Source organism: Rhinichthys klamathensis, unplaced genomic scaffold (assembly GCF_029890125.1).
Source record: "Rhinichthys klamathensis goyatoka isolate OS25496 unplaced genomic scaffold, OSU_Roscu_1.1 h1tg000240l_1, whole genome shotgun sequence".
NCBI lineage: Eukaryota > Metazoa > Chordata > Actinopteri > Cypriniformes > Leuciscidae > Rhinichthys > Rhinichthys klamathensis.
In genome coordinates, this window is record NW_026606762.1 from 1,553,234 (window position 1) to 1,841,591 (window position 288,358).

The 288,358-nt window shown below is 39.7% G+C and overlaps 3 protein-coding genes and 1 long non-coding RNA gene across 5 annotated transcripts; 3 read left to right on the top strand and 1 right to left on the bottom strand.

Annotated features, from left to right (window-relative positions):
* Nucleotides 1-32,847: 32,847 nt before the first annotated feature.
* On the top strand, nucleotides 32,848-153,726 carry galnt18b (UDP-N-acetyl-alpha-D-galactosamine:polypeptide N-acetylgalactosaminyltransferase 18b). Its single transcript, XM_056265736.1, has 11 exons — nucleotides 32,848-33,327; nucleotides 79,638-79,833; nucleotides 87,574-87,740; nucleotides 98,111-98,294; nucleotides 101,046-101,243; nucleotides 101,517-101,631; nucleotides 116,922-117,107; nucleotides 122,657-122,794; nucleotides 124,068-124,163; nucleotides 142,742-142,906; nucleotides 153,059-153,726. Exons 1-11 carry the CDS (start codon nucleotides 33,090-33,092, stop codon nucleotides 153,203-153,205), a joined length of 1,830 nt encoding a protein of 609 aa, XP_056121711.1. The 5' UTR covers nucleotides 32,848-33,089; the 3' UTR covers nucleotides 153,206-153,726.
* An 89,283-nt stretch (nucleotides 153,727-243,009) lies between these two features.
* Nucleotides 243,010-243,300, bottom strand: LOC130100313 (uncharacterized). The gene is made up of 2 exons (XR_008808851.1): nucleotides 243,162-243,300; nucleotides 243,010-243,077 (listed from the first exon to the last, which is right to left on the bottom strand). It is a non-coding gene; the product is annotated as an uncharacterized LOC130100313 (long non-coding RNA).
* A 25,498-nt stretch (nucleotides 243,301-268,798) lies between these two features.
* pth1b (parathyroid hormone 1b) lies at nucleotides 268,799-269,651 on the top strand. Its single transcript, XM_056265803.1, has 3 exons — nucleotides 268,799-268,887; nucleotides 268,974-269,073; nucleotides 269,170-269,651. Exons 2-3 carry the CDS (start codon nucleotides 268,982-268,984, stop codon nucleotides 269,375-269,377), a joined length of 300 nt encoding a protein of 99 aa, XP_056121778.1. The 5' UTR covers nucleotides 268,799-268,887; nucleotides 268,974-268,981; the 3' UTR covers nucleotides 269,378-269,651.
* Nucleotides 269,652-270,040: 389 nt separating this feature from the next.
* On the top strand, nucleotides 270,041-286,196 carry btbd10b (BTB (POZ) domain containing 10b). Of its 2 annotated transcripts, none has more exons than XM_056265748.1 (8): nucleotides 270,041-270,206; nucleotides 277,318-277,514; nucleotides 277,604-277,910; nucleotides 279,176-279,278; nucleotides 283,744-283,864; nucleotides 284,019-284,216; nucleotides 284,589-284,699; nucleotides 285,309-286,196. In XM_056265748.1, exons 2-8 carry the CDS (start codon nucleotides 277,361-277,363, stop codon nucleotides 285,626-285,628), a joined length of 1,314 nt encoding a protein of 437 aa, XP_056121723.1. In that variant the 5' UTR covers nucleotides 270,041-270,206; nucleotides 277,318-277,360; the 3' UTR covers nucleotides 285,629-286,196. The 2 variants fall into 2 exon arrangements, with proteins under 2 accessions (XP_056121723.1, XP_056121724.1); XM_056265749.1 differs by having other exon boundaries at nucleotides 270,042-270,206; nucleotides 277,604-277,880.
* Nucleotides 286,197-288,358: the final 2,162 nt, after the last annotated feature.

Below are 288,358 nucleotides of genomic sequence, written 5' to 3' on the forward strand. Positions count from 1 at the left end.
TAAACTATTGAGGAATGAGAGGAGTGAAGAGCGCTTCTCTCGTGTGCGCGCACACTGACTGCTGAACAACCGAACTTCTGGGTAATTCTCAGTGAGAAAAGTCGTGGTCGAGTGGTAGAAATTAGGTTACAATCATTTAGATGACACGGGTTCAAATCCCGAATAAATACGGTATTTATAAAATACAATTTTCGTTTTACACAAATGAACAAATAGGCTATCATCCAACAGATTGACTGAATTTATATCAATCTGTATAATAATTCCAATCGTAATTTCAAAAGAAGTTCTGTTAAAAAACTAGAAAAAAAAACTTCATGGGATTTTATAGGCTAGTGGCTACAGAAAGAGGTTGTGTAACCGTGCGATTTGCTGGTGGGGGATTTCCCCCCTCCACACAGTAATCAAAGCCTAATTCACCAATAGACCATTTCAAATATTTTTTAAATATGCAACACGCACGTTTAAACAACAAACAATACAATCTGAACCGGCGCTTCTGCTCCTGTATTGAGAGATAACATGCAGCGCGTTTCAGTTACGACCCTGGTCCTAGTGGCCTTGGCTTAATACATTCACATCTTTTCAAAATGTCACAAAGCGTTTTGAGATGGTTTTGAACGAAATATTGAAGTTTATAATTAAGTGTTTTGGCACAGAGAGTGGCGCTACGCCTTATTCTAAAATCGGGTTTTATTCTGGCGTGTTGGATTAGGCCTAGAGGTCGACAAACGCGGCGGCGCTTACACTTGAATTTATTTTTTCTCATAACAGCTAAAAGAACTTAAAAGGCTATCCTACTCCGTAATTTTCGGTCATACAGATAAAATATCATCTTTTAAAACTGTAAAAGGTCTACAATAGGCTAACGATAAAACGTTTTCTCGCTAATGTGACCGAACACACTGGACAAACAAACGTTTGGGCATTGCAGTGAGTAAATTCATGGCCGAGTGGTAGAACTTACGGTTCGATCATTAAGATGACACGGGTTCAAATCTCGAACAAACTTGGACTTTTGTAAATTTTATATTAGCCTATTAATGCATTTTATATCCTATTATTAATGCAGAGAAATTTGTCTAGTTCTAAAACTCTTATATTTATAAAATAAAATTCCATGCATTTCCATTTTACACTGGAACAAATAGTATCCACCAGAATGACTTTACATCTGTATAATAATACCAGTCGTCATTTCAAAAGCAGTTCTGTAAAAAAAAAAAAATATATATATATATATATATATATATATATATATATATATATATATATATAGCCTACTATAGGCCCTATATATATTTTGGATTCCCTACATGGAGTTTTAAAACATGGTTTTAAGCAAGGTTTGCCAGGGGGGACGGGGATTTCCTTCTGGTCTAAACATGCTTCTGCTGAATTATTTTAATCCCCACACCGCCTCCCTCCTCAGTAATCAATGCTATAGGCTACTTCACCAATAGACCATAACAAATATATCAAATAAAGATATGCAACAGGCACGTTTAAACGACAAACAATAAAATCAAAACCAGCGTTTCAGTTACAGTCCGTTCGTGGTTCCAGTGGCCTTATGCACCACGTCTTTTCAAAATGTCACAAAGCGTTTTGAGATTATTTTGAATGAAATATTGAAGTTTATAATTAAGTGTTTTGGCACACCCACACCAAGTGTCGCTATAAATTGTTCTAAAATCGGGTTTCTGACGTGTTGAATTAGTGTTCGACAAACGCGTCGGCGCTTTCACTTGGATTTATTTTTCTCATAACAGCTAAAATAAGTTAATAGGCTACTCCGTATTTTTGCCTACTAAATCGTTTAAAACTGTAAAGTTGTATTCATATTAGGCTAACAACAAAAATGTAGTTGTCGTCTCGTCTCTGTCTCCGGGAATTGCGCGTCACAAAAATGAACCGAAAGCCACTTGCCTCAGCTCAGTCACGATAAGAAATCGCTATAGGCTATCTAAAGCATTTAAATGTCTAAATATTTAATAAATGTTTTCTGATTATGTACTCCATCTGAAACTGAGAGGTACAGAGCATCTACTTAAACATGTTTAGCTATGATGTGAGCCCTTCCCAATGAGGAAAGGACAAGACGGGGAAAATCTCGCTCTAATTAAATGTAGGCTAAATCGCCCTGAATTAAAATGTAAAAACAGATCAAATAATTTCTTTGTCGAAATGTTGCGATATTGTTTCATGTAAGTTCATAATTATTCTATAAATGTTATTTAGTTTAACAGCAGGACCACGAAGCACTGTGGTTCGAGATTTATTTGAATAAAAAAGAAAAAGAAAAACTTATTGAAATTGAACGAATTATTGAAATGATATATTTAGTAATAAAGTTTCATGACAGAAATATCACTACATGTAGCTTACATTATTTAATTCCTTCATTATCAACACTTTATAGAGCGGTTTAAGTGTGAATTGCGACTTCTCTAAGTCAGTCTCAGAGCCTGTGGGGGGTTTGGAGGGACAGTGGTCGCACTTATCGTGCGCGCAGGACAAAAGGTGTTAACGTTACTCTTTCATATGGAGATGTCGGATAGTCTGATGAGCAGGCAAAGGCTAAACTCTTTTAAGGATAAATCTCTCGATGTGTCCAAGGCCCTATATCTTATTAAATTATAAATAGGCCTATTGTAGTTTATTTTTTTTGTATTTAAAGTTTTTTCACACAAAATTTATATTAAGGTGTTCAATCCAGTTGTTTCTTCTGGTTTTGTAGAGTTTTAGAATGTTTGAGCAGTGTGTAGGCTGGCTATGCATGATTGTCAACAATCTGGCATTATCTAAACATGAACTGTCGACGAAACGCGTTCATGCCACAGCAGATACAGAGCTCATAATTCGCGATCAACCTCGTTTTATTGTAAGGTGAATTCAACAAGGCATGCTGTGTCTTTGAAGTAACAAAGGCTAAATAATTTGTTACAGTTTTTTTTTGTTTTTTTTGGAGGGAAGGAGACAAAATTAACTTGCCAAAAAGAGATCCAGTGCGAGAGGCAAAGAAAAACGCATGTTCTTAATGTAGCCTATGTCGTTTAGGACTATTATCGTTTAGTACTGTTTTAATTGTTTAATTTAGCTGCAATTTCTTTGGCAATACAGATTTAAAATGTTGCAAGAATAAGATTCTGTGTTTCTTATTTTGGATCGCAAAGGAAATAAACTCTGAAATCAATGCAACCCTGTTTAAATGAATAAACTGTCCCGACACTTTATTTAAACCTTGAAATGTGCGATGGGGTTTCAAACTTAATTAATTTTAGTGTTTTACATTTTCATTTGTTTTTATATTGAAAGCAATAGGCTATTTAGTTAGTCTGTCATTTTGTGCCAATTACAAAATCAGTCTTTTCTGATTTGTTCAATGTATGGATCTGTTTTGAAAAATTTCTTCCGTTGCTATGGCCGGGTATCAGTGTCATCTCAATTTCATGAATGATTCACAAAACAATAATTTGGCAGATTAAAGACGAGCTTCATTATTTTCATTTTCTGACGCGATCAGCTAATCTTCCCTCATCAGCTTTGTCGTGCAGCGGCTCTACTGGAATGTAGCAAATTCATGTTGTAATGTGCCATTAATAATATTAAACAAAACGGTTGACTTTAAATAAATAAACAGTTAATGAACTCGCTAATAAACAATTACCTATTTAAGCATCAAGAACGGTAACACATAAACGAAGTCGGCCATCTAGGCTATAGTGAGATTCGATCTCGGATCGCTTGAAGCTCCGTGAGGTTTATGTTGTTGCGTTAACCACTGAGCTACCGTCTGAACGGTAATAAACTTCGTCTTATGCTAAACCGTCATTTGGTGTAGCCTAATATGTTTCTGTTTCAATGTTTTATGTTGAAATGTTTTCACTATTTATTCAATTTAATTTCAGTATTGTGATTATGAATTCGTTTCTACAATGTTTCACTTGAATTAATCTGTTACCAGCTTTTAATCGCTCTGAATGAGCCGCGGCGCGGCGGTAGATTACGCAATAGAGAGAATAAACTGACACTTTTCAAAGTCTGTGAGTGTAGCGCCTCTTAGCGGTAAAAGGCAGCAAATACACACCCGAATTTTACCGCCGCGGGAGCGGCGGCGGTAAAAGTATTATTCTGGTTGAGTAACCACTGTATGCCATCCCATCGCAAAGTCCCTTGTCTTTTTTTGGTGCACTTCGAGGAATTTGTTCAGTAAATGTGTTTCCATCGTCGTTTATGCGTATGTTTTCTTATTGGATAAAAAGTGCATCCGACTCAATTGAGTGCATTTTCAGAATTTGTGCATATTTTGGCATTTCCATCCAGCGTTTTTCTTTTTTGTAATATGCCAAAATGCACATACAAATGAGTGGATGGAAACATACTGATGATGACTAAATTCACATTTATGCATTCAGGCAGACGCTTTTAAGCAAAGCAACTTACATTGCATTTCAAGGTACACATTTATCAGTTCTAGCTTTCCCTGGGCATCGAACCCATGGTGTTGCAAGCGTCAACACACTACACACTACTGTTTGAGCTACAGGAAAGCTAGTAATTTTGACACATTTCCACATTCCTCATATCACAGTGGAATCTTTCGTGCTCTTGAGACCGGTTCTCACAAAAAGCCATAACCTGAAGACAGATGGATACTTTTGAACACTTTTACTCTGAATACATTACTGCACACATTTATCCTTGACTGTTTACATCTGTGAGTATCAAAACACATCCATATTGGCATTAGAGAGGCAGCCTTGGGTCTGTATATTCAACGCTATCTCACGACCAATTCGTCCGAATTCGTACGAATGATTAAAAGGTGGCTAATTCGTACTAATTCATACGACCTCATTTGTCTAAACCCACGTGATGGGTAGGTTTAGGGGCGGGGTCAGGGGTAGGTCATTCGTACGAATTCACACGAATTTGGTAACTCGTAAAATATGTACGAATTAGCAAAAATCGTACGAATTTGTACGAGTGAGGTCGTATGAATTAGTACGAATTAGCCACCTCGTAAAATTCGCACGAATTGCCGTGAGATCGGGCTGGTATGTTTGTCACAGGTTCCTTGAACTGTTTGTGTTCCCTGTGCTTTAAAATAAAACAAAAAAACTTTTTATGCGTTTTGGCCATTCATTACATGACACCAGCGTTTGCTGGCCTGAAAACACAAACTTTTGAAAACGGGTTTCAAAGTGCAAGTTTTTGAAAACGATACCATTATCATCTCTGTGTAAACTACAAAAACGATAATGGCAAAGTGACATCGCCAACTACTGGCCTGGCAGCTAATAAAGCGTTTGTAGTCGTTTTCGCGGATCCGTGTGATTGGGATTGTTTTGACAAAGTTGTCGTCTGTACGCAAAAAAAAAAAAAGAGAAAAAACTCAAAGGAAAACCTTTTTAGTAGCCTACATCGTTGTCATATAAACGTAGCCTAAGTTTGACTTTTGGTTTCCTGTAGTCCCGTTGTAGTTTTCCCATTGATTAGTTGCCTGATTGTTTCCAGATGTTCCTTGTTAGTCTCATTACCCTGTGTGTACATAAACCCCTCTGTTTCCAGCATTCATTGTCAGGTCTTGAATGTGTTTCGCTGCACGTGTATGTTATCACAGTTATCTACCGCTGTCTCATTGCCATTCTCAGTTCTGCTCATCGTGTTCCTTGTTTCCCTAGTGTTTTGTGTATTATTATTTTTTGCTTCTGTTCAATAAACTCACTGCTTATAGATCATACTCTCCCTCGTCCTCTGAGTTTGCATCCCATTACAATATTGATTTAGGTGGTTGTCTCAAAATATTCGAATCTTTAAAAGGTGAACTGAGCACAAACCCTCAGTGACTCAGCACAGAAGTGTATTAACTCACCCTGAAGAATAGCCAAGGCTACTGACTAAGCCTCGATCATATCTAGAAGTTCGTGATGGGCTTTCAATCTCAAGGGAATTTTAAATTAGCTGCACAACTTTTTGACTGTCACTTCCTCTTTCAAGCAGTCTTAGTTGATAAGCATTACTGTGTATTCTTTGAAAAACTGTTACATGGGCAAATGCCATTGAATTTCATTCAAGTTTTCATACTTTTCATTTTATGCACAACATACAGCCTTTTTACATCCTCGTCTTCGTAGGGGAAATTGTGGATAAATATTCGTCAGAGTCTGCATCATATGAAAGCAACACTGAATATTGAAGAGTTGTCATAAATTAATACAAATATATAGCATGTCACAATGATGATTTAAAAATAATTGGTAAAACTTTACTTAAATCCTATATATAATGCATTATAAACGTTTTTTTAATGCATTAATTATGCCTTTTTAGGCTCCTTATAATGCATTGCATGGTCTCATGAATAATTGTAACCTCAGTCATAATCCATACATTAGTTATATATTCATTGTTACACCTTTAGAAAGTGCAATAGATTAAAACACATAACAAACAACTTATTTCAGATGTAACAAGGAATCTGCAAATATGATATTGGTGACTCGACATGCTTCAGGGGAAGCGTTTACACAGTGAAATATAATTCAGTAATCAGTCACAATTGCATTTAGTCTTATGAATAAGTGGCAACATCGAAAAAGAAACAAGAATAAATAATTGTTTCCCTTGAGCACATCGTTGTCTGACTCCAGAGCTTCATAACAATACAGGCAACAACTCTCCCTCCAGAATCTCATTAATCCTGTTACATATCAAATTTCCTGTGACATCACAGATCAGTCTGCTCGAATATTCATGTCGAGACATCACAACCGTGAAGTTATTTCATACGGATCTGCCTTCCGACATATGATTCATTGTAAATCCTTGCAATCAACACATCTGTTTGTTTGCGATCTCCAAAGAAGTGTAACAAGAGGATGTTAATGTACGTCTCAGTGATTTTCTCATAAGCTAATGTGTGTGTTTCCACAGAAACAGAGGTTACAGAGCAGACAGGTGCGCTGATTATTAAGGGGGCTCACAGCAAAATCCTTCTTATCCATCATAATATGTAAATGCCTATGTAAATGTCATAAAACGTGCACGCTTTTAGACTGGGGGGATTTAACATGCTTGACTATACTGTTGTAAATATAGCTTTTTTTTTAATTGTATAAACAATTTTATAAGGTTAGACAGATTTGACCGTCACATTTTTGGTGTAGCCTATTTAATATGCATCTTATTTTATTATTATATTTGTATATTTTATTTGTAGTAATTTCTACGTTATTTAAGATTCAAATGAATCCTCGATGGACTGCAGAAAATCAATGCATAAATAATCTGTTTGTTCTCAAAGGTTTGCATCTATGCTATTATAATTACGTTTTATATTATGTTTTATTATGCACGTGCCGAATTCACATATTCATATAATCCCTCAGTGTGATGAAGGTAAACAGATTTGGGTTGCTCTCCGTGATGGAAGCCTTCAGCTTGAGATTCGGCTCGAGCTTCAAATCCCCCCTAGATCACTTAATTAATAAAGTTGATTATCTATAATAAGATGCCAGATGAATTGTCACAGGAGTGAGATGAGTGACCTTTATATTTCCTTGTGATACAATTAGATGAGCATGCTACCTAGTCCCAATTCCTATTATTTTCGGTAACGCTTCCTTTTACAGTCCTGTTACCCGTGTACTTACTACTATTATAGTAATTATAATTACTGGGTACTAACCCTGAACCTACCCCTAAACCTACCCCTAACCCATGTACTTACCTTATATTAGCCAGTACTACTTTCTAGGTAAGTACACTGTAAGTACACGTAAGTACTGTACTGTAAAAGGAAGCGTTACCTTATTTTCTCTAAAATGTTTAAAAATATATATTTTTATATATAATATTTTGTCTAATATTACATATAAAAATATACTACTTGTTTTTAAGAACATCAGTGGATAAAGAAGCTTTTGGCGGCAAGATTGTGTAGATACAACATATAACTCAAATCTAACTTGAGAAACACTGCCTCAGGTTTTCAAAAATATTATATATAATTATAAAAAATATTATTTACTTTGACTGAATCAAGTTTGAACCAAACAAATACATCTTAATGGTCCTTAAATACATAAAGACTAAAATACATTTGCTCAGCTAACAAAAAAGTGTAACCCCGATTTTATTCGCACTGCTCCGAGCGGGATTTGAACCGCTGTTTCCAGCATTGGAGGCTGGTGTGCTAACAAGGATGCTAAAGACCGCACCTCTTGAGGCCAGGGAAATGAGGTTTACTCAAACCTCAGATTTACCAGATGTGGGCCGGATCTGGGCCGACACTATGTTTTTGTCTAGGACAGCCGGCTTTTAATAGCTGACCTCCGTTACACTCACCCCCCTTAACCTCACTTCAATCTGAGTTATGGCACCAATCCAACCCCTTCGTTTCTACTCACCCAGTGGGATTCGAACTGTTGTTTCTGGAATGGGAGGCGGATGCTAACAAGGCTAACAAGCCTCTAGCAAGCTAGCAATCCGCAGACGCTAACAAGGCTAACTAGCAAGCCGCAACCAATCCAACCCCTTCGGTTCTACTCACCCAGTGGGATTCGAACTGTTGTTTCTGGAATGGGAGGCGGACGCTAACAAGGCTAACAAGCCTCTAGCAAGCTAGCAAGCCGCAGACGCTAACAAGGCTAACTAGCAAGCCGCAACCAATCCAACCCCTTCGTTGTTTCTGGAATGGGAGGCGGACGCTACCAAGGCTTACAAGCCTCTAGCAAGCTGCTAACAAGCCTCTAGCAAGCCGCTAACAAGCCTCTAGCTTCAGACGCTAGTGCGCCTCTTGAGGCCATGGAAGTGAGGTTTACCCACACACCTCCTGCTAGCTGGCCTCAATCCATTCTATCATTTTGCAAACATTATTAGAATGTTTCAGAATATAAGTAACATTTAAAAAACATTTAATGAACATCCAACTAAAACGTTTCAGGGAAAAAACGTTCCATGAACGATGTATAAATAATGCTTTTGCGCTAATGTTTTGAGAAAATACCACATAACTTTGAAAGAACATTTTGTTAACGTTACTGGAATTATTATTTTTTTGGTTCATGACTTGGAGAGAACCTTGCCAGAACGTTATCCACAGGGCCGGATTAACCATTAGGGCAACTGGTCACTTGCCCAGGGGCACATGACATCTAAGGGGCCCTGCGCACCGTCAAATATTATGTTAGATCACGTTATAAACGCAGTCCTCACTTTCCTAATTATATGCATATTTTTGCAACCCATTCGATCAAAATATAATGTTAAATCGCGTCAAAAACAGCGTCTGTATTCCTGCGCAGTGAGCGAGAGCGAGCTATCATGTCGACTCGCGTCGCGTGACTTGACGCTCTGAAATTTGAAGTGATGGAGAAGCAGTTGCCTACGGTTGCCTAACATAAAGGTCTCGACTGTTTAGCGTTATATTTTGCCAACGAAGTCAAATTGAAACTGTGATATTGCTTCGTGCCGTTATAAAACAGCAAAAGACTTTAAGTAGCCTAAAGCATTTTAACCTAAGGCATTCTGTTTGTGCTGCGTGATTTAAATAGAAGTGCGCGCTTTGCTCACGCGATCAGCATGGTGATCTGGTGTTTTCTCCAAAATGAAAGCTCAAGGGTTTATTTCTGGCAATTAAAGAAATTAGGACAAAAGTATTGTACTTTTCCTATACTGTGTAATGTAATGCAAAATACTTTTAGGCTACATTTATAGGAGGTATATGATTTTACGTCATAGGAATAATTATATAAATCATTATTATAATAATTGTTTGGCATCCTAAAACACCAGTGATAATGTAATGCAGACTGAGACTCTATATCATAACTAAAAAGATGTTTGAGCCCTCTTTAATGTCCAGGTAAGTCAATGCTTTTTCTTTGTTCAATGTGCACAGTTCATGGGTTAAAGCCGGTTGAAGCTCTTAATTGTGAGCTCTCAAAGTGCACCAGATTGATGCATTTAACCTTAAAATGTAAAAAAATTTCTTGCGGGGGAGCATGCCCCCGAACCCCCCTAGAGGGATAGAGTTCCAGCCAACATAGTTGTATAAAATCCTATGGGAAACACAGATCATTTATGAAGTAATATGTACAAAAAAGTTCCTTTTAAGTCAGTAATACAGTTAATGCCAAATTAAAATGTCCTTGGACAAACTACATTTGGCCTGCCTAAGGGGGGGGCCTACAAGACATTGTGCCCAGGGCCCTCTGAATTCTTAATCGGGCCCTGGTTATCCAGTGTTCTGAGAACATTCACTGTTTTATCGGTCAACACAACCGCACAGTTTGAGCTTTTTACAATGTCTCTGTGTGTCCAATACCAACACTAAACACTCATGAACCTTCTTAGCCCTTACGGCATGCCTCACAAATCTCTTTAAAGGTGTTAGGGAGGATTTGAAATGAATTAGTAACGTCTGCCTCATGCCTGTTCTGTAATCCCACAACATACAGTCAGAATAGACACAGCATCTGTTTCTGCTCTGCTAAGATCCTCCAGACAGGGATTCTCCATTATGCCATTAGCATGAAATGTTTAGCACGAACTCTGATGGCTCTCGTGAGGATTTCCTCTAATGCGCACATGGCTCAATTAAGGATTGATCTTGTCATGTCTATATACTTCCTATCCTATTAGGTGTGACATCTCAGAATATTTTACAACACAATGCAAAAAGAGATGAAAGCAATGTTGTGTGTATGTAACGTGAGGTTCTACCATGTATGTTTTCGTATAGAGAGTGATACATACAATTTCATTTTATTGACTGCAACCAAAACAGAGATGTAGGCTTGTAGAATATTGAATTAATAATAGGTATTATTGTAGGTTACTGGTATTATTGATTTCATTGTATTTATAATAAATTAGTTTGATTAAATATGTTTAACCACCACATTTATTCTTTAATGTATTTACCTGATTCGACCTTACAATGGTAAAAATATGAGTGTTCCTTTAGGGGATTGTGTGAGGGTATCAAATTTTTCAGCAATTTGTGTTTAACAGGATTTGTTAATAGCTATTTCCTCAATTTTAGGCACTTTTATGTGCAAGGGGTTGCTTTTTTTATTAAAAATGAAAGATTTCAGCTCTTTTTTTTTCTTCTTTTTTTTTGTTCATTTTGTCTTGGAAACAGTTTAAAGCCTTTAATTAATATTTTTGCACTTTACTTTTATATTTGCCCCTTTTCAAAAGCTCTCTTTGTATACACGTGCAACCCTTTTCCAAACTTTCAATTTTAAAATGAGAAAGTCAATAATTTTACAAATATTAGTATCATTGTTTTGTATTTCTCAAATTATATATGACACAATATTTTACATTATTTATAAAAATATGCACATTATTACCTGTCCAACTATAGTCCAAACAAGGGGTGAAATAATCATAAACCATTTAAATATTTATTATACACATTTAAAATATATAATTATGGCTACCACACAATTTTCATATGGAAGCTTGTTTCCGCCACAGAATAAAAAAGCTAATTGTGTCTTTTTGTCTCGCAGTTCAGATTTTTTTTAATTGTGAGATTTATGCTTGCAAGTGCACATTTCAAAGTCCAAATTGCGAGATATAAACTTGCAATTCTGATTCAAAAAAAGTTGTCTCACAATTCTGACTTTATAACTCGCAATTGCAAATTTATATCTCACAATTCATGGGCAAAAAGTCAGAATTGTGAGATAAAAAGACACAATTACTTTTTTTATCTGGCGATGTAAACAAGCCTCTGCAATTTCTACCACATTAAACAATTTTGTCCCTTTTTTTGGTGTTTTAAACAATTTTGTCTCTTTTTTTAGGTTAGTGTACTTGTACTTGTTTACAGAGATGATATATGATGTTCTGTTTGTCAAATAAAGACAAATGTAGGTAACAGATTGTTTTGCAAGTTATATCTACATTCCTGCTGCACATGTTGCTCAATACATTGATATTATACTATCCAAGCGTATTTATCCAAACATATAATACCGTACATGTACACTATACATAACTCAGAATACAAATGAGATCACTGTGATGGATGAGATAGGCAATGCATCATTCTGTCTGCTCTCTCTCTTCCATCCTCTCAGTGAATATTTAAGCATCAGGCAATTTCAATGAGGGGGGTGGAAAAGCAAAACGTTTCCTGTAATACAGCCTTCACTGTGGTGTGGCCCATCCCATCACCATGCTTAATTATTCTGATGGGTCCAAAGAAACTTGGAGCACAGCCATACAAATATCAGTGTTACAGACATACTTAGGATATCCCAGCTGAAAGGAAGACAGCGGCCAGATCAAAAATCCATTTGCATTTATTCTCACTGGACAAGAGAGGACATGCACACTGTGTAATGTTTATCAACTCATGAATTCAAAAACGGGGCCCTATTTTCATAGTTCTTTCATTAAATCATAACTTAATTTGTGTGTACAAGTTGTACACATTTTCTAATAACATTTTCATTTGGAGCTTTTTTTTTTTTTTGTAGATTAAAACTATAGGGAATAAAGTTCTCTTACGAGAGTATCTCTCGTACTGCGTAATAGCTTACGCTAGGGGAAAAACTCTTTTCCACAAGATATTGAAGCCAAAAATTATCCTTAATTTTTTATTAATGTAAAACGCTTTGCAGCAGCAAGCAGACATAGGCGAAACAGCTCGCGCGCCTATTGGTTGCTCTGCAGCAAATGCAGCAGCCTATCGAGAGAGACTCTGCGTGACGTAATGACCAATGGGGGCAATTCGCGCCCATATCGTCACGTCCCGCCAGAAGGGGCGTGGTCTCACCCTATAAATATGCTCGTTAGGCTGATACAAGCTGATTTTTACCTCTTCAGCAAAGCACACGCATCGCTGGATCCGGAGTGAGAAGCCGCGCCGTCGAAGCAAGCCTTTCAGCGGGACGAGCTCTGGAGTCGCTGGCCTCGCCGCCTTCAACTGCCGTACCTGCTGCGCTTTCCGGCGTTCTATATCCTTTTATACTCTGTGTGTATTTACTCTGTTGAGAGTGTTTCCTCGCTTACTTGACGCGACTCACACTTCTCTCACAAAAAGAGCTGCGTCTTTTTAAAGATGCCTTCCTGTGGCTCGTGCCGCGCCCCGCTCAGCGATGGAGACCGGCACGTCATCTGTGTTTCCTGCCTGGGTGAGGATCACGCGGCTCTCGCGCTCGCTGACGGCGGATGCCCTCATTGCGAGCTTTTGCCCATGGTGACTCTGAGGACTCGCCTGGCATCATTCTCCGAGCCTTCACCGCAGCCCGCCGTGGTGCCGCGCCGCAAGAAGCGCCGCGCCCAGCGCGCTCCCGAGCTTTCTCCAGCCCGCCAAAGCTCGCCGGTTCGCCCGCCAGCTTCGCCGGCTTCGCTCGAGTCGCTCACTGACGGACAACGGCCGCTGCCTGCCGCCGCGTCCATCCACGAGTTTGACGAACCCACCGAGGCGTGTTCTCTTCTGGCATCCGATAGTGAGGATTGGGCGAGCTCCGTGGATCTCCCCTCCGCTAGCGTTTCCCGCCAGACCACTGGTAAGAGAGCCGGCATTGAGACTGAGCTGATGTGTCTGCTCTCTCAGCCCGTGGAAAGCATCGGCCTCGATTGGGAGGCGCCCGCGCAGCCGCCGCGCAACAGAATGGACGGACGCTTTCTCGGAAATGACGAGGCTCCGACGAAATTGCGGCCCGCGCCCTTCCTCCCGGAACTTCACGAGGAAGTGACTAAATCGTGGAACGCCCCCTTCTCCGCCAGGCTGCGTACCTCTGCCTCTGCTGCTTTCTCCTCGGTGGATGGCGCGAAGGACAGAGGATACCTTTCTGTTCCTCCTGTGGAACCAGCTGTAGCGTCTCATCTCTGCCCGCCCTCCGCTGGACGGCGCGCTCACACGACGCTACCCTCTAAAGCCTGCCGAGTGACGTCAACCATGCACGGTCGCGCTTACACCGCCGCCGGGCAAGCAGTTTCAGCGCTGCACACTATGGCTATCCTGCAGATCTACCAAGCCGACCTTCTCCTTAAATTGGACGAGGAAGGACCCGGAGCGATCTGCGTGGCGGACCTGAGAAGCGCTACAGACCTCGCTCTTCGCGCTACTAAAGCCGCTGCACAAGCCATAGGACGAAACATGGCCTCTCTCACCGTGGCTGAGAGACACTTATGGCTGACGCTGTCCGATATGACGGAAGCCGAGCGCTCTGTGTTCCTCGATGTGCCCATTTCACAAGCGGGCCTTTTCGGATCTGCCGTCAAAGATTTCGCGGACAGATTCATGGAGGTGCAAAAGACTTCGCAGGCCATGAAGCACTTCCTTCCGAAGCGCTCGAGCTCTGCTGCAGGCCGCTCAAAACAGCCGTCTGCTCGCAGTTCTCAGCCGCAGCCTGCACCGCCTGCCGCCGCCGCTTCACAGCGCCGCCACGCCCGAGACCAAAGACCGCGCTCTCGCTCTGCTGGACGCCGCCCCCCTCAGCGCGGGCCCCGGCCGAGGATTGAGATCAAGCCCGAGGCCTCAAAATCTTCCTAGCCATTCTAGGAAAGCGACGGTGTTCAGATCCCGCTGCGGCCGGATTTCCACCAAAACTTCTCGCTCGGTCAGTTCCAAACATCGCGACTGTCCCAGTGTATTTCGCAGTGAGCCAGCCGGTGTCTCAGCCCGTTTGCCTGCGCACAAAAGCCGTTTTTACGGCTACCCAGATAAATCCAATAAAGAGTGCATTTTCTGGTGTTCCGGCCACGGCCGATGGTGTTAAAAGTGTTGTAAGAATGCCCACCCAGTGCCCATTCACACACACAGACACAGCCCGCCACGGTGCAGGGTTAGCACAAATAAAATCGACTCCGGTCGATTGTGCAAACAATGTAGTAAACGCGCCCATGTCACCATGCCCGCTCACACTACATGCTGCGTGTCCCTTGGTTTCTGTAAAAACGAAACCAACACACATTCAGTCAGCCATGAACGACAGTGTTTTCAGTGTAATAAATGTGCCCGCAGCCCCGCGCCCACATTTTCTCACAGACACGCCGATTCCTACGGGATCTCCCCCGCTCGCTTTTTCTGCACAATCTGCCATAAAAAAGCTGAGCGCGGTCAGGCCGCCCGCTGTGATCAGCGCGCCCCCCGCCTCGAACGCTGTAAACACGGTGTTGTGTTCCCAGTATGCCCGGGCTCTCGAGCTGCCATTTTGCCGCGACCAGAGCCCGGATTTCATTCTGCCCCTAGCTATTCACGCAGATGCGTGGTCAAAGCTTCCCGGGGTATCAGAATGGGTGCTGAACACTATAAAGAGAGGCTATTCGCTACAATTCGCTCGACGCCCGCGCCGTTATACGGCGCGTGTCGAAACTACGGTGAAAAACGAAGTGTCTCATCTACTTCGTGCCGAGATAGCGAAACTACTGAGCAAAGGGGCTTTAGAACCTTTATCTCAGGCTCAGAGCGAAGGGGGCCTATACAGCAGGTATTTTCTGGTGCCGAAAAAGGATGGGGGTCTCAGACCCATTTTAGATCTACGACAGCTGAACAGAGTGCTTGTCAAACGCCAGTTCAGAATGCTTACGACCAGGAAAATCCTCGCGCAAGTGCGCCACGGGGACTGGTTTGTGTCGATAGATCTGAAAGACGCCTATTTCCAAATACAAATAGCGTCCCATCACAGGCGATTCTTGAGATTCGCCTTCGAGGGCCAGGCATATCAATACACAGTCCTGCCGTTCGGCCTGTCCCTAGCACCTCGTACATTTACGAAGTGCATGGACGCGGCGCTCGCACCCCTGAGACTTCAGGGCATGCGAGTCCTGAACTACTTGGACGATTGGCTGATTCTAGCTCGATCACGATCGGAGCTCATAGACCACAGGGCCGCATTACTCGAGCACCTCGAGGAGCTGGGCCTCACAGTCAATTGGGCAAAGAGCTCACTGTCTCCCAGTCAGAAAATTTCCGCATGCGCCCACTGCAGATGTGGCTGAAAGCGCGGGTTCCACCCAGGGCATGGACAGCGGGTCTGTTTCGCCTCAGGGTCGACCTTCAGTGTGTTTCAGCTCTGGAACCTTGGAAAATAACTGACTGGTATCAGTCAGGTGTGAGTCTGGGGACCGCTTCGAGTGTGAAGGTTGTGTCTACGGACGCCTCCACCTCGGGGTGGGGAGCGCTGCTCGAGGGCAGACCGCTAGCTGGCCTGTGGTCAGAACGGGAAAAGCTCCTTCACATAAACTGCTTGGAGATGATAGCAGTCGACAAAGCGCTACGGCGTTTTTGTCCCCAGGTAACAGGCCACCACGTCTTGGTCCGGTCGGACAACATGTCAGTGGTGGCATACATAAATCGCCAGGGCGGCGTCAGGTCACGAAACCTTCACAGGCTGACGGAACGCCTCCTGGTCTGGGCTCAGCACAACCTGCTCTCACTGAGAGCAGCGCACGTGCCTGGTCACCTGAATGTGGGACCAGACAGACTGTCCAGGAACAAGGTTCCAGCAGGGGAATGGTCGCTGCACCCGCAGACGGTCCAGCTGCTGTGGAAAACGTTCGGCAGAGCACAGGTGGACCTATTCGTGTCCCACGAAAACGCTCATTGCCCGGAGTTTTTCTCGAAAAGCAAGGACGCGCTGGCTCATGTTTGGCCCCGCTGCCCCCTATATGCTTTTCCTCCTGTCTCGCTCCTGCCTCAGGTGTTGGAACGAATCAGGGAGAACGGATGCCCAGTGCTGCTCGTAGCTCCGCTCTGGACAAACCAGACGTGGTTCCCTGCCCTGATGCAGCTGACCAGCACTGCCCCATGGCCTGTACCATTGAGGAGAGACCTCCTCTCTCAGGCGGAGGGCTCGATTTGGCACCCTCGCCCGGGGTTGTGGTCCCTGCACGCATGGCCCATCAACGGGTACCCGCTAGCCTCCCAGAAGGAGTGTTAAACACGATCGCGCAGGCTAGAGCTCCGTCTACCAGGCGGCTCTACTCCTCGAAATGGTCTGTTTTCTCTGCATGGTGTCAAGCCCAGAGCTTTTCACCTGTGGAATGCGGGGTTTCGGAAGTGCTTTCCTTCCTTCAAGAGCTACTGGATAAGGGCAGGACCCTATCCACGCTCAAAGTATATGTGGCGGCCATAGCAACGTTTGCAAAACCGGTGTCTGGCCAGTCGCTGGGGAAAAACAACTTAGTCGTGCGTTTCCTTAGGGGAGCTCGGAGGCTGAACCCTCCCAGGCCCCCTTCAGTCCCGACGTGGGACCTTTCCACGGTCCTGGAGGCCATGAAAGGCGCCCCGTTCGAGCCAATCCAGCTGGTGGACATGAAACACCTGTCGTTCAAAACAGTGTTTCTCATGGCTCTCGCTTCAGTGAAGCGCATAGGGGACTTACAGGCGCTTTCAGTAAGCGCGTCGTGTATGGAGTTTGGGCCTAATGACTCGAAGGTCATTCTCAAACCAAAGCACGGGTATGTCCCGAAATCCCTCAATACACCGTTCAGGGCCCAGGTAATTTCCCTGTCCGCCCTTCCGGTTCTCAGTGAGGAGGAGGATGCGAGTCTCCTTTGCCCTGTCAGGGCATTGAGAGCTTATGTGTCACGCTCGTCTGTTTTCAGACAGACGGAGCAGCTTTTTGTTTTGTTTGGCGGGCGTTCCAAGGGACTCGCCGCCTCAAAACAGAGCCTATCCAGATGGATAGTGGATGCCATTGCGCTCGCTTACTCTGCGAAGGGCCTACAGTGCCCCTTGGGTGTCAGGGCGCACTCCACGAGAGGCGTGGCCTCTTCGTGGGCATGGTCGAGCGGGGTTTCCCTGCAAGATATCTCTACGGCCGCGGGCTGGGCCTCGCCGTCTACATTTATAAAATACTATAACCTGGAGGTACCCGCCTTACAAGCTAAGCTTTTGGCGGTCTAAAATTCAGTGCTATCTGCCCCGCTGTGCGGCCCAGATGCTGAGTTTACTGCAGCCCCATGAGTGTTGACACACGTATGGCCACCCAGATCAGGCTGAAAGCTTTCACCCTGGCTGCGCGTTTTATTGTCATATGATAGCCCCGCTGGGTGCTTTTTTATAGGGAATGACGCTTCCAGCCTCTCTTCCTACACTCTATGTGAGTTTATGGTGATTATGCACTACATGAGCCCTGGGCTTCGGCCCCCGGGACTTTGGTGTTGGATCCCTGTACGCACGGCGTGTTGCATTGTGTTCCCCTAGCGTAAGCTATTACGCAGTACGAGAGATACTCTCGTAAGAGAACGTACTCGGTTACTAACGTAACCTCGGTTCTCTCTAGAGAGGGAACGAGTACTGCGTATCTTGCCGTGCTTGGTATACGTTCTGGTTCGCTTCAGTGATAAAAACCAGCTTGTATCAGCCTAACGAGCATATTTATAGGGTGAGACCACGCCCCTTCTGGCGGGACGTGACGATATGGGCGCGAATTGCCCCCATTGGTCATTACGTCACGCAGAGTCTCTCTCGATAGGCTGCTGCATTTGCTGCAGAGCAACCAATAGGCGCGCGAGCTGTTTCGCCTATGTCTGCTTGCTGCTGCAAAGCGTTTTACATTAATAAAAAATTAAGGATAATTTTTGGCTTCAATATCTCGCGGAAAAGAGTTTTTCCCCTAGCGTAAGCTATTACGCAGTACTCGTTCCCTCTCTAGAGAGAACCGAGGTTACGTTAGTAACCGAGTACGTTTTCTCCTCTCCTATCCCTCATAAAACTCTACAATTAACTCAGCTGCATGTGAAATTGTGAACCAAGCAAGATTCAAACTTGCGATCATGCTTAAGGCAAGAAATATACCCTCAGATTGTGAGCCAATTTACTAAAATATATTTTGCATCTTTGATAATTGTTGTGTTGTATGATTATGTGGATATAAACGTGTTTGCTGTGACAAAAATCACACCTTTAAATGTGTAAATTTGGTCAATTCAAACAAGTTGTGCCTTCCGCATGTCATTTGCTTTAAAATGTCTTTTCTTTATCATCTATAATACCCATATTGATCCTTGTGACTTTTTTCCCCAATGGAACAAACTATCAAAGCTGCTTGAATTTTGCAAGTGTGTATATACAGTGTATAGAAAACACTTCAAAATAAATAGAAAAAGAATATGCTATACAAATATTATATTATATATACTACAACATTATACAACCGTGATGCAAAGTCCTGCCAATTATGTATTTGTAATATTGATTGAAAATGAGTTTGAAACTGACAGTTATATGCGTAGGCTGGATAAAACCCTTCAGATATTGCTTTTATCAAAGTATATTTTGTGTGATATATGATGTCTTAAATCAGACTAAATCCAGACGGATCCAAGGCATGATTGCAACATCCATCATAATTGCCATACAGTGACCCTTTATGAAAAACTGCAAAGTACAAAGCTAATATAAAAAGACTAAACTAGCATTCAAAACACACAACACCCTCATCCAGAATATCAAATAACAATGATCATGTGGCACACCGGGGTTTCTGACTTCTTTCTACACACACCCATGAGGCTTTAGAAATTAGTGGCCATCTGGCCTAGCATTTCCAGAAAAGAGAGAGACAGAAAAAGACATTGGACACAATTTCATTTTCTGTCTACAAAGGGATTGCTTGTTATATCTTGCTGATAAAGCAGTAAACTAACTAAATAAATAACTAAATAAACTTTTTTAGAAATAATTTGCTAACTTGAGCAATATATTTAAAGCCACCTATGGTGTTAATCAAGCTTTTAATGTTGTTTATATGTCTGTGTTGTTTTTAATATGCTTTAAGACAAACCATGTGCAAATTCATGTCAGCACCATTGCTGAGTATTTTCTCCTTAAAACTGCAGTGAACCAAAGACAGTCTCAAAAACACGGTTTGAAATCGCTGGTGTTTATGACGTCACAAACTACCTCCACTCTAAAAAATGCTGTGTTAAAAACAACCCAAGTTGGGTTAAAAAATGGACAAACTCAGTGATTTGGTTGTTTTAACCCAGCGGTTGGGTTAATGTTTGCCCAACTTGCTGGACAGTTTTTTAAAACCCAACTATTGTTTAAAAATTACTAGCTTAAAATGAACCAAAAATAGGTTAGAAATTAAAAATCAGACACATATAATAGCTAGATGCAACAATAATAATCAAAAGGTGAACATGTATTAATAAGCATTTAAATAAATGTTTATTGTTTAATTATTAATCATCAAACGTATTAATAAATGTTCATTTATTAAACCTATTAATAAATGTTCATTTTCAACATACTTCGGGTTAATTTTAAGCAAACAATACAGTAATTTTTAAACAATAGTTAAATAAAACTACCCAGCAGGTTGGACAAACGTTTAACCCAACCGCTGAGTTAAAACAACCCATTCGCTGGGTTTGTCCATTTTCAACCCAACTTGGGTTGTTTTTAACCCAGCATTTTTTAGAGTGTAACCAATCAGATCAACGAGTGATCGTCAACGTCTCTGAACTGGTGTGAGTGAGTGGAGGCGGGGCTCATTTGCATTTTCATTGAACCGCGTATACAAAATGAGGCAAGGGTGTAGAGTTACATTCAAGCTATTTTAAGGCATGACGAATTATTTTTTTTCAAGGAAAAAACGTTTAAAAGTTTTAAGGGATACAATTATTGACTACAGGAGGACTTTGATGTAAGGCTCTGGATATCATAAAACACTAGGATATTTTTAGTTTTAAAATAAAGTTGTAAAACTATGTGTCTTAAGTGCCCATGGAAAATCATAAGCAGACAGACACCAAAAAATCTTAAAGTTGTTTCTTTCTCTTTTCTAACTTGTGATGTAAAATTTGACATTCACATATTCACTGAAGTGCACCCGAGCAAAAAAACTGATTATTTTTAAATCATTCGGCAGCCACTTGTAGCAATAATCTCTCGGAATGAATAAATTCATTCATGACTGGCATCCCCCACAGATATCTTCATCACAAAAATATAAGCCTCGTCCCGAGGTTGTACGAAATTAACCAGAACGGCTTCAGATTTCATTAAATAAATGCATTCATTTAATAAAATCTGCTAATACCATATTCATACTAACTGTTATACATTTATCATTATATAAAACACACAATCCTTTTAAAATAAGCTGCTGTTTGGCACCACATCCCTCCTGTGCCCCAGTGTCCTCCCCCACAGTGTAAATCAGTGAGCCGGTGCAGTGGGTGAGCCATCTCGCCGCGAGGAATGGACTGACCCGGCTTGCATCGATCAACTAGTCTGAGTCATTCTCCCACACGCTGCTGAGAGAGAAATCGAGATGGATGGACTGATAAGGCCAGTGGACATTTGTCTTCCTGAAAGTGGAGGTCACGTTGAGAGGAGGGCTGGAGAGCGGGGTGGACGGTTTATTTCTCTTCAGACAACCATGGCCATAGATTTTCTCGTCTCTCCAAAGACACTATTTCATATATAACGTTTCATTATTGTAGTGATTTATATCCAGGTAGTTTATGTCTGTGAGTTATAATCAATAACAAGACTTTAGGTAAAAACTTATATCAATGAGGAAGGGAAAAACACATATGCTGGTAAAAACTACTGCAGTTTCAAGGTGAAGTTTCTTTCATTTACACTGAATAGGATAAATATGAACACATGAATAGCCTTCATATGTTGGACAGTGAAGGACATTTGAGTCAAAAGGTTGGTATTCACTGGACTACAACAAATAATGATGCATTTAATGCACTGATATTGAATGTGAAGGAACATTTGTGTTGAATCCATGTCCTTGCCACTGCTAGTATCACACTGTAAAATAAAAGTAACTTGCTGTTTCTATCTTATGTCTAGTTTTTGGTGTAACCTAGTGTTTATGTTGATTCAGAGGGGTTTAAATTAACATTTTTACTTGAATAAAATCATTTCTTTAGGTTAATGTGATTTTTTTTCCCAGTGCATTCTTCACCAGTAGATCTCCAAGAAAACCTTTATATCTAACAACATGTTTGTTTTAGGATACAATAGTTAAAAATCTATCCTCACACTTATGTACACTATATATTTGAAGTATTTTGAAGCTGTAGCTTTATGTCGGGAACAGACCAAAATGTAAGTCACTACTAATTTCATGTTACGTAAAAACGTACACATGGTCAGGTTGCTAATATTCCATGTAGCCACATTTACACTGCAAGTCTTGATGCCCAATTCCCATTTGTTAATCGGAATTGTTAATATCTGCATTATACCAGCATTTGGCGAAACAACCCAAGGTGTACTGACCGCACCATCTTTAAAATTCAGCAAAACATTGTTCTCTTAATGATCACTGCTGTAATCGCTGTGGTCTGTGTCCACCTGAGTTGACGTCATCGCTTTATCAATGTCGTACGACTCGCATTGACAGGGGAACATCCGATCGGTCTGATTACACGGCAGACACAAATACACCTATCCGATTCATATCGCATTTATTTCCACTTATGAATGAGGCCTGAAACCGATCTGAGAATATCAGAATCCATGTGCTTTTTTCCTGCTTACATATTCGTGGGTCATATTCAATCTGTTCCACATGGGAGGACAAAAATCTGAATTTATTGTCATTTATTTATTATAATTAAATTGAAAAGTCAAAAAGAACTTTTGTTTTCCACAAAATAAAGAAACTCATGAGGGTTTGGAACAATATGAGGATAAGTAAGTAATGATATAATTTGTATGTTTAGGTGGACTATCCCTTTAATTCAGTGTTTCTCAACCTCTCCTGCAGGGACCCCCTGACAGGCCATGTTTTTGTTTTAACTCTGAAATGGCACACCTGATTCAAGTAATTAAAGGCTTAATGAGTAATTAGAGTAGGAATAGTTCAATTAATCAATTAGTCAACTACTCATTAAGCCTTTAATGACTTGAATCAGGTGTGCCATTTCAGGGTTAAAACAGAAACATGGCCTGTCAGGGGGTCCCTGCAGGAGAGGTTGAGAAACACTGCTTTAATTCAATGAGGTTGGTAGGATGAGGGATTGTGGGCACCCTGGAGAGAAAGATGGTAAGAGGCCATGCAGTCATGCTATAAATACATATCCTCATAATTCTTAAGCACAGAGGCAGAGAGAAGATTTGTCATAATTAGGCTCATTTAATTCCGCACAGAGAACTTAACCAGCCTGCTGGGGCAACTCTTTCTTTTTACGTCTCTTCTTTTCCCCTCTGTAGCTCCATTTTTTATTTTACTCTGGCATTCATCACATTTCTGGCCTCGCTGCCGTTACCTTTGTGTGAGGGTTATGATGAAGAAGGGCCCATAAACCTCCCAGTGTCTCTCAAATGAGATTAGAATGGCTCGACTCACAGGGGAAACCCTCCGCTGCACATTGTGCTCGAGTTTCAATTTCTGCCTAACAGGAGCTTGTGGGGGCAGGAAGCTATAGCACTGTGAAAACAGACAATATGCTTGGAGTTAAATTAAACAAAGATACAGTAGATAATAGGAATGACAAGTGATCGTATCTGACCTTAAATAAGGATGTGGTGTTTGGTAAAATGGGTTCCTCCAGCCCGATCTCACGGCAATTCGTACGAATTTTACGAGGTGGCTAATTCGTACTAATTCATACGACCTCACTCGTACAAATTCGTACGATTTTTGCTAATTCGTACATATTTTACGAGTTACCAAATTCGTATGAATTCGTACGAATGACCTACCCCTGACCCCGCCCCTAAACCTACCCATCACGTGGGTTTAGACAAATCGTACAAATTCGTACGAGTGAGGTCGTATGAATTAGCACGAATTAGCCACCTTTTAATCACTCGTACGAATTCGTAAGGATTGGTCGTGAGATAGCGTTGGTTCCTCATGCTCATGTTTCAAGTCTTTGCCAATAAGGAATAACCAATAACAAGCATTTAGAATAGCTGCTATTTGGATCTCCTACTGGATAAACTGGATAAAAGGAATGTTCTGGGTTTAATACAAGATAAAACATGAAATGTGAATATGCATTTACAAAGAAAGTCTACTGTACTGCTGTGAAAATGCAAAGATTTCACAGGCGAGATCCAGTCATTTCAATAGGATTCACATGATTTGGAATTACGCTTGATGGTGAAAATTTCCCCACACAAATATGTACATTATACAGTTTGTCAGAATTCATGGTTGGCAAAAAGTGTGTACTTATACACTATTCTAAGCCATTTTGCAGTATAAATTATGTGAGTAGTGTCTTCACACTGAAAATTCCAACAAGAAAAAGTGCACTTTAAATACCTTGATGATGCACTTAATTAACAGTAAAAACTAAGTGTGGAATGTTGGACACTTTATGCACTCAACAGCCACAGCTTTCTTTACGTTGCCAAAAGAGAAGGTATATCAAACTCAGCTGCTGGATGACAAAATACAATTTACACATCATACAATAGATGGTTGAGTACATAATGAATAGTATAAGGGCATAGCATACAGTACATCATTTGGGACGCAATGCATTCGTTGGACATTCTGTCCCATGAAGCCACCGGAGAGGAGTTGTGAATGGCAGTGAAGCGACACAACTGATGATGGTAACATGACAGTAACAACATGGCGGATGCAGTACGTCCGAATTTCCTACTATCCATATTACTACTATATAGAATACTAAGCCATTATTAGCCATCCTTTTTTAATAGTCTCAAAGTAAGATTCAAACATGAGACTACAAGACAGTACGCAATTTCATTCTTGGTTATTGTGTGTCATGCCATATTTGATTTGGGCATGACCATACATGAGTTGGTTGATGGTTTTTTTTTTTTTTTTTTTGAGAATTTCAATTCCACTAGACAATTGTCCATCATTTAAAGTTATTGGGTTGCTAAGAAGAAAACTGGAGTTGCATGGATTATTTATTATCCATTGACTGTTATAGAATGGACAAAACAGCCAAAAGAGTCTTCCAATATCTTTTTTTATGCTGTGCAGAAGAAAGAAAAACATACAAATTTGGAAATATATGAGGGTGAGTAAATGACAAAACTGCACATCATCTACAGTGGCAGCTTGATTACTCTGTGACAGACATGCCTTTAATCCTATTTGGCTATTTGAATATGATTTAAAATAATCTTTTTTAAGGGAATGAATAATACAACAGAAAACAGCCAAGGGCATGACCTTCAGTAACAGTATGCTACACTCACAACCTGTCTGATAAAAGTACTCTATTTGACTATTCTGTCTTTGCAAGGTTGAGTTGATAGTGGTGGTCCTTCATTTAGCAAGAAATGTCTGTCAGGCAGGCTGAGACGCGAGCAGCTACTGTCTGATCATCTGGCTGGAATGAGAGGTAGAGTTTCGTGTCATCGGCACAGCAGTGATAGGAAAAAACATGTTTCTGAATGACAGATCCTAGTGATAACATGTAGATGGAGAAGAGAAGCGGTCCAAGCACTGAGCCCTGAGGCACTCCAGTAGCTAGATGTTGCGACTAAGATACCTCACCCCTCCAAGACTCTCTGAAGGACCTACTGTACCTGAGAGGTAAGACTTGAACAACTGGAGTGCGGTTCCTAAGATGCCCTTTGTCATAAGGGTTGACAGAAACTGGTAGTTAACTGTGTCAAAAGCAGCAGACAGATCCAGCAAGATGAGTACTGAGGATTTGGAAGCTGCTCTTGCCAGTCTTAGAGCTTCAGTAACCGAGTCTGGTTATTTGTCCAGACTGGTTGTTGTTCAGGAGGTTTTTCTGTATAGAGACTTGGTGGAACACGACTCGTTCAAGTGTTTTTTGCAATGAATGGAAGAAGGGATGCCGGTCTGTAGTTTTCTAAAAGTGCTGGATTTAGAGTGGGTTTCTTAAGCAGTGGGTAAATACTGTAGTTTAGCATGACCAAAATGAATGTACTATTTAGCTTGCTTCCTTTTGACACTTGCATTTCTCATACACATGAAAGAGCACAGAACTGACATGTTGAGTTACCAAGCATGTAAGTGGAGGGCACTGGTGGAAGAGCAAAAGATTAAAAATAATGAAGCACTGGTGAGTCTCTGACCCCCTTTAGGGCTTGGTACTTATATTTCAGGAGTATTCTGTACATCACAGCACATTTACTGGCATCAATCTTTTGCGCCACCCACTTCAAGGCTGTAGACAAGGCCTGATGCCTGTTCCCCTGCGGTGGGGAAAACGCCAACACGTATTTATACTGCTGCAGTGTCACAGATCAGCTTCAACACAAAGAAGGGGGAGATCAGTGTCATTCTGAATCAGACTGCAACGTTATTGCCACAGTCAGCGTGATAGCGCTTTTACTGTATGGAAAAATTGTTCTTTCTGGCTTTATAAAAAATATTTTATTTTGCCTAAGTACTTTTCGTAATCATTAGTGGAGAATGCTAAGCATATTGCTATTGCCCAATGTGTTACTTGTCCTGGACAGTTTGTTCTACGGATAAATTGTTGAGTGCAATTTTCAACTGGCAGATGATTAAACAGGTAAATCTGTAGGCTTACATTGAAGGAGGAACCTCAGCCAGATCTGGAGACAAGAATATCACATAGACTTGGGGGTGGACTTTATTGACTTGCTAGGAACATTCAACTGACACCCACCCGAACGCCCTTACAAACACCTACACAATATGTTTAGTCAGGCAACCTAAAATGTGTATGTGGTAATATCTAAACTGTTATTTATATTACTAAATCACCCTGAAAATATTGGGTCACATAAACAAAATTATAAGCGTCACATCAGATATAAATACTTCTTTTATTAGGTGCATATTCTTACATTTAACAGCTTAGCAACCACCTGAACACCCTAGTAACCACACTGAAAAAAGTATTGTTGTGGCACCTTGTGCAAGCACCACTCACTTTTCTTTCGAAAATGTAATTCTCTGCCATTACCATTATATTTAGCTACTATATTATAGTAATGACTATAATAAATAACTAAATAAAGTCCCCCCCCCCCCTCCCCCTGAAAAACCCTCTGTTATATTGTACTTTGAAAAACATTAGACTGAAGTAATAAGGATTTGTTTTCATATATTAGTTTTAGTATTACAAGCCTTAGCATTACAATAAATATTAATTGTTTTTTTGATCATTTTAACTATGTAGTTTATTTTAGTTCCTATATGTCTTAACATTTTGGATACAATGTTACTCTTTTTTTCCAAAATAAAGCATGCTGATAAAAGCTCGCGAAGACGATGAAGAACGGGAAACAGTAGGCTATCTTTAATAACAAAATTTGGGAAAATCTCACAGAATATACTTCACACACATGTAACCATTGACGAAGACGGACAAATACAGAGGGAGAACTGAAGGCTTCAGTACACAGAGCGAACGAGATAATTAATTAGGTGATTGACAAGGCACAGGTGAATAGGATAACTAATTAAAAAGACTGAGGGAAACTAGTTCTGCGTCCCAATTCACCTACTTATACTACGCCCTAAAAGTATGTAGGCCTACTCTTTTTGTGAAGAAAAAGTACATCATTTTGAGTGTATATCAAAAGAGTAGGCAAGCTTTGGGACACACTACTTCGTCATCTTTAACGGACAGCTCTGTCGCGTGCATCCTATCACCGTAAACTGCCGTCAATCATCTCGTCACAGTTAAAATCCTCCATTCAATCTAAAACAATTTCTTACCATTTCGGAGAGAAATGTTGTAGCACGTTCATCTGCCAGTCGTGGGTCTTTCATGCGGAGACTCTCCTCGTGTGTTTGCAATTTGAATGCAATGATGCATTTAAAAGTTAATGGCTAAACGTATCTTTACAAAAGTTCACAATGCTGCTGCAGATGCAATATAATGTAACCAACATTGAATAAATACATTTTCGTCAGGTTAGAAGATACTGATAATTAATCACTCAAACAAACCCCTTTATCTAAACCTCTCTGCACAACCGGCGAACTCACCTCCATGTCTGTAGTCGTTTAACACTTTTCACTCGTGTTTGTAGTTCTAACTGAATCCTCGTCCAACGCGCGATGGGTTGTGGGCAATATCAGCCGTTAGAGTGTGCATGGATCTGCACTTCGGATTCTGACCGGATATAGTAGACCATCCGGGTCTCTTTGGAACACTCATTTCAACATACTACGAATTGGGATGTACTAATTCTATTTAGGAATTCTATTTAATTCTATTTACTATTTAGGACGGATAGTATCCGAATTGGGACACAGCATAGGTCACAGGACAGAACCAAAAGCTAGGAGGTCAAAAGGCCAGCCAAGACAAGGCCCCAGGGTGGAGTTAAAGGCGGGAGGAGCCATGGTGACAATGGGACTTAATGGTAGATGACACCCTGGGGACGACCGACAGAGAAGATGCCACAGATGGAGACCCCGGCGACACCGATGGCACTGGAGACAGAGGTGGAGTCGCGGTAACGAGCGTCCAAGGTAGAGCCGGATGACCAGAGGACAGAGGCGGAGGTAGTGGGGCCGAGAACAAGGCAGAGCCGAAGGGACAGGCAGGACAATGTCCGTACAAAGTGGAGCCGGATGACCAGAGGACAGAGGCGGAGGCAGTGGGGCCGAGAACAAGGCAGAGCCGAAGGGACAGGCAGGACGATGTCCGACCAAGGTGGAGCCAAAGCAACAAGGGAGCCTGTATGGCCGATGGAGCCGAGGAGCCAAGTTGGACCGAAGTGTCGACAGGCCGAGGTGGAGCGATGGGCCCAGAGGCTGGAGGTGGAGCCAAGGGAACCTCTAGGCTAGGTGGAGCTGGTGGCCTGAAGACACTTGGCAGATCCCTGCTGCATGTTGGAGATGCAGAGGGGCTGATGGACACCAGTAAAGGTGGGGCTGAGGAACTGGCTGTATGAAGAGATGGGAGAGGGAGGTTGGGTGGGCATATTGGAGAAACAGGGAGTGCTGGAGAAACAGGGAGCGCTGGAGAAACAGGGAGCACTGGAGATACAGGGGGCGTTGGAGATTTGGGGACATAGGGTTTCACCTCTCCAAACCAGTCCATCAAATCGTCCTCAAAAAGGTCTCGAAGTTCCTCCACATATCCTCCACAGGCCAGGCTCAACTACCAGCAGTGGGAGTGTGGGCAGGGCTAATCTCCAAGCTGACACAGACACATGCTGTGAAACGGGGTCCAGTGCGATGACTCCTTCCAACCTCTTCCTCGGTTCAGGCTCGTCCATTGCGGCAGGCCGGTCTCCATGGTCTGCGGTGGGCACAGGCAACATTTCCGTCGATTCGCTCGCAGGTGGTGGATGGCTGGTCTCTGGGGGTCATGGAGTGGGACTGGGGACGAAGTCACCCTCTGAGGGGCTGATGGTGAAAGGTGAGCTGTCCTCCCCCCCGAGGACCCACACCAGGCAGGCGTACCTTAGTTTCTGCGTTCAAGCTGGCGAAGTAGAATGTGCAGAGCGAACGGTCAGGAAAGGTGGTGCGGCCCGCCAGGTCCATGAACACACGGGTGTGAGCCTCGAGGGAAAGCTTTTCCTGTTCCAAGCAGAGAAGCTGGACAGCCGGTAAGTCCATGGTTTACTCACTTTGAGGGTCTATCTTTCTGTCACTAAACATGTTGATAAAAGTTCGCGAAGATGATGAAGAACGGGAAACAGGATCTTTAATAACAAAACTCAGGAAAATCTCACAGAATATACTTCACACACATGTTACCATTGACAAAGAGGGAGAACGGAAGGCACCGAGCAAACAAGATTATTAACGAGGTGATTGACAAGGCACAGGTCAATGGGATAACTGATTAAACGGGCTGAGGAAGTCACAGAACCAAAAACACAATGAAAACAACAAAACAGGGTATACTCCTTACAGAAACTCATCTCAGATTTCTTTTATCACAATATTACATTTAAGTGAACATCAGGGTGAAATATAAATATCTTCACTACTTAGGTTTGACCATATGCTGCCATTTTGTAGCCATCCAAAGATTAAAACATAAAGAAAGAAGAAGGCGAAAAAAAATAGCATCTTCATGTAAGCTAACTCTCAATCACCAATGGCTAACTTTGGGATAACCTGTTATTTATTAAAAAAAAATTGTCATATATAATAAAGCTATGATTGTATTCACCAAGATACATTTAAGTAGACTATGATTGGATTTTTAAGACATGTCCTGCTGTGAATTTAAAGTGAGTGTCATCAAACATGATCATGACCTTCCTAATTTTTAAAGCTTTCGGCAATTTTAAACCAAAAAGTCAAATAATTTGCATAGCTCTTCCAATATACTTTCAGTATCTATCTACTTTTTTTTTTTAAACGAGGAATCACGTTTTACTGATTGATTTATTGAGAAGAGATCCTGGGGTCCTCTGTGAAACACTCCATCTGTTGTCTGCTGATGATTGTAAAAGCAACTTTCACATACCGCTGTGAAGCTTGGGTAGCACCACAAAAGTGGATTTGCAGTGTATATATGCAACATGAAACTTATGGCTTATGTAAATCAATTCTCCATACATTTCTTGTTTATATTGTCTAGACCAAGTTAGCCTTTTTGTTGTTGTTGCTTAAAGTGATTGTAAATGTTGCATTGTCTATGATTTTTGATGGTATCTCATTCATCTGAAGCTATTCGTGGCACGAGCACCACTATTCATGTCCCAGTAGAATCAAACATTATTTGCTCACATGTGTCTGGGATTTATATAATGAGATAAAATCCATATGGCTTCTTTGTGAGTTTCCCGAGACTGTACCCATGGGGTGGATATAAAATACAGGCTTATGAGGCATCTTTATTCCTTTATTCATCCTGCACATTTTTTGTTGTTGTTGTTGTTGCGTCTGCTGATAGCTTTGGCCACATACACATACACACACATTATTATTATTATTATTATTAAATAATTCCATCAAAACAAGAATGGAAGCATGGAAAATGTAATTCTCAAATCTAAATAAGTTGGCAAATTGCATAAATATGGGCACAATGCTAATGGCTTCTATACAGACAATTACATATATTACAAGTGTGCACTACGAACTTTAGCTTGGCTTCTTGCACAAATAATGATTTCCTTCAACCCAACACTCAAATCCAAAAAGTTGTTTTATTATGTTCCCTCTGTTGTATGATGTTTTTATCTAACACTTGCTTTTTGTTTCAGGATGTTTTAAGATATGTGTCTCAAGTGTTGATATGATATTGCTATATTAATCAGTTACAACAAAGTCTACAAGAAATAAACAGCTTGTTCTTAAACTGTCAAGCATAACGACTGCTGTTGTTACAACCTAAAACATGGACACTTGCAATTTGATCAAAGTTTGTCATCTATTGTGCTAATCAAATTATTATTATGTCATCCCCAGAGGCAGTTTCTATAGTAAAAACTATAAAATGATGCATAATTACATGCAACTAACCTTAAACCAAACCCTAATCCTAACCCTATACATGAAGTTAATTATAATTACTCAGCACTTAAAGGTGCTCTATGTAACTTTTCTACTAAAATGAATCCTTTTTTTATTGCCTGTGTGTGAAGGGGTTGTAATCACACATTAAAATGATCCACTTGTCGAGTTTTGCTATTACCTCTGAAGGCCAGTATTCCTATTTCTATGTGAAGTCTCCGGGTCGGATTTACCGCGAAATCCAACGGATGTGACGTGCATGCGCGCTCCCGAGCCTCTCTCCTTATATACAGTCTATTGTAGACGGTCAGGGAGTTACGTCCGGTTAAAGGTGCACGTTTTTCGGCTTATATCTCAGTCAATCTTTGATCAATATTCCCAAGACTCTAATCGTTCGTTATGCTGGACGGGGCCTTTCGAACGAGCCCACCCCCGAGGTCCAACTCGCCCGGCTCCCCGAGTTATAGCCGTTCGAAATCGGGGGTCCCAGCGAACGGCGATCCGGTAGGGGGCATCCCCGAGGCCCGCCACTCTAGCGTTCGGGCAAGGGTTCCCCTGGGACCTCCTCCCCCGAATTTGAGCTCTCTGGGTCTTTGCGTTCCAGAGATACGAGCGATTTTCTTCTGAGATCGTGACGTCACCGGCGTCCGCAATTTTGCAGCGCGCCCGATGGTTTTCTGCTAATATCTCCGCGAAAACACCACCAAAAACTATGGAACTTATATGGTTCTTTTCAGCTCGACTAGATGGTCCCAACGAGCTCGATGCTCGCCGAATCCGTCAAGTATTCGCCGAGATATTTGCGTAATAGACGGTATTGTCTATGAGTTCGAGCACGAGCGCTCTTGTAAAATTTGGTTGCAATCTGAAACATCACCACTAGAGGCCGCTAAAAGTTACGTAGAGCACCTTTAAATGTATAATTACAATGTAACAAAGACACCTTAAAATAAAGTGTAACACAGCATTTTCATTTTTGAGTGAACTATTCCAGGTACACTTTATTTTAAGGTGCCATTGTTTCAGTGTAATTATATATTTAAGTATTGATTAACTACATGTAGGCTACTTACTATAGGGTAGGGTCTGGGTTAGTTGCATGTAATTATGCATGATTTACTGTTATTGCTATGGTAAGTACATGTAACATTTGTAACAAAGGACACTGTAAAATAAAGTGTTACCACTATTCCTTTAATGTGTAAGGGACGGGTTAAGAGCTTAATTATAGATGTAATTACAGAAATTAATTACAGCTATGATTACACGCCTTTTTACAATGTAAAAAGTAAAAACGTATGTAGCTACACAAAAAGAGATTTGAGTGAAATTATTATTTTAAATGTTACACAGTGTGAACCACATATATATATATATATATATATATTTTGTATGAAACATTTGGGAGTTTCTGTCTTCATAGTCTTCATAAAGCACCTCCTTACTGTTACTGGATCATTGTGCAATTGGTCCCATAGATTACAGCTCATCTCATTGGTCAACGGGCTCAGGATCAAATCACACACACACTCGCGCACCTTCCCTCTCCTCGCTGCAGATGGAGGACGCGGCGAGTCGTGTTGGAACAAGACGATAGTTGCACAGTTCAAGTCGTTGGAGTCTGTGTCAGAATGCAGCACGGGCTGTAGTGTTTGCGTCAGTCGCGAGGACCGAACCAGCGCGCGCTTCTCCATCGGAGCGCATACAGAGTTGAGGACAGGCGCACTTGTCCGCTGTGTCTCGGACTCTATATGGAGGGATGTCGGAATGGCTTGCACCAGGAGAACCAAAACTTTGGTGTCTACATGTGTGATACTAAGTGGCATGACCAACATAGTGTGTCTTTTGTACGTCGGATGGGTGACAAATTACATCGCTAATGTGTACATCAAAGTGCCGATGCCTGTCCCAGCCAAAAAGTTGGAAGGCGACAGGAAAGGAGAAACTCTGCGGATTATAGAGCGACTGGATCGACTGGAGAATGTAGTTAATCAGCATATACAAGGTAAGATCAATGTGTGCTTAATAATTGTGCATACAAATGTGACGTCTAAAAATGTTCACATTGAGAAATACAGCTGACAACCACAAATTCAGCTAAAATATGTGGCAAAAAACGTGAAATGCCACTTTCCACGAATAGAGGGGTTTTTATTAAGCAAATGGTGATTGGAAGGGGTGTTTAGATAAACATTATAATAAAATAAATAAAATGCAAATTTATGCAACATCTCACAGCACCAAATAAATAAATAATAGTTTTTATTTGTTAACAATAGCTAAGGTAATAGTTAAGCTCGATTAATGCAGTCAACACTCCAGTTTGTGTAAAAACTGAGAAAATTAGATTGTTTATTTGTTTTCAACCAAGCTATAGAACTGGTATAAATAATCAAAGACTTCTGAGGTGAGACTGGCCCAAATGCTCATAGATTTAAAATTATTTTCACACTATTAAGCAGTATATCATCTTATATCCCTTTTATGAATTATTTTCCTATGAGAAAATGGAATATAGCTGATGACTAACAATTCAGCAAAAAATAATATTATATTATTATATTAAATTAATATTATTATATTAGGCTGACTAATGTTATATATATATATATATATAGAAAAACCTTTCAATGAAAATTCAACTGAATTTTTGCCCTTACAAAGACTTATCATGGTAACCTGCGAAATGCATTGGATGCATGAAACATACTATACAGTAATGGGATATAATGTGTTGTTCTTGTAACTGTAAATATAGTAAGAGTGTTTTGGTAGACACCGTGGTTACCATAGTAAATATTTGTCTGTACCGTGGACATGACCTGGAGAGAGGGTTGCTCTGAAATAGCAGTCCATTGTGGAGAGTTTCTTCCTCTCGGGTGATAAACAGAAGAATCTATGGAATGTCATCATCATGACCTGAATATCAATTGAACATTTGTCCTGTCCTGTTCAAATCAGGTTGATTGCACCTTGCCTCCTCTTTAATGGCACTTTTATGCAGGTGTGACCTCCACTCGTGATCTGGCAGCTTCACAAAGACCACTGATGATTGCCAACTCCTCTCCTTCTCTCTTCAGAGACTCTTGTTTAATGAACTTGGCACTGGCTGAACACTAATTATGAAAAGTGACTGATTGCCTCTGTCTTTACAGATAGTTTAGATTTTTCAGCACTTCTCAGCACACAAAATTTCTGGGGTTTTTTTCATCATCAATGCGTTTGTTTATTTGATACGCTCTTATAAATAAGCGTTAGTGATTGGCATTTAGGGTTCGATGAAGAACCTTTAAGCTCAACGGAACCTATCCATTGCACTTTATAGTGGAAAAAGGTTCTTCGGAATATTTAAATATTCCTCACACTAAGAAAACAATTTTTTTGAAGAACTTTTCACCTGGCCTCCTTTTGGAACCTTTATTTTTAAGAGTGTAGGATACTTCAATTACATGTTTGAGGTCAAAATTTGGTCGTTTGTGAATATATTGCTTGATCTTTTATCATAATCGTGCAAAAGCAAATGGTGGATTCTTCCTCTTGCAAAACAGCCTAACCCACCTTCCCCGTAAAGCATCTGCCAAATAAACAATAAAGCACTTGTAGTTTCTCACTGTTGCGCAAGCTTTATTCCGGATTCGTTTTCAGCTACTTCGGAAAGTACTAATTTGTTCCAGATCTGAGAGAACACAAGCAATTTGCTGTTCTGTTTCTGGTTTATTAGTCTACAACATCCACAGCATGATTTGTCTGCTTCACTGAATATCTTATGAATAGAAATCTGTTGTTCAAGAAAGTCTGCAATATAATTGTATTAATGGGATCCTTTTGTGCTTTGTTATAAAAAGACACACTTGATTGTTAGAGAGATGATTCTGTCGTACTAACTGTTGATATGGGTTGCTGACAGGCAGTGTAGGGCTCAAACTGAGTCAAGGGTGCAAACAAACCTCGCTGAGCTGAAAGGCTGCTACAGATGATAACTAGAGCAAACATTCCCGAGCCACAGCCGCAGACACGTCGAGCTGTTTGGCGACGGCTGCGGGCTTCAGGAATGGGCTTGGAGAAGAGCATTAGTGAGCATTTTTTGGTTTCAACACTTGATCTTTCGTTGCATGGCATAGATTGTTGACGTTTATCTGAGATACCTTGATCTTTTCAGTTTGGTAGTGATATTTTATAATGGAAGTGAATGGGTAAACATGAAATAAAAGTCGAAAGTGGACTTCTGAAAATGTTTTAGACCTGTATTTAGCCTCGTACACTTGTGATCCCACCCACCAAAATGTATCTTAATACCAGGTGTAAACAGGGTCTAAAACGTTTTGAGCTTGTCCACTTTCGACTACTTCCAGAGGTAGTTAAAAAAAATCTAATTCGACCGGATTGCTTTCGTAGTGTAAACGCTCATGTGGTCGAATGCCACAAAAGACCGTCTTCTCTGTCTCTTCATGTTTTTCTGTCGTCTCCGGTCGCGTACACATGTAAATTGCGTGAGCTTATTTCGTCCATTAGATCGAAAGATCTGAAATAGCCCACACATTTACCCTCCCATAGACCCTCCCCTCGAAAAAATCAGGACAGAAGTGATCAAAAGTGGACAAAAGAGACGGATTAAAACACCAGGTGTAACTACTTGTGATCCGATCAAGCAAATCGCGTCTTAATATCAGGTGTAAACAGTAAAAAGTGTCAAAGTATCATCAAGTTATACTTAAAGGGGTCATATAATGCCATTTTTGTACAAGCTAATATGATTATTTAGGGTCTAAATTAAAAGTTTGTAATATACTTTAATTAAAAATTCTCATTAGTATTGTAAGAAAACACTTATTTTACCTGGTCAAAAACAGCTCTGTTTTCAGCACGCCGTTTCAGTGCATATGACTTTAAATGATAATGAGCTTTGCTCACCCCGCCTCTCTGTTCTAAGCATACACCGTTTGTAACACAATAACACAATAACCATAACGCGTTGTTCATTATAAACGTGGGATTATGAATTATATTGAGAACGTTGTACATAGAAAACATGCCGTAATGTACCCTGAGTGTAAACCGACGCATTCATCGTGAAGCGTGCAGCTGGCGATTTGCAAAGATTAATATAAATATTAATATAAAGATTAATAAAACGTTACACTCACTTTAGTTCTTCTGAAGGTTCAGCAGGAACACGAATAGGTTCCGATCTTTTATTCATGAGCAGCTTCTCAGCAAAACCAGCTTTACACTGATCCTCGTTTATAAAGCAGTCCACTGAGAAATGATTCGGCAAACATGAAAGCATTGACGTTGTTCGTGGGGAATATTCTCTTCGAAAACAAACTCAGCCACTGCGTCTTCAGCGGTTCGGATTTAGGAACATTAAAATGACTGTGTTCGTTATTACACCCAAGAACAGAACACCACAATCGCTTAGACACCATTCTGCTCATAGACAGTGCTCCAGCATATCAACAATGACCGCGCCGGTCCGCGCAGACTATGATTGACAGGACGAGCGAGGGCGGGTCTGTGTTGAATCACTGCTGTCAATCAACAATCGTGGGAGGGGCGTCCGTTTTATTGACGTCACAAAAACGAACGGCTCAATTTGAGGCAGGGGAAAACATATAAGGAGATTAAAACAAAAACACTGGATGGATTTTTATCATTATATGATGGTTGTGTACAGGCACTGCCAACACACATTTCAGTACAATCAACTTGTAAAAGTGCATGTACCATTATATGACCCCTTTAACACAGATCTTATTTCACTCATAAACTGAATAACCCCATTATAAAAGCATAGGGATATCTCGAGTGAACCACTGGCGAATTATTCTTCTGTGTTTTGACATCATCCCTTCAGCACTATATTCCCCATGGACAAAATCAATTCCTGCCCTGCATTTATTTTTTGTTTGAATTGCTGTTTCACTCAGATATACATGGAAATAGGCAAGAAAAGACTATCACAACTTCGCAACTTCTTTTTCATGCCGAAAAGTGTTAAAATACTCAAGGTTTCAATAGTTTCCCCCTATACGTAAAGATGTGTTTACATGATTTTAGTGTGAACAAATCATTTACGCTAATGCTTTTACCAGACAATTGATCAGCTTTTCCTGGGAATCAAACCTTTACAAGACCTTGCCGTTGCTAGCATCATGCTTGAGCTACTTAAACAGTAGTTACTATTTGAGGTATACTTTAACAAAACTACTTAAATCACTTACTGATGGTTTCTATGTAAAGCCATATCCACTTTTACAACTTCTTTGATGTGACAACGAAACGCCTAAACCCCTTAAAAGACTGTACAAATGGTGAGAACAACTTTGCAGCTTAAACAATGCACACATTTTCACAAAAGAATTAAAGGGGTTATGACAAGAGAAATCAAATTTGCCTTGAGCTTTAGACATGTAAGAAGCCTAAAACATCCTGCCAGTTTCAAACAAGCTCCAAAAATGGCTCATTTTGATATTGTGGGATTTGTGACATCACACAAAAACATTTGCGTATGACTGGCTCCAGAGCAAGATATTGACGAATAGTTTTACATCATCGCACCATAGGCCCCGCCCACTGGCGTTCAGTTGCTTAACGAATGACATTTGCCTGTTGCATCACATCACATCACCAATCTGACAGCAGCTGCATCACAAACCATAATTAAATGATTTCATAATGCTTTGTCACTAAAGGACGGTTTTATATGATAATGTTTTCGAAACACTTACTCGCATGCAATAGCGAGTGGGCGTTGATAATGTTTCCTACGCAATGACATTAGCCAAGCATAACTGTGGCCGTTTACCAACAACCCTTAAAGGGTTAGTTCACTTTTAAAAAAACTTTTGCTGATAATTTACTCACCCCCATGTCATCCAAGATGTCCATGTCTTTCTTTCTTCAGTCGAAAAGAAATTAAGGTTTTTGATGAAAACTTTCCAGGATTTTTCTCCATATAATGCACTTTGCTGGGCACCAAACGGTTCAAGGTCCAAAAGATAGTTTCAGTGCAAACTGCAAACTGTTCAAAGGGCTTTAAACGATTCCAGACGATGAATAATGGTCTTATCAAGCGAAACGATCGGTCATTTCAAAAATAAATAACAAAGTTTAAGTTTTATAAGCTCAAATGCTCGCCTTGCTCTGTTCTGTGATGCACGTTCGTGACTCTCCTGTTCGAACTCGTTTATCAAAATGAACAAATCTTTTTTCGAGTCATTTGGTTCATTTAACGAACGAAATGAACGAATTGACTCGGAAAAAGATTCGTTCATTTTGATGAACGAGTTCGAACAGGAGAGTCACACAGAACAGAGCAAGGCGAGCATTTGAGCTTATAAAACTTAAACTTTGTTATTTCTTTTTTAAATGAGCGATCGTTTCGCTTGATAAGACCATTATTCATCGTCTGGTGTCGTTTAAAGCCATTTGAACAGTTTGCAGTTTGCACTGAAACTGTCTTTTGGACCTTGAACCGTTTGGTGCCCAGCAAAGTACATTATATGGAGAAAAATCCTGGAATGTTTTCATCAAAAACCTTAATTTCTTTTCGACTGAAGAAAGAAAGACATGGACATCTTGGATGACATGGGGGTGAGTAAATTATCAGCAAACGTTTTTTTAAAAGTGAACTAATCCTTTAAAGGAGCCGCCCCTTAAAAACTGATCATTTCAGACAGAGAATCAGAATATATTTGTTATTTTGTGAATTTGTATTAACAGGGAACCTCAAGGAACCTTAAAAACAAAAACATGTCATGACCCCTTTAATGTAAGAAACATTTTAAAGCAACACCAAGTAACTTTTCCTCTGCGGTCGCCCTACAGGTTGGAAGCGGAATTGTCCATTACTGCTGTCGTAAATAATTTAGCGTACCGCATCCTACTGTCGCACGTGCACACACGAACATGCTCTCTGTTTATCCAGCACTGGCTTTGGAATCATGATGACAATTCAAAAGCTACCCGGCTGCTAGGTATCCTACATGTAGTTGTAGTCTACTGTCGAGTACGCTCCACCTATCAGCAATTGTAACACTTGCCGTAAAGCAAGTCAAATTCGTAGTTTTCTTATGTTCATTCGGACTACAGAAACGCGACCCGATCTGGCAATCTTACATAGCGTGGATATATCAGATAAAGAACCGCAAAGCGGTGGCATAAGTGCATTTCAGCATGTCACGACTTGATGAACCACTGAAACGATTTACATTATTTTAAGGTAAAAAATCTTACTTAGTGTTGCTTTAACGCTCCACATTTCTGCTTAACAATTGGCACTATTGACTTCCATTGTAAGTGCCTCATTGTGACCTTGATTTTAGCTATTTCTTTAAAAAGAAAATTAGGGACGAGTGGTAATTAACATTATGCCACAAATGCTGTTGATTGACCTTAACTTTACCAGAATATATTGCTTTATCTGCAATTCATCTTCCAAAGGGCAGAATGACTTTAGTCCACTTTTAAGCACCAAATCAGTTCAAATCTTACAATACAGTGCCGACAAAGGTTGCTCTAAACGTCATGGTCCCAGACTTTACATCGCTTCTCTCTCTGTAGCATACAAGTGTTTTCCAGAATGAATGATTTATGTGGAAGAGGTACATGCCAGCTGTGGCTCCGCCACCTGGTACAAACAGCCTGGAGGATGGCCTGCCTGATCTCCCTGTCATCCTCGAGCTGATGAAAATGCAGCATGCTTCTGCACAGCAGCTCTTTAGCGCTGTAGTGGATTTTCTGTTGAAAGCCAAAGAGAAAGAACAACAGAATCACTTAGTCCCTCTTTCAATTGTGTAGTTACATTGTGTAGAGGAGCGAAGTGAAGCGAACATATTCTCAGCTCATAACATTCTGTTTATCTGCTCTCGTACCATTTAGCTTTTATGCAAAGTACTGCGCCACATTTAAACAAATCAAGAAAACAGCATTTCATCGGAGCTGAAGGATGATATTCTGCAGAAGAAGAAGAAGCAGGAATAGAAAGTGCTGCTGTGGAATAGGATTTGACATTTTTCTAGATCCTGCAATTGATTATGACAAACACTCTTTGCAATAGAACAGAAAAGTATTCTGTGACATATAATGTGACATATTGTGAAAACTGGATTTTCAAGAAAAGAAACAATACTTATACAGCATGCATTAATTAATGTTAATTTCAATGTTTACTAATACGTAATTAAATGCATGCACTGTGAACTAACATGAACAAACAATGCACGGCAGTATTTTTATTAACTAACATAAACACAAATGAATAAATATTGTAACAAATGTATTGCTCATTGTTAGTTCGTGTGTTACCGAAACATTCCTTGCATATTTGTACTTGGCTATTGAACTTTAGTCCACTTGTTCAGCCAGATGAGGAATTCTCACCATTGTTTATTCTTTATTCATTGTTTAATTTTTCCGGTTCTGATTTCAAGTGCACTGTATACTGTATGAACACAATGGACATAATTTGTCTAGCTATTCTAGAAGTTAGTTATGGTATTACCACTTTAAAAACACCCACATCAAAGCAGTAAATAGTTAGCAATTGGACAAAAATAGTTATTAATTCAAGTCTTTCTTAGACTATGTCCGCTAGGTTAGTTTGTTTGGTTATCAGAAACACGTTTTTTAAAATAGAACTTTTTAAATTTGTAACTTTTAAAGAACCCGAGGGAACACACTATTATTTTTACATTTTGCTCATTAAAAAAGCCTTGTTACAACAGAAATGTAATGGACATGAGCGCCAAGCAGAAAAGCTGCAGGTCGCTTTGGAACTCATTTGAGAAGTTATGATGTGATGGTAATGATGTGCAGTCAGTATTATTATTGAGGTCAATGTAAAAGTGTGTTGAGAGGCAAACTGATTTTTTCTCTATTGTTTTTTATATTTTAGTGGCATAGGTGAGACATGTTGAGCTGTATGACCTATTTATGAACGTTAACTGACTGTGATGTAGTCAGAAGGAATATATGTTATGGAATATTTGGTTTGAAGGCAGCGTGATCTGTGAAGAGTCAAACGTCTCCAAGGACTGCGTTTGCTTTTTCAAGAAGCTGTGATTTCTCATTTCCTCTCATCCTCCGCTCCCTGTGAGTCTCCTCTAATAAGCAGCGGGTTGGGGTTAATTACCTCAACAGAAAGGCATGGAAACACAGCAGAGATGCTGTACTTGGCACACCTCGGAAGAGACTCGAAATTTTTCAAGTTGCCCTCATCTGGCCTTTTGACTGACAGATGGCTGTGTGCGTGAGGAGCCTCGGCAGGGCTGATTTATGGCCTCGCTGGAGGGTTTATCCTGTGATAATCACAATGAGCTCTGTTAAACAAAGACACGGCAAAGCCCCTGATCCAGAAAGACAGGCTATTAATCAGTACAGCTCACATACGACATGAATTTATAGTGTTTTAACTCACTTAGCACTTGAAAAAAAGGAGTTGGGTAAGTTCTATACTGTAGTCTCTTGATGTGTTTTGGGTTAGGGTTAGGGTTAGGGTTAGGTATAAGTCAATGTTCTGTAACTTAACATGAAGTACCATAGGCTTATTCAGTGTTGCTATTCCTCTGGACACCCCGTCTGCGAAACCCCTGGTCACTGTGCAATGTTGGTTTGGTGGACAGGCAATGGTTTTGGCCATAATGCCGTATCTAACGCTTTTTGAAAATATTTATTCAACCCTTTACGGTTCCCAAATACCCATATGCTAAATCTGGCCTTGTTAAATTCAGACGCATTGACAGCAACATATTCAATTCAAATTTATTTGTATAGCGCTTTTCACAATACATATTGTTTCAAAGCAGCTTTACAGAAAGTGCTTTCAGAAATGTACATAGAAAAAATACAGTTAGTTTATCATGTATTAATTTAGGGCATAACATATCGCCGGCGTTGAGTCTTCTCTGCACAGGCGTCGAGTCGTCTCTTCCAAATGCTAAATCTGGCCTTGTTAAATTCAGACGCATTGACAGCAACATATTCTAAAAATCAATTTCAACTTCAAGTAGCTGTAGCTCTTGAAATTTGATTCGTATTGGTCGATACTGTATATTTAATTGTGCTGCTCATTTCTCCTATTTTTACATGTATATTACATTTAGTGGTAATGTAATGCTCACTGACATTGAAACTGAGCTTTAAAAATATGAATAATTTATCAACATTGTAAAGTAGTAAATCATGATATTTAAATTGGCCCCAAAAAATTGGTAACACTTTATATTAAAGTGTCTTTGTTACACATGTACTTGCTATTATAATAACAACAGTAAATTATGCATAATTACATGCAACTAACCTAAACCAAACCCCTACCCTATATAGTAAGTACATGTTGTTAATTGATACTACTGAGAACTTAATTACACTGTAACTAAGACACTTTAAAGGGGTCATATAATGCCATTTTTGTACAAGCTAATATGATTCTTTAGGGTCTAAATTAAAAGTTTGTAATATACTTTATTTAAAAATTCTCATTAGTATTGTAAGAAAACACTTATTTTACCTGGTCAAAAACAGCTCTGTTTTCAGCACGCCGTTTCAGTGCATATGACTTTAAATGATAATGAGCTTTGCTCACCCCGCCTCTCTGTTCTGTGCGTACACCGTTTGTAACTCAATAACACAATAACCATAACGCGTTGTTCAGTATAAACGTGGGATTATGAATTATATTGAGAACGTCGTAAATAGAAAACATGCCGTAATGTACCCTGAGTGTAAACCTTAGACGCATTCATTGTGAAGCGTGCAAGTGATTTGCAAAGATTAATATAAATATTAATATAAAGATTAATAAAACATTACACTCACTTCAGTTGTTCTGGAGGTTCAGCAGGAACACGAATATCTGGTACCGATCCTTTATTCATGAGCAGCTTCTTAGCAAAATCAGCTTTATACTGACCCTCGTTTATAAAGCAGTCTGGTGAGAAATGATTTGCGCAAACATGAACGCATTGACGTTGCTCGTGGGGAATATTCCCTTCGAAAACAAACTCAGCCACTGCATTTTCAGCGGTTCGGATTTAGGAACATTAAAATGACTGCTGTGTTCGTTATTACACCCAAGAACAGAACACCACAATCGCTTAGACGCCATTCTGCTCATAGACAGTGCTCCAGCATATCAACAATGACCGCGCCGGTCCGCGCAGACTATGATTGACAGCTCTCACGAGCGAGGGCGGGTCTGTGTTGAAACGCTGCTGTCAATCAACAATCATGGGAGGGGCGTCCGAGCGTGTGACGTCACAGGCTCGAACGGCTCGATTTGAGGCAGGGGAAAACATATAAGGAGATTAAAACAAAAACACTGGATGGATTTTTATCATTATATGATGTTTGTGTACAGGCACTGCCAACACACATTTCAGTACAATCAACTTGTAAAAGTGCATGTACCATTATATGACCCCTTTAAAGTGTATTTTGCTTTTTCGAATATTACCTTTCATGCAGTGTGTAATATAGCTAGGTTTGTGAAAAATGTGCATAACATTTGCTCACCTATGGTCTTCATCACTGGCTGTCCGAGAACAACATCTACTTTGACCCTTCCTCAAAAACTGTAGCTGAGGCCTTGGTTTGTGTCGTCGACATGTCGAGAAGTTGCTGTTTTCAGTGCTGTGAATCTACTTTGCATGCATTTCCAATGGATGAGGACTAGCATTGGAATTGAAATGGTAAAACCGATGCCAACGTTACTGTTGGTATCACAGGTGCTGAGGAAGATTCAGATCTGAAATTCAGATATGGTAATGGCTGTTTCCTTTCCGACACGCGCTATAAGTAGTAGACCAATCACAAAAGACTGGGCCACCTGACCAATCAGACGCTTTCTTATCGAGCTGTTTCAGTCACTGTGAGAAAAGTGGTGATGTGCAATGTATATTATGAGAAAATTAAAGTGTTTTTTTTTTTACCAGGGATGCATGTAAACCCCTTGTTGGAGACTCCAAAACAACCTTTAAAATGGTCACAGATCTAGAGGTTCCAAAGATGAAAATGATACAGAGATTTCCATTTTTCTGTTCCATTTTCCATTTCCATTTCGGATTTTTAATCCAGGACAGAGTAACAGTGTGCATAATACACAAACTCAAACAACAACAAACACTGAACTGAGGAAACAAGGAACTTAGGTACACACTGAAAACGAACTAAAAGTCTAACAGGTGTGATGATCAAATGAATTGCCATAGTAACTAAAGAGAGCAGGAAACTAGAACAAAGACAGTAGGATATGATACAAAGCAAACTAAAAGTCCATGACAATGAAAATTAAATCAGAGAAGGCTGCTAACAGAATGAAAAAACAACAACCAAATAGCCAGTACTTTATATCTAATATAATCAGAAGCCACGCTTGGCTGTAATTGGGTGTTAGAGCGACACATTAAGACTTCATGAATAGAATTGCTCGCTTCATTTCCTCTGACTTTGTTCGTTGCCTTGAACTTTGCAGTAAAAAAAAATCCAACATACCATTTTATCTGGCTGAACTGTTACCCTTTTAAAAAAGGTCATTCAGGGGTTTAAGCCTTAAATGTTTTTTTGTATTTTTTTGTATCTGCAGCCATAACTACAACAGTAATGCTGTTTAGTTTTGATTGTATTGTGTAAGACAAATGCTTTTAGCCTGCTTGTCTTCTCGATTCAGTTCTGTAAAGACAATAACACACTATATTCCTGCTCTTCATGCTGAGTGCACGCTCATGCACAATGGAAGGTAATGCTACAGTATCTCAAAAGCTTTCATGCTGCGATGATTTGAATAGGTTAGAATTAAAGCAGCACAATGCGAATGCCTGCTTGTTCTGTGCCATGCATCTGATTTTCATGGAATAAACTATTTGACCTAACTACAAAAACAGGACGGGGTAAACATACCTTGATGTAAACAAAATGAAAATTTGCATTAATTATAGCGTTCTAGAGTAAGTGGATTTGCATGTCTGTTCAACCCAGATTTAACAACGTTGTGTGGACAAAAAAAAAAAAAAAAAAAAAATCCAGTTCATTAAATATTTATCCATGTTCAAAACCTTCATAGATGTTATGCTTGGAAAGCTTAAGGGGGAGTCAAAACATGGTATCACAGTAGTCAACCTTATTTTGCAATGTCGACTGAATCTCTAATAGAGAAAGTAACCTGCTGATATCAGGGTCCGCCACACTGTGGAAAATGCACAAGTGCAAATTTTCTTATTTAGGAATTTGTATCCGAACTCCTAAAGGTGCAGGAGGAACAGTTGGCATGCTGAAGAGCAAATTGAGGTCATGTTTCACTATATAGCACAGTCACCGCCTGCCTGCCTTTGAGAGTGCTGTGAGGAAAGACATCATAACTATAAATATTTTGCTTGTCATGGCACTGAGACGGATGACTAAAGTTGGATTTAGCAGCATCAAGCTGGCATGGTTTGGATCCGCACTTGTCCCTTCAAAGGGAAGGGTCACTGCAAATCAATATAGAGATGTTCTGAGTGATCACCTCAATGAGGAACATTTCTATCCTGAACGCCTATTCATAAGCTACCTGACCGCAAGCTAACCCCGCCTAAGAGTCGAACGACATCTTGTTCCGTTCGAACACTATCACTTGGGAATAAGGTCACTAGTGTTCTTAACCCGCTCCACACTATCGCTTGGGAATAGGAGTAAGATCTCTAGTGTTTCACTAAATTACTTGTTCCACTAACTAACTTGCTGCGCAGCAATAATAACCGACCGACTTCAGACAATGCCTTCGAATATGCTTTAATCACGGCCTGAGGATCTCAGACGCATTTCAGAGAGAATCCCACCAGCAAAAAGAATGCAAAAGTTTTTATAGAATAGGAGCATGGCAAAAATGACATGATATATTACATCATTCATTTCCCTACAATTTGATTGGTTCTTCATATGCAAAACCCTTCTGTTACTAGGTAGAAGCAAATTTAGTTCTCAAATCATCAGAAAAATGGAAAAGGTTAAAGTTCATTTGATTACTCAATATGTCATGAGACTATTCTAGACTGTTATATTTTTGATATTGTCTAGCCAGCATCTCAGAATTTTAAACAGAATTCGACACAAACTTCAGAGCACATTTTGTTCAAGTGGTAGAATGTTAGGCCTAAAGGAGAAGTAAGGTTAGATGTTAGAATTATGATTCATTTAAAATACACTATTTTATTTATTAAAAATCCATCACAATACTCTCCTCCCATAAATTTGTCTGAAAGGGAAACTCCTACGAATGCATGTGCAATAAGGTCAGCCGCAAAAACCCTGTCCTGGGGTGCGTTTCCCAAAGCCAACTATGGTCGCAAGTTCCGTCGTTACCAATAGAGTTCAATGGAAATTGCGATCAAAGTTGGATAACGATGCTTTCGGGAAACGCACTCCAGGCCTTTTCATTGCAAATTTTTCTCTGTGTGTCTTTAGTAAATCCTGACAGTTTTTTTTATAACACCAAAAGAGTGTTTGCGCTGGTGCAAGCTGTTAGAAAATCTGTCCCTATGTGTGTGAAATATTATTACAATTTAAAGGGAATTTTAAATCTGAATTTAAAAAAACGTTCTATCTGAATATATTTTACAATGTAATTTTTTTCCTGTGATCAAAGCTGAATTTTCAGCATCATTACTCTTCAGTGTCACATGATGTATACTGTTATCAATGTTGAAAATAGTTTTTGCTGCTTAATATATGTGTGTAGATTTTTTAAGAAAATAATACTTTTATTCAGCAAGGATGCATTAAATTAATCAAAAGCAATGGTAAGTACATTTATAAGGTTACGGAAGATTTCTATTTCTATTTCTTTTGATGTTTCTATTCATCAAAGAATCCTGAAAGAAATGATCATGATTTCCAGAAAAAAGCTGCAAAAGCCGTTTTCAACATTGACAATAATAAGAACTGTTATTAATAATTGAGCACCAAATTAGCATATTGGAATGATTTCTAACAGATAATGTGACAGAAGCCCGAAGTAATGGTTGAATAATCCTAAATCCTAAAGTCTTTTAATACATTGCCCTTGTTTCTGTCTTAAACACTATTAGTAACTGTGCGTAACCGTGACTTTACTACGGCTTAGGGGTGTTGTTAAGCATGACACAAAGTGCCTAAAACCACCTCAACCTAGAAAAATTATGGGAACCCTTGGCCTTGAGTGGCTTATGTCTTTTGTTATTTTATAAATACATGTATTATTTTCAATTTCATTAAATCCCTTTATATAATTTAGTCTTTGAAACATTTTTAGTCCTGAGATTATCTTCTGGCATTGTCTAAACAAGCAAAAAGGAGATTAGCATGAAACACGTTTCCCTGCCTGTGTCTGAGAAAGAAAAACAGGAGAGGCAGATGATGCCTGTGATTCAGACTCACTTTCTGTCCTCGGCACTCTTGAATTTGTGATTCTAATTAGAAGCAATGGGATGTAATTAGTCATTAATTAAGACAGAGCCAAGCGGAGCGCAGTATCTCTGAGTAAGCACAGCTAAAGGAAGTCAGTCACTCTTTGAACTTAAGAGACATACGTGTGGAGTGAGCTCAGTGTCTGCTGAACAGGCTCATGTGGCGCTATTCACCGCGGTGCAGCTGGAAGGGAAGGAATGCGCTTGTACAGACATGCTTGATTATCAGATTGTGTCATCTTTTTATTTTTAGCTATTGATTTATATGTAATAAGTAACGGATTATCACTGATCTGTATGCCACCCAACTGCATTTTTTTAATACTTTAAGTTTTATCATGTTACTAAAATATTAGAGCTGAACTTATAAATGCAGCTGAGAGTCGTCTTTAAGTAGAAACTATCTATCCATCCATCCATCCATCCAACCATCCATTCATCCATCCATCCATCCATCCAACCATTAATTCATCCAACCATTAATTCATCCATCCATCCATCCATCCATCCATCCAACCATCCAGCCATCCATCCAACCGTCCATCCATCCATCCAACCATTAATTCATCCAACCATTAATTCATCCATCCATCCATCCATCCAGCCATCCATCCATCCATCCATCCATCCATCCATCCATCCATCCGACCATCCGACCATCCGACCATCTATTCATCCGACCATCCATCCATCCATCCGACCATCCATCCATCCATCCATCCATCCATCCAACCATCCATTCATCCATCCATCCGACCATCCATCCATCCATCCATCCATCCATCCATCCAACCATCCATCCATCCATCCATCATCCATCCATCCATCCATCCATCCAACCATCCGTCCGTCCGTCCATCCAACCATCCATCCATCCAACCATCCATCCATCCATCCATCCATCCATCCATCCATCCATCCATCCATCCATCCATCCATCCATCCATCCATCCAGCCATCCATCCATCCATCCATCCATCCATCCATCCATCCATCCATCCATCCATCCATCCATCCATCCATCCATCCATCCGACCATCCGTCCATCCATCCAACCATCCATTCATCCATCCATCCATCCGACCATCCGACCATCCATCCATCCATCCATCCATCCATCCATCCATCCATCTGTCTTTTGTTTTATTTACATATTGATCTGTTTATCATTCCATTTATCTATCTTTCTATGTCTGACTCTGTTTACTGTAATATTTTTAATTATTGTTGCAATTCTTTGTGGATAAAATAGTAGCTATTAGACAGTCCATTGCACATTCAACTGATCACTCCCTTCTGATTTCCACCAATTTTTTTCTATGCAATGCATATATAGTTGTTAAGTTGTAAGTTTGTCTTATCTCGTTTGGACTTTTGTGATTCCTTATATATTGGAATCTCACGGCTTTACAGTAAATAGTTCAACATGCAGCCACCAGATTTTTAACTGGGGTCCGTAAACGTGAACACATTACTCTGATTTGAATGTCTCTCAATTAGTTTCCAATGCTTTATAGAGTTCAATTTGAAGTACTGTTGCTTGTTTTTAAATCCCTAAATGTTCTGGCGCTTTCTTATTTGTCAGATCTTTTAAATTTGAATAAGACGGTCAGATGCTTGTAATCCACAGGCAATAATACTCTGTCCTATCCGAGATCAAGATTGACTTCAAGAAGACTTCTTTTCTGTACAGCACAGTGGTCAATAATTGCTGTGTTCATTTGTGCTTGATAAATAAATGAAATTAATTAAATGGGGATCTGGGGCGCCAAGGTCTTATGTCTTATATATGTACCATACGGTAACTTTGTGTGGAGAACAGAAGGAAATTGAAGTTGTTATTGACAGAAATCCTTGCCTTATTGCTTTCAAGCAGTCTTTCATTAGCAGATTTTGTGCTTTAACATTTAAAACTATTGTGCTTTATCACTCATTTTCCTCAGAAGCATGTCACTTTATGGCTGTTTGGATGCTTATGCCTTGAAATCAAAGTGAAGATTTTGGGTTGTGCGACTCAACAGGAAAGACTATGAAAGCTGTAAATAGGCGTGATGATCACCCACAGGTTTACACTGTTTGATGACAATTGAACTGCCTGTTTTGAAATTACAGTGAAGGCGGTGAACATCCTGGAGCATGAAATATACTCAAGTCATTTCCAAAAACCCACATTACAGGATTTTATGATGTTTTCTGTCCCGTTTGATTTAGTTCATGAAACAATAAGAGGGTACTATGTGCATTTAATTAATGAGAATGATCTATATATGGTAGATGGACTACATTGTAGTGTAGTTCAGAATCTATTGAATGATATTTGTGAATCTGTGAACAGTTTCTCAGTGAAGCATCTGCATCTCTTATTGTCTTAAAATCTTGAAGTTTTCAGCAAAGCGCCAACAAAGACAAATAAACATCTCAGGCATGGGGACGTTTACCTACCGAGAATACAACATAATCGCTTGAGATGTCTTATCAGCTTTTCCACAAAGTGTATTCACCTAACAGAATGATGCCAATCTCTCTGAGCATCTCTGTTTTGAGTCCAAGTGGGAATTGCTTCATTGAACGTTTTCCAACCTCATTACAGCTGTTTGTGATTGGATATCTAGAGGCTCTTGGCCCTTCAGGGATAAATGTGCTTTAGTTATTTTAGCTTGAATGACATTTATGTTTTAAATAAAAACTGATGCTTCATTGCAAAAAAAAATAAAAAAAATTCTTAGATCAAGTAAAAAATGCTGAAAATAACCAAATATTAACTTGATTTTTGCAGTATATAATCACTAGTGTACATTCTTTGGAAAACAAGTCATGTCTCTCAGTGTTGGTTTTTTAAGGTTATCCCTTGATTTAGTCGAACCAACAAGTAGAGAACTTGAGTTGGATGAAAGATTTTTTTGAGTTCAAATACGCCTACACGTTTTGTTCTTCAGTCTCATTCTCTCTCATCCCAGCAAGCACAGAAATGAAGCCGATGAAAAAAATGAGATGAAGCATGTAATACTGAACAACTTAAAACCATAAAAATGAACATTTTGCATCTAACTTTTTGTTTAATTTTTAATAAATCTTCTTAAAACTAATTGTTCCATTAATGGCAGATTCTAAAATACAGTACTTTTAAGATCTGCGAATGCCTCTTTTATCCTCCACTTTAATCTTTTGTTTGTTTTATTTTCCAGATTTTGAAGTGGTTTTAATATGAGAACACTGTTATTCAGCACTGTAGAGCATCTGTCCATCATGTCCATCCTGGATACATTCATAGTTGAGTTGACAGATGTTGTCTTGGCATGGAATGTTATCAAAAAGCAATTATTTAATACATTTATAAGTGCCAAACTGTTAAGTGAGGAGCTGATAAACAGCCTTTTGAAGCCACTACGTTTCACTTTAGTTGCATCAGTTCCACTTGAATTGTGAGCGTGTTTGCATAATCATATTTATAAGTGTGAAATATTGCACGACTGTTACCGAGTCTTTCTGGAGCTGTTTTCTGAGAGCAGCTGAAAGTACAACTCATGCATCTCAGATTTTAATTTCAACAGATTCATGTTGTTTGATCCGTTTTTATTATTATGAATGTGCATGAAAGTGAGTGCACCGTCAGTATAAATTTCCCACCACGGATGCTCTCTAGAAATGAAAGAAAGAAAAATGTAGCTGCCGATCTGTGACTAGCAACCAGTTGTCCTACACCTCAGTACACTCTGGATTTGTCTCCAATGGCAGGTCTCCAGGTGATCCATCAATTCCCCTAAGCCTCCTTGACTGACACAGGTCACATTTACATTGAATGGGGGTTGAGGTTTAAACAAGCTCTTTTCTATAATACACTGAGAAAGCTAAGGGAAGTGAATGGAAAGTGGCACAGTTTGCTGAATATAAGGTTTTCACCATGGCTCCGTTCCAAACTTTAGTGAGCTGCCTACCTAGACAACATTTTGAAGCATTGTTATTGACTATTTCAAACAGTATAAATCATGCTTCTTTATAAGATATCTCGATTTCCTGTTAAAAACCCAACCTAAGTTGCTAAGTTGGTTAACTGGTCTTAGTTTGTTTTAAGATGGTCTCCCAGCCTGGCCAAACTGTTCTTCGGATTTTGTTTTGTTGTTTCACAGTCTGGCCAAGCTTTTGCTTAGCCGGATAGGTGATTTTCCAACCAGAACAACTAATGCCCAAAGCCTAGCCAGAGGTGCGTTTCCCAAAAGCATTGTTAGCCAACTAGGGCAATATTCAGTGTTTCTCGAAACCATAGTTCCAACATAAAAATTGCAAACAGCTTTGCAAACTTGTGTGGTTTGAACTACAGCTGTCGACATGTGGTTAAAAGCATAGATTTTTTGATAGTATGACATATGAACTTAAATAGTCCCTTCTGTTGGGCACAATAACCAAGCTAATATTCCATATCTTTTAATTCCATTTAAATAAATATACATTTCAATTGATATATTTTAGTGTGTCTACAATAGGCACCATTTTTGAAGAGTATGCATGTGTAAGAGGGAACCCACAATGAAATCAAACATCAAATAAAGCAAAACGAGGGGATCAGAAACTGTGAAGTAGTCCTCAGATGCCAGGTTTGTTACAGTAGCATTTCCAAGAAATTACATTGTGAAGAAAGCTGCTGACTCAATGAACCACATACGTACGTGTAAAGTGCACGCTATTTACATACTGCATGTTAACGTGAATGGCTTTATGTTGTTTGTGTAAATTAACTATATAATCTGACATTGTTTGTGAGCTCTCATAGATTAATTATCAGAAGTTATTACTCCACCACTTACGCATGACGTCATTAGACAGTCCTATGTTGTTGAACTAATTTGCCTAACAGTTGTGCCTAGTTAGGCCTAGTAAATTTCTCCAAATATGCATCAAAATATTGTGTTTAAGTAGTGAGTTACATTGTTGTTTTCAGGAAATACACCCCAGGTTGGGAGAATAGCTAACACCAGCTAACAGGGAACATTCTCCGAAATTTGGCTAACGTTCGGGCAAGGTTATGAACAAAGGTTCTTACAGTAACATCAATAGAACGGTCATTCAAACTTATATGATCTGTTTCTGACGTCACAAACTATCTTGTTACCAATCACGTCAACGTGTGATCGTCAACGAGTGGATCTCTGAGCTGGTGTGAGTGAGTGGAGGCGGCGCTCATTTGCATATTCATGGATCCGCTTGTACTAAATGAGGCAGGGGTGTAGAGTTACATTCAAGCTATTTTATTTAAGGCATGAAGATTTTTTTTCAAGGAAAAAACTTTTAAATATGTCATTTTGGTGATCAAAGATGAGTTTTAAGTGATACAATTATTGACTACAGGGGGACTTTAAGAAAATACCAGAATGCCATATTGAAAAAAAAAGGTAGACAGATAAACAGTGATTACAAACATATTTACATTGAAGACTAAAAATATTGATAAAAGAGATCTGTCTCATTTAAACTGCACACATTTAATCCAGTGTACTCTATCTGTGTATTGTGCTTGCATGGCATTTCTAACTTAGCAAAATATGCTAACAGCAAACTATTAGAATCAGCTGTAAGAGTTGATTTTCTTATGAATGTCAAGTGAGTGTGTCGTGGAAAGCATTTCCAACCAGTCTCTAATGAGGGCTGCCTATGTAGACAGCAGATAGCGAGACTGCTCATTTTTTTCAATGGTTTTGTAGCGCAGCACAAATGTTTTTATACAACAACATCTTGTAGGCAAACCGATACACCCACATCACAATCTTAAACTTTGCTTAATGCCTTCTTTTTTCATCCTTCTTTCTCTTTACTTTGCTTCTGCATATAGCCGATAGCTCTACTTTACACTCTGAATCGTGCTTGACACAAAAAGGTCACTGCAGTAGAAGTCAAGCCAGGCAGCAGGTCCATGTGGAATCGACGCCTCCAACAACCCTCTCTGCCCTTAGAATGCAAATCTAATCATAAAAATAGACATCACTTCATGTTTCCGATGCTGTGAGTGGAGTACATTAAGTATTCACCAAAAAAGATGCTTAAATGCTGTTTGTTTTTGCACCGCAGCTCCTCCGCTGAAACACGGAGGCCTCTAAAATAAACAGTTTTAGCATTGGGGGATAATATCAGCGCTTGTGTTTCTGTTCAGAAAATTGGCCTTATTTTTCGTGCTAGCACATTTGAAGAAACAGCTGACATATCTTTACTGGGAGGGTAACACTTTACTTGAAGGGGTGTGCATAAGACTAACATGACACCTTCATAATCATGACATGACACATGTTATGAATATGAAGGAAGTTTTATGCATGTTTGTGACAGCTGTCATTACGTGTCATTCGCTCAATTATGACATTTTTAATAGGGATGGCACGATACCGATACTGGAATCGGGCCGATACTGTCCTAATATACTCGTACTCGTACTCGTACACCGCCGCGAGTGCTTTGTCGAGGTGAACTGAGGCATAGGAAAGTATAATGTCGGCGGTTTGGGCTCATTTCAAGATAAGGGATGATGACAACAGCAAGGCAGACTGTGAGTTATGTTCAGCTAAGGTGTCGAGAGGAGGGAAAGAAAGTACATCGTTTAACAACAGCAATCTAATTAAACATCTGAAGACGCATCATCTGATGGCCGAGCGCGCGCGCGGGCGGTAATGCACTCACTCTGTGTGTGCGGGTTACGAGAGAATAAAACGATTCGCGGGACTCCCGCAAACTAGAAATATCTATGAATAAAACATAAAAACTAAAAGATTTTTATTCATCTCTTGCAGAAAAGCAACAAGAACAACTACAACAAAATAGAAACGATTTACAGGCCAGAGTTTCTATTCATAACATGGTTACAGCGTTGAGCGATATAGCCAATCACAGACATATGTGTTGATTTCTGGAACGCAATGGCCAATCAGAAGCATTTAAGATAGACTCCCCTCACCGCTCAAAACGGACTTTTTTTGTTCAGTGCTGAATTCTGTATGCTGGCAAATCCTCTAATTATAACAAACAAAGTGTGGATATTATGAAAGATTGATTGTGCAGTCAGCTTCATTGATAATAACAGAGATGTGTGAGATCGCGAGGAACTGTCAGCTTTTAGGATTTATTAAGGGAGCGCACTTTGCGCGCATTCAGTCATGCCAGACCATGAACGCAGTAGCCTGCTTGCTTTTATGTTAAATTAACAGTGGTTTGTGTGTTAATACAGTTATTATTTTACTAATTTTATTTATTTTTAGACTTGTTAAAACAAGCAGAGAAGAAAATAAAAACAGTCTTCTAACCTGTGTTCTAAAATAGTCGTCTTCTTTTCTGGGAGCCTATTACTTTTGCGGTAGAAATATCGGTATGGGTACTCGGTATCGGCAAGTACACAAATGTAAATACTCGTACTCCTATCGGTTTGAAAAAAAAATGGTATCGGGCCATCCCTAATTTTTAATGCAAATATGACATTGTTTGATATGTCTTTGTTATGACACCTTGACATAAACCAATACATCATAACCTGTCAGTGTCTTTGTCATTACAACTTGACATTACTAAGACAACACAACCTGTCATAAACATGACATAGCAGATTAATTATCAAACTTAAGAAACCACTTAGCTTTATTGGTTAACATTAAATTAAACTGTCAGGTGGTTGGTTTTGACATTGGCTGTCATGAAGCCATTATAACAGTTTAATGACAAATTCAATGTGTACCACTGTAGTTGAGGTCACGAAAAATATTCATGACACAGTTATAATGGCCTTATGACAGCCAATGTCAAAACCAACCACATGACAGTTTAACTTAATTTAATGTAAAGTTGTCATGACAAAGACACTGACAGGTTATGATGTTATGGTTTATGTCAAGATGTCATAACAAAGACATCTTAAACAATGTCATATTTGCATTCAAAATGTCATTATTGAGCGAAAGACACTTAATGACAGTTGGCATAAACATGCATAAACCCTACTTCATATTCATGACATATGTCATGGTTATGAAGGTGTCATGTCAGTCTTATGTACACCCCTTCAAGTAAAGTGTTACCGTCATGTTTTTCCTAAGACTTCTTGAATATAATTGCAACATTACTGAAGAACTACAACATAATGCACAATCAAATTGGATCTGACATGCTTAATGTGATTTAACCAACTATGACACATTTCTTTATAAACATCCTTGTTAGTCCTGAACTTACTTATTATAGCAATTACAATAACTGGGTTATAACTTGGTACTAACCCTAAACTTACTTATCCCTAAACCTAACCTTAACCTATGTACAGTAGTTACCTTATATTACCAGTATTCTACAGTAAGTACACTGTAAGTACATGTACTGTAAAATAAAGTGTAACGAGTAAATGTATTAAATACATTTTATATTGCTAGTTATATGTCTAGGTGAACACTTACTGGACACCATTTTCAGAAAAATCTTGTTAAAATGTGAGTATTAAATTTGATACATTAGGCTTTTGAGGAGCGTTTATTTATTTAATCATCATTGTATTGCATTGCATTATATGTTTTGCCCCCACACATTAAATACTATAGAGCTTTGATCATAAAACTAAGCATTTACATATCATCTTACTAAGACCTATTAATAGGAGATATAGAGTGACAACTGATATTTACATGCATGTTATTTAAGTAGTCTGCTATACTGGTGTATATTCAGTGAGGACCATTTAGTTTACATGTCCCAGATGAGCTGCTGTCAGTCTCACAGTTGGACCGTCACACAATATTTGAGAGGGACACAGGTTTGCTTCAGGCTGATACAGTGTGCTCTTCATAAGAAGATCTCACTGGATGTGTGTGGAGTTACATTTGCCAGATATTTTATTTAAATAGGATAAATGAGACATAATCGCACAACAGGCTCATTGGAAAAAACGTACCCATGGCAACATTTTTGCAAAATGCAAAAAAACCTACCAATACATCATTACAGATTCACAATTGCCACTCAATGGACATTTCACTTTGAAACTGTCGCAAACCGCGCACGTCGCAATGTAATATCATTTTGCAGAAATGTTGCCACAGGTACGTTTTTCTAATGAGCCTGGGTTGCATAATTTTTATAGATTTTTTTGGTTACACCTTATTTGGTAACACTTTATTTTACAGTGTCCTTGTTACATTATGTTACATGTACTGTACTTACCATAGTAATAACAGTAAATTATGCATAATTACATGCAACTAACCCTCAACCAAATCCTAATCCTACCCTAACCCTATATAGAAAGTACATGTAGTTGCTTAATATCACTCAGTACTTCAATATATAATTACACTGTAACAATGACACCTTAAAATAAAGTTTAACCGCCCGGTTTCACAGACAGGGTTTAGATTAAGCCAGGATTAGGCCTTAGTTAAATTAGGACATTTAAGGAGGATTTGTAAAAGTGCCTTAGGAAAAAAAAAATGACTGGTGTGCATCTTGAGACAAACCAATAGCACTGATATACTGTATATGTTAGTGCAAGTTACTTTCAGTTAACAACTGGGCAAAAATGTACTGTACTTGGTATAGGGTAGATTAGGGTTTAATTCAGGGTTAGTCTGCACTGCTATATTTTTTTCTTCTTTTGGTGTTGGTTACACATGTGTTCACGTCCAGATGATTTTTCGTGCCATCAAAGAGTTAGAAATATCCCACATATTGGCCTTGCCTTGCCTAGAAGAAGGCTTATGAGTACATTTAGGGCTGCAGATTAGGGTTGGGAATAGTGGTTGGGCTATAATTATTCAATATGATTGTTGTCGCAGGAACAGGTAATGATTTTGATACAGGAACATGTCCTACTTGGCTAAATCACATTGTGTGCATATAGCAAGTCTCATAGCAGAGTGAAAACAAGCTGGTAATAATGTTAAGGGAAGGACTTGCTTAAATTAATAGCTCCAGGGTGTGCGGCACATTATTTTTCAAAGTACTAAAATGATTCTCTCTGGATTTCTCTCATAGAAACATAATGTATTGGGTCTGTGAGGCAGTAGCTTGAGAGAACACAGAACTTTGTAGGTGTGCGTCTGTTTTTTTTAAAACTTGGCAGTGCCTGGAAAGCAGTACGGTTTGCAAGGCCGTGATCACAGCTGTGTTACTGTACATGGTTTGGTGAATCCACACTGGTGGAGAAGCAGGGCCGGATCAATCCTGCTTTAACAGTGTAACAGTGTACAGTGTAAAGGTTTCCCGCCACTGTCCTCTAAACAAAGTCCAACAATAAAAATTACATAACAGAAAAAAATTACAGTAAAACATCTTTGTTACAGTTTTCCATTCTTTAAATATAAATAAAATGCATGCTAGTGAAGGGTCTGCACTTATACAGTCCCATTCATTCATTAATACCCAATTGGGAAATTTATAATTTTGAAGAAGAAGAAAAAAAGCAAGAAAACAAAATATCACAAGATCCACTTTATAAAATGAACAGAAAACAAATTCTTCAATGGCTTCTTCTTTTTATGTATTTCATGTCTAAATACTTTCTAACTCATTGTAGAGCACACATGAAAAAAAAAAAAAAAAAAAAAAAAAAAAAAAACTTTCATAAGCAAAAAAGTACTCTTTTAAATGTATTTACTCCAATCCACTTAGCAAATGGCAAACTGACATTCTTCCAATCCTCTCTCACTGTGTCGATTTTAATTTGTCAAATCTAAGGCACTTACGGGTTTTTTTTTTTGGCAGAATCAAGCTTTTTTTTTTTTTACTTCAGATCTAACCTTAGACATTGACTCTTCCATTTCTGTGCCAAGAAGAAAAGAATATTAATAGAATATTTATGTCATCCTAGCATAATCCAATGTTTTCATTAATCTTTTCTACACTCACGCTCTTTAGTGCTGATAGACAACTTGTCTGTTATGCCATCAGCACTATCAGCATTCGTGATGTGCTGGAAGAAAAACTACATGTGTCTGTGAAACTCAAAAACCAATGTAAGAACTTTTTAAGGACGTCGAAAGTGCTTGGCAGATTGATTATTTAGGGGGATTATTTATCGAACACTAAAGGCTGAATTGTGCCACGTTTGCATTCTCCATGATTCTCGGAACAGTCCCTTGAAAACTGCATTTAGCATTTTGGGTTTGTGGCATTATCTGATTTGCTTTTTAAAGGGGCAATAGAGTATGCATGCTCATCCTAATCATGAACATATATTATAATGTTTCTATGAACATTTCCATGTGCATGAAAATTGTTCCTAAGTTCATCTGCTTCTTTTAAAGAACAGCATGCAACTTATTCATTCATGGTTCTTATAAGAAAGGGATTGCAGCCATCTGCTCGATCCAAGTCTTTTGAAGAGATCAAATATGGCATATGAAAGCTCAACCGTACTTTCTTGACGTGCATGAACAAATCTCACTGGTTCTTGCAGAAGCTCAAACATCCTGACTTGAGGAATCACTTCAATGTTTCTCGCACATCATGAAGCACCTTTGAACTTGCATTTACCATATTGGTTGTGCTCTATGTATGTGCTTTAACCAATGCTTGTTTATATGTGAATACAGGCCTAAATTTAATCCGTTCATCATGAAAAGCGATCATTGAAAAATATCTTTATTTGTGTTCTGAAGATCAGCAGAATTCTTATAGGTAATTGATGACAGCGTTTTCATTTTTGGGTGAACAATCCCTTTAAGATTTTCTGTGATTTCTGTCCACTTATATAAACTCATTATGAACTTATTAACCTAATTCATTCTTTGACATCAGTTGAATGGATACCGTTTTCTGACCAACATCCATATTTTCATTAAACCTTTATTCCAATGATAATGACGAGAATGTAGGCCAATAACTTTTTTCAAATATGAGACTGTTACAGTGTTTCCGCACATCAGTTTATATCCCACAATTCTGACAGTTTTTCTTAGAATTGCGAGTTTATATCTCACAATTCGGACTTTATAACTTGCAATTGCGAGTTTATATCTCACACTGTCTGAGAAAAAAGTCAGCATTGCGAGATATAAACTCACAATTCTGAGATTGTCCTCACAATTGCGAATTTGCATCTCACAATTCTGACTTTATTTCCTGCAATTCCTAGCCTGGGAAAACCCAGACAACTTCGGTCAAATTTAGATTTGCTCTGAAAGTTAGTCTGGCAAAGAGCTCATTCAAGCCCATTTCCAATCCGTCGAAATCGCGGCACCAATCAGAAACGTTGGGGCGGGCTTTACACGATGACGACAGCGCTGGGATTTTGAAGCAGATTTTGTAGCCTACATTACAAAGATGGATGCCGCTGTCGAACATCACTCGTTCGAATCAGCTATCGCGTCTGTTTTAAGCGATTTGAGCGTTTCCTTTTTGTTAAAAACTGAGCAAAGAACAACACTCAGAGATGTTTCTCCGCCGCTCTGCATACGTCATCTCCTTCATCGCTCTGATTGGGTTTAGGTCTATCCGCGACGTCCGTTGGTGACGCCCCTCTGGAAATGATTTGTCTATGACGCTTTGCCAGACTATAACTCAGTTACAACTGAGAATGGTCTGGTTTTAACCAGGCTATGCAATTCCGAGTTTATAACAATTGTAAGTTTATACCACACAATTATGATAAAAAAAAGTCACAATTGCAAGATTTAAACTCACAATTCTGACTTTTTTTTCATCATAATTCCGAATTTATATCTCACAATTCTACATTTATGTCTAAACTCGCAATTGCCAGTTATAAAATCCAAATTGCGAGATATAAACAAAGTTGCAATTCATTTTTGTGTGTATATATATATATATATATATATATATATATATATTGTCAACTCTGTGCTGAAAACAAGCATATTTTCAGGCCTCAACAATTTGTATCATCTGACAGTTACACTTTTTTTTTTGCTAAGATGCATGCTGCAGTTTTCTGATGCTAAATCTGTGGGCCGTGTAATGGTGGAGGTTTGGTGTGTGTGGACATCTCCAGACTGCTCAAGCAAGGAAAAGCATATGAGGTTCTGCCACATCGAGCATGCTCAGTGAGGTCTGCATTAAAGGATGGGTAATGCAACTCCTCCTCCCATCGTCACCGGCCAGCGAGTTAATGGCCTCTCAGAGTGCAGATAGCGAACTCATTGAGGAAAGCAGGATTCATCTGGGAAAATGGAAGTGCTCATGGGCCCTCCCAGGGGAGCATCCACAGCCACCAGAGCGTTTCCTGCTAGCTCAATGTGACATTGGGAGGATGGAAAGCTCATTTAAAGGGCTCAGATTGTCCTACTCACTTCAAGATCCATTTGGTAGACTTAGACAGCCTTTCAGGGCTCAAGCCGAGAAATTAGATTTACACGATTGCAAACTTCATACCTGTTTAAGGTTATTTTGGAGGGCCTCCTTGTTCCTGTACTTGGGGAGGAGAAAGCTCTAAGATTACATTTGAGTGGATCTTTCATTCGTGTGGTAAATTAGGTTAATCAGCGCAATTCATCTATATGAAATGGCTTTCGAAGTGACATCAGTGCTGATAAGTGCTCGATTCTAAGGACTAAATGAGGCAAAACCCATCAAAGAAAGAAATAGCTGTTTTGCCGCCACCTTCTACAGAAGCAGGTTCAAAAGTATGTCTTATTTAATGCGTTTGAGGTGATTCATGGCCAAGGGTGCATTGCACATTGAGAGGCTTATTTCATAAATGTGACGCTTGCATCTTGAGCTCCGACTGACCTGCAGAATCTCAACAGCTCTCTCCCTCATAAAGGTTGAAACAATCTCTGCTCGTGAATTATTTATGGGAGGCAGTTGAAGTTGAAATAACTGCTCTGTGATGAGCGCTCCCATTCTCCACATCCATCAAGATTTTCCGTTGTGAAGGACACTGAATGTCCACATACAGTACAACAGGTTTACACTAGGGATGAACAAAAATATATTCAAGTCTGTGGTTTGCAGTCTTCAGGAAGCACTGTTTAATTAGGTTGGCAATTGGACACGTTTCTGGGGGCCGTTTACGTAATGCGTGTTCTTGCGGTCGGAAAACAGCTAGATGAAATTGATTAGAATGTAGGTGTCTTCTGTTCAACTTGACATTTTTATGCAACACTCGTGCCAGGGCGCTTAAAAAACAAGAGAGGCAACAGCCAAATATGCTTTAAAGGGGATGAACTTTTCTGAGAGAGTTTTACCATGCAAACTATCTAACAGTTAAAGCAGAGCACACTGTTTGCATGCCAGTGAAAGCATCAAAACATACAAATTTATAAGAAAAAAACGTATTGTAAATGTAAATTAGTTAATGCATTAACTACCTTTTTAAAACTAACAATGATCAATACTTGTGTTACTGTATTTATTAGTCTTTTAAATGTTAGTTAGCTTATGATAACAAATGGAAAGTTGTAAAGTGCTACCCAAAAATACAAACAAATACTAATCGACTAGTCGGTTTTGAGTGTTACTAGTTATCCAAGCTGGTCTCTCAGTTTGATCAGCTGACAAGTTCTCTTTTAAAACCAGCAAAAGAGTTAACTGGGAGATCAGCTATATTTTAAGCAAACTTTTACACTCTAAAAAATGCTGGGTTAAAAACAACCCAAGTTGGGTTGAAAATGGACAAACCCAGCGAATGGGTTGTTTTAACTCAGCGGTTGGGTTAAACGTTTGTTCAACCTGCTGGGTAGTTTTATTTAACTATCGTTTCAAAATTACTGTATTGTTTGCTTAAAATTAACCCGAAGTATGTTGAAAATGAACATTTATTAATAGGTTTAATAAATGAACATTTATTAATAAGTTTGATGATTAATAATTAAACAATAAACATTTATTTAAATGCTTATTAATAAATGTTCACCTTTTGATTATTATTGTTGCATCTAGTTATGTCTGATTTTTAATTTCTAACCTATTTTTGGTGCATTTTAAGCTAGTAATTTTTAAACAATAGTTGGGTTAAAAAAAACTGTCCAGCAAGTTGGGCAAACATTTAACCCAACCGCTGGGTTAAAACAACCGAATCACTGAGCTTGTCCATTTTTTAACCCAACTTCGGTTGTTTTTAACACAGCATTTTTTAGAGTGTATAGATTTTAGTCTTTTCACACTTTCTTTGCCATGTTTGACAAAAGTGAAAATTTGTGCATCCAATTTACACTGAATTTTCAATGGCATACAAGGTTCATTAGTTGATAAGTTGAAAAAGTTTTAACTTGTACCCAATTAAAATTGAGGTTTAAAAACAAAACAAAAAAACATGCCTATAAATATTACAGTTGAAAAACACCTCTGCAAATTTATTTCATTCTGAATTAGTTTTTTGATCATTTTTATTGGAGCCTGACTGTGTCTGTGACAGTGAAAGGGCCAAAGATGGACGGGCTGTGGTGAAGGCTGAGTTCATGAATATTAATTAGCCCATGTTAATGTTGCTGATCTGCCACATGGATAAGTTAGCTCTCCTATCGCTACGCATTTTAGGATGTTTGTTATTTTCTCTCATATTTAACTCAACATCTTAGTGGATGTACACCTGCCCGAAAGTGCAAACTCAAAAGTAAAGTTTGTTTTTGTTCGTTAGATGTGTGGAGATTTTGCACTGCATGATTCCTGATTTTTGATATTTTTATAATGTAATTTACGTCTTTTAGTTTGTTTTCGTTTTTGAAGAGTGCTCTAGTACGTAGGAGCCAATGATTGAATCTTGAAATAAAGCAAAATAACTGAGAAAAATGTGAATTGGTCCTCAGATGCCATGTCCTTTACTTATAGCAAAAAAGAATTTTACTTTCATTAAAAAGAAGTTATTACTCTACTACAACCTGTAAGACATCATTAACCAACGCGGTTGAATGACAAATTTGCCGTGACTAGCTAGTTGATTTCTTCAACGATGCATCGTACCATATAGTTAATCAGCGAGTTATGCCAGCGTACAGGACACGCTCCTCATACTGGGAAGAGACGTGCAATGTAAAACTTGAAAAATAATGTTTTTCGAACATTCAAGCGTGAAAACCTGTTCTTGTACACCCCAGGATCAAAATCAAGACTTTGTCAAATATGGCTGTTGTGGTTTCTCCAGCTGTTTTCCAATCCAGGAATGACGTTTTATCTCATGAATCTCATAAATATTAAATTATTTAAAAAATATCAGGCAAGGCAAGTGCAGTAAAATATGCTGTTTTATATCATTCCTTTGATCTGCCTCATTTGATCTGTTTTAATGAATGGGTTTAATAGCATTATAATCATGTTTGTCAGGTTTTGTCCATGCAGATGAGATGAGAGATTTTCTCTCTGAAAAGCATCTCTCTGAGCTAATGAGATGAGCCGGTGTCAGTGTGATGTCTCGTCAGCGAAACCAGTGGAAAGAGAAGGAGGTTTCCCTCCAGGGCACTGCTAGGATATTTTGATTGGTTTCTTACGGTCTCGTCTCTCCCTCATAAACTGACCGTATCTTTGGCCCTGCTTACAAAGATAAAGCCCTGGAGGAAAATGCATGCACTGGGAAGAAAGAAAAAAAAATACTGAAAGCGGCAACCTTTTAAGCATCTCCCAGAGAGTTTGCCCCTCACACGAGCTTTAGGCGATCACAGCATTCAAAGGGAACTCGGCTTTAAAAGATCTTTGGAAAACAATTGCCCATGCTGAGGAAAAACTGTAACACTGAGTACTAGAACAAAATCTGATTTGAAGTCGGTGTTTTGCCTTTGGACAGAGGGAAAATAGACCTTGAAGACCACCCACATCCGCCCCGTGCTTTGCTCCTTGTGTTCTGAGCTGGAGAGAATGAACTGGCCCGAATTCAGAAAGCAAGGGAATTGCATTATGAGTTCTTACCTTTGAAGGCACTAATTTTTATTTTTTAATGAGGAAAAATGGAGCGTTACAACTAAATCTCCTTCTGATTTCCTCTTTCTGGAATGCGCACAGACGACACACTCTCCAACCATGCTCAAGCTTTCCATCCCTGTGGGTTTTTCCTGGCTTCTAATGAGAGAAATGTCTTCTGCAAAAGATTAGAAGTCATTATTTACTCACCTTTACATTGCTCAAAACCCAAATGCTGCTATTTTTTTTCCTGTGGAACACAAAAGAGGAATTTTTTTTAAAATCTTCATGCTCTTTTCAGTATAATGGCATTCATAGTTCATAGTGACCAGGGCTTGTCAAGCTCTGGAGAGGACAAATAAACATTATAAATAGTCTACACGACTATATGTGGAGTCATACGATAGCTTCATGTGAGTAACAAGGTAAAATCATGCTGATTTATTACTGAAAATCTGAGATTGCTTCAGATCTCAAATGCCATTCTTCGTTATGCATTTTCTAACTGGCACGTCACATTTAGAAGGAGCCCTTTTCAGTGAAAAATGGTTTAATTTTCTTTCTGTTCCTCACACAAAGCTATCATAGGGTTTCAGAAGACTTGGGATATAATGCACACGCTGCTGTTATGGTTCTTTAAAGGTGACTTTTTTCTCTTTAGGAGCTTGTGGTCATTAATCTGTGTTTGAATGGAACATATGGTAACACTTTACAATAAGGTTTGATTAGTTAACAAATTTAGTTAACATGAATAAAGAATGAAAAATACTTAGTTAATGTTAATTTCAACATTTACTAATACATTATTAAAATCAAATTTTTTGAACATTAGTTAATGCACTGTGAACTAACATTAAAACAATGAACAGTTGGATTTGTATTAACAAACATCAACAAAGATTCATAAATACTGTAACAAATGTATTGCTCATTGTTAGTTTATGTTAGTTTACACATTAAAGGGATAGTTCACTTTGAAATTAATTTTTGATATGTTTTAGCTTACCTCAAGGGCATCCAAGATGTAGGTGTCTTTGTTTCCGCAGTAGTTTCAATTTTGATATTTTTAGGTCAAACCGTTCTTGTCTGTCAGTCATATAATGCAGGTCTACGGTCACCACCTCAAAGAGCATGCACAGAGAAGTCCAAATTAAACATGATTTAATGACTCGTAAATGTAAGTACACATTGATGGCCTAAGACAAGAAACGAGCAGTTTGTGTGAGAAAACGAACAGTATTTATATCGTTTTTCCCTCTTGTAACGCACAGACCGAAGCGCCCGCGCCCTCAGATCACTTGGACGTGGCTGTGGTTACAAGAGGTAAAAACGATATAAATACTGTTCGTTTTCTCACACAAACCGCTCGTTTCTTGTCTTAGGCCATCAATGTGTACTTACATTTACGAGTCATTAAATCATGTTTAATTTGGACTTCTCTGTGCGTGCTCTTTGAGGTGGTGACCATAGACCTGCATTATATGACTGACAGACAAGAACGGTTTGACCTAAAAATATCAAAATTGAAACTACTGTGGAAACAAAGACACCTACATCTTGGATGCCCTTGAGGTAAGCTAAAACATACCAAAAATTAATTTCAAAGTGAACTATCCCTTTAAATAATGTTAACAAATGAGACCTTATTGTAAAGTGTTACTGACAATATCTGTGTAATAGAAGCCCGTTTTTGCCTCAGTGTAAGAAAAAAGACACAAATTTCGACAAAATTCACAATTGTAAGATATAAAATTGTGTTATGAAGTCGCAATTGCGAATTAAAGTCTCTGCTATTGAAGTGTCAGATAAAGTCTTCAACATTGTGAGAATTAGTCACATTGTAATCACAATTGTATTGCGATAAAAAGTGAAATTGCGAGAAGTTAATTTCTCCTTTTGTTTTTTATCAACAACAACACAAAAATCAGCTCGCATGTTTCAACAACATTAGGGGGATTAAATAACAGAATTACATGTTGGATGAACTGTTCCTTTAAAGATTACCCTAGTACACAGTCTCTCGGTGCTTGGCCTCTGAGTAAATGAATGCACACCCTCAGTCCTTACAACATGCTAATTGCCTCTTAACTGTTACATAGCGTGTGCTGTCATGCATATGTGTGCAGGCATGCAGAAACCCCTTGTTTAGAAATAATAAGTAATGATCCTGAGTGGAGTCTTACTGTATTAGTTTACTGGCTGCTCTGTTGAGGATTGTTACTGCTCGTTATTTTGAAACAGTATTTACATGCGGCGACACACAATTTGACTAAATTTGTGTTTTCTCCTAATACCCACTGCACACAATGGCCTTGTTAAAGAAGTTATCAAGTGCAGTCAGTCTTATATTTCACATTTAATGAGAACAAAACATTAATAGGAAATGTTTTTACCTGTTTTTGTCGCCATCACACATTTAGTCAAACTAAGTGTTTCATTACATTGATGAAAAATCATCAAAAGAAGGCATTATGAAATATATGTAAGATATTATCCATCTTATTTTTCAATGCAGAAATAAACTCTTGAATGTGATAGACATTCGATTTATTAGCTGATATGGGTAAATACACGATAACACAAATTTTGTGCAACAAACCAGTGTTTATATACGATAATGAATTCAAATAATATGATAAGAAATACCAAGTTCCAACATCAAGCAGCATAATCGACTGTTGAGGTAATTAAAATGACACTATTATGATAGTTTGATTAAAAAGTATATTTGAGACTATAGACTATATAGATCTGGTTATGTGAGACTAGCTTGTATATTATTCATTGATATACAGTACAGAATAGCTATTTCGGCATTATGCTGAACATTGTATAAGCATTTGTTTCATGTGTCATCATTGAACGGAAGAGAGGCTCTCGCGAGCGCATGTAAACATCACGTCCTTTTCTTTCCTTTCACTGGAAAAGAGTGAGGGAAGGGCATTTGGAAAAGTGGATAGAGTGAGAGAGAGTGTTAGGGGTTGGCTTGCATTCTTCTCATTCTCATTTGTGAACAGGTATGATGAACGTGTTGCGACACTGACGAATGCCTTTGTTTTCGCAGCTCAGTAAAAAATGCTCCCTGCACAGCAGATGTTATTAATACGCCTGTGTGGGAAGTGATCTGGCAGCATGCTTTGTGTGTGCTTATTATTGGTTACATGAAGTTGGTCACATGTTCCTGCAGTACGACTACTACACCAGCCGCTGTGTTCCCTGCACCCCTGACCCCTCTTTCGGCATGTTAAACTGCACCATCCCGTCTCTTAAACTGCATGTCCAGAGCTGTCTGCTTCTGTGTTTCCAGTGTGAAACATTCGCAGGAAGAGGCCATGCACTGGTACAAATGTTCATTCTCTAGCTAGGGTGAATTCAGAGTATTGGGACACTTTTTGCATTTGAGGTGACTTGGATTGAAGACTTGGAAGTCTTCCAACCAACCCGAATTCACCCTATATTATTTTTCCCCCACTGTTAATTTAATTCCACTGATGCATATGAGAGGAGAAAGTAACAAATAATAGGAAAGCACTGATATGAACTTTTTTTTATTTTTTTTTTTATTGCAAATTAACAAAGGAATAATACATACAAGGTAGTGAGACACATATACAATACATAAGAGAGAAAAAGCACAAAAACAAAACAAAAACAACGAAATACAAAACAGCCCAGTACAGTCATCGATAAAGTGGTGTATGTAGGGACATGAGATCCTTTCTGTGATGCAAGTATGGATAGGGACAGTCCGGTAGTATCAGTATAGTTTTAGTGAAGTATTAATTATGCCAACAATCACAACAACAACAGCAATATATTAATATTAGTGGTGATAGTATCAATGATAATATTTATAATGATAATTCATGACAATAATAGGAGCATTAGCTCTAGAAATCTATAATAATAGTAACAATAGTACTAATAACAATACATTTAGGTCAGTCAAAAAAATGTCACCGTACCTGCTCTAAACTCTAGGTCAGGGGGCTGATCCACAGCTGCCAGTGAGCACAACCAACAGACATCCCCACCCCCCTACCCACACAAACACCGACACCTCTCCTCTATTCAATAATCCGATTCCCCCTCACCGCCGCCAGCGACACCCAACCCCCGTAGTTATGTTTTAAGGCTCCATTGAGGTTTCCTCTAAAAAGTGCGCCGGGGCACCATAACAGGCACCTCCAAACCAAGCTCCCTTAGTTTGTTTGTGACCTGACATAACCAAATGTTATGGGTGGTTGGCCCTCTTGCCCCCCTTTTTTTTTTTCTTTTTTTTTTTTTTCTTCCATGGCTTTGAGCAAGGTGTGCACTGGTTAGCTCCCCAGCCAGAGACACCACATCCAACCCAGGTATCAAATCAATATTATTCTTTAACATGAGGGAGGGATCTGGCCAGAGGCAGTGAAAGGGAGGGGCCAGTCAGTCCAATCACTAAGTCTGTAATGATTATGCCAACAGGATATGCCAGTTGTACCCACCACCAGCACCTAGAACAGACGCCCGACCCAGACCATTTATGTTTTGAACAAAATTTTATACATATTTATACGTAATATTTTCTGAATTGTCCTTTATATAGAACGAGGGAGGAAGGGAAGACTAATCATTCTATAATAATAATAATAATAATAATGTCAATATCATCATCCCTACTACCACCATCTTTAATAAAAATAAAAATAAAAATAGCAATAGTATGCAGAAATAAAATAAAAGTACAACTTATCGAACATATACATGTATACATACATACACACACACATACATATACACACGCATGCATACATCTACACATATATACAAAATATACATACACACACATACATACAAATAGATACATGTACATACATATATATATATATATATATATATATATATATATATATATATAAAAAGGACATCTATACTGAATAATTATAGTACTTGTACAGTAATACTCAGAGATTATTCATTATTTGTCTATAAACGTGTAGTTTGGAGAATGCGTTGGTCCGGTTCCAGGTTATTGATTTATATGATGATAAGTTAGGAATGGTTTCCAGGTATCAAGAAATGTAGATATAATATTCTTGTTAGTGTATGCTATTTTTTCTAATGTGATGTATTCTATTAGAAGGTTAGTCCAGTGTTTGATATGTATACAGTTCTTGGACTTCCAGTTTTGCAAAATTACTTTCTTGGCGATAGTTAGAGAGATGAGGAGGGGGTTTTTGTATTTGATTGGGAGATTATCAACTTCCATGCAGTTATTAAGTAAACAGAGTGACGGGGATGGAGGGATTCCACAACCCATGATAACGGAGAGTTTTGTGGTCACTGATATCCAAAATGAATGAACTGATTGACAGGTCCATAGGGCATGAAAATAGTCATCTGTGCTCCCCAGTGTCCCTCAGGCCCATTACAAACATCTTTCTTTCGGTGATGTGAATCCTGTGAATAATCTTGAACTGTATGAGCTGGAGGTTAGTGTTATTACTAGTCATTGAAAATGTGTTGTTACAGATTTCCTTCCAGAAGTCGGTGTTGGGGGAGAAGGCTAAATCTTTTTCCCATTTATTCATGGGTATTATAATTGTAGTATCATTATTTAATATAAGTTTATGTAGTTTGGATATTAGTTTGTTGGTATTAGTGATTTTCATTATATCTTCCATTAACTGAGAGGGATGAAGTGGGTTATTAATTATGTTGATCTTGGTTTTAACTATGGATTTAATTTGTTGATATTGTAGAAACTGTTCTCCCCCAAGACCGTACCTCTGGACTAGTATTTTAAATGATACGAATTGGTTGTTTTCAAATAAGTGATGGAGATGAGTGATTCCTTTTTGTTTCCAAGATGGAAAATTGATCGGTTTATTGCATAATTGAAAATCAGGGTTGAACCAAATGGGGGTGTATCTACATGATGTTAATGGTGAATTATTCATTTTGTTTACTTGCCACCAGGCTGTCAGTGTTGATGCAATTGTAATATTATTAAAATAGAGCATTTTCTTAATTGATTTTGGTAGAAAGGCAAGGTCTGAAATTGAAGTATCTTTGCAATGGTTTTGTTCTAATTCCATTCATGAATTATTATGATTATTTTTATCAATCCATTTATATAAATATTGTAGCTGGTTTGCTAAAAAGTAATATTGAAAATTTGGGTACATTTAGCAGTATTAAAAAACATTAATACTGCTAAATGTACCCTAAACTGTAATCTAATCTAATCTGTAAAATATTTTCAAAATTAATATTCATTATAATGTTGAGAAGCCTAAATTCACTTTTAAAATCAGCCATTTTGTCCCAGAATGTTCATATCAGTGCTTTCCTATTAATTGTGGTGGTGCAAAGTTAATCTAAATGTAAACGGGAAATATAAACGCACAATCAAATATTCAATATTGGCTCTAATACATACAATATCAGTATTGATCATCACTAATAAATTAAATCTGTCAGGCAATAATCAGTATGCATATATATAAATACGTATATATTTATATATATATACTGTATATATATATATATATTTTTTTTCAGAGCGATAAAATTAAATAATAATAATTAATAATAAAATTATTAAATATCTTCTGGTTAAAATCAAGTCATGTCCAAACTTTTGTACTATTTTCAAAACTAATTCACTGAAGTCATTTTGCAAATAATAATAAAAAAAAAAAACAGTTGTCAATATTGTTTCATGTTTACCTGGAGTAAAGCACACAAACATATGGATATTTATGGCCAGCTAAACAAAAATAAAAGTTGAATGAATTACTGTGAAGTAAAAAAAAAAAAAAAAAACACTGTTTAATATAATGCATATGATGTTTTATATTTAGGTGTGGAATAGGATTTTTTTAAACAATGGATTTTACTTTTGTGAGCACATAAATTGTGTGAAGGCAAATCAATCTCGGCACCCATTCATCAGACATGTCTCTTTATGCAGGAGGCCTTTTGTAGAAGTCCATCTTGTTTCAGCCCACCTGACTGTGTTTGATAATGTGTTTAGAGCCACCGGGGCTCAACATCCTGCTAGAACAAGAGAAGCCATCAGGACGGGAATCTGATTGACACCGCAGAGCAGTCACAGGAGTGCGGATATGAGCTGGTCCTTCACTGTGGTGTAATTTCATCCTGCAGCAATTATCCTTGATATACAGTATCTATAAATATTCATTTTGTATTTTTTTTCTTTGTCCTCTTTTGTTTATGTCTCACACTTTCTTCCTCCTTCTGTGAAACGGTTCTTATTGTGTCCATACTCTGATTCAGGAAGTCACATTCGTTTCATTGGCTTCCTCTGGGCCTCGTTCAGTGCTTGTGTCCCGCCTTCTTCAGGAAGGGATGGGCTCTGTTTATCTGAGGGCAAGTATGTGCGTTCTCGGAGGTGGATGGTATGACCAAAATCTTATATAACTGCACTAGTAGATTTTGAGCCTCTTTATATAAAGTGTCTTGAAATACTAAATACTAAACAAAGACAATTAATAGAGAGTGACTAATTTTACATCACAGTGCAAGTATATGTCAAGATATAGTTTTTTTTGTGTATTATTATTATAATTATTTTTACACTTTTGTGTTTGAAGAATATACTGAAATACACAGTTTTATCATGAAACTCTAGATGACACAGGCTGATAGGTCATTAACTCAATCTGCTTGCAATCACTTAATTCTCTATATGTCACAGCTGATTGGTTACTGCTGTATCAGTAGCCAATGAGCTTTCTGCTCAACCTTCAAATACTGGTCAGCATTTAGTGCAAAACACCTTCAGAAACCTTCCACCTTCCCCAGCTCCACCTGTATAGATCTGCTACGTGTAATTCATGTACGCTATATTGTACAGCAGAAGCATGTCTTACTTACTCACAGCAGCGTGTCGTGTGTGTATTGGCAGTAGCAAGTCCCGTACGGAGCTTCAACAGCTCGTGTCCTTTTACCTCACACAGACACGCACTGAAAATTTCAAACACTTTTAGCCTTTTATGTTCAAACCGGAGTCAGACAATGATGGAGAGACTCAAGAAGAAGTGACAACATGTAGAATGCAACTGGACATTTCTGAATGGTTAGTTGATGAATTTATGTAGCTTATGTGTAGTTATCTTCTAGTCATTGATTAGCATATTCTGTCATGATAATCTATTAATCGCGTTCTCGGCGCGGGGTTTATGTAAATTGTATGGTTTGTGAGGTCACTAACCCGGGAGAAATGTCGTGTAGTCCCTACCAGCCGTTTGTTGTAGTCCTTAAAAAGCAACTTCTTTAAAAGAAAATATATCCCTTTGCTTTGAACTTTGTAACTTTACAGATGTTGTTTATCCTCAAACAGCAACATTACACACTAACTAAAGTTAGAAAAGACAAATCATAATCAACCACCCCTACACCCCTATATTTCACAATATTACTGTTTTTACTGTAGTTTTGATCAAGTAAATTCAGCCTTGGTGAGTGTTAGAGACTTGTTTCAAAAACCCAAATAAATCTTAATAATTCCAAACTTTTGACTAGTAGTGTAGGTTGATTTTAGCCTATAGAATAAATGCCAGCAGTGAATGCAGTAATTTAACAACATAACGTTAATGTAATCAATGAAGCGGCGATAAAGCAAATAACAAGCACATAACTTGACCTACAGCCTGTCCTACTCCCCCACCCCCCCCCCCCCCCCCCCCCCAAGAGTTAAATATCCATTTTCTTTTCATTATGAAGTGAAATGGGATGTGAAAGCCATTTAACGTTAATTTTATCATCTAGAATTCATCGCTGTCATGCAGCATATTGGCGGTGGCAGAACTCATGACCTTTTCATGTGTACTTGCTGCGATGCGCCCAGCACACACTGATGTAGGGTCATTCTCAAACTGCTTATGAAATGCTGCAAAGCTGCGTTTAATATCTGTTAAAGGACTTCCATTACTTGAAGCCCTATGTCTCTTTTGTTGAGTTGAAAGGCTCTGATAGCTGGCCTGCATGCTTGCGGACTGAATTCCTCTATCAACAAAGAGCCGTTGGGACAACATGCTGAGCAGACTGAGCCACTGGATGTTGCCTAGGTTACGAAGTCTACAAAAGCCACCCCTGATCGTACCAGCGTGGTTTCTAATTAATAGCCAGACATACTGTCACATCACTGACCCTCAGGGACATATAATGGGGATGTGTATGCTTATGATCGTATCATTATTAACATATTCTCATTTAATGTCCCCATGAAATTAAAAAATGAAGTTTGTTAGAGTCTTACTGTTATCTTGAATCTAGTGTGCTCCAAAAACAATGCCATTTAGAAGATATTAGCATTCAAAACTTAGTCTCTAACTTCCGCCAATATGAATCCATGATTTTGATGACATCACTGCACTTCAGCTTCTAATACGATTTGCTGTCCAACCAAATGCTCTCTACACTGATAAAAAATCATTGTGTGGTGAAGTAAATACCACAGAAAAAAAAACGATGTAATTTTTTACATGAAAAAGTTAGTTCAGGCAAGAATAATAATAATAAAAAAATCTAAGTAAATTCTATATTGGTACTCAATTCAAGTGTGTAGAAATTAAAGCGTAAATATCAATGTTATTAAATTAAGTAAAATTACTCAACTTTTCTGATACGGGTGTTCCCATCATGCACTGGGCCTTGCATAATTAATGAGGTTGATTGTTCACTGTTTTCCAGCTGTATTTACACTGTTTTATCATTGCTTTTGTTGTTAGGATTAGTAACTTGCCATTTTGTGATATTTGGAGTTCATTTTTTACTCAAAAGGGCACATTCATACACAAAAACGATCCATCAAATGTTACCGTCATTGTGTATTGTGTACCAGGTATTCAGGACTCTGTGTTCAGATGCTGCTACTTCTTCTGATGTGTAGATGTGGAGCCTCACACAATATCTATTGTGTTATTTAGTTAGTAAGGTATATTATTTTAAGTGTGGTTTAATTCAATGTTATATTGTTTGAGTGAAATGTATTGCAAAGGAAACTTCAACTAAATAGATATTACTCAACCTTTTACTGGGCAAGTTAAAATGACTTAACTTTACTTAACTTAGTTAAGTAGAGTTTACTTAATTCAATATGTGAAATTTACTTGCTTTAAACTTGCTTTTTTACTTATTGTTTATTTCAGTGTAGATTCTGAAGCCCTGCCCCCTACATTATAAAGAGACGCTGAAGCTGTGGCTGAAATCGGTCACTTGTTCACACATTTACTATTTTCTATGGTGAATGGCACATAGTGCACTATCTGGGGGATAGGGAACAATTCAGAGAGTGTAAATATGCATTCCATTGGGGCGAATGAAGTCTGGTTTCATGTAAGTGTCACGTGAACCACCACAGCTCCAGTCCAGAGACACGATAGCACAGAGCGGATCATATACACGAGTCAGACTAAAAAATGTTTCGGACCCATTTGAATTCTGCACAGAATGCTGTATTTTAAAGCGATATGGAGGAGATTAGGAGGAGAAACGGTAAGAGATTAGGAGGAAACTGCGGCTTTACTGAGCTCAATGGCTCTGGCCGAGCTGTGACATAAATGAAACGCTATTGGCTATTTTAAAATAGAGGAGGAGCTGTTCGATATGGGCCGCCCTGTCTTCCTGTTTCAGTGGAAATTATGTAAACACATTGAATAATGCTGCGTGTTTCAAGGCACTTCAGTGGGCCTTTAAAGGGATAGTTCACTCAAAAATAAACAATATTTCATTATTACCCATCAACCCATAAGACTTTTGTTATGTTTTTAATGAAATCTGAGGGATTTCTGTCCCTCCATTGAAAGTTCACCTCCAAATATGATGCTTTAAAACATTCATAAAGAGATTGTAAAAATAAATAACAAATGAACAGTTTAATCCAAGTCTTCTGGAGAGACACGATGAGGGTGAGTAATTGAAGCTTTCATTTTTTCATTTTGGCAGGTTCTTGTTAATTGTAACTTTCGAAAAAGGCTCTGGGCAACATGATTTGATGTGGCAATATCATACATTTGTACATTTATAGTTTATTTGACTATTTTAGCACCATTCCAAATGATCATGATTTATTCAAATTTATGATTGGTCACGAACACTGTGACATTGAAGGCATGGATTTTGTGCTTTTAAGAGCCTTCAGAAAAAATCAGGCATTGGCTAAACATGCTATAATGTCATGAAATATTATCTAAATAAATGTTACTTTAATATGGCTTGTATCTTTCAGTAAAGCTGCCTAGCAAAAATGCTTTTTTGTTTCACGCTCGGTGTGCAAAGACTGCTTTTAAAATAACCATTTCTCCATTTAGTCCATCTTGTACACCAAACACTGCCAAAATAAATTTGCAATCCAGGTGAAAAGCATTTTTACAAGGCACTGTGTTTACGCTGCTTCTGGTTTCATGGCACGTAGCATATTTCTCAGAACAAGGCCAGTCATCTATTATTTTGGTTGTCAAAGCAATTACTCTGCTGAGAGAATAATGCATAAATAGCCAAATCATACATTTGCCAAATGACAGTTGCACATTTTATTAGCCAGCACATTATAGCAGCAGATGTTACCATCCAGTTTGAGAGCTCAGATAAATTAGCCATGTGTCACCTAAATGCGAGCCATTTATTGATGTATATTGTACTCCTTTATTATTCCTTAATTGATTTCCCAATCTGGGCTGCGTTTCCCAAAAGCATTGTGAGCCAGGTTGATCGTAGACACCATTGGTGGCGATTGTTCTACAATCAACTTAGGCATACGATGCTTTTTGGAAACACAGCCCTCATCTGTTGACAAGTACACAATGTCTTACAAAGCAATTATCTCTTGTGAAAAAGAAGTGTGCCTATTTGAATGAACACTTAGCTTCAAATCCTAAAAGTTTATTAAAAAAATAATATAATAATAATGAAATAAAAGGCTACTTAAGTGTACTTGGAGGAGACTTTTATGACTCTTTCTTACACTTAAAAAGTGTACTTTGATGAACATTTCAAATAATTGTTCCAATAATCTTGTCATCCTTTAAAGAAGTATACACTTATTTTATGACTAATATACTAAAGCACATGTGAAGTTCTTGATTATAATTCTATCTGTAGTGTGTTATTTGATATATTACTACTATTTTTTAATGCACTTAATTTAAAGTTCAATTTCAAAGGTGTAATTACAAATATATTTAAATACATGACATACAAGTTTAAATATAAATTAAAGTATATTTTTTTGTCATTACATTCAGAAGTACACTCTAATCATATTCCAATGGCAATATAATTATTCAATATAAAGATGTACATAAATCCTACTTTAAGGTAGCCTGGTTAAAACCAGACCATTCTCAGTTGTAACTGAGTTATGGTCTGGCAAAGCGTCATAGACAAATCATTTCCAGAGGGGCGTCACCAACGGACGTCGCGGATAGACCTAAAACCAGTCAGAGCGATGAAGGAGATGACGTATGCAGAGCGGCGGAGAAACATCTCCGAGTGTTGTTCTTTGCTCGGTTTTTAACAAAAAGGAAACGTTTAAACCGCTTAAAACAGACGTGATTGGAACGAGTGATGTTCGACGGCGGCATCCATCTTTGTAATGTTGGCTACAAAATCTGCTTCAAAATCCCAGCGCTGTCGTCATCGTGTAAAGCCCGCCCCAACGTTTCTGATTGGTGCCTCGATTTCGACGGATTGGAAATGGGCTTGAATGAGCTCTTTGCCAGACTAACTTTCAGAGCAAATCTAAATTTGCTGGAAGTTGTCTGGGTTTTCCCAGGCTAACTTTAAGGTGCAGTAAGTGATTTCTGAGAAATGCTGTTGAAAGTGGATCGAACCTAGCAACATCAGCAGTAGCCAATCAGCAGTAGGGGGCGTGTCCATCCATGGAGAGAGAGAATGAGCAAGAGGGAGATTTGAAGACTTTAGAAAGAGAGATGGCTGACATAAAGACACATCCACTCTTGCATTGAGTGTCCGTACATTTTAGGGGTGGAGCAATGAAGGGAGGGGTGTGTTTGTTTGTGCTGATTTCAAATATCAACAGTGTTTCTGAGAAATCGCTTACTGCACCTTAAATGGATCAAAAATCTGTTAAAATAAGTTCAAAAGCATAAGTTCAAATAATCACATTTAATATAGATTTAAACTATTAAACTATTTTCATTTAATTGGAAATAACATGCAGTTAAGTGTCTGATAACATTAAAATAACACACAATAGTGCAAACTGAATGTAAAGTATTATTTCTGTAATACGTACTCGGTAACACTTTAATGTGTTAAAGGGACCATTAAAATAAAGTGAAAGCAAGTACTCTTAAAAGTATGATAAAGTCATCTTCTTTTTCACAAGGGAGAATAGTATTGTGGAACTGGTATCTAAGTGCTAGTATACAACCTTCAGGGCTCTTAAACATTTGGCCCCCAGCCAGGATAGAATAGCTACAAATCATTTTTAATTTTCTGCATTTGTTATGTTTGAAAAAGGCCTGTCCATGTTTCAACAACTATAACTCCAACAATAGCTGCATATAGTTATATTCATGGTTGTAAAACCACGTTTATTGGTTGAGAACACCCCTTGCCTTGCATCCCCAGGTCATTTGAGATTGATTTTGAGATCCCTTTTATAATGTCTTAAGAAGAGAGTTATATCAAAAGGCCTTAATATGGAAAATTGGTAAGAGTGAAATACAAGAAAGAATTAATTTTCAATCAGCAAGCAGAAATACAGAATATTGATTTTCCATCTCGGCAGTCAGATGTTGCGTGTATGTGCACAGGGTCCAATAAATCCCATTCCTGCACTAGTGCTTAAAACACGCTGCAGTGTGTGGCGTGTTAGCAGCACGGCTCCAGTGTTTATTCAGAGCTGCCGTTTGGGTGGGTGTTTGTTCGCCCTCTTGGTAGCCAGTATCCAACAGAGCCGTATTTGATTCCGTCAGTGATCCAGACTGACCCCTTCAGTATCAGTTTTCTGACTGGGGACTCTGTAGTCATGATTTCACACAGGTCCAGGTTGCAATGCTGTTGCTCCCAACAATGCCACTTCCCCATTCCGTCTATCCTTTGCGGTCAGTTCCCACAGCCTGAAATATTGCAGAAGGGCTGTTTTTAAGGAGGAGTGTGAACATTATTTGAGATAGGGACTTGAGTTGTAATAAGAGGCCTGTGTGAGTATAAAGGCCATTCACACCAAGGACGATAACTATAACAATAAAGATATAGTTCTAAAAATCATTCTAAATGTAAAAGAATAGCAGATTCCAAACCACAAGTATAATGGCCCTGGCACAGAGAAACAACATTGTTGGAATTACTTTCAGAATGATTATTTGTTTCCATTGGATGAATGATAAAAACATTGACAGCCAATCAGAATCCATCCTGCTTCAAGAGCTCGAGCATTTAAAGGGGCAGGCGACACAAAACTGCAGCACGTTTATCATAAAAAGAACGTTATCGTGCATTAAGGGAAACGCTAATAATATTAGTTTTAGTTATAGTTCTTGTTGTGAATGGTGCACGACAAATAAAGTTAGTGTCCCCTAAAAGAACTAATCGATTCTGAGTGGCCTGAAATGATTCATCAGCAATTACAGTCTCACTTCATGTTACATACCTACGTAACAATGTAACACATTTGCATAATGCCAGCCTATGGTCTACATTGGCTTCCCACGAACACTGTAGCTGTAGCCGAGACTGGAATAGTTTGGTTTGTGTTGTTGACGTGTTGTATGGGAAACGCACCCCAATTTAGAGACAATAACAATGACCTTTCCCTATATATACAGAGTTGCAAACAAGTTTTATTTAATTATTGTTATATTATTTGTACAGTTTTTTTTTTAAACTATACTTTTATGAGTTTAATAGCTCAATATAACTAAGCACTTCTTTTTCCACAGAGGGTTTAACTGAAAATAGAACACCAGTGAAGGCATTTAAACACTTGTCGGGTTGTTGAGCACAATCGGTGTAAGACTGTGCATGTAAATGGACTCAGTGTTATTTTCCTTTTATAGACTCTGACATGTTTGACTATCAGGGGAATGCCAACAATCTCTCTGTCTGACCCTCACAGAGTCCCCGCTGAAAGGAGATGACAATCAAGAAGATCGATCTTTTGCCGACTCGTCCTTGTTCAACCACTGGGGCCAGGATCTGGGACCAGAGAGCCGTCGAGTGGCCCTCAAGATGTTTCAGTATTACGGCTACAACGGTTATCTCAGCGACCGCCTCTCCATGGACAGGCCCATCCCAGACTACAGGCCTAATGGGTGAGTGTATTGCAGTCAATCATATTTATTTTTATAGCACTTTATACAATAGATTGCTTTAAACCAAACTGCTTTACAGTGTTAAACTGAAGAAAACAGGGTCAGTGTTTCTTTCAATTAGAATTACACTTCAATTTCTACTATAAAGCAGCGCTCCAGTGTTTATGTTTTCACTCGTGGACATCTGACCTCGAAGGATTGAACAGAAGAAATGAACCAGAGAAGATTTCCAACCTAAAGAAGGCGGAGCCTCAGAGCCACACCCACCTATTGCATCATCGGCATGGACCAATCGTAGTTCGAAGGTGTTTTCTAACCAGAGCAAACTTTTCCAGAAAGTTCGCTTTGGAAAGCTGCTGTGAACTCCAGAAAACAAGTGTAGTTTTTTTTTTTTTATGTACAGTTCACATACAGAGACAGTACTGATGTCTGTAGGGGATATTTGTTTTCTAAAAGGTCGATTAAATTATCAAAATATGAGGAAAAATATTTTTTTAATATTCCATATATGAAGGAAAAACAAAGCACTAAACTTGGTTAAGTTTTTTTTTAAACGCATAGAAAAACCAAAAGCTCACAGGAAAATACAAAACATAAATTGACTACAGCATAATCGGTTATTAATATTTCATTGGTTCTCTCTTGTTTTTGCCTGTGTGCATAATTTCTTTGTATGACAGCCTGGTGAACAATTATGCCCGCACAATTTGGCTGGTTTCATTGCATTATCACAAATAAAACAACTGACCCCAAGCACAACTTGTCACGATCACGCCAGGCTCTCCCTCCCACACTCTATATGGTGAATTAATCACACACACCTGACACTAGTGTTGCACGGTGCACCGATACTTCAAAAGTATCGCAATTCTCGGAAATTAAAAACATCACGATTCCTAAATTTATTAGTATCGATGCTTCTAAGAATGACCGAGTTCCAGATTTGTAAGAGACGTATTTAATGTTGGTGTGTGCAACGCACGCTTCCAGTGCCTCCCTATGGACGCCTGTGTTCCTCCTCACGCACGCAGCAAAGAAGCTGCAGCTGTCATGTGACAAACACTACAGCGAGATGGCAATCCGGAGAGTCGGGACTTTTCCCAGTGGGCCGGTAGTGTTTCGAGGCCGCGAGGGCCGGTCTGATAGTTATACATTGCAAGTTCTTAGCAACACTATCCGGCGGCCTGGTGTGCGGCCGCTGCCCGCTGGTCAAACTGTGCAGAATAGAGAGCAGAGAGTCTCCGCAACGGCGATAGATTGAAGCGCGCGTCCGAGTGAAGACTGCGCGAGCCGCAAAAGACACTGTATCCATGACACTGATAGCAGCGAAAAAGAGCGCTCCGCTTGATTTAAAAAACAACAGATTTTAGCGCTAGATATCTTATTTAATAGAAAACTAAATGAATGCTCTGCTAGTTAACTGCTTTCCCCCCAACTTTCATAGTTAACGTTAATAATTTGCAAGCTGCTAAAATAAAGCATACAAAACATCCGCTAAAATGATCTATAGGCTATATGATTATAATCAGAGCATGTGCATGGTTGTCAGTGATTTATTTATATTAGGTTATTACAGTATTTAAAGAGCACAGACCTACGCAAAGGAGGTGTAGCTATTTGTGAAACGCCTTGTAAGAAATACTTTTCCTTTTCATGAAAAGTGTCGAAAAAGTATTCGAAATCGCAATTCTTGACTTGGTATCGGTATCGAAACAATACTTTTGGTATCGTGACAACACTACCTGACACACATCTGCCCTCATCACCAGCACTATATAGCACACACACAACCTCAGACTTTCTCTGGCCTCGTCTTATTCAACAGACTCATTTACCTTGCTAATTACATGCTAGAACGTCATGTGATACAGTTGTAATCGCGATCCTGTCATTCCTCGTCTCCTCCCTTGTGTGTGTGATCAGTAAACGTCTCAGGTTACGACTGTAACCTTTGTTCCCTGAGAACAGGGAACGAGACAATACGTCATTCGACGCTATGGGGAACGCCTCAGGCGTGACAGGTGTCTGAATTCACTATCAAATCACGTCAATCATATTGACCAGCGACAGCCCGTGAATCATTAGCGTGAATGATTAACGTGCGACCTGGAAGTATATAAGGGCGCCTTGCAAACATGACAAATCACCTTATCGTCTGAAGGGACTGTACGGCAGGCAAGCCCCGAGGCATGGCAGGGAGACGTATTGTCTCGTTCCCTGTTCTCAGGGAACAAAGGTTACAGTCTTAACCTGAGACGTTCCCTTTCGAAGGGAACTCAAAAATACGTCATTCGACGCTATGGGGAACGAAATACCCACTCCGCCATGCTGAGGGAGTGCATGCCCAAAGGCAGTGACAACTGTCAGAACCAGCAATTTCAAATGAAACGCTAGAACCACTCACCGTCAGGTCACACTGGGCTGTCAGTGACAGCATTCCCTACGGTCATAGCCCAAGCTATAAGCCTAGCAGGAAAACCTCCATAAACGTGGTTAAATAATAGGCCTACCTGGGCCTGCTCAAAGGCCTAGGACCGCAACTTTAATTAGAAGGGGTCCCTTCTAGGGAATGTGGCTAGGGAACCCGAAGGAACCCCAGCCAGTCACTATTCAGGGGAACGTACTCACCCCGAAGTGCCACCAGGACGGCCTGACCTGGCGTCAGAGCATAGACACTTAGTCTGGCCACTTCCTGTCTGTTCGAAAACAGAGCCTCTGGACACTTGCCTTAGGTAAGGCATCCAACCCGAGGGACTGCGAAGCTGGCAGTGAACCACTCGGCCCGGATCTCAGAGACGGGATATCCCGGAGAGTATGACTCAGCATAGTACTTTCCAACCCTTGCTAGCGAGGGGAGTTCCTCTACTCGATCCACGGATCAACCCAGTGTCTGTGTTTCAAAACACTGAGGAGGCCTGTGAAGGCATAAAGGACTGATCTAACTGGGAGGCCTCACGAGAGGCCTACGACCGTCTGACCAGACTCAGGAGTCCGCGTGCTCACCGTGACCCTCAATGCGGGGAGCATATTGGTCCCCCTGGTAGGCAAAACCAGGCTGTAGGCAGGAAAGAGGTTCCGGGAGGGAACCAGTAGCAGAGAATGAACACTTAAGTCGAGCCAGGGCACAAGCTCGCCTTCAGCAGCTGCCTGATAAGGCCAGCTGAAATGATAGCAAGAAGCCACTAGCTTCCTGAACCCAGCACCGCTAGGGAACCACTTACAAGGAGGCCTGGAGAGGCCTACTACCTGATAGCAACAATATGTGGTCACCTACAGGGAGGCCTAGAGAGGCCTACTACCCGATAACGATAGTACGTGGGGAACTCACCCTCAGGGAGGCCTGGTGAGGCCTACTACCTGATAATCACAGCATGTGGGAACTCGTCTTCAGGGAGGCCTGGCGAGGCCTACTACCTGATAACCATCTTAAATGGGAATTCACCTTCAGGGAGGCCTGAGTGGCCTACTACCTGATAGCAACTGGTAGCTGAGTCCGGGTGATAGTTCCAAGGCAGCCTGCTAAGGCCAGCCAGCTGGGAACTCGCCTTTCAGGGAGGCCTGGTTGGGCCTACTAGCTGATAACAAGTCAATTCTGCTACAAATGAACACTGTTGGGAACCACACTACACCAACGTAACTATTGGGCCCACCCACAGGCGGCCTAGTAAGGCTAGCTACCTGTAGCGGCTATAAAGTATGTCCCACAATGTTGGGACTCACCTCCGAGGAGGCCTGTTTAAGGCCTACTACCCACCGGTGAGCCAACTGCCCGAACCACCAAGGCCAACCATTCCTCTCGAGAAGTGGCCTACAGCGCCCTATTGGGAGCTGCCCATACAAGGAGGCCTGCTGAGGCCTACTACCTGATGGCGCAGCCTTCGTTGGCAGAAAAGCTGTTTACACAGCGCCTACAGCATCCTGGTGCCTAATCACATTGCCCACGGCAGTGTACTCAGAAAGAGAGCTTAGCACCCTTAAAACAAGGGGAGTACAACATACGCCACTCTGCCTCAACGGAGGCCCCAGTTAGTCAGGGGCCTACCATCTATGCATGGGCGTCAGCTCAGGGCAATGCTCTGGCTACAGGGGAGCGTACTTCGACCAAAGAAGAAGTGAAGGCTTACTTCACACTCGACCCGAGCCATAGTGGTGCGAGGTAGGATAAACAGAACTGGGAGTGAAGTACTCAGACCTACCCTGAATCACAGGGGAATACTCACACCTCACCCTGAGGTTACGAGGGGGCGGGCCTGCCAGCGGCTCTAGGGGTGACAGAAATGTATCTGTGCCCAACCTAGGGGAGTGGGGCTTGAATGAAAGCCAACCACCTACAACCCGGCGCTCGAGCAGTAGCTCAGCGAGGTAAGTGAAGCCCATACTGGCGGCCTAAATCCGTAGGCCAGTTCTGCACGGCAGGGTCGGGCAGGAGACTCAGTCTTCTTCGTGAAGCGAAAGACGGCCTAACCCTGCTCAAAAGGACTTATATACCACGGAGGCCTAACTGAGGCCTACCATGTCCCTATAAACCATCCTCTGCACCACGCTGCATTACTCTAGTCACCCCAGAATGCAGAGAAGGGGGCGGGCCTTGGCCTAACGACTCCCATGGGAGGAGGCTGATATACAGGGATGTCCAAAAACCTACATTCACAAAGTGAAGGGTCAGAGGAAGAAATGCTAATTTAGCAGAACACCTCTAATATCCCTGGCACAGCCTAGGCCAGCTACAGAGGCGGCCCTGGTGAGGGCCAACCTGTAAGCATAGATCTATCTGAGGGCTCAGAGGAGCCACAGCATACTAAAGAATATAGTCTGTATTATTCCATACAAAGGGCTGCAGAACGCTCACCCTAATGAAAACTCAACAGAGCTCAAGGGGCGAAATACTCAGAAAAGTCAAAACGGTCCCATGGGCCGGACATAAGATCTATCTGAAGCTCTAGCGTCAGTCAACACTCTAAGTAAAACATACTATCAGAGAGAGACCAACTACTCTACCCTGAGGTGGCTAACAGCCCAAAGGCTAACATAGTTATCGTTCAGGCCACCTAACGGGGAACTTCAGGGCCCTAATAATCCAATAAAGTTATCTTACCTTTATTACCTTGACATGACCCCATAACTCTTTATACAGGGAACGAGGTCTGTAAAGAGAAATATGTTATTTTTTATCACAAAAAATATACTCCTTGAAAAGACCAGCAGCTCACCTGCGGCGTGCAAAGTGAAGACTCGCCAGAAGTTCTATACGAACCTGGGAACCGCCACTTTACATGGCTGAAAGGGGCGTTTCCACCAACCAGGCCCGGGTGATTTGTCATGTTTGCAAGGCGCCCTTATATACTTCCAGGTCGCACGTTAATCATTCACGCTAATGATTCACGGGCTGTCGCCGGTCAATATGATTGACGTGATTTGATAGTGATTTCAGACACCTGTCACGCCTGAGGCGTTCCCCATAGCGTCGAATGACGTATTGTTGAGTTACATTTCACAGGTATATTCTCCATCTGTAAATGTTAGAGTCAAACAAATATGTCCATTTCACTGTCAGGAGAGGACGAGCTTCTGCAAGTGAATCTCCGCTAAAATTCAAGCTTCTGTGAACTAGCGCCGCCGCGCGCATGCGCGTCAAACAGACGGAGCACAATAGAATAGTAGCGCAATAATTCTGACTAAAATAAACATATTGCTAAAATATTTGTTGTTGGAGACAATAAATGTTTACTTTATGTGGAATTTTAAACCTACAAGTATATTTTTATGAAAGTGACCATTATAATCAAATGCAGGCTAATATAATTAGTTTGTGCTTTTGTTTTTGTTTTTATTTTCATTTTTAGTTTAGCCTTTAGTCAATTAAAAACAAAATCTTTTTGCTACATTACATTCACTATATTTGTTTCCATATCCTTCAATATCAACATTGTTTGTAGGATATCATTGGGCAGAATGTGAAATAACATTTTTTTTAAATAAATACATATTTTCTTTATCCAATTAGAAAAACGTAGAAAGTACCGAGATATATATCACATATCGCCATTTAACCAAAAAATACCGAGATATGATTTTTTGGCCATATCGCCCAGCCCTACTATCAAGACTACCAGTTCTGCACTTCTCTACAGTATATTGATCATCTTACCTGTGAATTTGACTGCGTTCCTGCTGCTTCACTAATAAACTAACCTGTTTGAACTGATCCGTGTCGAAACAATCGGTATAAAATGTACTGTTTCTGTATGTGAACTGTAACTGTATTTTCCAGTCTGTTATGGGTTGAAAGCATGGCAACATACAGTTTACACCAACCGACTCTATTTTGACAGGCTTTGAAAGAGGTGTGTGTGGAAAAACATAATTACTCCATAGCCTGTAATTACTGGATGTGTCTTGCTGGCAGCAACATAAAGAACTCCTTCACATCTGATCACATCTGTTCTTTTCTCTCCGTGGTGCCAAATTGCTATTGAGTACCTGGGTCTGAAAACGTTGAAAACCCACTTGTTATAAACTCCAGTCTGCCAAGAACATCAAAACATCACCTATCATTGTAAAAGACCTCCATATTTACCAAAAAGGTCTTGTTTTTCTAATTGCCTTTTGGCTTTTTCATTTGTATTTCTCTGCGTTTTCCCACGTTAAGGAAACAGAATAGGGCCTGAAACTCTTAAACATAGTCATTTTTAAACAAGTGGTCGGCAAAGGAATAAAAACCTCAGGAGGTCAAACTAAATATTATATGGGCTGTTTTATTTATTTAAAATTTTGCATGAGGTTTGCAGTTCTGCAACTCTGCAACTCTGTCACTAAAATTTGGGACGTCTAAATACAGTTTCAAATGCCGATTTGTGAGATTTTGTTATTTTCTAGCAATAATTTTTAAATGAACAACAATTAAATAGTATACACAACACATATCAAATTTAAAGGGATAGTTCACCCAAAAATGAAAATTAGCCCATGATTTACTCACCCTGAAGCCATCCTAGGTGTGTACAGACAAATACAATCTGAGTTATATTGATTTTTTTTTTATATATTTAATTTCCAAGCTTTATAATGGGAGTGAATGGCTGGTGAAAATTTTAAGCCCAAAAAAGGGCATCCATCCATTTTAAAAGTAAACCAAATGACTCCAGGGGGTTAATAAAGGCTTTCTGAAGTGAAGCCATGAGTTTGTCTAAGGAAGTTTGGATTAGCCAGAACATTTTTTTAATATAACTCCAATTGTATTTGTCTGAATGTTATACATACCTAGGATGGCTTAAGGGGTGAGTAAATCTTTGAGTTATTTTTTGGGGTAAACTATCCCTTTAAGAAGTATACATATTAAAAATGGGTAAGTTGGGACCAAAATACTGGATTGTACTTATTGATAAACATATATTTCCCATAAAATAAATGAATATTATTAATATGATTCAAATTACTGATCATGTTATCCCCAGTTAAAATAACTTGGGTAATAGGGTTGAATGGATAGGCATGATCAAATTAATTAAATTATTTAATTGAATTTTAATTGGATACATTTCAGAAAGTCAAGACCTCCAAGGAGAGACTGGCCACAAATACATTTGATGAATTTCAAACTAGCTTGGTTCATTTTAGTAATGCTTTATTTAACATATCTTCCATGGGGTTTGTGTTTTAAAAACTAACATGACACCAATTGTTCCCTGTTCTTGGAAATGCCTTCACATATTAACATTTTTGTTTCATCTGTTCCCGCAGGTGCAAAAACATGTCTTACCCGTCCAACCTCCCGCAGGTTAGTATAGTCTTCATCTTTGTGAATGAGGCGCTCTCAGTCATCCTACGCTCCATCCATTCGGCCATGAACCGAACCCCCCACCATCTGCTCAAAGAGATCATACTGGTAGATGACAACAGCAATAACGGTAGGTTTACACACAGCATGTTTGTTGGTTGTATTGTGTTTGCCATTAATGAGCAGCATTGGTGTAACTACTTCCTGTGAGACTGGAACAAATTTAAGCTGCGGCAACAACATTAATTTCCTTTTAGTTTTCTCTTGTGTTGGACTAGCTAGTTCTCAGTGTGGGGCTTATAGTCTTACTTATTAGCGCTGTATGGCTTCTCAACATTCTGTCTTTAATCGAACCCTTCCGTCTGCTTAATTAGCTGCTCTGCTCATTGGATTAAAGTGATTGGTGAAAGAAATACTAATCAGCTGAAAACTGAGAAATATTTACCCCAGAAAGATTAAACCTAAGAAACGTGATGAATTGCTTTTTTTCCCCCGACACCATGTGCCTCATGCTCTGGACTAATGATGCATTTAGTGGATTGTCTGCTAGCCTTTAATAGAAAGCACAGGTTGCTCCGTATTGCATTATTTCCACCAATCTTTTTTTTTTTTCCTTTATCAATTGTCCAATTATTTTATGTTAATATTGTGTGAAATAAGAATTAATTTCAGCAATGTTATGAAAGTAATTTCCCAATTTATCAGTAAGTTGAATTATATTAAATGTAATATAATATATCTAAATTATATCAGCTGTCTTCTACTTTTACAGTGGTTAAAAACTCGGTCAACCACCACTCACTTAAAGGGTTACTCCACTTTTTTTGGAAATAGGCTCATTTTACAACTCCCCCAGAGTTAAACTGTTGAGTTTTACCGTTTTTGAATCCATTCAGCCGATCTCCGGTTCTGGCGGTACCACTTTTAGCATAGCTTAGCATACATCATTGGAGTGGACAAGACCATTAGCATTTCTCAAAAAAAAAAGACCAAAGTGTTTCGATATTTTTCCTATTTAAAACTTGACTCTTCTGTAGTTACATCGTGCACTAAGACCGACGGAAAATGTAAAGTTGCGATTTTCTAGGCTGATATGGCTAGGAACTATACTCTCATTCCTGCGTAATAATCAAGAAACTTTACTGCCGTACCATGAGTGCAGCAGGCGCAGGCACTTAGTCCCGGTCACGTTGGAAGTTACCGAGCTGGGGACTATTTTCAGGTGCTGCGTCATATCATTACGCCTGCTGCTCGCATGGTACGGCAGTAAAGTTTCTTGATTACTACGCAGGAATGAGAGTATAGTCAATATAGACTATATATTGTGGAAGTATATACTTATATATATACTATACTATATACTGTATACGCAGAAACAAGCGATATCATGTTGTCATATACATGTAAAAGAACGCGATCATCAACATTAAACAGCCTAATGTTACAATGAAATGTGGATTCAGGACGAGCCACAGGACTGTGCAAGCATTAGGGGTGTTGATGGACTCGATCTACTCCATCTTTGTTTTGATTATCATTCTGAATATGATCCAGATGTAGTCTTTGACAAAAGACTTTTCATGTGCTTTAGTATTAGTCAATAATACTTTAAAGCATGACAAAAGATTATTTAAACACAATGCACTTTAATATAAAACTTTTAATTTGAAAACTACAGTGCATTTTTAAAAGTTTACCTTGCGTTTAGAAAACATGAATGAACGCATTTTTATTTTATTTCATTAATATTATATTATCTGCCAGAATGCATTATCCATAAAAATCATCTTCTTCCCCCAAAAAAAAAACATAAACAAAAAACATGCTGTCTTTGCCATTTTGCTAGTGTCATTCCATCCTGTGTGTCAGCTGAAACTGGTTTACTTTTGTCATCACGGCTAGAATAGGTATCTTATCGCCTCTAGCTGTCGTCACCCCCATGGCTCTGTAGAGGCTGCCTGGTTCTTTCACTTGAGTATCTCTCGACATCGCTTCCTAATGTGAGAGCCACTTCTGGGTTCAGCTTACACTATATTATAGTGCTGCAGACACAATGACTGACATGAAGAGAAAGAGAGTAAAGCGACCCAGGTGACTCCTCACTAATTGTACCATTTTGAGCATCAGTGGCCCTCTCTTTCAGCTGGAATAATCATGTGAATTCTGGCAGTTTTATCTTTACACTCAACATGAGACTTTATGTCAACACTGAGACCAACAGAGAATCTGTCAACCTTCAGTGAAGGCCAAAAATGTTTTAATCTCGTTCTTCTTAAAACCTGAGAATGAGCTGACAGAATTTTTTTGCCTCTTCAGCTGACGACTGATGAATAACACCTTATCATCAGAGAGAGAGAGAGAGAGAGAGAGAGAGAGAGAGAGAGAGAGAGAGAGAGAGAGAGAGATGACTTACACTGCATACAAAAATATTTTTTTCTTGAAAAGCAAAATTACATAATTTATTTAGATGTATTTTTAGAGAATACATCAATTAAGTACATTTATCATTGTAGAAAGTTGTGAATTCAAATATTAAGCGAAATTAAGACAAAAATGAAAGATAAATTAACTTTAGAAGCAGAACTGCATACAAAAATGAGACTTGTTTTCAGAGAGTATATATACTCAATTAAGTTTATTTTTCTTTATAGATGTTTTTCAGTTAGTGTAGCATGCCTGAGAGTCACAGATTTCATGACAGCATGTGTCAAAGTGTCATTAGCTGTGTTTCCATTACCCTATAAATTACACAAATTGAAATTGCGAATTGAAAATGCACCCAATGGAAACATGTCCCGAAAAATCCCACACAAGTTTTTACGCTCGCAAGAGGTGGTTTTTCAGGCAATTTGAAAAAGGAATATTTTGCAAAACTGCAATGGAAACAGTTTTTTCGCATTGACAAGTCACCTGGCTTACGTAAATGTCACATGATCATTCTTTATTAAAGATGTTTAGACAGAAGACGAGACAGAGTTCTTAATTAAACTCATAAAAGACAAACTAATTACAGGAATACTGGATTCTAAACAACAAAGAAATGCCACAATTTATCAAGACCTCGAAGCAGATATGAGAGAGAAACACCCAGAAACACCTCATACGTGGCCGCTGTCAAGTATAAGGGGCTTTCCTTGCCATTAATGCTTGGATACCACGCGTACGTCTCCTTCGGTTAAAAATAATAGCTAGTGTGGTGGCAACAATATGCATAAACCTACCAACATCTGTCGCCATGATTTTTGGAATGACTTTTCGCGAGAGGACAAAATTATGTTTTAGTCGCATAACATTGGTTAATGGAAACGCAGTCATTTCACAATCGTTTTTTATCGACATTTAGAAAATATGCAAAAGTTTTGCGCAAATCTGTAATAATGGGACCATCTGAACATGCAGCCAAAAGAATTGCCTCAGTACTTTTTTGTAAGGCTGTCCTGGCAGGGCATTGAGCTGTTAGAAGGAGTGATGGATTGATTTCATGAATGTTGTATTATATTGGTTGAGAGCTTCACATTCAGTTCAATACAGCTTAGCCATCCCAGAGTCTATATTGACATACGCGAAGATTAAATTATTCTCTTTCTAAGTCTAGGGAAAATGAGGACATCTTCCAAGAGGCAACCCATAAACCAATGGGTCTCTATAAGATTGACAGAGAAGACAGGTTGTCCTTCAAGAGATGTATTAAATGGAGGTGTTTATATATAACCCCTCAATGGATGAATGGATGGATGGATGAATGAATGGATAGATAGATAGATAGATAGATAGATAGATAGATAGATAGATAGATAGATAGATAGATAGATAGATAGATAGATAGATAGATAGATAGATAGATAGATAGATAGATAGATAGATAGATAGATGGATGGATGGATGGATGGATGGATGGATGGATGGATGGATGGATGGATGGATCTATACTATACTGCTTTGGCCAATACAATTCAAATTCCAACTTAGAAATGAAAAGAGAGTCAATTCTTAGGTTTCACCAAACCCTACAAAAACACTTGGTTATCTCAGCAGAGGGAAAGACAGAAGATCGGTCTAAGTCATTTAACACCAAGAACTTAATAAAAATGTTTCCTCTAAAGCTTTGATACCCAATAAGATTGCTTACAGACCTTTAGCTTGTCAGTCTTCCTTCATATTAAAATGGCTAGTAGTTGTAGATTTAGACAAGCTTAGTGTTTTCTATCGACTGAAACAAGAAAGGCACTTGAGATAATTGAGATAATGGTGATGAAAGATTGATGCTTTCAGTCATGATGAACAGTTAATGGATAATGGACAGATAATGGGCCTGTTATGCTTTTGTTTTATTTTGATAGTAGTCCTCACCATTTTTCCCCCCAATCAATTGTTATTTGTTCCTTTTTTCAATCAGGATTTTTTGACAGAGATGAAAGTTCTGTTCTAATAAGCGTTGAAGAAAGTTTTTGGTGCGGTTGAAGATAAAGGGAGAATTTTTTCTGTCAAATAAAATCAGAAGACAGATTTCGTTTAGTGTCTCCCGGTTCAATCATAAAACTCATATTTGCAGGCGGGGGTAAAGCATTAGAGCAATTTGTCGAGCCACAAGCTGTTCATATCCAATGTTCTCTGGCTTTTGAAAGAGACATTCTGTTCACGTTCACTCATGTAATCTCAGTGATCGATGAGGGACAGTGATCGCTCAAGGATAAACTCTGTAGACATGAGTTTGGCTGAACACAACATCCCACTCAAGGGCAAGGTGAATTGAATTGTGGCAAAAAGAAGTGATCTTTAGCTTCTGTCATACCTGTGGCCAGTGCTATGAACATTAAGGGCAAGAAAAATTGAGAAAAAACAACTGTCAGATAACAATCACTGCGATTGGTATTACAGTATTACATGTTCGGTCAATCTTCACCTCCTGGAATCATTCTGTGTGAAGAACATACTTCGCTACACCATCATTTCTTCCAATCAGGAATTTCATTCTTCGCATATGTGCCCCTAAACATATCCTGAAATATTCTGGTTGCCAGAAATTCAAAAAATGTTTGATGTTGTTTCAGGTATTACGGGAAAGCATGCTGGTGTCTGTATATTTTTTACAACTGATAACTAATATAAAGTTAATATACTAATCTACTTGAACTAACAATAAACAGATGTTTTTTCCCACCGTAAATTGTAAGGTAATTCATAGTTTGACAATAAAATGATACAGTAAAACTACATTTGTACAATAAAATTACATATAATGCTATGTTAAACCATTTGCGGTTCTTCCCTGTGTATGGTACGGTTACATATGTAACCCGGTTCCCTGAGAGGGAACGAGACGCAGCATCATAGCGAATGGGAATGCTTACTCTGAGCCGGTGTCTGAAGCACGTGAACACGCCAATTCTTGATTAGCTGGCGTGTGGTCCCTACGTAGCGAGACAACATGAGTATAAATGATGCCTGAAAATAGTGCTGCACGATTAATTATATCGCAATCGTAATCGCGATGTCAAGCCTATGCGATTATATGATGCAAAATACTGCGATTTTATATGAAATAAACAAATTAGGGCTGTTAACGCAGCATCTGTTATTTTTTTGTCATCCTTTGGCTAGTGTTACATGATCCCGCTCTTATTCATGCGAAAGCGAGACAAGTCAAAAGAGAGCGCGCTGCCTGTGAATGTCCTTACTGAAAGACGTGCGCCAGTCTCATGCGCATGCACAGACCGCGCGCCAGAATACAGTTCTCTTTCCGCTTGAATTGAACGAACAATAACACAGACAATTATGCCAAAATATCATTTGTTTTCATATCAAAATATCATTTGTCTTCATAACATAAGAGCAGTCGTATGATGGTCGTCGTAAAGAGTTGTGAGAGAATAAGGCGCGTGTGAGATCCACGTCTCTGTCAGCAACTCTTAAAGGGCCAGCGTCCAATAATGCTTTCTGTCAGTAAAGTTAATCAAAGAACAAAGGGAACAGAGAAAAACAGTCACTGCTCTTGACCAAAGAACTTAGGTAGTTTAAATAGGATTTTAGTCCATATAATTGATCATTTATGCAGCGCAGACTGTTTGATAACTTTATTCAATTTCTGTATATGTCCTACCTGTTAGACAGGAAGAGCACAGGTAAATATTACAAATATTATGGGTTTATATGAAGATTGTTTGAAGTTAACTTAAAAATTAAAATTAAATTAATTTGTATCCAGACATCAATGGCTTATTGATCATTATAGGTGTTATCAATCATTTAGTTGTTGTTGCTAGTTTGAGTTGAGAAATACACATTTCAGAATTATCACTAATCTGTGTGTGCATTTTGCTTTAGAACCAAGCAAGTTGACTCATGAAACCATTTGTTTATTATATCGCAATATTGACTTCAATAATCGCAATATGACCTACCTGAAAAGCATGGCATCAGATTCTGTTGTGTGAAGGACCCAACGCCTCGTTCCTTCTTAGGGAACCGGATTACAAATGTAAAATAAACATTGACGCTGCGCCATGGCGTTAAAGCTATGGAAACGACAATACCAACGTCGCCACGCTGAGGGGGGTGCTTACCCATCACGGCTGTGCTGTGCTTGTTGGAATAGATTAAAACAAATCAACAACCCTGAAGAACCTGGGATCTGGTTCATATCAAGGCCGTGCTCACACTGAAAGCGTTCCAATAGCATCAACGCCATGACGCAGCGTCGAAGTTCCTATCCGAAAGGGGACTTGCAGTTAACCAATAACAGCTTTTACTGTAGCATTTAGAGTTTTTGTCTGTAAAAATTACAACTATTTTTAAAAAAAGGGCTTTAGGACAGATTTGAAAGTGGAAGGGACATGTAATGTTTGTTATAGTTGTACCTGATTTGAAACTCAGATAGCAGAATTGATGTCATGAACTTGTTAGTTAAGGGACTGTGCCAAGGGAAAAAAAAACTAAATCCTGCCATGTGCAGAAACTAATTTTCTACTCAAAGAGTTGATGAGCCATTTCCCTATATTACGCCGTTAAAAGGTTTTTAAAAACCTTTGTGTACCACTGGGCCTTGTCTGGGTGAGTTTTTGTTTTTGAAGTCTTTGTGATCATTTATTTGTTTTAACAGCAACAGTTGATTGAGTTGGTGTTATTAATTTTCTCCCTGTCCTGTGGCTATACCATCTGCAAAATCATCAAACATGTTTATCATGCAAACTTAATAGAAAGTCAATTTAGCCTCAGCAAACAGGGAATAAGAAGATTAGGCCGTCGACTGAATAAACTACACAAATCCTTACCAAAAAGTAACATGGTACTAGTGATGCTTTGAGGTGTATTACCATGATTTTTTGACTAAATGATTCAGATTACCTTTTGATACTTGTTTTTTTTCCAAGAAACATGAAAAAAAAAACATGGCAATACCATTGTAGCAGTTCCTAAAAAAGAAAAAGGTAACAAAGAAATGTAACGTCATTGGAAGTTCCTCATGTAGATTGAGATTTCAAGAATGTTCTAGAGCAGCGGTATTCAAAAGGCTCAAAGTCCACTCCAATGGGAAATATTTTATTTAACAGAATTCACTTTCCAAAAACTATATCTCCGCCCACTGAATATGCAAATGAGCTGCTGCTATGTCAAAGAGACGCTGTTTTGTCCTTCTGTTTGACCTTCCTAAGGCTGACAAACTTAGAGTGGTTAATGTATTTTAAACAATGTTCCTGAACATGTTTATCTATGTTTTATAGTTGCTATGATGTAAACAAAGGGCAAAGCTGTTTGCCTCCGCTCGCCTACTAGCCAACATTAGAGTTGATATAGTGTTTACTGTAGCATTTGTAAGCTCTCGCTTTTGTAACGGTTCACCGCCTCTTAGGAATAACCATGGATTTGTTATCGATTACTGTTTGTATTACCATTGTCTTCTGACAAATATCCTGATTAAATAGTGTATAACGTATCTAAAATGTTTCTAAAAAGAAAATAACAGAAAAAAAAAAAACGTACCACTCTGAAACGTCCTGTGAAATCCGTCCGTGCAAAGTCCATGCATGAATTTCGTTCTGGACAATCCTCTTGTTTGTTAACATTCTTAAGTCGGAATCAGGCTTGAATTGGTTTGTAATTGACGCCATCCTTAATAGTTACATCTGAGCAGATGAAAATTGGGCCAATTACAATACATTGGGCCAGCTAGCCAATCACAGCACATTTAGTATTCCGGAAGGAGGGGCTTCATTGAAAGAGGAACTAGATGGCGCGTTTGGGACAGACTGAGGAGAGAGGTGCTATAATAACGTAAAACATGTGAAAAATAATGTGTTTTTTGAACAATCAAGCTTGAAAGCATATTCTAGTACACCCCAAAAACAAAATCAAGACTTTATAAAAGGGTATAATAGGATCCTTTTTATAAAACTGTTTTAGCCTCATGCATAATTTTTTTTTATCAATACTTGAATGTGGGTAAGTTTCATAAAAAAAGCAACATTTTGAGCAAAAAGCTGAGAAAATCGCGATTCTGTCAAAGACTACGTCCAGTACATATTCAGAACGATGACCAAAACAAAGGAGTAACACCAACAAAAACAGAAAACGAGAATTCAGCAAATACAATTATTAAACTAAACCAGGTTTGTGACAAGTTGTGACGTGTGACACCTTTTTACCACACATTTAACATTATTAATAAGCATGTTTAGTGGAAAATTATTTAGAGATGGCAAGGGAAGACAAACAACTTTGAAATAACTAACTTTTTTTTTGCTCATGATGATTATGTATGTTTGTTTTTAGTAGTTTATTACTTTGAGCAAAATATAAAAATGGTCCATACTTTCCTTAAGAGGTAAACCCTGCACCCCCTGTATGTTTTCTCAGTCCCAATGCATTCTCTGTGCCATACACTTAAGTGTCTAAATGTAATAAAAATAGCATGTATAATATTAATAATAATAATAATGACAATAGCCTAATAAAACATCTGATCTTACCTTTTTATATTCATATCCAGTTGGGAGAAATATTTCCTTTTTTTGGTAAATATTGGTAAAGAAATCTTAGCCAGGACTGCCTTGGCTCTCGGAGCCCATGATTCTCATCCTTGGAAATGTATAACTGTTTCAAACAAGTATTGTCCGGACATCCCCTGGGAAGGGAATAGAGACGGGATATCTTGGAACTTTAATTGAATATCCCTTTTCTGGAGGAATACATTTGAAAATAGATTCATTGCAGTCTGTACACCAGAAATATGACTTACAGTAATGAATACATTGCATGGAATGTGAAAGAGTCTGCCTTTATCCTTTTCACATCAACATCCCGTCTCTTCAAGATCTCATCTTCTCTTCCACCAGTTTCTTCTCTGAGAGGGAGAAAAAGGTGAAATTAAAAATAAATCATAGAAACTCAATTTAACGGTGAAGCGTAAGACATGAGAGGACCCAAATGAAAACTTAATGACACTGCGTCTTGGTTTGCATTATATATTCATGTGAGGCACCTTCATTTTGACTTTTTGCCAGATTGTTAAAGTTTTATCAGTATTTTAGATGTTAGTGGCGTTGACATTGTGGTTACAATTTCTTAATGGTGATATACAATCAAGACCACAAGTAAAAATGCTTCACATTTGCACTTCTAGTTACATACTACAGGTCAAAAGTGTGACATAATTAAGATTTTTTTTACAACAATATTAAAATAAGTATCTTATGCTCACCAATGCTGCATTTTTTAATCACAAATACAGTAAAACAACAATACTGTGAAATATTACAATTTAAAATAACCGTTTTCTATGTAAATATTCAATGTCGAAGCTGAATTTTCAGCATCATTACTCCAATCATCAGTGTCACATGATCCTTCAGAAATCATTCTAATATATTGAATTGGTGCTCAAGAAACATCAAGAAAGTCTTTCAAATCAATGTTGCAAACAGTTTTGCAGCTTAATATTAATATGATAACCTTGATACACTTCCATTCGAAGTTTGGGGATGGATTAAAAAAACGAAATGAATACCTTATAAACTTTTATTCTGCAATGATGCATTAGATTGATCAGAAGTGACAGTACAGTAATTTATGTTACAAAAGATTTCATTGAACTTTCTATTCCTCAAAGAATCCTGAAAAAATAATTGCACAAAAATATAAAGCAGCAAAAACATTGAGAACCATTATTAATGATTGAGCACCAGTTATGTAATAAGAATATTAATTGGTCGCCAGATCAGTTATTTTATTTATATCTTTGTACATACAGTACATTGTTTAGGTGCTGAATGGAGCGAGGTCAGGTGATGAACTCTGTATGTTGTATTGTTTGGTGTTGTAGAGCAGTGTTTTACTCAAGTTGAACAAGATTGGCAGACACAAGAGTCCATATTGACACACACACACACACACGAACAGAAACAACATCCTCTTTGCTGTGACCAGGGATAATGAGGACAGTCCTTTAGGAGCCATTGTAATGTTATAGCTCTTCCTCTCTCTCTCTCACTCTCTTCCTCTCAGACGAGTTAAAGGAGAAATTACAGGACTTTGTGAAGGAGACCAACGCCAAGCAGCCGGGTTTCATTAAAGTGGTGCGGCACAGTAAGCAGGAGGGCCTGATCCGCTCGCGTGTGAGTGGCTGGAGAGCTGCCTCTGCCCCTGTGGTGGCCCTGTTTGACGCCCACGTAGAGTTCAACACTGGCTGGTGGGTGATATAAGAACACTGGCTATTCCTAGTGCTTCACGGACAGACTGTAATTACTGCATCTTTTAATCGAATTGTATAAAGCATCTGCGTTCTTGTTCAAGCACTGACAGGCATTTTTCCTGAAAAGGTTTGAAAAGAATTTCAGCCTATCTAAATTTTTCTCTTATTTTCATGTTGCTCCAAACCCGTATGAGTTTCTTTCCTCCGTGAAACAAAAAAGGAATTTTGAATGTTCAGCAAAGGCAGACTGCCCATTTAGACATTATATACATATGAAGACTTAATGTGCAGCATAGGCTGTTTTACCATAGTGAATGATTTGTAAACTAATACATTTTCACATTTGCACACATAATCAGCTAGCCTGGGAAAACCCAGACAACTTCCGGCAAATTTAGACTTTCTCTGAAAGTTAGTCTGGCAAAGAGCTCATTCAAGCTCATTTCCAATCCGTCGAAATCGCGGCACCAATCAGAAACGTTGGGGCGGGCTTTACACGATGACGACAGCGCTGGGATTTTGAAGCAGATTTTGTAGCCTACATTACAAAGATGGATGCCGCCGTCGAACATCACTCGTTTGAATCAGCTATCGCGTCTGTTTTACGCGATTTGAACGTTTCCCTTTTTGTTAAAAACCGAGCAAAGAACAACACTCAGAGATGTTTCTCCGCCGCTCTGCATACGTCATCTCCTTCATCGCTCTGATTGGGTTTAGGTCTATCCGCGACGTCCGTTGGTGACGCCCCTGTGGAAATGATTTGTCTATGACGCTTTGCCAGACCATAACTCAGTTACAACTGAGAATGGTCTGGTTTTAACCAGGCTAATAATCAGCTCCATACTATGGCTTTTCTGACATAAACTTGCTCGGTAGCTCACCTGGTACAGCATTGCGCTTGTGATGCGAGCGCTTGGGTACGAGTCCCATGAGTGCACGAGTCCACGAGTCACGCTAAAAGAGCTCAAAGACTTGTAGAAGCAAGTTAAAATGGCATGGTTGCTTCAGCAAATGCATTTTATCTCACTTTTTCTATCTCACCACCTATCGGTTAGGTTTAGTCTAAGTGGTACATTAAAGCAATATAGCATTAACAACTCACTGGATATTTCACTTTGAAAGTGTCACAAAACTCTCACTCACTCACAATCATTTAGCAGAAACGTCACCACATTCAAAGTGGTAGTATGCGCACATCCAGAAATCTCCAGGCAGGTGCGCAATCAGATCAAGCAGTTCACTAGAGGGTAAACGAAAATTCGGCACAGTTTCCAAAGAATCAATTTATTGAACTGTACAACGTTTCGTCTTTGTCAAGCATAAAAACAAGTACACAGCAAGGCATGATTTATATCAACATAATCCGTCACACCTGATCTGAATGTTGGTTGCTATTTTGTATTTTATTTTATTTTCATATATGGGTGGCTATTTTGTATGTTTGGGTTAATGAGTTGTCCAATCAGATCAGGTGTGACGGATTACGTTGATATAAAGTATACCTTGCTGTGTACTTGTTTTTATGCCTGATGAAGACCTTCAGGTCGAAACATTGTATAGTTCAATAAATTGATTCTTTGGAAGCAGCAGTGGCGGTGTGCCGACTTTTGTTTACTCTCTAGAGAAATGCCACAGGCACATTTTTCTAATGACTTTGGGTTTTAAATGACTCGAACTTAAGTCCTCTCTAGCTGTAACGTGATGAGGATGCAGAAATGACAGGGAGAGAAGGATCCAAATGCAGTAAAGAATATTTATTAAATGAAATAAACAAAACACAATAAACAGGGAAAACCCTGAACCAGGAACAGAACTGAAACACATGGCACGAAACACCAGACCCTGAACATGAGAAATACAAGAGCTATATGCTGCGTTCACGCCATGCCGTAATTACTGTAATTTCGAGATGACATCATCTGACGTTCTACTCAGAACTGTTCACGTCCTTATTAGGAATTATGTAATTCTATAGCGACACTATCAACGCCTAAATTAATCTCCAGCAGTCAGGTGGTACAAGTGGGATCTCTCAGGAAATTCCAAGCTTACAAGTTACATGCTCTACGAGGACGTGATAGCTTTTTACAGGTTGAAATCTCGTAATTAGGGGAATTGCAACATGGCGTGAACGCACCTATACACAAGGGAGTAACAAGCTAGCAAGACACACCTGGGAAAACTACAACGAACAACAAACATGGCACTCGGGACACGAAGTAACTAAAAAGTCCTAAACAAGACATAGGGAACATATAACAAATTTCATTCATGCTTCATTTTCAAACTTGGCGACACATCGAGTTCATTTTTGGATGAACGATACCACCTATCCTGGTTCTTTTAGAACACAGATCATATAGATGCCCTTCATCTTTAAAAGAATTTCTGGATCTTACAGTTGGCACACCATGGTTTGGCTCATAACAATCTGACCCAGATATGTCAGTGCAATTTGAATAATGCCCAGAATTTGTCAGCCTTTAATCACCTTTGATGTGATTTTAAAGCTGTACTGTACCGCTCAATTTGCATCTAGTCTAGAAGAGTCTAAAATAGTCCCAAAATAGTACAGAGAAGGAACTGACTGAATAGGCTCTGTCTGTTTGTCTCTATTTAATCATGTTGAGAACACACAGCCTGTTCAGGCTCACAAGTCACACTCAAAATTCTCTCTCTTTTTCTTTTCTTTTTTTGGAACAAAGCATGTTCACTGCGTGGTAAATGTTTTTATTGTTATGTCTACAGGGCAGAGCCTATTCTCCAAAGGATCAAAGAAGACAGAACCAGAATTATATCCCCGTCTTTTGACAATATCAAATATGACACATTTGAGATTGAGGAGTACCCACTCTCTGCTCAGGGCTATGACTGGGAACTGTGGTGCCGATATCTGAACCCACCAAAATCCTGGTGGAACCTGAACAACAGCACTGCTCCAATCAGGTATTTGTTAAATATATTTTGGAATGCACATCCATCCAGCCATCCATCCATTTATTTCTGGATGTATGCCTGTATGTATGTATGCATGTAGGTATGTATGTATTTATTCATTTATTTAGAAATGCAGATGTATTTATTTATGTATTTATTTGGAAATGCACATTTATTTATTTATTTATTTGGAAATGCATATTTATTTATTCAATTCATTTTCTGATTTGGCTGATATAAATATATATTCAATGAATGTAATTATGTAATATAAATCTTTAGGAGTCCTGCCCTGATTGGCTGCTTTGTAGTGGACAGGCAGTACTTCGCTGAGATCGGTCTGCTGGATGAAGGCATGGAGATTTACGGAGGAGAGAATGTGGAGCTGGGTGTGAGGGTGAGAAACTATATCAATCTGTACAGGCTATGGGGTAATGAAGATAATGGATGCACTCTTGAAGGATTAATGACTCTAATGGCCCTCCTTTCTTGGCAGGAAAGTTCAAGTTGGCACCATTTACGGCATCCCTTGTCAAAACGCATTTTTTGATCGGGTTGTAATTGTTATGCATAAAATGCTTAAAATAGTTTCAGATGAAGAATAGCAAGACAAGACACTGTGTGAATTTAGGGCTGCTACTAACAATATTTTTTTCTATTGATTAATCTATTGATTTTGTTATTTAATGATTTTTTTTTATTAGTCTATTCATATAAATATTACATTCCCCTTATTGCTCCCTGATTTTGGTTAACTAACAATACTTCTGGCATTATTTTTTTTAATGTTTTATTTATAAATTCTCTAGTTACATTTTTATTTAATCATTTAGCAGACGCGTTTATCCAAAGCGACTTACAAATGAGGAGAACAATACAAGCAATCAAACCAACGAAAAGGCAACAATATAATCAGTGTTTTATGTATTATGAATGAGTCGATGTATGAATGAGTGAGTCAATGGGTGAATGTGAGGCAAAATGTAAAGCGCTTTGTTGCCCATTGGGTCTGTGAAAGCGCTATATAAAAATGCAGTCCAATATATAAGTACTGTGACAAGTCTCAGGTAGTCTAGCACAGTACACATAAATTTTTTTTTTTAAATAAAAAAATTAATAGAATAGAAATATAATAGTAAGTATTAGTATTAATGGTTAAATTGTTGACAAAAATAATGCGTCTTTAGCCGTTTCTTGAAAATGAAAAGACTCAGCAGCTTGGGTTGGTTTAGGCAGGACATCAGCAGGGAAAAATCCAGGTAAAGGTCCGAGAAATAGATTTTTTGCCCCTTTGGGATCGCATCACAAGACAATGTTCACTTGCAAAATGCAAGCTTCTGGAGGGCACATAAGTCTGCAGTAGTGAGTTTAAGTTATAGTTGTGCAGAGCCAGTGGTTGTTCTGTATAGGCAAACATCAGTGCCTTGAATTTGTTGCGAGCGGCATTTGGCAACCAGTGCAAGCTTGTTAAAGACCACTCTTGCTTCAGCATTCTGGATCAGTTGCAGAGGTTTGACAGTATACATGCTGAAAGGCCTGCCAAAAGAGCATTACAATAGTCCAGTCTGGATAGAACAAGCGCTTGGACAAGGAGTTGTGTAGCATGCTCTGCTAGGAAGGGCCTGATCTTCCCTAATGTTGTATAAGGCAAATCTGCAGGACGGGGCAGTTCTAGCAATGTGGTCTGTGAAGTTTAACTGATCATCAATCACAACTCCAAGGTTCCTGGCTGTCCTGGATGGAGATACGGTTGATGAACCTTGCTAAATGGGTTAGGAAGTAGTGTGTTGGCTGAGACCACAAGCAGTTCTGTCTTTGCAAGGTTGAGTTGATAGTGGTGGTCCTTCATTTAGCAAGAAATGTCTGTCAGGCAGGCTGAGATGCGAGCAACTACTGTCTGATCATCTGGCTGGAATGAGAGGTAGAGTTTCGTGTCATCGGCACAGCAGTGATAGGAAAAAACATGTTTCTGAATGACATAATCCTAGTGATAACATGTAGATGGAGAAGAGAAGCGGTCCAAGCACTGAGCCCTGAGGCACTCCAGTAGCTAGATGTTGCGACTAAGATACCTCACCCCTCCAAGACTCTCTGAAGGACCTACTGTACCTGAGAGGTAAGACTTGAACAACTTGAGTGCGGTTCCTAAGATGCGCTTTGTCATAAGGGTTGACAGAAACTGGTAGTTAACTGTGTCAAAAGCAGCAGACAGATCCAGCAAGATGAATACTGAGGATTTGGAAGCTGCTCTTGCCAGTCTTAGAGCTTCAATAATGCCGAGTTCACACTGCATGATTTTCAAAGTAGTCAGGTCACTGTTCTTTTCACACTGCATGACTATCTGGGGTAACATTCAGTTGCTGGTGTGTGCACACTGCACGATGGATCAGCGACAGGAGGTTTCACACTGCATGACTTTACAAAAGAAAGAATCGCGACAACTTCTGTCTGGTTCGCAAACTACGTTTCCAAACCAAACTCGATAGTGTTTTCCAAACCAAAATGATAGCCTGCAAGAAGATTGCCATCCAAATTGTCTGTGGGCTGATTTGCAGCGAAGAGGAGAAAAAGAAAAACAGATTATGCAGGAGGAAATGGTTGGGAGACGAGGGGAGCAATGACTGTGTGTTCTGCAAAGAGAGTTGGGGGTAAATTAATAATTTTGCAATGTGCTGCTGTTGCTGCTGGTCAGGCAAATGTTTGTGGTTTGTTTCTGTTTGATATAATTGTTAATATATCTATTAAAATACTGATATTCTGGTCTAACTCCTTCCCGAACATCCCGCTGTCCTGTTTCTTGCTCTCTTATTGGCTGTAGGTCGTCGCCATTGTAGGTTTCAGTCAGAACAACACATTCACAAAGCAGGATTTTGAATGCCGACAGGTCCAGATATTTATCATGCCAAATATCTCACGGGCATCGGCGACTCATCTGCGATTCTCTCAGATCGCGTCTTTGATCATTCACACTGTGTGATTGTCACTCGCGAGAACGAGCACCGATTTCCCTATGATTTCGGGCATTTGTCGGCGATCTCCCAAAACCTGTCAGCGAGTGAAAATCGGGGCTAAAATCGTGCAGTGTGAACTCGGGATAACCGAGAGCAGGGCAGTCTCGGTTGAGTGGCCACTTTTGAAACCAGACTGGTTGTTGTCCAGGAGGTTGTTCTGTGTGAGAAAGGTAGAGACTTGGTTGAACATGACTCGCGGAAGTGTCAGTTAGACTGGTATACCATTGCAAGGCTAACATAAAGAGTGACACATCAACGCATTCCATTCCTTTATAACATTACATGTTTATCAATATTTTTTTTCTATACCAGTGAAGATTTATCTTTGTAAAAATGTTCAGACCTTTTCTCTGTTCTTTTTCTTTCTTTTTTTTTTACCTTAATAACAAATTCAATTTTGAGAAATCACAAAACCGGGTCTCAGAAAATCACAAAAGCAGCCCCACAGCATGCAAACTACCACTTTCACTGAAGGTATGGTGTTTTTTGAGGTGCTAGATTTGAGCAGTGTTAGATTTGCACTGCACATTTGCTTCACATATTTTTTTTTTTTTGTGCCACAATCCCATACAGGCCAGTGTTATACAGATTTCCTGATATGGTCCACTGCTGCACCTTTACTCTGTTTTCAGATACTGAACTCTCAAAGCAAACATTGTCCTTTATGTGGTCTCCTGCTGTTCATGCAAGGAGTTTCGTAGGGCAACCTTTTCTAGGCAATGTCTGGGTGGTTTGATTCAGCTTCCATTTCTTTATAATTGAACTACATTTCCTGCTGGGACATTACAAACACTTCGCTAGTGTTTTCCTTACTTATGAATTTGTTTTTACTTAATGTCTAACTTCACAGAATAACTCTTTAGTATTCATTTCAAAGATGCCCTTCAAACTTACAACCTGAATAATGACTCATTATAAACTGTAAGCCCCAATGTCCTTTGGGCTTTCAGTTAGAAAATGTGCGGTTTTTAATTGATTCACTAGAGAGTGTTTGAGAATTTAGTTTTAATCTGCAGGACATGTGGGGCTGAATACATATCTCAGTTCATTTTCATAAAGAATATTGTGTGGCATAAAAAAGTATCTCTTTAAATTGAAGCTGCTGTGCTAGGAATAAAAATATCAATATCAATGTTGGATTTGTAATTTAGTCAAATTGATTAAGAGTCTGTAAATCTCTCAAGGTTGCATTTATTTGATCAAATATACAGTAAAAACTGTAATATTGTTAAATATTCTTACAATTTAAAAAAACAAACATTTTTTTATTTAAATATATTTTAAAATGTAATGTATTCCTGTGATGCAAAGCTGAATTTTTAGCATCATTAATTCAGTCTTCAGTGTCACATACAGTCATCCTCCAGAAATCATTCTAAAATGTTGATTTGGTGCTCTATTATTATCAATTATTATAAGTGCTCAATGTATTATAATGGATCTTATTGTTTTTATGCAAACCGTGATACTTTTATTCGATGAATATAAAGTTCAAGAGAACAGCATTTATTAAAAATTAAATTTTTGTAACATTGTAAATGTCTTTACTGTCACCTTTGATAAATTTAATTGCTGAATTAAAAATAAATGAATAAAACATACCCCAAACTTCTAAATGGTACCGTATTGAAATTTTCTGCAAAAATATGAAGCAGCACAACTGTTTTCAACATTGATAATAATAAGAAATGTTTCTTGAGCAGAAAATCTGCATGAAGGATCATTATGTAATGATGCTGAAAATTCAACTTTGAAGCACTTGTATAAATGACATTGTAAAACATGTTCAAACAGAAAACAGCTCTACTAAAATGTAATAATATTTCACAATATTACTTTATTTAACTGTATTTTTGATCAAATAAATTGGTAAACATGTTTGCCTTGGTAAACATATAAGACTTCTTTCAAAAGCATTAAAGAATATTAATTACTCCAAACTTTTGACCAGTAGTGTATGACTGTCGCACCCCAGACCCTGTTTGCTTTCCTTTACTTTTATACTGCAGATATTTGCCGGTTTATTCGCATATGTCGGTTTCTCCATCCCAGCACAGGCTTAATAAATGTGCCATACCTGAGAAGAGAGCCATTATAATCCCTGAAGGAAGACAATAATAACCTTCAAGCATACTGTGTCCCCAAAAAGTATTTGGACACTTATGCCACACTTAAAAATGTATTACTGACATTGGGCATTGCTGATGACAGAATAAAAATACACATACATACGTACTTTATATAATTGATCAAATTCAGAGACTAGAGGGCAAACTTGCTGTCCCTACCTGTCCTCTATCCGTGAGTCAGCACAGCCTTAAAATGGCTTGACTTTCGAAGCTATGACCACTCTCTCCAAGCAAAGTGAAATATAATCATCAATCACGCTGAAGGAGAGAGGAGAATAGGGTGGCATTTCCCTCCCTGGTAATTTTCCCTCAGTGAATGGCATGCTTTTAAGATTTTTATGCTTGATAATGGGCCACTGATTGCTCTTCTCTGAAAGCATGCACATACACTATTTCACTGTCCCTCGCTGGTTTTCTGGATAAATGGAAAGTGAATCATCTGATTGCACCAGAAGGCACGCAGAGACACAGTGTGCTAGATTTGTTCATGTCTGTTTATTCCAGATTATGGTAAAAACTATGAAAAGATGGCCTGCTGAGGTGTTTCAGTCAGATTAGAGGTGCTACTACCCCTTACCTCTAGCCTGGGAAAACCCAGACAACTTCCGGCAAATTTAGATTTGCTCTGAAAGTAAGTCTGGCAAAGAGCTCATTCAAGCTCATTTCCAATCCGCCGTAATCGCGGCACCAATCAGAAACGTTGGGGCGGGCTTTACACGATGACGACAGCGCTGGGATTTTGAAGCAGATTTTGTAGCCTACATTACAAAGATGGATGCCGCCGTCGAACATCACTCGTTCGAATCAGCTATCGCGTCTGTTTTAAGCGATTTGAACGTTTCCTTCTTGTTAAAAACCGAGTACAGAACAACACTCAGAGATGTTTCTCCGCCGCTCTGCATACGTCATCTCCTTCATCGCTCTGACTGGTTTTAGGTCTATCCGCGACGTCCGTTGGTGACGCCCCTCTGGAAATGATTTGTCTATGACGCTTTGCCAGACCATAACTCAGTTACAACTGAGAATGGTCTGGTTTTAACCAGGCTACCTTACCTCACTTTACCCATAATTCCCAGTAGGTTTCATCTGTCTGCAGTGTATTACAGCAGCACTACGCCGGCAATGAGATGGTGAGTTATGTGTCTGCAGATTAAAGTCTCAAAATAGAAGACAATTTTCAAATCTACGCATATCTAAGATTACCGTTTCAAATAAACATATGTTTGCCGTTCTATATAAAGGTAGATGTACTATGTCCTCAATCAGCGTTTAATTCTAAATTGGTGAAAAGCAAATGAATCACATGTCTGGAACCTTCTGAGGTGATAAACGGAGATTAGAGCGCTGTGTGCTAAAGCTCATCAAGCATTTACGCAATATGCAGATGCAGTCTTCTCATACACTGAATCACTCGAAAAAAATAAAGGACATTATGTGGAACATGTAAGCGAATTATGGTGTACCAGAGATAAAATAAATAGGCCATGCAGAGATTTGATGGTTCGGTATAAAACATTCAAAATGACTATTGTGGCCCACAAGCATTAACTGGGTGGTCTAGAAATGTCATATTTCAGGTCAAAATCCCAAGAAAACTTCCGGGAGAGGTGGGATATCTGATATCATGACCTGAACACATTTAATGGTTTTGTGGTATTTGATCTTCCATGTTGGACTGCATTTATATAGCGCTTTCACAGACCCAATGGCCACCAAAGCACTTTACATTTTGCCTCTCATTCACCCATTCACTCACACTCATGTTATACAACAGTTAGTTCCGGTCCCCCAGTTTGATTGGTCGAGGGGCTGATATTTAGAGTAACATGACTGTTTTTTCATTGATTGTGTCCCTCCACTTGCCCTTGTTCACAACGTTTCAGACCAGAGTAGCAGTGTAAAATAGAAGTAACGTTCACATTTATTCTTCATTTAGTTCTACTCTAGTCTACCTATTCTATCTGCTATTCTGCTCATAAGTTACTGTTTAACTCTATCGATTCATTTTGCACTTTGCTACGCAAACTCATAGCATGTGTAGCCAAACTAATAGAGGGCGCTGCTGAGGGTATCCGTAGAGGGTGTAATTTGCCACCTCCTATGAGTGGAATGGTTGCAGTGCTTGAAATGTTTGGCATGGCCGTTGGAAGAACAAGCTCTGGTAGGTCTATTTTAATAGGTGTTATGATTATGAGTAGTGTTTTTAATGCTTATGATGTTTTGTGATCATTTTGACTACAAACTAAATACCTTGCAACTAAGGTATTTATTTTATTTTGTTTATGTAATGCTGGAATTGCTAGCATATTTTAACGTTGTCAATTTTAATACATATATGGGCCGTGGTTTCTAGTTAAAAAACACCCCTATTGCCCCATCACACATGTTTAATACATACTCTCCTTTAGGAGGGCATTGAGATAAAGGATGAAGGAAAATGAGAGCGTGTTGCAGGTATTTTTGCAGTAGGCCATGGTCTGAAGGACATCGAGCAGCATTGTGTGAGGGCTCTTTCTGTTCTTCTGCATCCGAAGGGAGATGAGGCTTTGCTGATGGAGCACCTCAGAAGTTGAAACAGATGGCCTTTCTAGTCTGGAATAAAACATAGCTACCATTAGCTACAATAAAGAGTCATGTCAGCACACTCTGCTGTCGTTATCAAAGGTCTAAGGCTGCTGGAGCGTAATTAATTCATGTTTTACATGCATTCCCATTTCCTGTTGGTTTTACACAGTGAACAATGGCTCAGATTTTCAGCTGTGGATTGTTGACTTGCTATGCAGTTCACTATGAAACACTGAACATAGCGAGGTGACATAAACTATGAGGAGGTATTTATAGACATGTCATCCACGTGAGTCTTTTTCATTAGAGGTTTGCAGGGTTGCAAATTAGATACAAAAATACTTTGTGCAAAGCATGCGCATCACAGTATGTTGGCGTTATCTGTAGCGTTGATGCCAGATTTCTCAGCACTGTCTAAGACCTAACAAACAAGAGGAAATGGATAGATTACACATACTATTTCTTTAGTAAGCATGTACACTCTTTGAGAAAATACAGTCCCAATTTAAATTGTCTTTATACTACTATGTACTAACATTTCAATTAATGACTTGATACAATGCACTTATTGTGTACATACAGTACTTGTACTTGTACTTACAGTATACAGTAGGCCTACTGCATGTAATTACTGCTCTAATTAATTTCTCTAATTGCATCTATAATTACACTGTTGACCCTTACACCTTAAACAACCTAACAAGACACCAAATATATAGCAAGACCATGTCCTAAACAATACCAGGTTGTGTTTATCAGCTTGTAACAATAGCAGAACCATTTTTGGTGCTAAATAGAACCTTTTTACAAGGTTCCATAAAGAACCATGCTTTGGAAGTGCTATATATATATATAACCTTCTGGTCTCTTTGAGGGTTTTACATAAAAAACTGAAAGCAAATGATGCCAATTAGCCACTTTTACTTTTTATTGACATGGCAAACTGTAGCTGTTACAATTCCCCTGTTTTGCATTCAAGGACTTTTATTTTGAAGTGTTTTTTTTTCTTCTGTTCCTATTGTTCCCGATGTTAAGGAACCTGACTTTGTCGGTCTCCCTCATGTCGACCAGACACAGCCAGAGATGGCGTTCCTAGACCACCATAGTGGACATCGCACGACCCACCGACCATGCAGTCACCCTCGTCACACGAAGCGCGAGGTCCGTCGCGGCATGAAGTTCCTGAAGAACTTGGGGATCATGACCACCCTTGTGTAGGTCCTTCAGTGCCTTGGCCTGATGGATCTGCTACAACGCCATGGCGTGTATGGCAGAGGCGGCTTCCCCACAGGCCTTGTAAGCCTTCCCGGTTAAGTCCAACGAGTGCAGTTAGGGCACAGTTGCAAAGCAACAGCCCGCTCCACTGGAGGGATGCACATGTCCCCCTTAGCTGGCCTGCCATCAAGGGTGGTGAAGGAGGAGGAGCCACTGGGACGGTTTCTGGCAGTGACAGGTGCTGTCCATGACCCAGTGAGCTACCTCTGGGAAGAAAGGAAAAAGGGTGGGTTGCTAAGAACCAGCACGGGCCACCCCGAGAAACCAATCATCCAGCATCAAGGGCTCAGGACACGGTGTAGGGGTTCCACGCGAGCCCGATCCTGTTGGCGGCCAGGGAAAGCATGGCCATCATCTCCGGGTCTGACTCGGGCAACGCTGCCCCCTTCGGGAGGCTGCGGAGCGTGGGAGGGATGAGGGTTACTAGGGGGTTGGTTCCCCGAAGGAAGCACGCTCACCGTGATGCTCAGGTCACCCGCACTTCTGCCTGAAGTAACCCTCTGAGGAGGGTTAGATCGCGGCAGAGGTGCAGGGACTCTGCCCCTTTGCAGGAACGAGAGTCTCGACCGTTGCCCCGAGATGGTCATCTTCACACAATGGGTGCATGACTCATCCATGAACGCTGCCTCAGTCTGTTCAATGCCCAGACACGCGATGCAGCGTTCGTGACCATCCCGTGATCCCAGGTTATGACCGCATCCAGAAAAACACAGGTAGAGTGACATCTTTAAAAAGACGCGCTCCACCCGTGTAAGCTCTTTCAGGGGACTGCTCTCCTTGGTGCTTGGTCACGCAGGGGAACGGTCGCAGCGAACTGTGCAGCCTGTCTCCATAAGAACAGCTTTTCAGTGCTCTTGGCACACCGTACCAGCTGTGAAAACAGCCTTTTTGTTTTGCTCAGTGAAAAAAACAAAACAAAACGATAGAAAGAGATAGAGAGAGAGAAAGAACATCGACCACGCTGCTGCGCTGTATCTCCCGCACCAGACACGAGAGGTCCTCCTGAAGAGCTCGCTCCTCTTGATTTCTCACACTCAGTAGAGTTAACAGCATCGAAACGCTCTGCTCCGAAACAAATAGCTGAAGTGCAATCCCACCTACTGCTCATTATATACCCGTGCTGCGTGGCTGAGCAGCTGATGCAAATGATTGCACGCCAATGTGCATTGGCTCGTTTAGTTTCACTCGAAGTAGATTGGCCTCTCTAGCGAGATTCCTATTCGTCGGTCACCGATGTGGCGTCGGAGTGACCGACTGAAGAGGAACCCTAAACTCAAACCCAAAGAACCATTTTGGCATAAAACGGTTGTTCAGGAAGGTATGGTTCTAAATAGAACTGTTATTATATAATTATATATTTTAATACTGAGTAATATGAATTAACTACATGTACTAACTATAAGATTAGGATAAGGTTTGGTTTAGGGTTACTTGCATGTAATTATGCAAAATTGATAGAAATTACTATAGAAACTACATGTAATATGTGTAACAAGGACACTGTAAAATAAAGTTACAAAACTGTATGTATGCGCATATTCAAACAACCTAGTACATTTGCCAAAATGTGCAGTATAAAACCAGATCACACTGCATAGAATACTGTTTCACACAGTGCACTCACATTGACTTTCTATTTCCAGAAGGTTGAATGAAACACACGTAATATATATCAGCCATGATGATTATTTAACACATTTTTCTCATGCCTATTTTTTAAAGGATGTCCAATAATTAATAATGCAGTTCTCTAACCTGGATTTTGATTGGTCACCACAATCTGCTGTTAAATATTCCTGTGTAATAATCCTCTCACATTATAAAACGAATTAGTATTAATGTCCATTTAATTGGAAAGTTGCTGTATGATAAGCAATTTTTTTTAAATAGTTGCCAATATTCAGTGTATACACTAATATATTATTTCAGACATGGTCATTGTTTGATTAGCTTTCTGCCACTTTTACTATCCCAAACATTTCTCTGTGATGGCGAGTGAGTGCACTCCATGGAAATGGAGCACTCTTGAACAAATGTTTGCACCAGGAAATGAATGACATTTGGGTTCATATGAACCAGTGTACTCTCCAATCAGTGTCATCACAGTAGAACAAATTCAAGCATTTGGATGATCATTTGGGAGTAAGTGTTAGCACACTGGAGTAAAAAATAACCCACAAAAAACAGCGAGACAAAATTTAGCACTGACAAGCGGCAGAGCTGCTCTAGTTTCGGGGAACCGTGAGTGTCCGTAGGAGGATTGGCAGGCAGAAAAGAGGGATAAAAGCAGGCGGTCGCACATTCACACATATACACGCACAGACATTTTTAAACCACCCACTACTCAGTTCAGTGCGCATGTTACTCACTTGTCAAACATAGAGTCTGACAAGGATAAATTATACAGGAGTAAATATCAGGGCAGCGCGACTGCTAATGCACGCTATGGTCAACAACGACAATAAACCATGACAACAGCAATTCTACCCACGCCGAGAATCGTTTCTTTCAATTTAACAACTGCTGTTTTATTATATACTAGTAAGTGCTTTTAATTGCACCATTCTGATCTGGGAAACCATCCAAGCCAGTTGTCCTTGGACCTTTTGCTTTCAGACATCACCAAGGGAGTAGATGTTTTATGCTGTTTCTTTTTCCATGTCTGCATGTCATTGGTATGCCATTGTCATAGAAACGGCTGGTTTCATTGAAGGGCCACCTATAATTGACTCCCCATATTCAAAGCAAGGCCTAATTGTGTTCCTGCTTATGACTGTAGCCTGGTGTGACTTTAAATTTGAACTGACCCATTCAAGCACCTCATAGAGACACTTACCAAAGCTCTATACACACAGGTCCTCTCACAAACGAGTGACTGGCATGTGTGCATGACCAAATCTCCTGTTCTCTTGTGTTCACACTGACAGCGATTAAAATGCTGTAGGTCACTGTTTCTGTGCTGCCGGCTGCTAGAAGGCATTCACACTCGATCACGGTATCCAACTGTATACAGCAACTCCTTCTAACTGATCATTCGCGCACTAGTTTGGAATAATTCAGATGTTTTAATGTTTTTGAAAGAAGTCTCTTATTCTCACCCAGGCTGCATTTATTTGATCAAAAATACAGTTTAACAGCAATATTCTAAAATATTATTATAATATATATATATTTTTGAATATATTTTAAAATATAGTTTATTCTATAAATGCTGCATTTTCAGCAGCCATTACATATCTTTCTGAAATCATTGTAATATGTTGATTTTGGTGCTCAGTATTATTAGAGCCCAATGATTAATGTTTCTTATCAGTGTTGAAAAAAGTTTTTGCTGCTTAATATTTTTGTGAAAAACCTTATTTCTCTGATGAATTTCAAGATTCTTTGATGAATAGAAAGTTCAAAAGAACAGCATTTATTTGAAATAGACATATTTTTTTATATTAGAAATGTTGTTATATCCTTATCGTCGTGTGCTTCATTGCAGCCACTCAACCCTAACAGGTGTCCTTGTTTAAATATTTTTTTTTTTTTAAAAATGAGTAACCCCATACTTTGAGCAGCAAATCAGCATATTAGAATGGTTTCTGAAGGATCATGTGACACTGAAGACTGGAGTAATGATGCTGAAAATTCAGCTTTAATCACAGGAATAAATTATATTTAAAAAATACGTTAAAATACAGAAACAGTTATTTTAAATTGTACAAATATTTCACAATATTACTGTTTTTTTCTTTCGTTTTACTGTATTTTTGATTAAATAAATGCAGCTTTGGTGAGCATTAGAGACGTCTTTCAAAAACATTTTAAAGGCACACTGTGGAACTTTTCAACCTTTATAATATATTACCAAAACCCATTGAGATGGTACATCGACTTACAATAGGTTGAATGACACGTCTGCCGAAGCCTGAAGGTGTCTGTATCGCTTTTACCAGCACTATGTAACTTCGGGTTTCGGGTAGGAACCCGAGCACAAAAAGAACTACAAAATTCGACCGCTTTACGGCATACGTCACTTCCCCCACCACCCCAACTTCCTCAAATTCTAACGTGAGAGCTCAACTCGCGTTTGATTGCCGGCGTCTGTATGTTGTCGTCATGACTGAATCAACAGCTACTCGGAAGAAAGCAAAGATTTTGTCAGAGGAGACCAAAAAAAGAAAAAGGGAGAGTTTAAAATAAACATCGGCATAAAAGTGTATATATAATGTAATATTTACTGCGAATTCGTGTAACAAAACTGATATAAGTCACAACATACTGCCGTATACAAATGTAAATGTTTTTTTTCCCTTTCAGCTCATATATGTTTGTATTTGTGTAAAAGGAAAAACAAACTGAAGACTACAAATAACGGAAATATGTAGTGAGTTATATCAGTTTTGTTACACGATTTCCCGACTACTCGATTTCATCTCCAACCCATTGCAAAGAGATCCTGAAGACGTCAATTGTTTGCTTCAGGTGTGTTTGATTAGGGTTGGAGATGAACTATGAGCAGGATTGGGCAACCCTTGTCAATGCGACTTACCTGATCACTGATCAGACATTGTTTTCTGCGTATGCTACTTTTATTCAATTTGTTTTCTTTATAGGATTTACATTATTAATCTTATATTTATATTATTATTTTGGTCAGTAGTGAATCGATTAACTTTCTCCAACATACAAATCAAATGCCGTCTGCACACACATAAAGACACTGGAGGTTGACCGGTTGACTGTTTGTTGACTTTTGCGACAATGCTGCGGCGCTTGTGGCCTCTAGGGGCACTAGACGTGAAAATTACAGGTCGAGCGCACCCTAGTGGCCAAAAATTCCACAGTGTGCCTTTAAAGATCTTAATAATTCCAAACTTTTGACCGGTAACTTTTTTGAAACTCCAACAGTCACTCATGTTTCTGGGAACTGCCAACTCTCTCTGAAAATGAGTGACTTCATGTGGCTTTGTCACTTCAATTCGCTGTCAGTGTGAACGCCCCTTTTAGAGCGAGCAATAGTGATAGTGAGTCCTGTTTGAGGTATAATGACAGCTTCATTTTCCTCCCCACAGTGAGAGCAGAGTGGACCTGCTGGAGTGAAGCGTATATCGAGCATCCCTGATAGCTTCTTCTGCTCAGCCTTAACATAAACTCCACACAATCTTTAAATCTTTCCTTTGGCTTCAAAGTGAAGTGCTGACCTCTCAGATTGTCATACTTTCCCACAGACCGTGGTTGTTGAAAAATGGCTGACCATAGCAATGGCTTCAAATAGCTGTACTAATCTTGAAAAAAGTGATAGAAATGCTGTCTTATTTTAGTTGCTGAAAGAGCTTTTTGCCCTATGCAGCTTTATCATTAAACAAAATAAAAATACAAAACTGCATGGCTTGTCACCAGTGTATTGTTGTGTTTTGGACATTGGGCTCTGGTTGGGATACTGCCATATTGTTGTCCTCGCCTTGCTTCATTGGTCAACCAAATATGTTTGCTGGTGAATAGCTCGGGTCGTAATTCACACTGGTCTTTTCATCAAGACATACACAATAAGTTATATTTCTATACCTGGCTGCCAAGGTGCCATTTATCATATGTGTGTTACCAACGAGAATACTGTTCCAAAAGATTGAAGCAGCATTGATAATTGAATTCAAACTATACGGCATTGTCATTTGATTCATATTAACATACTTTAAGTGTCTGAAAAGTTTACATTCGGTTTGCATTTAAGTACATTCTTTCTGTAATAAGTGCACTTTTTTAAAACTATGCCAAAGTCTACAAATTCAGTACTAGTGCTGGGCAACGATTAATCACGATTAATTGCATCCAAAATAAAAGTTTGTGTTTACATAATATATGTGTACTGTGTATAATTATTTTCTATATATAAATACACACACACATGCATGTATATATTTAAGAAAAATGTGTTATTTATATATAAAATATTTATATGTATATATAATATAAATTATGTATAAATATATACAGTACATACATGCAAATATTTCTTAAATGTATACATGTAGATGTGTGTATTTATATATAAAAAATTATTATACACAGTACACGCACGTATTATGTAAACACAAACTTTTATTTTGGATGCGATTAATTGTTGCTCAGCACTATTCAGTATTTAGAAATATTGAAAAATTAATTCAAATTGACCATGTAAGAAGTATGTGTTAGTGTGCTCTGATTGTTGCCTGACAGGCTGATGGTTAGCTTAGCAACATGCTAACTCTAAACTCTGTTGTAGATGTGCTTCACATGTGGAAATCTATATGAATTATGTTGCTGTCTATGTAGAGTTTTTTCCAAATCAGTCACTTATCAGGTTCCATCTGTGTTAGGAAACAGCCATAGAAGACAGTTGCCTCGCTCAGTTTTGGAACCGAGTGTGTGTGCCCATGCAAGGACACATGCATTATCTTTTCCCCTTGAGACGAATCAGTATTTTAAATGTATCCTATTTACTGCACATGTCATAAATGAAATCCCCTTTCAGGGTCTCATGGGGGTCTGGGTGTCGTTAGATGCCCAAATGAGCTTTATTCTTAAAGACACAACTGTTATGCAAGATACAAACCATTTGCACTTTTTAGCTCCTCAGTCTGAGCCAGAGAGTAGATGTTTCTTGCCAAGAATTGCTTGTTCTGTTTCTCAGCGTGAAAATGTACTTTTATTTAGACTCTTTGTGTCTGTGTATGTAGGTGTGGCAGTGTGGAGGAAGTGTTGAGGTGTTGCCCTGTGCCCGTATCGCTCACATCGAGCGCGCCCACAAACCCTACACGGAGGATCTTACTGCCCACGTGCGCAGAAATGCTCTGAGGGTGGCTGAAGTGTGGATGGATGAGTTTAAAAGCCACGTCTACATGGCCTGGAACATTCCACAAGAGGTGAGTCTATGTCAGCTACATACCGCTAGAAATTCATCTTATAAATAAGGAATGCTAAAACACAACTCATCCAAACGACACAGTAACACTAGAAAAGTAGCAATAAAGTTCCAAAACTATATGCAAGTCTCATAGGAGTATTGTTTATATTATAATTAATTTGTGTCAGTAAAGTTGAATAAAATGTTTATGGTGGAGTCATGTTTTCAGATGTTTCTAAAAGTTTCAAGGGGCGATCAGAATACACTTTTCGTTCCATTGACTTCCATTCTTATGCGCGAGACAGGACATGCTAAATTATGCGAATTTCACTGCGTTTCAAAGTTCAAGTTTGGTGAACTCGGCCCTGCGAATTTGCATCATTTGAAGACATTTGACTAATAGGACCTCTTAGCTAAATTAAAAGAATGTAAACTTTAAAGAGGGCCTATTATGCGTTTTTTACATTTTCAACTTTCTTTAGAGTGAAATGTTGATGTTTGAGCATGAAAAAGGTCTGTATAGTTACAAAGCACAAAGTCCACACCAAAGGGAATTATTATCGAGGATATGCCTCGATTGTAGTCTTAAGTTCCATGTCAAAATATTCCTCATTTGAATAATTCCCACCCAAATAATAATAAAAAGTTGAGTTGAGTTGTGTTAGTAGTGTGTTGAAACCAGTGGTTATGGAAGGGGCGTGGCATTTCTGAAACACGCTCGAAGCTGTTGACCAATCACAACACACTGATCCAGCCGACCAATCAGAGCCCATTGTGCTTTTCGGAAGGAGTGGCTTCATAGTGACCAGAGCGTTACTGACAGACTGTGAAGAGAGGTGCTGCAACAATTTTTGAACATTCAAGCATAAAAAATTACTCTAGTAGACCCCAGAAATAAAATCAAGACTTTGTAAAAGGGAATAAGTCCTCTTAATAAATCTGCAGGATTGCAGCATAGCAGTAAAGTGCATGTTTTTACATTTTAGATGTATTGTTATTTTGAATTGTGATTTTAAAAGTGTGACGTAATTTTACGACCGTTACAGTGTTCATAGAAGTTTCACGTGCTCAAAATCTAATGTGAGCGTGGCTTTAGAGGGAATAATAGGGTTGTTTTGTTGACAATTGCAATATTCCACCATCAAGGAACAGTGAATGTGAATGTTCTGGAAATTGATTGTCTCAGAGAAAGCATAGACGTGTGCAAATGGGTGTATGTGGGACGGTGGAGATTTTATATGGCTTGAATCTGATGTGGGTAGATACTGGCAGCCAGTGTAGCGAGACAAAGGAGGTGGGTAGGGAGCCCTTTTGTGTTCACTGAAGTCCAGGTGTGCTGCCTTCTGGATCATTGTAAAGTAACTGCATGCCTGAAGGCCAGACAACAGGCGGTTGCAGGAGTCCAATCTTGAGATGACATGAGTTTATTTCCTAAGATATTCGTATCAATTAAAGATTCATGATATTTGTTAAAAAAAATTGCATGTTTTATTAATTGAAATTATTCATTGAGAATTATATCTTATACAGGATGTGCCCTAAATCCACTTTCTATTTTGATAGGTGTTGCTGATAATACTATAAAGAGTGCATTGAATAGGTGGTTGTTTAATCTACTCACTTATTGTCAGCACTGGTTGAGAAAAATAATGAAAAAATCAGTTTCTATACACAGCAGTCTTTATTAATAACAAAATCAAAATAACAAAATACTCAAGCACTGGAACTCAGAACTTCTAAAAATGCGAACAGAACAACCAGCAAACATGACGAAGAAATGACGAAGAACAACTGAAAATGAGGGCTATTTATACACAATTATCTCGTTTAGTCCCTAGTGTTTCACTAACAAGACACAGGTGAAACACATGAGGGCAAATCAAAAACCATGGCAACTAATGAACAACGAAACCGGAAACATTAACTACTTTTACACATCAATGATATACTAAAAACAGGAACCTTTTTCCTTTTGTGTTTTTCACGTTCAGACAAAACCGTTCACACGGATCCGCAAAAACGACTAAAAACGCTGCCAGGCCTTTAGTTGGTGATGTCACTTTGATGAAACAATATGCGCCTCTTGACTGAACGCATAATACTCATGCGCATGACGTCGCTGTTTTCAGAAATTCGCGTTTTGTAGTTTGCGCAGAGACCATATCGGTATCGTTGTCAAAAGTTTATGTTTTCAGGCCAGGTTTTTCATTGAAAATGGTGTCGTGTAAACGGTGCCTAACACAGGAAACTGAACTGGAAACAGTTCAAAACCAAACAAGAACACAACTCAAACTCTGGAGTCTGGCTGCATCCGAAATCGCATACTTCCCTACTATATAGGTGAAAAACAGTATGTCCGAATTCACAGTACTCATAAAAGAGTAGGCAAAAAGTACCCGGATGACCTACTACTTCCGGCGAGATTCTGAAGTGTGCATACGGTGGACACTTTACTATCCCATGAGGCCATGGGAGAGGATTTATGAATGGCAGTGAAGTGACGTAACTGACACTGATGGCTCACTTGATAATGACAACATGGTGGATCTGGTACGCTCGGATTACATCCATATACACACATCCATAATACATTGAATGTACTTTTTTAGCGATCGTGAAGTAATTACTTCAAAATAAGTACCAATTCAAGAGTATGCAATTTCGGACGCAGACAAAAACTTAAAGCAGCAGTAAGTAGGAATTCCGTTTTTGTCAAACAGCGACCCCTAGAGTCGCTGTGGAGCACTTGTACTGTCGTGAATAGCACTCACGCAGAGATGGCTCGCACTCACGGCCGGATCCCCTCCCCCTGTACACCGGTACAGTACCTACCTACCTGTACCTACAGTGTTCTACGTAACACTGTAGAACCTACCTGTTCAGTAGGATGAACGCTGTAACGAGTGGAAATAAGGTGTGGCCCCTTTAAGAGCTGCGCGCGCCCTGTTTAACTGTCGGCAGTCTGTATACAGCGCCGGGATGCTCATTTTATCAGAATTTTATCAGATCTGTTTTTTGCCGTAAAGCAATTCGTTACCTCGCGAGACCTGATATCACACGATACTTCCTAACACTGAGGCCGGCAACCCGCCGGCCCAAAGTTGCAAGGGTGGTTTTGCGGCTCACAGGCACCAGGGGGGTGCGAGACGACCACCATTCAACACGAAATCAGTAATATAAACATTACAATGACTCCAAAGCTGTTCGGTTAAGGTAAAAAAGTTACTTAGTTCACCTTTAAACGTAACACTGAGCTTGACCAGAACATTTTTCTGAAAGTCTGAAATACCCTTTTATAAAGAATACTATCATTCAAATGTGCCAGAGAACGGGAGTGGCCCATAAACACTGTTTCCGTTGTTGGAAATACAAATGACGCCCCTAGTCAATACTGTACAGTCATACATAACTTGAATAAATGCAAAGCAGATCTGATTATAAAGCAAGCCTGTAGAAAAGTGATTAGAATGCATAGAGAAATACAGTTGTTATTGTCTATTAAACAACCATTACCTCATTTATAGTTCTCCAGCCCTCAGCTCTGCCTCCAACCATATGTTACAGTGCTCAATTTATTTAGGGAGCTTTGGCCCTGCTTGTGCATTTATCAGCGAGACAGCAATTAAGATCTGGTGAAAGCGGAAGGAGTCGTGAGATTGCCTCAGATTCCCAGACACAAGCTGAATGTTGAGAGGAGGGAACGGGAGAAAGGGAAGTGACTGTTGATGCAGGAACAAAGATATGACTCTAGTGTGCTGAGCAACATGAACTGAGATGTCCCTTTCTATTTCAGTTCCAGTGATATATGGAGTTCAGTGCTGCATTTTCATAAATCACTGCAATAATAAATGGCAAATCGGTCTGATTCTATATCTCCAGTCCCATAATATACTTCTTTAAACAGCAAAGGACTTGTGCAATATTATTAATATAGTCATGAATAAAGGTCATTGTTAGTGCAGTTCAAATATTAAGGATGCACACTGTCATGCGTTATGCACCTGTTATGCGGTGGCTTTTGAAGCCTGAAACGCTGAAAAATAATGCCTACACTCTTAAGAAAAAAAGGTTTTTAATAGAACCCTGGGGCTCTTGACTCAATTTTTAAGAAGGCTTTATGCCAAGGATGCTCTATATAAGGAGAAATGTCTGAAATTAGTGCACAATACTTTCATGTTTAACCGGTTCAAGTGATAAAGTATCTATATTAGCTGTTTAATTCATACACATTTATCTAAATATAAAATGGATTAAAACAAAATCAATTTATTAAAACTAAATCCATAAAATGATCACAGGGAGGGAATCCCTAAAAGGTTCTATATATAAAGCCCTTGACAGAACCTTTTAAGATTCTAACCTTTTCTTCTAGAGTCTGTTATGTTGTAATTTAATGGAGCATTTATAAATGACTTTCAGCCTCTTTCAGCCAAAACTGATCCTCCAGAGTAATGTAAAAAATAAAATTCTTTCATCATTTGCATACCCTTGTGTCATTCCAAACCTGCATGCATTTCTGTCTTCAGCAGAACATAAAAGAAGATATTTTGAAGAATGTTGATAACCAAACACTTTCAGTTTCTATTGACTTATTTTATTTTCTCGCACCTTTTTATTATCATTATCACTGTGTATGTAAGCTCATCACCTTCACTGTGTGTGTGTGTGTGTGTGTGTTAGTTACACACGGTGTTACTTTCTCTTCGTCATTGTGGATTACCTGAGTTTGTTTTCATTAAAGAACCGTTTTGTTTATAGAAACCTTTTTGAACTCTCCTTCGTCTTCATCTTCTTCAACTGATGACAAACGCATTTAGTTCAAAGAAACTTAAATAATGGGCTTATTTAGTTTTCTCTGAACTGAATGCTAATGTTTTGCTATTGTTAGGTTTGGCAATTTGTGTGAATCAGGGTTATTATAGTTAACTATAGACATAAAAAAATGAAATTACTGAAACTTTTACACAAAATTAAAATGTAAACTATAAAAAATAATTCAAACTATTAATAGAAACTTTAATTATATCTCAACAATAAAATAAGACACTAATACATTTCAGCCTTACAGAAACATATTGATCCATAATTCTGCATCAAAATAGTTGGGAAATACAAACAGAACTCAAATGTGCAGTAATTCAGTGATAAAACAATTATTTCCACACTTTGTAGACTAAATATTACAGTTCATGTTTAAAGAAGTTTTTGGCACTGTTATGGTCTGCGCATTAGTCTTCACTGTTGTTCAAATATGAATGGTGATATTTCAGTTGTTGAGCTTTGACGTTGATTCACTTTTACCTTACAAAGGGAACAAACGTTTTTTCTTTAGTTTAGGTTTGATTTATAAATTAAAACCAAGAAAAAGGGTCTTTCGCAATCATTTTCTCCACATTTTTGTGCTGCAATCAGTTCCAATCAGCTCTGAGGGTTCCAATCAGTTTTTAGAAATGCATGCATATATGATGGGGATGATAAAAAAAAATGTACGGCATCGTAAGATTCGCGAGCGAATGAAACCGAACCGAGTTCAACTAACTCTATATTTTTGTGTTGGTGTGTCATCAGGACTCAGGGATAGACATCGGTGACATCACGGAAAGGAAAGCACTGAGGAAAAAACTGCAGTGCAAGACCTTCCGCTGGTACCTAGTGAACATTTACCCTGAGATGAGAATGTACACAGACACCATCGCGTATGGAGTGGTGAGTATTTGTATTAAGCCCAACGAAGCGAAAAGCAATCGTGAATGCTCAGGCACATGAAAAGAGCAAATAAAGAGTTCAAATACAGTGTGTATTCTCTCCGATTTATTCGTTTCCCAGCAGTGCAGTGTTATCTGGAATCAAATCGTGTTGTAATAAAACCCTGCAAGTGAAAATATTAGTCCAGTCAGAGGAGTGGCAGTTTGCGAGACAGTTTCTCTCCACACAGCTAAAGCTTTAAGCGTGGCTCCTGTGAGTGCTGAATAAGCCCCAGCTCATTGTGAATGCCCAGATATTTTACCATTGAGGCTGGATTTGAGAGCGGCGCTTGCCACGTGTGACACCCACTCGCCGATCCGTCCAAGGCGTCTGAAGAGGATTTTCCAATTTGCTTGACAAAATGAAGCATGGCGCGCCCAAACTGTTTATATAAGCCATTCATGTCAAGTCCAAACAATTCATTCACTTTTTATTTCCTATACTAGACAAAATAATAATGCACTTGACTCAGTACTGATGCAGAACCAGGCTGTCTGGTTGAGGTGTTCTTTTCTGTGCTTGATTTCATCATATGTGTTTTCATAGGCACAATTTAAAAGGAAGAAACTGTGGAAAATAGGTCAGCCTTATTGAAATGAATTCTGGGAGTAAAGGGCTCCGAAATAGCTCTCGCCCTCATTACTTTACTCTGAATGACTGCATTTGATGAGCCTGTCAATCATGTTGGCTGGATATTCAGCACACAGTGATAAAAGGCACAGCAGTATTCAGCTGAATCCAACGGAAAATGCCAAAACAGAGATACGATCCACTGAAGTCCTCCGCTAGGAATTCTGTTGTCACTGATACAGCCATGTGTTTAAACATTATTTTCATTAGACGTAGCAGTTACAATAAACTTTGAAGCCCATGGAGAAAAATAGTTTCTGAGGCTCCGCATGAAATTATTGTACTAATAAGTTCTTTACACTCCGGAGGGAAAAACACGTATTTGTGGAAGGCGTGACAGTACACCTCTTCTACTTCGCCAAGGAGTTCGGCCGGAATATAATTTAGATGATTCATGAGTGTGCTTACACTTATGAAAATGAATTTTATAATTACAACCTGTAATTAGGAAGAGAATTACGATGCAAGTGAGAAACAGCCTCGAGTGTTACCTACTGTATGAGTAAAAGACATAGAGAGAGAGGGACGACAACAACAAATGACATGCACTTGATGTGTACTTAATTCTCCTGACGCTTAACCATCAGTATCATTTTTCTCTTAGCTGAGAAACTCTCTGAAGACTGACTTGTGTCTCGACCAAGGGCCAGACACTGACAACATTCCCATCCTTTACCTCTGTCACGGGATGTCACCTCAGGTGAGTGGCCTTTCTCGCTCTGTTCACATGCATCACTGGAGTGGCTATGACATTGGTTTTCTTCTCTGTGTATTTTATTAGGGCTGCCAATTGAATGCATTTAGGGCCAGATTCACCAGTGCAAACCCTCTTTTGCCGTTAAAACTGTCAGGATTTGCTAAAGACATCCTGTTAAAATTAGCAATGAATTAGCGTGGACAGTTGTTTTTGCGGCTGACCTTATTGCATGTGCTTTTGTAGGAATTTCCCTTTCAGACGCAACATTTATGGGAGGAGAGTATTTAAATAAATCACACAACATGATTTACTATGGTTTGCGCTAGTGAATTAACTGGTGTTTGTACCATTGTTTAACGACGAAAAAAGCACGTCTTTACCCACTTTTATCTAGCCTGGTTAAAACCAGACCATTCTCAGTTGTAACTGAGTTATGGTCTGGCAAAGCGTCATAGACAAATCATTTCCAGAGGGGCGTCACCAACGGACGTCGCGGATAGACCTAAACCCAATCAGAGCGATGAAGGAGATGACGTATGCAGAGCGGCGGAGAAACATCTCCGAGTGTTGTTCTTTGCTCGGTTTTAACTAAAAGGAAACGTTCAAATCGCTTAAAACAGACGCGATAGCTGATTCGAACGAGTGATGTTCGACGGCGGCATCCATCTTTGTAATGTAGGCTACAAAATCTGCTTCAAAATCCCAGCGCTGTTGTCATCGTGTAAAGCCCGCCCCAACGTTTCTGATTGGTGCCTCGATTACGACGGATTGGAAATGGGCTTGAATGAGCTCTTTGCCAGACTAACTTTCAGAGCAAATCTAAATTTGCCGGAAGTTGTCTGGGTTTTCCCAGGCTAACTTTTATCTTGACATTGCTGCGTCTGTGTTCGGGACAAATAATATAAGTACAAATGTGTGGAGAAGGAAAATTGAAAATAAACATTAAAACACTGACACTAATGATGAATGAATGTATGTTTAAAATGTTTTAGTTTTGATTTCTAAAACGATTTAAAAGCAGATTTTTTTTTCCGAGTTCCTTGAAGAAAGAACAGCAAATGCAAAGAAAAACCCCTCCAAAATCATTTTTTTAGGCAATAGTGCACAAAATATATCACAGATTTGTTACACATTTGTGAAATAGCTCTTTGTAATTATGTTCTCACTTGTCCATCCGCTGAGGAAGGCTGTTCAGTAGAGTACAGGTTGTCTTGACATGGCCAACTTGTTTTAAAAACGCCCTGCAAATCTTTATCGTAGCTTCTATCAGGAGAACAAAAAACATTAAAGACCAAGAGTGATTAACTAAATACCTGTATATGGTCAAATTAATAACAGGAAGTTAATTGATGATACATATATTTAGATGGAAAGTCAACTAAAAAGGTTTTAGATGTGACATGAAGGGACCGATAGTGCACTCATATCCTCAGAGAGCAGCACTAGAGCTGATGATGCCACTCCGATACCTGAGCCCAGCAGAGAAAAGGCTGAATAAGAAAGGGAAGAGGTTATGGAAGCACAAACGAAACGGATAAAATAGATTTGGGTGCTGTAAAATTATAAAAAATGCATGGAAAATTGACATTTTCATCAGATGCAGTTTAGAACAGGTGAAGTTTTCAACAGCTTACTAAACCTGGAAACAAAACATCTCTCTTTTCTTTGTTCATTATTCATTATTCATTCATTTTGAAATGTCCTGTTCAAACAGCAACTTACAGTAGCGTCTCGGATACTGTCTGTATGAACTTGCAATGGGAGTCAAGCCCATATTCTCTCACCAGTAACCATAGGCCCTTTCACACTGCATGACGTGACAGGCAACTAGTTGTCGAATTCAGTTCTGTCCACACTGCATGGGATTTCTGAGAATGCGGTTGTGAGTCCTGAAAATGTATGGGTGTGTTTGTTATAGAAAGTGGTTTTCACTCCTGTAAATAACTGAACTGTGCGTGAAAGTAACCGTATTAAAGGGATAGTTCACTTTGAAATACATTTTTGATATGTTTTAGCTTACCTCAAGGGCATCCCAAGATGTAGGTGTCTTTGTTTCCACAGTAGTTTCAATTTTGATATTTTTAGGTCAAACCGTTCTTGTCTGTATAATGCAGGTCTATGGTCACCACCTCAAAGAGCATGCACAGAGAAGTCCAAATTAAACATGATTTAATGACTCGTAAATGTAAGTACACATTGATGGCCTAAGACATGAAACGAGCGGTTTGTGTGAGAAAACGAACAGTATTTATATCATTTTTACCTCTTGTAACCACAGCCACGTCCAAGTGATCTGAGGGCGCGGGCGCTTCGGTCTGTGCGTTACAAGAGGTAAAAACTATATAATACTGTTCGTTTTCTCACACAAACCGCTCGTTTCATGTCTTAGGCCATCAATGTGTACTTACATTTACGAGTCATTAAATCATGTTTAATTTGGACTTCCTTGTGCATGCTCTTTGAGGTGGTGACCATAGACCTGCATTATATGACTGACAGACAAGAACGGTTTGACCTAAAAATATCAAAATTGAAACTACTGCGGAAACAAAGACACCTACATCTTGGATGCCCTTGAGGTAAGCTAAAACATATCAAAAATTTATTTCAAAGTGAACTATCCCTTTAAGGACTCAAATTCAGAACTGACAACCGTATTCTGCTGCTGTGTGCTGTGTGAACATGGCCTATAAGTCATGAAAGATGGCACAGCCTGATAGGTCCTTTAGATGCAATCTTCTGTCAATCACATCATTAACTAAATGGAACAAGCAGATTGGCCTCTGCTGGTTCTGTAGCCAATGAGATTTCTTGCTCAACTTTTAAATAGTCTAATTCAGTGTTTTCTGTAGGTTAGTCGTGCAGCACGCTATCAGAGTTACCCTGAAACCTCCACCTCCCCAGCTCCACCTGCCTAGATCTGATATGGGATTTTTTGTACGTTTTTTTTGTACGTTTTCATGTAGCAGCATATCTTATATACTCATAGCAACTTTGTCCGCCAGGACCAAATACATTAACATTGCCATATTCATTTACATGCAAAAACTTTTTTAAGAGGTGTATTATTATTATCATTTAGAAATATCTGAGATGAAATGAGGAGTAACTGAGGACTCCATTAAGTCTCTTGAGCTATATTGAAGCAATAAAAATGTTCCTCTGGGTGGTTATTGCTTTATTTTTTGTGTACTATGAGTATTAAAACTAGTGAACTGCACATGTCCTTTATATGAGTCACACAATACAGAGTCAGACACAATAGAGCTGCAATAGAGTGGGCTGGGATGACAGTCATAAGTGTTTTTGTGCAGGGGTCGCTGTTTGATTTTCCAGCGCTTACTACCAATATTTTTGAGACTCTGGAGGAAGTCAGAGGCTGCCCAAACATCACAGCAAAATATGAAATTATAACAACAGTGTTTATTAATGTTTGAGTGACAGTGTGATATAGAATATGTTGTTAATGCATGGCGGTGATGTTAACTGTAAATGAACTGTATATACACACCGTCCCCTTGCAGCAGATATTAATTTGTGTGTAACGGAGGCATTCCTGGTCCTATTTTTCCCCGTTACACATTTTATAAGCTCTTCATGCATATATATATATATATAATCACTGTAAAAAGTGATCAGTTGACTTTACTTAAAAAAAGACTTTACTTACTCTTTATCTTAACATTTTTAAGTAATAAACTTCATGCGTAATTGAAATAATTAAGTTATGTGAACTTGACAATTCGACATAACTTAAAGCTGCAGTCCGGCATTTTTCCTCTTTGTCGCCATCTCTGTTCGAAATCTGCAATTGCAGTCATTCGCGGAATTATCAACTTTACGTGAGTTGTAGTTCAACACCCTCGACACGGCACAGCGCGAATGAACACAGTGTTTGAGGAGAGTGTGCAGCTGTCAGTCACCGCGCCGATGTGGATATTGTCATTCAGAATCACAGATTATTCTTTTTGGAAGTATGACCAACATAAGAATTTTCACCGGGAAATGTCATCTGAACTAGTAAGAAACATTCACTTTTGTTCTGGTTCTGACATTGCAGTAAATCGCGCTGATTAAATCTAACAATTGCTTATAAGTTATCATTTCACGCAAAACCGTCCAAAGTAGCTATACTATGTTCTCAAATTGTTAATGTTAACAACGTCAGCAAGCATTGCGTGACTACATCATGTAATGTCCTTCCGATATTATCCTTGTTTTCGCATGGGTCCGGTTGCAGTCTCTTTTTTTCTGTAGCCACTCCGAAGTCCGAACGAAGTCTTTTGCATGTTACAGCGGGTGAGTCTCTAGTTGTCACTGATGATGATCGTCGTTTGAACCTTTCTGGATCCGCCATCAAATTGATAAGTTTAATTATATCAAGTGCTGTGAGAAAAGGCTATAAATCTCTACCTCCAACATCCTCACACGCAATATAGCCTATACTAGCCGAGACTCCTTCTTTATGTGTACAGATGTGACGTAATGACGCAAAGACATGCTCGAATCTCCCGCGGAAATCCACCAGTACCACTAAAATTAAAAACATTATTACAAGCTTACCGTTTTGCATCGAGCTAAGGCAAGCAGATAGTTTTGAACACTGGCTGGTTATGTATTTTATCAAATATATATTTTGGATAATTTTTAACCCAAAAAAGCTACGGACAGCAGCTTTAATTTTTTCATTTATGTATGACGTTTATTTACTTAAGAATTTTAAGGCAATGGGTTTTTTAAGTTAAGTCAACTGATCACTTTTTACAGTGTATATATATATATATATATATAGGAAGTATAGCTATGAAGAACTTAACCAAGGCCAGGCAAAAATTACAATTTATCTGAGGAAACCTTTGTTTTTGAAAATAATATAGTGATTTCAAATTAATTTTTAGTATAGTCTATGTATATATAGCGTGGGATATGCTTTTATTTGTGTGCTTAGGTTGATGATTTGTTATATGCAATAATATTCATCTTTCTTTCTCTGCTCTGCTTTTGTCACATACATTGGCTTTGCCTAAGAAAACCCTCTGGAGTTTATTAACAGAAATCAGCATGTGGGAGTGTTTTGAGGGTGATTAAAAAAAATAAAAAAAAGTTTGCATCTCAACCAGCAGCTTTTTATATTACATTTGAACTCTTTTACATTCCCATTCAATTGACAAGATTATTTTTTTTGCAATTTATTACAAAGCTTTACCACCATTGACTGTTTTTTCTCAAGAGGCGCACTAGCGAATGTTAACATGCTGGAAACACCGGTTCGAATCCCGTTCAGAGCAGTGCGAGTAGAACCGGAGGGGTTACACCAGCAATCCGTGTTTTCACTGCTATATGATAGACTGTTACGCATATTCTGAAAGAGTACAGAATATCTCGATCCAAAAAGATCTGCGTAAACCAGAAGGAGTGGATTGAAGTTGCTTACGCACAAGCTAACGTGATCATCAAACTATTAACAGCATATAATAAATCAAATCTGCCTTACCTTACCAAATGAAATGTCAAACCCATTAAGAGATATAGGACTGCGCAAGCTTTGGCTTTTTGTTGGAATTTTTTCTTTTTAATTATTATTATTTATTATGAAACACTCACATTTAAGTGTTGAAAATGTGTTTTGGTTTGTTTAAAAACAGGCTCTGCTCTTTCTTTTGATGTACTATTGACTGTTTACATATTCTTACAACAAAATATTCTGGGGGATATGAAAGTTTTGTCAATATGATAAAAAATGCTGGTGCTGGCTTACTTTTAAGTAGGGTTGGGTATCGGTTGGGTTTTATCCGATTCCAGTACCTACTCGGTATTTTTTAAACGGTTCCGGTGCTTAAACGGTTCTTAAATCGGTACTTAAGAAAATGAAACCGCACACACTTTATCAAAAAATAATACCCTTTAATTTACAGGGCCAAACTGGACACAATATTAACTTAAATCTTTAAACATAAAAACAAGTAACATATGGTAATAATAAAACCTATATAAAATAAAAATTCATATTTACATAATATCAAATGAAACAATATTGTATCAAACAATGTAATAATACTGGAGATTGCAGAGCTGCCAACTCTCACGCATTGACCGTGAGACTCACGCAAATGACCCTTTTCACACAGAAAAATCGCGGACAAAGAGGACACTGACACCGACAGACAAGACAGAGAATGTTACTTTTGATATGGAACAAATCCACAGCTGTCAGATTCTGTCAATATTTTTACGAGATTCACACAATAAATAACGTTTTGGCTCTTTGAAATGTGACAGATCGCTGTAGCGCGTCAGTTCAAACGGCACGTGATACAGCAGCCTACAAATACAAATCCACTGCTTCTTAGCTACGCAGCGTTGAGTGAACCTATGAAAGAGAACATCTCTGGTTAGTGTAACATATCTCTCAATATGGAACAAGACGCTGCCAAGCTCCTCGCGCTGCCGACCAGCTTCCTTTTTCGGCAGAGAAATCTGAGGAGCAGATGGCGCGCGCGCGCCAACATAATATGACGACGTAAGTCAAGTGCGTCGATGCGGCGCCCGCGCCATCAGCCAATGAATTGGCTTGATTTTATATGGGATTCAGACTATCGGCACACCCAGAGGGCGTTCTGACAAGTAATTTTACACGTGAAATGCAGCCAAACCTTGCGAGAAAGGGCGCGCATGCGAGACAGAAGAAACTGTGCTCCAAACTCTGTAGCACACGCACGGGCACGGCGGAGAGGGAGAGAGCGAGAGAGCGAGAGACCTTGCGTGTGTGTGTGTGTGTGTGCGTGTGTGCCTAATGAAGTTAGGCACCGAAATCAGGCACCGAAATTTTCGTTCTTATTCGGTCTGGTTACTACCGTTTACGTCGGAACCGGTTCCCTATTGGCACCGAGTTTTGGTACCCAACCCTACTTTTAAGTTAAAGCTAATTAGACATTTGATGCCAATGTCAGATACAATGGACCTTCAACAACAACAACTTATTTCCTCTTCACTTGTGAATATACACTCACCTAAAGGATTATTAGGAACACCATACTAATGCTGTGTTTGACCCCCTTTCGCCTTCAGAACTGCCTTAATTCTACGTGGCATTGATTCAACAAGGTGCTGAAAGCATTCTTTAGAAATGTTGGCCCATATTGATAGGATAGCATCTTGCAGTTGATGGAGATTTGTGGGATGCACATCCAGGGCACGAAGCTCCCGTTCCACCACATCCCAAAGATGCTCTATTGGGTTGAGATCTGGTGACTGTGGGGGCCATTTTAGTACAGTGAACTCATTGTCATGTTCAAGAAACCAATTTGAAATGATTCGAGCTTTGTGACATGGTGCATTATCCTGCTGGAAGTAGCCATCAGAGGATGGGTACATGGTGGCCATAAAGGGATGGACATGGTCAGAAACAATGCTCAGGTAGGCCGTGGCATTTAAACGATGCCCAATTGGCACTAAGGGGCCTAAAGTGTGCCAAGAAAACATCCCCGACACCATTTCACCACCACCACCAGCCTGCACAGTGGTAACAAGGCATGATGGATCCATGTTCTCATTCTGTTTACGCCAAATTCTGACTCTACCATCTGAATGTCTCAACAGAAATCGAGACTCTGTCCAATTTTGGTGAGCTCTTGCAAATTGTAGCCTCTTTTTCCTATTTGTAGTGGAGATGAGTGGTACCCGGTGGGGTCTTCTGCTGTTGTAGCCCATCCGCCTCAAGGTTGTGCGTGTTGTGGCTTCACAAATGCTTTGCTGCATACCTCGGTTGTAACGAGTGGTTATTTCAGTCAAAGTTGCTCTTCTATCCGCTTGAATCAGTCGGCCCATTCTCCTCTGACCTCTAGCATCAACAAGGCATTTTCGCCCACAGGACTGCCGCATACTGGATGTTTTTCCCTTTTCACACCATTCTTTGTAAACCCTAGAAATGGTTGTGCGTGAAAATCCCAGTAACTGAGCAGATTGTGAAATACTCAGACCGGCCCGTCTGGCACCAACAACCGTGCCACGCTCAAAATTGCTTAAATCACCTTTCTTTCCCATTCTGACATTCAGTTTGGAGTTCAGGAGATTGTCTTGACCAGGGCCACACCCCTAAATGCATTGAAGCAACTGCCATGTGATTGGTTGATTAGATAATTGCATTAATGAGAAATTGAACAGGTGTTCCTAATAATCCTTTAGGTGAGTGTACAGTAAGTTTGAGTGAACGTATACACTCCATGTTTGTTAAAAACAGTATCTGGTTTTCTCCAAAGGTGTCCTTCCTAACTTCTGAAGTAAGAGAAAAAGTCAGTCCAGGCAGACTTTTTTTTTTTTTGAACAGCAGGGATGGTCCTTGCAAAAACAGGAAGTTCTTGGCAAATGTCTCAAATCTATGCACACATGAACACACTACTGAACATGTAGAGAACTGCGAGGCAGAGCTGTTCCCAAGGAGATTATTTCAGACCCTTCGCTCCCGCCGTTCGGAGAATAGCACACTGTTCAGAAAAGATTTTTGAAACAGCAGTGCTAGGCAACCCGCGGTTACACTTTAAAGTATCCGTGTTACAGTGCAATTTATACATTTAAGTACTGAGTAATAATATACCTTCTGTAGGGTTAGGATTAGGATGTGGTTTAGGGTTAGTTGCATGTAATTATGGACAATTTATAGTAAGTAGTTGGTAGCAGAGGTGGGTAGAGTATCCAAAAACTGTACTCAAGTAAAAGTACAAGTACTTATAGAAATATTTACTCAAAGTAAAAGTAAAAGTAATAATCTTAAAAGTTACTTGAGTAAGAGTAAAAAAGTATCCAATGAAAAAACTACTCAAGTAGTTAGTTACTAGTTACTTTACACATAGGCATATATATATATATATATATATATATATATATATATATATATATATATATATATATATACTGTATATGTAACATGATATTATTTAGATTTTTTTTTTTTCATTTAAATGACTATTATTATCATAATTAGATAAGCTATCTTTGCAACAAAAACAGAAGAGACAAACATTATTTCTGTATATCTATAGCCTGAAAACCATTGGCTGTCCTTTGGTTTGTATAATAGTATAGTAACTTATACAACTACATTTGGATTATTAGACAATGTCGGAATAAAGTGACTCTATGGAGTTTTGCATTCAAGGGATGGGAACCATTGACAGATTAGAAAGTGTTAAAACTCTGCACATGTGCTCGCAGTCATGTCATGCCCAACCAGGGTTCTCAAGTCTCACGCATTGGCCGTGAGACACACGCAATTCAACCAGTTCACACGCTCACACGCCACACCGTGTATTTCTCACGCTGAAAAGGCAATGCCAACCAAGTTGTCCTGCAAGCTTTATATATAACGTTGTATACGAGGCGCATGCACACAAAGATAAGTTTCCTGCCGCCAGCGCGTCCGCATCTCGGCCAGATTGCGTTCGTTACTAGGCAACTTATAGACGCGCGAAGTCCGCGAACACACACGGAAGTTCGGCCACCGCGACATCGCGCGAACACACGTCGTGATGGAGAAAGTAAGTTGGAAGAAAGCTCGCCTAACATTTTTAGACTAGAAGTTCTAGAATATTTAATATATAGCCCATCGTAGCCTATACATTATTGATGCAGTCAAAAACTCTACAACTGCTTTGCAACCAGGCCAAAAGCTTTGGCTCAGTTTGGCTAAGGAAATGTTATTGGGTATGGGAAGGAATGAAGATGTATTTCTTCAGTTTATTTTAAATTCTATATTATACTGTATTAATAGTATTTCTAGTTAGGCTACATTAAGGCTAAAGCAGAGTGCTCTTGGTAATATTGTATATCCTGTCAAAACATACATTAGCCTAATCATTGCCATTGCATTTGTATTTTTCAAAGATGTCAGGGAAAAATGCAAAAATATTTGTTTTTCCAAACATTTTGGAGCAATTTGTTATATATTTGTAGCCTAATTTTGAAATATAACATTAAAGAGTAGGCCTATATTTGATGTGATGAATTGCTCTGTCATTTATCAGATTTACCAATTGTTATAATTTCAATTTTTGCTGGTTAATTTTTATGAACAATGGGTAAACTTGGGGGCGTGGCTAGGCGGGGGCGGGGCTCCATTTAGGCTCCTCCCCTAACCGCATGTGATCTCACTCCAAGCTTTTGATAAAACTTGAGAACCCTGTGCCCAACATAAACAACGATCAAATGCACGGATCTTCTTCTGTCTGTTCTCCAAAATGTATTTAAATGTAGGCTATATTTATGAAAGCATCTTTAAACTGGTTAACTGAGTCTAATAAGGCAGGCAAAGGCATTCGTTTTCAAGTCGAGTTCGCACGCCACTGCGCAATACCGACACTACAACACCGAGAATACATTGTGTGTGTACACACATTCATAAACTGGACGATGATAGCTTATTTAATGTATAAAGTAATGTATATGTCCAAAAAAAGGGTAATGCCATACTTTGTAGTAGTGCTATATGGCGTAATAATGTGTTTGGTTGTAAAATGTATTACCTGAATGAAATCGAATGTATCGTCGTGTGGAATAATTCATTCACAGACAGCTTACGAAGTATACGAAGATGTTCAAGTTCAACTAATAAAGATCTTCATCGCTGGCAAAAAATATGATGCATTTGCAGATTTACTTTCTAGACTGTACTGTAGACTATGGACCGCCACACAATGTTCTTGATGTTCTTAAATCTTCCTGTTACGACTCCGAGACGATTCAGTGCGTGCAGGAAACTGAACAGATCATTCAAACTGATTCGCGAACCGATTTAGACAGATCTGCCCAACTTGTTTGATGAAGTCTTTGAACAGAATCGACTCAAAAGAGTGATTCATTTGTGAATTGAGCATCGCTCATGCCCAGAAAAAAGAGAGAGCGCGCGCTTAGAATAAACTACGCTTTTAACAACATATTGCATTAAAATAAAGTAACGAGAGGAACGTCGCCCAACGTAACGAAGTAAAAGTACAGTTTTTTCATTAGAAATCTACTCGAGTTAAAGTAAAAGTACCCACAATTAAATCTACTCTTAAAAGTACAAATTTTCCAAAAAAATACTCAAGTAAATGTAACGAAGTAAATGTACTTCGTTACTACCCACCTCTGGTTGGTAGTCACATAGTAACTACATGTAACGTGTAACAAGGACACTAAAACGTTTCCCAACCTGCAGTAGTTTTTGATGCAGGCATTTGCTTGACAATTAACAGAAATAATATTTGAGATTATGAATATGGCTTCTGCGATTGGTTGAATATAAAATGTGTACACAATTGCATTTAGTTCTACTCCCGTTGACTCAAATGTTCTTTTTTTTCAGAGACTGAGCGGCGTAACCAATCACAGACATCTATTGAGTGCTTAAATGTAGTGGCAAATCAGAGGAATTAAACTTTGCCAATAAGTAACTAATATACTACACTCTTAAAAGTCCTTTATTGGCATTGAAGGGTTCCATGAAGATACTTTCCATTAAAACTTTCTATTGCAGAAAATATTTTGAATGTTAATTCTGTTTATCAAAATTAAAAATTGCAGTTAACAAAGGAAAAGAGTTACCAATTATGATTTTTGCTATAAGGATGTAGGCCTTATATCTAGTCGGATTGAGAATATGATTCATCAGCTCATGAGATGGTCAGCGTGGTTTCTCTTTGAGGTGCTATTCTATTAGTAAGTCCAACCAGCATGATAATTGATATGAAATTGGAATGACTTCCTGTCCTTGTTATTCCCAGAATGTTGTAGATCAGGGCAGGGATTTTACATAAATGGCAGAAGAGTGACCTCTGAACTGACGCATTACGTATTAAGTGCAGAGGATAGAGCAAAACAAAACACTTGTAACGAATTGAAAGTCTAAAATGAGAAGTTTTAAAGAAAAATGTCAAATGATTTCGATATAAGAGAAGAGATTGATATTTCTCGTACAAAAACCCATGCATCGTTTCGCTTCAGAAGGCATTTATTAATCCACTGGAGCCGTATGAGTTACTTTTATGATAGATGGATGCGCTTTTTGGAGCCTCAAAAACTCGGGCACTATTCAATGCCTGTCAAAGTTATGTTCTGTCTAGTCTGCACCTGTTCTCGTTAGTCCCTGATTAGTTCATCTTCCTCCACTTGGGTCTAGTTAGTTCCCTCATTTCATCCTGTGTATTTATACTCCCTGTTCTGTTCAGTCTCTTGTCGGTTCTCGTTAATGTTAGTTGTGGTTGTATCTGTCCTGCCTGATTTTGATAAGTAAACATTGTGTTGTACCCTCATCTTTGTCTTGTGCCTTCAACTACCACCACACCGTTACAATGCCGTTACAAAGCTGGGAAGAGCCAGGATATTATTTAATATAACTCTATATAACTCTTTTGCTGAAAGAAGAAAGTCATATACACCTAAGATGGCTTGAGGATGAGTAAATTATGGGATAATTTCCATTATTGGGTGAACTATTCCTTTAACATTGGGTAATGTATTAACTAACATTAACAATAAGATGACTTATTGATGACTACGTTGTCAAATTATCGCCATTCACACGGATCCACGAAAACGACAAAAAAATGTATTCGCTGTATTATGCTGCCAGGCCAGTTGTTGGCTATGTCACTTTATAAAGAAAAACTACTCTCCTATAGACTGAACACATAATACTCATTCAGATGACGTCAAAGTTTTCACAAATCTGCGTTTTTGTTGTTTACATGGAGATGATAACTCTATTGTTTCGAAAAACGTCCAGTTTGAATCCTGTTTTCAAAAGTTTGCATTTTCAGGCCCCCAAAACGCTGTTGTCGTGTAAATGAACGGCCAAAACGCATAAAAAGATTTCCATTTTTTTGTTTAAACGGCCCCAAGTTAACAAAATACTACTGTTCATGTTTAGTTCATGTTAGCTCAGGTCCATTAAATAGTATTAACTGATACAATTAAATGAACAAAGATTATTAAATGCTTTATGAATATTTTTCATTGTTAGTTCGTTATCAGGTAATTAATGTTACCAAGTGGAACTTTATTGTAAAGGGTCACGATTTATTTTTCTAAATAAACCTTCAATATATGGTTTTTGAATATCGTCTTGCAATATAATTTTGCAGTCAAAAATGTTGAGAACCACTGATATACTGTAGCTTCTATTACTTGCGTTTTAGGAAATGGTCTCTTGCAAGTAGTTAATGTTTGAGGGTGAAAAATAATTCCAGGAACGTTTACCTGAAAGTAAAAAGGTTCATTTTGATTTCATGTAGACTTTACAGACCCCCTTATCCCCCCCTTATAACCAGGTGTGTTTTAAATCAGTGAATCCGCATACCATTAACCTATTTTCTTTATATCCAACAATTCTTTTTATTTGTAGAATAATGCTGAGTACCCACCTGGGACTGTAGTTTAAAAGCTTGAAGTACTGTTCTCAAACCAAATATCATCAAAAGAAAGAGTTTTACATCAGAAAACATTGGTAATATTATCTTTTGAAATGAAAGACTCTCAAAGTGAAAATGCTTCAGGAGAGAAATGTATCCACCTCACAGTTCTCTGCAAACTAGGAGCAACAAATGGAGCGCTCCACACGTTTCAACTCCGTTTTTGCTTCAGAGCTTCCATTAGAGTGACACATTTGAAGAATTCATTCATGGGTGAACTCTTTTTTTTATTTATTTTTTTATGCATGAGGCAGCAAGCAATGTTAAGTTTGTGACTTAAACAGCGATTTGCCTCGGCCAAACTAGCCCTGAAGAGACTAGCCTGACACGTCTGCCAGATGTTCCTCAGCCCCTCGGCTGTTCTCCTTCTGCTCACCTTCTCTCTACACACATTCAGTCACACACAGAAACATGCACTACACACGCTAAAGGCCCTTCCACACTGAGTCCGAAATTCGCGTCCGAAATTTTCACGTTAAAAAATAAATACGACCTTTCGTCCGTCATAAAAAAAATCGGATCTGGTTTGATTTTTCCTGCGTTTTCCGCATCCGTAGCAAGCAGTTTGAATGGTGTTTTGACAACTCAGAGCCCCCAAATCACTAATACGAAAAAAAAACATACGCACAAGGGCCTTAACCTCTTAACCTTCTCCAGAGCGTCGGCGCACTGAAGCGTTTTTTTTTTTATTTAGTTCAAATATACTATCAGATTTAATGTTATACCTTGACAAACTATACATCATTAAAAAGATATAAGACTCAAGATTCAGTATTTGACCACTATTGTATTCTGAGAAACTTATAGTGACAGTTATGTCTTAATTTGTGTCAGGAGTTATGAAATGAAAAAAATGAGTCGATACCTTTAATATGAATTATAAGCGTCAGCTGGTCCATTCATAAAAAACACTCCGTGCTGTCGTCATGACAGCGATTCACAAAACAACGTCCCTGAGGGCTTTTAGCTCAACAATGTGCAGATGTGGAGAAATATTGATATATTCTCATAGATTCACATCATATTTCTATAGACAGGAATAATATTTATTGAATTTATACCCAAATGCGTCGATGTAATCATAATGATCGCTTCTTACTGAGATGTGCTGTGTTTTCCATTCATACCAATTGCATGGGGGCGCTATTATGTCCAATAAAAGTCCATATATAGATCATGAAGAAGACCCATAGTCATGTGACATTCCAGGACGTCACTGAGTGATACAGAAAGTACAGAGATCGCTGTAACATGCAGATAAAGATGTTTTGAAGACAATAAACATGATTGCAATGATATTTGAGTTACCTGTGTTCTTCAAGCCATGCCAGGTATTTCATAATAATAGATTATATTTATAATGTAATGCTAATCGATATAGATTTCATCATCGTTCAGAACACTAAATAATACATTTTCTGTCTGATTTTTTTTTTATCTGAAGCCAAGTTAGATCACAGAAGATTATTTAAAACACTAGACTTGCGTTATATAGTGAGTTTGGAGCGCAAACATGGTTTTAATCTCATAAATGGTCGTGTATTGATGGTGTGCTAAGCTAACATGCTAGCGAGCCCAGGCGCACCTGCCACGAGCAGTTATTGTTTTATGATTTTTTTCTAAATAGGAATGCATACTGAAATGTTTCAGTGCATTTGATACCAGTTTCAAATATTTAGTGAGAACTTTGATAAAAGAAATTAGGGTTTGAAACCCTATGAATAGCTTGTGAATAGCCAGTCGTTAGTAGCTATAATGCAGACAAAAGAAATGCATATTTAGAGCCATAATAACCAGTCTGGAGAGGTGTAAATGTGTGCAGGGGAGACTGAGACTGAATGGGGCACCACAAAACAATAGAGACAATAGACTGAATAGATGACTCAGAAGATGACTAAACATCAGTTTGCTAATAGAGTCTAATCAAAATAAAGTAATTTGACATGATCTTGAAAAACATTTAACTAAATACAGAGCTTTATACTTATCATTTTCAGATTTTAAATATAAAATGGTCAGACATGTGGCTTTAGCTGCAGTGCATTTCTAGATTGCTCCAGGGCCAACTTCAATTTTATTTTCATGAAGATGTTTCATAAAAATAAATTTCTAATAACTTTACAAAACTTTGAAGCTATTTAAAATGTTTTTTTTTCATTATGACAATAATTAATTCTACATTTACAATAAACAACCAGGTGTCAGCTTTCAAATGAGATCATACTTGTGCTTTTAGTGCAAAGGGTTCATGAACTGTATCTGTTTCAGTTTGTGTATGTCATTTCTGGGGATTTTTCAAAAGTGGGCTTGAAGCTTAACAGGATACAGTCTCTTCAGCATACATGTCATTGAAGGGCCATCTGGAGTGACTGCCGGTGATTCTTCAGACAGATGCCACTGGTGTTTCTGGCTCACACATCGACACCCGCCCCGTCAAAGGACATTACATCAGCAACACAATTAGCAGTGCTTCCTTTTGAACCCTGGACAGATTTGGCACAGCCTCCGCGACACAATAGTCATTTCCTGTCAAATTAAAACCTGCAACCATCCGATTAGTTCATTCATTTGTCAGGTCATTTATTATCTTCTACTACTCTTGAAGAATTCCAAAGGCTGAAGTTTATTTTTAACACTCCTTGATCATTTCAGTTTGTGCGCCACATTTCAGCGTGGATTATATTGCCATCGTGTCCAGATAATGCAGGTCTTTTAAAGAGACTGATAGTGAGGGACAGAACCCAATCTCACAGGAATACAACTATTGTTCGAGGTGGTAATTCTGTATTAATTCGTACAATGTGAATCATAAGAAAACATGATTTTTAGACAACAAGTAAGCATGAAGATCAAATCCTAAACATAACCTTCACTGGGGTGTAAGTACACTGTAAAAAAATGATTTTTCGAAGTTAAATTTAGAGCTAAATAAAACAAAGATTGGAGTACATTTTACAAGAAAATACTATTTAATCTAGTTTCTTTTCGAATTACTTGTGAAATTTGCTAGCAATTTTCTGAGAGAAATTTTTTTTAAAGGCTATTTTTTTCCTAGACAGCAACATAGTGTCGGCCCAGCTCCGGGCCACATCTGGTACATGTGGACTCCACACTTACCAGGGCCGACACTATGTTGCATGTCTAGGTTGTGTGCAGATCGTACGAAAACATATGCATGAGATTGTACAAATTTCATACGAATTAGCCACCATTTCACAAAAAAGGGAAACAAGTTACGTATTGCCTTTTTTCTCTATTGCAGATGCGATTTTATTAAACAGCAGTGTCATGAAAAAAAGTGCACGTGGGTCCATTTTTGCAAAATTATGTCTCATTCCTTGTAGCATGTTTCACAGCTCACTTTAAAAGTGAAACGTCCAGTGACCAGTGCTTCAGTTTTCTCTGAAACAGTTAAACATGACTGTGGCAACACTATTACGTTTGTTGTTGTACGTAACACAGCAGTTCATAAGTCAAAGTGCTAAAAGTTTAATGCTCTATTGCATTTGAAAACAAAAAATCATACGCTGAGTGAAAAGGAATAAAATTTGTTGCCGATTTACTGCCTCTAGTGTCCACTTCAGCTTGAAACTGCAGGGAATTGTATGTTTAAGTAGTTTATTTTTTTCAGTTATCCTGGGTTGCAGAAAATACCCTTTTCAATTCAAATGGCCAGACAGATGGTGGAAGATGGTCATAAAAATTATATTGTGAATTTCTTTTCTTTTTTTGTGCACATTTCACTGGATTAATGTTTATAAGTGGACCACGTGGGAAAAAAGTACATGCAAAATACATGACCCCTTCAACACCACACTAATAAAGGTGTGTTTTTCTCTGCAAAGTTTTAGGCACTTAGTAGAGGCTAAATGTGACCATCTGTTCTGAAGTGTTAATGCAGCGAGGTTCTGTTCGAGTGTGTCTAATGCGTAATGCTAGCTCTCACTTGTATACCATGAATAATGCATTGTTTAGTCAACAAACAGAAGTATACTAGTATGGCAAATCAAAAAACAAAAAAAACACAAAGGCACCCTGGCACTCAAACAGTGGAAGAGGTTTGTTAGCATATCCCCAAACCTTATTCAATGATTGATGAACAGTTTTTAGAGCTTCCAGATGTGAAACATATAAAACCGTTAACAGGCAAATAAATGCTTTGTAAACTGTGAATTGAGAAAATCAAAATGCATAAAATGCAGCGTGCATTTAAAAAAAGGTGTCCTATAATAGAGAAGATAAAGAATGACTCATAAATGCAAGGTGTAGTTTTAATAATAATTTATTATTATTTTTAACAGCCTAGCAACCTCATAGCACAACCCTAGCAACCACCCAGAACTCCCTAGCAACACCCTAGCAACTGCCTTACAACCACATAGTGCCAAGTTTTACATATGAGTTGCACGACTGAGTCATTCTTTATGTGCTCTATTTATGTCCCTTTTCCCTTAATTTTATTTGCAACTCATATATGTAAACTATAATGTTTATAATAATAATAATAACAACAATTATTTTCTAAATGAATGTAAGTGGTGCTTGCTGTGGCAAAACCGGGCACTATGTGGTTGTAATGCAGTTGCTAGGGTGTTGTTAGGGAGTTCTGGGTGTTTGCTAAGGCATGTTTCTGTTTTTTCGAAGTTAAATTGAGGTAAATAAAACAAAGATTGGAGTACATCTTACAAGAAAGAACTATTTTAGTCTTTCTACTTCGAAATTTTGCATTTGATCCAATGTGTTACTTGCAGTTTCTTTTCTAATCACTTGTGAAATTTGCTAGCAATTTTCTGAGTGATTTTCTTTTTCTTTGCAAATTAAATTCCCTTCATTTAATTTGCAAAGTGCACAGCACCAGAATGCTTCATGAATAAGTTTAAAGGCATTAAAATGTGCCCTCTGTCTTGGATTGATTTGAAATCACACCTTTAGCGTGTGTATTTTCATGGTCTGCTGCATGGAGATCATGTCTCGTGACATGAGATATAGATGTTGATCTTGCTGAAAGGTTCAAGTGCCTGTCCTTGTAATCTGCCACTGTAGCTTATAAGTGTAAAGTGACTATTTGGTGCAAGATGTGCTCTTTCACAAGTTTACTCTGTAGCCTGGTTTTATTCACAATGTGCTCTGTCATTGCAGAATGTATACTACACCAGCACTCAGCAGTTATTCGTGGGCATCTTGAGCCCCACCATTGACGATGATGACAACAAGTGCCTGGTGGATGTGAACGGCCGGCCACGGCTCATTGAGTGCAGCTACGCTGCGGCTAAACGCATGAAGCTCCACTGGCATTTTACTCAGGTAATGCAGTCTGCGTTCTCTCAACAGGTTCTCACCCCTGGGGTGTACACTTAAAAACTGTATTACATTTTCATATCATCAGGAAATAGCAACCTGCTTTTAATTTACCTTATGACGGATAAATCAGTGACAGGCCAAATAGTCAATTATATTGCTGTGTGCCCTTTTATCTGTCAAGCACACACAAAAAAACCCACTAATAAAGTGTGTGGGTTCGGACAGTTTTCATAACACTAGATGCAATTTAGATGATTGCATGGAGTTTTTATAGCTGTGTTCTTCAAAGTAAGAAAAATTGAGCAAGACATTTGGCTCATTTCTTCCATGAATTTCTATGTACAGTGAATATCTGTACTAAATGCACATTGGCTTCATCCAAGATACTTGTGCATCTGTTGACTACATCTTATTTGTGGATTATTTGTTTTTATTTGAAAAACAGGAGGAGTGACATTTTGTTTGATGGACATAGATATCTCGCCCTTGGTTAAGTAAATGCGTAATGGTCAGCTGTATGTATCTGCACACTTTGGGTGACACTTTGGGATATCAGTTTCTTTTTTAACTAGCCAACATTGCCGTTTTAAGGTTGTGGTTTTAAGCTGTTGTTTCTGTACTTCTGCTCCACTGAGATGTCATGTTTTGTCAGGGACATTGCAGTGCCTGTTTGTGAAGTGGAAGAGTGACTGCCATGATTGAAGCTGATGTTAATAAGGTTAATGTTTTAGTCATCCAGCCAAGAAAAGAAAATGCTAACAAAACACAACAATTCAGTCGAGCAGAGCTCCTTGAGTTGAACAGATGTCAACTTTGATAACATTTCATTTCATTTTCAATTTCGTCACATATTATGCATAGTTTTCTATAATGAAATGGTTAATCTGGTTTTAGTTTTCATTTTTATCATTTAATTGATTTATTTAAAATTGGCAGAAACTGCCTTCCATACTTGAGAAGAGAACCGATTAAAATATTAACCACTGCAAGCAATTTAATATAGCTGAATTCAATTTTTTTTTTTTAAATAAAATCATGTTGATGTTCTTTGCATCACACATTCATCAGCTCATTTTAAATGTAAAGCTCAAAAGCATTATCAACTCTATTATTTTTTTTATAAATAATGTGATTTCATGGCAGTTCACATAATGTAAATAAGCCATGATGGTAAAGGTAAACAGGTCTGGTTTGCTCTTTGGTTGCTGGATAAGGACTTAGTCGAAAGAGTTGTGTTTTCAAACTCTCCCAAACAAAATAAGTGGCACATCAAGCTAAAAGGCTCGAGATCCAGAGACAAAATACTTATATATTTTATATGACAGATGCTATTTTCACAACTAAATGTAATTTCTCTACAAACTAGGGGCACTTTAATGTGTTAATTTTGTGATTAATTATAAAAAAAGTGGTTTAATGCAAATTAATCATCCTCCCTGTCCTGTATATAAATATTTAAAAACACAACACTTATGGCGTGAGACGCTAAAAAACATGGTGCATCGTAATTGTCAAAGATCTGCATGTATAAATAGACCAGTATACAATAACATGTACTGTATACCGCTGAGAGACTGATGATCAAACTTGATGACTGGATTGGTGTGGACTGTAATCCAGTGATTCAGGCGTATGATAATAAAACATGATAACATATTATTATCAGTATTTTATTGACATCTAAAGCCATTCTTTGCAATGTCCAAAAAGCTGAAAAATACTGCCTTTCATAAGAGATAAGAAGCAGAGATATTAATGCGAAAACAATTAAAAACATTTTGTTCATTAAAATAAAGCTGAAATGAAATATAAGCATTAAATGAAAATTAGAAATGTTGCCTTGACAGCTAACTGAAATAAGTTAAAGTTGAAGCACTAAAATTACTGTCTGAAATAATAATAATAATAATTTAAAACTTAAATAAAAATTAATTAAACCTCAATAGTACACATTTAAATGGTGAAAGCACATAACAAAAATGATTTAAAATAATATGAAAGCTTATTAATAAAAGCTGTAATAGTAATGTATATAAATATGATTAAAATAAAAGGCAACAAGGCACACCTGAATCTGGATCTACCAGAAAACAATTGACAAGAAAAATATATTGTAGTCTATAAATATTTGCTCAGTTATCTCTAAAGCTCATCTGAGTTTGTTCTAGATCATTAGACATTATGTTATGGTGCCTTGGAAGCCTGTCTGAAAGCAGTTTACTGTTTATTCATTGACTGACAAGGCAGTGAGGCAGTAAGACAGTTGCCTGAGGTTTCAGGAGCAGCCATCATCCTCTAGCTAGCAGAAAGCTGGAGCTGGAGGAATATACACTGAACAAAATTATAAACGCAACACTTTTGTTTTTGCCCCCATTTTTCATGAGCTGAACTCAAAGATCTAAGACTTTTTCTATGTACACAAAAGGCCTATTTCTCTCAAATATTGTTCACAAATCTGTCTAAATCTGTGTTAGTGAGCACTTCTCCTTTGCTGAGATAATCCATCCACCTCACAGGTGTGACATATCAAGATGCTGATTAGACAGCATGATTATTGCACAGGTGTGCCTTAGGCTGGCCGCAATAAAAGGCCACTCTAAAATGTGCCGTTTTACTGTATAACCAGTCAGTATCTGGTGTGACCACTGTAACGAGGTTAGACGTTGTGGGAAGAAGGAGGCGGGAACCGGCAAACATTCAAAGACTTGTAAAGGCAATTCTAAAAAAAATGTCTAAACCCATTATAAATGTTAGAAATGTATTGCTAAAACATATTCCAAAGACTGTGAACTGTGAAGTACTGAATTGTGGAGTTAGACCGTTAAACAGTTTTTCACCATTGCTATTTTCCGGATTTTTTGGGCGGGGCTAAAACGGGGCTCGATGACGCACTGGAGCCCCTGAGCTCCTGGACACGCCCCTACTTGATGACGCACTGAGGTTGGCCACTTCCCTAACAATAGAGCACATTCGCATCAGTTCGCCGCTCAATCGTGAGTTACTGTCAGTACTATTAGTTACTACAGCCTACAGTTTGCTAGCTAGCAATGCCTTCGACACGGAAATGCGTAGGCTACCTCCTGGATGCGATCATGTACAAAACAGATCGGTGTCTTTATTTAAATTTCCTTAAAACGATCACATCAAGAAGAGGTGGATTAATTTAGTGAAGAGCCATTTTGATGGAGAGCTGAGGATCACCGCCAACACCCGCCTCTGTAGCGATCATTTTACACGGATAGTTTTATAAACTTTCATCGGAGACAACTGGGATTCACTGATAATCCGCTGTTACTGGTGAATGGGGCCGAACCGACTATCTCCCGCCTCGGCCTTCATCTCCCCGTCCCGAAAGCAGTATCACCTAATAGCCAGCCAGCGGACACGCCCCCAGCGTTTGAGAGCAGAGAATACTGCTCATTTTTTCAAGATTTTGATAGCTTATTTTATGTACTTGCCGGCTTTTTTTATCATTCAAATTTGGCTGGGTGGCTAATAACACATTTTTCTGTGGTGTGACAACCTCAGAACACATACTTAATTTTGACTTTACAGGGACTTTAATGACATAAAATAAAACAAATACCAAACGAAGGTAAAAGACAGCAGCCCCCCACAGACGACTGCTGTCACATATAATAAAACAAAACACAACATAAGTCCAGGCCTGTCCTCTCTCTCTCTTCACTGACGTTGCTCCTCCGTGAGAGATACGAGACCGGTGCATCGCGCAGGTGTCGCTCATCAGTAATCACGCCACCAGCCTCGCGCCGCTCTCTCTCGGCCCTCGGCCTCGTCCTGCTCGCCACAACCACCATTTATCTCACGCAGTGCAACACATCTCCTTCGCATAAGAGTTCATCAGGTTGTTGATTGTGGCCTTTTGAATGTTGGTCCACTCCTCTTCAATGGCTGTGCGAAGTTGCTGGATATTGGCAGGACCTGGAACATGCTGTCGTATACGCCGATCCAGAGCATCCCAATCATGCTCAATGGGTGACATGTGCGGTGAGTATGCTGGCCATACAAGAACTGGGATGTTTTCAGCTTCCAGGAATTGTGTACAGATCCTTGCATCATGGGGCCGTGCATTATCATGCTGCAACATGAGGTGATGGTCGTGGATGAATGGCACAACAATGGGCCTCAGGATCTCGTCACGGTATCTCTGTGCATTCAAAATGCCATCAACAAAATGCACCTGTGTTCGTTGTCCATAACATACGCCTGCCCATACCATAACCCCACTGCCACCATGGGCCACTCGATCCACAACGTTGACATCAGCAAACCCCTCACTCACACAACACCATACACGCTGTCTGCCATCTGCGCTGTACAGTGAAAACCTGGATTTATCCGTGAAGAGAAAACCTCTCCAAAGTGCCAGATGCCATCGAATGTGAGCATTTGCCCACTAAAGTTGGTTACGACGACGAACTGCAGTCAGGTCGAGACCCCGATGAGGACGACGAGCATGCAGATGAGCTTCCCTGAGACGGTTTCTGGCAGTTTGTGCAGAAACTCTTTGGTTATGCAAACCGATTGTTGCAGCATCTGTGCGGGTGGCAGGTCTCAGATGATCCTGGAGGTGAAGATGTTGGATGTGGAGGTCCTGGGCTGGTGTGGTTACACGTGGTCTGTGGTTGTGAAGCCGGTTGGATGTACTGCCTAATTCTCTGAAACGCCTATGGAGACTGCTTATGGTAGAGAAATGAACATTTCAATTCACGGGCAACAGCTCTGGTAGACATTCCTGCTGTCAGCATGGCTATTGCACGCTCCCTCAAAACTTGCGACATCTGTGGCATTGTGTTGTGTGATAAAACTGCACATTTTAGAGTGTCCTTTTATTGTGGCCAGCCTAAGGCACACCTGTGCAATAATCATGCTGTCTAATCAGCATCTTGATATGCCACACCTGTGAGGTGGATGAATTATCTTGGCAAAGGAGAAGTGCTCACTAACACAGATTTAGACAGATTTGTAAACAATATTTGAGAGAAATAGGCCTTTTCTGTACATAGAAAAAGTCTTAGATCTTTGAGTTCAGCTCAACTCAAAAATGGGGACAAAAACAAAAGTGTTGCGTTTATAATTTTGTTTAGTGTTGTTAAACTGAAGGACTCCCCTGTAGCCATCACTATATTCACAATATAGCACAGCCTCTTGTACCTTATTGCTAAAATAATAATAATCATAATACATAAAATACTGGCAGCTGTGGTGGCCAGAACTTATCTATGAAAAAATATGGTAGCAACATTTTGGTATGCAACTATGCAAATATGCAAATATGGTAGCAACAAGTTTTCCACTTTCCACCAAAACTGTTAATTTAATAGTATATTACTGTACAAAAATTACATGAAATGTCCTGTTAGATTTACTACAGTTTTTCACCCTATATAGTGAGGAAACTTATGGTCAACCACATAACAGGTTTTTACTATAGTATTTTACAGTTAAAATGAATATACAGAAACTGTACTTTGTGGCTGGTGCTGTTTACACTTTTAAAAACAGTCATTGGGTTTTACAGTTGTAATATAACTTTTAAAACGCCATTTTCTTTAATAACAAGAAGGGGGCTAAAAATAAAACAGTTGATGGATTACTTTTAATAATACTGATTTTACTAGCTTGTATGAGATGCATAAAGTACAGTGTGAGCGTCTGTTTATTATAATTGTTTTCGCTCTTTATAGGACAGATGATGATGCTACTCATTGAAATGTGTGTCAGTTACTCTCGTTAATTAGCTTTAGTCTTATCGCTTGCCATTTGTAACTCCTTTCTCCAATGATGAAATATCTCTGCTGCCTTTTGTGTTTATGTATGTATCTCACATTAGCTGTGGCTGAAGGCAACGCTCCAGTATAATCTCAGTCTCACGCTTGTGCACACATCATCACTGAAATAGACAAGATCAATATCAAATTCCCATGCTGGTCGACTTCTTAGACCTAATATAAGAGTACAAGGCTATTCTCATAACAGCCAACTGACCAAATCTTTATATTGAATTGATTAGTAGGTCTGGAAGCAGGTCTGGGTCTCTGGGATTGTGAGAGATCATTCATGTCGACATCAGCCAGTGATGCGCAACAGTTCAAGTGATGGGCTGATTTAGCATTGCCCTTCATATTTACCCTATGGCCACAGCTGGATGCACACCGCCACGTTAGATTTACCATGCTTGAATGAATCACTTTAAAGACTTTGGAAACCTGTAACCTTTAACACACTTCTTATGCACCATTATGAGTGGAACATTTGTGCCCCAGGCAGCTTTAGCAGATGTACAAAGACAAATGCCACATGCCCATGACAAATTAGGGTAAAATTAGGATAATGTGATGAACTCTTCCCAGAGAACAAACAAGGGAGTATTTTCAATTTGCAAAAACAATCTAAAAATCATCTTGCTTTATTCGTATGTCATTAGTTTCAAAGAACACGTTGACTAGGAGTGTTTCTTTATGTCAATGCATTCGTCAAGAAAGAAAATGTGCAAAGATAATTTTTAAAAACAACGAAGGAACCCTCAGATGTTGAAATACCCATCAGAAATAACCCTTAATGATGAAATAACCCCCAGTTCCTCAAAAAGTGTGATGATTCAAGCTCAAAGTTAAGGATAATTCTTTGAAATCAATAACTTTCAAAACTTTCAGCTGCTCAACTGTCAGCATCAATAAACGGACAACAGGCGACGTTACTTATTACGTCTGAGGCTTCTTGCCAAGTTTTATGAATTATTCTGAGTCTTGCAATTTTTTAATCAGAAGTCGTTGGGACTTTAAAGACATGTCAGAAGAAAGCATCATGAGATACACTGAAGTCGCATGCCAGTTTTTTTTCTGGTTTTATCTTTGACTTACAGGTGTTCATTGTAATTTAAAACATAATAATAATATAGGACAAAAGTAAGAAGGTTTTTTTTTTATCTTTAAAGGAAGAACTGGTAAAGAGAAAACCACTTCAATACTGAATGGATGCTGAATTTAGCACTTAAAATGGACATTAGAACAGTCTATCCAAAATAGCCAATGTTGTTATCATTAACTAAAAGAATAAAACATTTTAATTACTTGAAATAAAATTATACACACACACAGTTATGGTCAGAATTATTCCCATCCTTGGGAAACATGATCAAAGAAAGCTATCCTTTTGATCTTTCATTTAAAAAAATCACAAAAGTCTAAACTTTCATTAAAGTAAAATAGTGAGGTAGTGAGGGGGGAGGGGGGGGGGGGGGGGGGGGGGGTTATTATGTATAATAACATTCATAATGCTATTATACACAACAACATTATGAAATAAAAGTTTTTATCTAATACATATTGGCCACATCTATTGGTAGTAAAATGTATCGCCTTTCTTTCCTTTATTCATCTTCTAAGTACATTTCTTTTCATAATTAAAAAAAATAATTAGCACACCAGGCTGTCTAGGAACATACAATCATCCAGCCATGACTTCCTGTTTCACAAGAGTGTAAATATGAGGTAACACAAAATATATTATAAATCATCCATCACCATGAGTAAAACTAAAGAATATAGTTCTGATGTGCAGGAAAAGATTGTCGAGCTTCACAAAACTCTACGAAAATTGTGAAAAATGGTGGAAAAACGGGCAATAGTTTTAGCCCCAATACCATCAGGGCAATTATCAACTAAAGATGTTACGAATCTGCCTAGAAGAGGATGTGTGTGTATATTGTCTTAATGCATGGCGAGGAGGAGAGTTCGAGTGGCTAAAGACTCTCCAAGAAAGTAGTTGAGTGTTGGGATCAGAAAGCCTAAAAAAAATCATCAAACAGCACCTACATATAACCATGTGTTGTTTGGGAGGGTTTCACAGGGTTAAAATAGCACAGATTCTATTGACCTGTTAAACTCTAATGCTTGTAGCTTTATATCTTGTTCTCATAAACTTCAGAGGCAGCACTGTATAGGCTTCAGATAACCCTTCTTAAAGAAACTTATAGTGAATGTAAGCCTCTACCTGAAGACCTCCTGACCACAGCTGTGTCAGATGCCTTGAGCTCCTCTCAAAGAGTCTGTGGGACTGAGACCGCATAAACCCTGGTCTTAAGGCCACAGGCGTTCTCTTCTGTGAAAAGCGGGTTAAAATGAATGCTGGCAGTGGAAAAATCCGCCACCCTATCTCAGTCCTGCAGTCCCATCCTCCCCGGCTTGAGATCAGTGCGGATGCTTCCCTTTAGCTTTTAGCCTCTTCTCCCTTTAGCTTTTAGCCTGCAGTGCTGCTGTTCCCTCGCAGATACACCAGCTGCGACTTGATCAAGCCCTTTTCAGAAGAGGAGATGAAAGATGAATATGAATTTGATGTGCCTGATGTCTCTAAAGTTTGACCCAAACCTTCAACCTGCTCATGTTATTTTCTTCATGGGCCAATCTGAACCCCCAGAAATGCTGTCAAGATTATGACTATCACTAAATCTAAATTATTAGTAGCATTTCTCATTAGCACATTAGTAGCATTATTAGTGCATTTCTCATTACCACTTTCGTTCCAGAGGTAGTGGAAAACACATTCGACAGGATTGCTTTCGCAATGTAAACGCTCATGTGTTCGAATGTGTTCAAACAGCCACAAAAGACCGTCTTCTCTCCGTCTACTGATCTAATGCGTGAATATTATGGGAAGCATGTTAGCCAGAAGGGATTTAAACTTTGCCGGCTGAAGACCCAAGTTAGATTTGAAGATGAAAAACGTACCAAGTACTAGGGATGTCCCGATCCGATCACGCGATCGGAATATATATTTATATACATTATTTTTTTATACACTTTTAAAACATTTTTATTTTTTGTTTACATGCCTGCCGGGTATTTTAAGTTGAGGTGCTATTTGTTTTTATATTAGACTTTTTCTATATTTACTGTTCCACTAAAGTCCAAAAGTGATGATTTTATGTTATTTATTACTGTTCAAGCTACCTCACAGAAGTGCTCTGTTTGTTAACAGAGTTGTTGAATGTTAAAATAAGGTGAATTAAATAAAAAATAAGGAACATCCTGGATCTGTTTTTTCTCTCTTCTTTATTCTTTTTTTATTTATTATATAAGTATCGGATCGGGACTCGGTATCGGTAGATACTCAAAATCAAATGACTCGGACTCGAGGGCAAAAAAACCTGATCGGGACATCCCTACCAAGTACAATGTTCTCTCTCCATTCCGGATTTCTAACACACACTCCCAGTGTTCAGCTGGTCTTGCGGCTGGTATAGAAGAAACAAACGAAAGCTGATGCTCTCTGTATGTTTTCCGTCGTCTCTGGTCGCATTCATATGTAAATTGCACAAGCTTATTTTGTCTATTACATCGAAAGATCTGAAAAAGCCCATTCGTTTACCCGCCCATAGACCCTCCCCTAGAAGAAATCAGGACAGAAGTGGTCAAAAGTGGACAAAAGAGTAACAACAACGGTGTAAGCGGGAATGTGTCTCCCTCGTAAACTTGTTATCTGGTGGAGATCACAAGTAGACGTGTACTTGGTACGTTTTTCATCTTCAAATCTAACTTGGGTCTTCAGCCGACAAAGTTTAAATCCCGTCTGCCTAAAATGCTTCCCATAATGTTCACCAAAACGCATCTTAATACCAGGTGTAAACAGGGCCTTTGAATGAGATATGACTACTTGGCGGACAAGATCTGGGGATGATTTTCAACTTTCATTTCTCTTAAGAATCAGTAATGAAAGTTATTGTCAATTCTAAATGTATATGCTTTTTATAGCTGAGAGGTTGTTTAGGCCTGAGGTTAGGGGCTCAAAAATATTGACATAATTGTAAAATGTGCCTATAGAAATACATTTGTGCTAAAAGGTCTGTATACTTTTACCTTTTAAATGCTGTCAAATTTTACATGTCAGCATCTTCCCAAACACAAAGATGTATGTGTAAGTTATGTATGAATGACTACATTTTCTTATGAGATCACACTGTAATGGCAGATGAGATTTTTCTGATCAGGAATTGGGAAAGGTTATCCTCTTTGAAAGAGAATTTTGGGAGAAGATGGATGAAGCCCCGACAGCTCCATCCATACAGGAAACTGCCGGGGGACAGTCGAAGGAGTCTGTAATGAAATATATATATTTTCTTTCTCCGTTCTTCAGGGAGGCTCCATCCAGAATACAAAGTCAAAGCGATGCCTTGAACTCGTGGAGAACAATGACAATGAGTTTGGATTTCAGCTGACCCTCCAAAAATGCACTGGCCAGAACTGGACCATCACCAATCTGTTGCCTGGTAGCAACTTATGATGGTACCATCGGGACTGAAGAAGAAGAATATGTGGAAGTAGGACTGCATCAAGGAATTATGAAAAGCTTAAGCACCTGGATGTCTCTATTTGACTTTGACATCTTATGATAAATGTTAAACATTTTTCTTAGCTACTGTACTTGTGCATATTGATAAGCCACATGTGGCCGATATTGCATTGTGCATAATGAGGATCTACACTGTACTGAGATTTATTTTGTGCAAGGTATACTTGGTTTTGTCTTGACTTGAAGGTTGTATCGGCTCCAATGCACACATTGAAGCCATAATTGCTACTATGTAGCAAAGCTTTGGCAACGTTCTTGCTGTATTTCTTTCTAGTGTCTCAGGTTTGTAGGTTGAGATTATTTTGAAATAACTCTGTACATTTTTGGGACATGCCAATATGTTGGAACATATCTAGATACAATCGACTGTTTTATATCTACATGTACAGTAAATATTCTCAGTATTTATAAGTAATGGCAGTAAAAAGAACAAATGCTACGACAAATTGTGAGTTCTGCTGTTCAAAGTTTTTTTTTTTTTACACAAGACCTTGTACCATCATTCCTGTAAGCAGAGACACATCTACAGTTGTCATGACAGGTTAGGTAATTCCTCGCAGTGTCAGTGCTTTGGTTCAGCAGATGTGCTCTCTCTAGAGTACAGCTCACTGTTTGTTTCTTCAGCTACGTGGAATACGCTTGTCGCGAGTGCCATGTAGCTGAAGAAACAAACAATATTATTCCTTCAAGATCACACAGTATTTTATAGCATTGGTTCTTAAAGGTAGGGTATGTTAGCCTGGGAAAACCCAGACAACTTCCGGCAAATTTAGATTTGCTCTGAAAGTTAGTCTGGCAAAGAGTTCATTCAAGCCCATTTCCAATCCGCCGAAATCGAGGCACCAATCAGAAACGTTGGGGCGGGCTTTACACGATGACGACAGCGCTGGGATTTTGAAGCAGATTTTGTAGCCAACATTACAAAGATGGATGCCGCCGTCGAACATCACTCGTTCGAATCAGCTATCGCGTCTGTTTTAAGCGATTTGAACGTTTCCTTTTTGTTAAAAACCGAGCAAAGAACAACACTCGGAGATGTTTCTCCGCCGCTCTGCATACGTCATCTCCTTCATCGCTCTGATTGATTTTAGGTCTATCCGCGACGTCCGTTGGTGACGCCCCTCTGGAAATGATTTGTCTATGACGCTTTGCCAGACCATAACTCAGTTACAACTGAGAATGGTCTGGTTTTAACCAGGCTAAGGGTATGTAGAAATTTCCCCAAAAACTTTTTTCCAAATTTGTTTATACCGTCTTTATATATCAATGCATAATTAAAATCTAAGTACTCTGGAAAAGAAATGATAAAAATCGAGTGTCTGTAGTGCTCTCAGGGCTGTAATAAACACAGCTCATTATTCCATTCACTCCCACCCCCTCCCTTCTCGGCTCCTTCCAAAGCCACGCCCCCAAAACACATGAACGCGCGCTGCCGACCGCCCGCTCAGCTGGAGGACGCGTTTACTAGCGCCGAGGCTCTACACTGGAGCGCCGTGCATGTAGTGACATCATGTCAGAATCACAAGTAATAAAATAACTAACTTTATCATTATGAATATAAACAACTAACACAACGCATTCTCATCCTTTGGCGTCGTATAGGTGACGCCATATTACATTTCGTCGAAATCTTACGCACATGGCATCCTTTAGCATCAATATAACACGCACTGTTATGGGTAGGTTTAGGTCTGGGGTAGGGTACGGTTATGACGCCTTGGGTTCTGCGTCTTATATTCACGCTAAACGATGCCATGTGCGTCGGATTTAGACGAGCGTCACCTGTATGACGCCTTGGGTTCTGCATCTCATATTGATGCTAAAGGATGCCATGTGCGTAAGATTTCAACGAAATGTCAAAAGCGTCACATGTATGGCGCCAAAGGATGAGAACGGGCTGACTAACATGGCTGTTAGTACTATCAAGCTCGTATATCGATACTGGTAAAGTTTAAAATATAATGAGTTTGATTCGGTAACAAGCTAGTGAAATAAGGCAAAGCTATAAATAGCTTCATTGATACACGTTTTCCGTTATCATCACTTACACTGATGTAGGTGAATTTCGCGTAAGATTCATAACATATACGGTGTTTTGCATGTAAGAGGTTCCACGATGAAAGCACCGTTGGCTCTGATGAGGACTACACTCCGTGGTACACGTCATGGTAGCGAGGGAGATTGACAGTCGCCCCAGCCAATCACTTCATTCGTCCCGGATGGAATAATGAGCTATGTTTATTACAGCCCTGAGAGCACTACAGACACTCGATTTATATAATTTCTTTTCCAGAGTACTTAGATTTTAATTATGCATTGATATATAAAGACGGTATAAACAAATTTGGAAAAAAAGTTTTTTTGGAAATTTCTACATACCCTACCTTTAAAGGGTAACTAAACCCCTGGTCAGAGCCTGACTCCACCCACTGGCAATATTTGAAAAATGCTGGAAAAGTGGGCGGAGCCCAGCGGAGATAGAGGGGATGAACGGATACTCTATCCTGATCGTTTTCAATACTCGCAATTCCAACTCCTGACTCCTGACTCGCTACAGTGGTTTTGACGAAACAAGATGTTTTTATACTGCCATGGGCGTGGTAAGCTGGAACATGCTTACGTCAGCTCTCACCGCTACCGTCACAAACTACCGCAAACATCCAATAGGAAAATTCAAGTGCAGTAGTCACCGTTCAACCTGAAGAGGGCAGCACTCAGACGTTTTTACACCATATATTGTAGAATTAAAACACTTTATACCCAAATGTCAAAAAAGTTACTCGAATCAATGAACAGCATTAATAAAGCCCCAGTCTTACAGATCATTAACTAAAAAAAGTTGGTTTAGTGTTTAGTTACCCTTTAACTTGAGGAACTGGTGGATACAATAATTATAACTAACCATATAGTTCTGCATAGTTACAATGGTAAAATAAATAGGTCTTTCAGTATTTACAGTTGATGTCAGAGCAGTGCGCGCAAAAAAAATTATACGATAATTTGGGTGCAAATGTATCTATAACTGAAATGAATAAAGCATTTATATAGCGTTTTTCTTTTGTAGGGTACAACAGGGCTAAAAGCGCACCGGGGTAAAAGGCTTTCTCCTCCAAACCAATAGATGGCACTAAAACTTTCTGCAGCACTTTCCAAAACATCCGTTTTTCAAGATGCACTTGAAAATTGAGCTGATCCTTGATGCAGTGGCGCAAAGTTGATTCTGTGCTAATTTGATCTATCATTTGATGTTGTTTTAAATGTTGTAGATGTAAGTAGCAAATGAGAATCACTAAAATTATTGAATATATTTTGAGACAAAGGTCTTCTTAGTGATTTTCAGTTTTGTTCAATCAGCAACAGTTCTTCAATAACGGAAGTAAATGTAAAAGTATTGTATTTGGGGTAAAAGACGCCCCTGTTGTCGGGGCTAAAGGCAAAATAATAGGGGTGTGACGAGATCTCGTGCCACGAGATCTCGCGAGACTAAATATGACGAGATTTCTCGTCGAGTGAAAAAGCTGTCTCGCGATATCCCCATTAATATTCCACCGCTACACTCACATTCGCCTAAACTATCGTTTTGTTGTTTTTATAAAAAAATAAAAACCATTATAAACTAATGCAAAAGTCTGCTCTGCTCATCCAGCGCGAGTTGCCGTTGCAATCAGTGCAGCACGAATCACAGTTCACTGATCGCATGACGATGACGGAGGATTCGTTGCGCAACAGACTAAAACGTCTGGTAAATGTCTTATCATTTAGAATGCGCGCTCAGCACCGCTGCTCCCTATACGCGCGGTCACGAATTTGTAAGTGAAAGTAAAACACAAGCTCCCTGATGTGCATTGCGCACAAATTAGGCTGCATACATACAATAATCCGTCTCCCAATACCCATCTCTGGACTGTTTATTTGCGGCTCTGGTCTGGTCTCTGTTGGCACTGCGAATATTGAGAGAGCACTGTAACGTACAAAGGACAACAGACAAGGGAGGCTCCGTTTCTGAACTTATAATCGGAACGCAAGAACAACTGTAGAGACAAACAGCCTCGTTTCTCTCGGCCTTTTCCGAACTCACCGCATTAACCCTATAACTGCCGGTGCAAAATAAAACCGCAATTTCACAACAATTATAAAGAGTCTGTGTGCTAACTTTGATTATGGTTGCACTCGCACTTATTGTTTGCACTTAATAAGACTAAGAGAAAACAGTTATTTATTTTTGTTATTTATACGGTTTTTATTTCTCTGTTAAATGTGTGTTAAAAGGAGTTCAGTTAGGAGGTCACACACAGCCTCAATCAGAAGTTCTGAAAGCTCTTAAATGTACAGTAAGGTCTGAAGAGACTAATGTGAAATTATACAGGAGAAAAGCCAGTCAATAAAAACCTTTTACAGTGCTTGAATATTGTTTTCTTTCAATGCATTTGATAATTCATACTCATAAAGTAGACCTGAAATGACATGCATTAGAAGATTATTAGTTAAAACATTGAAAAATGCACCTGCATACTATTTTTCCAGCCATGAATTTTGTCATTGAGGATTTCTGAAAAATTGTGCAAAAATCTCGTCTCGTCTCGTTCTCGTGAACCCAATCTCGTGTCTAGTCTCGTCTCGTGAGATAAGCGTCTCGTCACACCCCTACAAAATAATTAACATGATAATAAAAAGCTGCCTGACTTTTCCATTTGTTGACATGACATGGTTAGTTTCGGATGGTAAATATGGTTTATTATGTTGGGTGTCCATCTTAGAGATAATCACCATATTTATAATGAATCCATCGCATTTAAAAATGCATCCCATCCAATGCTTTCAGAATCTTTACTTTTTGAAATAATTTTGTTTCTGTATTTTTAAAGTATATTTTTATTTTAACATATTTTAATGACAGTATATTTATTGAACAAAAATGAATTATTATATGTATCAAAATAAACCGAAAATAGTGCAGACTTTGCTAAAGTTTTGAACAAGTATTAACTTGGACATAAAAAAAAAACACTATTCTTTCTGAAGTATTTATATCAATACTCTGTGCCTTTTGCCCCATGCTATTGAGCCTTTTACCCCATGTGTGGGGTAAAAAGCCCACCTTGCCACCTCATGCATTTATAAGATTTTTAAACAAAATTTATTTTCACACAAAATCTGTTGCTCCATCAATGTTTATTACAAACATTACCCTTTTTGTTTCTGCAATCATACACAATTGGATTAGTGAAAATCACTTTTTTTTCTGAGGATGTGCCCCGTTGTGCCCTACTACTAACTGTGCACCCAAAGCACTTCACAATCATATCGGGGGTCTCTCATCACCCACCAGTGTTCAGTATCCAAACGTATGATACAACGGCACCACACACCACTATAGGTGGAGAGAAGAGAGAGTGATAGAGCCAATTCAAAGGATGGGGATTATTCGGAGGCCATGATTGATAAGAGCCAATGAAGGGAATCTGTCCAGGACACTGGGGTTACACCCCTAATCTTTACAAGAAGTGCCATGGGATTTTTAATGACCACAGAGAGTCAGTACCTCGGTTTAACGTCTCATCCGAAGGACGGTGCTCTTTTGACATTATAGTGTCCCCAACACTATACTGAGACATTAGGACCCACACGGACCACAGGATGAGCGCCTCCTGGTGGCCTCACTAACACCTCTTCCAGCAGCAGCCTAGGCTGTATCCGAAATCGCCCCCTTTACCCTTAAATAGGGCACTATTTGAAGGGAACAGCCATTTGTAGTGGTGTATGTAACCATAGTGGACGTTACCGAGTGCACTCATTCAATCCCACAATGCACCAGAATGACAAGAGCACAGCTGATGTACACTCAATGACTAGAGAATACCCATAATGCACTGTGAATTCCCTATGGCACTCGCAACCATAGATATCCATAATAAAGGCTAGATGTCTCGTCCGCGCTGCTGGCCAATGGAGGTCGACGTCCGCACCTGGCGGCCATCTTGTCACAGGCAGCTCGCTCACTCGTAACATTGTGTTTTAATGGTGCATGTACTTTTTAAATAACCATAACTTGCTCAATTTTCTACCGATTTTCAAACGGTTTGGTTTGTTATAAATGTCAGAGATGTAGTTATGACACTGCATACTTATGAATAATAAGTGTATAAATAAATAATCATCCAGAATTATAGCCATGTTAATAACGTTTGTAAGAAACCAAACCGTTTGTAAATCCGTCAAGATTTCAACGAGATAATAGTATTTGTGTTCGTGCTGATCACTCATCTTACATCAGGCACCACAGAGCCTTGCCTGTGACAAGATGGCCGCCGGTGATGACGATAGAGACTCCGCCGTAAGACATCTAGCCTTTATTATGGATATCTATGCTCGCAACCGAATCATCCATCCATCCATTTATTAAAACTGCTGGTCCAATGTGGGTGCAGCGTAATATCATAAAGGTATAAATTCCTTTTTATTTAATTATTAAATTGTTTAATTGAGGTTTATAAATAGTTTCCATGACAGTGTTCTAGTTAAATATTTTCATTACTACTTGAGCTGACAGATTGCTAAGCTTCAAATGATTATTAAACAGCAAGCACGAACTAAGCAAAAGCGGCAGCCCTTCCAGTGCACTCAGTGTCCAAATTCACTCTCTCGTTTTTCTTCACTCCTTCAAGGGGACTTTAGTAGAGTAATGTAGGGAATAGTAAATGGCGATTTTGAACACTGCTAGTTTTCACAGGAGGTCTCCCATCCAGGTACTGATCAGGCTCAACCCTGCTTAGCTTTAGTGGGACACCAGTCTTGGGCTACTGGATGATGTGGCCATAACTTAGTTAACACCAGTCAAATTAGACAGATCCCAAAATGGACAGGTTGCATAACATCATCCGAAAGCTAAGAAGAAAAAACCAGAGGGACAAAGAAGTAATGTGTCTCCGACTGCATTAAATAATTAATGTTCACAATGTGTTTTATGTAGTGAATTATTAGCTTGAATATTGTAATTGTGATTTGAACTGTGATTTGAATCTCCTTTTGCTGCTTGTATATCAAAGCTAACAGAACAAAGGCATGAAATCACAATGAAACAGCAGCTCTCTTGTTCGGTATAAGCGGTGCAAAAAATTTACAAGCAATGCCTTTCATGTTTTAACAAACAGAATGAGTTTCTCTTTATGGATGGTCAGACTTAAAAAAAACTCTTCTAAAGAGGCAAACTCAGACCTCATTAATTTAATCCATACATGTACTTCAGTGAAAAAATAACCCATTACATATCCACTGTAATTGAATTATTTGCAGTAATTATTTTTTTGAACGTAGTTAAATAGAAAATCATTCCATTATGTGAAGGTGAAGTTACGCTCCTTAAATTTGAAGTACATTTTCAAAAAAAAAAGTTTTCAGGCGACCAAACCGCTGTTGCCATGTAAATAAATGACCAAAACGCCTAAATTTTTTTCATTTTTTTAGTTACACAACTGTGTTGTGTAAACACCTCCTCAATGTTTGAACTTTTGGGGGAGATAAACGCATGAATGGCATACCAATAGTAGGCCTAGTCAATGAACAATAAACTGGGTTAAAAAATATTTTAACGAAAAAGTCTTACATACTGCACCTTTATTTAAATATTATTGCAATACAATACAGCAGTAATGTGTTTCTATCATAATTTTCAGCCTAAACACACTAAATTTTAAGTCATTATTCATTGAAAATCTTGCCTTTGACTATTGCTCTCAAATCTAATGTGCAATTTCCCATATTCTAAACTCATGACAATTCATTATACAAGAACCAATGGCTTTGGTGTGATTTATATAATGGCATGATGTGTTTTTTATGTGCTACATTTGAATATGAATGCAGCGCCAGGTCACTGCACAGTATGCGTTTGTGTGAAAAGGAGCAGCTTGGACATTTTCCAAAGAAAAAAGAAAGTGATATGGTTTGAAACAATGCCAGATACCAAGCAAATTTTTCATTTTGAGATTAACTATCCCTTTAAAAAACTCCATTGATACTGTTGTTCCCTACATGGTGGTAAACAGCTTTGCAGTTCATGTGTCAAAGATTTTATTCTCAAATGATATCTGGATTCTCCCTGTTGCGGGAGTTGTGTGCGTCGATGGCATAGATGTTTTCTTTAAACTCTCTCGCTCTTTCTCTCTCTCTGGTGTGTATCAAGGGAAGAGACGAGTGGCACTTTCTGTTCTCAACTTGCCAGTCCTCATTAGCATCTACAGTTCTGCTGGGCCAGAGGGATGTTTGCCATTAAATATACATGCACATCCACTTCTACCACCCTCACACTACCACAAAAGTCTGGGAAATATTTGCTTTTGCAACTACTTCATGCATGTTGTTAAAATACAACTCAAAGGTTTACAACTTAACAGTGCATAGCAAATGATAGACAAAACCACACATGGAAGCCATAAATCAAGAACGTCAGCTGATGCGTATGTGTGCCTGCAAAGGCGGCCTGCCAAAAAGATTCTCTGAAAAATTGTGATCTCCGCATTCATTGTAAACGCAGGGCAGCAAAGCACAATGTCAACACGGCTCCTCTTATCTAATCGTTTAATAGGAGTCACTCAGATCAATATTCCATTCAGGCATTCAGTTGGCAGTGTCCTGGCTCAATGTGTCCTTCCATCCAGATGATCAAAGTCTTTTTGAGTTTCTGAAAAAGCAATGTTACCTAAGCATGCAAAGCCACTGCATGCGAGGAACCGATACTTATTTTAGCACTGCAGAACTACTTCTGAGATTATATTATCCAGTTATTATATTAGCGTTACCCCTGGAACAGTGTTGTGTGCAGATGAAGTACTGAATGTGTTGAAAGTTCAAAAGGTTTTTGATTTGATTTTTGGCTGCTGACCTTTTGAGGTTAAACCAAGGATTAGCAGACAATTTGTAGGACGTATTTTTTTAAGTTAATGTCTTTTAAATTGGTCTTTTAAATTCCGGTTAAATTCCTGAATTTGAAGATAGATAGACAGACAGACAGACAGACAGACAGACAGACAGACAGACAGACAGACAGACAGATAGATAGATAGATAGATAGACAGACAGACAGACAGACAGACAGACAGACAGACAGACAGATAGATGATAGATAGATAGATAGATAGATAGATAGATAGATAGATAGATAGATAGATAGATAGATAGATAGATAGATAGATAGATAGATAGATAGATAGATAGATACTGTAGATAGATAGATAGATAGATAGACAGACAGACAGATTAAAAAAAAAAAAGAAATTCCATCTCATTCATTTAAAGAGAACAAGTTGAAACTATCCGACATACTAAACTATCGTATAATGAATTTTTGCTTGCTGAACAATGGCAAATGGGGGGAGTGTTTGAGGAACCTGTTTGGTAACAATGCATCGTAATTTTGTTTGGTGTTGCAGAAATTGAAACATCCCAAGTTTCTTAAACCTAAATTCAACAAGTCCTTTCCTTAATGTTTTTTTTTTTCTTTCAGTTTTCAGTTTTTTTTTTTTTTTCAAAAATCCACAACTATCCTTTCATGATGTTATGTGCAATGCCTTTCATGTGCCGGTGCATGCCATTGATGTGTTGAGAGGTACGTTTAACTTTACACCCTGACGCAAGTCATACTCTTAAGAGATGAGTTGAGGATCGAGAAAGGTCCACCAGCCAGGACTCGATCTCGGGTGCACAACGGCTCTACATGTCAGCACACTTGCCCACGAGGCTATCGGCGCCGACTATAAGTGTATACTACAAATTGCACACTTTGTCTTTGTCAAATTGCACACTTTGTCATTAATAGACAAATAATACTTAGCTATACTTTGTACAAAATACTATTGTATACTATAATGTATTTTGAAGGTATACTTTCAATGCATTGTTACAATGATCATTTTCAGCACAAGGATAAAATATACCTACAATATATTTTTAATTAAGTGCAAATAAATACACTTTTAAAAAATAAACAGAATTTTCACTTCAAGTATATTTTTCTAAAATATATTTTTAGCAAATATACTAAAGTACAATTACTTTAAAGTGTGTGTGTGTGTGTGTGTGTGTGTGTGTGTGTGTGTGTGTGTGTGTGTGTGTGTGTGTGTGTGTGTGTGTGTGTAGGTGGAAGGTGGATATTATTAAGTATTTATATTTGAACTCATGGGAGGTCCAGTATACTTACATTTCTCAGAGGTTGTGTGGGTTTTGCTTTCAGGATTTATGTGTGCTGCTGGTTTCTCGTTTCTGCAGAGGGAAACAGATGCAATAAGCTGGATGTAGTGCCGTTGTTCCTCTCCTGCGAGTAGATGACAGTTTTCCTGCCCTTGCCCATATCTATTATTTAGATATCTCTCTTTGGGGATGGGGGCAATGAAACTGGATGTCTATAATCAAAGCACGCACACACACACACACACACACACACACACACACACACACACACACACACACACACACACACACACACACACACACACACAGCAGCCCTGCTCCTGATACAGCAGCAGAAAATAAAACATAACATGAGTTATTCCAGGCACAAAGTAAGTGCAATATGACAATGGGGAATAGGAGGGTTCAGGTTAGCATATGGAGAGAATCAAGGTATAATCTGAGCTGAGAATGGACATGATTCCCAGTGGAATCCGACACCGTGGGGGCAGAACAGAGGCTCTCTTTGTTTTCCATGCGGCAGGTGTGTTACAGGTGCTGCTGGAGGAGGGGAGGTGTTTTGTAGAGCAGTCGAATGCACCTGAGACTCCAGCCCTGAGCATGTCAAAATATACTCAGTGGAAAACATCACAATTACTGCAGTGTTGACAGCTCTGTGCTCTAAGTTTTTGAACTATTATATAATGGCCAACTTCATGAAACGTGTCCAGATCACATTTCACTAAAAACCAAAGACAAAAAGGCATTTTGCAAAAAATTACGAAAGTGTCAAAGGAAAATATAATGAGAATTTAGGGGGGAAAGAAGTGTGAATGTACAGTTTAAAAAAAAAATTTGCTTAGACACTAAAAGTGAGATGGTCCTCACTGCAGAACACGAAATCCAGGGGGAGGAGTTGGAACCAGATCCAACTCCTCCCACCTTACATATACCTAAACCTACCCATCTCCGCCCCCTGATCCCTAACCCCACCCCTAATCCTACCCATCTCCAACCCCTGATCCCTAACCCCACCCCTAATCCTACCCATCTCCACCCCCTGATCCCTAACCCCACCCCTAATCCTACCCATCTCCGCCCCCTGATCCCTAACCCCACCCCTAATCCTACCCATCTCCACCCCCTGATCCCTAACCCTAACCCTTATCCTACCCATCTCCAACCCCTGATCCCTAACCCCACCCCTAATCCTACCCATCTCCACCCCCTGATCCCTAACCCCACCCCTAATCCTACCCATCTCCGCCCCCTGATCCCTAACCCCACCCCTAATCCCACCCATCTCCGCCCCCTGATCCCTAACCCCACCCCTAATCCTACCCATCTCCACCCCCTGATCCCTAACCCCACCCCTAATCCTACCCATCTCCAACCCCTGATCCCTAACCCCACCCCTAATCCTACCCATCTCCACCCCTTAGATCTGGATCCAACTCCGCCCCCTGGATCTTGTGTACTGCAATGAGGTGCTCCTGCTAAAAGTGGTACTTGAGGCCCAATTAGCGAAATCATTCACTCGTGTACCTAATGCAAAAACTGCAAGCACATTATATGCTTTACACTCAGTTTGCAATTGTAAAACAGACTTTTGTAAAACAGAGTCCAAAGAGGTTCAAGTCCAAGTCAAGACCGAGTCCAACTGAGACGGTCAAGACAGAGACAGAAAAAGATAATCCTCTTCAAGACCACGTACTTAACTATTTTAAGATAATCATTTTGCATTATTATTTGTAATGATCAAAAAGCATGTGTGCATATTAAAGTGTGCATATAAGCTGCCTGGTTGTTTTTAAATTCACTACAGGTTTAGAATAGAATATTTGAATTAGTGCTGCCAATCGATTAAAAAAATTAACTTGGATCTGGCCAGAGAATTTCATCAACATCACAAGCAATATCCTCATTAGCAAGACAACGAGGGGAGAACCGTCTTAAATGTCGAATCCATCCTTGCACTGCTGCGGCGTCGACCTGGGTCACAGGCGTCCTCCATGGCCTGACCCTGGGGCTGGAGATCGTAAACCTTCCACCGCCATGCAGAGAAAAACTCTTCTAGGGTTTAGAAACGGAGAGTATGGTGGAAGGTATAGTAATGGCAGCGCAAAGGGTGATGTTACCCCCACGTTGCCCTGGGACATTGATTATGCCCTGTGGCCAATGATATTTCTGCCTCTCCTTCTTGCTTTTGTGAGGTTGAAACCTGCCTCATCAATATATATGAATTCATGCAGGATTTCCTCAGCATCCATCTGAAAAACTCTCTGAAATACCGTGAAAGACAAGATTGTGTAGTTCAGGATAGGTCTAGTATACAGTCCATGTAAAAAAGTCATGTGTGCAGTATGCAACATCACAGTGCTAAAGTGAACAATACAAACCTCCACATGCCGCAGCCCTTTGACCCTCTCTGAATTCCGCTCAAAAGTCACTCGATAAAGTAGTTTCATTTGAACCTGATGTCTTTTCAAGATGCGGGCCAGTGTCGACTGAGAAACCTGATGGACATTATTGAAAATGGCATGGTCACCGATACGTTTGCTTGTAGTTCTCTGAGCCTGATAGCATTATTGGCCAAAACCATGTTTATTATCTCTCTCTCTTGTTCTTGCGTGAATATGGGCCCCCTTCCTCCTTGTCGTTCCAGACCCTCTATCGGATAGAGTCTATCCTATGTAGAGAGTAATACATGTAACTTACTGTACAATGTCACAGGAAGGGGTATCACAAGTGCTGATATGGTGCATACAATCGGCTGATTACTGTAACTGTAGACAGATCTTCTTTTACCTGTTTTCCTGTCGAAAAGTCCTTATGAGAGTTGACAGTTATGACAGTTGCAGCCAGACACATACCAGGCGATCAATGTCAATGCATATTCTAGAATTAAACCAATAACGTCACCCATTTTCTGAACAAGCGCGCTCCATTACTGGTTTTGTTTTGAAGGAGAAAAAAACATACATTACTGGACTCGGTCGAGACCAACTCAAACATTTGGCGAGACCAATGACCAAGTCCGAGTTCAATGTTTTAAGAAACAAAAAAACTTTTTTCATTCTTGCATTTCTGTTTATTGTGTAAATATATGCTGAATATGCATGCTAAGTCAAGTCACCTTTATTTCTATAGTGCTTTATAAAATACAGATTTTTTTCAAAGCAGCTTCACATTAGTAACAAATTCAAATTCTCCTAAAAAAGCAATTCTAACAAGCCAGTGTTGGCATTATTAATCTCAAGTCAGTTCAGTGTTGATTCAGTTCAGTTCAATAACTGTAAAGTTCATCAATTGTATAGCAATTGTGCATGCATACACATACATGAATGTTTAAGTGCTATGACAAACTTCTGTAAGCTCCACTGCACACTGAACAAGCAAAAGACAAGAGAAAAACGCCATTTTTAGAAGAGTTAAAAAAGTTTTGAATGAAGTGTTTGCTTTTGCAAGAGATGTGTGACGTTTTGCATCTTGTGTGTGTGTTTTGGGGTTTTGTGTGTAGAGTTTTGAGATATTGAGCCATAGTTTCAGAAATTGTGTGTAAGCAATTTTGTAAAAACTGGAATGTCAAAATGTAAAAATTCTTAATGGTCATACAAAACAAGCTTCTTTTTTATTTGCATAAATATAATTTGTATTTCTATGATTTTGAAGGATTTTTTGGAATGATTGACCCATTATGGCCCGGTTTCACAGACAGACGATTAAACCATTACCTTAGTTCAATTTGGACATTTAAGTAGCTTTTAAAATGCATTTTTTTACTGATGTACTGTACATCTAGAGACAAAACAATCGCAGTGACATATTTTAAGATATGTCAAGTTCCTTCCATTTTAAAAAAGCTCAAACATGCATTTATGACTAGGCTTCAGCATTGTCTGTAAAACCGGGTAAATGTCTTCAATCTGCATGAATGAGTTTTGTCTATAAATTGCCATTTAGAGATGCCTGTCGTCAAAGAAGGAATATGCACATGTTCCCATGGCTACTCAGATTTTGTCATTAGCTTGATATAGATATCCCAAAATATAATTTCACGCTAGAACTCTTCAGCAAAGCTGCTAAAACGTCTTATTACAAATAAGTTTACTTATAGGAAAAGCTGTTTAGAGAATGAATAGATATGAGTTTACTTTTGCTGACTGTACTTTCAGTTGTCCTTTTCCTTAGTAATTCATGGTTGTAACCAATGTATCCCTTAATATAACCAGTCTTTATTTATGACTTTTTTTTGCAGTGTTATATTTTTTTCTTTAATATATCAGTGTGCCTTCATTTGCATTCCATTGTTGATTATGTAAGTGAACCATATAAATGATTGCCCTCCTGTTCTGCAGTACTTCAAAATACTAAATAATGGAGCGCTCGGGGCTTTAAATGTAAAGCATGCATATGCAGTACGCATTAGCTATATCCTTTTATATCTTATATTCCTCCCTGCCCGTAAGAATGATAGGCCATCATTTAGTTTGACTACCCTAATTTATTTCCATCCACAAAGACAGAAATTGCATATAATAATTAAAAAAATGTAGACCCTACTGCCAATCAGCAAAATGGTGAAGCTGACATTTTTCACCCTGTCAAAGCTGGGTTATGAATGTCATGACAGAGCTAAATCACAGGCACAGAGGTTTCCTTAGTTGTTAGAGCATAGTCTCTCATATAACAACGAGCATGCGAGAAAAATGTATATTTCTGTGACACTGTCAGAGAATGAGCTGCTGAAGACATCTGTGTGGTTTAAAGAAGACAGACTCAGTCAGGATGAATACAGAGTTATTAAAAATGTCAATGGCAGATTAAGATGAGAAGAACCCTGAATCTGAATAGGCTAAGTGTGAAAAGTGATTAATCTCTATATTCGCTAGCAGGGTGTTGTTCTATGTGTGTCAATAAGACATTGCTGATATTTACTATAATATTATTGGTTTTCTTGTAATTTTGGCCTTGTGACATTTTTATTGATTTAATAGCATTTTAAATGTTACCATTTGAATTACTTTTGTTGGTGTGCACTCTTAAATGTTATTCATGGTTCTGTAAAGATCCATTCAACCTTTCCAAAATTGCACAAAAAAAAATCTTTTTAAAAATGTTCTTCACACTAAGATAAAAATGGTTTAAACTGTTTACTGAAAGGTTCGTTGGGGAACCCAAAATGGTTCTTCTATGACATCACTGCAAAAACCATTGCAGGAACCATTTATTTTTAACAGTGTGGCCTAATCTAGTCAGGCTGATTCAGTCTTATTAAAGGATTAGTTCACTTTAAAAAAAACTTTTGCTGATAATTTACTCACCCCCATGTCATCCAAGATGTCCATGTCTTTCTTTCTTCAGTCGAAAAGAAATTAAGGTTTTTGATGAAAACATTCCAGGATTTTTCTCCATATAATGTACTTTACTGGTAGCCAAACGGTTCAAGGTCCAAAAGACAGTTTCAGTGCAAACTGCAAACTGTTCAAAGGGCTTTAAACGACACCAGACGATGAATAAGGGTCTTATCAAGCGAAACGATCGCTCATTAAAAAAAAAAAAAAAATTTTTAAAAGTTTTATAAGCTCAAATGCCCGCCTTGCTATGTTCTGTGTGACTCTCCTGTTCGAACTCGTTTATCAAAATGAACGAATCTTTTTCCGAGTCAATTCGTTCATTTCGTTCGTTAAATGAATCAAATGACTCGTTAAATGAATCAAATGACTCGAAAAAAGATTTGTTCATTTTGATGAACGAGTTCGAACAGGAGAGTCTCGAACGTGCATCACAGAACAGAGCAAGGCGAGCATTTGAGCTTATAAAACTTAAACTTTGTTATTTATTTTTTAAATGAGCGATTGTTTCGCTTGATAAGACCATTATTCATCGTCTGGAAACGTTTAAAGCCCTTTGAACAGTTTGCAGTTTGCACTGAAACTGTCTTTTGGACCTTGAACCGTTTGGTGCCCAGTAAAGTGCATTATATGGAGAAAAATCCTGGAATGTTTTCATCAAAAACCTTAATTTCTTTTCGACTGAAGAAAGAAAGACATGGACATCTTGGATGACATGGGGGTGAGTAAATTATCAGCAAACGTTTTTTTAAAAGTGAACTAATCCTTTAACTAATACTTTTCACTTAAATATAACCAGTTCATTATAATTAATTATCTTACATTTTTAGGTGTCTTGACGTTTTGATGGGGAGTGATTTGGAAATGTTGCGAGCTAGAATCGAACTTGAGTCAGGATCACAGTTCAGTGTTTCCGCACAGGCCATTCAGAACCGACCATTACTGAACTCTGTAAAGGAAACCTGCTCCTATATTTGTTTTCTACAGACCTGATTCCATCACATTAATCATTGTTATTCTAGATGTATTCTTGTCAATGTCATTATCATCATCAGGTACTAATTAAAAAACATATTACAAGTTTAGGTCTGAGTGGACAGTCTCGCCAAATGTGCTCTAGAGAGATAAGACATTTAAACTTGAGTGGCACATTAATCTTACTTTCCCTCAGTAATTCAGAAGTCCTCACCTCAAACTGTCAGCGTAGGGCTTTTCGGTATCATTTCCTCAATCAGCTGAGTTTATCTTATGCACTGAGGGACACGTCCTGCCTAGCTATAGGAAACACTCTTCAGAACCAATTTTTAGAACCTTTTTTTGATAAAAGTTTAGTTTAACTACATGTTTAAGCCAGACGAATAACAGCAAATTTTCACGAACCGCTCCAAGTATAACGTCTATATAACGGGTGTTTCATCTCTTCCAAATTACTGTAGTTTTGACGTGAACGCAGCATAAACTCGTTGTTTTGGACCAGGAGGAACTGTAAAAGGCAGGTCGGACATCTAATCATTGCATTTGGACCGAATGCAATGATTGGATGAACATTTTATGGTCCTACGCCTTCCACAGACGACCATGGCCATCTTTATTTTTTAGCTCAACTCTCAAGGAATGGAACCACTGCACAGGATTGTGGACTATCATAGGCAGTGAAGGATACATGCTGCCTTCAAAGATCGATCAGATGAAGGTATCTTAAAGGGATAGTTCACTTTGAAATTAATTTTTGGTATGTTTTAGCTTACCTCAAGGGCATCCAAGATGTAGGTGTCTTTGTTTCCGCAGTAGTTTCAATTTTGATATTTTTAGGTCAAACCGTTCTTGTCTGCCAGTCATATAATGCAGGTCTACGGTCACCACCTCAAAGAGCATGCACAGAGAAGTCCAAATTAAACATGATTTAATGACTCGTAAATGTAAGTACACATTGATGGCCTAAGACACGAAACGAGCGGTTTGTGTGAAAAAAGACCGAAGCGCCCGAGCCCTCAGATCACTTGGACGTGGCTGTGGTTACAAGCAGGGTTCTAAATTAACACCCGCCAACCCGCCAAATGCGGGTTAAAATTCATTTTGGCGGGTGTTAATAAAAACTTACTAGCCAGTTTGGCCGGTGATGCATAAGGTTCTGTTCTCGGTCATTTATCCCCCTGGCAGTACTTCCTACATTTCCCATAAACACTGTGCCGTAATGCTACGTGATGAGGTTTCATACGCCCATTGGCTGCGCGCAGTTTGCAGTGAAACCAGCGCGAGAAATGATCATGGAAACAAACGGAGCGTACGCGTCCGTCCACCAGAAAACACAAGGAAGATGAAGAACGAGCCAGAGCAGCTAGGGAGCAGACTGAAAGAGGAGGGAGCTAGTAAAGTAGCTAAAGTAAAAAGTTAAGATTAAAATAAATGCGGCGGTGGTTGGGACAGACTTCTGGTTTAAATTTAAATGTCGTTTAACGAGAGATAGCCTACGTTATTTTTTTTAAGTTTAAGGTTTTTGTCATTATTTCTTACAAGCTTATACATTAGGCAATAGCCTATAGCCTATACAACAAGCTTACTATATATCTTAAGGTTTTCTTTTAGTTGAAAACATTAAACAATATGTGTAAACAAAATATATAAACAACAAAAAAATTGAAGCTCAGGCAGCGCAAACGGAAAAAGAAAAGAAAAGAAAAAGAAAAAGAAGCAGACTGCGCAGTTATCGTACAGAACGTAGCCTACATACTCGAGTCAGCATATGATTATCGTGTTTATATTGTTTCACGTTCATGTTGAGAAAAACAATAATATCCACATGCTCGAGTGAGAAAACGCGCTGCGCTGACACACAGGCGTTGCAGAGACGCGCGCGTGTGTGTGTGTGTGTGCAAAGTGAAGTAACAGCACTTTGCGTTTTCTGTTCTTAAACCTGTCTCCCTCAACGAAACTTAAAGGAAGCATATGTCAAAATCATTTTGATACCAGAAGATATCGGGGTACAGCTGCTGACCTGCAGTCGTTAATGCAGTGATGGACAGCTGCTTCCTCAGTCGACTGCTGTTTCTTTGGATTTCATGTGATTTCTCATTGTGGTGGTGATATTATGATAATAATAATAATTAATAATTGATTAAAAGTAATTCCATTTTGTAATAGGCTATCATTTTCATCTAAGTAATTCCAAACTTCGCGAGGCAGACAACGACATTATGTGATCAAAAACACAATCCACTTGTTAAATGCTCCACCCAGTGCATTTAATTATAACTGCGAAAAAAAATTGAAGAAAAAAAGTATTAGTATTTTATTTTTTTAAATAATAATTACAGAGCGAAAATTCGAATATTCGTGCACATCCCTAATAGAGATAGATCCCAAACTTGAAATGAAATGTTTGCACTTTCTGTCTTGTATTGTACTTTATATGTGTTTTTCATGCCAACAATGTTAATAAAATTATCAAATGCATTCAGTGGCACTCATAATTTCTCTTATTTTCACCGGAAAAAATTTGGCTAGTGGAAATTCTAAATGGCTGGTAACTTTAGAAAGTTACCAGCCACATTGGCTGGTGATCAAAAAAGTTAATTTAGAACCCTGGTTACAAGAGGTAAAAACGATATAAATACTGTTCGTTTTCTCACACAAACCGCTCGTTTCGTGTCTTAGGCCATCAATGTGTACTTACATTTACGAGTCATTAAATCATGTTTAATTTGGACTTCTCTGTGCATGCTCTTTGAGGTGGTGACCATAGACCTGCATTATATGACTGACAGACAAGAACGGTTTGACCTAAAAATATCAAAATTGAAACTACTGCGGAAACAAAGACACCTACATCTTGGATGCCCTTGAGGTAAGCTAAAACATACCAAAAATTTATTTCAAAGTGAACTATCCCTTTAAGAGACACTAAGTGAAACTAAGGCCCTGTCCTAAATGGCACACTTCATGTGCACTTGTGGTCTTGTGGGCTGCCACATGTGCTTGTCCGTTAAATCAACAAGACTGTAGAGTGTCCGATTTGCCATTTTAGGTTTGAGAAGGGTGCTTTGCGGCCGGTATGCACCCTTTATACGTGCCTCGATGCCTTCCTTACTTGGAATGTATCCTCCGAGTCCGAAGGCAGCATTTTTCAGGTTTCGGATGCAGCCACAGTCATAGAGCGCTGCAAACAAACAGCAGCCATCTTTTACTGTTCCTCCTGAACCAAAACAACATGCTTATGCTGCGTCCACGCCATGTTGTAATAATTGTAATTACGAGATGGCAACCTGTGATTTTCTACTCTGCGCTGGTCACATCCTCAGGCTCAGATTTATGTGTTTTTCTATGGCAGCACTATCAACGCCGGGATTAACCTGCAGCAGTCAGGTGGTACAAGTCAGAGCTCTCAAAGATGTTTACATCCATTATTAAAGCTGAAGTCGGCAAGTCTGGCAGATTGAGTGGACTTAGGCAAAAATGTGAATGTTTACAACTCTCATGCCCCTCCCCCACTATCAACGAATTCCCTCCCACCGAGTTCATGCTCGTCAGTGCGTGTGCACCAGGTTATCTGTGAACGCGCCTGTCTCATCAGCATCCATCAACACCATGGAGTATTTGGAGGTATGCTGCCCTGGCTAATCTACCGATAGATTGCAATTGCTAACGTCATTTATACTCTAAATGAGCTTACTTGATTTTCCGCCATCACTCTTCGTTACTGCGCGAACTTCCGCGAACTTCAGGCGTGTGCATGTGATTGTAACGTGCGCGAGGGGTGGCGTGTGCCCGATCTGTGATTGACAGTCAGATCTCACACCCCCCTGCGCTGATTGGACCCGATTATCCGGGAGCTGTGGATTTTTGCAAAACAAATAACACGCTCCAGGTGGAGTTAGAAGCTCAGGTTTTTTTCTAAAACCACTTTATTTATGTTGTTCTGTCGGATTATAGTGTCGATTTCACTGAATATGATTAAAAAAAAAATTTTTGCCGACGGCAGCTTTAATGTAATTGCCAGTGTTGAGCATGTTACTTAAAAAAAGTAATTAGTTATAGTTACTAGTTACTTCTCACAAATAGTAACTGAGTTCGTAACTGAGTTACATCATTATAAAAGTAACTAATTACCAGAGAAAGTAACTATTGCGTTACTTAAAAAAAAAAAAAAAAATCAAATAGGCCTATGTCAAATAATTTGGATGCCCCCAGTATTAAATATGTTAAATTAATGAAATGGACACTTAATAGTGTAGATTAGTGTTCAATGTTTTATAATAATAATTTATTCTATTTTAATGTTGCTGTGGGACAATGTGAGAGACGCCTATTAAATTCAATATATTATTCTAAATATTAGCATTACTATAGTAGAACAATAAAACATTATAGATGGTTTACTTAATATCGCACAGACCCCAACTGGCCAACAAATAAGTTTAAAAATAAATTATGCTTCTTAAGAAATGTACCAAAAATGAATAAATAATAATAAAAAATATACATACTCTTTGTGCATATTAAAATGATAAAACTGTTACACAACTTCACAACTAGTAGACATACTGTAGCCTGAGTATTTTCTTCCTAACAAAAGTAAACAGTTTAACAAGTGCTCTCTCAATATAATACTGAACAATTTACCAAAAAAAAATATAATACTAAAATATAATATTTTGGGGGTTTATTTTTATAACCTATAGCGAACGTCATCATCAGAGGTTATTTAAGCCAAATTCTAGACATGTTTGCCGCACGTGTTTACAACCGGTCAAACAAAGATGTTTTCTGTGAATGTTCCCTGCAGGTTATTTTCGGGTTTATTTTATAACCTAAACAGAACGTTACCTGACGGTAATTTTTTAGATTTTATTTGTATAACCATGTAAATTAATTAACGTTGCAGATATGTGTCATTTATTTATAAACAAACTATATAATGCTCGGACACCCTCGGTCTCTCTTGCGCAACTGTTGAGCGCGCTCTCGGACACACTCGGTCTCTCTCGCGCATTGAGCGCGCTCGCGCCAATCGCTTCGCTTTTGTCCACTCCGGCGCCTCATAAACACACACACACACACACACACACACCAGAGAAAAAAACTTTGCAGGTCCTATGGCGGAGAGAGAGCCTACTCGGATGAAAGCCGCTTCAGTGAGTTCAATTATAGTAACGCCACATTTTTTTTGTCAGTAACGGTAACTGCGTTGTAACGGGGGAAACAGTAATTCGTTTGATCACTCGTTACTGAAAAAGATAACGCCGTTAGTAACGCCGTTTATTTATAACGTCGTTATTCCCATCACTGGTAATTGCTGTATTATTACTGTATTACTGAGGGTGGGATCTCGTTCTTTCAAAACTAGCTTGCTAATCCTAGCCTCTATGAAACTGCACACATACTGCAATATTACCAGATTATCCTCATAGCTACTCAACAATGATGAGCCTTGGATTCAGAAAGTCAAAATCAGGCTTCATCTCCATCACACGTCTCAAACAGAATTAAGGTCTCTGAGGGTAATTGGAGAGTAAAATGAGGAGTGTATCAGGAAGCATTTGTCTGCTCTTATCATAGGTGTAATATGATCATGCTAATCGGAGGGTGATTGCAGAATTAACCTCCCCAGCTAGTGCTTAACAGAACGCTCTAGCGTGTTTTGTTTGAGTGAATCTTAATTTGCAAGGCAGCTATGCAAGTGCCCATCAAACTGGACCTCACAATGAACAATAATCACTGAAATTAAATCCGAGCATTGGCATACCAGTGCTGCGCCTCTGTAATATTAACAGAGTGAGAATGGGCGAGAGGAAAGCGAGTGTTCCCTGTGCGTTTCCATGTTGGTAGGGCTCAGTGTGAATCTGCTCAATTGCTCCCTGATGATATTAGCCCCTGCATTGCAGTTCTTATCATCCCCTCGCCTGTGAATCCATGGGACTCTGGAAGGAGTTGCAGAGCCCCTGGATCTGTCTAGTTTAGGATTGTTCTCTGATAACCACAACTGTCAACGTTGTTTGAAAATGAGTATATTCCTGGCTATTTCCATTTGTTGCACCTGTTACTGTTGTTAGTGCTCCGTTATAGTTACCCGTTTTGTTATTTTCAGGGTTTTTAATCTAAAAATTTTCACAATGGTTGGATTTTGAATCGATTTGAGTGTTGATATTTGTACATGTCAGGTTAACAGCCCATAATAAATAGAGATAGCAGCTCAATTTACCACTATAATATTCGCAAATAAGCTCTTTTGTTTTTTTTGCCTCTCCCTGCAAAGTGTATGGATTAATACGTTTTCATTGTATATATTTTATATCCATGCAAATAAACTAAACTAAACTCCCCTCTACCCATAAATATTATGTCTGTACTATAACATAAAATACTGAATCATATAGGGGGGTCAACCATGTTGTGATGGCCGATGACGGGGCCACACAAAAGGACGGTAACTGAGAACATACTTATGTACATACATCATATGTCTTTCTGGGTTGTTTATGTTATTTTTTAGTGTTTCATTATTAAACATTTGTTGCAGATACCTTGGTTACAGATTATACCCATTTCATAATGACAGACACAGATTTGGTTTGTTTTCACGATTTTATTTTCAATTTGTTTTATGCCATAAATTGCTAGTTTGGGTGCACACTTTCTAGTTATTATTGGTTTATTGTTAAAGGCACACTGTGGAACTTTTCAACCTTTATAATATATTACCAAAACCCATTGAGATGGTACATCGACTTACAATTGGTTGAATGACACGTCTGCCAAAGCCTGAAGGTGTCTGTATCGCTTTTCCTAGCACTATGTAACTTCGGGTTTCGGGTAGGAACCCGAGCACAAAAAGAACTACAAAATTCGACCGCTTTACGGCATACGTCACTTCCCCCACCACCCACAACTTCCTCAGATTCTGACGTGAGTGCTCAACTCGCGTTTGATTGCCGTCTGTATGTTTTCGTCATGGCCGAACCAACAGCTACAAGGAAGAAGGCAAAGGTTTTGTCAGAGGACACTAAAAAAAAGTAAAAGGCATAGTGACATAGGACGAGGATCACCATTGGTCTAGCGTTCGCTCGCTGGCGTGAGCTACAGGAGGAGGAGGGGTGCCCGACCGATGCTAACGCTTGCCTGCACACAAATGCCGTTTCCAAGGTGACACAGATAAATCATATAAGCAGTGTAGTATTTTCTGGTATTCCGGCCACAGCCGATGGTGTTATGAGTGTAATAAAATGCCCACAGCCCATTGTTCATTTCTACACACAAACACAGCCCGCCACAGTGCAGGGCTCGAACAAATAAAATCGACTCATGTCAAATGTACATTAAATGTAGTGAACGTTCCCACGACTCAGTGCCCACAAACACTACACACAACATGTCCCACGGTTTCTGTAAAACGAAACCAACACACATAAGTTACAGTCAGCTCAGGCCGACGGTGTTTTTAGTGCAGTAAATGTGCCCGGCCCGCCGTCCCGCGCCCACATTAACTCACAGACATGTTAGCACTAAGCCGCTCGCTCTCTCTCAGCAGACTGCTATAAGGGAATCGAGCGCGGCCAGGCTGCCCGCCTCAAACACTGCAAGCACACACAATCTAAAGACACGGGAAGCTGACTCACTGTCTATGGGCGGACCGGTTGACTGTTTGTTGACTTTTGCGACAGTGCTGCGGAGCTTGTGGCCTCTAGGGACGCTAGACGTGAAAGTTACAGGTCGAGCGCCACTAGTGGCCAAAAGTTCCGCAGTGTGCCTTTAATGTCTATTTCTTTTGAGTTTAAGTTACTTGCGTGGGAAGAGCGGAGGTTTGGTGCTGTCTGGGATGGTGCTGGTGCTGTTCCAATAAAGGACCGGCTGGCGTCAGGTGCCGCCATTTTGTTCGGTTGGGCGAATACATGCTGCTAATTAGCTCGGGGGTGCAGGAGTAATTCTATGTTTGTTTGTTTATTATAATTATATGTATATTTTGTTGATTATAATTCTTTATTTTGATTATGACCCCTTTCTTCATATTTCTGAAATTAATTACTTTATTTAAATTGTGTTAATGTTTGTATTATTCCCTGTGTATGTGTAATGGACTAGTCCTTTGTGTATATAAGTTCCCCATGTGTGTCATTTGGGAGATCATGTTTTTTGTTTAGTTTGATTTGATTACTGTTAAGTTCCCTTTCGAGGGAACTCGCGATGCGTCATCGACGCTTTGGGAACGCCCCCAGCGTGAATGCGTCTGAGCATCAATGTCAACTAGTCCAATGGAAAGAATGAGCGTCACGGGCGGGTGATGTCATGACCAGGAAGGCATAAGAGCACATCCGGTGAAACGCGGCATTAGCTTCTGTGTCTCAGCAAGCGATCTGTGTTACTCTGTCTCTGTCTATTTATTGTTGTCTGTTCGATATTATTGGGAAGAGTTATGGCGAAGCAACTTTACAAACTCTGTGCTTCTCCCTGCCCGCGTTATTTATCGGGTGGGGACACACACGAGCTTTGTGTAGTTTGTTTGGGAGTGGAGCATGCGGTGTCAGCCTTCGAGGGGGCTGATTGCCAGCATTGCGAGATGCTTCCGCTCCGCATGCTCCGCTCTCGCCTGGCGCTTTTCAAGGAAAGTGGCCAGGCTCGCGATCCTCAGGGTGCAGGATCCGCGTCTGCCGAGGCAGCGCGGAGAATGCATTCCTGTGGATCGCGAATAGGATCTCTTTACGGGGTTGGAGACGGGTCCGCGGATCTTATCTCCTCCCTTTCCACGAGGGATCCAGTGCTCTCTCGCCGGTCTCGGAAGCCCGTGCTGCGGTCTCTTCCGCCCGGGGAGAGAAATCAATGCTTCAGTGCTCTACCTCCGAGGAGGTAGATGTGCTGGACATTGAAAGTGACACAATCATGGGGGAAGTGGATTTGCCATCTCTTCCCCAGCGTATGAAAATTATATATAGCCTATATATATATATATATGATAGTTTATATATTATATATAAAATAAAGTGTATATATATAAAGAATGTATATATAAAAAAATATATATAATAATAAGCTGGTGGAGGTGTTTACTAAGGCTGTAGATAAATTAAATATTAAATGGCCAGCAGAAATAAGGGGGCACTCGTCCTTAAAATAAATTGAACGAGTTTCCTTCCCTCTATTTTTCCACCTCCATCACGGGGCCTTCCATTTTTCCCGATCTGCACAGCGAGCTGTCTAGATCATGGAAAAAGCCTTACTCATTTTTTAGCCCCACGTTCATGTATATTCAGATATTTGGGGGTTAAGAGAGTATGGCTATGGGGCAATACCCCGGGTAGAACAGACACTTGCGAGCTATGTCTCCCGGTTCAGTATCGTCCCTGAAGGCGTCGGTTTCTCTCAATAAACCATTAAAGAAAACTATTTTTTAATCTAGTGGGAAAAGCGTTATTGGCAGTCGGTCTAGCATGAGCCTGCTTGCACACTATAGCAGTGCTGCAAGCATATCAGGCTGACCTGCTGTGGTATTTGGACAGAAGTGAGGGAGTTTGGCCCGATGGGGTTTGAGAACTCCGTCGGGCCTCAGATTTGTCTCTCAGGGATGGACAGCCCTTGTGGTCACTGAGAGACACCTCTGGCTCAATTTGATGGGAATCATGGAGAAAGATACAAGATAATCTCTCCCTCGCTATGTCCAACCCACTGGGGCTGCTGGGCGTGAGCAGCTCCAGCCGGCTAGTTTCTCATACACAACACAGCAGCCAAAGCCTTCAAAGCAGAAGCCGGATCCGAGGACCGTTCTTCATGCTGAGAAGGCTGCGGCTCAAAAGAAAAGGTCTGGCGCCACGGCGTCATACCGGTGAGGGCAGCCCCAACCGGGGTGGAATGGTGTACACCTCATTATACGGTGCCTTTTCCATCTCTGTGCCCTCAGGGGACCGTTCTGCCAACCCCGCCACCCTTGGTGCTTCGGGGCGCAGCGTTCTCCAGCGAGCTTCTGGCGCAGCGTCAACTCGACATTGCGTCGGACTCGCGCCCTCTGAGGGGGGTTCGAAAACAGTCAGTTCGGGTGGTTCCTGCCAGTATGTTTCAGGTCCCCGAACTGGCTGTCTTTATTACACCAGAGGCCAGCCTCGAGGGGCTGGTTCCCTTGGTAGATTTTCTGGCAGCGCGGAAGCTACTGCCAAATATATCTCTATGGGTAATGGTAATCTCTCTGGTAATGGAGCAAGGGGTAAAGGCCCTGTTAGCAAAGAAAGCTATAGAGCAGGTGTACTCACCCGACATTGCGTCGGGTCTTTACAGTCGTTATCTCATTGTTCCAAAAAAGGATGGAGAGCTGCGTCACATACTAGATCTTCGTCTGTTGGAGTGTTTGGTGCTGGAACTCAAGTCCAAGATGCTGACACTCAAACAGATCGTGACTCAAATCAGATCCGAGGACTGGTTTGTCACGATAGATCTAAAAGACGTATACTTCCATATCTCCATCCTCTCTCAGCACAGGAGGTTCCTGAGGTTTTCTTTGGGGCAAAGAACACCAGTATCAGGCACTTCCTTTCGGTCTAGCTCTATCACCCCGCACATTCACGAAGTGTGTAGACGCAGCTCTGGCCCCGCCAGGCTGCAGTGTATACGCATTCTGAATTGCATAGATGACTGGCTGATTCTAGCGGAATCAGAACAGTTAGCGGTTTGGCACCGAGGTGTCGTTCTCGCTCATATGCAGATGTTGGGGTTGAGGCGCAATGCCAAGAAGAGTGTGCTTTCTCCAGTACAGAGAACCACTTTCCTTGGGGTGGTATGGGATTCAGTGACGATGCGGGCCACTCTGTCGCCCGTTCGTGTAGCTGCTATCCTAACAGCCACAAAAGAGCTGAGGCTAGGCCAGTCACGCACTGTAAAACAGTTCGAGAGACTGTTGGGTCTTGTGGCAGTAGCATCCAACGGGATACCTTTTGGCCTGCTGTACATGAGACCTTTGCAGTGGTGGCGCAGGACCAGAGGGTTCTCCCCGAGGGGAAACCCACTTCGTATGATCAAGATCACGCGGCGGTGCCTTCGTGCCTTGGTTATATGGAGGAAACACTGGTTCTTAACCCAGGGTTCGGTGTTGGGAGCTCTTTGCCATCGAGTTGCTATCTCGACAGATGCTTCCCTCACCGGCTGGGGAGCGGTATTGGAAGGCCGCTCAGCTCAGGGCTTGGGAGGAGTCATCATCTCGCTTGGCACATGAATTGCCTAGAGATGATGGTCGTCTTCAATGCGTTGAGACATCTCCTCCCAGACCTGAGGGGCCATCATGTGTTGTTCTGAAACAGTGACTGTTAGGCCTCAGGGCAGCAGCGTTCAATGTGATACCCTTTGACCTGCTGTACGTGAGACCTTTACAGTGGTGGCTCAGGACCAGAGGGTTCTCCCTGAGGGGAAACCCACTCCGTACGATCAAGATCACGCGGCAGTATCCCTGCGCCTTGGTTATATGGAGGAAACTCTGGTTCTTGACCCACAGACAACACGTTGGTGGCCTATTATTTTGGTCTCTCAGGAAATTACGCTGTCTGAGGGCAGTGTATATTCCAGGGGGGCCAGAATATTGGAGCAGACACCCTGTCAAGGCAGGGGCTGAGGCCAGGGGACTCCACCCCGAGGCGGTGGAGCAAATATGGGAGTTTTATGGCCAGGCAGAAGTGGATTTGTTCTTGTCTCAGCATACGATGCACTGTCCACTCTGGTTATCCCTCACTCAACCAGTCCCCTCGGGGCTGGTTGCTATGGTGCAGACGTGGTTGAGGCTACGTCTGTACGCATTTCCCCCTGTTGCTCTGCTCCCAGGAGTTCTGGAGTGATTCCGCCAGGATGGAATAGCCTATTTAGTAGCACCACCCTGGCCGAGCTGAATTTGGTTTGCGGACCTAATTTTTCTCCTCGACGGACCTCCAGTGGAGGTCCCGATCAGGAGAGACCTTCTGTCTCAGGCAGGGGATGCAATATTGCACCCCCGGTAGGGGATTTGGAAACTGTGGGTTTGGCCTCTGAGGGGGCCCAACTCATAGAGAGTGGTCTCTCAACCGAGGTTGTTGAGACCATTCTAAGCTCCAGAGCTCCCGCTACGAGGAAACTATATTCACTATTTCAAGAGTTTTTCACTTCTTGGTGTTACCAGAGCAGTGGGATCAGGTTAACTGTTCAGTAAACACAGTATTCGAGTTTCTGCAAGAACGCTTTGTATCAGGTCTATGTCCTTCCACGCTTAAGGTATACGTGGCGGCCATTGCGGCTTTCCACGCCCTGGTGGGTAGTACATTTTTGGGTCGAGACCCCCTGATCACTCGTTTCCTTCGTGGCACTTTGAGGCTGAGGCCTGCAACTTGCACTAGGGTGCTGGCTTGGGACCTTGCAATAGTTCTAGAAGGCCTATCTGGGGCTCCCTTTGAGCCCTTAGATTTGGTCTCAGAGAAGTTCCTTTCTTTTAAGACTATTTTCTGCTAGCTATTTCGTCCCTATTAGAGTCAGACCTTCAGGCCCTTTCGGTCCCCACCTGCCTTGAGTGCACCGGGGATGGCCAAGGCATTCTTACCCGAAACATGGATATGTTCCAAAGGTGCCTACCATTATTCCGAGGCCTATTGTGCTGCAGGTTTCTGTCCTCCTTTTACATCTGCGGACCAGGAAAGGCTGAACCTCTTGTGTCCAGTGCGAGAACTGGATACTTATGTTCATCGGACATCTTCAATGAGGAAGTCCGACCAGTTATTTATTTGCTTTGGATCACCTAAGAAGGGTCTTCCTGCTTCTAAACAGACGGTTAGTAAGTGGATAGTTGAGGCTATTTCACTTGCATACGAGTACTCTGACCAGCCGTGTCCTTTGGTGGTCAGAGCTCACTCTACGAGGGGTATGGCGGCCTCTAAAGCATTATTATTTGGAGTTTCTCTTCAAGACGTATGTAATGCGGCAGGCTGGTCCTCACCGCTCACGTTCGTCAGGTTTTACAGTTTGGACCTGGATGCTGCCCCAGGTTCTAAGGTGCTTAGTGCTTAGTTCCAACAGACTAACACTCAGGTACTTGGAATTCTGGCGTTTTGGGTATTCTCGTTCCCAAAGCATCGATGACGCATCGCGAGTTCCCTCGAAAGGGAACGTCTCAGGTTACGACTGTAACCATAGTTCCCTGAGAAAGGGAACGAGACGATGCGTCACCCTGCCATACTTCCTGCATCCCTGTGATCGGCTTGCTTCGACTTTTTGAAGCTAATGCCGCGTTTCACCGGATGTGCTCTTATGCCTTCCTGGTCATGACGTCACCCGCCCGTGACGCTCATTCTTTTCATTGGACTAGTTGACATTGATGCTCAGACGCATTCACGCTGGGGGCGTTCCCAAAGCGTCGATGACGCATCGTCTCGTTCCCTTTCTCAGGGAACTATGGTTACAGTCGTAACCTGAGACGTTTGGTTCTGGTTAGTTCATCCTTTTTATGGGCTCCTCTTTATTTCACTCAGTTTTCAAGTAATTTAATTTGTAACTTTGTTTGGTATTTAATAAATAATTTTCTTTGCTTGGAAATCCTGCATTATTTGCCCTTGACTGCTTGGTCCCTCACACATGTATTAATTACAATTCTTATTACAATTTAAAAATACATGTCATCTATACATTTTTTATTTATTTATTTGTTTGGGACAGTTCCTCCTGAACCAAAACCACATGCTTATGTTATGTGTTTTTCTTTGGCAACACTATTGTTGTCACGGGAACACACGGGAAAACAGGAAGATCCAAATGCAGCATATTTATTATAAGGGCAATCCAATTCATAGTCATCCAGGCAGGGTTCAAAGTCCATTTTAGCAATCCAAACACAATAAACAAAACAAGAAACAGGCTAGAACACAGACCAGAAGTGTAGTGACAAATAACAACGAATCCGTACACATACTAACACAGACAGGCCATATATACACAGATCTAACAAGACTAACAATGATGACGGGGAACAGCTGAGTGCAATGAACTGATGAGTGACAGTGACAGACAGAATGCTGGGAAATGAAGTCAATAGTGAAGGACACCGTGATAACGAGGACCTCTAGTGACAAACAAGGGAACACAACCAGACACTGTGACATAACCCCCCCCTCTACGGAGTGGCTACCAGACGCTCCACGACAACACTAAAACACAACACAAGAGTTCAGGAGGGAGGTGGAATGGTGGAGGATCAGGGGAGGGATGGTGGGCCAGGTCCATGAAGGGAGACAGGAACAAGAGGTGAGGGCTTGACCGGGGACCAGGGCAAAACAGAGAGTCTATCGGGCATCCAGGGCGAAGCAGACAGTCCATCGGGCGGCCAGGGCGAAGCAGACAGTCTACCAGATGGCCAGGGCGGTGAAGACCCTTCGGGCGGCCAGGGCGGTGAAGACCCTTCGGGCGGCCAGGGCGGTGAAGACCCCTCGGGCGGCCAGGGCGGTGAAGACCCCTCGGGCGGCCAGGGCGGTGAAGACCCCTCGGGCGGCCAGGGCGGTGAAGACCTCTCGGGTGGCCATGGCAGAGGCTCTGGAACAGACACTGGCACCGGCTCAGGAACAGCAACCGACACCGGCTCAGGAACAGCAACCGACACCGGCTCAGGAACAGCAACTGACACCGGCTCAGGAACAGCAACCGACACCGGCTCAGGAACAGCAACCGACACCGGCTCAGGAACAGCAACCGACACCGGCTCAGGAACAGCAACCGACACCGACCCGGCGGCGGCCATCCTGTCTGGGGGCACTGGAACAGGCTCAGGAACAGACACTGGCTCCGGCTCAGGAACAGCAACCGACACCGGCTCAGGAACAGCAACCGACACCGGCTCAGGAACAGCAACCGACACCGACCCGGCGGCGGCCATCCTGTCTGGGGGCACTGGAACAGGCTCAGGAACAGACACTGGCTCCGGCTCAGGGACAGTCACTGGCTCCGGCTCAGGGACAGACACTGGCTCCGGCTCAGGGACAGACACTGGCTCCGGCTCAGGGACAGACACTGGCTCCGGCTCAGGGACAGACACTGGCTCCGGCTCAGGGACAGACACTGGCTCCGGCTCAGGGACAGACACTAAAACTGTAACAGCCACAAGAACAGACACAAACACAGAAACAAACACTGGCTCCGGCTCTAGAACGGGCACTGGCTCCGGATCTGGAACGGGCACTGGCTCCGGCACTGGAATGGCAGACAGTGGCATCTCCAGGATCCGAGCCAGATGCTCCAAATAATCCATCATAGCCTTGGCGGCCACACGAATGGGCATCTCTTGATCTATCTCTGGCTGGGCAGACGGAACGTGAACAATCTCTGACTGGGCAGACGTGACGTGAACAGTCTCTGGCTGGGCAGACGTGACGTGAACAGTCTCTGGCTGGGCAGACGTGACGTGAACAGTCTCTGGCTGGGCAGACGTGACGTGAACAGTCTCTGGCTGGGCAGACGTGACGTGAACAGTCTCTGGCTGGGCAGACGTGACGTGAACAGTCTCTGGCTGGGCAGACGTGACGTGAACAGTCTCTGGCTGGGCAGACGTGACGTGAACAGTCACTGGCTGGGCAGACGCGACGTGAACAGTCTCTGGCTGGGCAGACGTGACGGTAACAGTCTCTGGCTGGGCAGACGTGACGTGAACAATCTCTGGCTGGGCAGATGTGACGTGAACAATCTCTGGCTGGGCAGACAGAACGTGAACAATCTCTGGCTGGGCAGACAGAACGTGAACAATCTCTGGCTGGGCAGACAGAACGTGAACAGTCTCCGAATCAGCCTCCAGAAAAGCGGCGGGCTGCTGGGACACGGCCTCCGGATCTTTGGAGAGGCTAGGGGTCTTCCTCCTCCTCCGCCGTTTCCGCTGGTGAAGTGGTGCTCTGGGCTGGATGGAAACGGCGCCGGATGAAACTCTGGACTGGATTGCACCAGCCCAGGGTCGAAGAGTGGCCTGAGTGGAAAATGGTGTTGGAATTCCTCTCGACCACCTCCTCCGCTGCGACCTCCACGGGTCCCGCGAAACTTGACCAACCGGGTCCCCTCAAACAAATCCCTTCTCTCCCGCTCGGTGGCTCGGGAAGAGATATTAAAAAACATACCGCTGGATCTTGTTTGTGACGGATTCGTTCTGTCACGGGAACACACGGGAAAACAGGAAGATCCAAATGCAGCATATTTATTATAAGGGCAATCCAATTCATAGTCATCCAGGCAGGGTTCAAAGTCCATTTTAGCAATCCAAACACAAGAAACAAAACAAGAAACAGGCTAGAACACAGATCAGAAGTGTAGTGACAAATAACAACGAATCCGTACACATACTAACACAGACAGGGCATATATACACAGATCTAACAAGACTAACAATGATGACGGGGAACAGCTGAGTGCAATGAACTGATGAGTGACAGTGACAGACAGAATGCTGGGAAATGAAGTCAATAGTGAAGGACACCGTGATAACGAGGACCTCTAGTGACAAACAAGAGAACACAACCAGACACTGTGACAATTGTAAGACTGGAAGAACTGGTTGAAGAAATCAACCTCACCACAGATCTGTAAGACAAAGGACCTTGCTTGCAAATTAACATCCGAACACCTCTCACACACACACTCCCGCATCCCCCACTCTTGCAGAGATCACTCACACAAGAATTTATATGGTTTTAATGTGAATGTGATTATCTTTAAGGATTGTTTAGTATCATTTTAAAGGTCTCAGGGTGGCTGGTACAAATGTCTCATTCCCAAAGAAGTAAATCAAAAGGTAATAAAGTTCTTAAGAATATAGAAATATCTTGCACACAGAAGGGTGTGTCTTTGAGTTAACACCGTCTGACCATTTGTCTGAATGCTAATTTTCACTGTTCCTAGCAAATGGTCAGACTTCTATCCTCAGTAAGTCTGGGGACGGGACCACAGTAAATTACATATCAAAGGAGGTCTGTATATATAATGAAATGCAACGGAGAGTTCGGGGCTCTTTCTGTATTTCAGATAGCCCGTGAGGTTAGCTCATGTAGTTCTTAAATGTTGGATTTGCATCTATTTCTCTTATCCTAGAGCATTTGATGTTTTGTATTGATGATCTTTGAACTGATTGTGAAATTGGAATAATACATTTACCTGACATAATAAATTGTTATATTTGATTATAACAGACTTTGACTTTATTTTCATTGGAGTTAAAAGGAATAGTCAAACATTAACGTATATCTAATGATGCACAGATATCATTGAAAAACTTTTTCATTTTATAGAGTCAGATGAAACGAGTTAATACATAAGATAAAATGTATTGCATTTAATTAAAAATCCCTTTGCCATGGGAAGAGACGGAACACGCGTGAGACCTTCACCGCTAATTTGAATGCCGCCATTGGATCAAATTAGACGGCCTTACACTATCAACGCCGGAATGAATCTGCAGCGGTCAGGTGGTACAAGTCAGAGCTCTCTAAGATGTTTACATTCATTATTACTGTAATGTTATATGCTTTGAGACATTATTTAACATTAATTTGAAGTAATTTAACATGATGCTTCACAGACTCTGCTCTGGCTGCGCATGTTCATGTGTTTTGGAGGAGGCGTGACTTTGGAGACGCTCTGAAGGGAGGGTGGGATCGCATGCTTTCAAAGCTAGCTTGCTATTGCTAGCCTATACGAAACTGCACACATACTGCAATATTTCCAGATTATCATCATAGCTACTCAACAATGATGAACCTTGGATTCAAAAAGTCAAAATTAACACGTTTCAAAATGAATCAAGGTCTCTGAGGGTGATGCAAAGCTGAATTTTTAAAATCATTTGAGCTGATTTGAGCTCAATAAACATTTCGTATTACTATCAGTGTTGAAAACAGTTGTGTGGCTTAAATTTTATGTTGAAACAATATTTTTTTTTCATATTGTTTGAGGAAAAAAACAGCATCTATATGAAATCGATTTTTTTTGTAACAATATAAAAGTCACTTTTGATCAGTTTAATGTGTTATGTCTGAATATAAATTTTACTGAAAGAAAGTAGAAAGAAAGAAAGAAAGAAAGAAAGAAAGAAAGAAAGAAAGAAAGAAAGAAAGAAAGAAAGAAAGAAAGATAGTAGTAAGTCCCATCAAGTCATATAATAATATGCATGCTCTTCCTTTTAAACTTTTAATTAACAATAGAACAAGCTAAAAAGTTGAACAGTATAATAGACTGGAAAGTTTATTAATTTATCATGCTTGAAAATTGACTAAACTGTATATAGTTCCGGTCTAAACAACAGTAAAATATGCATCAGTCACTCATAAAACGGGGCCTTTTTACACTCTTCCCTGAGTCGTCCCTGGTTCAAACCCCATGCGGGTTTTTTAATAAACAAAAATGCTGATGTATGCAATGTATATCAGGAGTGGGCGTGCATTTGTTTACATTTTATTTTGTGAAAACATTTTCTCAACAGAGAGAAGGCCACAGATGAAGACTACAGTGGTTGAATGTGCGTAGTGCACTTCTAAGAGGTTCACGTCACAGCCAGTGTGCAGCAAGACATTCATTTTAATTCCAAGAGGCAGCGAGTCAGGCTGGTGCGTCACTGCATACGATGGATATCTTGCAGGCGTACCAGGCTGACCTGCTGAAAAACCAGGGGTCTCATGTATAAAACTTTGCATATATTTCATCCTTAAAGTGTGCGCACGCACAAAAGTCAGATTTTGCGTATATGCACAAAAGTTATCAGATTTGTAACGCCATACGAACGCCAGTGCAAAATTCCCTTTATAAATCTTCATCCGTGCAGTACAATGGCCCTAAAGTAAGACATTTAAGCCACACTGAAAATGTATGAATTATATTTAATTACATAACAAAATGTCAAACCATATTCGCAAACAAATGAAGCTAGACCTTTTCTCAGAACTAATTTCTGAGCCATTTTTGCAGTGGCTTTTAATAATCAGCTCTCATTTTAGTGAAGTCGATTTAAACAGGTGTCCTTGCAAAAAAAGCACAGGTGCTTCATCACATTTGATCATACTTTTTTAATGTTTTGCTTATAATTGTTTTCTTGTGCTATGTTTCTTTAAAATAAATTCCAGCTGGTTTGATATTTTGTGTGTGCATCCCTCTAAGAAAAATCCATAAAAATAGGGCCAAACTACTGTGTTACGTAATATGAAGGAATTTTCTATTCGATTTTTCACTTGTTTTTTGCCAGTATTTTGAATTATGCATTGCATTGTCTTCTGTTTAAAGGTTAAAATGTCCATAAACCTAAAAGATAATGTCCTGGCAGAAAATTACTTTTTTTTTTTTTTTACAGTGCACTGTAAATGTCTGTGTTAATAACTTTCTACCGCCTACCAGTCAAACACATGCCCAAAAACACTCCGGCTACATGTGGGTGGACTACATTGTTCTATTGTGTGATGAAAGTCGTATCTATGCTACATCCAGCATGAGCATGAGCATCTCAGGCTGAGCACAGTAGTAATTGGGCTTCCTCCAAAAACATCTCTGCTTAGGCTCATTGTTTCAGTTCACATTTCCATCCAACAGCCAACAGCACATTCTCCCTCACAGCTCACGGCACACAAATACACACATATACAATATATACACTCACCTAAAGGATTATTAGGAACACCTGTTCAATTTCTCATTAATGCAACCAATCACATGGCAGTTGCTTCAATGCATTTAGGGGTGTGGTCCTGGTCAAGACAATCTCCTGAACTCCAAACTGAATGTCAGAATGGGAAAGAAAGGTGATTTAAGCAATTTTGAGCGTGGCATGGTTGTTGGTGCCAGACGGGCCGGTCTGAGTATTTCACAATCTGCTCAGTTACTGGGATTTTCACGCACAACCATTTCTAGGGTTTACAAAGAATGGTGTGAAAAGAGAAAAACATCCAGTATGCGGCAGTCCTGTGGGCGAAAAATGCCTTGTTGATGCTAGAGGTCAGAGGATAATGGGGCGACTGATTCAAGCTGATAGAAGAGCAACTTTGACTGAAATAACCACTCGTTACAACCGAGGTATGCAGCAAAGCATTTGTGAAGCCACAACACGCACAACCTTGAGGCGGATGGGCTACAACAGCAGAAGACCCCACCGGGTACCACTCATCTCCACTACAAATAGGAAAAAGAGGCTACAATTTGCAAGACCTCACCAAAATTGGACAGTTGAAGACTGGAAAAATGTTGCCTGGTCTGATGAGTCTCGATTTCTGTTGAGACATTCAGATGGTAGAGTCACAATTTGGCGTAAACAGAATGAGAACATGGATCCATCATGCCTTGTTACCACTGTGCAGGCTGGTGGTGGTGGTGTAATGGTGTGGGGGATGTTTTCTTGGCACACTTTAGGCCCCTTAGTGCCAATTGGGCATCGTTTAAATGCCACGGCCTACCTGAGCATTGTTTCTGACCATGTCCATCCCTTTATGGCCACCATGTACCCATCCTCTGATGGCTACTTCCAGCAGGATAATGCACCATGTCACAAAGCTTGAATCATTTCAAATTGGTTTCTTGAACATGACAATGAGTTCACTGTACTAAAATGGCCCCCACAGTCACCAGATATCAACCCAATAGAGCATCTTTGGGATGTGGTGGAACGGGAGCTTCGTGCCCTGGATGTGCATCCCACAAATCTCCATCAACTGCAAGATGCTATCCTATCAATATGGGCCAACATTTCTAAAGAATGCTTTCAGCACCTTGTTGAATCAATGCCACGTAGAATTAAGGCAGTTCTGAAGGCGAAAGGGGGTCAAACACAGTATTAGTATGGTGTTCCTAATAATCGTTTAGGTGAGTGTATATGTAATAGCAAGGGATATTATACAGCCACGGGGTTCCCTTGGCCTCTTGCTCCTTTTGCCATGTTTTCACTGTCCCTCTTTTCCCCTCTTACAGATTTTGGAAACACATACTGGATTAAAAATGTAGCTAGAAAAGCCAATTACATCACTCTGAATGTTAAATGTGTCATTCTAAACAAGGAAACAGTGCATCAAAAAAAGGCATTTGATTTATTCTCAAACAAAGCAACAAGACAGGCGTAACAGCTATTTCCCTACAGATAAGAAGTTTCCCCACAGGTATTTTGTTTTTGGGCTCTACAAGAATAGGGTTTCATGCTTCAATGTTCAAAAAACACATTATGTTCACATATTTTACATTCTTACAGCCTCTCTTATCCCAGTCTGTCAGTAACGCTCTGTTTAGTTCCTGTCTCTATGAAGCCCCTCCTTTCGAAAAGCACAATAAGCTCTGATTGGTCGGCTGAACCAGTGTGTTGTGATTGGTAAACCTCTTCCAGCATGTTTGGGAAAAGTTACCCTTACCATAACCACAAGTTTCAACACACTAACACAACTCAACCATGCCTCCCCCTTTAATTTGCTTATGCCTTGGGTGGGAATTATTTTAATGAGGAATATTGTGATGTGTTTGTTCCAGGAAGAAAATTAACCCTCTGGGGTCCTTCATTTCAGAGTCATACTCAGGACCTTCGGGTCCAAATGGGCCGGAAGGGTGGGATTAATATTTATTAAAAAAAATCATCTTTTTTTTTTTTTTTTACTTGTTTTTTATAACATTTTTTCTTTTCTTTTTTGGTGTTTTGAGATAATTTCAAAAATAAAAATGATTTATAATTAATATTAATGCAATAATTATGACCCATTTTTTCCCCATTGAATATAATAGAATTTTTTTATTTATTTTAAAGCTGTATTTCATTTTAGAGTCAAGCCTAGGCCTCTTGAAAGCAATTTTTGAAATGAGATGGATGCCATCTGGTGGACAAACTGAGCATTTTAAAAATTCAAAACCCATATGTAATCTGAATTTATTAGTGTGTACGTGTATAAAAGTGTGTTTGTGTGTGTGTGTGTGTGTGTGTGTGTGTGTGTGTGTGTGTGTGTGTGTGTGTGTGTGTGTGTGTGTGTGTGTGTGTGTGTGTGTGTGTGTGTGTGGATGTGTCTGTTTTGCACTCTTGATGTTTTATAGATTCACCCCTTCACTGTTGTGTGCTTTTTTTCTGGATCGTGGCTGATTTGTAGATTGTACGCACAAAAAAACTCTGTATTTTCACATTTTTGCCAATTTCCCATTCATTTCCTATGCGACCCGAAAGTCCTGAGTGTGACTATTTTTTTTACAACCACTTAGACTATTCAAATCCTGTCCCCAATTTTTTTGGGTGTTCATATACCAAGTACTAACAAAGTCACCAAATTTCGGACCATTCCGATAAAGCTATGATTTAAAAAATATATATATTTAAATGCTTCGGGTCCATTTGGGCCAAAGGACCCCAGAGGGTTAAGACTACAATTGAGACATTTCAGGGAGTTCAGGAAACTGGTATAGAGAATAACTCCTTTTGAAGTGACTGGTTTGTAACTTTTCATGCTCAAATGGCAACATTACACACTAAAGAAAGTGTAAAAAATATATAGGTCCTCTTTAAACACTGTAAAATCACTGTAACAAACATTCGGTAACGCTTCCTTTTACAGTCCTGTTACCCATGTACATGTTTACTTATTTAACGCATTCTCATCCCAAGGCGTCATATACTGACGCTTTTAGTCTACATCCGACGCACATGGCACCCTTTAGCGTCAATATAACACGCTTCGGTTATGGGTAGGTTTAGGTCTGGGGTAGTGTTAGGGCTAGACCACTAGGAGGCGCCATATACCTGCGTCTCATATTGACGCCAAAGGGTGCCATGTGCGTTGGATATAGACGCTTTGGCAAAAGCGTCAGTAAATGACGCCTTGGGATGAGAACGGGCTGACTTATTATAGTAATTACAATTACTGGGTAATAATAGGTACTAACCCTGAACCTACCCCTAACCCATGTACTTACCTTATATTAGCCCGTACTTTCTAGGTAAGTACACTGTAAGTACACGTAAGTACTCTTCTGTAAAAGGAAGTGTTACCAAACATTCTTGAATGGCATTTTGTGTTTATAAAATGACAGACACAGTAATTTGATAAAAGATGGATTGTTCAATAAATAGCTAATTTCAAGGAAACCTTTTCAGACTAAAGACCCCTTGGTGGATAGAAAGACTGAGCAGGGACCCCATTTGTAAAAAATTGACTTGTATAATAGTAACAGTACCCTGATAATGTATTTCCAATACTTTGTTATGATTACAAAAACACAATTTTGAAATGAATAAATGAGGCAATGAAACATTTAGCTATTTTTTCAATTAACTTAACTTTAGGCTTTGATTGGGGTAAACATACATTTTTTTTGTTTCATAATAAAAAGTTTATCAAACAATTATTGTTGGACTCCCTGCAGTACCGTTACTGACCCCTTGTTTTAGCTGTTCAAATTATAGTTCTAAAATCTATAGGTGATAATTAGCATTTTTGTATCATAAATTCCCTCTGGAATTCCAATGAGTTTTTGAATAATATTTTTTAATGTATGTGTAAAATGAGTAAAAGGTCTGCGATAAACATCTAAAATAAATAAATTACACACAGTCACACCTAACGTGATTTTTGAGAACTCAAGCTTTGAGAGTGGCTCATCTCACCAAAATATTTAAACAGAATTACACATTTATTAATTTGTGTCAAAAGAATGTGAACTGAGTAACTGTAAAAAGAGCCCTTTGGCCATGACCAAAAGACGACCAGCATCTGTGAAAACACCACGATTTACAGTGACTTCCATCAAAATGTCGATCTCTGCCAAGATGTCAACTATCCTCTCATCTGTCTCCAAAATCTGTCTACCATGAGAAAAACACTGGACTGACCCAAATAGCATCAGATATTAAAGGCTAGTCTCTGATGATGCCCTAAAGAAGAAGTGCAGCAGATGCTGAGTCCGTTTGAAGTGCTAATCATATCAGAACTATGTGCTGGTACAAAAGGAAAGGCTAAGAAATAAAATGTCTATAAACCCCGTTTAATCATACAAAATCATGTTGCATTTTCATTTAATACATTGTTCCATTTCTTTTTTTTCTGTTTGTGCTTTCTCTGAAATGCCTCTGGCGGTATTGTAGTAATCAAGGTTTTGATTGGCATTGTTGGCCTTGCTCTCCTACAGTCTATATTGCTGAAGACATTCAGAAATCCCCAATGGAGATCTCCAGCCTCCCACTCTTCTTGTCTGTCTGTGATATCAAAGCACAAGAAAAGAAACAACCTTGGTATTAGGCTCATCTTGAAGTCTGACATGTCGGTGACTGAGCGCGGACAGCTGGAAGAGCATCTGGAGAAATCTGCAGAGGATGTGTCATTAGATAAAAACTATTCATTCGATTTAAAAGGGGTTAATTGACTCTTGTTAATGTTTTCCTGTTTCCATGCGTGTATAAGAGCTGCAAAGTTACAAATAGTCTCCCACAAAAGAGATTTGTTCTGTTTAACAGAACACACAGCTCCAAACCTGCTTAACCCTCTGGGGACCAAGGGTTTTTTGAGGCCCTTGGGATGTTTTGACATGCACTGACATTTGTGCTTTTTTCAGTTATTTATAAACATGTTAATGGCAACGGTGTAAATTCACTCTATTTAGCACACACAGGGCTACCATAATATTTGAGCAACATGTATGTACATGTTTGTATTTTTGAGAGAATATTATTTATGCATGGTTATTGAAAAACTTAAAAATAAAAGTTTCTGAAATAAGGCCACAAAACACATATTGATTATTTATTCACAAGACTTTTGAAAATTGTATCACATAGCCTAGAATATTTGCTCCAAAACTATGTGAGAATCATCCTGACTACTCATTCAGATAAGTCAATAAAGTCTTTTATAATGTGTATGACGTGTTTAGTGTGAGAAAGCTTTATGCGAGGAGGCGTGATCTCTCATTAATATGTATGGCATTTCACACCTGAGAAAGACAAAGACCCTCCCATAATGGCCCTATTAGGTGCTATCAGGCCCTTATGAGGAGCCTTGCACAAAGAATGAGGAGATTTAAAAAAGAATGGCTTTTAGATTGTTTGGATTTATTTACAACACAACATAATCCAAAGATACACAACAAAGGACTGGTTTCTGGTTAAAATTGCTTTTTAATTATATATACACTACCGTTCAAAAGTTTGGGATCGGTACGATTTTAAATACTTTTAAAATAATTCTCTTCTGCTAACCATGGCTGCGCTTATTTGATTAAAAATACAACAAAAATCGGTTATAGTATTAAATATTATTCCAGTGTAAATCAGCTGTTTTCTGTGTGAATATATAGTAAAGTGTAATTTATTCCTGTGATCAAAGCTGAATTTTCAGCATCACCAGTGTCAGTGACTTCAGTGTCAAATGATCCTTCACAAATCAGTATAATATGAGGATTTGATGCTCAAGAAACATTTATTATTATTATCAATGTTGAAACAGTTGTTGGTCTGTCAGTTGTACAGTTTTTTTGTTTTTTTTTTAGGATTCTTTGATGAATAGGAAGTTCAAAAGACTTTTGTAACATTATAAATGTCTTTACTGTCACTTTCGATCAAATGAATTATTCCTTGATAAATAAAAGTATTGATTTCTTTCCTCCAAAAAATAAAAATAAAATTCTCACTGACCCCAAACTTTTGAACGGTAGTGTATACACACACACACACACACACACACACACACACACACTGCTTAGAATAAGTGAAAACGCCCATGCTAAAGTTGACTAAGAAGAGGAATAAAAAATCTTAATGCCTTAATTTAAAAAATGAGGAAAACTCTAACCTTTAGGGAAATGAATAATGTCCCTGAATTCTTTGTGAATGAATAATGTATCGCAAATATTTAAATGTTCTTCTTTAAAATACAGGGTGCATACTCTGGACACTTCTATCACACACCCTTCACCATATAGACATGGTTTTATTTCAGTTCAAAGTTAGAGTTGGAAACATCTTGAAAAGAAAATAGTCTTTTTCCATAAATGTCTTAGTTTGATCATACATATTTCAAAGTTGAGGATTCATTATTTTGATATAGCTTGCATTGGAACAAACATCTTAGTTGATTAGTTTATTGACAAAACATAAGCTTATTTGATGTTCTTTTATTTCGTCTGTAACAGTGCGTATCTGTGCGTTCATTCATTCATACACACACACACACGCACACACACACACACACACACACACACACACACACACACACACACACACACACACACACACACACACACAGAAACATAATTCACATTTAAACAGTAGGATATGCTATTTGTCCGTTTACAGACACTAACGTTATTCTATATCGCGATTAGAACAAAGCACAAAACACTTACACTTCTCAGCTGAATCTGTTGCTCCTCCTCGAAGTGAAAATAAACCAGCCCTTCTGTGGTAAATGTCCCAGGATTATTCCTCATAGCCGCGCAAAAAATATTGTGTGTTTACAGCATTTGCCTGGGGGCGTTTATCTATTTTGCAAATGGCCTCAACACATTATCTTATGAATAGCGCGCTCTGCGAGTGGGTGTGAACAAATTAACCATAATGAGCTGAGACAGGAGAAACTGTACTTCTCTTTAGTTTTTGACAGATTACATTGCAGGAGAATATTTGTTTTAAATGTGAATTGTTTTATTTAAAAGTAGAAATTTAAAGCGTTCTTTAGACGTATGTTTCATGTTTGTGTGATAAGTATTAGCGGAGTTTCCGTTCATTTTCCAGACATGTTTCAGAAAGATTTTTGCGGAGACAGAGTGAGCTGAAAGCGCGCCCTGTTTATTTTATTTATTTTTAAAAAAACACAAGGTTTTGATGTTAATGTGAGTGTACACAAAAAAGGAAGACCCTCTATAGTTTATAATCATGTATTGATTTTATTTATATGACCATAAATGACGGAGTATTTTAAGTCTATGTTGCTGCTATGTGAAAAAAAAACAGCAAAACGCGCGGGCGCGTTCTTGGTCCCCAGAGGGTTAAACGCCTTGATCGAAGTCCAGATATTACTTCTGCAAATGTCCAAATCACAAAGTGACATGCATATTAATGTCCGCCCAAAGGCATACGCAAAGAAAGAGGGCAATGCGTCCGTGTGGTCGCCATGTCACGGAGACGCTGTGGTTTTGTAGAAACCGGAACTCAATCAGAGGGTTTCAGACGGGAATAGAGGTGCTGCAATGGTTTTGAACATTCTGTTAAGTAACTTTGCATTCTCTCATTAGACTCTGATTAGAGTATCAGTAGACTGTATGTTTAATATCCATAGATATCCATAATAAAGGCTAGATGTCTCGTCCGCGCTGCTGGCCAATGGAGGTCGACGTCCGCACCTGGCGGCCATCTTGTCACAGGCAGCTCGCTCACTCGTAACATTGTGTTTTAATGGTGCATGTACTTTTTAAATAACCATAACTTGCTCAATTTTCTACCGATTTTCAAACGGTTTGGTTTGTTATAAACGTCAGAGATGTAGTTATGACACTGCATACTTATGAATAATAAGTGTATAAATAAATAATCATCCAGAATTATAGCCACGTTAATAACGTTTGTAAGAAACCAAACCGTTTGTAATTCCGTCAAGATTTAAATGAGATAAGAGTATTTGTGTTCGTGCTGATCACTCATCTTACATCAGGCACCACAGAGCCCGCCAGAAAGCTTGCCTGTGACAAGATGGCCGCCGGTGATGACGATAGAGACTCCGCCGTAAGACATCTAGCCTTTATTATGGATATCTATGTTAATATCTGCTAACACTTTATTTTGATGATCCTACAACAGACATTCTATGGACTATAAGTAACTTTGCAACATGTCAACTTATTCTAACCTGAGCCCTACCAGTCATACTCTAACACTCTAATAAGAGTTAGTTGACATGTAGGTGCAACGTTACTTATAGTCAACAGAATGTTCAAAAGGGACCATCAAAATAAAGTGAAACCTAATGTGTTTTTTTTAGCATTAATCACAGCATTAATCACTGAGTGTAATTCTGCTGCTTTATTTCCAGGTAAATATTATTATTTGACTTTCAACAGTGCCAATGGCAATAAAACACATTATAAAGTGTATATTTCAACATGGAAGTTTAGCTTTTTTCATAAATATTATTTTTTCATGTTAATGAGTGCACGCCTCTTCTGTTGTGATGGATTTAATAATGACTTGGGAGAAGTTGCACTATTGTATTATATAAGAGAAAAGGCCTAATCTGCTGTTAATTGTCTCCTGGAGCAAAAAAAAAAAAACAGCAAAATCAATTATACAGTGACTGCACAAAGGAAAATAAAAAGAAAAGACGAGCCACTGGAGGGATGGAGTTGAGAAACTTTCCAAACTTGTAAGCATGGCCCATCAACCTTAAATCGCTGAAATAAATTCAATAGGTAGGCTAAATGCCTTTAAGTATTGCCTTATTACCTGGAAAATAAGTCGCATCTGAATAGAAGCAACTCATGATCAATATTGCATTGAGAGATAAAACAAACCAAACACATCCACGAACGAATCAGCTTTTATTTTTACTTTCAGAATAGTTCAATTACAAACATTATACACCCTCTTGTTGTTCCAGTAAATGATCCCACAGTTTTCTAGCAAGATTTTCAAATTAAGAATGGACTACTATTATGATGTTAGGTATATGTTTGCATTTTCTCGTTTTCTGTAAACGTGCCGTTTTTCATTTGTTGTCATGGTTACTCATTTGTTGATTGATTAGTCCCATCCTGTGCCTTGTTTTTCTCCTCAGTTACCCTGTGTGCTTATAGTCCTCAGTTGTAGTTGTTCTTCTCATTGGTAATATTCTGGTTTGAGTCGTTCCTGCAGTTTCCTGTTTCTCCTGCATGATTTATTGTTAATAAAAGATATTGTTGCACCTAGATCCTGCTTCAACTCATCCTTGCTGCAACCCGTTCTGACATTTGATGCTTTTTGTCCATTTTGGAGTCAAGTCACCTTTCACTCTTATTGTGTGGAAAAGAGCAGCATGAATAATCTTCAAAACTTTTCCATTCATGAAGAAAGAAACATGTATGTGACTATATTTATTTATTTATTTTGCCTGAGCTATCCTTTTAAGGAAAGTGTGGCTCGGAGAGACAGAAAATATTTTCTTTTCTGTTTTTTCCTGAACTTTCTTAGTTTAAAAGAGAAGCATTCTTAATTAAAGAGCTAAACACATTGGACAGTGCCCTGCGCCCAATCAATTAACTAATGGCTGGCGTGGGGATCAGAAATGATCCTTCATGCTGTGCTCTTGATTTTAAATAGAATGGAATTGCTAATTTCACTCCAGAGTTATATATATCCTCTTTTACAGAGCTTAACGATGAAGTATGTAATTTCTGCACCACTGAATTGTCAAAATAAGTGAGTGGAGCTAAAAGCGTGTTCAGTTTTATCTAAAACAACAGATGAAGGTGAATCTGGCAATGTTTTATTACGTTGGTTGTTTCACATATCTCAGGAGTTCGGAAATTAAATGTTTGGTGAGTGGCGCTAATCACGCTTAAAAAATAATAATAATGTATCACCTACACTAAACTCTACCCTATCAGATAGAGTTATCCACATGTGCACTTGTTCAAGTAAACATGCTATTTTAGCTTGCTTCTACAAGTATTTGAGCTCTTTTATCATGACTTGTGTTTCAGTGGACTCATACCCAAGCACTCCGTATCACAAGTGCAATGCTGTATAAAGCAAAAATAATATGGCAGAAAAGCCACATATGGATCTGGTTATGTGATTCAAACATCAAAATGTATTACAGTTCCCTTTCAAGGGAACGAGACGCTGCGTTTGAGACGCGGTGGGAACGCTCTGCGTGATTGCGTCATGAAGCACGTGTAAAATCAGTCCAATGGAAGCCCGATACGTCATGGGTGACGTCATAGACCAGGAAACTATAAAGCACCCTTGAAAACAGACCGCGACAGCTTCTGTTGTCTTCAGCAAGCGCTCTCTGTGATTCTGTCCTTGTCTATTTATTGTTGTTTGTCAAGCCCAATATATATATCACTATCTATCATTATGGCGAGCAAAGCAATATTATAGACGTTGTGTTGTTCCCTGCCCTCGTTACATCACGGGTGGGGACACACATCAGCTTTTTGTTGCTGTTTGGGAGTGGAGCATGCAACAGTCATTTCTCGAGGGATCTGACTGTGCATTGCGAGAAGCTGTCCGTGAGGACGCTCCGCTCCCGCCGGGCGCGCTTCAGTTCGCGTTCCCCGAGCGGGTCTCTCTGTTGCCGAGGCTCGGAGACGGCTCGTATTTCGGGGTTCGAAAACGGATCTGACAGCGGGGGTTGGGACGGGCTCCGCCCTTTCTCAGCTTTCACATGCCAGATCTAGTGTGCTGCGATTTCCAGTTCCGAGGAATTGGTATCGTTAGTGTTTTGTTTAATAAAAAAAAAAAAAAAAAAAAAGAGAACAAAACAAATACAAATCTTTATAAAAAGGCAGATGTTTGAGTTTTCAATGAATAAATTTTCCAGCTCATAACTCTGTTGAATAAAGAGGAGCTTTTTTAAAGAAAAAAAAGGAGGTTTTATCTAGTGCTGTTGCCAGTTAAATATTTACTGGCCAGTTGAACATTATGAGATTGAAAATAAAGAAGAGTTTGTTAGATGAACTGTATCTTAAAACAGGAAAACTCTTGTATCTCAGCCTCCTCGTCAGGGACTGTGGTTTTTCCCTATCTCCACACTGAGGTGTCGAGATTGTGGAATAAACCGGTTTGTATTTTATGTGTTTAATCCCCAGATGTCTGACTATAGTAATGTTTGGGTATTAAGTATCATAGTATGACATTGCCTCGGGTTAAAGAGACGCTTGCGAGCTTTCTCTCTCCCGAGTCGGCGTTATCGTTATTAACCCCGACTTTACCCACCAGCCATCTTAATAATGAATACATTTTTATTAGGCAGCGCTGGTGGGTAGAGTATATAAGGACATGGATGAATGTGAGGGGCGACTCTCTGAGGAGGGTCGCAGCGCTGCCAGTTCGGTTGTTTCCTGCTGGTGGCCGCAGAGTGATATATATGTATATATATATAAGTTTTTTCTGATATAAAGATAAAGGAAAATAAAGATATAATTATGTCTGTTCTTCTGGACGCTCCGCTTTCAAGAAAACTAAGAAATAAACCATTCAGCGGCGTTCCAGAGGTTTCTTCCTCACCAATCTAATGTTCCTGAGACGGCCTATTATGCTCCTCTCAGCACAAAGTGCAAAACAGAGCGTCGCCATTCGGGCTCCTCCGCAATTGAGGGGTACCTGGGTGGCGGTCGCAGTCTAGCCAGTTAGAGACATGCAAGATCTGAGGACTGTTTTATCTCTAAAATAGCTTTGACAAAGAAGAAGCCCTGACGCCGAGGCGATCAGGCTTCTAAGGGTGGTCCCCTCTGGGGTAGGGACGGTTTTGAGAAATCGTTTCTCCTCAGCGCCCTTTGGGGTGCGACTCTCTGAGGAGGGTCGCAGTACTGCCAGTTCGGTTTCCCTGCCGGTTCGCCGTTTCAGGGCACCAAGGTGTCAGTGTCCCCAAACGAGCCTTCAAATAAGAAAAAAGAAGAGCAGTCAGTTCGGTTTCCCTGCCGGTTCGCCGTTTCAGGGCGCCGAAGTGCCTGCTTTTTTCAACGATCCTCCGAGGAGGGTCGTAGGAACTAAGCTAGTTAGAGGTAGGCAAGATCTGAGGACTGTCATCATCTCTAATAAAGCTTAGACAAGAAGTCCTGTCGCAAGAAAACGAGGCTATCAGGCTTCTGAGGGCTCCTCCGGGGCAGGGACGGTTTTGAGAAATCGTTTCTCCTCGGCGACCTCTGGGGTGCGACTCTCTGAGGAGGGTCGCAGCGCTGCCAGTTCGGTTGTTCCCTGCCGGTTCGCCGTTCAGGGCACCGAGGTGTCAGCGTCCCCATACGATCCTCCGAGGAGGATCGTAGAGCGGTCAGTTCGGTTGTTCCCTGCCGGTTCGCCGCTTCAGGGCACCGTAGTGACTGTTCAACCAAGGGACGGTTTTGAGAAATCGTTTTTCCTCTGGGGTGCAACTCTTTGAGGAGGGTTGCAGCGCTGCCAGTTCGGTTGTTCCCTGCCGGTTCTCCGTTCAGGGCACCGAGGTGTCAGCATCCCCATACGATCCTCCGAGGAGGGTCGTAGAATGGTCAGTTCGGTTGTTCCCTGCCGGTTCGCCGCTTCAGGGCGCCGTAGTGACTGTTCAAACAAATCCAGAGGCCAGTCTTGAGAGACTGGTTCCCCAAGTAAATTTCTGGCAGCGTGGAAACTACTGCCACATATTTCTCAGTGGGTCCTGCACACTATAGAAAAGGGTTTCAGCGGTTCTCGTTCGCCCAGATTTCTAGGGGTCCCTCCTCTCATTGGTGGACCCCGAGCAGGCTTTGGTTATGGAGCAGGAAGTACTGTCACTTCTGCAAAAGGAGCTGTAGAAGGGGTTCCTCCTCCCAGCAGACAGCCATTACTTCATTGTTTCCGAAAGAGGATGAGGGAGGTTCCCGAGGTTTGCTTTCGGGGGCGAAGCATACCATTATCGGGTTCTTCCATTCGGCCTAGGTTTATTACCCCACACCTTAACAGTATGCGTGGATGCAGCTCTGGCTCTTCTGAGACTCCAGGGCATTCGCGTATTATACTACATCAATGATTGGTTGCTCCTAGCTCAATCTGAGTTTATGGCAGTTCGGCATCGAGATGTCGTTCTGTCTCATTAAGGATGTTGGGGTTGCCTCTCAACGCCAAGAAGAGTGTGCTCTGAGGACCACTTTTCTGGGTGTAGCAATTCTTACAGCCGTAATGGGGTATATCTAGGCCAGTCACTCACTGTGAAACAGTTTCAGACGGGTGGGTCTCATGGCAGTTGCGTCCAACGTATTCCTTTTGGCCTTCTGTTCACGAGACCCCTGCAGTGGTGGCTCAGGACCAAGGGGTTTTCTCCGAGGGGAAATACGTTTTCGCATGATCAAGGTCACGCGGCTATGCCTTCGTGCTTCGGTCATGTGGAAGAACCTTGGTTCCTCGCCCAGGCCCAGTGTTGGGGGCTTCTTGTCGACGCATATTGCTATCGACGGATGCTTCCCTCACAAGTGGGGGCGATCATGAGTGGTTGCTCGGCGAATGGCGGACAACACACTGATGGTCTCGTATATCAGAGCAGATATCCTGTTGAGGCAGGGGCTGAGGCCCAGGGGATTGGAGACTTCACCCCGAGGTGGTGGAGCTTCTTAGGGAGAACTTTGGTCTAACTAAAGTCAAGTCGACCTTTTACATCGTTTGTACAACGCATTGCTCTATATGGTTCCCCCTCACGCAGCCAGCTCTTCTCGGACTGGATGCGATGGTGCAGGTGTGGCCGAGGCTGCACCTGTACGCATTTCCCCCGATATCTATGCTCCCGGAGGTTCTGGAGAGGGTTCGCCGGGAAGGGGCTCATCTGCTACTAGTAGCCCCATACTGGCCGACTCGAGTTTGGTTCTCGGACTTTGTCTCTTCTGGACGGCTCTCCCATGGAGATTCCGTTCAGGAGGGACCTGCTGTCCCAGGCAGGGGGCACGATATTTCACCCTCGACCGGAGTTGTGGAAACTGTGGGCCTGGCCTCTGAGGGGGCCAGGCTCATAGAATCCAGTCTCTCGACTGAGGTCGTTGAGACATTCTCCATTCCAGAGCTCCTTCCACGAGAAGACTGTATGCACTGAAATGGAAATTATTCTCCACCTGGTGTGGTGAGTGTCAGTTAGATCCTGTTAACTTCCCTGTTGGTTCAGTTCTCGATTTTCTGCAAGACCGTTTCTCTGCTGGATTATCTCCTTCCACCTTAAAAGTTTATGTGGCGGCTATTTCGGCCTATCATACCCCTCTGGGGGGTACTTCTTTTGGGAGAGATCCTCTGATTACTCGTTTTCTCCGTGGTACATTGAGGTTGAGACCTGCACTGCACTCTAGAGCACCGGCTTGGGATTTAGCCATTGTACTTGAGGGTCTGGCTCTGGCTCCCTTCGAGCCTATTGAAGAGGTTTCAGAAAAATTCCTCACTTTGAAAGCTTTATTTCTCCTTGCTATTTCATCTATCAAGAGAATTGGAGATTTGCATGCCCTGTCGGTTGCTCCGTCATGTCTGGAATTTGCACCTGGTATGGTGAAAGCATTTCTATACCCTAGACCGGGTTATATTCCTAAGGTCCCAGTTAATGTTGGGGGCCCAATAGTGTTGCAGGCCTTTTATCCTCCACCTTTTAATACCCCAGATCAGGAACAACTGAACCTGTTATGTCCAGTTCGGGCATTGGATGCCTACGTTCACAGAGCTGCCCTGTGGCGTAAGTCAGAGCAGTTATTTGTATGTTTTGGGTCACTCAGAAGAGGGTGCCCTGCATCTAAACAGGTTATGAGCAAATGGATAGTCGAGGCTATATCATTGGCTTATGAAGCGGCCGGTCAGCCTTCACCTATGGCTGTACGGGCCCATTCTACAAGGAGTATGGCGGCCTCTACGGCCTTAATTTCGGGTGTTTCCCTTCTTGACATTTGTAATGCGGCAGGTTGGTCCTCTCCACATACATTTGTCAGGTTTTATGACCTTGACCTCTCCACTCCTGGGGCGAGGTTGCTTGCTTCTTAGTGTGCGCAAGGACTTCACACAGAACGGGCATTTGTCACTATGGCGTAGTGGGTATGGGGTTCCCACCGCGTCTCAAACGCAGCTCGAAGTTCCCTTGAAAGGGAACGTCTCAGGTTACGTATGTAACCCTGGTTCCCTGAGAGGGAACGAGACGCTGCGTTTGCCTGCCATACTTCCTGCATGCCCTGATCGACTTGCTTCAGACTTTTTCAGAAGCTGTTGCGGTCTGTTTTCAAGGGTGCTTTATAGTTTCCTGGTCTATGACGTCACCCATGACGTATCGGGCTTCCATTGGACTGATTTTACACGTGCTTCATGACGCAATCACGCAGAGCGTTCCCACCGCGTCTCAAACGCAGCGTCTCGTTCCCTCTCAGGGAACCAGGGTTACATACGTAACCTGAGACGTTTTTCTCGATTGCTTAAACACATTTCTTGAAACTATGCCTCGTATTCTCAAAACACTAAACACAAATCCATAACGTCTCACCCAATTCCCCAAACATCCTATTTTCAGGTCAAAATGAAGCTCTACACTCAAAACCATTCACTCTTGCTGAAAAACCAAACTTTGCCCTCAGACAGGACACACAAGCCCTCAAAAATACACACACTACAACATAGTCTTACACACTGGTGCTATAAATTCAAAACAACATTTCCAAAACTGGTAATTCATGTTGCTTGTGCATGTTAACCCCCATGTTTTTACTCTCTCCTACTCTTACGTAAGATGTGTGTGAGCATCATATGACAGTAAAAGAGCACACACAAACCTTATTCAAATATGGAATTGTATTGGAATGGTAAAGAGTGTTGGTACATGCCTCCACTCAAGGATACAATATGATGAACAAGTCTAAGACTGTTCCACGTATGGGTGAAATACCATCATTGGCCTAGAAAGATAACATTCTAGGAGTCAAGACTATAAAGGAGAAAGGATCCCCTCCCTTCACTGTCACACACACTCTGTGTGACTGTACGACTGCTGGCCTTTTCTTGCAAGAACATAAACCTCATCAAAGACAATTGGAAATGTTTGTCTCTTATTCAGTGATAGAAATCTGTTTGCCACCACACCTCCCTGAAGGCTCTGATGATGGAGGCGACGGTGAAGCGACTCAAATTTGGCTGTACTCGTTGCCCAGCCTCCCTCATGGACAAGTACATGGCCAACTAAAGTGGCTTGAATTTCATCCGAGACTGCTTGTCTTCTTGCCCTTGCCTCTTCCTCCTCCACCTCTTCCTCCTCTTCCTTCTCCTCCTCCTCTCCCTCCTCCTCTTCCTCCTCTTCCTCCTCCTCCTCCGCCTCTTCCTCCTCTTCCTCCTCCTCTTCCTCCTCCTCTTCCTCCTCCTTCTCCTCCTCTCCCGCCTCCTTCTCCTCCTCCTCCTCTCCCTCCTCCCCCTCCTCCTCTCCCTCCTCCTCTTCCTCCTCCTCTTTCTCTTCCTCCTCCTCCTCCTCCTCTCCCTCCTCCTCTTCCTCCTCCTCCTCCGCCTCTTCCTCCTCTTCCTCCTCCTCTTCCTCCTCCTTCTCCTCCTCTCCCGCCTCCTTCTCCTCCTCCTCCTCCCCCTCCTCCTCTCCCTCCTCCTCTTCCTCCTCCTCTTTCTCTTCCTCCTCCTCCTCCTCCTCTCCCTCCTCCCCCTCCTCCTCTCCCTCCTCCCCCTCCTCCTCTCCTTCCTCCTCTTCCTCCTCCTCTTTCTCTTCCTCCTCCTCCTCCTCCTCCTCTTCCTCTCCCTCCTCAACCTATTGCTTATAATTTCTCTGTGGATCCATTGTTCCAAAACTCAGTTAACTGATTTTTATATTTTATAAAAGATTGTATAACCTTTTATCTATCTATTGAAGGATCTGACTGATGTGCGTTCAATTTTGACTCTTAGTGTTTTCACCTGAATAATTGTGTGCTAACTGAGCTGAAGCTGAGCTGACTTGAGTGAACAATTTTGAATGCTAGTGCTTTCTAAATGACCACGTGGTGTAGGCAATGAGACATGAAGGGATTTGTGTGTAGAGTTTGGCTGTGACAGTTCAACAAATCTGACTAATGTGTCAAAACAGGGGAATAGTGTTCATAGTTCAGTGAAATGTGTGTGCTTTTTGATAAATGGCATTATGGTTTTGAAATTTTAGTTCAAAAGCCTGGTTATAGTGTTTAAGCAATCGAGAAAAACTGTAATTTACAAATCCTGCATTATGGTAAAAGTGTTTTGAGGTCATTACATAGTATTGTGTATAGGGCTGCAAGGTAATCTGCCCGTCATCATAACTTTTGTGAAAAGGAATGCAATTTGGGTAACGCTTTAGATTACAGCCAAGAAAGTACTGCGTAATTAAGAAGAATTTACAGCGTAACTTTCGGTAATTATAGTGTACCTATAAAGGGATATATAAGGGAACAATATGTTAAGTTTGGGGAATAAAGGGGTAACAACCAGGAGAATTAAAAAATAATTTATACTGTAAGTGTTATAGAATTTGGGAGCAATTTAGCATGTACCTTTTTGTGATAATGGTGTGCCAATACATACTTTAAAATTACAGGGTACATATCTATAAATTTATCTTATCCATACTAGGCTGCATGGATGCGCAGGGAGTTCTTGCTCAGAACAGAACCATACCGCCAATCCTAACTGTATGCTAATTGTCAATCGTATTTGGCAATAGTGGTCCTGACAGAAATGCAGGTATAGGCCCATTATTGCAATGAGTCTATGTTGGATTTATTGTCCTGTACATAATGGTGGTCCTACCTCATGGTGGCCGCCATGTTGAGATCACATGACCAGCCAAATTCTACTAACATTATTTTGGCAGCTACCCTGTTTTCAAACCCCTTTGGTTCTAGAATAATGGGGGTTATGCGCAACAAACTTCCATATTTTGTTAAAGAGGTTGCGTCGCTTCTGGTTCAGGTCTTTTGTATGTGCTTCATTGAATATACAGCCGTTTTAATCAAGATAACTTCAAAGGAGCAACCAGAGATTAGCATAACCAATGTTAATTGCATTATGCAGATTGATATTAAAAGGTTTTATTTTTCTTCTTAGAAATTTAAATCGAAATGCGAACAATAAAAATAAATAACTAGCTGATTACCTTAAAAGTCCTAGTCAGTTGATTCAGCCGATAACACTTTCTCCAACAAGAGGATGCGATGAGAGCTGTTTTCCTGTTTGTTCATGTGACGTTTGGCATAGAGCCTATTTAATAAGTAGTGATAAATACTCATGCAGAATATCTAATGGCAACAATGACTAAAAATGGTTTTGTGATGCCTTTGTGTGATACTGCATCCATGTCAATAGCTGTCACTTCATTCGTCTCAGCAAGCCAACCATAAACATAAAATTAATTTGCTTTTGAAAATACACATAAATGAACATGTGTCATTCCTACATGGCAAAGTGTGTTTATAGTACATAATTAATTTTTTTTTATCTAATTTAAATTAATGCAACATATTAGTAAAATGTCACCTCAAACCGTGCTTTCATGCCATTCAACGGTGTTCTTTCTGTTTTAGTGGGAGTTGTTTGAATGTTACTTTTTCTCTCAATAGTGCCACAGCTTCTCTTGCTGAGGCTTCTTTTGCATCTGACCATGACTCTCTGGCTTTCACATGAAACACCACACATAATGAGTTTTTACAGGCATGAGAAAGCTCAAATTTTTTCTAGGGTTCCTGTCTAGCAGAAAGGCTCAAGCACACACAGTAGCGCAGACACACACACATTTATTCTGCCTGAGGCAAAAGCTGCTCTCTGCACAGGAATCAGCTTAAGTTCACTCACATGCTGCCCCTTTTTATATCCAGTACCAAACACTAGAATAACTAAACGGTCAGAGTCTTAGGCAGTACACCAGTGAAATCAATACTGACTCAGGAGAATGGTAATCAGTTCCAGGTACGGGTTTATGAGATCCAAGTTGTCTCACTCCTTTGAAGCGATCGTTGACAGCCGGGAGGTCAGTGGGCTCGCCAGACCACGGTGGATATCCCAGCACACATTGAAATTGAGTCAAACCTGTGGAGAGTTTCCGCAGTGAGTTCTCGGTGTATTCTGCTCAAAGCAAATAATTGCTCCAGTCAGATTGGTTCTGGTTGCAGTATGTCTGTAGAAAGAAAGTTAGTTCTTGATTTAAGCATTTAGTTTGATCGTTGGATTTAGGATGATACCCAGAAGTAAGGCTGGCGTTTATGTTGAGTTGTTGGAAGAAGGTTGACCACACTCGAGAGGTAAACTGGGGACCTCGATCAGAAGCAATGTCCTCAGATATGGCGTAAAATCTGAATACCCAATTGCTCAAATCTTCTGCCGTTTCCATGACTGTGGGCAATTTGGGCAGCAGAATTAGGCAGCATGCTTTAGAGAAGTGGTTGATGATGATGAGTATGATTGTGTTACCCTGGAAGATTGGCAAGTCTGTAATGAAATCGATGGCTATACATACCAAGGACATTGAGGAATTGGCAGAGGTTGGAGTAATCTGGAAGCAAGTTGCTTGGGTGATTTATTTACTGTATGTTGCAGTTGTAACAATTATGAATGAGAGCGATGGTGTCAGACTGCATAGGCGGACACCAGAAGTGGCTGCGGAGTAGTTGAAGGGTAGCGGTGATACCAGGATGTCCGGAGCTAGGGGACGAATGAACCCATTGCAAGACCTTCTTTTGTGGTGAGGGAGGAACGTAAATCCGTTTCAGAAGGCATTCTGGGGGTGATGGGTTGCGAGCTTGGGCATCGGCAATCTCTGTCTTAATGTCCCATTGAACAGGAGCCAAGGTCATGGTTGATGGTATGATCGGTTCGTCGGACTGTGCATGTTGTGAAGACTCATATTGTCAAGAAAGAGTGTCAGGTTTTGTGTTTTTGGAACCTGGACTATACATGACAGTGAAGTTACATTGAGTAAAGAAGAGAGCCCACTTTTCCTGTCTAGGATTGAGGATTTTGGCCATACAAATGTAAAAATTTGCAAAGCCCATGAAACATTGCAATTCTTTAAAAGTGGTTGGTTGTGGCCATTCAAAACTGCCTGTACTTTGCTATGCATGGCCATGGCCACTCCTTCAGGACTTATCACGTACCCTAAGGAGATACAGCTCTGTTGAAATTCACATTTCTCTGCCTTGTTATACAATTGGTGAGAAATGAGGCTCGGACATGCTGGACATGTTCTGCATATGTGCCGGAGCAAATAAGAATGTCATAAATATAGACAATCACCCATCGATTCAGCATGTCCCTGAAGACGTCATTGATGAAAGGCTGGAACACGGATGGACTATTGACCAGCCCGAACGGCATAACCAAGTACTCATTGTGCCCTGTGTTGGTTGAGAATGCTGTCTTCCATTCATCTCCTTCACAGATGTGAATGAGGTTGTATGCTCTGCGCAGATCGAGTTTCCTGAAGTATTTGGCCTTTCGGAACTGTTCCAGGTCTGCAGTAACCAGAGGCAGGGGATAACGAAATTGTACAGTAATCTCATTTAGGCCATGAAAATCCATGCATGGATGGAGACCTCCGTCTATCTTGCCCACGAAGAAGCCAGCGGATGCTGGTAAAGTAGATGGTCTGATGAAACCCTTTGCTAACTCCTCCTTGGTATAAGTCTTCATTGCCTCAGATTCAGGTTTGGACAGTGGGAAGATTCTACCTCTGGGAGGCATGCTACCAGGTAGTAAGTCTATAGCACAATCTCAGGAGCAATATGGATGCAGTTGTGAGGTCTTGGATTTGCTGAAAGCTTCGGTAAGATCTGGGCCCATATTTATCAAGCTTCTCAAAGTGCCATTTTAGTCTTAAGTGCTGAGAATTCATGAAATTTACTCCTACTTTTAAACTTAAGCAAGTTATCAAATTTCTTAAAGCTAAGAATCACTATTACTCTCCCAGTTACTTAAGACAGCTCGAGAGGTCTCTCAAGTGGTTAGAAGTTGCCAGTAGGGGCTTGTGATGGCACTGAGGAGACAGAGACGTGCGTGAATCTTTCAGGAGAGGAAGAATGTTTTTGAAATTTTTGACGACGAGCATTTAATCAAACAGTATCGTTCGGACAGAGCAGGCATCATCTTTGTCAGCACTGGTTAATGTTGAGCTGAACTTGCCTTTTATAACATGTTTCCACTGTGCGAGTAATTCAGCAAGAAGTAGCACTTCTTCCTCTCGCCAATTTGGTTTTCTTTTGGAATCCATGGTGGCTCAATATATCATAAAATCTAGCTTATAAATAGTCAGGTCAGTTAACAGCACACTGGGTTAAAATGTGCAATTAAGATATGGTGGAAAACGTTTTTATCTTTCATTTCCAATGTGTAGCCTATATCATAATGTATTCTCTTGAAATTATAATTGTCAAATGTGTGTTGAATGTAAACTCCTCTTAGGAATTTCACCATTCAATGTGAATTTATCTGAGAATAGGCTATTCTTAAATAAGGAAATCTATTCAGTGATTGGTCCATGCTTATGTCGTCATCCAAAATCCCGTTTGTGGCACAGCAAAGTGTCGTGAATCATCTCTAAGACTGACACTTAAGATTTAGTCCTTTTTTTTTTTTAGGCCAAGAATTTTTTTACTCTTAAGTCAATTCTTAACAGTGTTCTTGTGAGTAATTCTCAGAGACTTGATGAATACAGGCCCTGAGTACTGATGAAGGGAGGTTGCGAATTGTGGTGGGTTCAATCTGAACAGAAACAGCTCTCATAGCATTGGGAGGGATAGTTTTCAGACACTTGGCATGTGTCCGTCCACTGAATGATCTGCTTCTCACTCCAAGACATGTGGGGGATGTTATCTTGAAACCAGGGGAGGCCTAGGATTACCGGATGGTGAGGTGAATGGATGAGATAGAAACGAATGTTCTCTGAATGTAGAGCTAATATTTGAAGCCTGATATCATGAGTGGTGTAATGAACATGGCCGGCATCGATGGGGCGTCCGTCTAGCGCTTCCACTGCCAAAGAAAAGTCACAGGGGTTTAGTGGTATATCATGTGCACAAGCAAATTTGTCAATGAAATTGTCGGCAGCTCCAGAATTGAGCATTGCCATGGTAGTCACAGATATTGCAAAATTACAGGCAATTCCATGCAATATGATGAGCATGTGAGAGGGTTACAGGAACTCACCGTGAGAGTGTTGAATTGAGATGGTGTTGGTTGGCAGGTGGCCTTTAAGTGTCCAGCCTCACCACAATGCAGGCACAAATGCTGTTGAATGCGATGATATCTCTCTTCTGGGGTTAGATGAGCCTGCCCGATCTGCATGGGTTCTGATTCAGTGATATGGAAGGAAGTGGCTGGAGGTGATACTGAGGCTTAGCTGGGTCTTTGGGCTCGAATTAGATTATCAACATGCATGGCAAATTCAACGATCTGGCCCAGCATCTTTCCCTCATCATGGCAGGCTAACTCAGTTTGCAGTTCAATACTCAGTTCTTTGTGAAAAAGCAGGTTCAATTAAATCAGAAATCCCTTACATTTAGCTGGTGTTCCATCAAACTTCTACTGTGTTCGCTGAATTCGTATTGATTGAGGGGCTAAGCGGAGGAGTGTTGGCTTGGTGTGGGTAGGTGGAGGCTCTGGAGTGTTTTTACTTACTCCGCCGTGAGCGATGTTAGCCAAGTCAATTGTTGTTGATGTGCTGCCAGAACGTTAGTTTGAGCTGAAACTTCAGTAGTTAGTTGCAAGCCGGGGGAAAACAAGACTTTGCAATGACTAAAAGTGTGTGAGCAGCAAAAATGGATGCAGGTAAATAGCAATCTTTTCCAGGTACAGGCTTATGGGAAATGGAGTCCGAGGTGAAGGTATCAATACTCAGGTGATAGAGACCTCTGGTGGTGAGCGGGACAAACCACATACGTTGCTTTTACAGAGTTTGAAATTGACGTATGAACCACAAATAAAAAGTGATAAATGATTTATTGACATGGTGTTATTTTTTGGTGGCACTTCCCAGCATCCCTCATGTTTTCGCACCTGCCTGTCATCATCGTTGTCACCTGTGTCTTGTTAATTATCATCATCTGTGTCACCTGTTTCAGTTCATCAGTGTTTGTATTTAGTTCCTTCAGTTCAGTCAGTCCTTTGTCTGCAGTTAGTCGTATTTAGCGTGTGTTATCCTGCCTGTAGTTTCTTTGTAAGTAAAAGTAATTGCATTGGAGCTCTCGCCTTTTTGTCTTCTTCTGCCTGCACCACGCTGTGACACTATTTAATTCAGATATATAATATTTTACAATTATTATCAATTCCTAAAGATATTTAAAACCAAAACATGCATATAATGAGTAGATTTTTAAGAACATGGTGATGCTTTAAACTAGATTTGTAGAGGATTTTTTGTTTTTATTATTATAGTCACTTTATATATATAATATAATATATTCATATTGACCCATACTATTAATCAAATTCAAACAATGGAAAATCATAAATTCATAACAATACTTTATCGATTTCTAGACAAATGTTTAGCATGAATCAATATGTGAATCTCAGCCCCAAACTGCCCCTAAGATGCTTTCTTCCTCTTAAACTGTCTTGGTTGTGAGAATGACATTTATATTAAAAAAATGTGGAAGCGTGTCCAGTCACCAGAGGCAGCTGTCACAGTGGACGCCTGCCAAAACAGAGGGGCGCAAGGGATATGCAGAGTCTCATTACTGATCCATCTAAACCGGCCTCCTACAGAGTGACATTTGGGAAATCACAAGGAAGCATTTAAACAAAATGGTCAACTACTGACAATCCGCTTTGCTGTATTACCATTAGATTAATAGAACTGAAGTATTGGGTTGTTTGGATCATCTTCACCAACCATTGTGAGAAAACAAGGGATTAGCAGCTCCCTCGTTTATCGTGGCATAAATCCATGATTTTAAAGTGCACTTTTCATCAAGTCTGTTCTACATCAATCGTTTGCTGCATATTTGCAAAAGATTTGCCATAAAAACTGTTTACCAGTGGTGCCAAATTCTTTATTGTTGGCTCGAGTTTACTCTGGAAAGACATTTACATTTGCAAATGATTTGCCATAAAAACTGTTTACGAGTAGTGACAACCTCTTCACTGTTGCCATCAACTATCAACATGTTATCAACTAACAGATCTAACAGAATATCGCTGCCATTTTAGTCACCACAGAACACACACACACAAATATATATATATGTGTGTGTTGGACAGTGTCAACTACTGACAATCCTCTGTGCTGTGAATGATTGAAGCAAATGATTGAAGTAGAACAGACTTGATGAAAAGTGCACTGCAAATCATAGATTTGTGGATAGTTGTGTTTAATGCCACGGTAAACGATGGAGCTGCTTATCCCTTGATTTATCTAGACAATATATACGTGTATACTGTTGGACAGTGTTAGTGCACAATAATAAACTAGTAAGAGTGTGCCAATTCTTTAAAGAAATTGTATTTTCTAAAAGTCATTTTCACTTTTCACTTCATTTTTCCACCATATCTGAAGAAACACCTAGATTTGGCAAAGGTTTGACACAAATTGTTTGTTTGTTTGTTTTTAACCAAAGGTTTGCTGTAGGTTCACCACTACCCGGAATAATTTGCCACATATTTACTGCAGTTTTTAATAAACAGTTTTTGCAAGGGCTTACACAGTACAAAAAGCTAAGCCAATTTAAAATAACGTGAAAAATTTGCACCAAAATGTGAATCTTCTGCCATTGTTTTTTTTTGTTTTTTTTTGGCAGTGGTTCAGTGTATGTGAAAAAGACTTGACTAATGTGCAGCAGGCGAATCCTGCACGGTTGCAGTCAGCGGGCTGACTGAGTGAGTCTAGTGTCAGCTGTGAGCCTGATGTCTTCTGACAGACTACAGGAGTGGGACGAGTCTCCGCCTCAGTCGCTGACTGAAGAATTACACAAGGTGACTCCTCCCATTCAGAGCGGGCCAGATGCTCAGGAACTCGGTTGCATTACGCAAGGCTGACTGGAGCGGTCAAGATGAGGAGTGATTCTTACCAGCCGCTTCTCGCTACAGAATGAGGCTTGTGTCTCTGCTTATGCTCAGTGACATGTGTCAGTTCATATAGCAGACTTCAGAAACAAACCTCAGCTACATGCTACGTGGGCGCTAGTGTCAATGTGCCTGAGCTTCTCAGAGAACTGTCAGCAGTGAGAAACAAGTAAAAAAATCCACAGCCACGAGTACATCAAAACACATGCTGCAGACTCTTCTACGGTGGTGATACATGATGTGAAGGTCACATGCTATGAGTTCACAAAGGAAGTGTGGCATTAATAATAAGGGAGGTGCCAGAATGATTAATTGCACACAGACTGTTGGGTCTTGTCAGCCTGTCCTCTTAAGCCTGGAAGCTTTTTTTTTTCCCACCTGTCTTGCACACTTTTAGGTTAGGTATACTCTGTCATGAACAATTTGCGTGAAGTATCCGCCTTATTTTGAACATAGCATGGCCATTGGTAAGTTGAATATGCAAGGCTTCTAGTGTCATTCACTTCCAGTTATTTTACCTGTTGTAGCGGGGTGGGAAAATTAAAGGGGATATATCATGAAAATCTGATTTTTTCCGTGTTTACCTGCTTTAATCGGGTCCCCGGTGCAGCTACTAACCCAGAAAACATGAAAAGTGACAACGCAGTAACTTTGTTTTGGTAAGGTTTTCTCTGCAAGCATACTGTCAAAAAATAAGTCGATCAGATTTCGCTCCCCTTCTATTGGTTATTTCTGAGATTTTTGATGAGTGAGATTCATGTGTTTTGTTATTGTATCTGAAGATCGTGTAAACTGTAAAGGATTGGCCGCCTGAATGGGGGCGGGGAGCAGCTGCTCATTTGCATTTAAAGGGACACACACAAAAACTGCGCGTTTTTACTCACACCCAAAAAGGGGCAAATTTGACAAGCTATAATAAATTGTCTGGGGGGTATTTTGAGCTGAAATTTCACAGACACATTCTGGGGAAACCATAGATTTATATTACATTTTGTAAAAAAGGAGCATATGTCACCTTTAAGGCACAGACAAAGAGGGCTGCAGTACTTACCCTCTGGGGACCAAGGGGTTTTTGGGGCCCTTGGGATGTTTTGTCATGCACTGAAATTTGTGCTTTTTTTCAGTTATTTATAAACATGTTAATGGCAAAGGTGTAAATTCACTCTATATAGCACAAACGGGGCTACCATAATATGTGAGCAACATGTATGTACATGTTTGTATTTTTGAGAGAATATTATTTATGCATGGTTGTTGAAAAACTTAAAAATAAAAGTTTCTGAAATAAGGCCACAAAACACATATTGATTATTTCTTCACAAGACTTTTGAAAATTGTATCACATAGTCTAGAATATTTGCTCCAAAACTATGGGAGAATCGAAGAATCATTTTCTATCTTCTTCCACACTTCCGCAAAATGATATTACATTGCTTCTTGATCATTTCGCAACACAATATATTCAAAGTGAAATGTCCAGTGAGTGGCACTAAAAGTACATTCAGTTTTATCTGAATCTGGCAACATTTTATTACATTGATTGCATGTATTTGTTACAGAAGCACTTCCATATGGAAGATGGAAGGTGAACAGTGAGTTAATTGCAAACAACAGGGGGTGAGGATGATGGATGATACCGTGGGTGACGAGGCAGATAAACACAGGTCGGAAATGGAGACAAGCTGGAAGGACGTAGTGCAGATCTGTACCAGTATTGCAATGCAGCAGTTTGGAAATGAAATGTCCAGTGAGTGGCACTAAAAAAAGAATGCTTTATTACATTTGAAAATAACGTTATACCTACACTAAACTCTACCCTAAACCTAAGCAATAGTGTTAACAAAAACAAACATGACATTTAAACTCATTTGCTGAAGCAATCATGCCATTTTGGCTTGCCTTCTTGGAAGTCTTAAAATTTCGTTTTATTGAGACTCGTGTTTCTCGAGACTCATAGCCAAGCACTCTGCAAGCACAATTGCCATGCTGTACCAGATGAGCTACCGAGCAAGTTTACTATGTCAGGAAAGCCATACATAAATAGCTTGTTATGTAATACAAACGTCAAATGCATTCTCTTACAAATCATGCACTATGGTAAAAGTGTTTTGAGGGCTTAACAGAATTGTGCAAGGATGTAGCGGTAAATAGGCAACTGAAACATACTTCAGCTTTATGTTAAAATATCTTTGACCCAGGTAATCAAGCTTGTAACCTTGGGTTGTTACCTCAGTGCTTAAGAATCTGGGTTGCTGTCAAAAGGGTCAGTATGAATTATCAGTAATCTAGGAATTAGAGAATAACTGTAATCACACTCTTGCTGTGCCACCATTGTACCCTTAAGTGAAGCATGTTACCCCAAAGGGTCTCTCCTTCCAGTTGTATCTGTAAAAATATGTAGCAGTTGATGGTTAAGAGTGATGTTGCAGAGTGAAACTGGCCATAAAAAAAAGTATCTTCCTATGCAGATTGAGTATGTAAAATGAAAATATGGGATATGGTCCCAATTGTAGATGGGGAGAGTTTGCCAAGGAGGGTGTGCGAGCCAGAAAAGATAAATGTAATCCATTGCAGGTGAAAAACTACAGGGCAATATAGATTAGTTCGGGTTGAGTTGCCCTAAACCTCAACACAAATATAATCGGCAGGAAACAGGGAACATCTCGCTTTTCCCCTGGAGAAACAGTGCAGATCGATTAGCTTCTGAGGACATATCTGACTCCCCTCAGAGAGATCCTTCATCTTCAAGAGGAATAAACCAGCTGTACGTTCCTTATCAACAAGGATGAATAGGGAAAGTGTGCATGGGCCGCTCCAAGTATTACAGTGCGCACCGTCACAGAGATGACTGTGATAATTAACCAACTTTGAATTAGCGCTTCCCCAGAGCAACATTATTCATTACAATATAATGACTGCTTAACAAAGCTCATTTGCACATTACCATCTAACAGCACTGTTATGTGTGTGACAAAGTGTATGCAGTGGCTTTGGAAACACCTGCTGGCTGGTTAACCGGCTTGAGCATGTACCACTGTTTCATTATCACCCTGTCAAGTTTGTGTTTAACGGCTAGGATTAGCTTGCTATGCATCAATTACAGAGCATGGAGAGAGTTGCACATGCTGCGTACATGTCTAGCGCATACGAGAGAACTTGACTGAATTGCGGCAACAGGACCAAATTGTGAATTTAATTTATGGCTATTTATTGTTATATCATTCTAAATGTGTCTACCAGCTCAACTGGGAGCCTAAATAATTAAGTCTTTTCATTGCAAACCCCTTTTTTTCAACTATTCATCCGACTGATCTTGATAACACACCTAGGGGAATAATAGCCAAAAGCAATAACAATTTATTTCAAAACATTTAGAAGGATACTTCTATTTCCTGCCTGCTTTGTTCTGGGAAAACTGGCAGGTTGTGCTGGATTCGGATTGTGCTGCTGTTCCCATAGAGTGGATTTGACAAATGGCTTCATTATGCTCCTGCTGTTTTGGAAGGGTATGATAGTACAGTACAAATCAGCTTGTTTGTCCTTATAACAGACCTGAAAACCTGGGTCAGAGAGAACCCTGTCAGGCGAACTGAGGTGCTTGCTTTCACTAGCTGACAGACTGACACAGAAACAGTAGATCTGCACTACCTCAGCTGCCTATCTAGACAGTATTTTAAGGCATCATAGTTTCAAATGTAAGATTGTTCCAACCCTATGCTGCCTTATAAGATATTTTGACCCAAATTTTGGTCAGTGTCACATATGTCCCATGCCAAAATGCATTGCATATAATGTTGATTACAAGAATAGTATAAATAAAATTAATCAACCAGTCTTTTTTTTTGGGGGGGGGGGGGGGCTTCACAACACATGCTCATTGGAAAAACATACATGTGGTGATATTTCTGCAAAATTATATTATGTTGCTTCTTGCATGTTTTCAAGCACCCTGTACCAGGTGAGCTTCCGAGCAAGTTTACTATGTAAGAAAAGCCATACATATGGAGCAGGTTATATAATGCAAACGTCAACATGTATTTGTTTAAAAATCATGCACTATGGTAAAAGTGACAGTCATAACATAGTATTGTGCAAGGAACTGCACAAAAAAATAAGTCTTTATTAATTGATGATCTGCCCCTTGTAATAATAATTTGTGTGAAAAGGAGTTGATGTTTTACTGCCACTAGTGTTCATTTCAGCTGGAAACTGCATTGGCAGAGGGACGATTCCCAATGAGTCTATGTTGGCGCTTCTTGTGAGGCATGCTGTTGGTGTGGCTTTTTCTGTTGTGTATGCTGTACAAGTATTTGTATTAGTGCATGTTCTCAATGAAAATATGTCTTTACCTCTAGGTTTTAGGATTACTCTTTAGGTTTACCTCCGTCTTGCCAAGCCAATGTATTGATGTAAACACAGTCAGTTATGTCTCAAATGGATAGTTCACCCATAGGATGAGCAAATGATGCCAGAATTTTCATTTTTGGGTGAACTATCCCTTTAAGTGAATGGACAAAAAAATGGCTTTCTGTCAAAATATTGAATTTGTGCATTAGACCTTAAAGAGTCAATGCAGACTAATAGATCTGCTGCATTACAGTATGTCAATAATATTAATGCTTATACTGTTTACTTGAATAATTACTTAAATAATCTGCAGCAATGTTCACTTAATTGAGAAATTCTTGAAGACTACATGCCATTGTTGTCATTTAATTAGTTCATATTTACATTAATATTAAATATAATAATATAATACATGTAGACCGTTTAATACCATAGAATAGAAATGTGACAACTCTGTCCTAGACAGTTTTTTACCATTAGAAATAGATAAGGAAATGAAAGCGTAGCGTAAGTTCCGCCAGGAAGACTCAATTGTTACGTCATGTATTACCTTCTCATCTATCCAATCGCGTCTAATACTTACGGTATAAAAGACCGGTACTTACACGTGTTTGAGTTCGCAGATGCTGATGCTTCCATTGACCTCCATCCTCCCCACCACCTCCAAGATGGTTCCTTCCCTTCCAACCTCCCCACCACCACCAGGATGGTCCCTTCCTATACCTCCCAGGGGGTCGGCTGCGCCCCTGCCTTCGTCTTCAGGCAGGAAGTGCAGAGTCCGGACCCTTTATTGGGGGGCCAAAGAACTTTATTGCATATATGGCTTGCTGGGCTGTTAATAAAATGCATCATTGTACAGTATCTTATCTCCCGAGTCTTTCTGGTAGAACTAAAACCCTCACTACTTGTAGATAATGCGCTTTGAAATTTGGTTTGGTAAATGTTTGCACTGTGGTCTAGCTCTTCTAAAGTCAATATTATTCATTTAACTGTGAGGTCGTTACACAAATCAGTTTTATCATAAGAACAGCCATGAATAAAGATGAGGAAATCACTCACTGGGACGCGCTCTGTTCTGAATTCCCTTGTGTGATTTGATGGCAGGTGAAGCCATTGAAGACCACTTGAAGGAACGCAGCGCACAGCTACTATTGATTATAATGCCATTTAAAAGTCTGATGGCATGTCAGATGAGAGTTATGCTTTATTTACTTCTGGCTGGCGTGTTGGCGCTGCAGTATAAGCCTCCCCACGTTCCTCCGCTCAATGCACAGGCTGCTCATAATTAATCACAGACCTCTGGGTGACTGGACTGAATGTGACCTTTACGCTTCAGCTTCACAGGGACAAAATGTTACTTTTGCATATTATGTTTGGCAAGTCAGTCACCCTCAATGAAATTTAGTTAATGGGTTGCATTCACTAATAATGGGGTACAAGTGTGCACAGAAAAGGAACATTCAGACCATCAGAATTTCATTCTAAAGGTGCAGCCACAATAGACTTTGTTCTCCATTCACTTCTAGAGAGCAGAAGTGCATGCAACATGCAAAGAAGTTTAATGAACACCTACCTGTCACGGTGACACAACCATCTATCAGCCCATCGTCACCAGATCAGCACGCTCCGTCTCCTTGTTCACTCTCCCCGGACTACTGATTCACCTACTCATCAACCTGCACTATATATACCACACACAACCATTGTCTGGTCTCGTCTAACCACGTACAGACTCATCTCTTGCTACAACTCCCGTTACCAGGCTGAGATTTAAGCCTAGTTCTCACTACGTCGGGCTGAACTGAGCGGGTCACACTACATGACTTGCTCTCTGTGAAATCAGGAGTGTTCAAGTTGTTGAGCTAGTTCACACCACATGACACAACGTGATTGATCGGGCTTAAATTGGGCTTAAAATCATGTAGTGTGAACTAGGCTTTACCTGCCTGACTACCCGTCTTCGGATGCCCGTCTTCAGTCTTCTGTCTTCAGTCTTCAGTCTGTCTTCAGTAGGGTTGGGTATCGTTTGGGTTTTATCCGATTCCAGTACCTACTCGGTATTTTTTAAACGGTTCCGGTGCTTAAACGGTTCTTAAATCGGTACTTAAGAAAATGAAACCGCACACACTTTATCAAAAAAATAATACCCTTTAATTTACAGGGCCAAACTGGACACAATATTAACTTAAATCTTTAAACAATATAAATACAAGTAACATATGGTAATAATAAAACCAATATAAAATAAAAATTCATATTTACATAATATCAAATGAAACAATATTGTATCAAACAATGTAATAATACTGGAGATTAATAGAGATTACTAACAGGCAGAGCTGCCAACTCTCACGCATTGACCGTGAGACTCACGCAAATGACCCTTTTCACACAGAAAAATCGCGGACAAAGAGGACACTGACAGACAAGACAGAGAAGGTTACTTTTGATATGGAACAAATCCACAGCTGTCAGATTCTGTCAATATTTTTACGAGATTCACACAATAAATAACGTTTTTGGCTCTTTGAAATGTGACAGATCGCTGTGCGTCAGTTCAAACGGCACGTGATACAGCAGCCTACAAATTCACTGCTTCTTAGCTACGCAGCGCTGAGTGAACCTATGAAAGAGAACATCTCTGGTTACTGGTGTAACATATCGGGACGGGACGCTGCCAAGCTCCTCGCGCTGCCGACCAGCTTCCTTTTTCGGCAGAGAAATCTGAGGAGCAGATGGCGCGCGCGCGCCAACATAGTATGACGACGTAAGTGCGTCATATCAAACATATCGGAACGGGACGCTGCCAAGCTCCTCGCGCTGCCGACCAGCTTCCTTTTTCGGCAGAGAAATCTGAGGAGCAGATGGCGCGCGCGCGCCAACATAGTATGACGACGTAAGTGCGTCGATGCGGCGCCCGCGCCATCAGCCAATGAATTGGCTTGATTCTATATGGGATTCAGACTATCGGCAGATCGGCACACCCAGAGGGCGTTCTGACACGTAATTTTACACGTGAAATGCAGCCAAACCTTGTGAGAAAGAGCGCGCATGCGAGACAGAAGAAACTGTGCTCCAAACTGTGTAGCACCATGTAGCACACGCACGGCGGAGAGAGAGCGAGCGAGAGACCTTGTGTGTGTGTGTGTGTGTGTGTGTGTGTGTGTGCGCGTGTGTGCCTAATGAAATTAGGCACCGAAATCAGGCACCGAAATTTTCGTTCTTATTCGGTCTGGTTACTACCGTTTACGTCGGAACCGGTTCCCTATTGGCACCGAGTTTCGGTACCCAACCCTAGTCTTCAGTCTTCAGTCTTCAGTCTTATGTCTTCAGTCTCAGTCTCAGTCTTCAGTCTTCAGTCTTCTGTCTTCTGTCTTCAGTCTTCTGTCTTCTGTCTTCTGTCTTCAGTCTCAGTCTCAGTCTTCAGTCTTCAGTCTTCAGTCTTCTGTCTTCTGTCTTCAGTCTCAGTCTCAGTCTTCAGTCTTCAGTCTTCAGTCTTCTGTCTTCAGTCTTCAGTCTTCAGTCTTCAGTCTTCTGTCTTCAGTCTTCTGTCTTCAGTCTCAGTCTCAGTCTTCAGTCTTCTGTCTTCAGTCTCAGTCTCAGTCTTCAGTCTTCAGTCTTCAGTCTTCTGTCTTCTGTCTTCAGTCTTCAGTCATCAGTCTTCAGTCTGTCTTCTGTCTTCAGTCTTCTGTCTTCTGTCTTCAGTCTTCAGTCTTCTGTCTTCTGTCTTCAGTCTTCAGTCTTCAGTCTTCAGTCTTCAGTCTGACCCTGAAGGGACCCTTCCATCGACCATTCAGTCTTCAGTCTTCAGTCTTCAGTCTGACCCTGAAGGGACCCTTCCATCGACCATTCAGTCTTCAGTCTTCAGTCTTCAGTCTTCTGTCTTCTGTCTTCTGTCTTCAGTCTTCAGTCTGTCTTCAGTCTTCAGTCTTCAGTCTTCTGTCTTCAGTCTCAGTCTCAGTCTTCAGTCTTCAGTCTTCTGTCTTCAGTCTTCTGTCTTCAGTCTCAGTCTCAGTCTTCAGTCTTCAGTCTTCTGTCTTCTGTCTTCAGTCTTCTGTCTTCAGTCTCAGTCTCAGTCTCAGTCTTCAGTCTTCTGTCTTCAGTCTTCAGTCTTCAGTCTTCTGTCTTCAGTCTTCTGTCTTCTGTCTTCTGTCTTCAGTCTTCTGTCTTCTGTCTTCAGTCTCAGTCTCAGTCTTCAGTCTTCTGTCTTCAGTCTCAGTCTCAGTCTTCAGTCTTCAGTCTTCTGTCTTCAGTCTTCAGTCTTCAGTCTTCAGTCTGTCTTCTGTCTTCAGTCTTCTGTCTTCTGTCTTCAGTCTTCAGTCTTCTGTCTTCAGTCTGTCTTCTGTCTTCAGTCTTCAGTCTTCAGTCTTCTGTCTTCAGTCTTCAGTCTTCAGTAGGGGTGTGACGAGACGCTTATCTCACGAGACGAGACTAGACACGAGATTGGGTTCACGAGAACGAGACGAGACGAGATTTTTGCACAATTTTTCAGAAATCCTCAATGACAAAATTCATGGCTGGAAAAATAGTATGCAGGTGCATTTTTCAATGTTTTAACTAATAATCTTCTAATGCATGTCATTTCAGGTCTACTTTATGAGTATGAATTATCAAATGCATTGAAAGAAAACAATATTCAAGCACTGTAAAAGGTTTTTATTGACTGGCTTTTCTCCTGTATAATTTCACATTAGTCTCTTCAGACCTTACTGTACATTTAAGAGCTTTCAGAACTTCTGATTGAGGCTGTGTGTGACCTCCTAACTGAACTCCTTTTAACACACATTTAACAGAGAAATAAAAACCGTATAAATAACAAAAATAAATAACTGTTTTCTCTTAGTCTTATTAAGTGCAAACAATAAGTGCGAGTGCAACCATAATCAAAGTTAGCACACAGACTCTTTATAATTGTTGTGAAATTGCGGTTTTATTTTGCACCGGCAGTTATAGGGTTAATGCGGTGAGTTCGGAAAAGGCCGAGAGAAACGAGGCTGTTTGTCTCTACAGTTGTTCTTGCGTTCCGATTATAAGTTCAGAAACGGAGCCTCCCTTGTCTGTTGTCCTTTGTACGTTACAGTGCTCTCTCAATATTCGCAGTGCCAACAGAGACCAGACCAGAGCCGCAAATAAACAGTCCAGAGATGGGTATTGGGAGACGGATTATTGTATGTATGCAGCCTAATTTGTGCGCAATGCACATCAGGGAGCTTGTGTTTTACTTTCACTTACAAATTCGTGACCGCGCGTATAGGGAGCAGCGGTGCTGAGCGCGCATTCTAAATGATAAGACATTTACCAGACGTTTTAGTCTGTTGCGCAACGAATCCTCCGTCATCGTCATGCGATCAGTGAACTGTGATTCGTGCTGCACTGATTGCAACGGCAACTCGCGCTGGATGAGCAGAGCAGACTTTTGCATTAGTTTATAATGGTTTTTATTTTTTTATAAAAACAACAAAACGATAGTTTAGGCGAATGTGAGTGTAGCGGTGGAATATTAATGGGGATATCGCGAGACAGCTTTTTCACTCGACGAGAAATCTCGTCATATTTAGTCTCGCGAGATCTCGTGGCACGAGATCTCGTCACACCCCTAGTCTTCAGTCTTCTGTCTTCTGTCTTCTGTCTTCAGTCTTCAGTCTTCAGTCTTCTGTCTTCTGTCTTCTGTCTTCTGTCTTCAGTCTTCAGTCTGACCCTGAAGGGACCCTTCCATCGACCATTCAGTCTTCAGTCTTCAGTCTTCAGTCTTCAGTCTTCAGTCTGACCCTGAAGGGACCCTTCCATCGACCATTCAGTCTTCAGTCTTCAGTCTTCTGTCTTCAGTCTTCAGTCTTCTGTCTTCAGTCTTCAGTCTTCAGTCTTCTGTCTTCAGTCTTCAGTCTTCAGTCTGTCTTCAGTCTGTAGTCTTCAGTCTTGATCACACTACGTGTCTGATCACACTACGTGTCTGATCCCGAGGTGTTGTGTGTGTTCAGCCTGTACCATCCTTCAACCACCTGCACCTGTGATCATCATATTCCATCCAAGTCACAGTGCAACTGCTTGAACTTCACATTGACCCTTCCATCGACCAGTGTTTGTTCCCTGCATCCTATTAATAAACTTTGTTTATCCGATCACCTGTCTGTTCTCTTCTGTTGTGTGACACTACCCCAGGTCATGCTAATGCATATCATTTTTGTTGATCTGAAAGAAGACTTATAGGGTCACTTAGTTATTTAATTATTCAGTTCGCTTAGTTATTACAGTTTAATAATAACATATTTATTCAGTTATATATTATAATAATATAAAATAAATACATATTTATTTTTAAAATATGAAAAATAAAACATTTAATGTTTTTTTTCTGTTTAAAAGGTTTTGATTTTTGGTTATGTGTGGTTTCAGTTGGTTTTAAATGTTATGCAAAATTTTATTTCTGCATTCATGTCATGTCGTAATGTTAAGTATTAGCCATAAACATTTTACCTAATTTACTCATTTTTAGAAGAATTATGTAATAGCGTAAAACATGACATGTCCACCCTGTTGTGGCAATTTAAAAATGTTAAATATATTTTAAATTATTAAAAAATTTACAATTTAATTTAAACTGCAGTAGACTGTTAGGTTAGAGTTAAGCAAGGGGTTCGGGTTAGTAGAATAAGTTGACATGTTGCAAAGTTACTTATAGTCAGTAGAATATCTGATGGGAGAATCACAATAAAGTGTTAGCAGATATTAACCCTCTGGGGTCGGCAATCACGCCGGCGTGATCTGCTCGCTTTTTTCCTTATCAGTGCAAAAGAGACTCAAAATACTCGGTTGATTTTGATCTTACATTTAAGTGTTATACATCATTAGATCCTGTTAAGTTTCTATTTTTTTTATGGATACTCACAATAAAAACAAAGTGTTGTGCTTTTCACCAAATAAAGAAAAACAAACATGATGCGAGTTCTGCGTTCTCTCTGTCAGTGAAGTCCATTCTGAAACGCGTCCTAAGATTAACTGTAACTCCGCGAATACTTGTCACACGGGCACGAGAGATTTTTCTTTATGAAGCTTGAATTCTCTTCTTTTAAATGAAGTAATTTATATAAAAAACAAATATTCTCAGTTTATGCAATCTGTATGAAAAGAGAGTGCTGTCAGTATTTTTTCCCCCAGCTCATTACACTTCATTACGCGTTAATCTGACACGCCCACGGAGGACGCGCGCTATTGAAACGCAAATGTCGAGGCAAGCCATGACAATGCCCACATCAGCCGTTCCACCGCGGCGGTAAAATGTGAACAGCAAACAGTCTACTAATACTTTCATGATAGTTAGATGGCATGTAGATGCAAAGTTACTTATAGTTATATGTCGAAAGTGGACCGTCGAAATTAAGTGCTACCGATGTGTGTGTTTTGTTTTTAACAAACCTGTGCAGTCCACAATCCACCAAGTGCCTGCACAAATACATTAGTGAATAAGACAGATGTGAGTAATAAAATGCAGTAGAAATATTGCTGTTGACATAAGCTTGGATAATTACACTGCACAGCACATAAAAAAATATTTTAATTTACCAAGAATTTACGTAATGATTAAGCTCAAGGAATCAATCAATATGAAGGGATGTGCACAGGAGAGCCAATCACTGAGAGTGTATGTGCATATATATATGCAATAAGCCTCGCTTCCCAGCAATAACTTGGTCCCAGATCCCCCACACAATTTATTTAGCCCACTAAATGCTGTCCAGCCATACCACTTTTCTGCTGACTGAATGTTAAACATATCGAGTCAGTGCGCAGGTCACAACCTCACACAGAAACAGAGCTCTAAAGCTTGATGGATTCTGTCCTCATCCACACATATCTGTTTCTGTATATTTGCTTTTAATGTTTATTCATCACCTGCTCAATCTTCCATCCAGATGTCCAGAACCTAGATTTATTTTGTCACTTCAGAAAAGAAAAACAGACATATTAAAGGCTCTTTAAGCCACTTTTTTACAGTTTTTCTCGATTGCTTAAACACTATAACCAGGCTTTTGAACTAAAATTTCAAAACCATAATGCCATTTATCAAAAAGCACACCCATTTCACTGAACTATGAACACTATTCCCCTGTTTTGACACATTAGTCAGATTTGTTGAATTGTCACAGCAAAACTCTACACACAAATCCCTTCATTTCTCATTGCCTACACCACGTGGTCATTTAGAAAGCACTAGCATTGTTCACTCAAGTCAGCACAGCTTCAGCTCAGTTAGCACACAATTACCCAGGTGAAAACACTAAGAGTCAAAATTGAACACACATCAGTCAGATCCTTCAATAGATAGATAAAAGGTTATACAATCTTTTATAAAAGATAAAAATCAGTTTACTGAGTTTTGGAACAATGGATCCACAGAGAAATTAAGCAATAGGTCGAGGAGGGAGAGGAAGAGGAGGAAGAGGAGGGAGAGGAAGAGGATGAAGGGGAGGAAGAGGAAGAGGAGGAGGAAGAGGAAGAGGAGGAGGAATAGGAGGAGGAAGAGGAGGAGGAGGAGGAGGAGGAGGAAGAGGAAGAGGAGGAGGAAGAGAAGGAGGAGGAGGAAGAGAAGGAGGAGGAGAAGACGGAGGAGGAGGATGGGCAACGGCAAAAAGACAAGCAGTCTCGGATGAAATTCAAGCCACTTTAGTTGGCCATGTCCTTGTCCATGGTATGACTATGAGGGAGGCTGGGCAACGAGTACAGCCAAATATGAGTCGCTTCACCGTCGCCTGAACGTCGCTTCACCATCATCAGAACCTTCAGGGAGGTGTGGTGGCAAACAGATTTCTATCACTGAATAAGAGACAAACATTTCCAATTGTCTTTGATGAGGTTTATGTTCTTGCAAGAAAAGGCCAGCAGTCGTACAGTCACACAGAGTGGCTGCAAAGTGTGACAGTGAAGGGAGGGCATCCTTTCTCCTTTATAGTCTTGACTCCCAGAATGTTATCTTTCTAGGCCAATGATGGTATTTCAACCATATGTGGAACATTCTTAGACTTGTTCATTATATGTACCATGTACCAACACTCTTTACCATTCCAATACAATTCCAGATTTGAATAAGGTTTGTGTGTGCTTTTTTACTGTTATATGATGCAACATGACAAGCAACATGAATTACCAGTTTTAGAAATGTTGTTTTGAATTTATGGCACCAGTGTGTAAGACTATGTTGTAGTGTGTGTATTTTTGAGGGCTTGTGTGTCCTGTCTGAGGGCAAAGTTTGGTTTTTCAGCAAGAGTGAATGGTTATGAGTGTAGAGCTTCATTTTGACCTGAAAATAGGATGTTTGGGGAATTGGGTGAGACATTATGGATTTGTGTTTACTGTTTTGAGAATACGAGGCATAGTTTCAAGAAATGTGTTTAAGCAATCGAGAAAAACTGTAATACCACACAAAAAAAAAGAAAAGAATTTGTGTTGTATCTTTGACAGAAGTGCATTCTTGTATTGGTCTAATAGGAAATCTCGGTTTCTGATTTAAACCCGTTTTGTTCAGTATGTCTAAAAGCAAATGTTACGTACTCGTACGTATTCAAAGTGTTGCAATATGGAGACAGGGCCGGCTCTAACCCTTTGGTTGCCCTAGGCGATATTGAGTTTTGCGCCCCCGCCCCCCCCTTTAAAAAATTATAAGTATTTATTAAACTAAACATGCTCTTATAGTTACTCAAAAACTTAAACAATAAATTGTTCATACAAATGCTACAAAGAACGTTCAAGGATATTTATATCATAGTTGCATTGTACAACTATATTTTATCTGACCATAAATAACTTTTAGTAGATAAATTACAACTACTACCACCACTAGGCCTAGTATTATTACAATCTATTGGGCTGCTACAAGGTTAAAGGGGTTTCGGGGGTATTTCCCCGTAAGAAAATTTTGTGCATTTTAATGTTAAAATAATCAATCTGGTGCACTTTGAGAGTTCAAAACTAAAAGCTCCAACCCATATTCAGTGTGCAAATTGAACAAAGAAAAATTCAAACCTCTTTTAATTACAGTGTCTGTCTACATTACACTAACGTTACTACATAATAATAGATATAATATTAATGCCATGACAGTAATTGCCATAGGCTATATTGTAAAACAAATGCACTGAAAAATAAAGGAAACTTTCATGAGTAGCCTATTGTACAAATTTCTATACTTGAAAGTAAGTTATATATTTGGAAGTAACCCAGCGCCGCCAATTAAGCAAAACAAAACAAAACGAATGGGCCACCGATGTACGAGTTTTATGGGCCGTTAAGACAAAAATAGAAAAATAAAAGTATGAGATGTATGTATCGGCCCAAAAAGCACGTCGGGCCCGCGGGAATCTCCCGGTTGTCCCGATGGCCAGAACATTTGACACCTTAATGGATGAGATGAGAAGACTTACCTCTATACTGGGCTTTCTTTTTATCTTGTTGCTTTCTCCGTTTTCGTCCCTGTGCACCAGAGGGTTTAGACCGCTTCATTTTCGATCAGCGCGCGCAGCAGCCGAGCACTTGCCTAACGTAACCATAGAACGTAACGTAACGCAACCCCCGCCCCTTTAGGAAATGATCGACAATAATCATCCATTCAATCTAATAATCAGGTTGACAATTAATTAAACGTATGGCTGAGGGGCGCCTTAGGATGATCATGTTTAATAAATATGTTTTTGTTTAACTTGTCATTGTAAATCTATGATTAATGGGAAGTAGGCCAAGGGCGACACTAGAGGGCGCCCGCGCCCCCAACACATTTGTCGCCCTAGGCAACCGCCTAGTTCGCCTATCCGGTTGTTAAGTCGTGACGTAACCACTCTCCGATAATACTGTTTCCGGGTCCAAAGGCCGGGTCCTCTCTACCTACCTACCGCTTTCGCCCGAGTTTTAACGTGTTCCCGTGTTGTTTAAATAGATCGGAGTTAAAAAACAAGTGACATTCAACTGTCATTCTACCGCTTTCCCTGTGACGAGAAAGATAAGAGAAAATGGCTGCAGTTGATAAGGTAAGTTACAAATCTTAAACGAATGAAGAAACTTTGGCGCCAGTGGGTGCTATCCCTTAATCCCTAGTAACACCCACTGGCACTGAAGCGAAAAAAGCCCTTAAGAAAAGGGTTTATTTAGTCTAGGATCTGGATGTCACGGTATACGATTCTCTGGTTCCTTCTTGTCTCGTGTTTATGTTGTTGTGTGAATGCACGTGCGTAGTGGGCGTGAGTGTTGTGACATTACCTGATCCGCTCCAGCTGATCATCATTATCACCGCCAGCTGCAGTCCATTTCCTCACCCTATTTATATTCACTGGTTTTTGTCCTCTTTGTCAGATCGTGTTTGATGTCTCCTGTGTCGGTGTTCCAGTCTTGTCTTCCCGCTCGTCCGGTGTTCGTGTTTCGTCGTGGGTTCGTCATCGTCTGTGGATTATCGTTTGGGTTGTGTGGATTCCGTCTTCAGTGTTCACCACTTCACGGTTCCTGTCTTCACCACTGACCATCGAAGTCCCTGCGCCATCGTTCCACGCCCGTGTCATTGTCTGTCTCAAGTCTGTCAATAAACTGAGTTACTTGCTATTGCTTCCAGTGATTCTGTGACCCGTCATGACAGAACGATCTGACCAAACCATGGAAGCAGCGAGTGTGCCATCGTCTTCGTTGGAAGAGTTCATTCGGCACAGCATACGAAGGATGGATTCCCAGGAGAGGAATTTGAATGACACGGGTCGTGCGGTACAATCTTTGGTGGCGCAGGTGTCCGAGCTTACCCAACAGATCCAACAACTACGAGCTCCCACTGCGCCACCCGCACCAGCCGTTCCCCCCACACCACCTGAGACCCAGCATCAGTCTGAGCCCCGCCTACCGGCTCCGGAGGCTTATTCCGGGGATTCAAAATACTGCAGAGCTTTCCTGACGCGATGCTCGATGCATTTTGCTCTGCAACCAAGAACCTTCCAGACGGAACAAGCAAAGGTAGCGTTCGTCCTGACTCTCCTGACGGGAAAGGCGGCGCTATGGGGAACGGCGGTGTGGGAGAACCAAGACCTATGCTGCGCCTCGTTCCACGCACTCTCCACCGAGATCCGACGAGTCTTCGATCGCGCCGTCGCGGGGAGAGAGGCTGCCAGGGTTTTGGCCGACCTGCATCAGGGAGAGAGGTCGGTCGCGGAGTTTTCCATCGAGTTCCGGACCCTGGCGGCCGAATGCCATTGGAACGAGGAGGCGCAGTGGGACATGTTCCTGCATGGGTTGGCTGACCGCGTCCAGAGGGAGATCTATGCCCTGGACCTCCCCACATCTTTAAATGGGCTGATCGAGCTAGCACTGCGGGTGGACGCTCGACTCTCACGAGTCGGGCGAAGAGGGGCGTCCACCCGCACACCGGAAGGAGCCGAGGGTCCATGGTCCAGCGGCAGGGACGCGGTCAGTCCCGTCTACGATCACGAACCCATGCAGGTGGGGCGAGCTCGGCTTTCCCGGGAGGAGAGGGAAAGGCGGAGGTCCCAGGGCCTTTGCCTCTACTGCGGCGGCACGGGACATTTCGCATACAACTGCCCGGTAAAAGGTCAAGCCCGATAGTAAGTATGAGGCTACTATCGGGTGGGATCTCCGCCAAGAAGACCTCATCCACATCTACCCTCCTCCCGGTAAGACTAAGATGGTCAGTTCACCAGCACGACTGTAGAGCACTTTTGGACTCCGGGGCGGAAGGTAATTTCATGGACAAATCATTTGCACTCAAGTTTCAAATTCCCCTCAAGCCCCTCACTCACAGGATTTCAGTACATGCACTTAATGGTCAAGAACTTCCCACTATCTCATTCACGACTGAAGACATCACCCTCATCACATCTGGCAACCACACTGAGACTATTTTTTTTTACATACTGGATTCACCCCTCGCACCTCTTGTTCTTGGACACCCCTGGCTCATCCACCACAACCCCCGAATAGACTGGCAGCAAAGAACTGTGCTGGAGTGGAGCAAGGAATGTCATAAGTCCTGTCTTGTGTCTGCTTGTTCGTCTGTTCCTGTTTTTGTGTTTCAGGAGGAAGCGGGGGATTTGTCTAACGTGCCCAGGGAGTACCTAGACCTGAAGGAAGTGTTTAGTAAGTCTCGTGCTGCTTCTCTTCCTCCGCACCGTCCCTATGACTGTGCCATAGATTTACTGCCAGGTAAGTCTCCGCCTAAGGGCAAGTTATACTCACTGTCTGTTCCGGAGAGGGAGGCCATGGAGAAATATATTTCTGATTCTCTAGCAACCAAGTTCATTCGCCCTTCCTCTTCTCCAGCGGGGGCGGGGTTCTTTTTTGTGGGGAAGAAGGATGGTTCTCTGCGACCTTGTATCGATTACCGGGGGTTGAACAACATCACGGTAAAGAATACTTATCCTTTGCCGTTGATGTCTTCAGCCTTCGAGAGGTTGCAGGGAGCATCCGTCTTCACGAAATTGGACTTACGTAACGCATATCATTTGGTTCGCATTAGGGAGGGGGATGAGTGGAAGACTGCGTTTAACACCCCCAGGGGGCACTTTGAATATTTGGTTATGCCGTTCGGGCTGTCCAACTCCCCCGCGGTCTTCCAGGCACTCGTCAATGACGTGCTGCGAGATATGATAGACCAGTTCATATATGTTTACCTGGATGACATATTGATTTTTTCATCTTCTCTCCAGGAACATGTGCAGCACGTCCGACGAGTGCTTCAGAGGTTGCTAGAGAATGGGCTTTTTGTCAAGGCGGAGAAATGCGAATTTCATGCACAGTCTGTTCCTTTCCTAGGGCACATCATTTCGTCTGAAGGAGTGCGTATGGATCCTGAAAAGGTTAAGGCTGTGGTCGAGTGGCCAAGCCCAGATTCCCGTAAGGCCCTACAGAGGTTTCTGGGCTTCGCCAATTTCTACCGGCGTTTTATTCGTAATTTCAGCCAACTAGCCGCACCTCTGACTGCCTTGACCTCCCCCAGAACTGCGTTCAGGTGGACAGACACAGCGGAAGCTGTGTTTGCCAAACTGAAAGGCCGCTTTGTTTCAGCCCCCATCCTTATTGCCCCTGATTCTTCACGTCAGTTCGTGGTGGAGGTCGATGCGTCAGAGGTGGGGGTAGGTGCAGTGCTATCCCAACGCTCTCCTACAGACGACAAGATGCATCCCTGCGCGTTTTTGTCTCATCGCTTGTCCCCAGCCGAACGTAATTACGACATCGGTAACAGGGAGTTGTTGGCAGTCAAAGTAGCGTTGGAGGAGTGGCGTCACTGGTTAGAAGGGTCGGGGGTACCTTTTATCGTCTGGACTGATCATAAGAATCTAGAATACATTAGAACGGCTAAAAGACTGAACTCCAGGCAGGCTCGGTGGGCACTTTTTTTCGGCCGTTTTGACTTTACTCTCTCGTACCGCCCGGGTTCTAAAAACATCAAACCCGATTCATTATCTCGTATTTTTGAGCCTTCCGAACGCCCGTCTACTCCCGAGTGCATTTTACCCGAAACCATATTTGTTTCCACACTCACATGGGAGGTCGAATCGAAGGTCAAGTCGGCCTTAGAAGGGGTAACGCCTCCGCCCGGTTGCCCACCGAATCGTTTATTTGTGCCGGAGGGATTACGGTCCGACGTCATTCAGTGGGGTCATTGCTCCAACGTGGCTTGTCATCCAGGAGTCAACCGAACCGGCTTCTTGGTTAAGCAACGATTTTGGTGGCCACTTATGGCTCGTGACGTCCACAGTTTTGTCTTGGCTTGCTCAGTTTGTGCCACTGGTAAGACTTCTAATCGACCCCCAGATGGGTTACTTCAACCGCTGCCAGTCCCTTCGAGACCCTGGTCCCACATCGCGCTAGATTTTATTACCGCCCTCCCGCCCTCCCAGGGTAACACAGTCGTTTTGACCGTGGTGGACCGGTTCTCGAAGGCGGCTCACTTTATTCCCTTACCCAAATTACCCTCAGCTAAGGAGACAGCGTTGACGGTCGTAGATCACGTCTTTCGGTTACATGGCCTCCCGGTGGACGTGGTCTCCGACAGGGGACCCCAGTTTGTGTCCAAATTTTGGCGAGAGTTTTGTAGATTACTGGGTGCGACGGTTAGTCTGTCCTCAGGGTTTCATCCCCAGAGCAATGGCCAAACTGAGAGAGCCAACCAAGACCTGGAAAGGGCGTTACGGTGCGTGGTCTCCAAGAATCCTTCCTCATGGAGCCAACAACTATCCATGGTGGAGTACGCCCACAACACGTTACCGGTGTCGTCCACGGGCCTTTCTCCGTTTGAGGCTAGTTTAGGTTACCAGCCACCTATTTTTCCTAGTCTGGAATCCGAGGTCGCGGTCCCCTCTGCTCACGCCTTCGTCCAGAGGTGTCACCGTACCTGGACTAGAGCCCGTGAGACTCTACTCCAGGTAGGGGCGCGCACCAAGGCCAAGGCCGATCGCCACCGGTCAAGGCCTCCCGTATACATCGTCGGTCAAAAAGTGTGGCTTTCTACCAGAAACATTCCTCTCCGCTCCGTCTCCAATAAGCTTGCTCCCAAATTCATTGGCCCGTTCACTGTCACCAAGATCATTAGTCCGGTGGCAGTCCGCCTCAATTTACCTCCGGCGTACAGGAGAGTTCATCCCGTCTTCCACGTATCCAAAATCAAGCCCGTGTTTCATTCGCACATTAATCCGCCAGTCCCGGTTCCCCCCCCGCCGCGACTTGTAGATGGGGAGACCACTTATTCGGTCAATCGTATTCTGGACTCTAGGCGGAGGGGACGCGGATTCCAGTACTTGGTGGACTGGGAAGGTTACGGTCCGGAGGAGAGAAGTTGGGTACCTGCTAGAGACATCCTGGATCACTCCCTTATCGATGTTTACAATCGGCAGGTAAGGAGTTCTGAGAACGCCAGGAGGCGTTCTTAGGAGGAGGGGTACTGTCACGGTATACGATTCTCTGGTTCCTTCTTGTCTCGTGTTTATGTTGTTGTGTGAATGCACGTGCGTAGTGGGCGTGAGTGTTGTGACATTACCTGATCCGCTCCAGCTGATCATCATTATCACCGCCAGCTGCAGTCCATTTCCTCACCCTATTTATATTCACTGGTTTTTGTCCTCTTTGTCAGATCGTGTTTGATGTCTCCTGTGTCGGTGTTCCAGTCTTGTCTTCCCGCTCGTCCGGTGTTCGTGTTTCGTCGTGGGTTCGTCATCGTCTGTGGATTATCGTTTGGGTTGTGTGGATTCCGTCTTCAGTGTTCACCACTTCACGGTTCCTGTCTTCACCACTGACCATCGAAGTCCCTGCGCCATCGTTCCACGCCCGTGTCATTGTCTGTCTCAAGTCTGTCAATAAACTGAGTTACTTGCTATTGCTTCCAGTGATTCTGTGACCCGTCATGACACTGGAGTGGACGAGCGGAGCGCTTGGGCCCGGAAGAGGCTAAACGTCACGCGTGACGTCAGACTTAACAACCGAATAGCAATCGCCGGCCCTGTATGGAGATGTGTGTAGTTTGGTGTTGTTGTTGTGGTGTGTGTATTTCAGGTCTTCGTTGAATCAATCTACCACCTGTCAATCTTAATGAAGGATGATGACGTTTCGGTTCACCTCATCCAATCACATCTCACCACTTCATTCAAATGCCCGTGATCACTTCCATGTCAACAGCTGTTTGCTCACTTTTGTTTGTTGCGCTTGTTTGACTTGCTGTCAATGATTTGTCTGTGTGTCTAACATTCGAGTTCTGTTTAATTGTTGCATAGTGTTTTGAGTATACTGTTCAGCCTGATCAGTTTACACAGAGTGTGTAAAGCTGGGAAGAGAGCAGGTTAGTAGGTCGCGCGACATACACTTTGCACTTAGAATGTTTTGGATTATGTTAGACACACTAGTTTAGGAGAGTGCCCACTTTGTAAGTTTTGTTATTTAGTTAGTGTTGTTTAGTTAGAGCCTCTTGACGCCGAAGATTTCTTTTCTACATTTTTCGTTTGGTAGTTAGTTTAGCTGAATTAACCTTTTAGCTGGTTTGTTTTGTTTTATTGATTTCTTTGATTTTGGCATCTCTCGTGCTCGCCTTCCCACCTTGTGTTTTTGTTTGTGTTTAAAGTCGTTATTTTGTTATTGTTCGTATTCATTGTTTATATATATTGTAAATATTATTTTCTTCACTCACGGCACTGTGGATTAATAAATCCTTTTGAGCTGAGTTCTGAGGTCGGCTTCTTGTTCTGTCCTGTACATTGAGGTACACACACAATTTTTAAAAAGTGTTATGCCCTTATTTCCCTAGACATCGTAAATAGGGACGTAACATTTATGGGGGCTCGTCCGGGATCCAAACAGTTGGATTTTTCCCGGTTATTGATAATTATAGTGTGTGTATATCTTTATTCGGGATTTTGCAAGGAAACGCTTGTGTACATTATAAACGGATATAGTGACAGGGACGTTAAAGTTGAAATCATGAGTACATTTGATTTTGATTTGCAGTCGTTTATTGATACACCAACATTAGACACATTTAACAAGTGCAGAAAGGATGATTTGTTAAAAATCGCTGACCACTATGGAATCTCTGTGGTGAGACAGGCATTAAAGGCAACAATTAAAGCTGCTATTCATCAAAGGCTGGTTGAACTTCATGTGCTTGAGCGGATGGTGTGGAGACTGGCCGGTCGGCAGTGGAGAAGTGTTCAAAAAGCCCTGGTACATGAGAAGGTGCTGAGCGAGGCTTCCGAGGTGGAGGTCGGGGCCGAGACTAAGGCTGCCTTTTCTCCCTTTTCTCCGCTTTCCGGTGGCGATGTGCGACTTAAGGTCCGACTCGCCCGAATGCAGATGGAAGCACAGGAGCGGGCAGAGACACGTAAGGCCGACATGGAGATGCGTCTCAAGATACGCAGTTTAGAGATTGAGGCTGAAACACAGGTCAATTTGAGAAAACTTGAGTTGGAGTCAAGGAAAGTTGTCTCTGACTCGGTTATGTCTAATCCTGTGGTTACCTCTCATGTTGCAAGTGATGTTTCAACAGCTGTCTTTGATGTTAGTAAGCACATATCTTTGGTGCCTCACTTCAGAGAAACCGAGGTGGATACCTATTTTTCAGCGTTTGAACGTCTAGCATCCGCACTTAAATGGCCGAAAGAGGTATGGTCTCTTTTATTACAATGTAGATTGGTCGGAAAAGCTCAGGCGGTTATTTCAGCACTGCCGGTAGAGGATAGCTTGCACTATGAGACGGTGAAGAACGCTATTCTCCGCGCGTATGAGCTTGTGCCCGAAGCTTATCGACAACGGTTTCGAAGCCAGAAGAAAACAGCACAACAAACGTTCGTAGAATTTGCCCGTGAGAAAGGAATTCTTTTCGATAAGTGGTTGGCCGCGAATAAGACGAAAGATTTTAATTCTCTAAGGGATTTGATGCTTTTGGAAGAGCTCAAGAATTGCTTACCTGAACGTGTGGTTACTTATTTAAACGAAAAAAAAGGTAACGAATTTGTCTCAGGCTGCAGTTTTGGCCGATGAATTTGTTTTAACCCACAAGAGTGTATTCGTTTCGACTCGGTTTGACAAATCGCTGTCTTTGCCTACACCACAAAATTTGAGTCCCTGTGTTAAGGTTAATACATCACAGCATAAAGAAACAAGAGAATATTTTTATTGTCATAAAACAGGACACGTAATTGCCGATTGTTTAACTTTACAACGAAAACAATCTGGACCACCAAAACCAGTTGGTTTTGTGAGAACAGTGCCCGTGCGCTCTGATCATGTGTCAGAAACGAATGAGTTTGATGAAAGATTTAAACCATTTGTGATGAAAGGTTTACTGTCAATAAATGGTAGACCTGAGGAACAAAAAGAGATCCAGATTTTACGAGACACTGGGGCAATTCAGTCATTTATTGTATCCGAGGTCCTTCCATTGTCAGAACGGACATCGTGTGGTTCAAGTGTACTAATTCAGGGTATTGGAATGGATATTATAAAGGTTCCGCTACATCGTGTTAATTTACAGTGCGAGTTGATTTCAGTATTTGTTAAGGTTGCAGTACGTTCCTCCCTTCCTGTGAAAGGGGTTACGTTTATTCTTGGCAATGATTTGGCTGGAGGAAAGGTGACACCCGTTGTAGAAGTGGTTGACAAGCCTGACTTTGTTAACTCTAATGATATTGCTGATACATTTCCGGATGTGTTTCCCGCAAATGTTGTGACGCGCGCGCAAAAGCGAAGAATAGGCAACGACATTACGTTGAATGATTCATTCATGATGCCACTCTTTGCTGAAGAGAACTCTTCATCCGAGTTGCAGTGTTCTAAGGTTGTGAAACCAGATCAAAGGGTTGATGAAGGTGTGACTGATTTAGAAGTGATGACAGTACCAATAAAACGTGAACGGATGGTAGCATCACAGCGAGATGATCCTTCTTTGACTAAGTTGTTTTCTGCTGCTGGGCATCCAAAATCTATAAAGGATAGTAAAGCTGAATATGTGATCGACGATGAGTTACTGTTACGTAAGTGGAGACCTGTCGCTGGTATGGAGAGTGAGTGGGATGTTACCTGTCAAATTGTGTTACCCACTGCTTACAGACAGCAAGTCTTAAGTTTGGCTCATGATCATCCAATGTCAGGTCATCTAGGAATTACGAAAACATATAATCGTATATTGAAACATTTCTTTTGGCCTGGTCTGAAGAAAGATGTCTGTCAGTATTGTAACACTTGTCATGTGTGTCAGGTAACGGAAACCCAAATCAAAAGATCCCACCAGCTCCATTGATTCCGATCACTGTAATTGGAGAGCCTTTCGAGCATGTCATTTTAGATTGTGTCAGCCCTTTACCAAAGACCAAGTCAGGAAATCAGTTTTTACTAACAATTATGTGCTCTACAACACGAAATCCAGAAGCAATTCCACTGAGAAAAATTCCTTCTGTTACAATTGTAAAGGCATTGATTAAATTATTTTCCACATTTGGATTGCCAAAAATTGTACAGACAGATCAGGGAAGGAATTTTCTCTCCAGACTGTTCAGACAGGTGTTAAAAACCTTGGAAATATCGCACAGAGTTTCGAGTCCGTACCATCCCGAAAGCCAAGGGGCAGTTGAACGTTTTCACCAAACGTTAAAATCAATGCTGCGCAAATACTGTTTAAGCTCCGGTAAAGAGTGGGATGAGGGAGTCCCATTAGTCTTATTTGGTGTTCGCGAAACAGTTCAAGAGTCTCTTTGTTTTAGTCCTGCGGATCTAGTGTTTGGACATACCGTGCGTGGTCCACTCAAAGTTTTAAAAGAGGGAATGTTGCGTGAGGATGCCGCAACTAAGGAAAATATACTGGATTATGTTTGCCGATTCAGAGAGCGCTTGCATACTGCCTGTACGTTTGCAAAAGAACATCTGGCTGTAGCTCAGAGGAGTATGAAAAAGCATTTCGACATAAAGTCTGTTACTCGTGAGATTAAACCTGAAGACAAAGTATTGATACTTTTGCCAATTCCTGGTTCTGCTCTGTCTGCTCGATTTTTTGGTCCATACGTGGTATCTAAAAAGTTGAGTGAGACAGATTATGTTGTGCATACTCCAGATCGTAAACGGAAATTTCGGACATGTCATGTGAATATGTTAAAGTTGTATCGTTCCAGAAAATCATCTGAGAGAATTGAGGAAATAGATAATCTGAATTCTAATTCTGTTGCTACGTCTGTTGCAGTTGTTTCAGCACCCACTGCCGAGGATTGCGAGGTGATATCGCCATCTGCTGGTGAGTCGTTTGTTGATGATGGCGTTTCCCTTCGTAATTCTCATGGGTGTGCCAGACTGTCTAATTCTGAAATACTACAGTCATTACCATCGTTTCTATCTGATTTGTCCAAAGCCCAGATGCAGGATGTTTTAAAAGTAATTCGTGATTTCCCTATGCTGTTTGGTGATATTCCATCCCAAACGACTGTATTACAACATGACATTCAGATCACATGTGATTTTCCAGTCAAACAACACGCTTATCGAGTAAATAGTACGAAACGATCAGTGATGAAAACAGAAGTTGAGTATTTACTAAAGAACGATCTAGCTGAACCCAGTTTCAGCCCATGGAGTTCACCGTGTCTTCTTGTCTCAAAACCAGATGGTACATTTCGATTCTGTACAGACTATAGAAAGGTAAACTCTGTTACTGTTCCGGACAGTTATCCTCTACCTAGGATGGAGGACTGTATAGACAACTTGGGCTCCGCAAAGTTCGTAACCAAATTAGATCTACTTAAAGGTTACTGGCAAGTCCCTCTTACACCACGCGCTGCAGTAATATCCGCTTTCGTAACTCCTGATAACTTTCTGCAATACAAGGTAATGGCGTTCGGATTGCGGAACGCTCCGGCAACATTTCAGCGGCTTGTCAATATTGTATTATCAGGAGTGCCAAATTGTAATGCTTACCTTGATGACCTGGTGATTTATTCCTCCGACTGGCATGAGCATTTTTCCCTCCTGAGAACCGTATTCAAACGTTTAGCAAGTGCGTCCTTAACTATAAATCTGGCAAAATGTGAGTTTGGGAAAGCCACAATTACATACTTAGGTAAGGTAGTCGGCCAGGGTCAAGTCCGGCCGGTGGGTGCAAAAGTTTCCGCTATAGTTGATTTTCCTGTGCCCACCACACGACGAGAGTTACGTCGTTTCCTAGGCATGGCTGGGTATTATAGGAATTTTTGCCGAAATTTCTCAACTGTTGTACATTCCCTTACAATCTATTAAGTCCTGCAACTAATTTCATATGGTCAGAATCATGGCAACATGCTTTTAATAGCGTAAAGATTCTGTTAAGTAGTGCACCTGTCCTAGCTGCTCCGGATTTCTCACGTCCATTTAAGCTTGAAGTGGATGCGAGTGCGTTGGGTACTGGCGCCGTACTTCTTCAAGAAGATGACATTTGTCTAGATCATCCAGTTTGGTATTTTTCGCGAAAATTTAACAAGCATCAGATAAATTACTCTACAATAGAGAAGGAAGCCCTTGGACTTCTTCTAGCATTGGAGTTCTTTGAGGTTTATGTCGGTTCTTCTGCTTTACCTGTTACGGTATATACTGATCATAACCCGTTAGTATTTTTGTCGAAGATGTATAATCATAACCAGGCCCGCCGACAGGGGGGGACAAACGGGTCTGTTGTCCCGGGCCCAGGGTAGGGAGGGGGGCCCAGAACTGGGCCCTCATTAATTTATGGAATAATTGTTAAAAAAATAAATAAAATAGGCATATTTGTTGAAAAAATATCTAATATTTGAGTTACATAAAAGCTTTTTATTCGTTTTCTTCCTAATTGTCCTTGAAATAGTGGTCAAGAACCCCCCCCCCCCCCCCTCCCCCCTCCCCCCCTCCCCCCAAACAAAAATGGTTTGGCCACTGATCGAAATATGATGTTGTCATTTGATTTGAAGTTCAGTAGGCTAACGTTACGCTCAAAATGTCCGGTCAGCACAGGTCCGGTGCTCAGAAAAGAAAAGAAAAGAGAAGAAGAAAGTAGAGGCCTTCGAGATGTCCTAAACAAATATTTTTAAAAAGGTGGTGACGGTGAAGCTGGAACTAACGTTAGTAAAGTCAACGTAGAGCAAGGTAAGAAACAGCGCAGCCAACGTTTATGAGTGTTGTCAAAGACCCGGCACTTCGGTACCAAGTCGGTACAAATTTCTTTTTAAACGTCACGCCATGGTACCAGGTTTTCTCAAACCCGGGATGCGCGTGCATGCCCAAAGCGCGTGCAGTTGCGTCCTCTTCATAAAAGCGCTGAGACATGGCGACCGGCGGTGCTGCTGCTGTGGTGGCTGTAAATCCACTTGTTGATAAGAAAGGAGGAAAGAGCCACATATGGAAATATTTTGGATATTAGCTCATAATAGCGACGCGGCGCGCTCGTTTTTACAGGCGCGCCTAAGTTCATTGTTGCATAGCAACGACAGACGCCACGGGAGAGCAAACGCTTGCGGAAAGGAGAGAGCGGTGCGAACTGCGCTCTCCATGATGACGAGGAAGTATTAGCAAAGAATTCATTGATTTCTAGCCCTTGGATTAGCTTTACTACTATTTATGGAGATGAGAAATAAAAAGCCGGCTGAAATGCATCGTCATCATCGGTGAACAGATAATGGGTCAGATCCGAGTCTATTTTTGCTGCGCTGCTCATGCTTAAAAGTGAAAGCACACTTTTGATGGACAAAAAATAAATATGATTTCACACAAAAAGTGCCCAAAATGCACAGATTATGCATGTCTAGTGTGTTTTAACAAGAACTGCAGTAGGCTATGTCAGAAAAGAAAATGAAGACATTTATAGAAAATGTACCCATTTAAACGTGTTTTTATTATTCATTTTGGGTAAAAGTAAAAAAAGCCCATCTAAGATTATCTTGTCCCGGGCCCAGGCAAGACTGTCAGCTGGCCTGATCATAACCAACGACTCATGCGTTTATGCAAAATTACAACCTCAACATTAAGCATAAGAAGGGTTCTGAAAATGTTGTTGCTGACGCCTTGTCGAGAGCATAATAAGTAACTAAAATACAATATATATATTTTTTTTTTTGGTTGTGTCTACGTTTCAATGTCTTGTCTTTAAAATTAATTGAAATCTTTTAGGGGGGAAGTGTTACGTACTCGCACGTATTCAAAGTGTTGCAATATGGAGATGTGTGTAGTTTGGTGTTGTTGTTGTGGTGTGTGTGTTTCAGGGGTGTATTCCAGAAAGCAGGTTATGTGACATACCCGGGTATGTTTAAGAGTAAGTAAGCGGATAACCTCAACTTTCGGTTCCAAAAACGGAGGTAACTTTCAGGGTATGTTAGTAGTCATAGCAACTCACTCTCTGAACTTAACCTGCTCCGGAGCAGGTTATGTTCCAGGGTTAGTTTGTTTCAGAGAGGTGACAGAGCATGGCGTCCCCTGACCATTTTAGTTACATATAGCACTACTTAATCTAACCCTACTTTATACAGTCACAATAATTATAAATGTAATTATATAACTTTCAATTTCAGGGTTCCCAAATGTGATTGTGTGCATTGATGGAACCCACATTCACATGAAAGCTCCTTCCATCAATGAAGGAGACTATGTATATAGGAAGTCAATGCATAGCATCAATGTGCAGGTGACAATAGATTTTTTGGATGCTAAATGTTTGGGTGTTTAAACCATTAAATCACCCTCATCACTGGTCCCCACTAACTAGGTAATATGTGGCCAAGAGGAACCCCCAGTGAACCCAGTAGACCAAAGAGATGGCAGGGTGGTACAAGACATGATTTGCCAAAATCACTTTAATTAAAACCAGTTAACAGTCAAGTGTTGTTCATTGTTTCTTTATTTCCTGTAACAAAAGACATTTGTATTTATTGCTTTAGATTTAATTCAACAACAAATGACAGATTAATGTTCACATGCTGTTTCCCACCTTAAGCTGGTGCTCCAGCAATTCAATTTCAAGTCTGGCCTTTTTTAGGTTAAGCCTTTTCTCCTCCATTTGAAGCTGTATAAGGTCCATCTCCATGTCACTTTTTCTGATTTGCTTTTAAAGGTGGACCTTATACAGCTTTTTGGCAGGAAACTAGAAAGACTGAAAAAGTCTGTAATACAAACCAAATATTTAAATGAGGAAGGAGAACTGCAGAACATTTTTTACACTGCTAAGATTCTGTGTGGAGGTAGATGGACCCTCATCTGTATTAAAATCTCCTGCCATATTCTGTAAAATGACAATGACAATTTATTTATTCTCTTGTGTAAAAAAGGGGAAATGCATTCTATGCATCATACCTCTATGGGCCTCCCCACATTTTCTGTTTCTGTCACAGCAGAAGTGGTCTCTTCATCATCATCCTACAGTGAAAATAAGGAAGGATGCTTGGTCTAGCAAACAGAAACCTAAAGACAATAATCACTTACAACTGTGACAGAGTGTGGTGTTGCAGGAGGATCCAACAATGTGGCCATCAGCAACTGCAAGATAATTAAACCATGATAATCATGCATATTCAATTCTCAATGTATATTCTTAAGCAAATACAACTAATAAAGAAGGACATTAGGAGCATCTAAGTACTAGTAATACGATTACAGTATACAGCATATGCAGTCAAAGCAGCATGCACACTGCACAAGTGAATCAATGACTGTAAAATGAATTCAAAATGCCTTTTTAAAATGGTGACAGTGTTGATGATTTTATTTATTAAAACACTGACAAAAACAGTGTAAACATCAATAAATCATAAGTATTAATATGGTACACCTACATTTTACTAAGCCACTTGTCTTGGTAGCTGAGTCTGACGAACTGCCCCCTGGAATCCCATCGACCACAGGTGGCCCTTTATTAAGGGACAGTGCCAGCTCCTCAGCTCCCTTCTTTCTATTGGCTACATAGAAAACTAAATTACATTTAATACTAAATTAGTATTAAATGTCAGTAACAAGTTTAGTAAGTTTAGAAAATATTACCTTACTGGAGAATGTTTTTGTGTTTCATTTTGACTTGGCTCACACTTCTTCTGGCTCCAGAAGGATTACACCTGATAAAACTAGAAGCCAACATATAACTAGCCAATTATGTGCATTACTACTGTAATATTAAGAAATGTATGGAGGCCAACAAGTAAATACTTGTCTATTTTTACTACATGCCCCCAAAGAATTTTTGCGTCACAAATTATAAATGGGGTAGGCTATTTTCCCCTTTCATTGTGACTCACAAAGGGAAAATACCCAATTTATAATTTTCTAAACTCAAGCATTTACTCTGTCCATTATTATTTGCCAAGCCAACTTTCTTTTGCTGATGCAGCAGTATTGCTTTTTTATTTATTATTTTTTTTATAATGGGCTTAGGCCAGTGGTTTTCAAACCAAAAATGGGTCGCCATTGATTTAAAAAAAAATAAAAAAATAATTCCGTTTTCTAATTAAATTAATAGCTTTGAAACAACGAAACAAACTGAATGCTTCTGACATGCGTGTTGCCCTCTCGTCCTGCGAACCGGCTTGGGACCAGATTATACAGAATAAGCAGGCCCAGGCTTCTCATTAATATAGCTACACAAAACACGCACTCGTTCGCTCCACCCGCAACACACACACGTTCGCTCCCATCGGCAACAACACACTAACACTCGTCGTTCCTTCCTAGGGCTGTCAAAATTAGGCTACTCAAAAATTACGTTCTAAAAAATCCATCTAAAAAAACACATATGCTATATTCGAACTATTCGAACATCTGGTTATGCATTTTGTCAATGACGCGCATTACGTCAATAACAGGTCAAATTAATACAAAGAGACATAACTACTTGTTTAGGTAGTTTATTTAAGTTTAAACATATTTGACAACGTATTACCTACACAAAAACAAGTAGCCTAAATCAACTAATGGCCAAGACCGCAGACCTCACTCTCGCTAGGCACTCTTTCTCTCTCTCTCTCTCCCTCACCTCACGCTCTCTGCGCATAACGGTTTAAATGAACAACAACAACGATAAACAAATGTTGAGTGCTAATCAAGAGTTTTGTGCAAGCATTTTAAGGTCGCGACTCTTGTCCCAAATATAGCAGGCTTCATTCAGTGATTGAAACAAATATTATTAACATTAATTGAAGTTTTAAAGAACCGACATTGAACGCCCCGAGCGAGCTGTGCTGTGGTAAACATGGAACTTTTCCTTGACATGAAACGGTAAATAATCAAACCAGTGAAGCCTGCGATGCATGGAACTGCTGTATCTAACCTACCTTATTCATGCAATAAATAAGAATAAGAAATAAAAAACTTTCAGCTGTGCCAGCCCAGTGCGACTCTTGTGACCTGTCCCTGATCCCTCAGCGCCCACTCGCAAAGCAGACAGCCGCGCCTCTGATACCGCGGGCGTGTTTTTCCACATTCAAATATTAATTTTCACATTCGAAATTCTGTTTTTTAAAACTATTCGAATTTAGAATATTCGTTGACAGCCCTATTCTCATTTGAATTATAAATAAGTTTGCTTTTAAATTGTGTGTGATTTTGGTTGGGTGACAGTTAAGTTTGACAAGAGTTTACAGTTTGACAAAACCACAATGTTGTGTTTTAACAATGTTGTGTCGAGTGTACACAAGTATAAATAAACACTTTGCAGTTTGAATGATGTCCTGTATGAACGACGGAGTATATTTTTTGTTTCCAGTTCCGCGCCTCACACAGACACACACACACAAATACACCATTCCAGGCTTGACATCGCAGCCTGTTCATTATAGCCGAAATAAAAATATGACAATAAAATAGTCAACCTAATATAAAAATCACACTGCTCTGTTTAAATAGTCAATTCGTACCATTCAGCGTAAGCACCGCTCAACCGTGATGTTTCCAAGCACATTTTTGCGCATGTGAAAAGGATGATTTTTTTTCCTGTCGATATTGCAACGTGAGTGAAGTTGCTACAACGCCTATAATAAAGAATAGTTTACCATCAAATACATCGCGAATGTTAAAATATTTTGATTCTAATGAGAGAGTTAGGCTACGTGAGCCTATAATGCCCCTTTTACTTTCCCTTTAAATTATTTCGTTTTGGCTTGTTTAGTTATTATTATTTTTTTTATTGTTCTGTTCTGTATATAATTAATATTACATTTAAAGAGTTTGTTGTGGAATATGTTTTGTGTATTTGTATTTTTTAAGCATTCAGCAAACGAGAAGCTATTTATTGGTTAAAAGTCCTGTATGTAGGCCTATAGCTTGATCTAATTATTTTAGAATCGACTTTGCGTTGCAATCGCGTCAAGGATCAGCAAGTGCACGTGCATCATCAAAAGTAAAGTGGTTAAAAAAAGTGCTTAAAGAAAGGTTAAAGAATAAGCAAGCATTAAAACCTCCAACTCAGTTTCACCGAAGTATCGTATGTAGCTCGCTTTTTTTCTCCCTTGGTTTCCATGGTGACTCCTGAAATCGGCGATCCATTGAAAATGTCTTTATGTACTCGTCGTGCGCGCGCATTAACTCTGGGTTACCAATAGGAGGTTGATTAAACTAACTCAACATAGGTGTTTTGGAACCGACATACCCAGAGTAAGCAAGTTTGGGGTTAACCAACCAAGAGTTCAAGGTTTATCTGACGGTAAGTTAACCTTGCTTTCTGGAATACACCCCAGGTCTTCGTTGAATCAATCTACCACCTGTCAATCTTAATGAAGGATGATGACGTTTCGGTTCACCTCATCCAATCACATCTCACCACTTCATTCAAATGCCCGTGATCACTTCCATGTCAACAGCTGTTTGCTCACTTTTGTTTGTTGCGCTTGTTTGACTTGCTGTCAATGATTTGTCTGTGTGTCTAACATTCGAGTTCTGTTTAATTGTTGCATAGTGTTTTGAGGATACTGTTCAGCCTGACCAGTTTACACGGAGTGTGTAAAGCTGGGAAGAGAGCAGGTTAGTAGGTCGCGCGACATACACTTTGCACTTAGAATGTTTTGGATTATGTTAGACACACTAGTTTAGGAGAGTGCCCACTTTGTAAGTTTTGTTATTTAGTTAGTGTAGTTTAGTTAGAGCGTCTTGACGCCGAAGATTTCTTTTCTACATTTTTCGTTTGGTAGTTAGTTTAGCTGAATTAACCTTTTAGCTGGTTTGTTTTGTTTTATTGATTTCTTTGATTTTGGCATCTCTCGTGCTCGCCTTCCCACCTTGTGTTTTTGTTTGTGTTTAAAGTCGTTATTTTGTTATTGTTCGTATTCCTTGTTTATATATATTGTAAATATTATTTTCTTTACTCACGGCACTGTGGATTAATAAATCCTTTTGAGCTGAGTTCTGAGGTCGGCTTCTTTTTCTTGCTCTGTCCTGTACATTGAGGTACACACACAATTTTTAAAAAGTGTTATGCCCAGCAAATAACACTCCCCATAGAAACAAATAGTATATAATAATAAATATTCATAAAATTGTAGCCTATATATATAATAAACAGTGTTGAAACCAGTGTTGATGTGCAAAACACATACTGGTTGGCTTAACTGACTGTTTAAATTATGTGGGTTTTATTAATTCTTCAGGTTTTTGATGCATATTTTAAAAAGACATCATAATAAACATTAAGGTCATTCAAAGTTGTCTTTATTTGTAGTAAGGTAATTAAATGAAACATTGACAAACATGTCTTTAGTCATATCTTAAAGTGGCTATATTGCCCATGTTTGAAAAGCTTTTAACGAAACTTAAAAAAACGAGACCGTCCCCGACTTCCAAGGTTGTCTAGGACTGTAGACTGATTTTTATGTAAATGACAAAAAAATAAATAAAAGGGATGTGACGTTTACACGTGCTCCCGAGAGCATCTCTTCCATTCAATGACACATGAAACGAATGTAAATGCTGTGTGTATCCTTCTGTTACAATCATGTAACAGAAGGATCCACACAGGTAAAGTGGATAACAGGTTTTATTTGCAGAAGTGTAATATCGCAGCGATGGAAGCAGGTAAGTAACTGAAGACTGCAGAGTACTGGATGAATCTGGAAGTTAATGAGGCTTATCTGATGTAGGTTCTGATATGGAGATCGAGGCTGAAGACTGATGAATGAAGCAGATGACTAAAGGTAACGGGTATCTCAAAGGAAAGGAGTCAGGAATAGTTCTGAATCTGTACTATTATATCAATCTGTCATTCAAACAAAAGGGATTATTCAACCTATAGTTTCAAAATTACCATAATGACCTCATATGTCCACATGATGCCAGTGAATTGCAGAGCTTGTACAAACATTTCCACATTACTATGATCAGATGCTTTCTCAACTGCTGTTCAATCTCTCCTAAACGTTACGTGAGCACGAGTGCGAACACGAGCAATAAGTTGCTAGCTCTAGTTCATTTAAAGCAACACTAAGTAAGATTTTTTACCTTAAAATAATGTTTCCAAAATCATTTCAGTGGTTCATTACGTCGTAACGGTGAAAGGCACTTCTGGATTCGCTTTGCGGTCCTATATCTACTATAACCACGCTATGTAAGATTGCCAGATCGGGTCGCGTTTCTGTAGTTCTAATGAGACATAAGAAAACTGCAAATTTGACTTGCTTTACGTCAAGCGTTACAATAGTCATTATTTTGTTTTTCTTCGTTTCTGATGTCGCAATACATCATACTTTCATGAAATCATGCAACATCTTGTCTGTGGACATCGTTCATTCCAAAGCCGGTGCTGGATAAACAACGAGCGTGCGTGCGACAGTAGGCTGCGGTACGCTAAATTATTTACCACAGCGGTAATGGACAATTCCGCTTCCAACCTGTAGGGCGACCGAAGAGGAAAAGTTACTTGGTGTTGCTTTAACGGCCAACGGTATTGCTAATAACAATGGTTTCGGAATTCTACATAATAGCTTCTTTCAGTGAAAATTATAATTTTATATTATAGCTAATTTAGCTTTTGTTGCAGTTTTTTTACCCAAAACCAAAATCCTTTAAAGTCTTAAAAAGATATACATGATTTACCCTATCAAAGGCTTTTTCTTAGTAAAAGAAAGAAACCCTATGTCCAAAGCATCTTTTTTCCAATATATATCAAATCTCTTACCAAACAAAGATTATAAAAAATTGTTCGTTTTGGGAATACAATAGGTTTGATCTTCATGAATAACACTTGATATTAATTGCTTTAATCTATTTGTTATAGCCTTTGACAATATCTTCAAATCCAGTTAAAAGCAATAAAAGGCACCAATTTTTTTTAAAACCCCAGGTCTCCTTTCTTGGGATTAGTGTCAAGACAGCTCTTCGGCAGCTCAGAGCAAGAATCCCCTGATCAATACATTCTAATAAAACTTCATAAAAATCATGTCCCATCAAATACCAAGAGCATTTATAAAACTCTGCTGTCAGACCATCTATTCCAGGAGACTTCCCAGGATTCAACTCTAAAACAGCTTTTGAAATCTCAGAAAAATTAAGAGTACCCTCTAAATCGGTTTTATCTTGCTCTAAAAGTCTGAGGAAGATCACATAAGAACTCATTTACAGCTGATTCTTCACACGATTCTGCTTGATACAATTTTTCAACCAAAAAAATGGCAAAGCAATAGCATTCATTTCCTGTTGATCAGTTTTTTCTTGACCATTGGAAAGTACTTCTTGTCTCTGGACTTTTTTTCTATTACAAAAAAAGCTGTATAAGGCTTCCATTTAATTAAACTGAGTGTATCTGGCTCTAATCAAAACTCCCTTACCCCTTTCTTCCAAAAGAAGTGTATTTCTTTCAACATCTGGCTACCATAGACAGTATAAGAAGTGGACAGAGCCATCTCATTGGAACTCAGTTGAGAGTTGAAGCCCATTTTTAGCGATTTTTGAGCACTTCCGTTCCTGACGCGCAGACTCAAACCGACTCAAACTAAGCTTGATGACGTGAGCAACCTGTCTGACAGACGTTAATCTTCTAGTAGCTGTGCGTGAAAATTGCCAACGTTAATCTTGCAGAGACAGAGACGGGGAACTTGAGCAAAGAGTTCTTTGGTGTGAGTGAGCAGGAGTAAGTATTCCGTTGCTTTTATGGACTCATTATCTATGGGCTTCTCCCTTGACGGGACGTCCCCCCGATTGCCTGCGAGCTTCTCCTCCTGTCTGTACGGTAATTTCTGTACAGCGCGACAGAGAGTCGAGTGGTTATGACGCAATCGTTAGCCTATTTTTACAAAAACTGTTTCTACAGGGCCATAATGTAACATAGAAGGTAATGGAGCACTTTATACATTGTCGTGTTTCTTTAGAAATAAATAATGGACAAATGGAGTCTTTAAACGCCTCAGATGTAAAGTTATTCACTGTCAAAGTGACGCCAAAATGAATGGTAGTCAATGGAAATGCTAACGCAAGTGAAGTTCTGCTACAAGATGGCGGTACCCGGCCGGCTTCAACTTCCGGTCGATGGATTACCCCCTTGCTGGCTACCCGTCCACAGCCAAGGAGGCCGTCCCAGAGCTGCCTGCACCTCGCTGGCTCCCTGTATTGCCGGTACCACCCAGTAGGCTTCCTGTCCCACCTAAGCCACCTTGGCCAACCCCTTCTCCGTCCCTTCGTCAGCCTCCTGGGCATCACAAACCCTAAAATTTACATAAACCCCGCCCACGGGGACGCGATTTATAGATTATCTTGACAGAATATGCTAATCAATAACTAGAAGATAACTACACATAAGCTACATAAATTCATCAACTAACCAATCAGAAATGTCCTGTTGCATTCTACACGTTGTCACTTCTTTTTGAGTCTCTCCATCATTGTCTGACTCCGGTTTGAACATAAAAGGCTAAAAGTTTACATGTGGAAAATTTTCAGTGCATGTGTGTGTGAGGTAATCGGAGCTGCTAACACACAGGCGCTCTTGAAGCTCATTTGCATTTAAAGGGACAGACACAAAAACGGTGCATTTTTGCTCACCCTCAAAAAGTGACAATTTTAACATGCTATATAAAAATATCTGTGGGGTATTTTGAGCTAAAACTTCATATACACACTCTGGGGACATCAAAGACTTATTCTCGTGAAAAGGGCATTATACCACCCCTTTAAGTCCTGAGTTTTCACCCAGTCTCTGACGGTCTTTGTTGTTGGATGCTACACTCTAAAAATGCTGGGTTGTTTTAACCCAACTTTTGGTCAAATATGGACAAACCCAAATGTTGGGTTAAAAATGTAATTAAAAAATGTAACCCAATGGTTGGGTTTGTCCATATTTGACCCAAAGTTGGGTTAAAACAACCCAGCATTTTTAGAGTGTATGTGTGCAAGTGCTTCTCCTGAGAGTCCTTCATTAAAGATTATTTCAAAGTTCTTCTTCATGCCTGTATTTGATTATACACAGCCATTCCATGACAGCAGCTCTGTTTCCCTCACCGTGTTTTTATGCGCATTTTGAAGTGTCGTATCAGAAACGAGTAATGGAAACGGCCAAATTGAAAAAAAAAATCCCTTAATCGCAAAAAAAAAACGTTTTCTTTTATGCTCGCTTGAGGTGGGGTTTTTTTTGTTGAAAAAGAGTCAATGCGAATAATGGGAGATGGAAACGCATTTGCCGAATAAATTCTGACGTAGCGAACATTAAATTCACGTGACTAATCGGCTGTTTCCGCTGATGGTGTTGTAACAGACAAGTTATAGGCTACATTTATGTTTGATTCTGTTATGATGCATTTATTCTGCATGTATTGGAACTCGTTGTATGTGTTTGTGCAATGCATTTTCCCTTTCGGAATTGCCGTAGATAGGCAAGGGTCATGCGCACTTTTGCACTGGAGTGTCGCAGGTTTTTCAGGGTTGTCCTGTCACGTGTGTGTGATGCTTAATAAAGCCGAGAAGAGTTCAGATGCCTCTCGTTTACTGTTTTCTTATTCATTGAGTATTTAGGTGAAACTTTTTTTTTTTTTTTTTTTTTTTGGGAACTTTGAAAATATTCGCTTCACGTTTGGATGGAAACCCAGCTGTGTCTCTCAACAGTGTTCAGCAAGAGTGTCTACACTGTAAGTTCATCTACTCCAAGAACAGCGCTGTTATTACCTCTCTAGTGAGAAATGTCAAGTAGCTTTTAAGTTGTTAAACTATTTTACTGATAAAATCGTTAGAGCAGAACTGACAACACTTTTGTGCTTTCCGTACACTATACAATTTTAATAGTTTTCTCTTTACTTTGATGGTCCCTTTAACACATTCTGTTGACTAACGTTGCACCCACATGTCAACTAACTCTCATTAGAGTGTTAGTAGAGTATTAGTAGACTGGTAGGGTTCGAGTTAGAATAAGTTGACATGTAGTTGCAAAGTTACTTATAGTCCGTAGAATGTCTATTGGGGGAGCATCGAAATTAAGAGTAAGCAGATATTAAGCAGACAATCTACTAATGCTCTAATGAAAGTTAGTTAACATGTAGTTAGTTAACATGTTAGTTAACATATTTTGTCACAAACAACATGGAAATAAGTTGGCGTATTTATCCTATTGTTTACTATATTTATTTGCTTGGTCAGTGTTGTTTGCTGTGGTTCGTTTGCTGTTGTAGGCTGTAAGGACATTTGAAATAACTGAAATCATTTGGCGAGGTGATATGTAACTGTAATGCGGTTAAGACTTGCCTCTATCCGTACATCCATCCTTCTAATGATTTTAATAGCCTCTCTAGGGAATCTCATCGATTAATTAGATATCCAGTCATGTGGTCAGTCAGATCACTGAATGCTAATTGCCCATTGTGCTGATAAGATGTCTGACAGTGAACCTTTCATAAAGCCAGAAGTTCTGGAGGATTGCCGTTCCTGTTAGTCTATTAAGGGTTAATTTAAACAAACTAATCCTGCATGTGTGAATAATCGAATCAGCTTTAGCAATGAAGTATAGTGAGGGCAGAGGATGGATTTGTCGTTTTATGGGAAGTGTGTATTGAAAAGAAACAGTATTAATAGTGCATATAGAAGAATAAAGGAGTATTTGTAAAAGCGGAGGACATTTTAGACAGAATGAATTTGCTTTATCGCTAGAGATCAGGGACGGGTTTGTTTTGGTTCAGCAAGCTAATAGGAATGAATTATTCAAATCAGCTAACCTTTGTACCAACTCTAATTTATTTTATTCAGGCTGCAGGTTTTCTCAATTATATTTGCATTCTACAGATTACTTTCTATCCCTTTTTAGTATGCTTTGCTAATAGATTTGTCTGAGCACAGAATTTAAATCACAACTCCTGAACATCTGCTGGTATGCGTGCTTGTTTTGTGTGAGAACATTTATGTGCTTACGCATGCATATGCATGAATGTACAAGTGTGAGTATGTTACCTGAATCATCAGGTAGAAATGTTAGGATGTAGTTCATACCCTACATCCTAATTTGATCAAATCCGGCATGAATTCACATAACATAAGGTGCATGACAGGCATAACTGTGCAGATGCTCCAGGGTAAGCTGTCAGTCAGACTGTCCACCAGTCAAGCGTCAGAAAGGCACAATCCTGGTTTGAAACGCGTTATTCCCTCCTCGCTCTCTCTCTGGGCTCGCTGGTTTCGGCATGGCTCAGCGCACAAAAACATCCTGCAGGTACATACTCACAAGAGATTTGTTTATTTCTGTACGGAGCGCTCCCTTGCCTCTGTTTTTTCCTCTAGCTTTACTCTTGTACAATCTCTGGATTTCTCCGTAAACTCACACTCAACAAACTGTTGCTATCAAATTGAACTGCAAGTGTGAGGTGTGTCATTACACACAGAAGATGAAAATAAATAACATGCACAAACTTTGTACTTGATATGTGGAAAATTAATATTTGATTATGGTGCTGCGAGGCCAGAATAATCATAAGATTTCACAATTATTCATGAGATTTTTATAGTAAGGCTAATTAGCTTTCTACATAGTACCTGAGCTATATAAAACTTGAATTAATGAGATATATTTTTGTACTATGTTGTGGGAAGTTAAATCTATTACCATTGCTTTGTAGTTTTAGATGTTTCATTCAACACGTATCATGTTTGATAGGCCTCTAAATTATCATCACGGTCAAAACTTTGCGGAAAAACCTGTTGTACACAATCATTTTGCTGTGTGATCTTTACTGTTTGGTATAAAGTAACATAATAACTTTTATATTGTTAATAATATTTCAAGATGAAGACTTACTGGACTGAAGCAACTTAGGGTTACTTAATTATCCATATATCATCTTTTAGAAAAAATTAGTATCAAACATGATCTATCAGGCTTCGTTTATTTGTTCATCTCTAAATCATCATTAGCCTATATGCATTGCATTATTTGTTTTGTTTATACTGTATGTTTTATATGTTTGGAAGATAGAGAGTGTAGACTTGGAATTAAGCCTTTTTCCCCGTTATTATTTGATACATGGAACCGGACACCAGTTATCTTACCAAGAAAAATCTTTATTCGTCAGCATAGAGAAACTTGAGAAAATGTTGTATTCGTGCCAGGTCTATGTGTCCCCTGTGTTTCTCTGCCATAGGACAGTAAGATTGAGCTTACACTTACCTAAAGGATTATTAGGAACACCTGTTCAATTTCTCATTAATGCTATTATCTAATCAACCAATCACATGGCAGTTGCTTCAATGGATTTAGGGGTGTGGTCCTGGTCAAGACAATCTTCTGAACTCCAAACTGAATGTCAGAATGGGAAAGAAAGGTGATTTAAGCAATTTTGAGCGTGGCATGATTGTTGGTGCCAGACGGGCCGGTCTGAGTATTTCACAATCTGCTCAGTTACTGGGATTTTAACGCACAACCATTTCTAGGGTTTACAAAGAATGGTGTGAAAAGGGAAAGACATCCAGTATGCGGCAGTCCTGTGGGCGAAAATGCCTTGTTGATGCTAGAGGTCAGAGGAGAATGGGCCGACTGATTCAAGCTGATAGAAGAGAAACTCGTTACAACCGAGGTATGCAGCAAAGCATTTGTGAAGCCACAACACGCACAACCTTGAGGCGGATTTGCTACAACACCAGAAGACCCCACCGGGTACCCCTCATCTCCACTACAAATAGGAAAAAGAGGCTACAATTTGCAAGACCTCACCAAAATTGGACAGTTGAAGACTGGAAAAATGTTGCCTGGTCTGATGAGTCTCGATTTCTGTTGAGACATTCAGATGGTAGAGTCAGAATTTGGCGTAAACAGAATGAGAACATGGATCCATCATGGCTTGTTACCACTGTGCAGGCTGGTGGTGGTGGTGTAATGGTGTGGGGGATGTTTTCTTGGCACACTTTAGCCCCCTAAGTGCCAATTGGGCATCGTTTAAATGCCACGGCCTACCTGAGCATTGTTTCTGACCATGTCCATCCCTTTATGGCCACCATGTACCCATCCTCTGATGGCTACTTCCAGCAGGATAATGCACCATGTCACAAAGCTCGAATCATTTCAAATTGGTTTCTTGAACATGACAATGAGTTCACTGTACTAAAATGGCCCCCACAGTCACCAGATCTCAACCCAATAGAGCATCTTTGGGATGTGGTGGAACGGGAGCTTCGTGCCCTGGATGTGCATCCCACAAATCTCCATCAACTGCAAGATGCTATCCTATCAATATGGGCCAACATTTCTAAAGAATGCTTTCAGCACCTTGTTGAATCAATGCCACTTAGAATTAAGGCAGTTCTGAAGGCGAAAGGGGGTCAAACACAGTATTAGTATGGTGTTCCTAATAATCCTTTAGGTGAGTGTAACACCACTGAGCGACTTTCAACTTCCTTGTAAGCTAGAAAAACATGTTGCTTATGTTTAAAAATGGAACATATATCTCATGCTTACACATGGTACAATCCATTATCCCTCTGTGTATACATTAGTGGTACATTTGCATCAGTTGAAACATTCCTTTCCTTGTAAAGAACATGCCAATTGTACACATTTAATGTATCATCATCATTGGAACATCTCTGCTCAGTGCGTTGCATTGCACACAAACCTCTAAGCAAAATATATAACTCTCCCATGCTCCCCTCCTTGTGTCTAAAATCTGACCCTTAAACACATGTGTCCATGCAATCTATTGTCTAACTCATGCATTTTAAACTTCATAAGATAATACAACTGATTATGAATACTAATAAAGAATAATAATACAGATACATAATATTAAATAATGAAATTATATTAAAATATGAAATTTTAATCTTCAGAGAGTGACAACTGATATTTATATGCATTGAAGCAGTCTGCTGTACTTTTATAAAGATCTCATTGCTTTACACTGCAAGCTATCAGAATTTCATATTACTCCATATAAATATCAGCAGCTGCACTAAATTGCATATTTTTGCTCAGTTTGGGCCTCTGAATAAAATGTAGGTATATACCGTAATACTATATGAGCATGATGTATTAAATAGTTTTCAAAATGTTTAGATCAGAACATTTGTTCAATAAACGGTTCCTTTTCAGAATTTATTTTCTTCTGATTATTATTTCATGTGTAAGGCTTTACAGGGTTCTGCATCAACTTTGTCTCAGATTTAAAATAAATAAATAAATTCTGAATAAAAAAAGACAATTGTTGAAATGCAATAAGAGTAGATATATAAAATAGGAGTGGATAGCAGATAAAATAATTGGTCTAGAGAGATTTTGATGAGAAATGTTTGAATACATGTTGAGATCTCTAACTTTTGATTGCAGAAATTTGATTGGATCTCTAGTGAAAGAGGAGATTAAGTGAGATTACCTGACATTTTAGCAAAAGTCTAAATTTTCTAGGCTATATATTGTTAAAGAGACCCCACTTGTATTTTTTTATTTCCTTTAATCCTATTCATTTTGTTCAGATGAGAACAACTGCATAAACTATCTAAAGCACTCTTAAGAATAATCCTGTTGATTTATATTAAGCTGTGAACAACTGGTTGGAAGGTAAAATATGATTTATTACAAGCAGCAGTTAAATAACCCTCTCACAGAAAAGTGGAGCTTTAAAGAGCTAAAGTGACATCTTTTGGAAGGAAGATGAAGCTTCACCATTTGGGAAAAGAGTGTCTGGTGTAAAACTTTTTTTTTCATGGATCACAGAATGAATCCCAGAATTGTGTTGTATGAATATCTGAACATGCAATATATCAAAAGAAAGAACAGAGAGCCACATCCTCCGAGAGTTTTCATGACAGAACAGCATTTAACCATTTTCATCTATCGATAATAATCACTATGACTGTTCATTTGACTTTTCCCCCAAAGTGATATAGTGGAAATAAAGTTGTTTTTTTGTTTTGTTTTGTTTTTTGTGATGAAAAATGGAACAAAGATAAATCATATCAGAAAGATATTTGCACCTTAAAAGTATAATCTATGTAATATCACTAAAAACCAGAGACAAAAATATAAATATGTATAAACAAAAAAACTTAAAATAACCTAACTGCATAAGTGTGCACACCCTTTGCTTATGTGTGGTTCAGAATGACCTAATCATCAAGCTCATGTGAAATTGTTCATACCTGTCTTTATCTGAAGTGACTTATACTAATTCCAAATAAATCTCAGCTGGTTTTAAGATTATTCTGACATATTTTAACAGCTATGGTCCCAAAAAGAGCTAACAAAGCATCAATGAAATGTGTCACTTTGGTTTTCAATGGCATTGCATATGATTTATCTTTGTTTCATTATTTACATCACAAAAACCATCCGTTTCAACAGGGGTGCATGTGTAGAATTTTTATATCCATTGTATTTTGCACACATTTTATAAAATGCGAGCTTAATTTGTGAGAATATTTCAGCAGTGTCTGTCTTTGAATGGTGTTATCTTCTGAGTGGGATGGTATTTACACTGATGTGGTGTATTACAACCCATAAGGTGATTAAGGAGGCCTGTCACATCAGACTGCAGCGTGTAAACTTCACAAGTGCAGTGAGGACGAGGAATCTCACACTCCCTTGTTAACACCCACTCGGTGACACTCATGCTCACAGTCTGGGCTGTCGAAATAGGTGGGCTTATATTTATCTTCTTTTTCTTTCTTTCAAAAAAAAATCAAATTTACCAATACATTTTCCTATAGCTGTTAAAATAAGGGACTAACAGGTTCTGAGGACTGACTAATAATGATGATTAATTTGTATCTACAGAGACTGCATGTTTCCTGGTATTGTTTCTGCCAGATATCACACTGAATTTGATTAAATCAGCGAATGATGGAACATGCCGTGCTGGTGCCATGGTGATGATTAGGCAGTGATATGGGACAGTCGGAAAGCTTTGAGATGCTTTCAAATACTGACACCCCAGAGAGGAAATTAGAGGTCATGTATTGCATGAAATCTGTTGTTGATGTGCACAAGCTGAAGCAGAACCAGCCATTTGATTTTTCTCTGTGCAAATTTTTCTTTATTTCTCTGTGAATACTTCATTACTATCCATTGTGTGCTTTAATTTTGGGTGTGACAGCAATAAAACTTTAACAAATGGTGACTGTGTTTGCTTGGTTTAATCTAATTTAAATCTATCAATCAAACCCAGACCCAGGTATAATGAATGCCTGGGGTATAAAAGCAGGCTTTTTCAGAGAAGACTGGAGGATTTTAGATTATGTCTATTGGTTCTTGTAATCCACTCATTTTGAATATGAGTGAGTGTCTCTGTTAAGTTTTGACATGGTCAGCCATCTCAGACCTGTGCATTCAGTCCTACACCTGACCACCTGCTTTCATTAACGGGAGATCAATATCTTTGTAAAAACATCTAGGTTACGACTGTAGCCTCTGTTCCCTGAGAACAGGGAACGAGACACTGCGTCGATGACGCTATTGGGGAACGCCCTCCACGTGAACCGGTGTCTGAAAGCTTATCCAATCACGGCAATTGTATTGACCGGCGACAGCCTATGAAGTCACTACTAGTGCGACTCAGAAGGATAAAAGGGGCGCCTGGAGAACATGTCATCCACTTATCGTCAGAAGGGACTGTTCAGTAGGCATCCTTGAGGCATGGCCAGCGATGCAGTGTGTCGTTATATAGCATATAGAGGTTACAGTCGTAACCTAGATGTTCTCTTTCGAAAGGGAACTCGCACTGCGTCGATGACGCTATTGGGGAACGATGTACAATCTCACCATGCTGACGGGAGTGCATGCCAAATTATGGCTGTGACAAACGTCAGAAATGGCAGTTTCACTAAAATGCCAAAAACACTCCCCCTTCTGGTCACACACAGGCTGTCAGTGACAGTATTCCCTACGGCCACTGCCCAAGCTATAAGCCTCAAAGAGGCCTCCGAAACAATGAAGGCCTACAAAGGCCGCTCAAAGGCTTGGAACCAACAACTTCCTTAGAAGGGATTCCTTTAAAGTCCCACTCCCATCATATTTTGAGCTATTTTAAAACATTCACAGTGGTCTTTAAATTATGATTATGCCATTTTTAGCCAAAATCACAAAACCTGTGCCGTTTTCTGGGACTTTGCTTCAGCAGAGCAGCAGTAGCTCATTAGCAATTCGCCTCTGCGTTGTGGACGGAGATCGTTGGATTGGCTCCTGACAGAAAAGCGCCACTTTGGCCGCACTGTTCTAGCAAACAGGCGGGATCGTTGAACTAGCTCCCGACAGAAAAAAAATAAACTTACCGGTAAAGACACAGGCTGTCCAGTTGATGGTATCTTGATGGAAGGCACTGCATCCGGCTTCAAAAACAATTTACTGACGAAGCCCATTTTTTTCTCCTGCCAGTTGGTGAAACAGTCTTCTGTGAAGTGCTGACCGCAAACCGATGTGTGGTTTTTAACATTGCCGTGACCAAGGAACGTAATCCATCTATCTCTCACAGCAACATGTTTTGGTAAAGCATGAAAGCTAATACCACTATCTCTCCTCTTAGCATTGCAACCCGCTACCGCACATAGGTGTTGATCCGCCATCGTCTTCTCTAACGTTACTCCTCAGAACCTGAGCGCCGAGCGGGCGGGGCGAAGGGGAGTATGAGCTTGTGGCCCCGCCCAGTGGAGTTACTACGTCACAACTCCAGTCTATTTTAGCCGACATTTTAGCATCTGCTACTGATTCACAGCCATTTGAATGTAGAAATACTCAGAAATACAACTTTGAGCTTATTTTTCTCAAGATATGTCCTCTAACATCAGAAAAATGCCACAAGAACATGTTAACACCTAGAAAAACATTATTTTCATCGGAGTGGGTCTTTAAGGGAATATGGCCAGGGGGTCCGAAAGGAGTCTCTGATCTGCCTCAGCGCGAACGGGACCTGAATCACCTGGCACAGATGTCTGATCCTCTTCTCTCGAGAAGAGGATCAGACGATCGCAGAGTTTTCTCAAGGGAAAAACCTCACGATTGGCACAAGCAGTTCCCTCAAGAACTGATCGTGCTTGCTCTAAGCCCAAACAGTAAACGCACAAGTTGTGTGTGTGTCATCAAGTGTCAATATAGACACGGATCCACACACTTCCTGAAACGTTTTTCACATAGTCCATAGATTACCTTTTGAAGTTTTCTGGATGAAGCTACAAACAAGGGACGAAAAGAGGATGACATGTTCTCTAGGCGCCCTTTTTATACTTCCGGGTCGCACTAGTAGTGACTTCATAGGCTGTCGCTGGCCAATACGATTGCCGTGATTGGATAAGCTTTCAGACACCGGTTCACGTGGAGGGTGTTCCCCTATAGCGTCATTGACGCAGTGCGAGTTCTCTTTCGAAAGGGAACTGGTTTTGAGTGTGTGTTTTTTTCTTTTCTAATTAAAAACTAGAGTCAGTAAAATGCTAACAACTTTTATTCATTTTCACGCAAATTATGATTACAGGGGAAAATTAATGATAAATAAAGACGCAGTTCCTTGGGGGTTCTGCTATAGTGCACCTTTAACATTATCTTTTTCAGAATCAACTCAACAAAAATTAGTTAAATTATCCTTGCTCTGATTACCTGATTATATGACAGCCTTAGTCGCCACATTTCCCCCCATAGTCCATTTATTTTACACACATGGTATCATGGCTGTTTAAACTGCATTGATTGCTCACTGCGGGTTGCCATGTAATGATTTCCCACATCACCCTGATCTCATATAAGTGAGAGTGATTCCTCTCTTTAAAGGTTTCCTGCAGGATAACAGACGTTGATGTGGCAGTTTCCTTCTTAATCTCTCTCCAGAATTACTATCTAATTAACTACAATAAATTAGCTTTATGCTCGGATTCAAACACTTTACCTGTGGCTATGCACCCCTCATGGAGATAAATTTATATTACTACATGTGCTCCCTCTTCCATTAAGGATTTTATGCTTCTTCTTTTTTTTGGCTCCACTCAGCCACTGTTTTGTATTCTTTCAACCAATATTTTGTCTCACATAAGAGAGAATGTAAAAGTCAGATCAATTTACTTTTCTATTATTGACATTTCAATGAATTATTTGACTTTGTGGCATTCTCCATTATTTTCCAAATATCAACACATATGAAGTGAGAGATGTTTCTCCAAAGTATATTTGTAGCAATAAAAGTTGACACAAATGTGACAGCTGTTGACATGGCATGAATTTACACATGATTTGTCTTAAAGCATATTTAAAACACCACATAGACTTATAAACAAGAAAAGCAAGAGACTCAAATGTACCCATTTAAACTCATTGCTGTCTAAGAGAAGCAATTGAGATATTTTAGAGATCTCCTTTGTGAATTTCCTTTCCTATGGGTTGATATTAAGCTGGTAATCGAGGAGGAAGAGCTCAGTGCGATCTAGCATGAATGACTTTTGAACGAGCGTCAAAAGAATGGAAAGAAAGAGTTTTTCCCACAGTTAAAACCTCTCGACTGTGAAAGCGAATGAAACTGTGGCTTGTGGCTGTCAATGCAGCTACAATGATGGCTCATTACACACACTTCCTTTTGTTTTCCATTGATGTTTTTGAGTCACTTTAAATCTAATACAACATAATCTCGTCAAGTGATTACAACCCACCACCAAAAAATTAAAATGCTAATAAGGACTTCTTGGCTGATTTATTAATAAATAAGTGAAAGCGTGAGCATTGTCAGAGGGCTTGCTATTTTCATTGTAATTAATCACAGATCTCATCAAATCATAGCACTGGATTCTTACCCATGGATGCAATTAAGAAGAATAAGCCGGCTTTCTGTTAGCAGGGTTTGCAAATAACTCAAATACACAAACAATCAGTCTACATGAAAAATTATTTCATGACCATTAACAGACATAAAAGCACTGAGAGCAGCTGTAATGAATAGAGACTCCGTCTAATTGGTGATGTATATGTATGACCCATGTATACACAGGATGTGAGTTTTGCCTTCCCTTCATTATAGCCGCTCCATCTTGATCTGAATGGCAGCATTGAGTATAATCCCATTACAGTGGCCAGTAATCACAAGGAAAAAGCCATGCAGTTGCTCATTATGTGATATCCAAGCATTATGTTTTAGCCTTTGATAGGGTGTAGACTTTCTCCATTTCTTCCTGCGGATTAGCAGACAGAGTTTCATGGTGTTTCTACTGCCCAGGGAATCTGTTTAATACCCTATGCATGGACACAACCCAGCTCTGTGGAGCAGAACAGGTCATGCTCATTCGCAAGAGGAATGTGAGGTGAAAACTGTGTGATACAGAGTCTGACAGGGTCCTGCATGAAAGACGACGGACTTGAATTTTTGACTTGTCCTTTTGTCTGTCTCTCTTTTACTTTATTCAGCACATGCATACGTTCAAGTAATATTAAAACAAAAGAAAACTAACTGAAATGTTCCCTTGTGGAAAAACAAGTTTATCATTCTTTAAAAATATACTTAAGTATGAACTGAATTAAATGTTTCGGACACTTAATTGCATGTCAGCTGTAGTTAAATTAAATTGTACTGTTCAATTTATATTAAATACAAGGCTGTTTTAACCCACTTAAGCAGAAATTTAGTATGTTTTTATGTGTAATTTTATAATTACTCCTATTGCCTTTGAGATATGGTTAAAGTGTGCTGCCGAATGTACTGACAACAACTAACAATTAACTAACGTCATTTCTATTGAAACTTGTTTCTCAAGTAGGCTACTTTAATATATTTGTATTAAACATTTGCAATTATAAACATGTACATTTAAAATATACTAACTTTAAATGTAATATTGAATAACACACTACAGCTAAAATGATAATTAAGTACTTTACATTTAATATTCAACACATCAAAAAACAAGTGTTCTTTAAAGCACAACAAACGATGATTTAAAATGTAGGCTATACTTCAAAGTAAAACTTTTTGACATTATTACAAAGTTAACTTTTTAAAGGTGTACTTAAGTGTATCAAAAAACATTAAATAAAGGGCCTTTTATGTAATTGATATATTATTTGCAAGGACAGGTTTCAAAATTATACAAGTGCACATTCAAGCTCTCTTCTTTTTTACAAGGGAACACACATCACTAAACAAATTATTATTATTTCATTTTTTACATCAGCAGCACTATTCATTTTCATACACATGACTAATTGTTGACTTTTTGATAAGATGTGTTTTTACTAATTAATCAATCCGGAAGTACCAATCATTTGAGCCATGAGCATTTTTACATATTATCATACACTGACACCTTGTGGACATTTTACAGGTCATTTATTTTTAGGTATGTGGGTATGAACAACTGCTCCATTGTGGCAATTTAAACACCAAACGTAAAGTCAGTGTGTTAAATGAGGAAGACACAGTTTATTGATATCATAATATATAATATTAATATCATATCATAATTCAAGGTTACAGTATCCATGAAGTAAGGGAGAATGAACGAAGTTGGTACAAGGGTTATAACTCAGTAGCTAGGTTTTGAGAGAAAACTCCAGTTGCATAAATATTGGCATTGGTTATCTCTAAGTTTTTTTTATGAATATCTCTACTCAAATGCTGTCAAATTTTGCTAAAAGAAAAAAAAAACATACTTTTGTAAATGCTGTAATTGACTAGCCTGGGAAAACCCAGACAACTTCCGGGCAAATTTAGATTTGCTCTGAAAGTTAAGCCCCGTTCACACTACACGCGACCAAGCGACGCGATCCAATTCATTTCAATGGTGAGTGGGCGACTTCCGGCGACACGCGCGACAGCGACCGTTGGCGACCAGATGGGGCGTGTCTGGCGACGCGACAAAGTTGAAATCGGTTTAACTTTATGCAAATGGTGAGCGACTTTCGGGAGCGACAACCAATAGGAGCGGAGCGCGTATGATCCTTCTCCACATCATTGGATGTCATTCATAAAGGCAACCAGTAGTGGGAACTCCCACTAGCGACCTCATCGCCAGCCACTGGCGACATGCAGCGACAAAGTCGCTTGTAGTGTGAACGGGGCTTTAGTCTGGGAAAGAGCTCATTCAAGCCCATTTCCAATCCGTCGAAATCGCAGCACCAATCAGAAACGTTGGGGCGGGCTTTACACGATGACGACAGCGCTGGGATTTTGAAGCAGATTTTGTAGCCTACATTACAAAGATGGATGCCACCGTCGAACATCACTCGTTCGAATCAGCTATCGCGTCTGTTTTAAGCGATTTAAACGTTTCCTTTTTGTTAAAAACCGAGCAAAGAACAACACTTGGAGATGTTTCTCTGCCGCTCTGCATACGTCATCTCCTTCATCGCTCTGATTGGGTTTAGGTCTATCCGCGACGTCCGTTGGTGACGCTCCTCTGGAAATGATTTGTCTATGACGCTTTGCCAGACCATAACTCAGTTAGATGGTCTGGTTTTAACCAGGCTAGTAATTGACCACACTCAGTGCTGGGGGCGACACTTGACAAGTAACACGAGTTACGCAATCAGATTACTTTTTTCAAGTAACTAAGTGATGCGTTACTTTTAAATTTACAACAAAATATCTGAGTTACTTTTTCAAATAAGTAGCACAAGTTACTTTGTTTTCCCATTTATTGACAGACAGACAGCTATTCTGTGAATGTGAAGCAAACTATGGAAGCTTGTTTCCGCCACAGAATAAAAAAATAAAAAAGTTAATTGCAACTTTTTATCTCACAATTCTGACTTTTTTTCTCACAATTGTGAGGTTACATCTCGCAATTCTGACTTTTTACCTTAAAATTGCGTGATGTAAAGTCGCAATTGCGAGTTATAAAGCCAGAATTGTGAGATATAAACTTGCAGTTGCGAGAAATAAACTCGCAATTCTGACTTTTTTTCTCAGAATTGTTTATATCTCGCAATTGTGACTTTATAACACACAATTGGGAGATATAAAGTCAGAATTGCATGATACAAAGTTCGAAATGTGTCTTATAAAGTCAGAATTGTGAGATATAAACATGCAATTTTGTTTATTTCTCGTAATTGCGACTTTATATCACGCAACTCTGAGGTAAAAAGTCAGAATTGCGAGATGTAAACTGACAATTGTGAGATCAAACAAAAAATAATCTTTTAAAATGTTTTATTCTGTGGTGGAAACAAGCTTCCATAGCAAACAGCTCACAAATAAAAATAAAAATAAGATAATGGCTAAATGATCATGGGAAGTTCATAAAATATAAAATATCCCAAAATCCTCCGATCTCTAAAAATGTGATAATCCATTACACAAATACAGGGATTTTTTCTAGTGAACTAGAGCAGCACAAGGTTACAAAATCACTTTCAGCTAGACGTTTACAGAGTAATATGTTTCATCTCCATTATTTATGTCTAACAAAGAATAGCTGAAATGCATGTGGGGTTGCATATTCATCATTTCAATTTCTCACACATGCCCAGCTAAAAATAACTCACCAATTATTGTCAGGCCCAACAAAGGACTGGCTTCAGCCAAAGGTTAAACGTCTTTATGTCTATAGCCCATTTTAAATAAGACCTGCGTGATTTTCATGCTGCATGTCTGTCGTTGTAACATGGGGGTGACCCCGGTTAATGGTTTGTAAGCAATTCTTCACCTTAATCCTAAGCGGTTCCCCCGCACACTACTGCTGCTACATGCCATTAGTGAGATGACAAACATTGTAACCACATGAGGTAATGAGAACAGCTTGCTTGGGTTGACTCAACATGTGCAGCGCTGAGTTAAGTCTGTACTACATACCAAACCTCTCTCAGGTGCATAAACACATAAGTTATTAATGTATGACATGAGGTAAGTTGTCTGAGCCTTTTGCCACTTTAATTGCAACATATTAACATGGGATGGATCTTGCAACAAGTAAGTTATTTTCTTATTTTAACTATATGTCCAAAAGTACCAATTGTTTAATATTCATAAAGCATTAAGAAAGCATAAAATGTGTTAGAAAGGAATGATTATGATATGCCAATATATGTACTGCTAAATAATTCAATTTTTTTTCCATAATGTAAAATTGACATTTGTTTTTGTTTTTGCAGAGCAACACTGCTTACATTTGATATGTTTTGTGTTCTTTGTTGGTTGGCGCAATGAAAAAAAAAAAAAAAAAAAAAAAAATGGACAATGTGAGTGATATATTGTGCTCAACGTCCTCAACTCATCTGACACTGTAATAACTACAATACTTGATGACACTCATCACATTTAAAAGAGATCCTAGACCTAGACCTTGTCTAAGCAATGGCAGGCTTCAACAAACATGTGGTTTTGAGGGTAACGTCTTGACTTAACCCAAATCTGTAATTTTGTAATTATTAAGCTCTCATTGATAATTATTGAATATTATTTTAATGATTAAATATTAAACATTTGATGCAAAATAGGAGAGACAATGATATCAATCGAATAGATACCTGTGCTGTGAACTGCTTAATCAATCACTTGTGATGTTCCCCAAGGCTCCGTACTGGGACCAATATTGTTTTCGTGTATACTTCCACTCAACTATGTGATTCAAGAACACATAACAACGAACATGCAATTTTTTTATTGCTATGCATGAACATTTATACTTTCTTTAGCTAAATACAGAAAAAAATTGGTTAGACATGCTCTGAGTTTCAAGGTTACAGTGAAACTTATAGATTTATACCAGCAAGTCTAAGTCAGGAAGATTTACATATACAGTAGTCAACATTTGAAGTGGATCAAAACCTTTCATCAAAGTTATACATGAATTTTGAACAATAGCCGTTCTTGTCGTGGGACAACTTTGATGAACTTTTTTGATCCACTTCAAATGTTGACTACTCTGTGATATCTCTATTTTTTTTCATTTTTACGTCACATTAAAAATTGTATAGTCGATTTTTTTCAATGTAATTTGGATTGTTTTATTATATAATTTCTATAGAATTGGTTTCTATGTTTTTTTATATGTATTTAAGGTTTTTTGTACCTATCATTATTATGTATTGCACCACTTTTTGATGCTATAAACAAATTAATATTTACTATAAAGTATTATTATTAAGTTCTTAATTCTGAATTTAAATTCAGATTCTGAGTAGCGAATTATTGAAATTATGATTCAATCTGTTAAAAAAAAAGGGGGTTGGCTATATATAGCAAACATCCCTTGAGTTTTCAATGATATAATAGACATTTGTTTTGGTTCTTTCAGTTTGGTTCCTTTCTAGGACTTACTGCGTGTGTCATGACATAGCCATTCCTATTCCACATTTAGAAAACTTCTCTCATGGTTACCTAATGTGTCCCATGAGAGTATGACAAGGTTATACACCTCCCATAGATCACTTAAACTTCAGGTGGACCTTGCTTGCACCATGATGTTTGGCACCAAACTTTTGTCTTATTTCCTCAGTCTGACCTGATAAAGTACAAGACCGAATCCCGGAATGGCTATAACAATAAATCAATAAATCATATGATCATATGATGGTGTTGTGTTATATATATAAAAAAAACACGAGAAATTAGTTATAGAATTTTATCTGTTCTCCTAATTAAGTTAGGGAATCATTTCCATATGATAAATGAGTAGCTGGGTAAAAATGTTGGCTATATAATCCAAAATATCATCCTTGCCAAAGGTGTTTATACGTTTTTCAGTAGATGCGTTTGTCGTTTCACAACACTGCCACTAATGCATCAGATTCAATGAACTGAAGTGCAAGAAAAGTTTGCCGTGGCCAATTAGAATAAAAAATATTGAATCTTTTATTTTGCTCTATGCATTATTCCACTGAAAAATCAAAAATCAAATAAATTAAAATGAACATCTAAAAATATATTCCAAAAAAAACAACCATTTAAGATCTATCTTAGGCGTAATAATTAAGAATAATAATTACAAATTAATTTTAAGAGTGTGTTTTGAGTCTCTGAAGGTAATAATGAAACATGTATTTACTTAGTGGAAGGTGGCACCCTGCCTGACTGTCATAGCCGTACATGGCACTAGTTCTACAGCACTGTGATCACAGGGGTCTCGACCAAGGTGTTGAAAACAGAATTAGTGGGGGGTGTTGGTAGTCACGTGTCGTCATGTGCATGCCAGTCTCCATCAAAGCATGGATGACATCACCATCAATAATGCAGATAGCTCATCAATGACCAACGGGAGGGGGCTTGTGCATATAAAAAGAGGAAGAGTAGCCCTAACACACAAATACGACACCGAACAACACATGGACCCTCTCAGTACAGCACCAAATACAAAAGCAGTCAAATAAAAGACAACAAGACTTGGTAAGTTTAGATGCCATTGCCTCACTATATAGACACTTGTGAATTATAAGAAATTAAACGTTTCTTTACTATAACTTACCCTACAGGTATCACTATGTTACCCATACGTTCTTTGGAGAAATCCGTGCTTATCATTGTGCTGTGGGGTCTTTGCAGTTTGTTGTATCTGGAGGGAGCACCGCTCAGGTAATATGCAACATATTGGTGCGAGATGTTGTTTGTGGTTTTGTAATCTCAATTCAAATCTGACCACTCCATGTCTGATATCTCCATCTGCAACAGCAAGAGGTCAATCAGTGAAGTTCAGCTCATGCACAACGTTCGGGAGCACAAGGAGATGTTAGAAAGACAGGACTGGCTTCAGCTGAAGCTGAACAACATCCTCATTCCCTCATTAAACGACTCCCAAAAGGAGCAAAAGGGGAAAAACAACGGCCCATCTATCAGACGTTTAAGAAAGGGGGAAGGTGCGACCTGGATCAGGAACTGATGTTTTTTGAAAAGCTTATGAACTCTAAATAATGAAAAGTGTTTTCTCGGTAACATCAGTGCAGGAGGAGGAGGACACAGTAAGTGTCAATTAAAATATACTGCTGTACTTGGAGAAAGAAAGTGCACTGCTTTGCTTATGTCTTTTTTATTTATTTATTTATTTATTTTCAAATAGTACTTTTATTTATTTGTAAATATTTGTTGTTATTTAGATATTAAAGCATAATGTTCAGACCCTGTGTAGGACATACAAAGGACAATGTCTTAACCTTGTAGTAGGCCTATGCCTCTAGTCACTGGTTTCGTTTCTGTGTCACTATTTAAATGTTGTTGTTTTTTTCTTAAAGAAAGATTTGTACTTTTTTTTAGACATCCAGCAATTGCACTAAAATGTGGACCAACTGGATCTGTTTATCTGTACACTATATTATACACAACAAACTAAGACAATTTGTCTTTCTTTCTTTCTTTCTTTCTTTCTTTCTTTCTTTCTTTCTTTCTTTCTTTCTTTCTTTCTTTCTTTCTTTCTTTCTTTCTTTCTTTCTTTCTTTCTTTCTTTCTTTCTTTCTTTCTTTCTTTCTTTCTTGTTAGCAACTTGTAATTTAATAAAAAAAAAAATTTAAAACGCATTGACCACGTCACGCAGTTCTCGCGATACTTTAGTGAAGTCGCGTTTCCTGTCAGCAGTTGGTGGAGATCAAATTCGCATTTTCAGGAAAAGCTGATGGTCCTCTTCAAATTTTGATGGTTCTTCTTTTCAATTTACCTCACGGGAAAACACTAGTATTCAATTATTTCACAAACTATGCCCACGATACTGTAAAAAGGTAAGACTTGTATATATTTTTAATATAAACGGCTATTGTTTTGTTGGCTAGCTTCGGTGGCTAGCTAGCACTAATAGGTCTGTAACGTCCGCTGAGGTTTTGTGTGTAAAAATTATCTCGCTGCTTTACAACAAACCAGACATATAATCACACATTTATTTATACATACCTGTTTAATTAATGAGTGAAGCATGTCAGATATCTTTTTTTTGGTGCTTTTGTTCTTTTGGTTTTCTTGTCATGCATCGGTTCTCTGGCAGGATGACACACCATCCGCGAGGCTTCGATCAGTCATTGATTAGTTGGATGGATGTCAGTTCTATCGCTTTTGTTGAACAAATCAGAAGAGTTCTTAAAAAACATTTTAAAAACCATAATGAACCATTAGCCCTAAACAATATGTTGACGCTTAATTCTCTGCATCATGAATTGCATTCACACAAATAAAAGCTAACGCTAACACTTAACAATAAGGTTTCATTTGTTAACATTAATGTATCATGAATCCATGAATCCATGAGCAATACATTTATTACTGCATTTTAAAATATTTTTTAACTTTAGTTAATACAAATGCTGCTGTTCATTGTTAGTTCACAGTGCAATAAATAATGTTAACAAATAACTTACAACTTTTGATTTTAATAATTTGAGTAAATGTTGAAATTAACATAAACAAAGAAGTGCAGTTCATTATTAGTTCATGTTAACTAATGAAACCTTATTGGAAAGTGTTACCAAAACAATTTATGATGATTATTTTTAACACTAGTCATTTTATTATGTGTAAAAAAAAAAAAAAAAAAACTAGTTGGTGTTGTTACTAAAACTTTACTGTAAAAGGTATAAAACATAACATATATTGCCCTTTATATCAGGATATATAATTTTAAAATGCTAAAGCAAGTTAATTGAATGAGTTTGACCAAATAACTGTAGCAATTTTATATATTTTCCCTGTTTAAATTACTAACCCTCCACCGTAAATAATATAATCATTTCCAATTCCCTTTTCACTAAATTGTCTATCATAATGACAAATGAAGAGAATAGCAATATATTAAATGATGAAAAAGTTCAAAAATAAATTCCGTCACATCATAGTTGTAACATCACATCCTGAATAGTTAAAAATGACAGTAATGTAGCCTAAATATATAAATGCTTAAACATGGAAATGTTCAAATTTTTGCCTTAAGTGTCCAAAAACTTTATTTGCATGGCGAAACATTTCTGATAGCAAAGGAATGTAACGTAAAAGAGATTGATGTGATAAAGCAGTTAATTGGTCGCTAATTAATGACATTATCTTACGTCATAGGGAAAGAAACAGGTCTGCTTGTGCTTGTGAGGACACGACCAGAATCACATGAGTTCAGTAAAGTGTGTGTAGATTACTTACACACACCGCACAGGATGATAAGTGAAGCAATTCTCTTCCTCGGAAGTGTTTACTAAATCAACTGGTTTATCTACTTGTGTGAGTCACTTAACCTACATATTTCAAAGGATAACACTTTGTGGTTTTGGCTTTAACTGAGACTTTTGCTGGCTTTTTGATTCATAATTTTGTGCATTAACAATATTTGTATTTACTGCACTGACTCTTTATCTAGAATAGATATTTAGCTTATGGTGCTTACTTGGCACAATGTGTAGGAATGACAAACTGGCCACGGGTTTATCAGAAGTCCTCAGCTATGTTAATTGGTCAGTGCACGGCTCAGGAAGAAAGGGGTGGTCTCTCTCTCTCTCTCTCTCTCTCTCTCTCTCTCTCTCTCTCTCTCTCTCTCTCTCTCTCTCTCTCTCTCTCTCTCTCTCTCTCTCTCTCTCTCTCTCTCTCTCTCTCTCTCTCTCTCTGAATTTGTTTTATGGACAAATATCTTTGGAATTTCCTGAACATTAAAAAACCCAGAAGTGCTGTGCACAGAGGGAGTGGTTCTGCAGACAAATGTCTGATTCATATCCTGACGTCTTAAAGTGCCCATATTATGCTATATTAAAAGCTCATAATTTAGTTTTGGAGTCTCCTACAACAGGTTTACATGCATCAAAGGTCAGAAACACCACATTTTTCAATGATTCTCAAACAGATTTATCAGTCTCTCTAAATCCCTCCTTTCCGTTAGCCTTCTCTGCTCTGATTGGCCAGATGGCACACAGCCTGTTACGATTGGTCTGCCGCTTACAGCGCTTGTCAGAAGCTAAACTCCCATTATCATAACTGAAGCTCCCACAGCCTTCCTCAGTCCTGATTGAACACACTCTATAGACCGTAACAATGAGATCGATTTTACCATATCAGTCCGAGCTCGAGTCCGATGATGAAACATTGGAAGAACTAGTTATTCAACCCGAACCTCCATCGCAAGATCGACTCGAGCAGGACGTTTCTCACTGATGCGTTACTCAGTTTGAGGTACACTATGAGATGTCGCTGTAATTCCTCACCATCAGCATTAACAAGTGTGTTCATCAACAAACCGATGTGTAGCCTATATTTCTAATTTATAACCGGTTTATAAAACACAAAACTACATATTTTGAACACCCAGCTGAAAATGTATACATCAACAATTTTTCATACTTACAGGTTGTGATTCTGAGGAGCAAGCTGGTCCAAATAAACTGCAAATGTCTTATCTAGTGACGTAGAACTGGATTCGAATTACAGAGACGGGACTCGTTTAGGCTGTTCGGAGTCGATTCTTTCTTTTTTTTGGAGACAATAACTTTATTTATCATGCACTTTCGACTTTACATCTTTGTAGAACGTTTACATTCACAAACAGCTATATTAATAAATAATAATAATACATTTTATTTAGGGGTGCTCCGATCAGGATTTTTGGGGCCGATCACCGATCGCCGATTACTGGAAGCTGTATCACCCGATACCGATCACCGATTACAGGGTCTATTTGAAGACTTCTTTTTATCATGTAGCATTACTTATTAAACTATATTTAACAACAATGTACATTAAGTATTACATTTAAGAGAAGACAATGCATGTATTTATTTGCAAGCAACATGTATTAACATAGAAGCTTGGTTATTGGGAGCAGCTTAGGGCTTGACATACAACTTTCCTGTAGATAAAGTAAAATAAAATGAATAAAAGACAGAACATCTGAGTCTTTAAATTTAGCTTTAGACTACTTTAAACATTATTTTGACTATAGCCTTTTTTTGTTGCTGTTTTTAGTTTAGAGTCAGTCAGCCATCAGTTTTTCTAATACACTTAAAGGACCACAGGTAGTACAGCAACAACAACAACAAAAAAATAAATAAAAAAATAACAACTTCCATATCTGTATCTCTAACTTTGCTTTTTTCTGGGATGCTTCGTCAGATTTTGTGGGCATTTAGAGAGGAAGAGAGAGGTAGACAAACCTTTTTGTGTGTGTGTGTGTGTGTGTGTGTGTGTGTGAAGAACCCTTGCAAAATTATTTTAAACAGATTAAGAAAGCCACCACTACTGGTCATATCTATGTTTAGATTGATTTTTTTTTTAGATCCAGTGAAGTCTGTCCCACCATGTACCTAATATAAATAAATAAAACATCTTCAGTTAACTAGCAGATTATTCATTTAGTTCGCTATTAAATAAGAAATCTAGCGCTAAAATGTGTTTTTGAACTCAAGCTGCGCGCTCATTGCCGCGGCGATCAGTTGCATGAATACAGTGCTCTGTGTCTCGCGCAGTCTTCACTCGGACGCGCGCTTCAATCTATCGCCGTTGCGGACTCTTATTCATTCCGGTGTAATCACAAAATAAAACACAAACGTATCCTTGCTTGATATAACTGTAACCGCTGATGAACATATTCAGTTTTGATGAGAGAAAATATGTACGAGTGATTTGACGGACGCACGGGGGTTGGATAAATTTTTGTCATTGGTTGTTGCGTTAAATCTTACCCAGATACAATAGTGTTATTTTCTGATTGGCTATTGTGTAGCTCGAAGAACAACACCGGAGGAAACGCGCTTGATTCATGCCGGTTCCACAGTGAGAGCGGCGCGGCCAGAGTTTTGGGCGCTGCGGCATATTAAATATTTTATTACAAATAGTTTTTCAGCGTGAGAAATACAATGTGTGGCGGGAGAGCGTGACAAAAGACCGAAATGAGTGACTGTCACGCTCAATGCTTGACACTTGAGAGCCCTGTTGTAGAATAGAATTGCCAGACCGGTGAAGCTATTTTTACCAGTGCGTAAAAAAATTGTCTTGCGAGTTTTGCGTCATCTGATCGGCTTTTCTGGATCGGCCTTTATAGAGACCGCCGATCACACATCCCAAAGCAATTATCGGCCGATTATGATCGGCGACCGATCAATCGGAGCACCCTTAAATTTATTTAAAGGCACCTTTCATGGCACTCAAGGACACCTTACAAAATTCATTAAAAAAAAGACATTAAACAATCAAACCAGTACAGCAACAAACATTAAATCACATAAAAGCCTGCCTAAACAGATACGTTTTAAGACGAGATTTAAAAACTGAGAGACTAGAACTGTTGCGAACTTCTACAGGAAGAGAGTTAGCCAAAAGCAGCATAGCCAAAAGCTCGCGACCCCATAGAAGTTGTCCGAGTGCGTGGCACATCAAGTGTAAGTGCAGAAGCAGATCTTAGAGTGCGGGAAGGAGTGTGTATATGAAGAAGATCTTGAAGATATGAAGGAGCCAGATTGTTAAGTGCTTTGTAAGTTAAAAGTAAAATTTGAAAATTTACATGGAATTTAACTGGGAGCCAATGCAACTTCTGTAAAATAGGAGAAATGTGTTCAAAAGTGGAAGTTTTGGTAATGACTCGAGCTGCAGTATTTTGTACTAACTGTAATTTATGAAGAGATTTGGAAGGAAGCCCATAAAACAAAACATCACAATAGTCGTAGCTAGGGCTGGGTATCGATTCAGATGTTCAAATTCGATTCGATTTCGATTCACAAGCTCACAGTTCGATTCGATTTCGATTCACAAGCTCACAGTTCGATTCGATTTAGATTCTCGATTCGACTATAATGAATATAGATGTAATACAAATCTCAGTCTAAATATCAGTTATCATTTTTTAGACAATTTTTTATTACATTGATCTCACCTAAATGTTTGTTTTTACAATGGGGTAATTTTTTTGTTAAGAGTTTATGCAACACAAAAGTTTTTGGGTAGGTCAGAAATACTACAGAAACTGAATAAAGTAATCCAATGTAAAATAACACTGGATAGTCTTTTAGTCCTGACTGAATTAAATACATAGGCTATTAATTCTGATTCCTTACAGTTAATGCTATATTATGTTGTTTTGACAACAAAATTAATGACAGACACATATGGCTGCGTTCACTTTAAGAACTAGTGCACGGATCCATTACTGTTTCATTATACTGTCTGTCACACGCGTTTTATGCTTATTTAAGACATAACCGACTGTCTTTACGAGGTTACTTACCAAGACCAGAGTTTTGACATCATTTTGCGTGTTTTTAACTGTTAAAGCGATATAATCCACGAAAAAGAACTTTTGTTACTGGCGAGCTGTTTGTGAGGCGGATTTAAGCTTTACTGTATGTGTGCACGCAATGAAAAACATCTCTGAGAGTGCGCGAGCACTGGATAGTTTAAAATTGCTTGAATGTTTAAACTGGTAAAACTTAAAAAAGACGTGAAAATGATAAATGTTAGTTACGATGCAATGCTGGCCTGATTGTGCAAGTGAATCATGTCCCGACTCCTAAACACGAGTGTATCGACGCCTGCAGCGCTTGACGCTTGCCTTGTGCAGAGAGAGAGACGCAGCACCGCGAGCCCTGAATATGGAAAAAATCGATTCGTGGCCGTTGAGAATCGATTTTGAATCGACCACATTTTAAAAAACGATTAATCGAAAAATCTATTTTTTTGCCCAGCCCTAGTCGTAGCAGTTCTCTTGAGTGAAAGGACAGGACGCAAACGATTTATATTGCGAATATGAAAGAATGCAGAACGGGTAACTCTATTAATGTGAGATTCAAAAGACAGAGTTGTGTCAAGAATGACACCCAAACTTTTGACCTGATTCGATAGAGGAACAGAACACTTATCTATTAAGAAATATTCAACTTACTTATTGTATTATTACACACTGCATGAAAGGGAATATTTGGAAAAAAAACATATTAAGGGCACTCTAATGGTTATTTATCTAATACTTTTTCGGATTACATATTTTGACACATAATTTGACTTTCAAACGTGTCTTGTTTACCATGGTAGAGTGTATCAGATGGTAAAAGAATGGTACTTTGATCTACCACGGTACTGTATGATTACTTTCATATAGTAGAATGAAAGTCCAAAAAAACATGGTAGTACAACAGTGGTGCTTTGTTCACTTATGTTCTACAGGTGTGTATGCACACAACAAGTCTGTTCTGTGGCATGACAAACACCAGGCCCCGTTTCTCCCGTTCACTCATGACATCCAGCTGAATTTACCCCAGGCACTTCCTGATCAACTGGAACAGAAGCTGTTCGAACACACACCCTGTGTCACTCCTGAGCGATCGGTCTCATCTGCTGCCCTACTCACTCTGTTGTTTATTTGGATATTAGTACTTACTGACTGTTAATAGGCTACATTCCAGCCTGAGCATCTGACATGAACAAGTATCATGTAAATGTGGTGTTGTGAATTACATTATATTGACGGCTGTTTTGGGAGTGTCAAAAATACTAAAATTATATATAATTTTAGTATTTTTGTTTACTAAACCTTTGTGTTTTTTTTAAATGTCTGTCTATATGTATATATATATTTTTAATTGATTTTAATGTCAATTTTAGTACATGAGAATGAAAATGTGAAATGTTTTATTTAATGTTATTTAGTTTCAGTAAAATTTATTCTATTTAAATGAAAGAAAATGTTTCTTTCTGGTTTTAGTTAACTATAATAATAACTGGACTCGGCTTTGCTATGCAGAGATGTGAACAATCGTGCCATTAGCTCTCTATGGTACCTTAAATTACACTGGGAGTCTGTTCCTCTCGAGAGTCGCTGGATTATGACACTGGGTCTTGTATTCAGAGGTGTTTCTCTCTTTTTTTCGCTTCCTGCAGTGGCCAGATGTGTTAGTCTGGACTTGAGACTGTCCAGGTGAAAATGAACACGCATGGTGCCAGCGGAGGCTGTGACCGCTCCAGAGATCGAAGGCGCTCCAGTGACCGCTCTCGGGACTCTTCGCACGAGCGTGCAGAAGGCCAGCTCACACCCTGTATTCGCAACGTGACCTCACCCACACGGCAACACAACAGCGGTGAGAAAACTCTCTTTGTCCTTTAGGTCCGATTTGGCTGCTCGTATAAGTCCCGTGGTTTGTCATCATGTTGTGTGTCACGTGGGCAGATCGCGAGGGCGGCTCATCTCGACCCAGCAGCCCCAGGCCTCAGAGGATCTCTCCCAGCAGCAGCAGCAGTGGGGTGGCCAGCAGCCGTAACAGTAGCTTGTCCAGTTCAGAGGGCACCTACAAGAGCATGGGTGAAATGGTCTTCGTCTATGAGAACGTCAAAGATGGAGCCCGCAGCGTCCGCACGTCAGAGAAGGTCACGCTCATTGTGGACAACACTCGCTTCGTGGTGGACCCCTCGATTTTCACAGCGCAGCCCAACACCATGCTGGGCAGGTTAGGAGCAGACCGCTCATCTGATAAAGGGTTAAAGATCACCTCATAATTTTGATTGTTTCTACTTAACACCTTTATGTCATTTAAAACATGTATGAAAATGTTGAACATATTTGTGACCACATTGCATTTGCAGTGGAAATGCTAATCTGACTTAAGGTGTCCAAGAAAAAAAAAAAATGCATGCATAGACACATTTTTAATATCAAACTTTTACAACTTTTTTTAAGACCCGCACAAATAAAATGTATACAGCATATGCCTATAGAACAAACCGACACAATCATGTATCTCAGATTCTTTTACTCAATTAAACAGACACACGTTTAACTGCGCAATGTACAAAAAGACATGTTTTATTCAGTTCAGCTCATAAGTTTACATAACCCATGCAGAATATACAAGATGTTCATAATTAACAAAATGAGGGATCATCTAAATGTAACTTTTTTTTTTTTTTACTACTGTCCTGACTCCTGAGTAAGCTGTTTCACATGTCAGATGTTGTTTACACTAGACAAATTAACTTAATTTACACAAATTAATTTTTATACTGAGTCTAGCATCTTTGATTTTCTAGCATCTTCTTAGTGACTGAGAATTTCTATGATCCCTCCTATTTTGAAAAAGCTTATTAACATCTTTCATATTGTGCAAAGGGAATGTAAACTTATGAACTGAACTATTCATATATATTGAAATTGGTTTATGTACTAATATAACAATGCTTACAAATAAGAGGTTGTACGACATTGGATTTTGCTGATTTGATCATGTTTGAAGATTACACATTTATACAATTCAATTGCTGCCTTTTTACAGTTTAATAATTACAATAGGATATATTGTGATTCCTGTTTTTCCTTCCCCAGAATTTAAGACCTCTTAAAATGACAATGAAGATTTTTGTGACACCATTTAAGATATTTAAGACTTTATGGCCAATGTTCTATGACTCTTTGAGAACCCACAGTTACTACTAGATGTAAAACAGTGATTAGATCAGTCCAGTCCTCCTATCGTAATAGCAGGTCTCAGCTGGGACTATTTTCGAGAATCTCTGGGCTGTTTTTGTCCTCCATAGAAGGAAAGCAAATGGGACTTACTTTTAATAACTTTGTGTTACACACACACACACAAAAAAAAGGAAAGAAAAAAAATGAGGGCGATGAGATGACCGAACCCTTTAACTTGTCTCAGCCTTAAAATAATATGTAATCTGTCTATTTTTGATACATTTTTTCCATTCTTGTTTCTAAAACGCATGTCTGTTTTTTGTTTGTTTTTTCTTGTAGAATGTTTGGATCTGGACGGGAACACAATTTCACCCGGCCCAACGACAAAGGAGAGTATGAGGTGGCAGAGGGCATCAGCTCCACTGTGTTCAGGGCAATTCTGGTGGGTTTTTTGTCACTATATATCTTGTCTCTCTCGTCTTGGGTGATGATACACAGGGCAACTTTTTGAGCAATGTTGTTGGGCAATGTTACCGTCAATAGGCAACCAGATGAGACACAGGGCCCACGACCGATCTAAAGTACTATTCAGATAGAAATGTATTGACAATTTTCAATGGGAAAGTGCCCAAGATTGCCCAGCAACATTGCTCAAAAAGTTGCCCTGTGTATCATCACCTTTACTACTGTCTCTCTGCACACATTAAAGCGGGTCACACCCCGGATGCTGCAGGCAGACAGCATGTGGCTTGCATGTACAGAATGATTCATTTTTAGGGCTGTCTAAATTAATGCGCTAATTTTGGGATTTTTTTTTTTTTTTCATTTTAATGTCTTAAATATTTAACGCAATTAACGCAGCATCCGTTTTTTACTGGCATCCTTTGGCTTGCGTTACATTATATGATCGCGCTGTCATTCATTCAAGTGCTTTTAAACCATTCAAGCGTGATAAGACACAAAAGTGAACTCTTATATACTGGCGCGACGTCTGTAAAGTGGCTCCAGAAGCGCGCATTGAGTTCTTTTACGCTTAAACGGACAGAAATGCAAAATTGTCTTAAATGAGTTAAGTCTTAAATAACTGTAAAGAGTTGAGAACATCGGATACGTGTCAGATCCGCATCATCTTTGTGACAGCAACCTGATAAATCTCCTGCAGTCTGTCAGTAATGGTAATCAAACTATAAAAGACAAAGAGAAAGTCACTCACTGCTTTTGACTGGATCACTTTTGTAGCTTTAATATTCGGTAGAGAAGAAGAAAAAAGCCTTAGTGTTGAGCCCTGCTATATTTTAAAGGCACAGCTAAATGTGACATTTTAATATGATGGATTTATGTGTTTACTTAAATTAAGTTGTTATTTTTTATTAAATATTAAAAATGATGGCTCTCAGTCATACTGTAATGTTAAATGTTTATTACTTGTTTCAACCCAAGAAATTGAGAAAGATCCATTTACATCAGTATTAGTACTTAGTAAAGAGATGCCCTTTAGCAAATATAAAAAAAAATACGGTCTTCATGCTGTTTCTACATTTCAGTGTGAAATTATACAATATAAAAATATAATTCAAATTTTAATGCTTGGTGCATTTAATCGCGATTAATTACAGAAAAATGTGTGAATTAGTTCCTTTTTTTATCAATTGACAGCACTATTCATTTTATTTACGATACCCGTGCGTTTGCCTACCTGTTGCGTCGTATGACGTGATGCTTCGTGTCTGATGTGTGACCCACTTAACAGGAAGCTACAGTCACTCACAAATTCTAGGCTCTGGTTTCAAATATAAATATTTTATTTTATTTATAAGTTCTAATATGACGACTTTCATTACGTGGCTTTAGTACACCTCGTCACTTTATGCATTAAAACGGTTGTCTCCACAAAACGGATATGAATCCGATCTTCCTTTCCCACGTCAATGAAAGCAACAGATATGAGCTTCATTTTATTTATCATCAGCTAATTTCAAGATCAAAGACCACAATAGGAGAGAGAGCTGCATCAGCACTGGTAAGATCATTTAGTCTCTCTACTTTTAATGAAGATGATTGTGTGTTGAGCGTTTGCGACTTTTTTTCATTTGCGCATCGGCTTGCTGAAGATACTCCGCCACTCATCTGCGGCACGTGTTGCAGTAGCGCTGTTATATCCGGCTATAACATGCTCTCATACGTTTATTATTTTTGTACATTTTGGGAGGAGTAAAATTTACACTTGTCTAGTTTAGCTTGGAATGCATCTCAAACCACCTCCTGAAGTGTTTTGATTGATCGTTCTTGAAAGCGTTTCGGAGGCATTTACACCTGGTCTTTTCACGATCAGATAGCTATCCCATCAGAGAGAACGCATGAAGAAACCAGCTGTAAACAGGCCCAAGGAAATCCCTGATTGTGTTTAGATGGCAGAACAAAACTTGTTCATTGGAAGACGCAGTGATTTGTATTCGTAAATGAATATTTAAGACGTGTCTGTGGTTTGGTCACAGGCTCGCACTGTGGGCTGCTTCGTCTCTGGGAACATCTCATAATGAGCTTCCAGCAATAGCTTTTAAATAATGCTGTTAAGTGCAGCATAAGCCTGTCATCAGCTTTGCTGTAATGATCTTTGGCCACAGTGTCTGTTATGTGTCTCAGGGCAGTGTTTATTGTGCTGCTGTACCTCAAAGCAATCAATAAACTCAGATGAGTGCATTCAAACAATGTCACTGACTAGCAATCCAGAGAGAGGATGTGTTGAGCATGAGAGCTTTAATAGAGAAGCGTTCAATTTGCAGGACCAATCTGAACTGCAGTATAATAATCACTAGAGGATATGGAACGGGATTTGGACAGCGTCTAGTTTTGAACCTGCATCACCTTTGTGAGCTCTTTGGCTCTAACGCATCATGGGCACGTGGTCTTCTGCAGATGTGTCTGATGTTAAATGGGTCATATAATGCCATTTTGGTACAAGCTAATATGATTGTTTAGGGTCTAAATTAAAAGTTTGTAATATACTTTAATTAAAAATTCTCATTAGTATTGTAAGAAAACACTTATTTTACCTGGTCAAAAACAGCTCTGTTTTCAGCACGCCGTTTCAGTGCATATGACTTTAAATGATAATGAGCTTTGCTCACCCCGCCTCTCTGTTCTGTGTACACCGTTTGTAACACAATAACCATAACGCGTTGTTCAGTATAAACGTGGGATTATGAATTATATTGAGAACATCATACATAGAAAACATGCCGTAATGTACCCTAAGTGTAAACCTTAGACGCATTCATCGTGAAGCGTGCAGGTAGCGATTTGCAAAGATTAATATAAATATTAATATAAAGTTTAATAAAACGTTACACTCACTTCAGTTGTTCTAGAGGTTCAGCAGGAACACGAATAGTTGGTACCGATCCTTTTTTCATGAGCAGCTTCTTAGCAAAACCAGCTCATACTGACCCTCGTTTATAAAGCAGTCTGCTGAGAAATGATTCGCGCAAACATGAACGCATTGACGTTGCTCGTGGGGAATATTCCCTTCGAAAACAAACTCAGCCACTGCGTCTTCAGCGGTTCGGATTTAGGAACATTAAAATGACTGCTGTGTTCGTTATTGCACCCAAGAACAGAACACCACATTCGCTTAGACGCCATTCTGCTCATAGACAGTGCTCCAGCATATCAACAATGACCGCGCCGGTCCGCGCAGACTATGATTGACAGCTCTCACGAGTGAGGGCGGGTCTGTGTTGAAACGCTCCTGTCAATCAACAATCGTGGGAGGGGCTTCCGAGCGTGTGACGTCACACGGTCGAACGGCTTGATTTGAGGCAGGGGAAAACATATAAGGAGATATAAAAAAAAAAAAAAACACTGGATGGATTTTTATCATTATATGATGGTTGTGTACAGGCACTGCCAACACACATTTCAGTACAATCAACTTGTAAAAGTGCATGTACCATTATATGACCCCTTTAAACTTCTGACTGGTTTTCTGCTCAATTTATGTAATGGACGGTAACCAGTAAATAGCTGATATTAAAGTTCTATATTTTTCCGTCTAAATAAATAAGTAAAACACTAAAAGCTAAAATGAACCATTTAAAATGCTGCAAGAGAATTTCCAGCATTATAATGTAAAATGAAAATTGGATATTTTTATACGCGCATCACAGCACTATTGACACTTCAGAGTGATGAAACGCATGAATGAGCGTCATAAAAAGTTAAGAGCAATATAACTTGAACGAATTTGGTACGCCCTCGATCTTAAAAAGTGTTAAGTACAATGAGCAGTGAAAAAACCACGCTGACTGACACAGCGCAAGCGTGCAATCGGGAATTTAGTTCTTTCACGTCTTATTGCGCTTCGATAGTTGATTCTGAACTGCCGAAATCACTCGTCAGTAATTCCAGTCTTGCTTCCTATTACAAACATACATAGGTTTGTAACATGTTTGCATAATGCCCGCCTATGGCCTTCATTGGCTACTTAACAACGTCTACTTTGACTCGCCCTCAAACACCGCTCATGTTGTCGAGAAGACGCTGTTTTCTGCGCTGCGAAAGCAAATCCACTTAAAGAATGAGGTCTCGGGGCTCGAGGTGAAATTTAGATATGGTAATGGACGTTTTTTTTCCAACACACGCTGTAAGCGGTTGACCAATCACAACGGACTGGGCCATCTGACCAATCAGAGCAGTGCAGGATCTCAGAAAGGAGTTTAGCTAAACTGAATGATCGTTTCAGGCACTGTGAGAAAAGAGGTGATGCTGCAATGTATATCATTAGAAAATGAAAGTGTTTTTTGACTTTGGATGCATGTAAACCTGTTGTAGGAGACTCCAAAAACAAAATGAAGAGCAGCTTCTGTAATGGCATCTTTTGTGTTTTCTGTTCTTTCTCTAACTGGCAGGATTACTACAAATCTGGGATAATCCGCTGTCCTGATGGAATCTCCATTCCCGAGCTAAGGGAAGCGTGCGACTATCTGTGCATCTCTTTTGACTACAGTACTATCAAGTGTCGAGACCTGAGTGAGTAATTCCTCTGCTTCTCGATAATGTCAATGTCAATGCCAGTGCTGGGATCTGACAACGGTGATATTTTACCCGTGTTCTCAGCCTCATAGCTGGCAGATTTCCCTGCTTTGAACAGGTGCTTGTTTATTGACCCAGTTTGTCTCGTCAGGTGCCCTGATGCACGAGCTGTCCAATGACGGCGCTCGGAGGCAGTTTGAGTTCTATTTGGAGGAGATGGTGCTCCCTCTGATGGTGGCAAGCGCTCAGAGCGGAGAGAGGGAGTGTCACATCGTAGTGCTCACAGACGATGATGTGGTGGACTGGGACGAGGAGTACCCCCCTCAGATGGGAGAAGAGTATTCACAAAGTAATCGCACACACCTTTCTGGATTATCTTCAAAACATTTCATGAGTGTTTTTCTTTTTTAGTGATGCACCCAAATGATTTTTTTTTTTTTTACTGAAACCAAAATTAAAACTTATTTAGCTGAAATAAAATTCCAGTTAAGGCAGTTTTATATAAACTTTTTTTATATATATATAGAATTGTGTTTTTACTCCAGGTCTTGATTAAAATGTTAACATTTAAACTAAGGCTGTAAATTATTCAAACATATGCTTTATTAAATAATGAAGACATCACTAACAGGTTAAGTAAGAGTTATATTTTCGTTTTGGTGCATCACTGGTGTTTTTATCTGTGACAACAACAAATGTACTTATTTTTTCTCTTTTACAGTTATATACAGTACAAAGCTGTATCGTTTCTTCAAGTACATTGAAAACCGTGATGTAGCCAAATCAGTTTTAAAAGATCGAGGACTTAAGAAAATTAGGCTGGGCATTGAAGGTAAGAATCCTATTTTCACATTTTTTTTTTTACAATATTATACCTATTTAGTCAAATATGCAATCTTATTTTAATAATTTAAAGAGAAAGTTCACCCTGAAATTAATGTTCACTGCAGTAGCGGAGGATTAAATATGGCAACAGGTGTCAGGTTTAACAATTAACATTGTCTTTCAATCTGACATTATGTCATGATATTGATATCTAAAAAGCAGAACGGCTGGTGGCCTATAATCACATTATTATATTAATACATGCATGCTACAATTCAATGATAGCCTAGAGATGCACAAAAATGTGCTGAAATGAAACTTATTTTACACAACATTTACTCAAAACCTACTACAAATTTTAAAACATTTAATATCCAGTGATAAAGCGGAGTCAGTAAAATTAGGTCAAGCCATAATGGCCACATATTAGCTGATACATCAGTGTCCACTTCTATTCAAAAATGGCCATATTTGATTTGTACGTTACAGTGAAGGACAAGGTTCTGCGTGAGGGAGAGTATGATGACCAAATGTTCGTTTTTGGTTAACTTGTCCATAATGGTTATGTTTACATATCAGAAGACACAACTTTTGATGATCAAATCTGCATCTGTAGGTTATCCAACATACAAAGAGAAGGTGAAGAAGCGTCCCGGCGGTCGACCTGAAGTCATCTACAATTACGTCCAGAGACCCTTCATCCGCATGTCCTGGGAGAAGGAGGAAGGCAAGAGTCGACACGTGGACTTCCAGTGCGTGAAGAGCAAGTCCATCACGAACCTGGCAGCGGCAGCGGCAGACATTCCCCAGGACCAGCTTGTGGTGATGCACCCCGGACCACAGGTGGATGAACTGGACGTTCTTCCCAACCACCCTCCCCCCGGTCACCACTACAGCAACGAGCCCGACCCCGACGCCCCGTCGCCTGCCGTCTGAGAGCAGACGTCCATCACCGCATGCTCAGCATGAACCAGAGACACTATAACCAGATTGCCTTCTGCACCTCCTCCACAGCCTTAGAGCCTCAACTGTCTAGTTACTGTATTAAAAAAAAAAAAAAAAAAAAAATACTCCATGGACTTGGGATGCTGGCATGGTCAGTGCTCTCCCGTTTCGTCTTCGCTGTTCTCTTTTCTTTTTTTTACTTGACCAAAGGAAATTTATTTTTGTTTGTTTGAAATGAAGTTAGCAACCTCACTTATTTTGTAATTGGACCTATTATATGATTCTAATTATTGTTACTATCATTCTTTTACATTTGACTTATATTATTAGCGCAACGAGTTTAATTATTATTAATATTATGAAGTTCCTTTCACTTGATGCATTTGGGTTTGGTGCCACTTTTTCTTTTGGAAAGCTCTCCCCTTGGTCTCCTCAGGAGGTCCATTTGCCTGGTGAATGAATGCAGTGTTTTTCTTAGCTGGACATTAATTTATCTGCTCAAGATCTGTCTGTTCAAGCGCTTGAAAATCATTGTATTAATAAAGATATATAATGTTAATGTGCTGTGTTTGAGACAATATGTTTGATGTGTTGCTGATGTCAAAGACGGTATAGATGCAGATTGTTTCTCAAATCCTCTGCAGTATAATAAACTTTTGGCTAAGACCCGGCCCCCTTAGTTACTGTTGCTACGTCCGACAAACAAACTTCATCTGGGCTCTGGTATCAACATGGCTTATGCTGTGACAGCTCTTCCTGCTGAAATTTTATCAAACTTTTATAAAGCAGCAAATAAAGTGTCCGATAGAAGTAGGCAAAAAGGGCTGCAATATACGTTCGAAGGCTATATTCACGACATACATGTGAAACGCAAGGAACAACAAGGCATCCAAAGGCAAAAGCATACCGGGCGGTCAGTCAAAAAATGACCCACCCCATATCCTACTAATCGAGACGGAGGCTGGGACTAACAATATCAAGGAGCAACACTGTTCATGCAAAGCTGGGTAGGTCTCTATTCACTTCTATAATCGTTATTACACAGCAAACGGACTACGCGAGTATAACGTTGTATTTATTAGCAGCGTGTGCTAGACGACACTGGTCAGGATTTGACTTCGTTTTTTTCCCTTTCCAAACCGGACACCCCCTCCAACCTCTCTGGGAAACGCATATCTGTGTTACAAATGCCTTAGGCACAACGTTTAACCATATTTTTGATAAAACTACGACGGTAATAGCCGGCCGAGACCAAAAATATGAGACGCCTGTATTAAAGTCAATGGAGCGCTGTGAAAAAGTGTCGGACCACTGCAATAGTATCCAGCTGCAGACCCGCAGCACCACCAGTTTCAGAACCCCAGCGCCAGAACCGGAAGTAAGGGGCGGAGCTTACGTTCTAACACCAGCGCCAGGACCGGAAGTGAGGGTCGGAGCTTAAGTTCTAAACCGAGTAACGCCACCTAACGTTTTTGGAGCGTAATTTGCTTAGACACGAACCGGCATTATTACACACGAAACGTCATACTTTATACGTATTATAATGATACATTAACCCTTTAAGTGTCACCCCCCTTTTTTTGAATATACATGAAAATGCACATTTCGAACTTAAATGGTTGTAATTCAAGAATGCTTTGGAATATAGACGTAAGATTGGTCTTGTTTTAAAGAAGACATTTGGCAGATTTTTGTAGAAGTGAAATAAATTAAGAAAGTGAAACAGAAAAAAAGTTATAGAAGTTTGAGTTTATGAAAATGTACAATGTAAAAAATGTAATTATTCATATTTTATATAAAATACATATTTTTAAAACCTGGGCGACTGTAAAACGGCAAAAAAATCAAAGCCAAAAATCTGAACAAGTTGTGTTTCAAATTTTAGGTTGATATCTCAAAAAATGAGCTTTCAGTAAGATTTTGTTTGGGCGCAGTACCAAACTTTTTCACTAGGTCACAACCAGACTCCATTACTGCCCATATAAGGGCGCCTCCATTTCCATATGTGTTTTGAGTGAAAGGAACCATTATTTCCACAATTTTCATACAATTTATGAAGTAGACATCCTATTCAGAAGTAATATGAGAAATTTGGCAGATTTTGATATGATTTCAACCTCTAAGAAACATAAAAAGAACACGCATGTGCATTTTAGCTTCCTGCCACATCATATAATTTTTTTCTTTATATAAAAAAAAAAAATTCAGACCTTTTTTTTTTAAATAATTGAATTGATGCTATCTTTTGAACTCTTGGCATGAAAACAAACTGAGGTTTCTACCCTTCTTTCATGATTTTTCATGTTCATCACTATTTCAAAATAAAGGTCTAAGAGTATGAAAATATTATTGTTGCAAATTGATAAATTACGGCTCCTCTGTAATTTATTTTAAAAATATATCACCAAATATGGAAACTAGAGATTGTAAGCTTTCAAATGATATATAGTTTGTCAAGATTAGTTTAGGTTTAGTATGGGATATTACTGTTTTAAAAATGTAAAGGATTTGGGCCCACCGGTGGGCCCGTGACACTTAAGGGGTTAAGGTATAGTACAATAAGCATTTTAAAACATTGATTTTGTGTAATATAATTCTATATAGTTATCCGTTTCATTGTATTATGAGTTACTTCCTGATCATGATGGTGAAAAATAATGCTTGAAACTTATGGTCATTTTATATAAAATATACTTTATTTCACAAGAACATGTGCAGCAT

Coding starts and splice junctions, on each gene's coding strand:
- galnt18b (XM_056265736.1), top strand. CDS start 33,090: ATGGCTTGCACCAGGAGAACCAAAACTTTGGTGTCTACATGTGTGATA. Junction 122,795..124,067: donor ACACCATCGCGTATGGAGTG/GTGAGTATTTGT, acceptor TTTTTCTCTTAG/CTGAGAAACTCTCTGAAGAC. Junction 124,164..142,741: donor GTCACGGGATGTCACCTCAG/GTGAGTGGCCTT, acceptor CTGTCATTGCAG/AATGTATACTACACCAGCAC.
- pth1b (XM_056265803.1), top strand. CDS start 268,982: ATGTTACCCATACGTTCTTTGGAGAAATCCGTGCTTATCATTGTGCTG. Junction 269,074..269,169: donor CTGGAGGGAGCACCGCTCAG/GTAATATGCAAC, acceptor CATCTGCAACAG/CAAGAGGTCAATCAGTGAAG.
- btbd10b (XM_056265748.1), top strand. CDS start 277,361: ATGAACACGCATGGTGCCAGCGGAGGCTGTGACCGCTCCAGAGATCGA. Junction 279,279..283,743: donor CTGTGTTCAGGGCAATTCTG/GTGGGTTTTTTG, acceptor TCTAACTGGCAG/GATTACTACAAATCTGGGAT. Junction 284,700..285,308: donor AATTAGGCTGGGCATTGAAG/GTAAGAATCCTA, acceptor CTGCATCTGTAG/GTTATCCAACATACAAAGAG.